Below are 288358 nucleotides of genomic sequence, written 5' to 3' on the forward strand. Positions count from 1 at the left end.
TTTGTTTATGTAGTGGATTGCATTGATGGATTTCTGTATATTGAACCAACCCTGCATCCCTAGGATAAAGCCTACTTGATTATGCTGGATGATCGTTTTGATGTATTCTTGGATTCGGTTTGCAAGAATTTTATTGAGTATTTTTGCATCGATGTTCATAAGGGAAATTCGTCTGAAGTTCTCTTTCTTTATTGGATCTTTGTGTGGTTTTGGTATCAGAGTATTTGTGGCTTCATAGAAGGAAATGGGTAGTGTTCCTTCTATTCCTATTTTGTGGAATAGTTTGAAGAGTATTGCTGTTATGTCTTCTTTGAAGGTCTGATAGCATTCTGCACTGAAACTATCTGGTCCTGTGCTTTTTTTGGTTGGAAGACTTTCTATGATCCCTTCTATTTCTTTAGGGGTTATGTGACTATTTAGATTATCTATTTGGTCCTGATTTAATTTTGGTATGTGGTATCTGTCAAGGAAATTGTCCATTTCCTCCAGATTCTCCAGTTGTGTTGAGTATAGGCTTTTGTAGTCGGATCTGATGATTTTTTGGATTTCCTCAGTTTCTGTTGTTATATCCCCTTTTTCATTTCTAATTTTGTTAATTTGTATACTTTCTCTGTGCCCTTTGGTCAGTCTGGCTAAGGGTTTATCTATCTTGTTGATTTTCTCAAAGAACCAGCTCCTGGTTTTGTTGATTCTTTGTATGGCTCTCTTTGTTTCCACTTGATTGATTTCAGCCCTGAGTTTGATGATTTCCTGTCTTCTATTTCTCCTGGGGGAATTGGCTTCTCTTTGTTCAGGGCTTTCAGGTGTGTCGTTAAGCTGCTAGTGTATGCTCTCTCCATTTTCTTTTTGGAGGCACTCAGGGCTATGAGTTTTCCTCTTAGCCCTGCTTTCATTGTGTCCCAAAGATTTGGGTATGTTGTGCCTTCATTTTCATTAAATTCTAAAAAGTCTCTGATTTCTTTCTATATTTCTTCTTTGTCCAAGGTGTCATTGAATAGAGTATTGTTCAACCTCCCTGTATATGTGGGCTTTCTGTTGTTTTTGTTGCTATTGAAAACCACTCTATTAACAAATGGGGTACATTTTTTCAAAGATCTATTTATTTATTATATGCAAATACACTGTAGCTATCTTCAGACACCCCATCAGATCTCATTATGGATGTTTGTGAGCCACCATATGGTTGCTGGGATTTGAACTCAGGACCTTTGGAAGAGCAGTCAGTGCTCTCAACCACTGAGCCCATCTTTCCAGCCCATAGCTTATGCTCTAAGATCAAGAATTGACAAATGCGACCTCATAAAATTACAAAGTTTCTGTAAAGCAAAGGCCACTAAGGACAAATTGGCAACCAGCAAATTGGGAAAAGATCTTCACCAACCCTACATCAGATAGAGGGCTAATATCCAATATATACAAAGAACTCAAGAAGTTAGAGCCCAGAAAACCAAATAACCCTATTAAAAATGGGGTACAGAGTTAAACAAAGAATTCTCACCTGAAGAACTTTGGATGGCGGAGAAACATCTTAAAAAATGCTCAACTTCACTAGTCATCAGGGAAATGCAAATCAAAACAACCCTGAGATTTCACCTTACACCAGTCAGAATGGCTAAAATTAAAAATTCAGGAGACAGCAGATGTTGGAGAGGATGTGGAGAAAGAGGAACACTCCTCCACTGCTGGTGGGGGCTGCAAATTAGTACAACCACTCTGGAAATCAGTCTGGCAGTCCCCTCAGAAAACTGGGCATGTCACTTCCGATAGATCCTGCTATACCACTCCTGGGCATATACCCAGAGGATTCTCTAGCATGTAATAAGGATACATGTTCCACTATGTTCATAGCAGCCCTATTTATAATAGCCAAAAGCTGGAAAGAACGCAGGTATCCCTCAAGAGAAGAATGGATGCAAAAAATGTGGTATATCTACACAATGGAGTACTATTCAGCCATTAGAAACAATGAATTCATGAAATTCTTAGGCAAATGGATGGAGCTGGAGAACATCATACTAAGTGAGGTAACCCGGTCTCAAAAGTTCAATCATGGTATGCACTCACTAATAAGTGGATATTAGCTTGGAAAACTGGAATATGCAAAACATAATCCACACTTCAAATGAGGTACAAGAAGAACGAGGAGTGGCCCCTAGTTCTGGAAAGACCCAGTGTAGCAGTATAAGACAAAACTAGAACAGGGAAGTGGGAAGGGATGTGTGGGAGAACAGAGGGAGGGAAGGGGGCTTATGTCACTTCTGGGGAGTGGGGAACCAGAAAAGGGGAAATCATTTGAAATGTAAATAAAAAATATCTCAAATAAAATTTTAAAAAAACAAATGGGGTACAGAGATAAACAAAGAAATCTCAACTGAAGAATGTTGAATGTCTGAGAAATATCTAAAGAAATGTTCAACATCCCCTGTCATCAGGGAAATGCACATCAAAACAATGCTGAGATTCTGTCTCACACCAGTCAGAATGGCTAAGATCAAAATCTCAGGTAACAGCAGGTGCTGGCGAGGATGTGGAGAAAGAGGAATACTCCTCCATTGTTGGTGGGATTGCAAGCTGGGACAACCACTCTGGAAATCAGTTTGGCATTTCCTCCAAAAACTGTACATAGTACTACCTGAGGACCCAGCTATACCACTCCTGGGCATATACCCAGAAGATTCTCCAACATGTAACAAGGCCACATGCTCCACTATGTTCATAGAAGCCTTATTATATAGCCAGAAATTAGAAAAAATCCAGATTTTCCTCAATAGAGGAATGAATACAGATGTGGTACATTTACACAATGGAATACAACTGAGCTATTAAAAACAATGAATTCATGAGCTTCTTGGGTAAATAGGTGGAATAGAAAGTATCATCTTGAGTGAGGTAACTCAACCACTACAAAAAAAAAAACCACATGGTATTCACCCAGAAGCTCATAATACCCAAGATACAATTCACAGACCAAAGGAAGCTCAAGAAGGAAGTACAAAGTATGGATGCTTTGATCCTTCTTAGAATGGGGGAAAATACCCATAAAAGGAAAGATATAGAGACAAAGTGTGGAGCAGAAACTGAAGGAAAGACCATTCAGAGACTGCCCCACCTGAGGATCCATCCCATATACAGTCAACAAACCCAGACACTATAATGGAGGCAAGTACTTGCTGACAGAAGCGTAATATAGCTGTCTCCTGAGAGGCTCTGACAGTACCTGACAAATACATTGGTGGATGCTCTCAGCCAAGCATTGGACTGAGCACAAGTTCCCCAATGGAAGAACTAGAAAAATGACCGAAGAAGCTGAAGGACCTTGCATCCCTATAGGAGGAATAGCAATATGAACAAGCCAGTAGCCCCAAATCTCCTAGGGACTAAACCACCTATCAAAGAGTACACATGAAGGGACCTATGGCAACAGCTGCATATGTAGCAGAGGATGGCTTTGTTGGACATTGAAGGGAGAAGAAGCCGCCCTTAGTTCTGAAAATGCTTGATGCCCCAGTATAGGGAAATGCCAGGACAAGGAAGTGAGATTGGGTAGGTTGGTAAGTAAGGGGAAAGTGGATGAGATAGAGGGTTTTCAGAGGGGAAACCAGGAAAGGAGATAACATTATAAATAAAGAAATATAAATAAAGAAAATACATAATTTAAAAAAAAGATCTAAAACTAACATGGAGCTTTTATACAACCTAACACATTGCAATATCTGGTTTAGTTGTATTTGACGTTGACTTCAAGGTACATAGCAATGAATTATATGAAAGTTAATATTCTTTAGCAATTTCAAATACTAACTTATATTGCATGTGTTTGTATTATATTTATTCAAAATATACTGTCTCTCACAATTACCTAGAATTATTGACCTAATTGCTTTTATGATAATGTTATATTCAAAAGATTAAAGGCTAGTATGCATTAAAAAATGTATAACAATGAAAAAATAAAGTTCATAAAATTCAAAAGAATACTTAAATATAGAAAGTCCAGCTGGCAATAAAATAAAATAATTAATAAAATAAATATCAAATTTGCCAGTTCTACCTTTCAATGAAACAATCTTAGCATTGTATTACCAAGAGCCAATAAAACTTCAACAGTACTAATTCATATAAGAAAATTACATCAGGAAAATTTAACTTACATTGAGTGATAACTTTAGCCATCACCATTATCATCTCATTTTAAGGACTCAAATAAAATTATCCATTCTTTTACTAAAGCATTAAAGCATTTCTTGTTTTGACATGTGAATTATTAAAATCTTTCTAAAAATCAATTTGTATATATATATATATATATATATATATATATATATATATAAACAAATGTCTAGGTAAAACTGATTCTGACAGAAAATCTAACTACTGCAATATGAATTTCTATCACACCGAGCAAATTGAATCATAGTTTTTATTTCAAATTCATAAATACTCTGATAATAGCAAAAATAAATGTGGTTTTGAATGATTTACAATTTTATCCACATCAAACACACACTGAGGAGTACCTTTAATTACTTCTTAAAATTAATTTTGTATTATATCATTGCATCATTTCTTCCTTCCATTTCTTCCCTCAGTACCCTCCATTATATCCCTTTTTGCTCTCTTTGAAATTCATGATCTCTTCTTATATAAATTTTGTCATATGCATGGGTATGTTATTATATATATACATATATATATATGTTTAAATGTAATAAACACAATTTGCTAAGTCTAAATAATGTGATTCATTATATGTTTCTAAGAATGATCATTTTATACTGGGTAAGTGACTGGTGTTTTTTTTCATGGGGAAAACAAATTTTTGAAAACTGGATAACAATAAAAATGTGATCTTAGTGGAACATATATCCTTACTACATGCAGGGGAATCCTCTGGGTATATGCCCAGGAATGGTGTAGCAGGATCTTGCAGAAGTGACATGCCCAGTTTTCTGAGGAACCGCCAGACTGATTTCCAGAGTGGTTGTACCAATTTACAACCCCACCAGCAATGGAGAAGTGTTCCTCTTTCTCCACATCCTCACCAATACCTGCTGTCTCCTAAGTTTTTAATCTTAGCCATTCTGACTGGTGTAAGTTGAAATCTCAGGGTTGTTTTGCTTTGTATTTCCCTGATGACTAATGAAGTTGAACATTTTTAAAGATGTTTCTCCGCCATTCAAAGTTCTTCAGGTGAGAATTCTTTGTTCAACTCTGTACCCCATTTTTTAATAGGGTTATTTGGTTTTCTGGGGTCTAACTTTTTGATTTCTTTGTATATATTGGATATTAACCCTCTATCATGGTATGCACTCACTAATACATGGATAATGGCCTGGAAAACTGGAATACCCAAAACATAATCCACACATCAAATGAGGTACAAGAAGAACATAGGAGTGGCCCCTGGTTCTAGAAAGACTCAGTGTAGCAGTATAAGGCAAAACCAGAACAGGGAGGTGGGAAGGGGTGGGTGGGAGAACAGGGGGAAAGAAGGGAGCTTATGCAACTTTCGCAGAGTGGGGGCCAGAAAAGGGGAAATCATTTGAAACGTAAATAAAAAATATATCGAAAAATGTGATCTTAAAATTTGCTTATTATTGCTAAAGTAAGCATAATAGAAGAAAAATAAATGAAAACCATATGATGGATTAGACATATATCATGGTAAATTTCTGAAAGAAATATTGCAATTCAGTATTCATTATTTCAGAAACAGAGCATGAATAGTCTGCCAATGTATATACAAAACAGTCCTCAAAATATACTGAAGACATAAATAATTCTGTCAATAGCTTCCATTTCTAATTTTTGCCCTTTTAGAAGAAATTTAATTCATTTAATAAGGAAAGAATGTCAAAAAGACAGATAAAATCATAGAAACAATCATATTAAGAAAACTGTCAATGTATGTCAAGATTTCCCACTTGAATCCCAATTGAATTTAATTGCATATTACTAAAATATTTAGTCTGGGAGTGATGGTGCTCCCCTGTAATTCAGAGAAATGACAGAGGCAGGAGCCACAATTCTATAGTCAACATGTTGTACAAAGCAAATTCTAAGCAATAATCTTATAAAGAGAAACCTATTTCAAAATTAACCTGAAAAAGAAAAAATAAAAACAGAGCAGGTTATGTCATTTAATAAAATTCATGGTTACCTCTGCCAGCCACATGACATTGGAGGTTTTAGTATCACTATCACCTAATCTGAAATAACTGTCTTATTATAAGCTAGAGTAGTCACACACTGTAAATTGCCATACCTGTATACATTGAGCTCTCCTCATATACTATAACACAACTAGGATAGGAATCAAATAAAACAAAGCTAAATATTTCTATATAGTGAAAAATAATACGGGGAATCTTTTTATATATAAGGAAAGAATATAAAGAAAGAAAAATATTTGATATAATAAGAAAATATTGGCTTGGGATGTCAATCAAATGTTTAATGTAGCTAAAAGTTTCTACCAGAGTCCATTACCTCTGCACATAATCTTTATTGTTTTCTTGTAGAATTGCGGGAAGTTGATTCTGTGTCATGGAAGAGATATGCGGACAGCAAGTAGAATATGGCAAAAATATACCAAATGTCATTGAAGTCCTTCAACATAATGAATAATATATTCATAGTTTTGTTGGCTATAATGAGAAATTAAAATTTCACCAATAACATCTAAAAATATATATTTCTAAAAGGCAGTCTTCGATGGCTAATAACTTGAAATTGTGTGTTGGATAGTTTTTGAGAGATGTTATTACTGTGCTTTCTTATTTTCAATGATTTTTTTTATTTATATAATGAATACATTCACACAGTCCCAATTATTCTACTTATCTCCTATCTTTCTTAAAGACCCCATTATCCCCCACTAGTTCTCCTGTTTCTCTGTCTGATATTTGAATGGAAGATTGTGAGTAGACATAAATACTATGTTCATAATTATGTTGTCCTTGGGACATTATCATAAGAAATTAGTCTTAAACAGCAAAATGTAGGTTCCAAATAAAACTGTTTTTAGTGAATAAATAACATAATTTTCTGTATAGTTACATATGTTAATATAAGCTATCCAAAACTTTGTTTTGTAATACTTATCAAAATCACACACACACACATATATGTATGCATTTATGTACATATATATATACACACACAATACATACATATACTATTCATACTGATAAACATATACACATACATCATATATATATAAACATACACATTCACATATATGTCATATACATCATAATCACATGCACATTCACATACACATACATATATATACACATGGAGTAATACACTCTGATGGAAGACCTCAGAAATCTGTATTTGGTTTGAAGCACTCAGACCTAGAAAGTGACAGTAGGAGCTATTCCTGCTTTTGATCAGGTTGCTGTCACATGACCACAACACCCATTAGAGAAGATCCTGACCATCAGTCATGTAGGAGAAGCACTCCTAAGCCCTTCTATATGTAGATGACATTCCCTAACATCTCAGACCAAGCCAATGGAAAGCTTCTACAGTCAGAACCAAATACACTGCCAAAATCTTTATATAAGATCCTATCCAGAAGGAAAAAAGATGTGTGAGAATCACTCCATCACATGAAAGTATCTATTGTTTCAGAGCTTTAACACTTACTGCGGAAAGAATGCTCTCCCAAAGCTACAAGCTGCTGGAAGCTAGAAGCTCCTCTACACTGTACTTGTTAGCTAAACCTGCACACCCCCAGCACCCTCCAATTCTGGTCTGCACATCCCAGCACTTTTGAACAATGGTGATGGCTGGAGGAGCAGCTACACTGGAGCACCACCAGCAGCAGCAACTGTACTTCTACCTGCATGTCATGCCCATCCCCTTAGCTTGAATGCTCCCACCAGGCCAGAGGTCTCAGAAAATAGAACACTTCATCCTAAAACAAAAGAATATACCTGCTTCTCAACACCCCATGGCATCTTCTCCAAAACTGACCATATAATTGGTAACAAATCTTGCCCCAACACATACAAGAAGATTAAAATAACTCCATGCATCCTATCAGATCACCATTGACTAAGGCTGGACTTCAGTAACAACAAAAACAATAGCAAACCCACATATACATGAAAACAGAATACCAGCTCTTGACTCCAGGCTACACTGCATTGAACCAGATGCTTCATCTTGTACTTCACATCTGTCAGATCATCACCAAATAAGGCTAGTCTTCAAAAGCACCAAAACAACTGCAGAAAGCCCACATCACATGGAAGCTGACCAACACCCTACTCAATGATAACTTGGTCAAGGAAATTATAAAGAAAGAAATTAAAGACTTTTTAAAATTTATTGAAAAGGGAGGCACAACATAGAGAAACTCATCTGGTGCAGCAAAAGCAATAATAATAAGAAAACTCATAGCTCTAAATGCCTCCAAAAAGAAATTTGAGAGACCATACATTAGCAGCTTAACAGAACATCTAAAAGTTCTAGAACAAAAAGAAGAAAAATATGCCCCAAAGGAGTAGACAACAGGAAATAATCAAAGTCAAGGTTGAAATGAACCAGATAGAAAGAAAAAGAACTATGTAAAGAATGAAAAAAAAAAAAAAAACAGGTGCTACTTCTGTGAGAAACTCAACAGGATAGATAAAACCTTAGGCAGACTAACCGATAGGCAAAGAAACAATATCCAAATTAACAAAATCAGAAATTAAATGAAAGATATAAAAACAGAAACTGAGGAAATTAAAAAAATTATCAAATCTGACTGCAAAATACTTACACTCAACAAAACAGAAAAATATGAATGAAATGGACAATTTTTCTAGGCAGATAAAAAATACCAATGCATACCAGCCAAAAAAAAAAAAAAAAAAAAAGCCCAGGGTCAGAGGGGTTTAGTGTAGAATTTTACCAGACCTTCAAAGAAGACCTAATACCAATACTCTTCAAACTATTCCACAAAATACAGACTACCTAGAAGGAACAGAAGAAACACTACCCAACTTGTTCTATGAAGCCACCCTTATGTTGATGCTTAATCCCCACAGTGTCTCAAAAAAGAAAGAGATCTTCAGACCAATTTCTATTATAAATATCAATGCAAAAATACTAAATAAAATTTTCACAAACCGAATCCAAAGACACATCAATTGATCACCCAATACAATCATGTATGCTCCAACCCAGGGATGCAGGCATTGTTCATTATATGGAAATCCATCAATGTAACCCACTACATAGAAACTTTTTAAAAACATTTATTTATTTATTATATGAAAGTACACTGCCACTGTCTTCAGACACCAGGCGAAGGCATCAGATCTTGTTATGGATGGTTGTGAGCCACCATGTGGTTGCTAGGATTTGAACTCAGGACTTTCAGAAGAGCAGTCCGTGTTCTTAACCACTGAGTCATGTCTCCCACCCACCCCATCCCCACAAAAAAAAAAAAAAAAAAAAAAACCTTAAAGAAAAAAAAAAACATGATCATTTCCTTAGATGTTGAAAAAGCATTTGAAAAATTCAGCATTCCTTCGTGTTAAAAGTCTGGGAAAGACCAGACATTCAAGGCCCATACATAAACATAGTAAAAGCAATATACAGCAAAGCATTAGTCAACATCAAACTAAATGGAGAAAAATTTGAAGCAATCCCACTGTAATCAAGGACTAGACAAGGCTACCCACTCTCTCCATATCTATTTAGTATTATAGTTAAAGTTGTACCTAGAGCAATTAAAAAACAAAAGGAGGTCAAAGGGATACAAATCAGAAAGGAAGAAGTCAAGTTATCACTATTTGCAAAAGATATGATAGTATACCTAAGTGACCTCAAATATTCTACCAGAGAACTCCTCTAGCTGATAAACAACTTTAGCAAAGTGACTGGATATAAAATTAACTAAAACCAATCAGTAACCTTCCTATACTCAAAGGATAAACAGGCTGAGAAATAAATGATGGAAATAAAACCCTTCAAAATAGTTACAAACAATATAAAATACCTTATTGTTACGCTAACCAAACAAATGAATGATCTATATGGCAAGAACACCAAATCTCTGAAGAAAGAAATCAAAAAGGAACTCAGGAATGGAAAGATCTCCCATGTTCATAGAATGTCAGGATTAATATAGCAAAAATGAACATCTTGCTAAAAGCAATCTGCACATTCAATGCAATCCTCATCAAAATTCCAACTCAACTCTTCATAGAGTTAGGAAAAGCAATTCTCAAATTCATTTGGAATAACAAAAAGCAAAGGACTGCAAAAAAAATTCTCAACAATAAAAGAACTTCTTGGAGAGCAACCATCCCTGACCTCACAAGGTGCTACAGAGCAATAGTGATAAGTACTGCATGGTATTAGAAGAGTGACATGGAATAGAATTGAAAACCCAGAAATTCAATACTCACCTATGGTCACTTGACCTTTGACAAAGGAGCTAAAACCATCCAATGGAAAAAAGACAGCATTTTCAACAAATGGTGCTCTTTCAACTGGTGGTCAACATGTAGAAGAATGAAATTTGATCTATTCTTATCTCCCTGTATAAAGCTCAAGGCCAAGTCAATCAAGGACTTCCACATAAAACCAAATACAGTGAATAAAAAAGAAAGGAGAGAAAAACCTCAAACACATGGGCACAGGTGAAAAGTTCCTGAGCAGAACACCAATGGCTTATGTTCTAAGATCAGGAATCAACCAATGGGACCTCATAAAATTGCACAGCTTCTGTAAAGCAAAGAACACTGTCAATAGGACAAAATGGCAACCAATAGATTGTAAAAGATCTTTACCATATGAGATAGAGGTCTAACATCCAGAATATACAAAGAACTCAAAAAGTTAGACTCCAGAAAACCAAAAAACACTATTATAAAATGGGGGAACAGAGGTAAACAGACAATTCTCAACTGAGAAAACTTGAATGACAGAAAAGTGCCTAAAGAAATGTTCAACATTCTTAGTCATCAGGGAAATGCAGATCAAACATCCATGAGATTCCACATCATACCAGTCAAAAAGGCTAAGATCAAAAACTCAGGTGACAGTAGATGTTGGCGAGGATGTGGAGAAAAAGGAACACTCCTTCACTGCTGGTGGGATTGAAAGATAATACAACCACTCTGGAAAAGCAGTTTGGTGGTTCCTCAGAACATTGGACATAGTACTACCTGAGGACCCAGCTATAGCACTCCTGGACATAGACCCAAAAGATTCTTTAAGATATAACGAGAAAAAACACTCCACTATGTTTATAGAAGCATTATTTATAATAGCCACAAGCTGGACACATCCCAGATGTCTCTCAACAGAGGAATGGATAAGGACAATATGGTACATTTACATAGTGTACTAAAAACAATGACTTCATGTAACTCTTAGGCAAATGGATGGAAGTAGAAAATGTCATCCTGAATGTGGTAACCAAGTCACAAAAGCACACACAAGATAAGTGCATATTAGATCAAAAGTTTGGAATACCCAAGACCCATGTCAATTACAGACCATAGGAAGCCTAAGAAGAAGAAAGACCAATGTGTGAATGCTTCAGTGCTTCTTAGAAGGGGGAACAAAATACTCATAGGAGGAAATATGAAGACAAAGTGTGGAACAAAGAGTGAAAGATAAGCCATCTAGAGACTGCCCTACATGGGGATCCATCCCATATATAGTCAGAAAAGCCTGAAGCTATGTAGATGGTGGGAAGTGATTGTTGATGGTAGCCTGATATTTATGTCTCCAGAGACATAGTAGAGTTAGGAAAAGCAATTCTCAAATTCATTTGGAATAACAAAAAACAAAGAAATATTCTCAACAATAAAAGAACTTCTTGGAGAGCAACCATCCCTGACCTCACACTGAGCTACAGAGCAATAGTGATAAATACTGCATGGTATTAGAAGAGTGACATGGAATAGAACTGAAAACCCATAAATTAAATACTCACCTATGGTCACTTGATCTTTGACAAAGGAGCTAAAACCATCCAATGGAAAAAAGACAGCAAAGTAATATATAAAATAATTATATTAATAGTATTCAAAATAATATATCTAAGTACTGAATTTTAATATTTATATAATTTGTTCTTAAATTCATTTATTTTAATATTCTATGTAGCAGTTTCCATATTTATTGTTAAGATCTTAGAACATAAGGAGAAACTCATAAATTTAAAAACTTGAAAAAATACCCAAATATTACCTTCTGAAAAATCAGAATCAAGGTTTTTATTTATTTCCCAAGGTCTTTGGGAAGCAGGAAGGACTGGGCTAGAGAACCCAAGTTATAACACACTGAAAGAAACCTGGCTTAAGATTGGAAAAAAAGACACAATAGTGAAAAAAAGTACTTTGTTGATGTCAACATTTTCTTGTCTTGCTTTCAAAGGTTGCATGCATATATATTCAAAATAACACCCACAATAGTTAAGGCACTTTTCTTTATTTTACTGTAATGTGAAATGCATCTCTAGATGTTTTCCAATGATCTCAACTTTCCTGTAGGTCAAAATGTAAGTCAGAGAAAAGTACTGATGTTTTCATACTTGCAAAGAAATCACACTATATCCCACATGATTCCAGACCTACAATGAGTACTGCATTCAGTACAGTGAGTAATTGAAATACAAAAACTTCAACTGACCTCAGTTCTTCAGTCACTTCATGACAGCCCTAAATGACACTCCCAATTAGAGAATCAGCACATGATGGATTATGGGGCCATGACACTAGAGTGATATGCAATTGCATGGATGATTGGCTGTTGAAAACCACAGTAGATATAATATCTTTGTAATGCTATGTTGTTGATGACTTGAGAGGATACATTATTAAAGAAATGGCCTGCTGATGACTGACTTTCTGAAATACATCATTAATCTGATGTCACTGCTGAGATGTATGAGTGTAATTTATAATACACAAAGTGAAAGGTGATAGCAAAACTTTCCTTCCAAGTAATCAGGTAAAGTATTCACTTTTAAAAACTTTATCCTGAGTACTCAGGGGAAGGCCTGGTGACTTAAGATTATTTAAAGATGCAGGTGACTTATGGACATCATAGGACAAGTAAAGTGAATATAATCTAGGGAGCATTCAAGGTACATTCCTAGTGAAGAAATTCAAGCAACTGCCTTCACTAAAATTTTTAGTTTAATTAAAGATATTCTTTCAATAAAAATAGGCACAACCTATAACTTATGGCAAATACCCTAACTTTAAAAGCATTTTGACATATTTTAACATCTGTTTTTACATGTTACTTAATAAGATTGTGAGCTTTTTAAATAATTGATCACTCAGATATTAACATATTCATCTCCTATATCATTCCACAAGTAGGTCAACATTAAAAGATCTAATTACTCTTCTGTCAATAACAAATCATCTCTCTAATCCATATGACTCACTCAATATTAGTTTTCTCATTTATTTATTTTTAATTTATATATGTATACATGGGTAAGTGTGTTATTTACATTATTCTTCTTCACCTTCATACTCTCCTCCCTCCAACTCTGCTAACATTTTCTACTTCTTAAATTTATTTTACTTTTTTTGCTTAAGTATTATAACTGTGTATGTTTCTGTGTTGGTGTATATGTGTGTGTAAATTAATAAAAAAGTGCATTCCATTTAGTTCACAGTACTACTACAATATGATTTTAGGCCTGACCATTTGGTGTTCATACCTGGCAAAAAATGGATTTCCTCAGTAGTCATGAATTGCCTGGAGAAGTTCATCATAGGTTTGATATTATTATTAGTCAGGTATTTTTAAGACAATCATATTGTAGAAATTTCCTAGATACACTTTCCTGGAATAAATAAAAGAAATTGTTTCAATCAGATGCCCTGATGTGTTAAAACTCATACTATCACCTCTGGAGAAACATGAGCTAATCTAAGAAGACTGCTACCTTAGGGGGCCCTCCATTTCTCACTACCTCTTCTCAGGTGTTAATCAGATCTGCTGAGCCTGAACCATACAGGTAAGCTTTTCTTCCCCCACCTGTTTTCCCTATTTGCTGAGTTCTAGGAAAGCCAACATACCTAAATCTTGCTAGCCCAGACAGACATCGGTTCTCCTGACACCTCACTGTCCACCCTTGTTTGGACTGCAGATACAAAACCATACAAGGATATCCATTAGAGGCCTCCCAAACCAGGAACATTAACCACCTTCATAGAACTTACTTCAACATGAATATCCTGTGACCCAAGCCATCCATATGGCAAAAGACCCTCAAAAGAACACAACTAAAATAAACAAACAAAAACAAAACAACCAGGGCAATATGACACCTTCAGCGCACAGCTACCCTTCTAGAGAAAACCCAGGATATCCTACCACAATGGAAGTACAAGAAAATGAACTTAAAGCCTATCCTATAAACATAAATAGCAATGGCTCTTACTCTAATATCAAAAATTGATAAATGGAACCTCATGAAACTGCAAAGCTTCTATAAGGCAAAGGACACTGTCAATAAGACAAAATGGCAGCCTACAGGAAGACCAATAGAATCAGATAAGGTGGTCTTCCTGTGGAATTCTTGGGTACCTCCCTTATCCCAGGTCTCCATTTCTAAGAGACTTAACCACTAACCAAAAACAGTACATGGGCTGGACATAAGCCTCCCCAAACTTATGTAGCTAATGTGTAGCTATGTCTTCATTTAAGTCCCGAACAATTGGAGCAGGGAATATCACAAAATATGTTGCTTATTTAGCTTCAGTGGGAAAGGAAGTGCCTAGCCTCACAGAGACTTAAAGTAACAGGGTGGGAAGATACCCAGGGAGGCCCCCACCTGCTTAGAGGGGAGGGGGACAGGCAATGAAGGAAGTATTGTGGGTGGGGTTGACTGTGAGTAGATCAGTAAAAGGGATGTAAAGTGGGTAAGTCATTCACTTAACTTTTAAATAAATGAACAAATAAATAAACACCTCATACATTCTTTACACTTATGTGATCCATAACATTATCTTAGCCTTAAGTATAGTGTTTATTAGTACACATACCATTTGGAACTGAGCACAATCATTCAGTTGTTCTTTGTATTTTTTTACTATTACTTTTAACTTTTTACAGTCTAGTCATTAAACCCCTCCCAATCTTCCCGCCCACATTTCTTCATTCCATTCATTCCCTCTCCCCCCCCCCACTCTAACCCTTACCAGGCCTCCCTATTCCCTGGGGCCTCAAGTATCTAGGGGGTTAGGTGCATCTTCTCTCACTGAGGCCAGACCATGCAGTTCTCTCTTATATATGTATCAGGGGCTTTGGACGGGCTCCTGTATGTTGCCTGGTTGGTGGATCAGTGACTGATCAGTGAGATCTCAGAGTTTCAGGTTAGTTGAGACTGCTTGTCTCCTTATAGCATTAACCTTCTCCTAAGCTTCTTCCAGCCTTTTCCTAATTCAGCTACAGGGGTCCAAATTTTCAGTCAGTTGGTTGGGTATAAGCATATGTGTCTGTATCAGTCAGTTGTTTGTTGGGCATCTCAAAGGACACATGTTGGTTCATTGTCTGTCCCTATCATATAAGGAAATTCTCGCCTGGGTAAGATATTCTCCAACAATATTTTTGGCCACTACTTTTGCTCTCAGCCTTGGTTGGGAATGCCTCTGTCTATCTAGAGAAAGTTTCTACAAATATCAACAGATACTAATAGCTATACCTTCCTGACTCAACCTCTGTAAAAATCAATTTCCCAATAGTCACGCCTCTGTGTCTCCTCCCCCTGCCCCCATATATTACCCCACAGTAGAGAATCTGGATGTTTGGAATTAAGTGTATCGGTCAATTGGAAAGCTTTACAGTTTGTTGCTATATCCTCAGCAGTGCTCTGTATATCTTTAAAATTCACTTCAGTGACAACATCTGCAATTCATCAGTGGTACATGTAAGTGACTCCATGGATTTTTCTGAGAATGGTTTTTGTTAAAGACATAGGTTCATCTCTACAAAAGATAAAAAAATAAAAAATAAAAAATAAAAAATAAAAAATAAAAATTAAAAATTAAAAATCAAAAAACAAAAAACAAAAAACAGTGCTGCTGCCACAGGCCAGACAGCGACTGATGCACTATCTGGTTAATCCTGCCTAGGGTAATGAAGCTGCCTTCATCCAGACACCTCATCACCTCCGACTGAAGACTGTGGAAACAAATAAGATGAGATTCACAGATATCAGCTAAGACCTGCAGAGGACAGACTTGGGGCCTTTCAGCTCCAGATAAACTCTTGCCAAAGTAAAAGGGCTACCAAACATGGAGATATTTGCATAATAGTAAAAAAGTGATGTCTACATAAATTAATCAAATGTTGTTTAAAACCAATGTTAATACCCTCACAAACTGTGTAATCGACTGAACAATTAATTGGTTTTTAATCCCTTGTCTTCCAACACTCTACCCCTTGCTACCCCTCTGACTTATGTTGCTACTCCTCTGGATAGTGTTCTGTTTTATTTTGATAATTTCAACCCACACAAAATTTTGTCTACAGTGTCTCCAGTGACACCTCTCCTATTAAAAGAAAAATAAGAAAATTGTGGGACATAAAACCATGCCAGGAAACTCTGTGGGTAGAGAGTTGAGATCAGGGAGAATCAACAGGCACACAGCTCCCTGCTAGACTCCTCACCTGGAATATGTGCCATGCTCCTCAAATAAAAGAAACATGTCCTATGCTCAAATAGGCCCAAAACAGTGTTCTCCATGCAAATAAGGTAAAAAGAAGCCCTGAGGTCTTTGACAAGCTTCCTTTCCAGACATTCTTCCCTGCAAAAGGTATTTCCTTTCAGGTTAGACCCTGAGAAAAGGGTTATGTGTCCATTTCCTTCCATGAATAACTAGTTAACATGAAAAAAGACTTTCAAAGGCAGCACAGCACACCAGAGTAGTGTGAGAAATTGTGAATATGACACAACCATAGCAGTCACAGCCAGCGATCAAACAAATTAACTTATTTCAATTTTGTGGGTTACTTTTCTCATCCTACACACTAATCCTAGTTTATTCCATCAAATTTTTGATGCTCTGTGTTTTCATCAATGTTGTTTCTTCACAACAATAAACTTCAAATCTAGTTCTCAGAGATAGGATGTGGAATAATTGAGAAGAAAGAATTCCTGAGGAGTGGAGGAAAATAATAAAGTGTCGTGGGAAGTGCATATGATAACAATACATAAAATACATGAATCAAATTGGTGAAATAATTCTATATTAATCAGTTAATTGAATTAAGTAAATAAAACACACCAAAGTTAAGAGAAATATAAATAGTAAAACTCTAAAAAATATTCAGTGTTTTTTGTCTGTCAACTTATTATGTAACAGAAAATGTTAGCCCAAAAAGTCTGAATTGTACTTAATTCTCACTTAAATTTATGGTCCTGTGACTATAAATTACTATTTAGTAGATAAACCAGAAGAAACATCAGGTGTTAAACATACAGTGAATCAAAAGAAACTTTCAGAAGAGCTCAGAATGTGCCTGAAATTTTATTTTAAAATTTTTATAGCATGAGCTGAAAAACACCACTATAATTTTTCATTATTATAATACTCATCATGATGGAAGACATATATCCTATTCAGTTAAGATATTATTGATACTAATATTCATAGCAGGTTATAAGCTTCTCTGTAGTATTTAAATTTTTTGTAATTGGACAATGAAGATTCTTGATCCTTATGAATGATTTCAAATCAAAAATCACTAAGAGAGAGAGCTACATTCAAAAAGATGGGAATATGGGATAAAAATAATCAGTGTTTGGCTTTTCTTGTTGTAAATATGCATGCTCTATGTATAAAAACATAAGAACTTTACAGAAAGTAAAAAACAAACAAATAAATAATATAGTTGAAACAAAATGAAAGTACAAATAGCCTGAAATATGAAGTAACATTAAAATACACAAAATATTCGTTGAAAGATTAGAAAAATAAAAAGAATGATTTGGGTAAGTTTTGCTCAATGGAAAAATGTTCATATCTGATGTATAAAATTATGATGTTAGGTTCTAATCTCATCACTACCAACAAAATAGAGACCAGTGTAATGTAAAGCTCATTATGAACACAAGTTATAAATTAGCCAGTAGTTCATGACTCAATTTTTAATATTTAAATATAATTCTGGTCCTAAAATTTGTAGGCGGACTCTCTGGCCACTCACTCCATTGGTTCTGAAAAAGATACAGATGATATCAAGATCAAACACCTGTGCAGATAGAGCATGAGTTTGATTCAACATTTCTTATCTATCGAACCTCAATTCTGAAACTCATAGCCATATTGTGAAGAATAAAGTCCAAGGAGGGTCTGCAGATGGACGGTAGAGAGACAGCAAGAAATGGATAAATATTGACGACCACTCTTAGACTCCATCCAATTCTATCATTTCCCATTTGTCCTCTTACTTGTCTTTAATTGGTTCATGTTCTTCTTGTCACTTTTTTATTTACTGAAATAGATTTTTTTATATAATTTGTCCTAATTATTGTTGCTGTCATATACCTTCTCTTATATCCTTCCACTTCCACTCTTATCTGAACCCACACCCTTTCTCTCTTTATAAAACAAATAGTATCTGAAAAAGAATAAAGCAAAATAAGATAAAAACAAATGAAATAAGGTAAGACAAAAAAACAGAACAAAACAAACAGAAGAAAAGGAAACAAAGAAAGAGTACAAGAACCATATAGAGATGCAGAGACTTGTAATTCTACAATGTAAACATTATTTATAAGATAGTCCCTTCTTTTCCTTTTGGAATAAACAGACTTAGAATATGCTATCCGATAAGAAAATTTCCCATAAATATATCATGGAGTGGTTGTGTGCTTCTTACTTCATCATAAACAAAACAAGGTGATTTACAAATATATGTCAAAGACAAAAAAATGATATGGTATAATATGTCTGCCAAAATACAGATTCATTTTTCCTCTTAATATAATATCAATTAAGGAAGATCTTATTACTATAATTATGCAAGGGAAGTAATCACAATTTTGAGGCCATTCTTGGTTATAATGTTAATTCCAGGCTAGCCAGGGCTCCCTAGGAAAACCCTGTCTCAAAATTCCTAGGAGCAAAGACTGGAATAATATAAAAATGTAATAACAATCTAGACACTTAAAAGAAGTGCCAGTTTATGAAAGCATGGATAATTAGGAAATTGCATAATTATGGTAACACATCCTGGGAAACTGGACTGTTCAAGACCAGGCATAAATAACTATAAAATTCCTGCAAAAAGCATTATAAACAAAACTAAAATTCAAAGCTAGTGTCTCTCATTAACATTACTGTATAAAATAAAAATAAGACTTTTAGCTAAAAGAATCATAACCATAACATGTTAGCACAAATATGCACAATGGCCAAATGAGGATTATTCTATAAACAGAATTGTTTCAATTTATTGAACATTCTTATGAACATTAAATGGGAAACAAGATTGACTCAACAATTTCAGAGGAAAAAAATCAACAGTCTTTTTTCTTTCTTTCTTCCTTCCTGACTATATTTTAAATTAATTCTTCTCTTTTATATTATATCCTGGCCACAGTTTCCCATCCATACTCTCCTCTCAGTCCAACATACATCTAAAATTAATATCTAAAAATAATTATTCACAAAGAAAATCCTACAGCCTAACAAATATCAAACAAAATATCTTCCACCTAATGAAAACTTGGTAAACCCTTCATCCCTAATTACCGGAATAAGGAGAGGAGATATTTTTCTTTCACTGCTTGTTCAATACTCTACAGTAGATTTTAGCTGGTACAGAAAGGTAACTGAAAGAAATTAAAAGTTTTTAGAATGGAAGGAAAAAAATCAAATGTATATTCTGTTGAATTAGGGAAGGCTGAATGAGGCTGAGGACAACCCTGTAGAAGGACCAGCAGTCTCAATTAATCTGAACCCCCAGGATCTTTTGAACACTGAACCACCAAACATGCAGGATACACCAGCTGGTATGAGGTCCCTAGCACACACACAATAGAGGACTGCCTGGTCTGTGTTCATTCAGAGATGACACACCTAACCCTAAAGAGACTAAAGGCCCCTGGAAGTTCAGAGGTCAGGTGAGGTGGGGAGTAGGGACATCCATGTGGAGACAGGGGAAAGGGAAGAGGTATGGAATGTGGAACAGTCAGAGGGTGAACAGGAATTGGCAGGGTGGGGAATAAAATATGGAGTATATGAAAATAAAAATAATAAAATAATTGAAAAAAAGAAACCTACAATTTGCTAAGATAGAAAACTTGGAATTTATAAAAAATAAATATAGAAATAATAGCAAATATGAATAATGAATATGTATATTTTATTAATTCTTAGATGATTTCACCTAGGTATTGTTATGGTTTGTACAGGCTTGAACCAGGGAGTGCCACTGTTTAGAAGTGTGGTCTTGTGGAAGTAGGTGTGGCCTTGTTGGAATAGGTGTGTCACTGTGGGCATAGGCTGTAATACCCTAGCCCTAGCTGCCTGGAAGCCAGTATTCTACTAGGATCCTTCAGAGAAAAATGTAGAACTCTCAGCATCTCCTAAACCATGTCTGCCTGGATGTGCCATGTACCCACCTTGAAGATAATGAACTGAATTTCCTAACCTGTAACCCAGCCCCAATGAAATGTTGTCCTTATAAGAGTTGGCTTGGTCATAGTGTCTGTTCACAGCAGTAAAACCCTAACTAAGACAGAAATTGATACCAGAATTGATACTTCTGTGATAAGTCTGACCATGCTTTTGATTGGAAGAATGTGCATTTTGGGACATTAGATTTCAAAAGCAGTAGAATCTTTTAATTAGGATTTAATGGACTATCCTACTAGTAATATGGAAGACTTTGGTGCCAAGAGTGATTTGAACTGGGCAGACCTGGCCCAAGGGGTTTCAGTAGAGAATTTCAGTATGTAGAATGGAGACAATTTTTATGATATTGTACTAAAGAATGTGACTGCTTTTTGCCACTGGCCAAAAAAAGCTGTCTGAGGCTAAGGTGACCACATTTAGATTAGTTGCTTTGAAAAAGAAGTCTCAAAACAACCTGGTATAAATTCTGTTCTCTTGTTGCTAAAGTTCACTCTTATGAAGTACATTTTATTTTATTGTTTCTTACTTTTATAATTGGTTATTTTATTTATTTACATTTCAAACATTGACCTCCTTCCAGGTCTTTCTTCCACAAAACCTCCAACCCATCCCCTTTGATTGATCAAACCACTCTCTGGTGTGTCTTTCTGTCATTTCGCCACACCTGTGCCTTCCTGAATACCAAAGCCCTGATTTTCCCTAGGTCGTGACTCCCCCGGCTGGGTCAGTCTGTGGCACCTATTATTCTTAGGTTTGGTCTTTTCAGAGTGTCCTGAATTCCCTGGATGTTTCAGGTTATGAGCTTTTTGCCCTTTGTACTTTCTCTGGCTGTTATATCAGTGTCTTCTATGGTCTGTTCTGTGCCTGATATTCTCTCATTCTCTCTTTTATCTCTTATATTCTGTTGGTGATGCTTTCATCTATGACTCCTAATCTCTTTCCTAGGTTTTCCAGAGTTCTCTCTCTTTGTGATCTCTTTATTGGTTCTGTTTCCTTTTTTAGATCCTGGATGGTTTTCTTCAATTCATTCACCTGTTTCATTGTGTTTTCCTGTATTTCTTTAAGGGATTTATGTGTTTTCTCTTTAAGGGTTTCTACCTGTTTACCAATGGTCTCGTATATTTAAGGGAGTTATTTATATCCCTCTTAACGTACTCTATCATCTTCATTTGCTGGAATTTTAGATCAGAAACCTGCTTTTCAAGTGTGTTAGGCTTTTCAGTGCTTGCTGTGGTGGGAGAACTTGGTTTTGATGTTGCCAAGTAGTATTGGTTTCTGTTGCTTATGTTTTTGTGCTTGCCTCTTATCATCTGGTTATCTCCGATTATCTTGGTTATTGTCTATGATTGAAGCCTGTCCCTCCTGTGAGCCTGGTTATGGTGGGACTCTTTGAGTCAGGATGTCTCTGGGTGTGGGAGCTTGTCTGGAGTGCTTGATCTGTGAGCCTGGCAGGGTCAAAATTTCTGTGTATCAAACTGTCTTTGGGTGTGAATAAGGTGTGGAAGGGGGTGCTGGTGTACATGTGATAATCACTCTCCTAAAGGAAGTTGTTACAATTTGGCTCTATGCATGCTTTTGTATTACCTGTACATTTATTCATGCAGCTCATAGAAAATGGGATGACTCATCTAATAGGAAGGCAGCATATGTAATTGGATCACATGTTCGTTCTCTTGAGTTTCTCCCTACTTCAGTATAGATTATTGAATTACATGCAGTAGCCACTGTTTTTGAAATTCTGAAAATTCAAGCTTTTAATTTGTATATTGATAGCCAATATCATTGACAATTACTTGAAACTTGATATTTTAGATGCTGCAAATTTTCAAATTTAGCAATTTATGCAAATACAATTCAATTTAAGAGAACATAGTGTTCTTTACTTTATACGACATTTAAGAGCTCGTATAATATTGTCTGGATCCATAAGTGAGGCACTGCTATAGGATATTTTTATATCAGGCAGATTATAGGCCTTATACAGGAACAATTAACCAAACAATCTCATTCTTTACATCATCAAAGTAGTAATAGTTTGAGACAATAATTTGATATTCCTAGAGAATGTGAAAGTCAAATTTTAAAGACTTATTCTGAATGTCCTCAGTTTCTTCCCATACCACATAATGGTGTTAATCCTCAAGGACTCATACTTAATTAGTAATGGCAAATGGGTGTTACTCCTATTTCTGATTTTATAAAATTAAAATATGTACATGTGAGTATTAACACATTTTCAAACTTGTTAGTTCCAACTGCTTTAACAGGAGAAGCAACTAAAAATGTAGTCACTGTCTGCATTGATTTTCTATACTGGGTGCTACGAATCTGATGAAAACACATAATAGAATTGGCTTTTGTAGTACAGCATTTTAGACTTTATTTTGACAATTTAATATTATCCATATTACTAGGATTACTTATAGAATACAATACCAAATACAAGGTATTATGGAATGGGCCCATGGAACTTTAAAACAATATTTTCATAAAATAAAAAAAGGGAAGTTATATCCCCATATACCATAAAACTATTTAATTCATGCCCTTGTTATTTTAAATTTTAAATTTGGATGCCAATGAACTCTGAGTGTCTATGGGACCCAACAACTAGGCATATTCATGCCTAGGTAAAATGGAAGGATCCACTTATTGGCATATGGCATGATCCTGATCAGGTATTTAATATGGGGAAGAAAGCATATTTGTGGGGTTTTTTTTTCAGCAGGATGTGGAAGGAGCATGCTAGATCCCCGAGTGATTGGTGAGACATCCTAATGCTGGGACAAAGAATGATACTGACCTTGAGCTTGCTTCATGCCTTAACAATGGTGATTGGGAAGTTGTTTTGGACATATGTTCCTGACCCACCTTTGCTTGCCTATATCCCAGATTGGAAAAACTGCCTTCCCTCAAGATTTTAGAACATTGTGGAACAGAGAATCAAAAAGAGAAGTTATAATGACCCCTCTTTCGCTTAATGTGACTAGTTATTCTGACTGAATCATGGACTGGTATAGAAATCAATATAATATTGAAAATGACAGTCTACATTTAGAAGGTCAGCTCTGGAAATTTTCAAAGACAAATTTAAAAATGGACAGCTGTGCTGTATAAAATTACATGTACAGTGGATAAAATTGGGATAGGTTCTGGATTTTGCTCAAGTGTTATTGCATGTGTTTAAACTCCTAATCTTTTATTAGTTGGTCATGTTAAAATTTTGTTTCATCTATAGTATTTAATGTAAGTTGTATTGATTGTAGTCTTTCTAATTGTGTTAGTGTGTTGAAACCTTGCATGTCTGTTATGATGGTCTATCAACCAGCTCTTGTTTTATTGCCAGAGAATAGTACAGGACGTTGGTATTCTAAAGAAGGCTTGCAGGTACTGGAAGAAGTGAGTCAGGCTTTAAGCAGAAGCAAGAGAATACTGGACTTGACTATTGCTGGTATAGCAGCTTTTATTTTTTTATTTTTTTATTCGATATAATTTACTTACATTTCAAATGATTTCCCCGTTTCTAGCCCCCCCACTCCCCGAAAGTCCCGTAAGCCCCCTTCTCTTCCCCTGTCCTCCCACCCACCCCTTCCCACTTCCCCGTTCTGGTTTTGCCAAATACTGCTTCACTGAGTCTTTCCAGAACCAGGGGCCACTCCTCCTTTCTTCTTGTACCTCATTTGATGTGTGGATTATGTTTTGGGTATTCCAGTTTTCTAGGTTAATATCCACTTATTAGTGAGTGCATACCATGATTCACCTTTTGAGTCTGGGTTACCTCACTTAGTATGATGTTCTCTAGCTCCATCCATTTGCCTAAGAATTTCATGAATTCATTGTTTCTAATGGCTGAATAGTACTCCATTGTGTAGATATACCACATCTTTTGCATCCACTCTTCTTTTGAGGGATACCGGGGTTCTTTCCAGCATCTGGCAATTATAAATAGGGCTGATATGAACATAGTAGAGCATGTATCCTTATTACATGGTGGGGAATCCTCTGGGTATATGCCCAGGAGTGGTATAGCAGGATCTTCTGGAAGTGAGGTGCCCAGATTTCGGGGGAACCGCCAGACAGATTTCCAGAGTGGTTGTACCAATTTGCAACGCCACCAGCAGTGGAGGAGTGTTCCTCTTTCTCCACATCCTCTCCAACACCTGCTGTCTCCTGAATTTTTAATCTTAGCCATCCTGACTGGTGTAAGGTAAAATCTCAGGGTTGTTTTGATTTGCATTTCCCTAATGACTAATGAAGTTGAGCATTTTTTAATATGCTTCTCCACCATCCGAAGTTCTTCAGGTGAGAATTCTTTGTTTAACTCTGTACCCCATTTTTTAATAAGGTTGTTCGGTTTTCTGGAGTCTAACTTCTTGAGTTCTTTATACATATTGGATATTAGCCCTCTATCTGATGTAGGATTAGTGAAGATCTTTTCCCAATTTGTTGGTTGCCGATTTGTCCTCTAGATGGTGTCCTTTGCCTTACAGAAACTTTGTAATTTTATGAGGTCCGATTTGTCAATTCTTGCTCTTAGAGCATACGCTATTGGTGTTCTGTTCAGAAACTTTCTCCCTGTACCGATGTCCTCAAGGGTCTTCCCCAGTTTCTTTTCTATGAGCTTCAGAGTGTCTGGCTTTATGTGGAGGTCCTTGATCCATTTGGATTTGAGTTTAGTACAAGGAGACAAGGATGGATCAATTCGCATTCTTCTGCATGCTGACCTCCAGTTGAACCAGCACCATTTGTTGAAAAGGCTATCTTTTTTCCATTGGATGTTTTCAGCCTCTTTGTCGAGGATCAAGTGGTCTTAGGTGTGTGGGTTCATTTGTGGATCTTCAATCCTGTTCCATTGATCCTCCTGCCTGTCACTGTACCAATACCAAGCTGTTTTTAACACTATTGCTCTGTAGTATTGCTTGAGGTCAGGGATACTGATTCCCCCAGATTTTCTTTTGTTGCTGAGAATAGTTTTAGCTATCCTGGGTTTTTTGTTGTTCCAGATGAATTTGATAATTGCTCTTTCTAACTCTGTGAAGAATTGAGTTGGGATTTGGATGGTTATTGCATTGAATCTGGAGATTGCTTTTGGCAAAATTGCCATTTTAACTATATTGATTCTACCGATCCATGAGCATGGGAGGTTTTCCCATTTTTTGAGGTCTTCTTCCATTTCCTTCTTCAGAGTCTTGAAGTTCTTGTCATACAGATCTTTCACATGTTTGGTAAGAGTCACCCCAAGATACTTTATACTGTTTGTGGCTATTGTGAAGGGGGTCATTTCCCTAATTTCTTTCTCAGCCTGCTTATCCTTTGATTATAGGAAGGCCACTGATTTGCTTGTGTTGATTTTATAACCTGCCACTTTGCTGAAGTTGTTTATCAGCTGTAGGAGCTCTCTAGTGGAGTTCTTTGGGTCACTTAGGTAGACTATCATGCCGTCTGCAAATAATGATAGTTTGACTTCCTCCTTTCCAATTTGTATCCCTTTGACTTCCTTATGTTGTCAAATTGCCCGAGCTAGTACCTCAAGTACAATATTGAAAAGATAAGGAGAAAGGGGGCAGCCTTGTCTGGTCCCTGATTTCAGTGGGATTGCTTCAAGTTTCTCTCCATTTAGTTTGATGCTAGCTACCGGTTTGCTGTATATTGCTTTTACTATGTTTATGTATGGGCCTTGCATTCATAGCTATCACCAATGCTTCTGCTTTGACACAAGAAGTTAAGATAGCTTTTGTTAATCATTTAGGAAAAAAAGTCACTAATGTTTTGAGTATTCAAGAGGATTTAGATAGGTGTTTGGAACAACAGATTGATGTTCTTTAAGATACTATTCAATTATAGGAAAGGTGGCTCAGAGTCTGCAGGTACGGAGCCTTCTTACGTGACATGCCAAATACTAATGGATTTGTGTTACTTCTCAAATTTATGCTCACAGTAACTATAATTGAGGGAAAAGTTCAAAGACACTTTCAGAATATTTGGCATAATTCCAACATCTCTCTAGATGTTTTAGCTTTGCATACTGAGATTATGAATTTAAAGAATGCTGTTCCCACTGAGCTTTGATGCTGCTGATATTGCTGATAAAACTATCCATGTCCTGAGGTACATATTCCCAACTTGGTCAGCCTTCAAGAATGGCTTATATAGCTTGATCATGCTAGCCCTTCTTGACCTAGGAATGCTTTTATTCCTTTCCATGGTGATAAAGCTTGCCTTTAACAACATCAACATGTTGGCAGCCAAAAATACATGGCTTGAAACAAAAATGAACCCCCAGACCGAATTATTAATTTAATAGGCTGGCATCCATGTACAGGCAAGTTCTACACAGAGCCTTACCAACCTAAGATATAAGTGCACTGCTTTTGATAATGCATATTGCATAACAAGTAAGGAAGGCATTCTTGTCAGGATTCCTAAGACAAATGCAATCTTGTTTATGAGAAAAAGAGGAGATATGGGGAGCTTTTGGGGCTGTTTGGTAGGAATCCGACATTGCCCAAGGACAATGAAATGGACTTCAGGCAGGAATTTGATATTAGGTCATGACAAGGAAGTAAGGTCAGGGAGAAATCTGAACAAACATGCTCAGTCAATAGGTTCTCCAGTGTAGGAATGAGGATTAAAAAGAAAAAAGACAAGTAGACTACATTGTAGCATAACCCCAGCCAGTTCTGAGTCTGAGGCATATTTATTTTTTCCCCAATCTGCTTTTATACCATTTTCATTACATGCAAATAACAAGGTCAGTTCTAGGTTAAGAAACAAACAAGACAATAAACACAAATAATCTAGGAACAAGCAAGGCAATAAACAAAGTCCTCTGATCACTCTTGTGCTTGCTGTTTCTAAGGGCTTGTAGGGATGACCAAAATACCTGAGTCTACTTTCCTGTCCAAGCCCAAAATTAGATTTTTGCCTGAAGCCTACTTCTTTGACCTATGCTAAAATTAAGATTTCTGCCTGAACTTACTTCCCTGTTCTAGCCTAAAATCATATTCCTGACAAAGCTTACTTCCTTGTCATGGCCTAATGTCACATTACTGCCTGAAGCCCATTTCCTTGTCCTTGGCCAATGTCAGATCCCTGTCAATTCTCATACAGATGATACAATTCTCATCTGTATCCAGGAGCATCATCCAGGATATGCTCCTGGATACAGATGAGAATCAGAAGAACATGAAGAGCATTTTAAGGAAAAGGAGCAACCTGAAAAATACAAAATATATGGTTTAAATATTAAAGGGGCACCAGGAAGTAGAATGGAACTGAATCCTATGTTCTAGGAGTTAACAGATTAAGGTAATAGGATTTGGGTGCAAGATCCAATCCAGCTAAATTTAGATCCAGGCATGACAGTACACACCTTTAATACCTTGAGACAGATACATAGATTTTGAAGTTCAAAGTCAATCTACAGAGCAAGATCCAGGAAAACCAAGCTTAGGTAGTGAAGGAGTTGGAAAACAGATAGCTAGTGAAAAACTTAATAGAAAAATGGGGCTAATTTCCAGCTCCTGAAAGCAACAGAATTCATCCACTTCTGACATGTGGCTCTGACTTTAGAGGGAATAATAGAAAGGACAACTGGGATAATTGATCCTGGTGAGCTGGAGTCTAAAAATTAGTGGTGATTAAGAAGAGACCAGCATCACTGAAGTAAAATCTTTTCAGAAAGTGTTTTCTGAGAGCACAAATAAGCTTAGTTCCAGAGACAGCCAAAATTTTACATTGTTCTACAGCAGGACTTGGTAATGTATAAGAATCACCCAGGTAATACTTGGTTTGGAGACATGAATGGGTCATGAAGAGCAGTTTAAACTTGGCACTGTGTGAGACCAGTGAAGGCCATTGGTGAAGGGGCAGCCTCCATTGCAAGTGATAGTCCAGGATTGAAGGACCCATGCCAAGAAGTTGAGGTTTGGCCTCATGAAGAGAGCTTATGAGAGACTAAAGGTGAAGCCTAGTTGTAACAAAAGATGCCAGAGCATAGGTGTTGCCAGTACCACAGGATGATCACTGCCACCACCAGGAACAATAGAGTGGAGTCAACTAGAGCCTAAAATACTTCAGAGGGCAGAGCTGGAGATATGACACAAGCCCTTTGGAGGAGCTCAGAAAATCAGGTGTAGATCCCGGACATTGGAACAAGAAGCTTTGAAGTTGAAGTTACTTTGGAGGCCCAAATATGTTAAAGATGACAGAACCATGGGATACTTGCTAAGGAAAGCTGCAAATCAGGAGTAGAACCAGCCCAGGAAAAAAGGTTTGATACAGTCAACAAATATGAAAAAGAAGGTGGAAACCTGAAGACCACTTTGACATCAGGAATGGAGATATTTGGAGTTTGAGCAGCTGTTTTCCTGTCTTGCCTTGGGTACTGTAGTTAAGTTATTGGATGAATCTCCAAAGTTACTATGAACTTTGGAGTTTTAATGTTTTTAAGACTGCTATAGATTATGGGGACTTTGAAAGTTTGACTAAATGTACATTTTTTTATTATACTATCAAAAGGTATGGCACCCATAGACTCATGTGTTTGAACAAGCCCATAGTGGCCAGGGAGTAGAATGTGATGATTTATATATACTTGGCCCAAGGAATGGCATTATTTGGAGGTGTGGCCTTCTTAAAGTATGTTTGTCACTGTGGGTGTGGGCTTTAATACCTTAATCCTAGCTTCCTGGAAGCCAGTATTCTTCTAGCAGTCATTAGACATAGTTGCAGAACATTCAGATTTTCCTGCACCATGCCTGAATGAATTCTATGTTCCCAACTTGATGATAGTGGGCTGAACCTCTGAACTTGTAAGCCATCCCAATTAAATGTTTCCTAATAAGAGGAAAACTTTGGTCATGGTGTCTGTTTCTAGCAGTAAAACCTTAAGTCAAGTGTCCTGATTGTATTTACTTGACACTGTTCTCCAACAACACCTCCCATATCCAACTCATTCCCCACTTCGTGTCTTCTTTATTTGCTTATTTGTTTTTATAGTAGACTATTTTGTAGCTGATTTGTTGGTTCTCTAACTTTTAGAATCTGTTTGCTTCCTTTCCATGATGTTCTCAGAGCCTTAACTATGAGTGCTAAATTATTAATGTATTATCTGAGGAGAGGGCACCTCGAAGCTATTTGATCTTTTCTGTTTCACTGGTTGCTCTTTGTTTTGATGGTGACCATTTGCTGCATGAAGCTTCTTTAGTAAGGGGTGGGAGCTACATTTATCCTGTGAGTATAAGTATTAAAATTCAGTTAGCAATTAGTCTAGTTTAGGAAACATATAGTGGCAGGTTCTATAGCATCACAAGTCAGAGGTAATGCTTGAAACATCCATAAATTCCTTTCTATAGAGCATGCTATAAATTCAAGAAGTGATTGTTGGTTACTACAGGATATAAATGTCACTAATGAACATTTTGGAATAACTTCTCAAGCTGGCCATTGTTGTTTGTTGATATTACAACTGTATGGAACTATTGACTGTTTTTCTCCAGTTTTCATGGCTTCTGATGCAGTAGCTAATTTTCAAAGAGGAGTCTTCCATATATATTCGTTTGCATCCTATATCTAAAGTATCATCAGGAATATTTTTTTTCTGGTAAAGCAACATGAACAGCAACAAGAGTAATATGAGAATACTGTTGGAGAGGAGTCTCTCTTAGACTCTCCTGACTAACAACTCAAAAGAAGATTTGAAGTAATTACATTGACTTTTCATGAGATATTTTGGGGGATATTTTCACCTGAGTTGATATAACTATAATGGAGCATAACTTAAACCAAGCAGGGCTCATTTTCCCTCCTCTGACTTACTGGTAATAAATAATCCATGTCCAAGGCCTAAGAATTGCTGTTTCAGCTATTTTGTATGAAGGATTATATACAATGGGTGACTTTTCTGTACTTTATTTTCCTGACATGCTACTTTTGAGGTTCATCCAGGCTTTATCTTTAACATCTTCATTTACAAATCTGTAATTTATTCTAGGGCACATATATACCAATTTTGCTTGATCCTACCATTTTATAGTGACAGATGATATAACAGTGGTTTCCATCAAAGAAGGCTATAGAGACATCACAAAAGAAAATGACAAATCTTTAAGAAGTAAGATTAATGCTTTCTCTCTCTGTTTATGGAATTTTTAATTTAAAATTTTTCATGTAATAGATTTAGATGATATACTTCTCCCCACATCAATCCCTCTCTTTTTTTGTTTTTGCACCACTAAACTTCCTGTCTTCTTTCACTCTCTTTAACAAAATAACAAACAATAAAAATTAAAAACTGAGCAGAAAAATTTAAAAATACTTTTCATAAAAGGAAGAAAGAATATCATTTCCAAAATTAAGAGTCATGAAAAAGAATGGAAAATGGAATCTATTTTGTGGTGGCTAACTACTTCTGCACATAAGGCCATGTAGTTGATATATCCAGTGACACTGCATTGTAGAAAAAAAATATTTTCAGTTTTTCAATAGGCATCAGTTGCAAATAGTTACTTGATCAGTGATGGAATTCTTTTTTGTACTTTCCATTCTAAGTGCTGGGATTTTGTTTGTGTCAAAATTATGCAGGGTGTCATGTTCCTGTGACAGTCTGAGTTTATTTGTGCACCTATCCTATTTTCCCTGGAAGGCATTGTTTTGTTGGGATTTTGGATTCTTAAAATCTTTATACCTCCCCTTCTGCCTATATGACTGAGCCTTGAGGAGAGGAATTTGATAAAATTATCTAATGGAGGGCTGAGTCTTCCAAAGTCTCTCACTTTCCACACATTGTCCAGTTGTGGATCTCTTGTTAATCACCACCTATTGGAATATCATTGCTTGATGTAGGTTGATTGATAGTATGAAGAATGGGTAGCAATATGTTATTAGAAGTCATTTTAGAGTTGTCGTCCTTTTGCAGAATAGTAGTAGAACTTTTCCCTATACGATCATGACCTATATAGTCTCAGATTACTTACCACTATGGAAATGGAAATTTTTATTCTCTTTCATGGTAGCTCTCTTGATAAAAGTTACCAATAAAAAACTATGCAAATATGTTGTATAAAGTTATACATGAGTTTGATAACCATCAAAAAACAAAACATTTAGATGATCATTGATCTATCTAAATACACACACTTGCCTATATGAATCAGACCACAATACACTTGCCTAGATGAATCAGACAGTCCATATTTACAGCTTCAATTTTGGTACTTACAGGGTTTTTGCTCTGTCATGTATTCTGGATCCAGTTTTAAATTTTGTGTCACAAGTTCCACTTGCAACCTCTTCCAGACATTCCTTGTTCTGGTAACAATATAAATGGAAATATATAGGGAGAGGAGCTGATAACTAAAATCTAGTTCCCTAATTGTGTCTTGATTAGGTCAATAAAGAAGGCAGAAACCAATCACTGGGTGAAGCATAAGGCAGGATTTCCTGGAGGGACAGGAAGAGAAAGGAGATGCACAGAGGATTGGAGATTTTTTTTGGCCAGGCTTTGAAGAGTATCATTGACACCATGTCGGCCTGGGGGTATAAGATATCTGATGAGTTTAGGACAATAGATTCCACACCCAGCAGTTGTGTTGTCTGCCTGGTTTTAAAATATTAAGGTTGTCTGGTGTTTTCCATGCACAATGACTCAAGTCCAAAAGAAAAGGCTGGGGCTGTTGGTTGGTAGAAACTGACCAGTAGCTCTAGGCATTCTCACATTTTTAAAACTACAGTCAACAGAAATAGGTACAGTTTCCAATAGAATAGACAATGGCATAGCATTGGAATCCTTGTCTGTACTACTGTTTATACATGACCTTATTTATCGTACTGCATACACCCCCACAGTACATGCATAAAGGGAAACTGGAGGAAACCAGGAAATTGGCAGCCTAAGTTCAAGCATTTAGTATCTAACAGAGTGTAATGCATATTCATCAATAAAATAGTAGGGCTTTTTTGAAAATATACAATTACGCTCACATAGTAATGTGTAGAAAATGAATAGCAATGCCTGACATTATATCGAGTTTCCTATCAGGGTTGTGTCAGCCAATAAGGTTATGTCTACAAATAATTCAAACACTGGGGCGGCAGCGGCGGCGGCGGCGGCGGCGGCGGCGGTAGCAGTGGCTGCTCCAGCTGAAGGGCCATCAGCGGTGGAACCAAGGCGACACAGGGTCCAGTTAGGCCCTGCGCCCACGACCACTGACCTTCGCTGACCAGCCGGGCGGCAAGCAACTGCGGTTCTGCGGAGCCTTTCGCTGCACGGAAGCCACTTCAGAACTCGGCTGCCCGCCAGTCAGGAGAGACTCACCGCCATCTTGATCCCGGGCTCCAGAGATCGGTCAGACCGAGGTACACAAACATAATCCTAGGCCCAACACCGCAGGGGTCGGAGCCAGACGGGCGTTGGCCTGCACCCAGGCCCTGGGCTGTTCGAGTGGCCATCGGGGCGCCAACCCAGCCAGGAGTTTTTTTTTGCCCCGGCCGGTGCACGCGCCGCCATTTTGCCTACAGGAGCCAGAGTGCTCGGGAGGGCAGAGACTGCTAACAAGCGTAGCCTGAGGCTAACAAAACGGGGGTCTAGGCCCCAAAAGGCACAGGACTGACCCCAAGAACTGGGCGGCTTGGTGGGCCATCTGTGTGTCAACCAGCCCAGGAGGTTATTAGCACAACAGACTCTCCCGGTGCTTTCGCGGAGCGCGGACGCGCACGCCCGCCATCCGGGTCACCTGGCGGACCCAAATAACAGACATAGCCCTAGGGGAACTTTGCTCGGACCTTGGCCTCCCAGGCGTTTGCCTGGACTCAGGGCCCAGGCGACAAGGCTAACCTAGTGTGCGCCAGCCCGGTTGGGGAAATCGGCTGCCCAGCGGAGTGAGCGGAGCACAGGGGAGGTCACAGCAACATTCACCTTCGGAGCTCCCTGGGGGTGCACACGGGTTCCACCTGGTCCACAGACACAATCTGGGGCAAGGCCTCAGGCAGAAGCCCCCAGCCCAACTCTCTCCGCTTCAGATCAGCCTGGGTGGCCGCCACATCTCCAGGTCCCTCAAGAGGCTAGTGGGGGCTTCCGGGCGGCCAGCTGGGAGAAGTCGGTGTGCTCCAATAAATCCTGCGGGCCCCAGCGGGAGCCTTCAGGTGCCTGCTTCGGGATCTGAACAGCCTGGACAACAGCACCCTGTCTATAGGCAGTGCAGAGTGTAAGCTGTGCACCAGAGGCCAACGGGGAAGGGGCAGCTTGCACTGGTGAGTCCAGCACTGACAAGACCAAGTAACACCAGTGAGAGCTAGATGGCAAAAGGCAAACGCAGAAACGTCACTAACAGAAATCAAGGCAATATGGCAACATCTGAACCAAATTCTCCTCTACCAGCAAGTCCTGGATACCCCATCACACCAGTAAAACAAGATTTGGATTTAAAATCACTGGTCATGATGCTGGTACAGGAACACATGAAGGACATTGAGGAGAAAATGGATCAAAAGTTAGAAGCCCTTGCAAGGGAAACACAAAAATCATTGAAAGAAATCCAGGAGAATACAAAAGCCAACAAGGAGGAAATGCAAAAAACACTTAAAGAAATACAGGAGAACTTTGCTCAACAGGCTGAGGTCATGAAAGACGAAACACAAAAATCTCTTAAAGAAATACAGGAGAACTTTGGTCAACAGGCTGAGCTCATGAAAGAGGAAACACAAAAATCTCTTAAAGAATTACAGGAAAACACAAACATGCAAGGGAAGGAGCTAAGCAAAACCATCCAGGATCTAAAATCAGAAGTAGAAACAACTAAGAAAACTCAAAGGGAGACAACTTTGGAGATAGAAAGCCTTGGGAAGAAATCAGGGGACAGAGATGCAAATATCAACAACAGAATACAAGAGATAGAAGAAAGAATCTCAGATGCTGAAGATTCCATAGAAACCATGGACTCAACAGTTAAAGAAAATGCAAAGTGCAAAAAGCTTGTAACCCAAAATATCCAGGAAATCCAGGACACAATGAGAAGACCAAACCTAAGGATTATAGGCATAGATGAGAGTGAAGATTTACAACTTAAAGGGCCAGCAAATATCTTCAATGAAATTATGGAAGAAAACTTCCCTAACCTAAAGAGAGAGATGCCCATGAATATACAAGAAGCCTACAGAACTCCAAACAGACTGGACCAGAACAGAAATACTTCCCGTCACATAATAATCAAAACACCAAATGTTCTAAACAAAGAAAGAATACTAAAGGCAGTAAGAGAAAAAGGCCAAGTAACATATAAAGGAAGACCTATCAGAATCACAGCAGACTTTTCACCTGAGACTATGAAGGCTAGAAGGTCCTGGGCAGATCTCATGCAGACTCTAAGAGAACACAAATGCCAACCAAAACTACTATATCCAGCAAAACTCTCAATCACCATAGATGGAGAAACTAAGATATTTCACGACAAAACCAAGTTCACCCAATATCTATCCACAAACCCAGCCCTAAAAAGGATAATAGGAGGACAACACCAATACAAGGAGGGAAACTCCACCCTGAAAAAAGCAAGATAGTAACCTTTCATCAAACCCAAAAGAAGTTAAGCAATCAAATTTAAAAAATAACGTCAAAAATGATAGGAAGTAACAATCACTATTCCTTAATATCTCTTAACATCAATGGACTCAATGCCCCAATAAAAAGACACAGACTAACTGACTGGATACGTAAACAGGACCCTACATTTTGCTGCTTACAGGAAACACACCTCAGGGTCAAAGACAAACACTACCTTAGAGTAAAAGGCTGGAAGACAATTTTACAAGCAAATGGTCTCAGGAAACAAGCTGGAGTAGCCATTTTAATATCAGATAAAATTGACTTTCAACCCAAAGTCATCAAAAGAGACTCTGAGGGACACTTCTTGCTGGTCAAAGGAAAAATACAACAAGAAGAACTCTCAATCCTGAACATCTATGCTCCAAATGCAAGGGCACCCTCTTTCATAAAAGAAACTCTATTAAAACTCAAAGCACACATTACACCTAACACAATAATTGTGGGTGACTTCAACACTGCACTTTCCTCAATGGACCGATCAGGAAAACAGAAACTAAACAAGGACACAATGAAACTAATTGAAGCTTTGGACCAATTAGACTTAACTGATATATATAGAACATTCTATCCTAAAACAAAAGAATATACCTTTTTTTCAGCACCTCATGGTACCTTCTCCAAAATCGACCATATAATTGGTCACAAGACAGACCTCAACAAATATAAAAAGATAGAACTAATCCCATGCCTCCTATCTGATCACTATGGAATAAAAGTGGTCTTCAATAGCAACAGAAACAACAGAAAACCCACATACACGTGGAAATTGAACAATATTCTACTCAATGACACCTTGGTCAAGGAAGAAATAAAGAAAGAAATTAAAGACTTTTTAGAACACAATGAAAATGAAAACACAACATACCCAAATCTATGGGACACAATGAAAGCAGTGCTAAGAGGAAAACTCATAGCCCTGAGTGCCTCCAAAAAGAAAATGGAGAGAGCATACATTACCAACTTAATGACACACCTGAAAGCCCTAGAACAAAAAGAAGCTATTTCACCCAGGAGGAGTAGAAGGCAGGAAATCATCAAACTCAGGGCCGAAATCAATCAAGTAGAAACAAAGAGAACCATACAAAAAATCAACAAAACTAGGAGCTGGTTCTTTGAGAAAATCAACAAGATAGATAAACCCTTAGCCAGACTGACCAAAGGGCACAGAGAAAGTATCCAAATTAACAAACTTAGAAATGAAAAGGGAGACATAACAACGGAAACTGAGGAAATCCAAAAAATCATCAGATCCTACTACAAGAGCCTGTACTCAACACAACTGGAGAATCTGGAGGAAATGGACAATTTCCTTGACAGATACCAAATACCAAAATTAAATCAGGACCAACTAGACCATCTAAACAGTCCCATAAAGCCTAAAGAAATAGAAGGAGTCATAGAAAGTCTTCCAACCAAAAAAAGCACAGGACCAGATGGTTTCAGTGCAGAATTCTACCAGACCTTCAAAGAAGAGTTAACACCAATACTCTTCAAACTATTCCACAAAATAGAAACAGAAGGAACACTACCCAATTCCTTCTACGAAGCCACAATTACGCTGATACCAAAGCCACACAAAGATCCAACAAAGAAAGAGAACTTCAGACCAATTTCCCTTATGAACATCGATGCAAAAATACTCAACAAAATTCTTGCCAACCGAATCCAAGAACACATCAAAACGATCATCCACCATGATCAAGTAGGCTTTATCCCGGGAATGCAGGGTTGGTTCAATATACGGAAATCCATCAATACAATCCACTACATAAACAAACTCAAAGAACAAAACCACATGGTCATTTCATTGGATGCTGAAAAAGCATTTGACAAAATTCAGCATCCTTTCATGCTTAAAGTCTTGGAGAGAACAGGAATTCAAGGCCCATACCTAAACATAGTAAAAGCAATATACAGCAAACCGGTAGCCAGCATCAAACTAAACGGAGAGAAACTTGAAGCAATCCCACTGAAATCAGGGACCAGACAAGGCTGCCCCCTTTCTCCTTATCTTTTCAATATTGTACTTGAGGTACTAGCTCGGGCAATTCGACAACATAAGGAGGTCAAAGGGATACAAATTGGAAAGGAGGAAGTCAAACTATCATTATTTGCAGACGACATGATCGTCTACCTAAGTGACCCAAAGAACTCCACTAGAGAGCTCCTACAGCTGATAAACAACTTCAGCAAAGTGGCAGGTTACAAAATCAACTCAAGCAAATCAGTGGCCTTCCTATACTCAAAGGATAAACAGGCTGAGAAAGAAATTAGGGAAATGACCCCCTTCACAATAGCCACAAACAGTATAAAGTATCTTGGGGTGACTCTTACCAAACATGCGAAAGATCTGTATGGCAAGAACTTCAAGACTCTGAAGAAGGAAATGGAAGAAGACCTCAAAAAATGGGAAAACCTCCCATGCTCATGGATCGGTAGAATCAATATAGTTAAAATGGCCATTTTGCCTAAAGCACTATACAGATTCAATGCAATACCCATCAAAATCCCAACTCAATTCTTCACAGAGTTAGAAAGAGCAATTATCAAATTCATCTGGAACAACAAAAAACCCAGGATAGCTAAAACTATTCTCAGCAACAAAAGAAAATCTGGGGGAATCAGTATCCCTGACCTCAAGCAATACTACAGAGCAATAGTGTTAAAAACTGCATGGTATTGGTACAGTGACAGGCAGGAGGATCAATGGAACAGGATTGAAGATCCAGAAATGAACCCACACACCTATGGCCACTTGATCCTCGACAAAGAGGCTGAAAACATCCAATGGAAAAAAGATAGCCTTTTCAACAAATGGTGCTGGTTCAACTGGAGGTCAGCATGCAGAAGAATGCGAATTGATCCATCCTTGTCTCCTTGTACTAAGCTCAAATCCAAATGGATCAAGGACCTCCACATAAAGCCAGACACTCTGAAGCTAATAGAAAAGAAACTGGGGAAGACCCTTGAGGACATCGGTACAGGGAGAAAGTTTCTGAACAGAACACCAATAGCGTATGCTCTAAGAGCAAGAATTGACAAATGGGACCTCATAAGGTTACAGAGTTTCTGTAAGGCAAAGGACACCATCAAGAGGACAGATCGGCAACCAACAAATTGGGAAAAGATCTTCACCAATCCTACATCAGATAGAGGGCTAATATCCAATATATATAAAGAACTCAAGAAGTTAGACTCCAGAAAACCGAACAACCCTATTAAAAAATGGGGTACAGAGTTAAACAAAGAATTCTCACCTGAAGAACTTCGGATGGCGGAGAAGCATCTTAAAAAATGCTCCACTTCATTAGTCATTAGGGAAATGCAAATCAAAACAACCCTAAGATTTCATCTTACACCAGTCAGAATGGCTAAGATTAAAAATTCAGGAGACAGCAGGTGTTGGAGAGGGTGCGGAGAAAGAGGAACACTCCTCCACTGCTGGTGGGGTTGCAAATTGGTACAACCACTCTGGAAAGCAGTCTGGCGGTTCCTCCGAAAACTGGGCACCTCACTTCCAGAAGATCCTGCTATACCACTCCTGGGCATATACCCAGAGGATTCCCCACCATGTAATAAGGATACATGCTCTACTATGTTCATAGCAGCCCTATTTATAATTGCCAGATGCTGGAAAGAACCCAGGTATCCCTCAACAGAAGAGTGGATACAAAAAATGTGGTATATCTACACAATGGAGTACTATTCAGCCATTAGAAACAATGAATTCATGAAATTCTTAGGCAAATGGATGGAGCTAGAGAACATCATACTAAGTGAGGTAACCCAGACTCAAAAGGTGAATCATGGTATGCACTCACTAATAAGTGGTTATTAACCTAGAAAACTGGAATACCCAAAACATAATCCACACATCAAATGAGATACAAGAAGAAAGCAGGAGTGGTCCCTGGTTCTGGAAAGACTCAGTGAAACAGTATTTGGCAAAACCAGAACGGGGAACTGGGAAGGGGTGGGAGGGAGGACAGGGGAAGAGAAGGGGGCTTACGGGACTTTCGGGGAGTGGGGGGGGGGCTAGAAAAGGGGAAATCATTTGAAATGTAAATAAATTATATCAAATAAAAAAAAAAGGCAAAAAAAAAAAATTACTAAAAACAAATAAAACAAAACATAACCCCCCCCAAAACCCAACAAAACAAATAAACTAAAACCAACCAATCAAAACAGAAAACCAAAACAATACAAACTACCAGCATCAAAAAAAAAAAAAAATAATAATTCAAACACTGAGACCTTTAGAAACTCTGATATTTGGGTAAAATAAAGAAGTCTACATGCTCGTCATTTAACAAAAACAGTTTGGAGTTCCAATAGGACTGTTCTGAGAAAAGCAACAAAAACCAAAATCCACTACACAGAGATATTAAAGCATTGTGCCTTTTGAATAAAATTCTCTCCATTATGTGAGCCCTAGCAGTTGGAGAGACAAAGAGAGAGAGAGAGAGAGAGAGAGAGAGAGAGAGAGAGAGAGAGAGAGAATAACACTATAAATGACATATCTTTTTCCTTTGCTAGTCCAGCTATGAATCCTCATTGTCTCTGTAATAAATATCAGCTCTGAGCATAAGAACATATCACATACAATGACTTCTCTTTGTAAAGCATTGACCATACTGTCCTTTTGTTTTCTGTTTTTATTTAATTTGACCCAGAAACTGAATGAGATGCTGAATCATCTATGAAAAGCTGTTAAAGTCTGAATGACAAATCACTATCAACCTTGAAATTTTCACATTTTTCTGACAAATGTAGAGCTCAATTAAAATTTAAGCTTGCACGGAGGCCAGAGCCTGTGACAAGACCTTCTCCTGCTCTGGATACCAACAAACCCTATTCACAGAGAAAAGACTTCTTCACATCCATAAATGTAGCTTTAGATTTATTGTTATATTGCAAACTTCCACAGTCTCAGAGCAGATGCCAAAGTAAGAGTACCCTGAAACTACAGGGCAAATGTACAGGGCAAATGTGCCTTCCAAATCTTACCAAAACATCAATAAATATTCAGGGTGTGGGTCATAATAAATTACCTGAGTAGAGAAAATTCCTCTTTTAGATTTCTATGTTTCTAAGCTTAAAGGTCAAGCTTTTGCTGGATATTGTAGTTTACAACATTTAGGAAATTCAATTCACAGGGCTGGAGAATTGCCTCAGTGGTAAAGAGCACTGACTTCTCTTCCAGAGGCCCTGAGTTCAATTCCCAGCAACCACATGGTGGTTCATAATCATTTGAAATGGGACCTGATGGCCTTTGCAGGAATGTCTGAAGATAATGTCCTCAGCTATATAAAATAAATAAATCTTAATAGCAAAAGAAAAAAAGAAATTCAACTCACTGAAAGACAAAGGAAAACTTAGATGCTGTTAAAATATTTATAGATATTTTAGAATAGATAAAATAAAATCATATTCAAATCTCTGGTTCTTTGTCTTATATATATCTTAAATATATGCATTTTACACCAAATTAGTTATAAATTTTGAAAATTTATATTTCATGTCAATAGTTATTGGGGAAGTATGTTAAATATTATGAATGAAAACTGCAGTAAATCATTTGTATTTGAACCTGATTTTTTTACACTTTATTAGATATGATCTTTATTTACATTTCAAATGTTATCCCATTCATAGTTGCTCCTCTGAAAATGCCCTATGCCATTCCCCCTCCCCCTGTTCACTGACCCACCCACTCCTGTTTCCCTATCCTGGCATTTCCCTACACTGGGGAATCGATCCTTCACATGATCAATGGCCTCTCCTGTCATTGATATCTGAAAAGGCCATCCTCTACCACATATGTAGCTGGAGCCATGAGTCCCTCCATGTTTACTCTTCGGTTGGTGGGTTAGTTCCTGGGAGCTCTGGGGTACTGGTTGATTCATATAGTTGTTCCTTCCATGGGGCTGCAAACCTCTTCAGCTTTGTTGGTCCTTTCTCTAGCTCATTCATTGGATAGCCTGTGCTCAGTCCAGTGGTTGGCTGACAGCATCACCAGATGTATGTTTGAGGCACTGGCAGACCCTCTCAGGAGACAGCTATATCAGGCTCCAGTCACAAAGCACTTGTTGACATCCACAATAGTGTATGAGTTTGGTAACTGGATATGGATTGATCCCCAGGGAGAGGCAGTCTCTGGATGACCTTTCCTTCAGTCTCTGCTCCACACTTTGTCTCTGTATCTCCTCCTACGGGTATTTTGTTTCCTCTTATAAAAAGGACAAAAGTATCCATACATTGGTCTTCCTTCTTGAGCTTCATGTAGGCTGTGAATTGGATTGTGGGTATTCTGAGATTATGGGCTAATATCCACTTATCAGTGAATGCATACTATGTGTGTTTTATGATTGGGTTACCTCACTCAGGTTAGTGATTTCTAGTTCCATCCATTTGCCTAAGAATTTCTTGAATTCACTGTCTTTAATAGCTGAGTAGTATTCCATTGTGTAAATGTACCAGATTTTCTGTATCCATTCCTCTGTTGAGTCATATATTGGTTCTTTACAGTTTCTGGCTATTATAAATAAAGCTGCTTGGAATATAGTGGAGCATGTGTTCTTATTATATGTTGGAGCATCTTCTGGGCATTTTCCTAGGAGAGCTATAGCTGTGTCCTGAGGTAGTACTATGTCCAAATTTCTGAGGAACAGCCAAACTGATTTCTAGAGTGGTTGTACAAGTTTGCAATCCCACCAGCAATTGATGAGTGATCCTCTTTCTTCACATCCTCACCAGCATCTGCTGACATCTGAGTTTTTTAACTTAGCCATTCTGACTGGTGTGAGGTAGAATTTCAAGGTTGTTTTGATTTGCATTTTACTCATTAGTAAGGATGTTGAATATTATTTTTAGATGCTTCTCAGCTATTCTGTATTCCTCAGTTGAGAATTCTTTGTTTAGATCTGTACCACATTTTTTTAGAGGTTTTTTGTTTCTCTGGAGTCTAACTTCTTGAGTTCTTTGTATATATTTGATATTAGTCCTCTATCAAGTATAGGATTGGTAAAGATCTTTTCCCAATCTGTTGGTTGCTGTTTTGTCCTATTGGCAGTGTCCTTTGTCTTACAGAAGCTTTGCAATTTTATGAGGTCCCATTTGTCCATTCATGACCTTAGACCATAAGCTATTGGTGTTCTTTTCAAGAAATTTTCCTCTGTGCGCATGTGCTTGAGTCTCTTCCCAAATTTTCTTTCTATTACTTTCAGTCTATCTGGTTTTATGTGTAGGTCCTTGATCCACTTGGACTTGAGCTTTGTACAAGGAGATAAGAATGGATTGACTTGCATTCTACATGCTGCCCATAAGTTGAACCAGTACCATTTGCTGAAAATGCTGTCTATTTTCCATTGGATGGTTTTAGCTCATTTGTCAAAGATCAAGTGACCATAGGTGTGTGGTTTCATTTCTGGATCTTCAAATCTATTCCATTGATCCACCAGCCTATCACTGTAACATTACCATGGAGATATTTTTATCACTATTCCTCTGTAGTACACCTTGATTTCAGGGATGGTGATTCTGCCAGAAATTCTTTAGTTGTTGAGAATATTTTTCACTACCTTGGGTTTTATTGTTATTCCAGATGAATTTCGAATTTGCTTTTTCTCACACTAGGAAGAATTGTGCTGGAATTTTCATGGAGATTGCATTGAATTTGTAGATTGCTTTCAGCAAGATGACCAATTTTATCATATTAATCCTGCTAATCAATAAGCATGGGAAATCTTTCCATCTTCTGAGATCTTCAACTTTTTCTCAAGAGACCCAAACTTCTTTTCATGCAGATTTTTCTCTTGCTTAGTTACAGTCAGACCAAGATATTTTATATTATTTGTGACTATTGTGATGGATGTCATTTCCTTAATATCTTTTTCAGCCTGTTTAAGCTTTGAGTAGAGGAAGGCCACTGATTTGTTTGAGTTAATTTTATAACCAGTCACTTTGCTTAAGTTGTTTATCAGGTATAGGAGTTCTCTGATGGAATTTTGTGGTCACATAAGTATACTATCATATCATCTACAGATAGTGATATTTTGATTTCTTCTTTTCCAATTTTTATCCTGTTGACCTGTTTGTTGTCTAATTGCTCTGGCTTGCACTTTGAGTACTATATTGAAAAGGTATGGAAAGGTGTCGGTAGCCTTGTCTAGTCCCTGATTTCAATGGGATTGCTTCATATTTCTCTCCCGATACTTTTGATACTGGCAACTGTTTTGCAATGGGCATAATTTGAGGTTGTTCTTGATCAACCATATCAATACCTTCCCTAGGCGCATCTACCACAACACTCCTAATTTCATTATTTGCTATACCTGGGATTGTAGGAATAATAATTTGAGTATTCCATTGTTGAAAAACATCCATTCCCCAAATGTTTATGCGTATGTTAACCACATAAGGTATCAACTTCCCTGTGTACACTTTTGGCTCCACACAGGTAATCTATCAACCACTTTGTCTGATTTTTGATAATTTAACAATTCCTATAAACTGTGTAAATAATTCTGAAGTAGCAAATCTGGATTCCAAGACTTTTGAGAAAATACATTAACTTCCAAGACTTTTAAGAAAATGTGTTAAGATATTAAGAAAATATTGATAACTCCTGACTGATGAAACAAAAATGTCTCATATTGATTGTTGCAGGGTCCCAAACTGACAGGCTGTTTTGGCTGGACAGTTTTATAAAGATAGGTTGCAGGTGAAGACATAGCAATCCAGAGAATAAGAAGAAACAGAAAATTAGGATAGATTGCCAGAGTTACATTAAGGCCAACAAGAACAACTCAGTAAAAAGCCAAGAGAAAATGGCTTGAATCAGTCAGCTTGAAGAGAAGTTGAGGCCAGAAGAGCTGAGTTGATCCAGCCAATCAAAATTCATAAATACCTAGAAATGGTGGGGTTATTTAGTGAGAAGTTTCTGAGATGACAATTATATCTGGTGACTGACAGTTACTTTCACATATATATACCAGAAACAAACCTTAAGAAAGAAAATCAGCAAAATACATTATAAAAAATGTATACATTCTTTAAAAAATACAATAAAAAGAAAAAAGAGCCAGCATTAGCATTTATGAGGCAGGAGGTAGAGAAAATAATTCTAGTAGTAAAATTATATTGCTAATATTGTTATTTATGGATTATCCAGAATTAATATATTTAAACGAGCAATGACATCACAATTCTTGTTTCATATATATGATTTCTAGGGGAAAATATAAAACGTAATCACTGCAATCCTTAAATGAAACACCTCTAGTATCATCTAACAAAGTACATTCATAGCAGGAGTCCAATTTTATACATTTGACAAATGACTCTGTTGGGAATAATGTTTAGAAAACACAAATTTAGGATCATATCAATATGAGTACATGTGTCTATAGAATCCAGAACAATTCTAGATCTCCTGGTGCTGGAGTTACTATTCTCTGTGAGGCAGTAAACTTGGATGTAAGAATTGAATTCAGGTCTTCTGTCAGAGTAGCACACACAATCTTGTTTCCTGTTACAACTTTTGAAAAAAACAGTGAGGAAGATATTAATACTGAAAGCCAAGATGGATTCTGTATAAACTTACAGTTTTATATATTTACATGTACGTATATGTACACATATGTATATTTTCCATATAAATGTGTAGAAAGAACCCTTATTTATAACAAAATGTATCTTTAAAAAATTCCTAAAAGCCATGAATTTATGATAAAATGAAATTATCCATCAGGGATATTAATTAATTAATACTACTATAATTCAGTTTCTTCTTCCCTTCTTTCTCTTCCCTTATGAGATGGTCAATTGGTCTTCCAAAAAAACAGTATATTTGTCATCTTTAATATCATTTGCAAATATGTTCAGTGTATGTTATAGTATTAATACTTGGGCTTATAGTGAACTTAGGTGTTATTGCTTTCATTCTAAAGTTTTCATACAATTTTTCAAAACATTTAGATAAAGATATAGGAAATTATCGGTAGGCATTTGATTTTTATAACATTTCCCATGATATTGCTTATAAATCTTTATCTGTATTTAAATTATTTAATCTTTTTCATGATATACTTATAAAACATCTATTATTTGCTTTTATCATTATATACAAGACACTTCTTAAAGTGTCTTTCAACCTTGGAAGAGAAAGATTCTGTAGATCTGTAACAAAAAAACAACTTGAATTACTCTCTCATTATATGAGTAATTCTCTAAAATTACATTTCTTGCAATTTTTCCTGTGCTTTCAAAAACTGTACAAAAATTAGAAGCATTGGGAAACTAGAAATATGGTGGTTTTGATTTGATTATTCTCTTGTTCTTTCTATTTTTAGTAAAATGGTTTCTAGGAACTGATAAGTAAACATTGTCATAAATCACAGATAAATTTATATATTTCACTAAATATATTGACAGGAACAAAAGATGTATTGGATTTGTAAAACTCATGCAATTAGTTCATTTACTCTACAAATGCAGTGAATAGTAAACTTGTTTCCTTTACTCGTTCACTTATTTAGTTAGGTTCACTTTCAGTTACTGTTCATTTTATTGGCTTCATTTTTAGCTCTTTATTTGTTTGATTTCTGAGACAAGGAATGGCTCTGGTTGACCTGAAACTCAATCTGTAGCCTAAATTTTCCTCAAATTGTAGCAATTCTCCTACCATACACTGGAGTACTGGCATAATAAGCAAGCATTAGCATATTAATATTTCATTAATGTAGAACATCAAATCATTCTCTAAATGAGCTTAAATGTGTTAAAATATTTTTTAATATTTATATACTACTGAATGTAACCTGATGATATAAACATATATATATGTACACACACACACACACACACACACACACACACACACACATATATATATATATATGTTACTGATGAAAATATTTATGTATTTTAAATATTCAGATATCTGTGTCAAGCTTCACGGTCCTAATCAATTGTGTGGAGAAGTATTTCTTCCCTTTTTTGCTACTAGTATGATTTTTGCTAGCATTCACAAGAAAACAAAACAAAACAAAAACAACTACAAAAGAACAACAAAAACAAGCCAGTCTATTATTTATATGAATAATATTTTAAAGTGAAGATTACGCTTTAATGATTTGTTCGAGAAATTTGGGCTTTCTTGTTTCTAATCAGGATTTGTTACATTTAGGTTACCTTTGCTAGAAAAGTGTTATGTGTACAGAATTTTCCAGTGGTCTGATAGACAAGAACCCCATGTTTGTCCCCAATCTCTGTTTATTTGCTATATATTATAAATATTTAACTTCTTTCTGTCCTCCTTACCTTTTTCCTCCTTGTCTCTCCTTTTTCAATATTTGTTCTTTTCAACTCTTTTCTGATTTTTTTCTTTCTCTGGATGCTCTCATTGCTGAATTTTGTTATTTGACTCATTTTACTATATGTTTAGAGACAGGATATTTTTATGCACCTTGACCTTGAACTCAAGCTCTTAGGCCTTCGTTCATGGTCCTTTTGACTTAGCTTCCCAAATGGTTGGATTACAGATGTAAAACACAGTGTTTCTATTTTATTAAAATTATCTTTTGTAAATACTTTTTGTTAATCTGATTAATAGCACTGAATTTTGCATCATATGTTCTTTATTAATTTCCCACATTTAGCTTATTTAATGTATAATTTTATGCTGTATCTGATTTTCCATGCTATTATTGTCATTTTGTTGTTTCAGTTCTACCTTCATGATACAATTCAATCTGAATTTTATCTTAAGTATATCAAGGGTGAAGAAATCATTCTACTTGTTATTCTTGTGGGATTTATTAATATTATAATTGCTGATCTTAGTCACTGTAATATTTTTTGTTATTTATTATCCCATTCATAAGATGATGTAAGATTTTATGATTTAATGTGTACAAATCTGTATTGATTTGCTTATTCTTCAATTTCAATATTAATGTTAAAGCCAGGATTCATTAGACATGACTATGTCAATGCATAAACTTCAATTCAATCTCCCTTCAACTGAAATCATGGAATCCTAAGGCAGAAGGTAGATAGCCTGGTAAAATCAAGTCATTCTTTTTCATTATAGCTGTGTTTTCTATTTAAAATAAAATGCAGGTCATTTGTTGTATGTAGCCTTTGTAAATTTTTCTTTAGATATGAGAATATTGTTGACTCTCTCTTTATATTTAATTAATTTCTGCTGTGTGTTTTGAGTTACATGAATGTATTTGGGCCTTAGAGCTTATATTCTCTTTTTTGGTATTGTAGAAACACATCAATCAATAATACACATTTGGCACAGGGCACAGGAACAGTGGAGCAGATGGGGACAGGATCCTTCCTACTTCTATCTATGCCCCAGAGCTAAGGCTGTTCCACAGTCCTCCAGAGCCAAATCCCGCCCAGAAAGAGCTGGTCTCCCAGGTGTGCTCTCAATACTAAGCCAGAGGTGAAAGCATCATTTTCACTCCAATAACTGTCCAAAGTGGGACTCAGCAGGAGCACACAGGGCACAAGAAGAGCTGAAAAGCTGGGGACAGGATTCTTCTGGTCTCCATCTGGGTCCTAGTGCTAAGGTTCTATAAGGCCCTCTGTAATCAAATACCACCCAGGAGAGATCTGGTTTCCCCAGGAGTGCTAAAATACCTAAGATTATAGTCTCACAGACCCACGGGAGGGAGAAGATCCAGTAAGAGAAAGCAAGACCAACTAACACCAGAGACAACCAAATGGCAAGAAGCAATGGTAAGAACCTAAGCAAAAGAAACCAAGGCTTCTTAGCATGATCAAAACACAGTTCTCCCACCATAGCAAGTCCTAGATACCCAACACACCAGAAAAGCAAGACACAGAATTAAAATCACATTTCATGACGATGATAAAGGACTTTAAGATGGACATACATAACTCCTTAATAATACAGGAGAATACAGGTAAACAGCTAGAAGCCCTTAAAGAAGAAACATGACAATTCCTTGAAAATTTCCAGGAAAACAAACCCAAACAGGAAGAGGAATTGAATGTAACCATCTAACATCTAAAAATGGAAGTAGAAACAATAAGGAAAGCACAAAGGGAGGAAACCCTGGAAATAGAATACCTAGGAAAAAGATCAGGAGTCATAGATGCAATCATCACCAACAAAATACAAGATAGAGAAGGGAGAATCTCAGGTGGAGAAGATACCACAGAAAACACTGACACAAGAGTCAAAGATGATGCAAAATGCAAAAATCTCCTAATCCAACCATCCAGGAAATCCAGGACCTAATGAGTAAACCAAACCTAAGGATAATAGGTATAGAAGACAGTGAAGATTCCCAACTTAAAGGACCAGTAAATGTCTTCAACAAAATTATAGAAGAAAATTTCCCTAACCTAGAGAAAGATACCCCTGGACATACAAGAAGCCTACAGAACTCCAAATAGATTGGACAGGAAAAGAAACAGAGATGTTATGAACCAAATGGATTTATGAGATATCTAAATAACATTTCATCCTAAAACAAAAGAATATACCTTTTTTTCAGTACCTCACGGTGCCTTCTCCAAAATTGGCCATATAATTGTTCACAAAGCAGGACTCAACAAATACAAGAAAATTGAAATACATCATATCAGACAACTAAGGACTAAAGCAGATCTTCAATAACAAGAAAACAACAGAAAATTCACATACACATAGAAGATGAACAACTGTCTACTCAATGATTCCTTGATCAAGGAAGAACTAAAGAAAGAAATTAATGACTTTTTAGAATTCAATGAAAATGAAGACACAACATACCCAAACTTATGAAACAAAATGAGAGCAGTGCTAAGAGGAAAACTCATAACTGTGAGTGCTTCCAAAAGATAATTGGAGAGAACATACTCTAGAAGCTTGACAACCCATCTGAAAGCTCTAGAACAAAAAGAAGAAAATACACCCAAGAGGAGAAAACAACAAGAAAATCAAACTCAGGTCTGAAATCTGCCAAGTAGGAACAAAAAGAACTATTCAAAGAATGAACAAAACCAAGAGCTGTTTCTTTAACAAAATCAGCAAGATAGGTAAACCCTTTGCCAGACTAACCAGAAGTTAGTATCAGAGGCTGCACAGAGACAGTATTCAAATTAACAAAGTCATAAAATAAAAGGAAGACATAATAGAAACCAAGGAAATACAAAAAAAAAAAAATCATCAAATCCTACTACAAAAGCCTATACTCAACAACATTGGAAAATCTGGATGAAATGGGCAATTATTCAACAGATACCAGGTACTAAAGTTAAATAAGGATCAGGTAAACCTTATAAACAGTCCCATAACCCCTAAATAAATATAAGTAGTCATTAATAGTCTCCCAACAACTACCAAAAAAATCACAGGACCAGATGGATTTAGTGCAGAATTCTATCAGACCTTCAAAGAACACCTAATACCAATACTCTTCAAACTATTCCACAAAATAGAAACAGAAGGAACACTACCCAATTCTTTCTATGAAGCCAAAATTATGTTACATTTAAACCATACAAAGCCCCAACGAAGAAAGAGACCTTAAGAACAATTTACCTCATGAATTTCAATGCAATAATACTCACTAAAATTAGGCAAACCTAATCCAAGTATATGTCAAAATGATCATCCATCATAATCAAGTAGGCTTCATCCCAGGAATGCAAGGATGGTTCAATATATGAAAATCCATCAGTAGAATCCACTATATAAACAAACTCAAAAAAGGCACATGAAAATTTCATTAGATGCTGAGAAAGATTTGACAAAATTCAAAACACTTAGTGATAAAAAATATTGGAAAGATCAGGAATTGAGGGGCCATTTCTAAACATAGAAAAACAATATAAAGCAAACCAGTTGCCAAATCCAAACTAAGTGGAGAGAAACTTGAAGCAATCCACTAAAACCGTGACTAGACTAGACTGCCCACTCTCTTTCTACCTATTCAATATAGTACTTGAAGTCCTAACCAAAGCAATTAGAACATGAAAGGAGGTCAAAGGGATAAAAATTGAAATGGAAGAAGTCAAAATATCACTATTTCAAGATGATATGATAGTATACTTAATAGACCTCAAAATTCCATCAGAGAACACCTAAACCTAATAAACAACTCCAGCAAATTTGCTGAATATAAAATTTACTCAAATCAGTAGCCTTTTTCTACTCAAAGAAAAAACAGGGTGAGAAAGAAATTAGGGAAATGACACCCCTTACAATAGTCACAAATAATATAAAATATGTTAATGTAAGTCTAAGCAAGAATGTAAAAGATCTGTGTGACACATTCTTCAAGTCTCTGAAGAAAGACATGGAAGAAGGTCTCAAAAGATGGAACAGTCTCCCATGCTCATGTACTGGCAGGATTAATAAAGGAAAAATGGCCAGTTTGCCAAACTAATCTACACATTCAGTCCAATCTCCATCAAAATTCTTCATAGAGTTAGAAAGCACAATTTCCAAATTCATTTGGAATAACTAAAAACCCAGAATATCAAAAACAGTTATCAACAATAAAAGAACTTCTGGGGGTATCACCATCCCTGTCTTCAAGTTTTATTACAGAGCATTTATATTTAAAAAAAAAAAACTTCATGGTATTGGTACAGAGACAGGCAGGTAGATCAGTAGAATAGAATTAAAGACCCAGAAATGAACCCACACACCTATGATCACTTGATCTCTGAAAAAGGAGTAAAAACCACCCAGTGGAAAAAAAAAGACATCATTTTCAACAAATGGTGCTGGTTCAACTGGAAGTCAATATATAGAAGAATGCAAATTGATTATGTCTTTGTACAATGCTGAAAGTTAAGTGGAACAAGGACCTCCACAAAAAATAGATACATTGAAACTAATAGAAGAGAAAGTGGTGAAAATTCTCCAATCCATGGACAAATAGGAAAATTTCCTACACATCAATGGCTTGTGCTCTAAGATTAACAATACACAACTAGGACCTCATAAAATGGCAAAGCTAATGTAAGGCAAAAGACACTGTTAATAGGACAAAGCAGCAGCCAACAGATTGGGAAAAGATCTTTACCAACTCTACATCTGATAGAGGGCAAATATCCAATATATACAAAGAACTCAAGAAGTTACACTGCAGAGAACCAAATATCCCTATTAAACATGGGGTACAGATCTAAACAGAATTTTCCACTGAGGAATAATCAATGGCTGAGAAATATCTAAAGAAATGTTCAATATCTTTAGTAATCCAGGAAATGCAAATGAAAACAAGACTGAGATTCCACCTCACAAGTCAGAATGTCTTAGATCAAAGACTCAGATGACACAATAAGCTGCCCAGATAGAGAGGAATACTTCTCCATTGTTGGTGGAATTGGAATCTAGTAAAATCACTCTGGAAATCTGTCTGGCAGTTCCTCAGAAAATCGAACATAGTATTACCTAACGTCCCATCTATACCATTCCTGACCATATATCCATAAGAAGCTCCAACATTTAATAAGGACAAATGCTCCACTATGTTCATTTCAGCCTTATTTATAATAGCCAGAAGCTAGAAAGATTCAAGATGTCCCTCAACAGAGGAATGGAAACAGAATATATGTTTCATTTATACAATGGAGTATTACTCAGCTATTAAAAACAATAAATTCATGAAATTCTTAGACAAATGGATGGAACTAGAAAATATCCTGAGTGAGGTAGCCCAGTCACAAAAGAACACACATGGTATGAATTCACTGATAAGTGGATGTTAGTCCTAAAGCTTGGAATGCCCAAGATACAATTCACAGACCACATGAAGCTCAAGAGGAAGGAAGGCCAAAGTATGGATGCTTCAGTACTTTTAATGGGGAACAAAATACTCAAGGGAGGAAATACGAAGACAGTGTGGAGCAGAGGCTGAAAGAAGAGCCATCTACAGACTGTCCCACTTGGGGATCTATCCCATATACAGACACCAAACCTGACTGTATTGAAGATGCCAAAATGTTCTTGCTGACAGGAGGCTGATATAGCTGTCTCCTGAGAGTATCTTCCAGAGGCAGACAAATACAGAGGTAGATGCTTGAACCCAATCATTGGACTGATATTGTTGAAGGAACAACAATATCAACCAACCAGACACCACAGTGTTCCCAGGGACTAAATCACCAACCAAAGAATACACATGGAGGGACCTAGGGCTCTATTCCCATGTGAATCAGAGGATGGCCTTGTCTGATATCAATGGGAGGAAAGGCCATTTGCCCTCTGAAGGCTTGCCACAGTGTAGGGGAATACCTAGGCAGTGAGGCAGGAGTGGGTGAGTGTGTTCACACCCTCATAAAAGCAGGAGGGAGGAAGGATGGGGTGGGGGGAAAACGGGAAATTGAATAACCTTTGAATTGTAAATAAATAAAATATCTAATAAAAAGGAAAAAAACAGAGCAATTTCTTTTATGCTGAGCAAGTTATTGTAGATATAGATTTGATCTCCATGATTAGACTAGATTTTTTTCCAAGTATTGAATTTTGCCATCTTGCATGCCATGTGTGTTCCTTAATACATTGCAAATATTGCATGTTTTCAAGGTGTCCATTATTCAATACTCTGAAATTTCATTTATTTATTTATTCACCTTGATCTATATAGTTATGTAGCTATCCTATATTGGCCTCAGCATCCTGTGTTGTGTAGCTGAATTTAAATGTGTATATGAGGTCCTTTTTGCTGGGGCAGACACTTACCTTGTCTGCTCCAGTGAAGACACCATATCCTGATCCATCCTAGAGGACCTGCTGCACTCACTCAGAGTAGTTGAGGACCTGCTACAATCAGAGGAGTTGAGGATCCACTGCACTCAGATGAGTTGAGAATCAGCTGTACTCAGAGCAGTTGGACAACATCATCTGCTCCACTGAAGACCCAACAGTCTGAAGACCTCCTAGGAGATCTACTGCAGGCAGGGAAACAGATCAGTAGCTTCTCTGCCCCTGTGAAGAGCCCCCAGTTGAAAGGCCCCACAGGTGGTCTGCTACAGGCAGAACTGCAACCCAGGGACAAAAGAGTCAGACTTTAGACAATCACCCAGACCAACAAACACCAGGAATATCTAGATGGCAAAAGGCAATCTCAAGACCATAAACAGCCGAAGCCAATATACAAGAGCATCATCAGAACATAATTCTGCTAACACCGCAAACCCTGCATACAACACACCTGAAAATCAGGAAGCTAATCTAAAAATCCTATTTCATAAAGATAAAAGAGTCCTTTAAGGAGGATATCAATAACTCACTGAAAGAAATACAAGAAAACACAGGTAAACAGGTGAAGGATTGAATAAAGCAATCCAAGTCCTTAAAGTGGAAGTAAAAACAATAAAGAAAACACAAATGAAGGCAAACCTAGAAATGTAAAAACCTAGGAAAGAAGTCAGGTATTATAGATGTAAGTATCACCAACAGAATACAAGAAATAGAAGAGAGAATCTCAAGTATAGAAAATAATATAGAAGAGATTGACACAATTGTCAAAGAAAATTCAAAAGATAAAAAGCTCCTAATACAAAGCATCCATGAAATTCAGGATACAACGAAAAGAATAAGTATAAGAATAATTGGAATAGAGGAGAATGAAACTTCCCAGATCAAAGGATCTGAAAATGTCTTCAACAAAATCACAGAAGAAAACTTCCCCAACTTAAAGAAACAGATGTCTATAAAGGTACAAGAAGCCTATAGAAAACCAAATAAATAGGACCAGAAAAGAAAATTCTATTGTCACATAATAATCTAAACACTAAACGCAACGAACAAAGAAAGAATATTAAAAGCTGCTAGGGAAAACAGCTGAGTAACATACAAAGTTAGACCTATCAGAATTACACCAGACTTCTCCACAGAGACTATAAAAGCCAGAAGAGTCTGATCAGATATTATGCAGACTCTCAGATAACACAAATATTAGCCCAGGCTGCCATGCCCAGCAAAACTCTCAATGAACAAAGATGGAGAAACCAAAATATTCCAGGACAAAACCAAATTCAAACAGAATTCAGACCTACAAAGGATCCTAGAACAAAACTTCAACACAAGGAAGGTACATGCACTAAGAAAGGACAAGATACTAAGCATCTCACAACATAGCCAAAAGGAGAGAACCACAATCACATAAAGACACTTACAAAAACAAACATATCAAGAACCAACTGTCATCTCTCTTTAATATCTCTCAATATTAATGGACTCAACTCATGTATAAAAGACATAAGCTACCAGAATGGATACACAGACAAGATCCCAACATTTTTCTGCTTATAAGAAACACACTTCAATAACAAAGAGAAATAATAGATGGAATAAAAGGATGGAAAAAGGACTACTAAGCAAATGGCTCCAGGAAATAAGCAGGACTTGCCATCCTAATATCCAATAAAATAGACTTTCAAACAAAAGTTTTCAAGTGTGATGAAAACTTCATATCCATGAAGTAGAAAATCCACCAAGAGAAAGCTTCAATTCTGAACATCTATGCCCCAAATGCTAGAGTGCCCATATTCATAAAAGAAAGAAACTTTATGAAAGCTCAAAACACACACTGAAACTCACACAATAATAATGGGAGACTTCAACACCCTACTCTCACCAATAGACAAGTCATTGAAACTGAAATTAAATAGAGACACAGTGAAACTTAGAGATGTTATAAACCAAATGGATTTAACAGATGTTTACAGAACATTTCAACCTAAAACAAAAGAACACACCTTTTTCGCAACACCTCATGTTACCTTCTCCAAAATGGACCATATAATTTGTCACAAAACAAACCTCAACTGATACAAGGTGATTGAAATAATACCATGAATTCTATCAGATCACCATGATCAGATCTGGCTGGTCTTCAATAACAACAAAAACTACAGAAAGCGTACATACACTTAGAAACTGAACAACTCTTTACTCAGTGATCACTTGCTCATGGAATAAATAAATAACAAAATTAGAACCTTCTAGGAATTTAATGAAAATGTTGACATATCCTCCCAAAAGTTATTGGACACAATGAAAGCAGTGCTAAGAGGAAAGTTCATAGCACTAAGTGCCTTAGTTAAAACAAAAAATGTAGAGACATCTTACACTAGTAAATTAACAACACACCTGAATGCTCTAGAACAAAAGGAAGCAAACACACCCAAGAAGAGTAGAAGGCAGGAAATAGTCAAGTTCAAAGCAGAAATCAACCAAATAGAAACAAACAAACAAAAAAAACAATACAAAGAATCAACAAAACCAGAAGCTGGTTCTTTGAGAGAATCAACAAGATAGATAAACCCCTAGCCAAACTAACTAAAGGGCAGAGAAGCAGTATCCAAATCAACAAAATCAGAAATCAAAAGAGACACATAACAACAGAAACGGAGAAAATTCAAAATATCATCAGATCCTACTGTAAAAGCCTATATTCAACAAAACTGAAAAATCTAGATAAAATGGATAGTTTTCTAGACAGATAGCATATACCAAAGTTAAATCAAGAACAGGTAAACTATCTAAACAGGCCCATATCACACAAGGAAATAACAGAAATCATTAAAAACCTCCCAACCAGAAAAAGCCCAGGACCAGATAGATTTAGTGCAGAATTCTACCAGACCTTCAAAGAAGACCTCATACCAATTTTCCTCAAACTATTACATAAAATACAAAGAAAAGTAATATACCAAACTCATTCTATAAAGCCACAATTACTCTGATACCTAAACTACCCAAGGACTCAACCAAAAAAGAGAACTTCAGACCAATCTCACTTATAAATATTGATGCAAAAAAAATACTCAAAGTAAATACAAAAATAAAATTCTTGTAAACCAAATCCAAGAACACATCAAAACCATTATTCACAAGGATCAAGTTGGCTTCATACCAGTGATGCAAGGTTGGTTTAATATGTGAAAATCCATTAACATAAGTCACTGTATAAACAAACTCGAAGAAAAAAATCACATGATAAACAGGTTGAAAAAGACATTCGGGAAAAAGTACTCCCTTCACCATAGCCACAAATAATACAAAATATCTTGGGGTAACTCTAACCCAATAAGAAATAGACCTTGATAAAAATTACTTCAATTCTCTCAAAAAAGAAATTGAGGAAGATCTCAGAAAATGGAGAGTTCTCCCATGCTCATGGATTGGCAGAATTAACATAGTAACAATGGCCATCCTACCAAAGGCAATCTATACATTCATTGAAATCCCCACCAAAATCCCAACACAATTCTTCAAAGACATGGAAAGAGCAATTCTCAAATTCATCTGGAAAGGCAAAAAACCCAGAATATCAAAAACAATTCTTAACAATATAAGAACTTCAGGGGGGATCATCATTGGTGGCCTCAAGCTTTACTACAGAGTAATAGTGATAAGAACTGCATGCTATTACTACAGAGATACACACATTGACCAATGGAATAGAATTGAAGACCCAGAAATAAAACCTCACACTTCTAGACACTTGATGTTTCACAAAGTAGCTAAAAATATACAATGGAAAAAAGAAAATATCTTCAATAAATGGTGCTAGTCTACCTGCCTATCTGTATGTAGAAAAAATGAAAATAGAGCCATATTTGTCACCTTGCACAATATTCAATTCAAAGTGGATCAAGCACCTCAACATAAAACCAGATACACTGAATCTAATAGAAGAGAAAATTGGAAAGAGCCTTCAATTAATTGGCACAGGGGAGAATTTCCTAAACAGAACTCCAATGATAAGATCAAGAATTGATAAATGGGACCTCATTTAACTGGAAAGCCTCTGTAAGTCAAAGGATATAGTCAATAAGAAAAATTGGCAACTTACAGATGGGAAAAAATCTTCACTTGTGATAGAAGGCTAATATTCAAAGTATAAAGAACTCAAGAAACTAATCACCAAAACAACAAACAACCCATTTTTTTTTTTAAAAAAAATAAATGGGATATAGAACTAAACTGAGATTTCACAACTGAAGAATCTCACCTGGCTGAGAAAAACCTAAAGAAAAATTTCAAAGTCCTTAGTAATCACAGAAATGCATTTCAAAATGACCCTGAGATCCTACCTTACACCAGTCAGAATGGTTAAGAGCAAAACCACAGGTGACAACACATGTTGGAGAGCATGTAGAGAAAGAACACTCCTCCGTTGCTGGTGGGATTGCAAACTGGTACCACCACTCTGGAAATCAATTTAGAGGTTCCCCAGAAAATTGGAAATAGATCTACCTGAAGACCCAACCATACCACTATTGGAATATATCCAAAAGATGCCCCACCATGCTACAGGGGCATATGTTCCACTATGTTCATAGCTGCCATATTTGTGATAGTCAGAAGCTGGGAACAACCCAGATGTCGCACAACAAAAGAATGGATACAGAAAATGTGGTTCATTTACACAATGGAACACTACTCAGCTATTAAGAACAAGGACATCCTGAGTTTTGCAGGCAAATGGATGAAACTAGAAAATATCATTCTGAGTGAAGTAATGTAGACCCAAAAGGATATGCAAGCTATGTTCTCATTAATAAGTGGATGTTAGCAAAACAAACAAACAAAACAAAACAAAAAACAAAACAAAAAACAAAACAAAACAAAAACCCCACAAGTACAGAGTACCCAAGATACAGTCTACAGAACTCAGAACTCAAAAAAGTCAACAAGCTGAAGTGCCAAAATGAGATTGCTTCAGTACCACTTGGGAAACAGAAGAAAGCAATCACAAGTGGAAAGGGATGGATGGACCTGGGAGGGAAAGTGGATAGGGAGAGGACTCAGTAGGGGAGAGAGGGGAACCTGCTCTGGTATGGATAAGGAAAAAGGACTGAAGCTGTGAGAGTCAGCAGAAAGAATGGAAACAGGCAATTTCAGGAGATAGGAGGTTGGGGAAAGCCTCCAGAATACACCAGAGTGCAGGGAGATAAGAGACTCTCAGGATTCAAAGAGAATGAGGGAACTTAGAAGAAATGCCTGAGAGTAGGGAGAAGGAACTTAAAGAGCCCACCTCCAGCAGGAAAGCAGGGTATCAAATGAGGGAGAGGGGTACCATCCCACAGTTAGAACTCTGACCCATAACAGTGCCATAAAAAATTATAGGGATGGAAATGGAAAGGATCCTAAGGAAAAGAAAGTCCAGAGACAGGCTGAAAGTGGAATCCAGCTCAAGGTGAGGTCCCAAGGCCTGACACTGTTACTAAGGCTATGGAATGCTCATAAAAAGGGACCTAGCATGACCACACCCCAGAAGACCCAACAAACAGCTGAGAAGTCAGATACAGATATTTACACCCAGCCAATGGACAGAAGCTGACCCCTGTGGTTGAATAAGAGAAGACTGAAAGACGCTGAGGAGAAGGGTGACTCTGTAGGAGGACCAGCAGTCTCAATTAATCTGAACCCCCAAGATTTCTCAAACACTGGACTACCAAGCAGTCAGCATACACCAGCTGATATGAGCCCCACAACAGATATACAGAAGAGAACTGCTGGGTCTGTGTTCATTCAGAGATGATGCTCCTAACCCACAAGACACTGAAGGCCCCAGGGAGTTTAGAGGTCAGGTGGGATGGGGGTGGAGACATCCACATGGAAACTGGGGTACACAGGAGGTATGAGATGTGGAACAGTCATAATGTGAATGGGGCTGGGAAAATAAAATATGGAGTGTACAAAAATTAATATTAATTAATTAAAATAAATAAATTTAATGCAATTATATAAATAAATAAATAAATAAATAAATAAATAAATAATAAATAAGTAGATGAGTTTAAACATGTGATCTCTTTGTGTCTACCTCTGGATTGCTGGGATTACTGTTATTATATCACTACCTCTAGGTTTGAAAATGTACATTATATTTTACTTTCTTCTATTGCCTTCTCTATACCTATGGTCCTTTTTCTAGTTCCCTGTAATGGGGAATTAAAATAAGAATGACAGGCTGTTGTGAGAGAAGCAACATAAAGGGTCTTGCAAGGGGATAAAGAAGAGGGTTTTTTTTTTTAAAGGCTCAATAAAATTAACGTATTATGGACTCGCCATAATGATTCTGTAAAATAATCACTTTCCTTCTGGGTTCAGCTTCTGGTAAATGTACATTATTTTGGTCATTGATCCACATCCATGCATATTTATGCAAATACTGACTGTAATGAAACCATATAATTGAGAGGAAGCTGTATGGATCCGAGGTCAAAGGAGAGAGATGTAGTGGAGGATCCAAATAATCATAATATATTGTGCAAATGTGTGAAACCTTCTGAGTAAATAAAATAATATTTATAAAAGAAAATGTCATAATGAAGCCAACTGCTTTGAATATTACATAAAGATATGATGAAAAGAAAACAAGAGAATTCTAATTTCAAAATAAGCATTTCTCCATCAAGAGAGACAGCTTTAAAAATGTTTTTAAATAAAAACAAAAACAAAACAAGACAACAACAACAACAACAAAAACCAATGCCAGGGGAAGCTCCTCTGAGATGCTCCACAAAGGAGTTGAAGACACTCATAAAACAAAACAATGTGCGCTGTAGTCAATTCCCTTGATTTCATCCCAGAGGTTGACAGTATGTCTCTACTACTGAATACACCATATAGTGGAGGCAAAGAACTTGGAGATGTTGAGCAATAACTGACTTGGAATTCCCCTCCTTGAGGACTTGCTCTCATTGTGTTGAACAGGCTATGGACCTGGAAAGAGAGAAAATTAGTCAAGATCCAAGTCCACCCTTGAATGCTATGAACAGCGATAATGAAAACATGGCCAGATAGTCTAAAAGATATAGTTGTGGGAATTGCATCCTCATTGGTCTCCTTTTATTCAAGACTAGCTCAGTAGGAAATATTTCATACCTGCTATTGTAAACTTAGTCTCATTACTGATGGGTCTTAGACCACAGAAGATAACTTACAACTACAAATTACCTAAACCAGCATAATTCCGGATACCTTATCCTTATACCTACTGATTGCTGCAGCTCTTACCCTCAACGAAGATTCCCTATATTTGCAGTAGCAGACATAGACAAATAAACACACACACACACACACACACACACACACACCACAATAATAACTAATAAATTTCCAAGAGATTGTGAAGAGCAGGTACAGAAAAAAATAGAATGAAGAGAGAGAAAAAGATATAATACAATACTCTCATATGAGATTAAAATCAAAATCTTAAAAATTTCTGAATCTTCACTGTGACAGATATAATATTGAATTATGCATAAAGATGGTGACCTGTTTTGTTGTGAGTGTGCACTGGTACCATGCATATACGTAATGGTAAGTAGTTTGCAATTCACTGTTACCAAATAGAAAAAAGGTTGTTAAGGGAACAAAGTTATATTTTACCTCTGAGATGTAATTTTTAATTTTTATTTTGGTAATATTTAGTTCTTTAAAATAATTTAATTAGTCCTTAAAAAGTTTAACAATTCAAATATTTATTTGAAATTCAAATGCAATGTAAAATGCAATTTACAGACATTCTCTAGTGGGGATCGTTGCCTGTGAGCAATTCCACTGCCCTGTGTTTAGCCTCTAGTTGTAATTCACAGCAAAATCTCTAGTTCTTGATCTTGGATTCTAATAACATACTATGACAGACACCTAATGAAGGGAAGAGTCTCACTCAGCCACTGTGATGGTTAAACAGATTGATATTCCTCAATTACATATGTTTTGTAGGAAAAATTCACACAAATGAGCTTTTTGACATAAAATTACTTTCTTCTAACAAATCCTTAGTTTCGTTGCTCTTCTGCTTGTGATTATGAGATGGACCAACACGCAACACGCATACAACACGGAGTCAGGCAGTTAAATATATGTACTTTGGCACCATCTTGTGGTGATTTTGAAGTATGCAATTTCACCTTCAAATAGTACTGGATTTCTGTAAGCTTACAGTCGTAAGAGAAGAAAAGCATTTTTTCACTAGTTTCAAGAAATGCACTTAAAATAACAAACAGGAGAGTTATATTCAAATAATATAACATATAAATTAAGCAATTAAGTTGTATATTAGTAGAAAAAAATTCTATTTTATTCTCTTTTACTAGTTCTTTGAGGATTTCAATACATGTTTTAAAATCAATTTATTTTTACATCTGGACCAGTTTCCCCTCCTTCCTGTCTTCAAAGTCTCTCCTTGGCCATCTTCTCACTTCTACTGTTCATTCCACTCCTCAGTTTCCTTTCAGAAAAGGGCATTCACTCCCTTTCCCAACTCTAGCCACCTCTACCACACCATGTTCACAGAACTTTTATGTGATACTTTAAACAAACACACATACATACACACAAACACAGAGAGAGAAAAAGAGGGGGGAGGGAAGGAGAGGGAAGGGAGGGAGAGAGGTAGGAAGGAAGGAAGGATGGAAGAAAGAAAGAAAAAGAGAGAGAAAGAAAGAAAGAAAGAAAGAAAGAAAGAAAGAAAGAAAGAAAGAAAAGAAAGAAAGAAAGAAAGAAAGAAAGAAAGAAAGAAAGAAAGAAAGAAAGAAAGAAAGAAAGAACGGAAGGAAGGAAGGAAGGAAGGAAGGAAGGAAGGAAGGAAGGAAGGAAGGAAGGAAGGAAGGAAGGAAGGAAGGAAGGAAGGAAGGAAGGAAAAAGAAAGGACAGATGGAGGAGAGGAATGGAGGGAAGGAGGTGGAGCAAGGGTGGGGGAAGGAAGGGGAGGGAGAGAGGGAGGAAGAAAAGAAGGAAAGAAGGAAGGAAGGAAGGAAGGAAGGAAGGAAGGAAGGAAGGAAGGAAGGAAGGAAGGAAGGAAGGAAGGAAGGAAATCTAAAGAAATTTATGTTGCCCATACACTCTCAGTTGAGGTCTGCTCAGCTTATCAAGCATGATAGCCTTAAAGAAAATTGACACACTGTTTTGCTTCCTGCAACTGTAAGTTCTACTTGCTTCTGTAATAATGATGGGACTTACACACACATACACACACACACACACACACACACACACACACACACACACCTCTATGCTGCTTGTTCATCAGAATCGAGACTGCACAGGTTTCCTACATGCTGTCACATCTGCTGTGAGTACAGGTAGGAATCTACTCTCCTATGTCCTGAAACTACTATTTCCTTATAATCTGATTCTTAAAATCCTTTCTCTCAGTTTCCATGATGATCCCTAAGCTTTGGCAAGAGGATATGTAATATAAATATCTTACTTTCACCTGAGCATTCCCAAATCTCTTATATATTCTCTGTATCTTAAACTGTTATAAGTTTCTGTGGTAATAATCATCTACAGCAAGAAGAAGCTTTGAGATGAAAGATGAAAAACTACACTAACTTAAATATATCATTAAGTCATTGGGAATCAGTAAAAATCAGCACTGCTTCCATTAGCAGAATAATGGCAGTAGGTTCTCCTGAGAGACAGATGATCAAACAATGGGTTCTTGGTCCCACTAATGGTGTCAGATTTACATTTCTAAGAAGTGAATTTCTAAAGCCAAATTTATGAATTTTCTCTATTTTAATTTATTTAGTTAATGCTTTTTAGTTATTCTAAGTGTCTCTCCCCAAAGACTCAATATATTATCATGATTGACCAGCCTAGTAGTATTTGGAGGTGCTATGGATGCTTAAGAGGTGGGATCATGGCACTGATAGTTTAGTACTGAAGTGATTGAGGAACCCTTTTCTTCCTGGCAATGATGTGACTACTTACTATGCATTCTAAATGGGAAAAGCAAAGGAATTGGTTAGATGTTTGCTATATAAAGATTTCTTACCTGAGTAATCTGTGTTAGTATTCCATCATGGCATGTTTGTCCAGCCAATGTCAGATATTTTATCTTGGCACAAAGCTAATATAACATTTTTTATATATTAACCAGATCAAACATCATAAAAACTCAGTATTTGAGATGAATTTGTATCAAATGATATATCATAACATACACTGGATATTCCATTGTAGGTATATTTTTTATTCAAAGATTATTGGAACATACAGAGGTAAATTTGTGACATAATGTGGAAATTACATATATAATCAATGATATTTCTATATTAAATTTTACAAAATGATGTTCTACATAAATTCAAAGAAAAGATAAATGTTCATCATAACTTCAATGGGCAAGAGCCAAAGAGATAAAGACCACATACATTTTACCTATAATCTTACATTTTAATAAAAGATTAAAAAGGAATACATATTACAATATTGTTAGCTTACATCATATCATCCAGGAGAAAAAAATCATTATTAAAGGAATTATAAAAGTTAACAGTACTGTGTGTTACTCTGCTTTTCTGTTGTTGTAATAGATTACTTTGACTAAAGGTAATATTGGTAAAGAAAAGGTCTTAATGACTTACTCTATCCTAGAAAGATGCCAACAATACTGGAACTGAAGAATTAAGGTTGTCTGCAGGGCTGTTGATTTTTCTGGATTTCTCAGTTACTTATCTTATACAGCACAAGCCTACCTGACTAGAGCTGTTACCACACATAATGTTAGGGACAATCCTATGTGTCTAACTACCACTATCCACTGCAGGCTTGGAACTATTAAAACAATTAGACAGTAAGCAAATGCCTCAAGGTGATAGACCCACATCAGTCTGATCAAAATGAATGCAAAATCAAGGTCCTTCCTCCCAGGTTACTATAGGTTTTGTGATGTGGACAGGTGAAGCTAAATATGACATTCCTTCCCTTTCAACTTTGACACACAAATACATCATTTTCAAGCAGCATTAATCTCTTACTTTTCTGTCCTCAGAACTTCATGTTAATGTCACAAAAAGTAGTCCAACTTTTCAAGGTCTTTTAAAATGTTCAGTGATTTAAAGTATATTTTTCTTGAAACTCTCAAGGTTATTTTGTTAGATATTTTCTCTATTTACATTCCAATAGTTATCCTCTTTCCTGGTTTCCTCTCCAAAAACCCCCTATCCAATCACCCTCCCCCTGCACACTATCCCATCCACTCCCATTTCCCTGACATGGCATTCCCTGACACTGGAGCATCAAGCCTTCACAGGACCAAGAGCTTCTACTCCATTGATGACCAACAAAGCCATCCCCTGCTACATATGCAGCTGGAGCCATGTATCCCTACATGCATACTCTTTGGTTGGTGATTTAGTCCCTGGGATCTCTGAGGATACTGGTTGCTTCATATTGCTGTTCCTCCTATGGAGTTGCAAACCCCTTCAACTCCTTCAGTCCTTTGTCTAACTCATCCATGGGGGACCGTGTGCTCAGTCCAATGGTTTGGTGACAGCATCGACCTCTGTATTTGTCAGGCACTGGCAGAGCCTCTCAGAAGACAACTATGTCAGGCTCCTGTCAGCAAGCACTTGTTGGCATCAACAATAGTGTCTGGGTGGTGACTGTATATGAGATGGATCCCCAGGTGGGGCAGTCTCTGGACGGGCTTTCCTTCAGCCTTTGTTCCACACTCTGTCTCTTTATTTGCTCCCATGGGGATATTGCTTCCCCATCTAAGAAGGATCAAAGAATCCATGCTTTGGTCTTCCTTTTCCTTGAGCTTCATGTGATCTGTAAATTGTATCTTAGGTATTCCGAGCTTCTGGGCTATTATCCACTTAGCAGTGAGTATACACCATGTGTGTTCTTTTGTGACTGGATTAACTCACTCAGGATGATATTTTTTAGTTGCATCAATTTGCTTAAGAATTTTGTAAATTCTTTGTTTTTAATAACTGAGCAGTACTCCAGTGTATAAATGTACCACATTTTCTGTATCCATTCCTCTGTTGAGGGACATTCTTTATAGTCTGGCTTCTGGCTATTATAATAAGGTTGCTGTGAACAGTGTGGAGCATGTGTCCTTATTACATGTTGGAGCATCTTCTCTGTATATGCCCAGGAGTGGCATATCTGGGTCCTCAGGTAGTATTATTTCCAATTTTCTGAGGAACCAACAAACTGATTTCCAGAGTGGTTGTACCAGCCTGTCATCCCACCAGCAATGAAGGAGTGTTCATCTTTCTCCACATTCTTGCCAGCATCTGCTATCACCTGAGTTTTTGATCTTAGCCATTCTGATTGGTGTGAGGTAGAATCTCAGGGTTGTTTTGCATTTCCCTGATGACAAAGGATTTTAAATATTTCTTTACATGCTTCTCAGCCATTTGGCCTTCCTCAGTTGAGAATGCTTTGTTTGGGTCTGTACCCCATTTAAATAGAGTTTTTGATTCTCTGGAGTCTAACTTGTTGAGTTCTTTGAATATATTGGATATTAGTCCTCTTTTAAATGTTGGTTTGGTAAAGATCTTTTCTCAATCTGTTGGTTGCTGTTCTGACCTATTAACACTGTCTTTTGCCTTACAGAAGCTTTGCAATTTTATCAGGTCCCATTTTTCAGTTATTGATCTTAGAGCATAACTATTGATATTCTCTTCAGGAAATTTTTACCTGTGCTAATAATGTATTTAAGGCTGTTCCCCACTTTCTTTTCTATTACTTTCAGTGTATCTGGTTTTAGGTAGAGGTCCTTGATCTACTTGGCCTTGATCTTTGTACAAGGAGATTAATAATGGATTGATTTGCATTCTTCTGCATGCTAACCATGAGTTGAACCATTTATTAAAAATGCTGTCAGCTGGCTCTGGTGGCGCAGGCCGGTAGGATTTGCTGAAGGAGGCAGAGGCAGGAGGATCTGGAGTTCGAGGCCAGCCTGGACTACATATTTTGGGCTGGAGAGATGGCTCAGTGGTTAAGAGCCCTGACTGCTCTTCCGAAGGTCCTGAGTTCAAATCCCAGCAACCACATGGTGGCTCACAACCATCTGTAATGAGATCTGATGCCCTCTTCTGGTGTGTCTGAAGACAGCTACAGTGTACTCACATATAACAATAAATAAATCTTTAAAAAAAAAATGCTGTCTTTTCCACTGGATTGTTTAACACCTTTGCCAAAGATCAAAGTATCATAGTTATGTTCATTTCTGGATCTCCAGTTCTATTCCCCTGATCTATCTACCTGTCTCTGTATCAATACAATGCATATTTTATGAAAAAATCTATGTCATACAGCTTGAGGTCAGAGATGGTGATTCCCCCAGAAGTTCTTTTATTGTTGAAAATAGTTTTCAATATCCTTGGTTTTATTGTTATTCCAGATGAATTTGAAAATTGTTCTTTCTAACTCTATGAAGAATTGAGTTGGAAATTTGATGGGGATTGCATTGAATCTGTAAATTGCTTTTGGCAAGGTATCCATTTTTACTGTATAATCCTGGCAATCCATGAGCATGGGAGATCTTTCCATCTTCTGAGTTCTTAGATTTCATTCATCAGTATCTTGAAGTTCTTGTCATACAGCCTGTTTATCAATTGTGTAGAAGAAGGCCACTGATTTGTTTGAGTTAATTTTATATCCATCCACTTTGCTCAAGTTGTTTATCAGCTGTAAGTGTTTTGTGGTAGAATTTTTGAGGTCACTAATCATATAATCCACAAATATTGATATTTTGACTTCTTCCTTTCCAATTTGCATCCTTTTTACCTCCTTTTGCTGTCTAATTGATCTGGCTAAGAATTTGAGTACTATATTGAATAGTTACAGAAAGAGTTGGCAGCCTTGCCTAGTCCCTGGATTTAATGGGGTTGCTTCAACTTTCTCTCCATATAGTTTGGGGTTGGCTACTGATTTGCTATGTATTGCTTTTACTATGTTTAGGTATGGGCCTTGAGTTCCTGATCTTTCTAAGACTTTTATTATGAAAGTATGTTTGATTTTGTCAAATGATTTCCCAGCATCTAATGAAATGATCATATGTATTTATTCTTTGAGTTTATTTATATAGAAAATTACATTGATGGACTTTCATATATTGAACCATCTCTGCTTCCCTGGGATAAAGCTTACTTGATTATGATGGATGATCATTTTGACATGTTCTTGTATTCAGTTTGCAAGAATTTTATTGAGTATTTTTGCATTGATATTTATAAAGGAAATTGGTCAAAAGTTCTTCTTTGTTGGGTCTTTCTATGGTTTTTGGTATCGGCATAACTGTAGCTTCATAGAAAAAAATGGGTAGTGTTCCTTCTGTTTCAATTTTGTGGAATAGTTTGAAGAGTATTGGTATTAAGACTTCTTTGAAGTTCTGATAGAACTTTGCACTAAGCCCATCTGGTCCTGGGCTTTTTTGGTTGGGAGACTATTAATACCTGTCCATTGATATACCTGCCTGTCTCTGTACCAATAGCATGCAGTTTTTATTACTAATGCTCTTTAATATACCTTTAGGTCAGGGATGGTGATTACCCCAGAAGGTCTTTTATTGTTGAAAATAGTTTTCACTATCCTGGTTTGTTTGTTATTCCAAATGAATTTTCAAATTGCTCTTGAAGAATTGAGATGGAATTTTGATGGGGATTGCATTGAATGTGTAGATTGCTTTCTATAATATGGCCATTCCTTTTATATTAATACTGTTAATCTACCAGCTTAGGAGATCTTTTCATCTTCTGAGATCTTTGATTTCTTTCTTCAGAGACTTAAAGTTCTTGTCATAAAGATCTTTTACTTGCTTAGTTAGTGTCATGCCAAGGTATTTTACATTATTTATGACTGTTGTGAAAGGAGTCATTTCCCTAATTTCTTTCTCAGCCTGTTTATCCTTTGAGTAGATAAAGGCTACTGGTTTGTTTGATTTAATAACATTTACACAATGGAGTACTACTCAGCTATTAAAAACAGTGACTTCATGAACCTCTTATGCTAATGAATGGAATTAGAAAACATCCTGAGTGAGGTAATCCATCATGAAAGAACACACATGGTATGTATTCACTGATAAGTGGATATTAGCCCAGAAGCTCATAAAACCCAAGATACAATTCACAGACAGCATGAAGGTCAAGAAGAAGGAAGATCAAGGTATGGATGCTTCAGACCTTCTTAGAAGGGGGAACAAAGTATCCAAGGGGAGGAAATATGGAGACAAAGTTTAGAGCTTGGACTGAAGGAAAAAGCCATCCAGAGACTGCCCCTCCTGGAGATCCATCTCATATACAGATATCAAATACAAACAGCATTGCAGATGCTAAGAAGTATTTGCTGACAGGAGCCTGATATAGCTGTCTCCTGAGATGCTTTGCAAGAGCCTGACAAATACAGAGGGGAAGGCTTGCTACCAACCATTGGACTGGGCCCTGGGTCCTCACTGTAGGAATTAGAGAACTTAAGGAGCTGAAAAGGTTTGTAACTCCATAGAAAGAACAACATTATCAACCAAACAGATCTTCCAGAGCTCCTAGGGACTAAATTACCAACCAAGGAGTACACATGGAGGGACTAATGGCTCCAGTCGCATATGAAGCAGAAGATGGCTTTGTAGGGCATCAATGGGAGGAGAGGATGTGGGTCCTGTGATGGCTTGATGCCCAAGTGTAGGAGATGGCAAGGGTGGGGATATGGGAGTAGGTGGGTGGGTGGGTAAGCATCCTCATAGAAACAGGGGGAGGGAGGATGCGTAAGGGGTTTCCAGAGGGGAAATACAGGAAAGGGGATAACATTTAAAATGTAAATAAAAAATATCCAATAAAAAATAGATAAATAAAAAGACATTCATCAAATATTTAACATCAATCTGCATTAGCATTTCTATTGAAACGAGAACTTATCATATGTTATATATTTATGTTTTTAAAGCTAAACCACAGGTCATGACACCTAGTGGTATAAACAATCCTATCATTCAAAATAGGACTATCAAGTGATTGTAAGCATCAAATTATACTTATTTTCCCAAGAAATACATCATAATATGATAGCAAAATTTGAAAATTATAAAAATGTAGAAACATTCTTAGGGAATCTCATTAATTTAATAATTTATAGATATTTAAATGTTATCATGGTTGTCTCTATAAGAAAATAAAGAAGACACACAAAAGTACATTTAGGTCATTGCAGATGGCAAAAGATGTAACATCACAAAGTGAAGAGCTGAAATTTAGAATTATCACAAGAGAAAAGATAATGTTCTTAGAGCACAAGGGAAGTTCAAAAGGTGCGCTGCTGTATGAAGCATGATTCTATTCTGCCATCCTTTCATAGGCTGAAAGGTGAGAAGACATTGTTTAGCAGATAGGGTAATAAATTCAGGACATTACCTCCAAGCAGAAAGGCAAATTATTATTCCATTTGACATACCTTTCTTTCATTTATGGTATAGGTTATTGATATCACACACACACACATACACACACACACAGAGAGAGACAGACAGACAGACAATAGAAAAACCAATGAATATGTGAAAGTCAGAAACAATTGTTTTTAATTCAAATGTTTCGAAATAAGTTTATATATATATTCATATAAGTTTATATATATTCTATTACAATATTCTGTTTATATACTCCATTTTTCAAGTTTGGGTGTCTTTTTTTACAACTTTATTTTTATTGAAAATAAACATTTTCATGCAATATCTTATGATCCTTATTATGTTATTGAAGACATTTTATTATTTATACCTGAAATTTTCCATGCTTATTTTCACTATGTTTTAAGATAAATAACTAAAGCAAAGTTGAAATGTAAATCTCAAAAGCTGGTGTCCACAACCTCTCCCTCAGTCAGAGACAGCTTGTCTCCCAGGTAATCCAACATAACCAGGCTCACAGTTGAGAAACACAACCCAGCACCTTAATATCTGGCCTAACTGGGACCTCCACAGTTTCCAGTAGAGGCAGATCCTATATGTCTGGCCCTGCCAGAGACACATCTTTCTTCGAGCCCACAACTTGGTCTGTGGCAGAGCCAGAGGTACAGACATCCTCCCATACACAGAAACTGCTTGACCCCCAAGAACTCCACCACAAGCAGGCTCACAAGCTGTCTAAGTGGTTTACTGCTGTGAACAGACACTGTGACTGTACTGACTGGCTTTGTGTGTTGACTTGACACAAGCAGGAGTTATCACAGAGAAAGGAGCTTCAGGTGAGGAAATACCTCCATAAAATCCAGCTATAAGGCATTTTCTCAATTAGTGATCAAGAGGGTAGGACCCATTGTGGCTGGTAGTTCTGAGCTCTATTAAAAAGAAATAAGCTGAGCAAGCCAAGAGAAGCAAGCCAGTAACATCGCTCCATGGCCTCTGCATAAGCTCCTGCTTCCTGAACTGTTTGGGTTCCAATCCTGACTTCCTTTGGTGATGAACAGCAATATAGAAGTGTAAGCTGAATAAACTCTTTCCTCCCCAACTTGCATCTTGGTCTTGATATTTGTGCAGGAATAGAAACTCTGACTAAGAAAATGACTAATGCAACTCTTAATAGAACAACATATAATTGGGCCTGGCTTGTAAGTTCACAGGTTCAGTCCATTATCATCAAGGTGGGAGCATGGCAGCATCCAGGCAGTCATGGTGCAGGAGGAACTGAGAGTTCTATATCTTTATCTGAAGGCTGCTAGCAGAATACTGGCTTCCAGGCAGCTAGGATGAGGGTCATAATGCCCATAGCCACAGTGACACACCTACTTCAACAGGGCCACATCTTCTAACAGTGGCACACCCTAGGCCAAGAATATACAAACCATCAAATTACCCTCCCTGGCCTCCATAGACTTGTTCAAACATATGAGTCTATGGGGACCATACCTAAACATAGTATAATGCAAAATATATTTAGTCCAACCTCAAAGGTACCCTTAGTCTATAACAGACTCAACAATGTTAAAAATCCAAAGTTCGAAGTGTCTTCTGAGATTTCATCCAATCACTTAACTGTAATCCCCAAAGCAAGACAGGAAACCATCTAGGTGATTTCCAACACTGCATTTCCATTTCTGATTTCAAGGAAGTTTTCAGATCTCCACATCCTTTTTATTCTTTGTTGACTACCACAAACTTCTTTCCCCTGAGCTGGTTTCACTCCCTGTTAAAAACATTCCTCAGAAAATAGCCCATGTCTCTGACATCTCTTGTGATCTCCAAGACAACTTCAATGTTACAGTTTCTTGTTTCAATGTCTGAGATCCACACATGATCTTCTGGGCTCCTCCAAAGTGATGGCATCACTTCTCCAGCTCTGCCATCTCTAGCACTCTAAATTCAGGGTGATCCAAACCACTGCTGATGCTGTTTTCTTGTGACCATCCCACAGTACTGGAATCTAAAATACACTGGGGTCTTCTGCTGCAACTAGACTTCACTAGTCACCTCTCATAGGCTCTCTTCATGGTGCCAAGACACAAATTATTTGCTTGACTCTTTCATTCCTGGGCCATCAACAGCAACTGAGTTTGCACCTTCACCAAAGCCCTTCCTCAGCTCCTCTTCATGCCCCCTTTCATGCCTTCAAAACCAGTACCACCTGGGTGACTCTCATACATTACCAAGTACAGCTGCAGCATGAGGTTAACCTTGCCTATCTCTGGAACACAGCTTCTTTGTGATCTCAGAAAACAGTTCTCAGAAGATTTTTACCTCATTGATACTGATCTCTTGATAATCACCAGTAATGTCTTAACTCCGCTAACCAGCATCACTTTTCCCAGTAGTTCCTTCTATTCTGGATTCTAAAGCCAGAGCCACGTGGCCAAAGCTGCTGAGTTCTGCATGCTGCAACTGTAATATAACCCTCTTGTTCTATTACATTTTTACTAGATTTCCTTCACTGCCTATGCATGGCAGTCCTTGAATTTGATGTGTAGACTGACTTTGAACTCAAAGATTGGCATGTCTTTCTCCAAATCACTGGGATTAAAAATGTGGTCCACCAAGCCTGGACTTTTCTTCACTTGAAACTTACCATGTTCTAGGCTGGCTATGAAATCAGACATCTGCTTTCCCTTGCCTCCTAGGATTAAAGGTTTGTATTGCCATGCCTGCACCAAAATGTAACTGGATAGGATTTGGCCCCAAGTTCACTGCTCCATTAATTAAACTTAAACAGAGCATTCAATTCCATTTCACTTTATGCTGTCCCTTTAGTAACATACATTGAATATTTTACCTTTCTCACCTTGCTATGCTTGTTCAAAATGTTCTTCATGAGACTTAACCAGAGAACAAAATCAATGCTGGGCTTTTTTGAGCTTTCCTTTGTCAATGTGATTAATATAAATGTCTTTATCTTTGCCTCAGCTAAACTCTTTATTCAATAGCAAAAATCAACCCTACTCTTCAACAAAATCCCACAAAACAGTCTCTATGCCACATATTGACATTCTCCACTGAAACCTCTTGGACCAGGTCTGCACAGGTTAAATTATTCTCAGTAAAGAATGTCTTTTATATTCCTACTATGATCGCCTGTTAAGCCCCACTTAAAACATTCCAGTTCTTTTCAAATCCTAAGTCCCCAAATCCATATTATTCCAAATAAAAGCAGGGTCAGGCCTACCACAGCAATACCCCAGTCCCTCGTATCAACTACTGTTTTAGTTTTACTGCTGTGAATAGAAAACATGAGAAAGGCAACTCTTAATAGGACAAAATTTAATTGGGGCTTGCTAAGGAATGGAAGAGAGAGATTTCCAATGCAAAGAGCCAGGAAACAACTTCAACAAAGTTATAGAAGAAGACATTCCCATCCTACAGAAAGAGATGTCCACACATATACAAGAAACCTACAGAACAAAGAACAAATTTTACCAAAAAAGCAATTCTTCCCATCACATAATAATCAGAACACTAAATACACAAAAAAGAAAGAATATTAAAAGAGGTAAGGGGAACAGGTCAAGTAACATAAATGTTAAACTGTCAGATTTACCCAGACATCCCAAAAGAGACCCTAAAAGCTAGAAAGAAGATCTTGGACAGATATCATACAGGCCCCTAAGAGACAACAGATACTGACCTAGGTCACTATACCCAGGAATACTCTCAAACACCATAGATGGAGAAACCAAGATATTCCATGACAAAATCAAATTTAAACATTATCTTTCTAATAACGCAGCCATACAAAGAATACGAGGAGAATTTAAACACAAAGAGAGAAACTACTCCTCTTCCCCCTCTAAAACCAACAAGAAATTAATCATCTAGAACAAATCAAAAACAAGAGAGCCACAAAAAGATAATGAAACCACTAACAATGAAAATAACAGGAATCAACAATAATTGGTCTTTAATAGCTCTCAACATCAATGGACTCAGTTCTCCAAGAAAAAGGCATAGGCTACAATATTGGAAATGTAAACAGGACCCAGCACTTTTTTATTTTATTTTATTTTTGCATACAGGAAACATACATCAGTGACCAAAACAGACACTAACTCAAAGGAAAAGCCTAGGAAAACATTTCCAAACAACTGGTCACAAGAAACAAGATGGAGTAGCTATTCTAATATTCAACTAAATATACTTGAAAACAAAAGTTATCAAAAAATAAGGGGATGCACACCTCATACTCACCAAAGGAAAAATCCACCAAGATGAACTCTCAATTCTGAACATCTAAGCCCCAAACACAAGGCCACACACATATGTGAAAGAAATGTTACTGAAACTCAAAGCTCAAATTGATCCTCACACAATAATAATGGGAGACTTAAACACTCCACTCTCACTAATAAACAGATCATGGAAACAGAAACTAAACAGAGACATGGTGAAATTAACAGAAGTAATGAACCAAAAGGATTTCATAGATATCTACAGAACATTTCACCTTATAACAAAAGAGTATGACTATAAAATTTGATACAAAACAAGCCTCAAGAGATACAAGAAGATGGAAATAATCCCATGCATTCTATGAGATCACCATGGACTAAAGCTGGTCTTCAATAACAACAACAAAAAAAGGAAAGTTCATATACTCTTACCATCAGAATAACTCTCTATTCATTGATAACTTTGCAAGTGATGAAATAAAAGAAGATAATAAGGACTTTTGAGAATTTAATGTTAATGAAGGAATAGTATACCCAAATTTATGGATCATATTGAAAGCAGTGGTAAGGAAAATTCACAGATCTGTGTACATTCATTAAAAAAAATATTGAAGAGATCCTACACTAGCAACTTTAAAACACATCTGAAATCTCTATAATAGAAAGAAGCAAACACACTCAAGAGAAGTAGAGGGCAGAAAATAGTTAAACTCATGGCCTGAATCAAACAAATACAAACAAAGAGGATTAAAAAGAATCAGTGGAACTAAGAGCTGGATCTTTCAGAAAATCAACATGATAGATAAACCCTGAGCCAAACTAACTATAGGCCCAGAGACAATATAAAAATTAACAAAAATCTGAAATGAAATGTGAGATATAACAGAAACCAAGTAAATTCAAAAAATTACATCCAATCCTACTACAAAAGCCTATACTTAACCAAACTGAAAAACCTAGATGAAATGAATGATTTTCTAGACAGATAACACATACCAAAGTTAAACCAAGAGCATGTAAACTATCTAAACAGGACTATATCCCCTAATGAAATAGAAAAGAATCATAAAAACTTCCCAGCCTCCCCCCCCAAAAAAAAGCCCAGAGAAAGATGATTTTAGCACAGAATTCAATGAGATCATTAAAGAGGACATAATATTAATAATTCTAAAACTATTCCACAAAATAAAATGGAAGGAGTATAATCTGATTCAGATTGTGAAGCCACAGTTATACTGATATCTAAACCACACAAATACCCAACAAAGAAAGAGAACTTCAGACCAATTTTGCTTGTAAATATTGATGCAAAATTCTGCAATAAAAGTCTCTCAAACTGAATTCAAGAACACATCCAAGCAATCATTTACCAGGATCAATTAGGCTTCATCCAAGGTATGCAGGGATGGATCAATATATAAAAACCTATCAACACTATCAACTATATAAGCAAACTCAAACAAAATAAATCGCATGATCATCTCAATAGATAATTAAAAAGCCATTGACATAATACAACACACCTTTATGTTAAAATAGTTGGAAAGATCAGGAATTCAAGGCACAAACCTAAATATAACAAAGCAATGTACAGCAAACCAACAGCCAATATAAAATTAAATAAAGAGAAACTTGAAAATAATCCCACTAAAACCAGAGACAAGACCAGCTCTCTGGTCTCTCTATTTATTCAATAGCTCTCCCTATTTATGCAATATAGTACCCTAAGTTCTAGCCAGAGCAATTAGGCAACAAAAGGAGGTAAAAGGAATACAAATAAGAAAGGTAGCAGTCAAGGTATCACTATTCGCAGATGATATGACAGTATGCATTAGCGACTCCAAAAATTCTACTAGAAAACTTCTACATCTAATAAACAACTTCAGCAAAGTGGCTGGATATAAAATTAACTAAGAAAAAATCAGTGGACTTTATCTACAAAAAATAAATGGACTGAGAAAGGAATTAAGGAAACAACACCCTTTACAATAGTCATAAACAATATAAAATATTATGGGGTAACTCTAAGCAAGCAAGTGAAAGATCTATATGACAAGTTCTTCAAGTCTCCAAGTAAAGAAATAAAAGACCACAGGAGATGGAAAGAACTTCCATGTTCATGCATGGTTAAAATTAATAGCCTTTTTACCCAATGCAATCTACAGATTCAATGTAATCATCATCAAAATTTCCAACTCAATTCTTCACAGAGAAAAGCAACTCTCAAATTCATCTGGAATAAGAAAAAACCCAGGGTTGAGATTACAATTCTCAACAATAAAGGAATTTCTGGGGGAATCGTCATACCTGTACTCAAGATGTACTACAGAGCAAAAGTGATAAAATTCACATGCTATTGGTACAGAGTCAGACAGGTTCATCAATACAATAGGATTGAAGACCAAGAAATAAACCCAAACACCTATGGTCATTTGATCATTCATAAAGAAGCCAAAACCATACAGTGAGGAAAAAAGCATTTACAACTAATGGTGCTGTTCCAACTGGTGGTTTGCATGTATAAGAATGCAAATTGTTCCACAGTTAATGACTTGCACAAAGTCCATGTCCAGTTGGATCCCAGACCTCCACATAAAACCAGATAAGCTGAATTTAATAGAAGATAAAGTGGAAAAGAACATTAAATACATCACCACAGAGGAACATTTCTTGAACAGAACACTAATGGCTCAAGCTCTAAGATCAATAATTGACAAAGGGGACCTTACTAAACTGAAAGTCTTCTGTAAGACAAAGGACACTATCAATAGGACAAATCAGCAACCAACAGATTGGGAAAAGATCTTTAAGGGCTAATATCCAAATTATATAAGGAACTCAAAAAGTTAGACTCTGGAAAACCAAATTACCCTATTAATAAATGGAGTACAGAACTAAATAAGAATTATCAGCTGAGGAATCTTAATGGCTGAGAAGCACCTAAATAAATGTTCAACACCCTTAGTTATCAGGGAATTGAAATGAAAACGACCCCAATATTCTACCTCACACCAGTTAGAATGGCTAAGATAAAAACTGAGATGACAGCAGAAGTTGACCAGGGTGTGGAGAGAGGTGAAAACTTATCCATTGTTGGTGGGATTGCAAGCTTGTACAACTACTATGGAAATCAGTCTGGAAGTTTCTTAGAAAATTAGGAATAGCTCTTCCCGAAGAACCAGCTATACCACTCCGTGGCATATACCCCAAAAATGCTTCAACACAAAACAAGGACATGTGTTCTACTATGTTCATAGCCCTATTTATCATAGCCAGAAACTGGAAACAGCCTAGATGTCCCTCAGTGGAAGACTGGATACAGAAAATCTGGTATTTCTACACAATGGAATACTATTCAGCTGTTAAAAATTATGACTTCATGAGCTTTGTACACAAACAGAGGGAACTAGAAAGTATTATCCTAAATAAGGTAGCCCAGACCCAAAAGAAATACATGCTTTGTACTCACTGAACCCAAAAGCTCAGAATACCTATGATACAACTCAAAGATCATATTAAGGTTAACAAGAAGGAAGGCCAAAGTGTGGATTCTTCAACCTGCATAAAGGTGAAACAAAACAATCCCAGGAGGCAGAGGAAGGGAAGGATCTAGGTGGGAGAGGAGAGATGGAAGAAGAAAAGGAGGGCAGAACCATGTGCAGCAAGAGACAGGAGAGAAGTCCAGAGGGACAGGAGAAGGAATAGAAATAAGTAGCAGGGCGGGCGGGAAGAACATGAGGATCCATTAGAAAATCCCAGATTCCAAGGATACTAGAGGCTCCCAGGAACCAATGGGTATGACCTTATCCTAAATACCCAACAGCTGGGAGATAGAACCTGGATAGACCTCCTCCAGTATATAGACATGGCCTCCAGTGAAAGGATGGTGCAACACATCCATTTAAAAAATTTTAACCCAGTAGTGTCATTGTCTAAATGAAATGCAGGGTCAAAAATGAAGCAGAGGCTGAAAGAAAGGCCATCCAGAGAATGTCTGACCTAACACTATTGCTGCTACCAAAATGTGCTTACACACAGGTGTCTGGTATGTCTGTCCTTTAAGAAGCTCTGCCAGCACATAAGACATTTGTAGATATTCACAGACAACCATTGGACTGAACCTGGGAACCCCAATGGAAGAGTTAGGGTAAGGTCTGAAGGAGCTAAAGGGGTTTGCAACTGTATAGGAAGAGCCACAGGATCAATCAACCAGAACACCCCAGAGCTCCCAGGGATTAAACTGCCAACCAAAGAGTATACATGGATGGGTCTATGGCTTCTGCTACATTTGCAGCAGAGGACATCTGTTGAAGATAGCCCTGGCCTTGTATTTTAATGCTAATTCCACTCCTCAGTGGGGCTGCAGATGAGGAGTTGCCTTGTAAACCTTCTCCCCTCCTTAACTTTTCAAATAAAGGCTTGAGCCAATGATTAAGCAGGAGGAAGGGGAAGGATCTGAGAGTTTGGGGGAGGAGAAAGGGACTGCCCTTTTAGGGGGAACAGGGAGGAGCTATGAAGGATCAATGGAGAGGCTGCAGAGAGAAAGAAGGTCATGGCCTGGAGAAAGCACAAGTTATATTGAATAAACTGGATGGGAATAGAGTAGTATAGTGGGAGATCTGCCCAATCTAGGCTTATAGCTTGTATTGTTAGTGATTGAGTTTAGATTTCCTTAACCGGGTAATTGGGTTGGAAAAATATAGCAACAGACAACCTCATCTTGCATCAGTGTTCCTATGGAGGCTTGATGCCCCATAGAAGAGGGGTGCTAGAAGGCTGAGACCTGAGTGTGTGAGTAAATGGGGAAGCACCCTCTTAGAGGCAAAGGAGAGGGGGATGGGGTGGGATGTTCCAAAGGGAAGACCAAGAAGGGGGATAACATTTGAAATGTAAACAAACAAAATGATTAAGAAATAATAATAATAATAATAATAATAATAATAATAATAAAACAATTCATAAAAAGATATACAACAGTCAGGATTGAAAGCCTCATTTCAAAAATTTGTCAGGGTTGAGCATATGGGAGACATTATCTGTAGTACCAGCACATAGGTAGCAAAGCGTGACACTCAAGATATTCAATTTGTGTTTCACTGCATTGCATATTCAAAGCCACCATGAGCTTTATGAGACACTGTCTTTAAAACAAACCAGGACCTCTAGAGATGGATCAGGCATTAAGAGAATTGCTATTATCACAGAGAACTTGGGTTAGATTCCAAGCAGCACAACTGGCAGCTTACAACTAACTCTACCAGAATTTCAAGGAGATCCATAAACATCTTCTGCTTTCCACAAACTTTTGATGTACATGATGAATATTCAGACACTCAGGCAGATATAAATGCACATAAATAAACTGAAATATAAGCACACAAATATTAAGACAAATCCTTTTAAGTGATAACTGTTTAGACACTTTCAAATGCTACTTTTTAGAATAAAGAAAACATTAAAATACATGAAAAGTATAGTATTTATTTAACTTTTTCAAAGAACTGTAGAAGCAGGTAGATTCCATAGCACAAATATCAAAAAAGTTATCTTGCTGAGAAGTTTCATCAGTCATCTGATATTGCTTTTACTCTGTAGCACTTAAGTTTTCAAGATAAAAGAGAAAATTTTCTTTCCATGATGTTGAAGCTAAATGAATTTTAGGATCTTGACTTAGTTGAAATAATGACCTTTTTTTTTTTTTTTATAAAGCTGAGCAATAGGACTCACAAATGAAATGAAGCTTGATACATTGTAGGACCAATGCTTTGATTCAGTTTGATCCTGGGTATGTACAAGACCATGAATTCACCTTAGCTTTGCTCTTGGCCTGAAGCCCATGTATGTAGTTTATAGAGGAAATGAATATTATATAACACATCCAATTCTAATAATATTTTAAGAAACAAGACATTACAAAGCATTGACCCTACAGAAAGTGGTGTTTGTGGCCAGCCTTGGCAGGGGGTTTCTTTGTCTTGTACAAAGGCTATTTACTTAATCCTTTGTGGTTTGAGGAAGAAGTGCTAAGTGCCAGAGATTGCAGTCCCTGGCCTCAGAGGAACACAGTAGGCAGGTCAGCTACAATAGCATAGTAACTTAGACCTAGATAAGTAAACTTTTTATTATATAGCAACCCTAAATATCTTATAAAACAGTCTTACCCCCTATTCTCTTAAAACAAAATCTTACACACACACCCGCCAGCCGATGTTCTTTTCCCTCTGCTGCCTCAAGAAGAACAAAAAATATATACCACATTTTTTGCATCCACTCTTCTGTTGAGGGATACCTGGGTTCTTTCCAACTTCTGGCAATTATAAATAGGGCTGCTATGAACATAGTGGAACATGTATCCTTATTACATGCTGGGGAACCTTTTGGGTATATGCCCAGGAGTGGTATAGCAGGATCTTCTGGAAGTGAGGTGCCCAGTTTTTGGAAGAACCGCCAGACTGATTTCCAGAGTGGTTGTACCAATTTGCAACCCCACCAGCAGTGGAGGAGTGTTCCTCTTTCTCCACATCCTCGCCAACACCTGCTGTCTCCTGAATTTTTAATCTTAGCCATTCTGACTGGTGTAAGGTGAAATCTCAGGGTTGTTTTGATTTACATTTCCCTAATGACTAATGAAGTTGAGCATTTTTAAGGTGTTTCTCTGCCATATGAAGTTCTTCAGGTGAGAATTCTTTGTTTAACTCTGTACCCTATTTTTAATAGTGTTCAATGGAGTACTATTCAGCCATTAGAAACAATGAATTCATGAAATTCTTAGGCAAATGGATGGAGCTGGAGAACATCATACTAAGTGAGGTAACCCAGACTCAAAAGATGAATCATGGTATGCACTCACTAATAAGTGGATATTAACCTAGAAAACTGGAATACCCAAAACATAATCCACACATCAAATGAGGTATAAGGAGAGCGGAGGAGTGGCCCCTTGTTCTGGAAAGACTCAGTGAAGCAGTATAGAACAAAATCACAGGGAAGTGGGAAGGGTTGGGTGGGAAAACAGGGGGAGGGAAGGGGACTGATGGGACTTTTGGGGAGTGGGGGTCCAGAAAAGGGGAAATTATTTAAAATGTAAATAAATATATCAATAAATTTACAAAAAGGAAAAAAAAGAAGAACAAAAAAGAAGAGCCCCCCACTCCCGCGAGTGCTGGTCCCAAGCACACCACTTTCTGTACAAGAAATTCATTCACATTTCTTTACATGTGTTTTCAACTGGTTATATAACAATGGTGTTTCCTTTTCTCTCTTGTTCCAAGCCTCAGCTGACAACTACCACCTTCCCTTAGTATCCTAAAAATATGGAAGCTCTTTGTTCTGCTTAGTCCTTGCTACAAGATTTCAATCACCATATAATATTATCAGCCATTTTTTCTCAGTTGGACTGAATTGATTATTCTTTATTTTATTGAAAGATATTGAGTTCTTCATAACCTGCATTTTACACATAACTCACAGTGGGATAGAGGGGTTTGGAGAGCAGTTACACAACCAAAGAATTCTTTTTTGTGTGAACTTGGCCTTTTATTGTATCACTAAGGCATTAATCATGTTCCATCACAAATCATGTAAATCAAGCTGACTGGCTTGTTACAATGAGAGTAAGTTCCTAAAGACCTAATGACCATTTAATAACCTGCATCCAACTGCACTAATCTAGAGAAAAGATTTGATCAAGTTGAAATTTAGGGTATGTCTGTAAGCTGCAGAAGTGTTAGCATTAAAAGGGAGCATCAAAACTCTGGGAAACACACACCAGGAGCAAGTTACTAAGCTGAAGGCCTTAATTCTCTCAAAGACAACATCACAATAACTCTGATATGATAATCAGTTTCAAACCAAATAACAACAGATAATGTAAAAGTCATTATCATGCTATCAGCAGAGCATGTAGTATTCATTCTCTGAACAACCCAGGGTGTGTATTTGTATGGAAGTATGCAAGAGTATATAGTTAAAAAGCAACTTGAATGCATGGCCTTAAGAGTACATAGTCCATTTAGGAATGTACATCACTAAGAATATGAGTATAGTCATTATAGGAATCATTTGAAAATTAAAAATCTATCAACCGTAATATGGAACAGTAATTACACTGTCACCTACATGACCCAAAAGAAATCAAATTAATATTTGGAGATATAGTTGGAGTCTTATGACCACTTATTTATTACACATTCACAACAGTCAAGATGCTGCAGGAGAGAATATGTTGTACATTATACAGTTGGAAGATATCAGGTCATAAATGAAGTCTTGTCTGAAGAGTGATCCTGGACATCAGTAAATAAAATAATTCAGGCAAATGAAAATAAGAGTTTGTTATTACTCTACACATTTAGAGTCTAAAATATCCATCTAGAAGACAGACTGATAGCGATTACAAGAGAAGAAAGTCCAGTTTGTAATGTTGAAATGAAGAGCTCCTGAATATGTACAGTGTTATGTATTAGGAACATGGTCCATTGATATATAACATAGGTGGCTTATACTTAAGAATACATTGTATATACCAAGTGGTGTAGGGGAGATCCTTGAATCTTTTCCCTGAAAAAAATAATAAATGATTGTGAAGTTTTCACATTAGTCAGGAATGAACTGCAATTCTGAGTATATTCATGACATAGCAGCATTTCAGTATTAATCAACCATTGGAAGGAAAGCCCAGACATATGCACTGAATTAAGTTCATCCCACAGAAAGAATTCTCATTTAATAAAAAGAAAGAAAGAAGAGAGAAAAAGAAAGAAAACACAAAAAAAATAGCTATTTGTTAAAGACAAAAAAGAAGGAATCTAAATGTAGCACTTACAGAAAATTTTACATTTATCTAATTTCTATTGATTCCTCTCATCTTTAACAAATAAACAAATAAAAAACATAATTAAAAGGTTGAAATTTCTGTTATTTTAAACCTATGACTATACTGAATTCTTTTGATAATAAATCTAGAAAAGAAAAATTGATGTAATTATGCTTCTATAAATATGTTTGTTTTAAATATATCTTTAGAATTTCAAAACACTTTTCTATATTGTTCCCCTTAATTCCCTCTCTTTTATTTCTCTTTTTAGAAAGAAAAAGAAAGAAAACCCACCTCCTCAGCTTGGTTGTGAGAACAAACCTAATTCCAGAATTCAATCTTATAGCAATCTACTTATTTTTTATTTACTTTTTATTAGATATACTCCTTACTTTCATTTCAAATGTTGTCCTCTTTCCTGGTCCCCCCCCACCAAAAAAAAAAAAAAAACCGTAACCCTTTCCCCTCCCCACTGTTCACTACTTTTTAAGATGTTTTACATTTTTAAAAAAGTTCTCAAACACTGGACCACCAACCAAGCAGCATACCCCAGCTGAAATGAAGCCCCCAACACATATACAGTAGAGGACTGCTGGTCTGTGTTCAGTCAGAGAAGATGCACATAACCCTCAAGAGACTGGAGGCCCCGGAGAGTTTAGAGGTCTTGTGGGGTGATTGAGGGTGAGCACATCCTCAGGGAGACAGCAGGGCAGGGAGGATGTATGAGATCTGGAACAGTTGGAGGGTGGGCAGGGTTGGGGGGAGGCAGGGATAAAATCTGTAGTGTAAATAAATAAATAAACAAATAAATAAATAAAACATGAAAAACATTCTGATATAAAAAAGAAAAGGAAAAAAGACTAGGGAATAAAGAAATAGTGGTATGTAGCTTAGCAATTCCTTTCAAGGCTGAATTCACTGAAGTTTCTTTTCTTTTCTAGACTTAGAAATGAAGACAGGCCCTATTATAGCTAATGCATTTCTTATATGCAGTTTTCCTGAAACTACTTCATGTTCAGGCATGAATATTAATACAGTTCTATGATAGTGTCAAGCTTCTCTATGACTCTACAATTGACATTAACTTACATAACATTTTGTATATTTTATTTATATTATTACAACATATTGTCATTCTAGATAATATTTAATATCTTTTGAGGGCTGGGATGTTAGAAGAACACATCTGAAAAGGTAGATATATTGCATGAACACATAGAACAAACCCAGCCCAGACATGAAAATGAATAAATCATTTAAACAAATATTAAGGAATAAAGAATCCAGATAAACTCAGAATGGATCTAAATTGGAAAAGGACTTGCCTACCTGTAATACTAGAAATCTGAGGGTTTAGGACCAGAAATTCACAAATTGGTGGCCCATGCCTGTACTTCCAGTGTTTAGGAGGCAGAGAAAAGTGTAAGAAAATTAAAGTCAAGTCATCTTCAGTTACATCTGGAGCTAAGAGGACGATCTGAGCTGAATAAGATCCTGTTTCAAAAGGCTAAATAATAATTTTACCATTACAGAAAAATTTAAAGCCTTCTTATTAATGATTATTTTTATGTGATTTTAATTTTGAGAAATACTGAAAATCATGTGAATGTTTATTATTGAACATGCATAAATACTTGCATATTGTTTATAATATTTTGAATAAAAAATGCTAGGTCAACTTGTCTCAAGCATTCCTAGGCAATAGTCCCTTATGCTTGACTCAAGAATAAACTATTTTCTCTTGGAAATGAAAGACAATTTGAGTCAATAGCATCTTGCAGTAGTCATTAAGAAAGTAATTTTGTTACAGTCAAAGTTCCCTTTTTTTTTTTCAAGCAAATTAGAGTTCAAGCCCAACACATACATTAGACATTTTGGAGTTGAATTGTTAAGTCTAAAAAAAATATTTTAAAGGCTTAACCTCTAGTAACTATTGTCTTGTTTTAAAACAATAACTTTAATAGAATAATCACATTCAAAGATTGATAGTGAAGCTAATTTATCTGTAACTCATTTTCTCATAAAATGAGAAATGTGGTCATGGAAATAGACACACCCAGAAGCAGAATGTCATCAGGAAACACAGGAGGAAGCTCACTTGTATCAAAGAGATGGAGAAATGTCTAAGAGCATTAAGACCAGACTGCCAAAAGAGCTGGAAAGAAGAGATACAGTCCCAGTGCATGTGATCAAGTCTTTGCAAGCACTAAGATTTTGTGCTTCCAGCTTCCAAACTGTGAGAAAACTATTATTAGTTGGTCTAAGCCAGTACATTTATGACATTTCTTATGTAAAATAATAAACTCCATGCCCTGTATGTTTCTACCTTCTGGTACCTATGTACAATGATCCCTTGCTGGACTAACTCTCCAAAACCAAGATGTAAAGTTCCAAACTAGCAGCTGTAAAATAGAAAGAATATGTGTGCTTGATAGAGGTAATGAGGATATTATGTAAGAACAGAGGAATGGAGGTGTAGATCTGCAGAGGATTGATGAGCATTTTCACGAACCTATGAACAGGAGAAGAGAGGACCAGTCTGTTTTTCCTCTCTGAAAACACAGTGTTTTCACAATCTCAGTGCAGACTTTAAGCCTTCAGAACGTGAGAATACTAATGCATCCTATACTAAATCTCTGATTTTATAAGTACTTATCATGGCAGACAAAAAATGAGCACATTAAAAATATTTATTCTAGCACATGGGAAATTCAGAAATGTATTTTACGTACAATGGTATACATTCTCAAACACATAAAACATGTGCACATGTGTGTGTACATACATATATGTGTATACATATACATGTATATATATATATATATCAAATGAAATGTGTTATAATGCATATCATAAGCTCTGCTATATGCATTTCTGTTTCTCATTCTAGCTAGAATAACTAAAAGTTCTTTACAAGAAAATTTATAAATTCATAGCAAATGTCACCACTTCCTAAGAAATTGGACTCTAGAACCATACTTTGTCACCAAGATCAAATCACATTTTATGTGCATAAATTCTACTATCTGATAGAGAAGAACATATCTACCTCTTAGCTTAAGACGTGTATTTATGTCTTCAGAGCAGGATCTGATATAGATTGCCAGATGGGGTTGTGCAATTTCATGTAAGTACTAAATGGATCCAATATTATTTGGTAGTTTTAAATGTGTATCGGTGTCAGAAAAAATGTATATGTATCTGTGTTTACTTCCATTTCACTTCATTGAATCAAATAAAAATATAATACTGCTTACTACTTCCCCAGATTAGCATTCTTAATTCTGTAAATATTTTTAAGTGTTTGTTGTGAAACTTAAAGTTACATGGGTGAAGTTCATAAATAGGACCAATTTGTTGGTGCATACCAGCAAAACAAGAACAAGAAGGTGGAACTTGAAGAATCAGGACCGGCTATGACCACATTGTAAATTTAAAACCAACCTGGGATACATCAGAAGCTGTTTGTACAACTAAGATAATAAATAAATACATATGATATAGGTGCTAAAAATTAGATTACCCTTCATTATTACTTCTTAGGTATTTATTTCTTTGTGGTTGTTACAGAACAAATATAAAATCTCTGTATGCCATACAAGCATTCTACCACTAATATAAATCTCCAATTCCAGTAAAAAATTTAAATATACTGATAAATATGTTTGAAACTTAGGGTGATAAATTCTAACCTGCATCCAGAACATTTTTATAAGTGTTTAATTTGTATTCGCATGTACATTTGTGTGCCTGCTTTTCGGTGTAAGGCATGTGCAGGTGCCAGTGAATGCCAAAGGTATGTCAGAGCCTCAGCAACTGGAGTTTCCCACAGTTTGTAGACACCTAAAGTAGGTGTTGAGAACCATGTCAGGATCCTCTGCAAAAGCAGCAAATGCTCCTGCCTTCCATGCCTCTGTCCAGCTTCAACGTACATATTTTTAAGGGGATATTTTGCTTTGGTATATTGAGCTTTTATAGCCAACTGTATTAAATTGGTAGAAATTTTAGTTCATCGGTTTATCATTTTATTCAATTGTTTTTGTTATAAAACATGAAAGTGTAAAGTGTATTTATGTTGACAATTTGCATGTGGTTATTAAAGCTATTAAGTCTTAACTATAGCTTATCAAAAGGTAATAACACATTGAACCTTTATAAGTAAAACACTTTTAAAATTAAGATGCTGATGTTAGATTGTTCTTTTTTTTTAATTAGATATTGTCTTTATTTACATTTCAAATGTTATCCCCTTTCCTGTTGCTCCACCCCAGAATCCCCCTATCCCATCCCTCTACTCCCTGCTTCTATGAGAGTGTTCCCTATTCATCCACCTATTCCTGCCTCTCTGCCCTGGCATTCCCCTACACTGGGGCATCAAGTCTTCACAGGAATATTTGGAATGTTGTTGTGCTTACTGAGTTTCAAGTAGAATTTAAATTCCTGAACCCAATGAAGGCCAGATGACCTCAAGTTTAGAGCTCTTTCAAGTCACCCAAGTTAGCTCAATATCAATCACCACTTATATTCCAGTATATGATTGCTTCTGTAAATACATTTTTATTTTATTTTTACATTTGACATTTTATATTTTTGTTTATAGATACTAAGTTTTAAAGTTCTCTAGTAAATTCTCTCTAAATATTAATGTAATCATGAATTGAGTAACCCATCAGAGGAATCTTAGATATTTACATAGTATAATAATACCAGTAGGTCATTCCTGTATATGACAAATGTCTTTTGGTAAGGCTAAAAGTCCAGTAAATACAAAAGAGAAGTGCAATAATAATGACCTTCTCAATATTGATAATGTTTTTATTTCCTCATTAACACAAATGATTTGGAGAATTTTATTAGAAGTATTTAATAATTTTTATGCAGATAAATGTGATATTGTTATATATAAATGTTTAAAAACTACTCTTGGAAACATAGTTGAATACCTAGCTGAATTATCAATATGATGTAGGTGAATCAGCTTTACATAAATGGCTGATTCAAAAATAATTAATGCTATTCTTAATTATGAGCTGATTATCTGAAATATTTTAACTTGACATTTAAATTAAGCTTTATAAATTCAAATTTGATAAAATATTGTTTTATATTGTGCTAAAGATTTTTTAAACTAACTACATGATATTTGTACATTTCCTGCAAGACACTGGGCAATGAGTTGTGAAGGACATTAACAAACTTCAGTACAAAATGGATTGTTCAGAACAAAATGAATTGTTCTATTGTATTGTGTTGATTTGGCTTTGAATTGACTTGTTCATGTAGCTATTCCTTATTTTAAAGCCACGAAACTTCAATCAATGCCATAAGGGCAGTTTGATGGCAGACATTGTATCAATATACTTGCAGTGCAATTCCCTACACATATGTTTTGTACAAAATTTCCCAACTCTTTAAAATTAGTCAATATTCCATATACCAGCAATAGTCCAGTTAACACTAATCTGAAATGCCTCCACTCTGGATGCAGTATAAAATTTCACACACACACACACACACCACACACACACACACACACACACACACACACACACACACACACACAAGCCAGTCTGGAGCTCAGTCAGCTCCTTGTCAGTGTAGGATTTGGTAATCTTTACTATTCATTTAATGCTGCACATTCATAGCTAGGTGGTATCAGATTTCTGATATTTCTACTTGCTTCTTTCCATCATCAAGGCCATATGACTCCTGGAGATGTCTTCAGGGGAGAAGAGCTTGCCAGAAAAATAAGTGAGTATAAATAAAGGCAAAACCTGTGGGAGACAATAGCTCTTCCTCTTCCTAAAACCAAGGAGAGATTATGAAATATTGTAGAGCTTTCCTTGCCAGTGTCTTAGATTGAGGGGGATCATCGAATATTTGTGAAAGAAATTAATATTTCATGAAGTCATTGTTTTTTAGTAGCTGAATAGTATTCTATTTTGAAAATGTACCTCAACCAACCTGAACTCCGAGGTCCCAAGGACTAAACCACCAAACAGAGTACACAAGCAGGAACTCATGGCGCCAGCTGCATATGTAGCAGAGGATGGTCTTATCTGGCATCAGTTGGAGGGGAGGTCTTGGGTCCTGTGAAGGCTCAATGCACCAGCATAATGGAATGCTAGGGCAGTGAAGCAGGAGTGGGTGGGTGGGTTGGGGAGCACCCTCAGAGAACCAAGGGGAAGGGATATGAGATAGGGAATTTGTGGAGAAAAAACTGGGAAGGTGAATAACATTTGAAATATAAATAAATAAAATAACAAAAAATAAATTAATTTTTCCTGAGCAAGTGAATAATCATAGAAGTCATAACTGAACAATTTGAATCTATTGTGGCTCCAGAGATCAGTTAAAAGCAAATATGAGAAAAAAAAGACAGAGAGACAGGCAAATATGAGAATTCACAGGAGACACACTGTCAGAGACTTGTGTCACAAGACAAGCTAGCTTTCCATAATTGGCTAAGAATTGAAATTTAAAAGCTGCAACAACTAGTCAGACATGGTGACCTTTGCCTGAAGTCTCTGTTCTTGGGAAGCTGAAACAGAAATTCTATATTGAGTTCCTCATAATGAGTCCTTGGCTAGATTAGGCCACTTCCTATCCACACAGGTTTCATCAACACCAAAATTACTGAGCTGAGCTCAAGTATGTTTCTACCTATCTTTTGTATTAACCTGAGCCAGAATCCAATCCTTGATCAAATTCTCATTGATTTGTCCCCTCCTCTCTTTGGTGTTCTTGTCGCTCTGCTTCACACTTATTTGTACAGAATTGGTACACATAAATATAAAACTTATCTTTTCTTGCATCTCTGAACTGACATACTCAATTGCACATAATGGATCTGGTAAAGACAGCAACATGCATTATGCTAATTTCTTTTAGTATTGAATATAACACTTGTATAAGGCAAGATCATATAGGTGTGTGTGTGAAAGTGTGTATGGAAAGAGTATATCTGGCAGGAACATATCAATGTCAATTGCTAGCCACCTTGTTTTCTGAGATAAGGTCTCTTACTGAGCTTAGAGAATAGGTTAGTTACTTTTTGTCCTTATGATAAATACAATGAACAAAACTAATATGGGAAGATAAGATGTATTTCATCCTAGAGTTCTACCTAACAGCTCATTACATAAAAAAAAAGAAAAACAATTAAATCTGAAACTTAAGATGGAAACCAAGAGCTGGGGTTTGAAGCAGACCCATGGAGAAACATTGCTGGCTATCTTTCCATGATGTGCTTATCCTGCTTTGTGACACAACCCAGGACAAACTGCCTAGACATGAAACCAGGAGAAGTATGCATGTGCTTCTAACATCAATCGAAAATCAAGAAAATATCATACCCACAGAGGCATCTAATGGAGACATTTTCTCAGGTGAGCCTCCTGTTTCCAAGATGACTCTAGCTTACAGAAGTTGACAAAACAAACAATGAAAAACAATAATCAACATAGAACCTGGCAACCAAGACCCCAGTATACTCTAATCTTTCTCTTCGGGTCTGGAATTACAATATGCACCAATATCTGAGGGTTTGTAGGTGTCTATTGAGGATGCATGCAAAGGTCCTCATGCTTGTAGAGCAAGTAGTTTACTAAGTAAGCTATAACTTTAGATACCACACTAAATTTCTCTGGCTATTCATGTGCCACAACCTGCATAAGAGATGGTCAAACTAGCCCAAGGGAGTTTATTGCCTCTTTCAACTGTGTGGTTCTCAAGTATTCAAATCAGGTTGGCAGACTTAGTGGCAAAAATTTTTACCTGCTGGCCCATCTCCCTGGTCTTGATATTTTTAATTAATCTACAGAAATCTCTATATAGTATTCATATGACCTATTGTCTATAAATATGCACACAATTATTACTGATTTCTGACTAACATTAAATCATATAAGCTATGTCTTAGTGTTTATATTGTTATCCATGGCAACTCTTATAAATGAAAACATTTAAACTAAGGCTGGCTTATATTTTCAGAGGGTTAGTCATTTGTAGTCATGGCATTAGAAGCATGACAGCATGTAAGCAAAAATGGTGCTAGAGAAGTTGTGAGCTTTGCAACACCAGAAAGACACTGTGAGGCACTAGATCTGGCTTGAGTTTCTGCACAAGCCCTAGTGGTGAGCTTGCCACAGGGTGACTGATCCACTCTATCTAGAGCACACCTCCTAATAGTGCCACTACTGATTGATCTAGGTGGCCATTTTTACTCAAACCAACACTTTTGGTTCAATTAATATTAGTTCCCACAATTAACCATGCATATATTATGCTACTTTGAACAATTATAAGCCTACAATTATCTTCCATCTGTACAGTAACAACTTTGCTTTTTCCTGACATAATATCTGCTGCCTCTAAAAATTAATATGTATCTTCATATATGTGTAATTATGTCCAAATATTTTTGGGTCATAAATATGCACATATATCCCTAAGAAATGTGTAATAGTAGTTCAATATATAATTTGTTAGACTTAAATTTAAAAAGGCTAAACAATAGTTAATGAGAAAACATTACTTAGAAAATAATCACAAAATTGTCATTAATCATATATGGACATAAAATTTTAATTTCTGATTTCAAGCTAACAATTATAGGCAGTAATTTGTCTGTAACGATATCTATAGTTTTAGCACCATACTGTGGAATTCCCCCTTCTAATGGATAACATTACATTTAAAGTTTAGACTTCCTGTTCTTGGTTTCACTCTTCAGAGATAAAAAAAAAACAAAAAACAAAAAATACAAAAATTACCTCTAACATGTATGCTCCTAGCATATACAGGCAGTGTCCCAATACCATACTTCCTTTGTTCCCAGACATTAAAATACTATAAAATTTGCCGATTTAGCAAGATAGTATGCCATAAGACTATTATTGCTGCTTTTTTTTTTTTTTGATTTGGTTTTTTCTAGACAGGGTTTCTCTGTATAGCCCTGGCTGTCCTGGAACTCACTCTGAAGACCAGGCTGGCCTCGAACTCAGAAATCTGCCTGCCTTTGCCTCCCAAAGTGCTGGGATTACAGGCGTGCGCCATCACCGCCCGGCTTTATTGCTGCTTTTGTAGTCAAACTTTTTTTTTTTTACTCTTCCCAATGACTAGCACAACTGCAAGACATATATGCCAAAATTAAACCCTGTCTACATATAGAAAGAATACATGTAATCTTGTGCAGTTTGTCTTAATAAGCTTTGGACTGGTATGACTAGATGCTACCACTTGGAAATGCTTTCACTTGCAATCTTGTTGCCATGAGTATCTGTCACCAGTATATAATAAATTCTCTTTTGATTAAAAACTTACATATAGTTATGGTAAATCTCTGGAGTGACACTACACATACAACAACCTTAATATTACTACAAGAGGTGATATAGGTACAAGTAGAATAAATTTCCTAAACGGTTTACTTTAATTTAGTGATATGAATTTTTAATATCTAAGTTCATTTATTTACAAAAGAAAAGGAATGCATAAAAGGAGATCAGATGCAGAGGATAAAGAGGTGAACCAAAGATCATCAGAAAATTCTAGAAACCAGAGCCTTCTTTAAAATATCAAGAAAGAACTATTCTCTATTGTGTTGACTTGGACCAGAGGTCATTTTTTTCAGAGCTGTGCTCTACTTAAGACAGCAAACAAAAGTTGTCAGAGAGGAAGCTGATAACCATTTCTTATAGCAGTTACAGAAAGCTATTTGTTACAAAGAGAAGACAGACATATTGTCCTGTCAGTTTTTCCCACATAGTATAAGTAGAAACTCACGTGGAATGGTTGTTGTCATTGCAGCATCTCAGAACACTTTTCCTTGAACTTTGATAAAGCATATTTATTTTGTAACAATTTCCTAATAACACTCAGACATCTATTCCTCAGACTCTGTAGTTCACATTCTTGGCAGTCCAAACTGTATCACTTCCCTTCTCCTCTAGTACTTAGTTTCCTATCACTTTTAGTGCAGAGTTTAAGCATTAATCTTCCCTATTGTTGGCAGTGTTTGCCACAGACATTTCCTTTTTATGTACCACCAAGTGACACATCCAAAAGTAACATTAATCAAACTCACCAGATATGAAGAGAAAAATTGCTTTCCATAGATATACAAACTTGACGTTTTTTTTCAAAGATTTATTTATTTATTTTACCTATTTACAATTGCTCTCTTAGGACACAACAGAATAGGGCATCAGACCCCATTGCAGATGGTTGTAAGCCACCATGTGGTTGCTGGGAATTGAACTCAGGACCTCTGGAAGAACTGTCAGTGTTCTTAACCACCGAGCCATCTCTCCAGAGCAAGACACACAGCCAGACACTAAGTGGAGAGTGAAAGACCTTGATTGGAACATTTGGCGCTAAATGGAATGTGTTGATCAGATCATATCCCTTCCCTGAGGGTTCAGGGAACCCCATAAAACAGAATGATAAAGGAGTATAAAAGCAAAGGGGGAGGGGGCACATGAAGAAAACAAGGCCCTCTGAATGAATAAACAAGATTGAAGTATACATAGGCACTCAGAAACTGGAGCAGTGCACACAGCACCTGGGAGGGTCTGCACCAGAAGGGGACACAAACCGCCATCCCTAACCTAAAGCTATCTCCAACTGACAACCATTTGCAAACTGAAATTTAGTTTCCTCCATGGGAGTCTCACTGAGAAAATAAACTATTCTTAAGGGTAGGGTGCATGCCCAGAATTAGATGGCTAGATGAAAATAAACTCAACTGCACTTTTGGAAGATCCCAAAATGTCATGTCAAAGTTTTTCCAGTTTTTAAATTAATTAATTAAGAAGTTAATTAATTAATTGAATCTCTTGCAATTGTAACATACAGGAATCATTTCCTTAAAGTGTCTTCATGTTTTCTGCATAGATTTTCTTTATGCAGAAACAGAAAATTATGAAGTATTTAAAGGGCAAAATAGCTCTACCTGAGGACCCAGCTATAGCACTTCTGGCCATATACCCAACAGATACTCCAATATATAATAAGGACATGCTCAACTATGTTCATAAAATCTGTATTTATAATAGTCAGAAGCTGGAAACAACACAGATGTCCCTCAACAGAGGAAAGGATACAGAACGTGTGGTACATTTACACAATGAAGTACTACAATGACTTCATGAAATTCGTATGCAAATGAATGGAACTTGAAAATATCCTCGTGAGCATGGTAACCCAGTCACAAAAGAACACACATGGTATGTACTCACAGATAAGTGGATATTAGATCAAAAGTTGCTCAGAATAATCATGATACAACTCACAGACTATATGAAACTTAAGATGAAAGATACCACACCAAAATGTGGATTCCACAGTCCTTCTCAGAAGGAGAAAGAAAATAATATTGGGAGGTAGAAGTAACGAGGGATCTGGGAGGGAGAGAGGAGGAAGAGGGGAAAGGGGGGGCAGTTCAGATATGGGAGGAGATGGGGAAGAAGTACGGAGGGTCAGGAGTTTGAAATGAAGTGAGTAGCAGTGGGGGAGAAGAACTGGGAGTAGCCACTAGAAAATCTCAAATGCCAGGGGATCAGTGGTTCCCAGGACCCAAGAGGGCAAACATTAGCTGAAATACCCAACAAAGAGGAAATAGAACCTGCAGAGATCATATCCAGTTGATAGGCACAGTCCCTGGTTGAAGGATGGGGCCACTCACCCACCTCTAAAATATTAATCCAGAATTCCTCCTGTCAAATGGAAGTACAGGGACAGAGTGGATTAGACACTGAAGGAAATACCATACAGAGACTGTTCCACCTAGGGATCCATCCCATCTGCAGACATCAAACCCAGATGCATCTGCTGATGCCAAAAAGCACTTACTGACAGGAGGATTGTATAGCTGTCCCCTGATGGACTCTGCCTGAACCTGACCAATAAAGATGTGGATGCATGCAGCCAAACATCAGACTATGTGTGGAGACCCCAATGGACAGGTTAGGGCAAGGACTGAAGGAGCCGAATGGGTTTCCAAGCCCATAGGAAGAAAAACACTATCAACCAACCAGACCCCACAAAGCTCACAGGGACTAAGCCACAAACAAAAGTATACACATAGGGAGACATATAAGTCTAGCTGGACATATTAGCAGAGGATTGCCTTAGGAGCATCACTGGGAGGGCAGCCCCTAGGTTCATTGTAGGCTGGATGACCCGTTAGGGGGAATGCTAGGGCTATGAGGCAGGAATAGGTGGAATGGTGGGTGAACAACCTCATAGAGACAGTGAGGAGGAGAAACTGGGAAGGGTGGTAACATTTGAAATGTAAATAAATAAACTAACCAATTAAAAATAAATAGAAAGAAAGAAAGAAAGAAAGAAAGAAAGAAAGAAAGAAAGAAAGAAAGAAAGAAAGAAAGAAAGAAAGAAAGAAAGAAGAAAAAGATTCATTATTCAAAGCCCAAAATTTTATTTATTCTACTATTATATTTCTGAACATTTAATCTTCAGTTAGCCAAAAAGTTGATATCAGTCCTTTAGTAAATATTTTTCTGAAAAGAGAATAAAAATGTCAGTATGTAAAAAGTAAAATGTGCATTTACAATAAAATTTATTATTTACTGTTACAGTCCAAACTCTGCCAGGGGATAACCAGATTTCTTTGGTCCAGGAAGGCACGGGTCCTGCGAAATGACACATAGACACTGAGGTAGTTTTTGGATCTGAGTGTATTATTCTGGGTATCCCCTGGTCCAGTCAAGTTAACATCTCAAAGTAAGCATCATATTCTTCTGTCAAAGCTTCAGTTTTCTCAGACAGTACAGGGTGTTTACCCATCGTCTGGTTGGCCAATTGGCACTTGTGGTTAAACTGCTTCTTCATCGTGGCCCCGCTGTCATGCTAGCCCAGGAGCTGGGGAAGGACGGCTCCCGTGCCTAGCTTCCCTGAGCACCTCCACCTAGTCTGCCAGCTGCTTTTTTCTCTGTGCCATGCCTGGGACCGCCCTAGGCACCCAGCAATCAGCTCCCGGCTGCAGCCCCTAGTCTCAGCCCAATGAACTAACTGGGGAGTCTCTGTGAGTAAAAAATATAAACTGTATCCAGAATCACACCTGGATAAGTTAAGGATGTTGTTTTGGCCAAAGACTCCCTAGGGGTCTGCAAAACAAAAGCAGTTCCTCACAAGCTTCCATTGAGGCAGCTCTGAGCTCTGCAGGAACTCAAATGTAAATTCTTTCTAGCTTGCCCAACACCCATGTGTTTGGCAAGGGCATTGTATAAGGTTCTTCAGATGTAAATATCTTCTAGTCTGGGCCTATAGTTTCAAATCCACCTGTCCTGCAAAGGTGACTAAAAAGCAACAGGAACCTGTAATTTCAGGGTTCCTGGAAAATTCTACTGTCTGCTATTAATGCTTTTTATACCATAGTTGGAGCCATATTTCATATATATCCTGTTGGGAGGTAAATGTAATTACATAAACTATTGGAGCGAAGCATTGCAGAATTTTTTGGCTAGTGGTTTACTACAAGATGGGTTCTTTTACATCTTAATTTGCTTGGTTTTTCTTAGTCCTCACTACTAGAAAGGAGGAGAGCTTGGAAGTAAAGTAAATTGCCAAGTGAGATTTTTGACTTCTCTATAGGGTGTTCTGGAGAGCCCCAAGAGACATTTCTTGCCTCAGTCTGTTACAGATTTCATTTGGGCTACTGATGCAATTTAGAAAGAAATTCAAAGAACCCCCACCTGTGACATTATCCAATTATGGTATACACAATTTTATTTTTTACCTCACTATGTAGAGAGTAAAACAGAACATTATGAGCATTACAGTCTGATAAGGACACACCTTAGTGATTTAGTTATGAATTACTTGCACCTAACAAGTTAAATTCATCATTTCCAGACAACTAACACTTCCCTGAGTGATTTATTAAAGCCTTTAAAATAAATGTAAATAACAGGCACAGAAGCTTATTCAATAAAATACTTACAAATGAGAAATGTTGTTAAACCTGGATAAGATTTTAAAGGCTTAAAAAGACCATTATTTCTAGAGGATTTAAAGCATACTTTTGGGTTTGATCAAAACAAAATAGGAAAAGGCTCCCTAACATTCTGTCTGTTGTGCATTTATTTATCAGTTTCTGTTCACAGAACATTTCCAGTGTCATATATATATATATATATATATATAAAATTTTGAGTTTGTACACACACACACACACACACACATATATATATATATAATTTTGAGTTTGTACATATATATATGCATGTTGAGTTTTATATATATGTATATATATAAATTTTGAGTTTATATATATATATGTATATATATATATATATATATATACATACACACACACACACACATACATACATACATACATGTGTATGTACTTGCCAGGAAATGTATGTCAGGGTATTATAACAATTTGCAGGGAATGATTATCTTTTTCCACAATGTAGATCCCAGAATTGTCCTTAATGCTAAGACTCTATAGTAGGGGCCTTTCCTTTGATGAGGCCCCATTTCAAGTCCTCTGGGAAAATGATAGAAGGCTTCCAGGGAGTATTTATTCCCAATGGTGTACATCTCTCTCCATACAGGTTTTCTGACTTCCCAGGATGAGCAGACTCCCATGTTACTGAGCCCAAGTACAGGAAGAGCTGCATGACCTATCCAAAAGCTGATTAAGGAGAATGGGACACAAATAAAAGATGCAATCAGCCACACCTATTGGCAGTGGGTATTCTAAATATTCTCTTAACATTTTTTTTGCTGTTGATTAAGCAAGGGTATGTTTCCCTAATGTTTCACAGGGTGAAAATATAGCAACTGAATTTCATTATAGCCTTTTCAGAGGTCATTTGTATATGAATTAATCAGCAAACATTTCAAAGTCAAAGATATTGCAAACTGGCACTTTAAGAACCAACTTAAAGCCCGATGTTTGTTGTTTTGTTTCTTTGTAAAAGTTCAGAATTCATTCTTAAGAATTATTGCCACACACTATTTATGACTCATTATAATAATACTTATATATGATTCTAGCAGCACAGGCCCATTGAGAGAAAACAAATAACTATTTCTTTCTGGTCAACAAAATGGAATCTCTGTTCTGGGCTGACAATTAACATTCCAGTCAGACAGATCAATCAGCTGGCTTAAAACCAACCCTCAGTAAGGCAGTTCCACTTTAAGCCATGCTAAAAAAAGGAGAGAAATGCAATTATTCCTAGAGTCCCTGCTATTTCTACTGTGGCTGTTTAGCTACTTTCTGTATGGTATGCTACATCTTTTCATCACAATTCACAAAGCAACAGCTTTCTTTTTTCTTTCTTCTGTTTCCTTTTGTGACATGCCTGCCACAGGTTCCATGTGCTGTTTTATTCTCCTGGATCTTTACGATTTCTCTGAGTATTGTGTTTTATAAACAGATAGGAACCAGAGATCTGTTCAGTGGAATTACAGGATGGTGTGGCAGAAGGGGAAGCCTCTCTGTGCCCATGCTGAGGCAGCCTTCCCACTGAGGGACTAGCCACATGATGGTATAGTATAGAATAGAGTTTCTTATTCAGGGCATGGGGAGGGAAGTTGAGAGGGAGAGAGAGAGAGAGAGAGACAGAGACAGAGACAGAGAGAGGGGGAGAGAAGAGAGAGAGAAAGAAGAGAGAGAGAGAGAGAGAGAGAGAGAGAGGAGAGAGAAAGAGAGAGAGAGAGAGAGAGAGAGCATGTGATGTGGAGACAGTAGGGCAAGCAAGGGGAATGGGGAGAGAGAGGGTAAGGAGAAGGAGCAAAACAAGAGAGCAAGAGAGAAAAGAGGGAGCAAGCAGTCTCCTGACTGTTGTAAGGTACATGACTGTTGTAAGGTACATGACTGTAAGGTACATAACACACCTGACTGTTGTAAGGTACATGTGTCAGAACCAAGACTAAATGCCAACACTCCCCCATTTTGGTTTAATTAAAGAAGGAAAATATTAGAAAGAGGTGATGATGGAGCAGAAATTTGGTCATCGTGATCTTCAGCTACTTCTTCCTAACTTTGGGATTATGTGTCTCTTAGAAACTTTAGAAAATGGGTATGGGAATGTTGGTCCAGTGTTGACAGAGTTGATTGTTTCCTTATTGTCCAGGATTTGTGGAACCATCTGTGGATAGATAGAAAGCAGCAGATCCAATAGAAGTGTCTGTGCCTATGAGAGTAGATTGGAGTATTTGTGGATTGCTTCTCTGGAGCAATACTGGATCAAGTGAGAGAAAGAGGAAGAAAGATCATATATTGGGTAGTTGGAAATTTGGTAATGTTCTGGAACCAGTTTCAATGCGAAAGAATGAGATCAACATATAGTGTATAAAAAAAGTTAAGTACATAAATACAAAATAAATTAGAAGGGAAAATGTTAGCTATCAGGACGTTAATCTTTATTCAAGTTAGACAGATTTCAGTAATAATGATTTAAATGCATCCTAATAAATGTATATGAGTTCTCTAATAAAGTGGCAAATGTTCCACCTTTCTATCCATCTTAGTTTTCATATTCCACATATAGCAGAAAGCATCACTGCATGTTGGATAATGACAGGCACTTCTCATACACATTGCAAAGAACTGGGCCTTCCTTAAATGAATCTTTGCCTTAGGCAGTGTTTCAGAATGACTATTAAATTTACCCTTCTCACAGAACATGTTAAAGCTTGCCAGAATCAGCCTTGATAATTTCTGAAGTTTTCTAAGTCTGAGTTGGATAAAGACATGAAAGGACTCTCTAAGAGGCAGTGTAATGTGTGCATTGAAAAGAGAAAAAAGAAAATCTATACCTATCATAACCATGATAAAACATAAAATCTAAACCTATTGCAGTCACACAAAATTGCCAGGAGTCGTTAAGCATAGATAATTATTGAAATATAGACAGAAAAGAAAACAAGGAAGAAATAGCAATTTTGAAGGAAGATGCATTGACTGATTCAAAAACTATTACCTTTATCCAGTTAATTAATTCAGATATTCATCTCCAATGAATATCTAGCAGGAAACACAAGTCAGTTTTACATTACAGAAAGTAGACTTAGCCAAAACCTTTACATATTTGTTTCTTTGAGATTCCTTGGAGCATAATATCAGTTTACATAAAGTTACCTCCATTTCAAATGCATTTCTTCTTTAGAAATTATTATTTTTTTCACTTAATAAATTGTGGGTATGTGAGAGTAGGAATGCTTCAGACAGTTACTTGATGGTTTTCTTTCATTTTTCCAAAGTATTTTAGTGTTTTTCGTAATGCCATAAGATATAGCTGAAAATTATGAAGTACCTTATTCTGATTGCTAATATTTGTCAAAGTTGACAAAGTAAAAAATTTAAAACAAATTTCACAAGAGTAAAAATAGAAAATTTATGCTGAAAGAACATGTGTCTTTCTATTATTTCCATTGAATCAATTTGGTTGGTAATATTTCTTGCCTAACAACTTAGACGGAAAGGACACAATTTTCTAAGTAACAGTAAGGGGGCAAAAAAGGAATCAAATCTATTCCTGGCTATTCTCCTTTTACTGAACATGCACCATGCTTTGACATACTTTTTGATTTAAATACATGTTTTCGATCTTCATTTTTTGAATAAGAGTCTGTGAAAAAAAAGATTCTTATAGCCAGTAATTGCAGTAGTTTCTTTGAGTCATAGAAATTCCATTTCTCCACATAAAGGGAACTGCTGCCTCTAAGATTTCTGGATAAGAAATCAAGGAAAGTGACCAAAAAGCAAAAAAAAAAAAAAGCCTGGTTCTTAAAGTTCCTTAAGAAATACCACCTGCTACATAATTGTGGGTCTATCAATTTTTTAATGTACTTAGACCTCATAATTTCACATACTATGGAGTACCACGGAATGTTTCTCTGATGTATGCATTTATTAAATCCAAGTCCCAGTAATTGTATGCATCTCTATGGAAATTTACCTTGTTTGTGGTGAAAGCTTTTAAGCTCTTTACAGATTTTGAAATACACAGTTTATTATTACCTCTAGTCACCCTGCCAGGCTTTGTTAAAATCTGTGTGCTCCTAAAAGTATTCACACAGATCTCTTTAGAGCAGATCTCTTTAGAAGCAACTGCACTGGCACTGAATTCACTAAGGCTGGAGTACTTGATTCACAAAGCACAGCTTTATAGTCTTTCTTCAGATGAATGAGAACACTGAGATCTGTTCATGAATTTTCTAATGAGTACAACTGAATTACTTTAACTTTTTCATCTTCTGTGTGTCTTTTATAGATTCTGTTGATACAAGTGTGAGTAGGTGAGTATGTACGTGTGTGTGTGTGTGTGTGTATGTGTGTGTGTGAATAATAATTATGTCATTCTCCCCTCCATTTTCTGGCTACACGCCACAACAATCTAACTTTATTCCTTTGTTCAGTCAAGTGTCCTTCACTTCTATTGTCTGTTTTCACTCATTCTGTATTTCATATCTTTAGTAGTGCAACTATCCATAAAACAGTTGAAAGAGACAATAGATTAAGAAATGAATGTCTTAGCTTACAGCTCTGAATTAGGTTTCAATTAAAAGGAAATAAAATTGGAGGGAGAATCAATTAGTCTACAAAGATACACTTAATCAAAATGAAGACATGTTTCAAAATGAAAGAAAATGGAACTACTTCCCATAAGAGAACCTGAGCATTTGGAGAGAGTCCAGAATTGGAAACTCTTCTGAACTGAATGTACTATCTTTTTCTGTATTTAAAGGATCATGCCTTGATATGTTATTGTTTTACCTAAAGCTGTAATTTGATGGCCTGGTAACCAGTGAATAGTTGTGCTTGTGTGACCAATTCTCTGGGCCAGTAGAAAAAGAAGACACAATTCTCCTGCTGGGAAATTGTAAGACACCTTTGTCATGTGTCTTACAATTGGTTAGCCTTTTTGCTATTAACAATTGGTTAGAGTCTTGCAAGCATTTGTTTTGTGAATGAAAGGATAAGGAGGAGTTCCAGGATAGTAGAGATGACAGAGAAAGGAATGTCCAATATATTCCCACTGTTATTCTTGGAACTTACAAGCTTCAAAGAACAGCAGTAATAACTGCCACTTTCCATAAATATTGCTTGTTAGATTCTCTGTCTCAGTGTATCACAGTGTGGCAAGAAACAGAGGCTTTGTTAAAACAGATGGTACTGCTTAAACAAAGGCTCTGCAGATGGGAAGCACAGTGAGAACCTACATATTTTGGCTCATGACATAAATCTAAATTAATCATTCAGTCAAAAATCACTTAACACCACATTTATCTAAGCAGTGTGGCAATATGGCATATAACAGCACAAAGGAAAATAAGGAAGGGAGAGAAAGAGCGGAAGGGGGAGAGGGAGAGGGAGTGAGAGAGGAAGCGGGGGTGGGAGAGGGAGAAGGAATGGGAGAGGGAGTGGGAGAGGGAAATGGATTGGGAGAGATAGAGAGACTCCTGTCACCACAGCCATGTCTTAAGGAAATGTGTCAACCATTAGAATAGTCAGACACATAGAAAGACAAGTGCAATAAAATAAGATTTAGTAAATTCACAGGGAATCTGAAGTGAGAAGAAATAAACTCTGCTTGAGGCATACTCCTTATTAACTCCCTTTATACAGTTTATTTTCTGATGACTGATATTAAAATCTCCAAGTATTCTGGGTATAATTAAATCCAATTTTAAATGCATTATGTTATATTTTGTGAAAATTTCTTTATAGACAGTTTAGGTTTAGGGAACATATTATCCTTTAAATGTAGATCTCAGCCCAGAGGCGATAAATACCATTAGCACACAGTCCTATAAGTACCTCCTTGGCTGTAAAATTCATGTTACTATTAGTAAGCTTTATAGAAACTGACAGGAGGAAGAGGAAATGATACTGAGAAACTTGGGACTACAGTGAATTGTAGGAAATGGACAGAATTTATATGGAGAACATGCTAATTTGCAAAAATTAATTATGAAGGCAGAGCTATCAGGGCAGAATCTTCTGGTAGATAGGAATATCGTACAGACCTGGTAATGTGTAAAGCAGAATGTTTTCCAGGCTCTTACCAATATGAAAGCTGTTTGATCAGTGAAATATAAATTAGTTAAACCATCATTCACCAGGAATACTTGGAAGAAAAGACAACTGGGCAAGAGTAGAGCATTATACAAACAGAAAACCAGCTATTTTTCTTGAAAACACGCAAAATGGTTACACTCTTCCTTTTCAAAGATTTGCACTATAACATAAGAACACTAATAGTACTGATTTTCTATGAATTATAAGATATTTGAACATTGAAAAACAAATAAAACAAAGATGGTGGAAGACTCTGAAAATAACCAAAGAAATGAAGCAGGTCCATCATATGGGGGGAAAAAAGCCCACACTACATAGTTGTACTTTGATTTCCCTTGACCCCTTTTTAACTTCTCAAAGACAAGACTTGAAATGGACATCATAAAGTAGAAAGTGAATTTCCCTGGGGGAAGGGGAAGATTTTAATCACAAAGTGTCATTGCTTAAAATGAACAAAACATCTGAAAATAGCTAGGCACACTAAATCAAAGTGAGTGATCAAATGTATCATGAATATCATAAACATAACAATGTCAGTCTCAAAAAACATTAAGTTTTAGTTGGTTCAAATCTTTTGCCAAAATTTAATTTAAATTTTAGACTATATTAAAAATTGCAAAGTTCAATTAATAACGCAAATTTATTTTGCTTTTCAATGATTTATGCAATTTATGGTCACTTAAATCACTCTCTCTGAATGTAATGAAATGATATATTTGTGATGTATTTCTTTTTTTTTCGATATAGGGTTTCTCTGCATAGCCCTGGCTGTCTTGGAACTCACTCTGTAGACCCAGGCTGGCTTTGAACTCAGAAATCCACTTGCCTCTGCCTCCCAAGAGCTGGGATTAAAGGCATGTGCCACCACTTCCTGATTTGTGATGTATTTCTTAAATATAACAATGCTAATAGTCATAATCAATATTAGGAGCAAACTCTAGTTACCCACAAATCGAAATTCTCAGGGCAAAGTGATAATAATCAAAACCATAAAACTTCACTCTTTTAGCTATGAATTAAATACATTCTATACTAACTGATGAAACAAAAATGATAAATACTTTCATATTTTTAAGACCATCATACTTTATTATTAGAATAAAAAATACTGGGCCATTAAGGATTCTGATCACATCGTACTTTGACATATAATGTAATACTCATATAGAAATTTAATAATTGACAATATTAGATTAAACATATAAAATATATGATAGGATTAAAATATCAGTTTTACCATGGCTTATCACAGCTCTATAAACAAGAGAGTTTCCTTCAGTGGCAATACAGCTGTGTTTATGGAGGCTATTTAATGAGATAGTTATGGTGGATAATGAGATAATTAGTATCTGTGAAAACTGTTATACAATGTTCAATAATAATGTTAGAAATGCATGTTGGTTTGACCCACAGTGAGATAAATTATACCCAAGTCACTTAGTGTTTGGAATCGAAGTAAGCTCCTGGGAAGGCATGGAACATTAAAAGAAGCCAATAGACTTTCCACCTTTTTCATTGTAGGATATCCTGTTTGTGGGAGGACACTATTCACAAATAGGAAGAAATCAATAGCTGCTAGTCAGTCTTCTCCTTGATACCCTGACAAACTTTTAGGTCTCTCTTGCCTTCATTATGATAAGGAAGTCTCCTCATGTACATATTCATAACAGCCAATGAAATGATAAAGATAAAAGTTGAAAAGGATAAAGTAAAAATGGAAGACTAAGGAGAAATTGTTGTGAGGTAAAATGAAGGAATAACAGTGTAGTTAACAAATACATTGACTGTCTCAAAAAGTTAATTAGAAATCATATCAAAATTATAAATAAAATGAGTGCTAGAGAGGGGGATAAAAGGGTACATGTGAAATAAATGGCAAGTTTTTTTTATCTGTGGAAAGTCAATACAAAAAATGTGTCTATAGATGGTTTAATAATCAATTACTAACCATATTATTATTAACAAAACATAATATATAATGAATATAAGTGAATATTATACCTATTTATATATAATTAAAATGAAGTTATATAACTTGGGTTCCCAATGATTTCCCAAAGAGTCATAGACTATCTAACAATAAATTTCAGTACGAGGCATGAGAAAAAAACAAAACAGAAGTTATTTGTGTTATCGGTCCAAACAGTTCAAGAACAATAAGTTATTCCTGTGGTCCTCTGGTGTCAACCAGAAGTTGAAGTTAGACAGTATTCATAAAGATGACATGGTGTTTAGATGTGGGAAGTAGGGAATCTGAACTCTGTGTGACCTAAGAATTTCATAGTACTGAGGTTTCACAGTACTAAGCAGTGTAATGCAAGCTGACAAAGACTGACACAACCACTATTCTATCTATCCAGTTGTGACCTCTTTGAACCAAAATTATGACCAGCATGGGAAAACGTGTCTAAGGATGCAAAAGTAGCATTCATATGTTGATGATAATCTTGGATCTCTAACTGGACTTAATACTTGCTCAAAAGGAAAAAATCATGCCTGGTACTGGAAACCCATTCAACTACCCAGGGCTAGTGAGATCATTGGCCATAGTGAAGATCTTAATGGTGCCACTTTACTAAGCATGCAAATTAATAACTTCATCATGAACACTTATAATCATATCTACTGATATGTGTAGCTTTCAACCTTTATCAAAGAAGTTTTCTTTGATTACAGAAAACCACAACTGGTCAAGAACCAAAGAAAAGCTGATAGTGAGGTGACTAGCTACAATGGTTCCATCTAAATCATTACTCCAAAACCTAAGGCTCAGGAATCACTTGTAAAAGGAGAAAGAAAAATTAAAGTATCAGAAGACTAGAAAACTGATGTGAGATCACAGAAATGACAGGGAAGCTGCACTTTACACAAGAGAAAACTCAAAAATGAAAAAAAGTGAAAAGACTAATACATGTTTACATTTCTAAATTGTGTCAAGTCAAATGAGTCATTCCTTCCCTCCTTTGCTCCTTTCTACTTTTCTGTCCCTCTCTGCTTGTTACTTTATTTCTTCATGATTTTTTTCAGCTTCTTTCAAACACTCAATTTAGAGTTGCATTAAGTTGTACAAAACAGATGTCAGCAGAGTCCTGGGGCAGACAAAAAGACAAAAAAAAATCTCTATAACCTTGAACAAAAGTACAAAGAAGGAAAGAACAGACAGAATGAAAATCAGCACAAAGATGATAGTAGGTGATCTAAAGGACACTGGATGCCTTCAGAAATAATTCCCAGACTCCCCCAGGGTTTTCCAAATGTCATCAACCTCTCTGCTGACTCACTGGATAAAGTGAGCATAGTCACTGCTCTTTCCTATCTTAATGTTACATTTGGAAAACCCTGGAAAGGCCCCCTTTTAAGTTCCTGAGAATGGACCTTCCAAGTGACCATTCAGTACACTCAGACCATGCAGACCCAAGAGATCATTTTACATCACCACAAGCTTCCTTTCTGAGTCTTGGGCTGCTCTTTTCACTTGCAATTTTCCTCAAATATTTATATGCATAAGGGTCAAGGCTGTCCATTGAAAGACAGTATTATCATTCTGATTCTACACTTCAAATTTTTCCATATCTTTGTTTGACTTCTACCTTATATTGTACCTCATGTACTAATATTTTATCTACAATTTTACTACTTTTAAGTAGAGCTTCAGTTTTTGCACTTCTGAGTTACATTGCTTAATCCCCTCATCTGATTCATCTCTATTTAAATGAGACCTTTTCAGAGCTCCAGTTTTGTGTAAATGCCACAATTGTTTCCAAGGTTACCTAGCAACCCAATTGCAAGAAGAGAAACAAGTAGAGAGAGTAAAATGGGAATAAAATAAGGCTTTGAAACCTTAAACCTGGCCCTAGTGATTTCCTCCAGCAAAATATTATCTCCTAGACCTCCTCAAACAGAACTAACAACTAAAACAAGTTTTCAAATGGCAGAGCCTACTAAAGTTTCCTCTCTGTGGAACTTAATAGAATGCCCAGTATGAATTATTAAAATAATACCATGAAACAAAGTTAAATATTACCTTTTTTCACTTCAAACTTAGGACATCATTATCAAATTTTAAATTACATCATTAATTAATTGTATTATGTTCTGTGCCAGAAAATGCTGAGTGAATTCTCTCTGAATTCTATATAATGGTTTCTAGGCCCTTCCATTAATACCCCAAATCTTTTTTTATTAAATATTTGCTTGATTTCCATTTCAAATGTACTCTTTTGTTGGTAGTTTAGTCCCTAGAAGCTCTGGGGGGTACTGGTAGGTTCATATTGTTGTTCCTTTTATGGAACTAGAAACCCCTTCAGCACCTTGGGTCTTTTCTCTTACTCCTCCATTGGGGACCCTGTGCTCAGTCCAATAGTTGGCTGTGAGCATCAACTTCTGTATTTGTCAGGCACTTGCAGAGGCTCTCAGGAGACAGCTATATCATACTCCTGTCATTTAGCACTTGTTGGCATCCATAATAGTGTCTGGGTTTGGTGACTCTATGTGGGATTGATCACCAGATGGGGCAGTCTCTAAGTGGCCTTTCCGTCAATTTCTGCTCCATACTTTGTTTCTAAATCTCCTCCCATTGGTATTTTGATTCCCCCTTTTAAGGACTGAAGTATTCACACATTGGTCTTCCTTCTTCTTGTGCCTCATGTGGTCTATTAATCATATCTTGGTTATTCTAAGCTTCTGGGTTAATAACCATTTATCAGTAAGTGCATACCATGCATGGTTTTTATGATTGGGTTACCTCACTCAGGTTGATATTTCCTAGTTCCATCCATTTGCTTAAGAATTTCATGAATTCATTGTTTTTTATACCTGAGTAGTACTCCATTGTGTAAAGGTACAACATTTTCTGTATCCATTCCTCTGTTGGGGGACATCTGGGTTCTTTCAAAATTCTGGCTATTATAAATAAGGCTGCTATGAACATAGTGGAGCATGTGTTATTACCTGTTGGCACATCTTCTGGTATATGCCCAGGAGTATTATAGCTGGATCCTCAGGTAACACTATGCCCAATTTTCTGAGGAAACAGCACATTGATTTCCAGAGTGGTTGTACAAGCTTTCAAACTCACCAGTAATGGAGGAGTCTTCCTCTTTCTCTACATCATCCCCAGCATCTGTTGTCCCCCTGAGTTTTTGATCTTAGCCATTCTGACTGGCATGAGGTGAAATCTCAAGGTTGTTTTGATTTGCATTTCCTTTATGATTAAGGATATTAAACATTTCTTTAGGTGCTTCTCAGCCATTCGGTATTCCTCAGTTGAGAATTCTTTGTTTAGCTCCTTACCCAATTTTTTAATAGGGTTATTTTTTTTTCTCTGGAGTCTACCTTCTTGAGTTCTTTATATATATTGTATATAAGCCCTCTATCAGATGTAGGATTTGTAAAGATCTTTTCCCAATCTGTTGGTTACCATTTTGTCCTATTGACAGTGTCCTTTACCTTACAGAAGCTTTGTAATTTTATGAGGTCTCGTTTGTCAATTATTGATCTTAGAGCATAAACTATTGGTGTTCTGTTCAGGAAAATTTCCCCTTTTGCCCATGTGCATGTGGTTCTTCCCCATGAACTATTCTATTAGATTCAGTATATCTGGTTTTATATGGAGGCCCTTGATCCATTTGGACTTGAGCTTTTTACAGGGAGATAAGAATGAATCAATTTTCATTCTTTTACATGCTGACTGCCAGTTGAACCAACACCATTTGTTGAAAATGTCCTTTTCCACTGGATGCTTTTAGTTCCTTTGTCAAAGATCAAGTGACCATATGTGTGTGTTCATTTGGGACTTAAATTCTATTCCATTGATCTACCTGGCTGTCACTCTATCGATTCCATGCAGTTTTTATGACAATTGCTCTGTAATACAGCCTGAGGCAAGGGATGGTGATTCCACCAGAAGTTCTTTTATTTTTGAGAATAGTTTTCACTATGCTGGGTTTTTTGCTATTTCAGAGGAATTTGCAAATTGCTCTTTCTAACTGTATGAAGAATTGAGTTGGAATTTTAATGGGTGTTGCATTGAATCTGTAGATTACTTTAGGCAAGATGACGATTTTTACTATATTAACTCTGCCAATCCATGAGCATGAGAGATCTTTTCCATCTTCTAAGATCTTCTTCCATTTCTTCCTTCAGAACCTTGAAGTTCTTGTAATACAAATCTTTCATTTGCTTGGTTAAAGTCACGCCAAGGTATTTTATATTATTTGTGATTGTTGTGAAGGGTATTGTTTCCCTGCCTGTTTATCCTTTGGGTAGAGCAAGGCTACTAGTTTGTTTGAGTTCATTTTATATCCAGCCGATTTGCCGAAGTTGTTTATCAGATTTAGGAGTTCTCTGGTGGAATTTTTGGGGTCACTTAATTATACTATCTTATCATCTGCAAATAGTGATATTTTGACTTCTTCCTTTCCAATGTGTATTTGTATACCCAAAATCTTAATAAGAACTGAGAATTTAGAACTAGGGTAAATAACAATTTAGTAGATTAGGAAACTAAGTCATATTAGTCACAGAGAAAACATCAAGGCCTTTATCATAAGCCAACTTGCCTGGAGCTCAACTTCAGGTCTGTTTAAGTTATACAGCTTTTGTTTCCTGGCTTTTAAGTTTATAAGAATCATGACGTCAAAGACTAGGTATACACATTTGTTGTGATTTGAATGTGAAATGTCTTCATAAACTTATTTTGAACACTTTGTCCCCAAATCAAGCCAATAGTGCTGTTTTTTATTTTGTTTTGTTTTATGTGTGTCCTGTAGCATGTAGCTTATATAGTCTTAAGTGTAGGTGTGAACATGTGTGTATGCACATTCATGTACAGGCAAAATGTAGATGTTTTTTTCTTTAATTGTTCTCTACATATGTTGTTAAATAGATTCTCTTACAGGATCTGAAGCTCATTAATTCCTATAGTGTTGATTAAGGGCTTGAGGGATACCTTTGTGTCTGTACCAGTTTTGTGTTTAGAGGTAAAGGCCATATTGTCTAGGCTTTCATTGAACTTCTGGGTAAACAAACTCAAGTCCTCAAGCTTATAGTGGTAGCACATTACTTACTGAACCTTTTTCTCTGTAAATGCTGCTTTGAGAGGTTTAGAATATTAGGCCAGTGGAGATGATCTATGAGCTCTTATAATCTTGCTCCATTTCCACTTAGCAAGCCCTTCTCTCACCTTGGACATTGAAATTTTACTTCCAGAATTGTCTCCAATATGTGCTTCCCAATGTTTCACACTCCCAGATAGCACAGAAAAAGTGGTTGTACCCCAACACTGATGGGCTTTCTGCCAGTTTCTCCAGTCTTGGAAACACACATATATGGGGGGTTTCTCACAGGACACACCTCAACTTTGGTTGTCCACACCTTAAGCCCAATCCTCCAAGGCTGCTTCTGGGATGTGGTTTAGATTCACAAGTTCCCTGTTCCCCACACTTGGTTAATCCCTCTTCCTGTATCTCTAGGGTGGGAATATCCCAGGAGTCAAGGCCCACTGCTAATTTACAGAGATTAGAGACAAGGTCCAGCCACCAGGTATAAGGTAGGCATTCCTCTATAGTGGACCAAGTTACATCCTCAAGGCTGAGAGTACTTGCCAAGTCATGTTGGTAGGGTTTTGGGGGGTAGGGGGGTGCTGAGGCTCAGTGCAGGAAGAAAGATATACCGTCACCATCTCATGGTTTCTCTGGCCTTGCAGAAGGGTGGGTAAGTTTGAACTTGAGAAGGCTGCTCCGGTGTCTGTCTGCTATCCAGTTGGTGTCAGGCCCAGGTGATTGACGTGAGTTATGTGAACCCAGGCAATCACTCCATCCAGTTTAACAGTAGTTGGGGTTGTCAACAGCATCAGGAATGGCACTTTCTACTTTGCTTCCAAGTTTTCAGCAGGATACCTCTTAAAATATTCCCAATCTCCATCTTGATACTAGTGTGGAAACTCTGGGATACCCACATTCTACAAGGCACTAAGTTTAGGGAACAATTCCTGGTAACTGATCTGGAAAGTTTGCAGTCTGGCCATAAGATCCTTGTCAGCCTGAAAAGTCACTCTGTGAGACACAAGAGTCAGGGTCAAGAGAGTGGGGTTCCCATACAGGATCTCAAAAGGAGTCAGGTTAAAATTATAAGGGATTTTCCTGGCTCAAAATAGAGCCAGGGGATGGAGCAAGACCCAGTCAGCTCATCTCCAAAGACAATTTAGTTAAGGTCTCTTTTAGGGTTCTGTTCACTCTCTCTACCTGAACTGAGCTCTGGAGATAGTATGCACAATTGAACTTCCAATTAGTTCCCAATATCTCTGCCAATCCCTGACTTACCTTAGAGACAAAAGCAGGACCATTGTTCCATCCATTTACCTTGGGTACTCTGAACCTCTCAAGAAAATTTTCTCTAATATCTTCTTGGCTATCACAGTAGCTTGGTGGGGAAAAGCCTCAACCCATCGAAAGAGTGTATCCACAAACACTAGAAGGTTTTGTAACCATATTTTCCTGGCTTAACTTCTGTAAAATCTACATCCAAATATACTCCAAGCCATTCATCCCTAGGTCCTTTGCCCTGTTTGCTCTTGGCTGTATAAGCAGTTAATTGCTGGCAGACACTGTTCTACTATCTCTCTGGCCCAAAACCTGAGGTTCATTATATATACTTTAGATCCCTTAACTGCTTGGACAATCTTTTATCCCTTAAATTAATCCATCTGTGCATGTGGCCTAGTAAGTCTTTTGATTGCTTTTCAGGGAATATAGTTTTTCTTTTTGTGTGCTCCATTGCCCTTCCTTCTGTAGGTAAGTTGGTGGTGTGGCTAGAAATATAGGTCTTTTCTTCTTCCATATATTTTAAGTGAGGCCATTCCTTAGTCCAGTCCCATTCTGCAGTGGGTATCTCTTGCAGGCCCGTAACCAGGATAGGCTCCTGTATAGCCAATTCTCAAATCACTTACTCTGCCTGGTTATTGCCTCTGGCCACTGAGTCTTTTCCCTTCTCATGTCCTGAGCGATGAATAATACTCACAGTTGCCAGCTTCATCAGGTCTTTCCATTCAAAGGCGTGGTATTCTTGACTTTGGGGTGTAAAGTGTGGGCAGGAGAAAGCATCTTGCAAATCTAAGATCATGAACCTAATTCTGGAAAGTGTCAAAGAACTCAACAGGATATCGGAGCTAGGCAAAAAAGAACTCAACAGGATATAGGGGTGGAAGTGAGCCACTCAGTGGTTTACCTCTCATAGGTCCTGGACTGGGCAATAATGGTTAGTGCTAGTTTCTTAACTGGCAGGAGTGGTGTGTTCCAAGCAGAACAGCACTTACACAACATCCCAAGCTGGAGGAGTATGAAGGATGTGTGGCTTAATTCTTTCTCATGCCTCTCAAGACATAGGGTATTGTCTGAGAGACACTGGGGTAAGCTGGGCCTTGAGTTCTACCACCATGGAGGATGCCATTTTGATTTGCCCATGCCTGTAACTTCCACCCAGGCTGACAGGAATGTTTCCAATCACCAAGTCAATTCCTGGTTGTGAGTAACATTGGTTTAAAATAATTTATACTCATCATCTAGTAGAGTAGTCAGAAAGTGTATGGGTTCTCCTTTTGGACCTGTTGGACAGGAAATGTATCTGAGCCCCCAACTTGGAGAGTAAATCTCACCCCAACAGAGAGTAGAGACAGTCTGAGATGACCATAAATGAATGGGATTCCCAGCCCATCCTTACGTCCACTGTTCTTCCAGTAGTCCATGAATACATTTTGATGCCAGTGGCTCCCTGTTTTCACTTATTGGGACATTCACTGGCCCAGTGGCCCTTCTCTTTGCAATATACACATTGATCTTTTTTGAGAGGTTTTTTTCATTCCTCCTGTTAGAAGGAATTGTTTCTTCCCTACTCTCTCTGACTAGAGTGGTCAAGATCCTCTGCAAATTTCCTTCCTGCCTTTTTTCTTTCTTCATCTCCCTTTCACCCTCTTCTTTTCTCTTTCTTTGCCCCTTCTTCTCTTCTGTTTCCCTATTATGATAAACCTTCTCAGCAGCCAGCACTAAATCACTCAATGACTTATCTTGTAGTCCTAATAGCCTCTGAACCTTTTTCTTGGTATCTCTACTAGCCTGGTCTATAAAAGTTATAGTCACTGTAGCTTTGTGCTCCTTGCTGCTAGGGTCATAGTGTGTATATTGGCAGAACTCCTCCAAGACCCACTCTCAAAAGGCAGCAGGTGACTCATCTGATCCCTGTCTACCCTCACATACCTTGGTCAAGGTTGTGGGGCCCCTGGGAAGCTGCCTTGAGAACTGCCAACAGAGCCTGGTGATAGACCTTACCTTCTGCTGTATTAAAGTCTGAGTCAGGTCTAATCAGGGGAAACCCACTGTCAATGACAGCCTGGTCAATGGATGGTGCCCCTGTGTCTGAGGGAACATTCTTTCTGGCGTTCTGTATTATTCTCTCTCGCCCTTCAGACTTGAAAAGCACTCCCATTAGTTGTTAGATATCATCCCAAGTGGGATGATGAGTAAATAAAAGTATGAAAGACATTAATCAGCCCCTTGGGGTTATCTGAAAGGGGGTTGTTGAGTCTTCCAGTTGTACAAGTTGGCCAAAGACGAGGGCCAATATTGCATAGCCTGATTTCCCTTGTCATCTAGAGGCCCATATGCCCTCAATGGCAGAACCACTGTGATATCAGTGAAAGTGGCTTTCAGACTTCAGATCCCCATGGCATGACCAGTAAGTTGGGGGTCTCCACCCACTTTCCCCCCCATAAAGGTACAATGACTGCAGAGCCAGTGCTGGCACATGTGGGCCTTGGGGTCAAGAGTAGGGGGATATGGAGTAAGAGGGTCTTGGAGGAACAGGTCTCATGTTGAAGGTTCTTGGAGGATCGACTTTTCTCAGGTCTGGAACCCTCCTGCTGTGTTTCCTTTTTCTTGATGGCCAGAACCTGCAAGGTGGGTCTCGGGGAAAGAAAGGCTTTTATCTATATGTGTGTGTGGGTGTGGGTGGGTGGGATCCTCCACTAGATTCTTTTAGGTAACTATAGAGGGCACTTGGTCTGGGTGCTTGAGGGATCCTGGACTAAAGGTTCTTTCTTCTACTGCTTTGATTACCTGCAAGTTGCAGGTCACAACAGGTGGCCACCCTCCTCCAAAGTTGTACCATTCTGAGGAGCAGAGGGTAACTAAATTGCCCTTCTGTACTACTACTGACAAATTTTCTCTTCTTTCCCTAACTTCCTCCACTGCTTAACAAGGATGTTTAATGGGGGTAGATTCGGTCTATCCAAAAGTAATGTCAGTACAAGTCCAAGAACATAGCCAAAAATAATGTGAGTCCAAATCCAAGAACATAGAGAAAGACAATCACCACACAGACCTGTGTAAATAAGAGTAGTATTCATAAGGCCACTATCCATAGACTCTAATTTCAAGGTAAGAGAATTTCTCAACATACTCTATTAAAATCAGTAGGCAGATTGTTTTTTGCTCTTCCCTTCAATGAAGTCACAGAGTAAGTCACATTAATTGTTAAAGAATTCAGTGATGAAAGTCAGCTTTCTACATTTGCATTTAAACTCTCTGGGACTTGCTATACTTAGAATTCTTCATCAGGTGACTTAGTGCAGCAAGTACGAGATGGTAGTGTTGAATTCTTCACAAACATAACCCCTTTGGCTAATGATATACTTCCTTAACAATTCCATAGAACAGAAGCCCCTTTCACTTTATTCTTCTTCTCAGCTTTATCTGTCCTCATAGGACACACTTTCTCTAATTCATTCAGATGGAAATTTCATGCGAATTTAACTCTATACCAAATACCCAAAATAATGCACATAACAAAATAGGCATTCTAATCAAATTCTGTAAGTGTTTAGTGAATGAATCAAATTATTAATGAACTTAATGTTTTAAAACTCATGTTTCATAAAACAAAACATTTGAAAACAAACACATATTCTGAGGGAGCTTTGTTTACTTCTAAAAATACATTATTTTAAAATCTTTCATGATACAGAGAAAGAGTATACAAATTAATGAGTACCGAGGATTGTTCACTACATGACTATGATATAAAAATATTTTAATTAATTGATACTATTAGAAACTGAAAGAGTGGGGAACAGAGCCAATAAAATAATTAAAAGAGACCTATGTCAGTCAGACAAACCCAAACTCCCACACACACCTTTGATGCTGTATCTAGAACACCATTTTCTGCTCTGTCACAGTGAATCCTTACCCCTATACTTTTATATGATATGTATAGTTTCAGACCTTATTATATTTTAGTCAGGTTTTCTTCAGGGTGTGAGATTTTCAATTCTACCTCTGTCTGAAAGGTACATTCTTTTCCTATTTGAATAAACTCTGATGTCAAAATTAACACATCATAGGTTTATAGATTGCCTTTTATTTATACTTTCAGTTTTATTGCTTATATGTGATTCAAAGAAGTATAATTGATTAATGTACAATAAGTTATATTGAGAATTATGCTCAGATTTAAACTTGGGTAGAGGGTGCTATGACTTTCTGATCTGTTGTTACTTTTTTCAGTTATTCCAAATGCTTTGGATGTATATTTAAATATTAAGGATGAATTATTAGTTTATACATAAAACAAAAGGTCAGTTCAGATAATTAGAGATTGTTGTGACCACTTAGACCTATTAGGAGAGTGTTATCATCTTGCCTATTACATGTTTTAAACTACAAACACAGGCTGGCTCCTCATATAATTATTGTTTGACATTTATATATATGTGTAAATATATGTTTTATACATATATCCCTATACATATGTATATATGTAAATATATGATATATGTGTGATATATATTATATATGTATATATTATATATGATATATATGATATTGATCATATATATATATCAGAATTATATTGTATTTCTAGTCCATTTATATATGGTAAATATATAAAATTATCTTCAAGCATTTGAAAAATCATAAACATTTCCTAAACTGACAAACATAATCATTTTGTTAATACAATCAGACTTGATTTATATCTTGGAATTTTACTCTTATTTTTAAAAAAGAGATTATTATTACATAAAGATTTGGTCTTAGTGAGTTTGCAATTCCTACCCTCATTTTCTCTTTGGCAATAAGTTAAAAACATTAAACATTCAGAGCTTCCATAGAATGAAAGCATTTTTTTTTTTAAAAATCATGATTACATTTAAATCAGCATTTCATAAGGTTCAACTTGTAGTATGAACATGTCTCTAACACCTTATAAATTTAAGTATGTTAAAACCATCTGATGTGATCCATGTTTTGCCTCACTGCTGAGGTGCAGGAAAGCCACTTGGATAAGTAAACCAGGAGGCACTTGGCTCCACTTTTTGCCTCCTTACTTGAGTATGGGAAGTATGCTCTGTCAGAAGCAACCCAAAACATTAGATTGCATTTACTCTATGCTCCCTTTGGGTGCAGGGCTGGCAGGAAGTGCCAGTATACCACTCAAGAAGTGGGAGAATTTAGTCTTTGGTGGGGTCCTCAGCCTGAGTGAGAAAAGGCACAGGCTGAGGCGAAAGCTGAGGTTCCCAAGCTCCCATGCCTCCACTTGTCTCTGAAAACTGCTTGGCATCAGGAATGAAGGAGCCTTACAGGCTGAGGACAATGAGGAGCCAGAGCCCAGGGCAAGGGAAAGAAAGAACATAGGCTTAGCTCAGCATTGGATAGTACAGGAGTGTGGAGGGCCCTTCTGCTGGAGACTTAGAAGGCATAGCTCTATAGACAAAAACTTCTCCCATGCTCCCCAAGGTAGTTCTCAGTGAAAGAGACTGTCCATGCTCATCTATATCATTTATTGATAGTTCATCATAAAAAATGGTTAGTCACCTACTCTGGGTGGACCAGAGATTAAAGACCTTTTGTAGGAAGGAATGTCTGAGAAGGGAAGCTTATTGGGTAAGCCCTCAGAGCACATCAAAATATGTCATTAGCACAAAAACGGTGTTCTGATCTATGAGACCATAGGTCATGTTCCTATGTAGAGAGTATGGTCACATGACAGGGCCTGTACAGAAGCAGGTGAAGATGCTACCATCCTTTCAGAGGTTATGGGGCTTCCAACTCACTCAACCTTACCAAATTTCCTGGCACAGTCCATTGAGCCACAAACTGAAAACCTCTGTGGAATCCCTTAGCAAGCCCAGCAGCCTTGAGGTCTGCTTTGTCCTCATGGCCTGAAATTTACTGGGCCCAGGTAAGATTCCCTAATACCAAAACCTTTTCCACTGGATACCATGGTTAGTTCAGCAACCTGGCAGTCTGCCCTGTCCCATCTGCACTCCATCTTCTGGTCCACACCTTTCCATTGAATCACAGAGGTATGCAACCATTAGGGACCACCAGTGTGATGATTTCTATATGCTCTGCTCAGGGAGTGGCATTATTATAAAGGGTGACCCTGTTAGAATAGATGTGGCCTTTTGGGGAGTAGGTGTGTCACTGTGGACCCTCATCCTAACTGCCTAGAAAGCAATATTCTGCTAGCAGCCTTCATAAGAACATGTAGAACTCTCTGCTCCTTCTGCACCATGCCTGCCCAGATGCTACCATGTTCCTACTTGTTGATAATAGACTGAACCTCTGAACCTGCAAGACAGTACCTATTAAATGTCATCCTATTAAGAGTAGCCTTGATCATGGAGCCTTTTCACAGAAGTAAAGGCCTAACTAAGACAACTACCTTTACCAGCATTCCTGGGGTGCTGCAGCATCTGGGACAAACAGAATCCTGATGCCATCAGGGACTACCACCTCTGCCTGCATCTCTGGAAGTCTGCTGCCACAAGGTACAGACAACTCTATCTGTAATCACAGAGATCTGCTGACATAAAGGAAGACCAGTTCTGTCTGCATTACTAGAGGACTGGTAGGGCTTGTAGTCCCTGATAAGACTGGAAACCAGGAGAGAGAGAGAGAGAGAGAGAGAGAGAGAGAGAGAGAGAGAGAGAGAGAGAGAGAGAGAGAATAACCACCAACCTAAAAATACAGGAAGTAACAAACATTGGTCATTACTATCTCTCAACATGAATAATCTCAATTCCCCAATGAAAAGACACAGGCTAACAGAATGGAGGCCTAAACAAAATCAGAAAAGAAAAGCAAAACATAAGGAGTAACACCCAGGAAATTCAAGGAATCATTGATCTTTACAAAATTGAAAAATCTAAATAAAATGGATGATTTGGTAGACAAATACCAATTATCAGAGTTAAATCACAATTAGGTAAACTATCTGAACAGTCGTGTAATCCCCAAGCCAATAGAAGCAGTCATTAAATTCTCCAAACCATAAAATCCCAGGGTAAGATGAACATGGAATTCTAACAGACTTTCAAAAAATAGCTAATATCAATACTCCTCAAACACTTACACAAAATAAAACAGAAGGAACATTACCATATCCATTTTATTAGGCCACAATTAACCTGATATGTAAACTACACAAGTACTCAACAACAACAAAAAGAGAATTTCAAACCAGTTTCCCTTATGAACATTGATATAAAAAGTATTCAATAAAATACTGGCAAACCAAATCCAAGAACACATCAAAGACATCATCCGCCATGGTCAAGTAGGCTTTATCCCAGGTATGCAGTGGTATGTTAATATAGTAAAGTCCATCAACATAATCTATCATATTAAAAACACAATTAAAAAATTATATAATCATCTCATTTGATGCTGAAAAGTCTTCCATAAAACCCAATATCCCTTCATTTTAAAGCTCTTGTGAACAACAGGAACACTAGGCTCATACCTAAACACAGCAAAGGCAATTATATAGCAATCCAATAACCAATATAAAATAAAATGGAGAAAATTCCACTAAAATCAGGAACATAAGAAGGCTGTCCAAACTCCTCCTATCTCTTCAGTATTGAAGTCCTAGTGAGAGCAATGATAAACAACACAAGGAGATCAAATGGATAAAAATTTGAAAGGAAGAAATCAAAGTATCATTATTTGCAGATGACATTTTTATATACATAAATAACCACAGAAGTTTTATCAGAGAACAAACACCTAAAGCTGAGATAAACCTTCACCAAAATGGCTGTATAGAAAATTAATTCAAAGAAATCAGTAGCTCTCCTTTATACAAATGATAAATTGGCTGAGGAAGAAGATAGGGAGGCCCCAAAGAATATCTAAGTGCTGACTCTCACTAAAGCTCCTAGACATAGGGGATATGGAGCCTGAAGTAGCTCCCTTTTGTAATAGGCAGTATAATCTGTGGAGGGATAAGGTCACCAAACACACACACACATAAGACCTTTGACCCAAAATGTGTGTCCTGCCTTCAAGATGTGCAAAGGAAAATATAGAGCAAAGGTTGGGGAGATGGCCAACAAATGTCTGGCATAACTTGGGACTTATCCAATGGACAAGAACCAATCCCTGACACTACTGATGCTACTCCCTTATGTTTGCAGACAGGACCCTAGCATAACTGTCTTCTGAAAGGCTCCACCAAGCATCCAATGGAAACATGCAGAGCCACTGCCATATCATATGATGGAGCCAGTGGAGTTCCGTGGAAAACTTACGGAAAGAATTGATTGTCCAATAGAGGAAAATGTCTCCACCTGAAAACCAGAAGAGTCAAACCATCCTGGACTTATGGTGGCTCCCAGACTGAACTACCAATCAATGAACAAGCATAGCCTGGACCTAGGCCCCCTGTACATATGTAGGAAATGTGCTGTTTGTTCTTCATGTGAGTCTTACAAGAATGGTGCAGGGGCTGTCCTTGTATCTGTTGCCTACATGTGGATCTTGTTCTTCTAACTGGACTGTCTTTTCTGTCCTCAGACAGAAAGGATAAGCCCAGTGACCTGATGTGCCAGGGTGGGGTAATATCTTGTGGTTTTAATATTATTAGATATATTCTTTATATTTCAAATGATTTCCCCTTTCCTGGATACCCTCTCCCTGAAAGTCCCACAAGCCCTCTTCCATCCCTCTGTTCCCCAATCACCCCCTTCCTGTTTCCCTGTCCTGATATTCCTTTCCACTGTTGCATTGAGCCTTTCCAGGACCAGGGGCCTCGCCTTTCTTCTTCTTGGGCATCATTTGATATTTGAATTGTTTCTTGAGTATTCCGAGCTTCTAGGCTAATATCTGCTTATCAGTGAGTGCATACCATGTGTGTTCTTTTGTTATTAGGTCACCTCACTCAGGATGACATTCTCCAGTTCTACCCACTTGCCTAAGAATTTCATGAATTCATTGTTTTAATAGCTGAGTAGTATTCCATAGTGTAAATATACCACAATTTCTGTTTCCATTCCTCCACTGAGGGACATCTGGGTCCTTTCCAGCTTCTGGCTATTATAAATAGGGCTGTTATGAAAATAGTGGAGCATGTGTCCTTATTAGATGAAGGAAAATAATCTGGGTATATGCCCAGTAGTGGTATATCTTGTTGTTTGTTTTATTCTACTGAAATCTATTTATTTACACTCCATACTCCATTCCCCCTGCCCCTATCCACCCTCCTACTGTTTTACCTCCCATACCTCCTCCATTCCCCCTATCTCCAAGTGGATGTCCCTCCATCTCCACCCTACCTGACCTCTAAATTTCCCAGGGCCTCCAGTCTTCCTAGGGCCAGGTATCTTTTTTTTTTTTTAGATTTATTTATTTATTATATCTAAGTACACTGTAACTGTCTTCAGACACACCAGAAGAGGGTGTCAGATCTCCTTACAGATGATTGTGAGCCACCATGTGGGTGCTAGGAATTAAACTCAGAACCTCTGGAAGAGCAGTCAGTGTTCTTATCCACTGAGATATCTTTCCAGCCCCTAGGTAACTCTTAATGAACACAGACCCAGCAGTCCTCTATGGCATGTGTGCTGGGGGGGGTGGTGGCATATAAGCCTGCATAAGCTGCCTTTTGGTGGTTCAATGTTTAGAGACCTCAGGGGTCCATATCAATAGAGACCACCAATCCTCCTACAGGGTTGCCCTTCCCCTTAGCTTCCTCCAGCCCTCCCTAATTCAACAAGAGGGGTCAACCACCTCTGTCCATTGGCTGGGTGCAAATATTGGCATCTGAATCTTTCAGCTGCTGCCTGGTTCTTGCTGAGTGCAGACATGCTAGGTCCCTTATTGTGTAGCCTCAGTATAGGCCTTTGGACCTTCTCAGCGCTAGATCTCACCCTGGGCCCTTCACTGGACCTTCTCCTCCTCAGGCTGATCTCTACTTCCATCCCCATAAATCTTTCAGACAGGAAAACTTATGGTTCAGAGTTGGGACTATGGGATGCCCCCCCCACTCCCTCATTTGATGCCCTGTCTCCTGATGGCATGGGGGCGGCTCTATAAGTTCCCTCTCCCTACTGTCTGTCCTTTCATCTATGGTCCCTCCCTTTGAGTCCTGAGAGTCTCTCACCTCCCAAGTCTCTGGTGCATTCTGGAGGGTTCCCACAACCTCCTATCTCCTGAGGTTACTGGTTTCCATTCTTTCTGCTGGCTCTAGGGCTTCAGTCCTTTTCCCTTACCCAATACCAGATCAGGTTCCCCTGTTCCCTCAAGCACCATCCACTTTCCCTCCCAGGTCACTCCCTACCTCCCCACTTGTGATTGCTTTCTTCTCCCTCTCAAGTAGGACTGAGGCATACTCACTTTGGTACTTTAGCTTTTTGGCGTTTTTGAGATCTATGGACTGTATCTCAGGTATTTTGTACTTTTTTTTCTGGCTAATATCAACTTTTAGTATGTACCATGGACATCCTTTTGGGTCTGAGTTACCTCTCTCAGGATGATAATTTCTAGTTCCATTCATTTGCCTGAAAAACTCAGGATGTCCTCGTTCTTAATAGGTGAGTAGTATTCCATTGTGTAAAGAACCACAATATCTGTATCCACTGTTTTGTCTTGGGACATCTAGGTTATTTCTATCTTCTGGCTATCACAAATAAGGCCGCTATGAACATATTGGAACATGTGCCCTGTGGCATGGTGTGACATCTTTTGGGTATATTCCCAAGAATGGTATAGTTGGTTTTTCAGGTTGATCTATTAACAAATTTCTGAGTAACCTCTTATTGATTTCAACAATGGTTGTACCAGCTTGCAATCCCACCAGCAATGGAGGAGCATTCCTCTTTCTCTACATCCTCTCCAGTATGTATTGTCACCTGAGGTTTTGATCTTAGCCAGTTTGGTGTAAGTTGTAATGTCAGGTCAGTTTGATTTGTATTTCTCTGATAACTAAGGACTTTAAACACTTCATTAGGTGCTTCTTACCCATTCGAGATTCCTCAGTTTTGTTCTATACCACATTTTTTGATTTGGTTGTTTGGTTTTTGTGGTGATTAGTTTCTTGTTTCTTTATATATTTAGATACTAGTCCTCTATCAGATGTGGGGTTAGTGAAGATTTTTTTCCCCAATCTGTATGTTTTATTGACTATGTCCTTTGCCCTACAGAAGCTTTCCAGTTTCATGAGGTCCCATTTATTAATTCTTGATCGTAGAGCATGAGCCATTGGATGTTGATGGGAATTGCATTGAATCTATAAATTGCCTTTAGTAGAATGGTCATTTTTACTAGGCTGAGAAATAAATTAGAGAAACCAATCCCTTCACAATAGACACAAATAATAAAAAATATCTTGGGGTAAATCTAAGCAAACAAGTAAAAGGCCTGTATGAGAATAGCTTCCAGTTACTCAAGAAAGAAATCAAAGATCTCAGAAAATGAAGAGATCTCCAATGCTCATGGATTGGCAGAATTAACATAATAAATATGTAATTCGTTCTATGGGGAGCACATTTACTCTGCTACCTAAAGCACACACAGACCCAACAAAGAAAGAACTCCACACCAATTTCACTTATGAACATTGATGCAAAATACTCAATAAATTTCTTAGAAAACCAAATCCAAGAAGATATCAAGAACATCATTCACCATGATCAAGTATAGCTAATCCCAGGGATTCAGGGAAGGGATGGTTCATCATATGAAAATTGACCAATATAGTCCACTATATTAACAAATGCAAAGAAAAAATAGCATGATAATCTCATTAGATTTGGTATAGTCCTTTGACAAAGTCAAGTAAGCCATCACGTCAAAATCTTGGGGGAACATCAATTCAAGGTATATACTGAAACACAATAAAAGCAATATTAAAAAAAAACCTCAGTAATCAATATAAAATTAAATGTGGAGATACTTGAATAAATCTCACTAAATCAGGGACAAGGCTGACTACTATCTGTCTATTCAATATATTACTTATAGATCTAGCTAGAGAATGAAAACAACAAAAAGAGGGATCAAGTGGATAAGAAAATTGAAAGGGAAAAAGTAATTAGTATTCATTGATAATATTAGATACATATGTGTGTGAGTGAGTGTGTGTGTGTGTGTGTGTGTGTGTGTCCCAAATTATACCAGAGTACTCCTACAACTGATAAACAACTTCAGCAAAGTGTCTAGATATAAAGTTAACTCAAACAAGTCAGTAACCTTCCTTTATACAAATGATAAATGGACTGAAATATAAATTAGTGAAAATACCATTCACAATAGCCCCAAATAATATAAAATATCTTGGTGTTACTGTAACCAAGAAAGTGAAAGATATGTATGACAAGAACTTCAAATCCTTGAAGAAAGAAATCAAAGATCTCAGAAGATAGAGAGATACCCTATGCTCATAGTGCTGGAGGATTAACAGAGTGAAGATAGCCATCTTACCAAAAGCAATCTGCAGTTCAATTCAATTCCCATTAACATTCCAATAAAATATTTTAAAGATAGAGTAATTGTCAGCTTTGTATGGAAAAAACAACTCAAGGTAACCAAAATAATTCTCAACAATAATGAACTTCTGGAGGAATCAGCATCCCTGAACTTAAGCTTTACTACAGAGCAAAAGTGATTAAAAACTGAAAGGTATAAGTTCACAGACAGGATGATAAATGGAATAGAAGCAAAGACCCAGAAATAAGCACACCTATTGATCTTTGACAAAGACGTCAAAACTATACAGATGGAAAAAAGCATCATAAACAAATGTTGCTGGTCTAATTGGCATTCTGCATGCAGAAGAATGAAAATAAATGCACATTTATCACCCTTCACAAAACTCATCCAAGCTGTTTAAGAATCTAAATTTAAAGCTAGATATATTGAATTTAATGAAAGAGAACGTGGGAAATATCTTCGAGTACATTGCCAGAGCTGAAAATTTCCTTACCAAAATACCAATGACTCAAGATCTAATATGAACTATTGATCTTAAGGAAAAAGACGATGTCAATAGGACATAATGGCAACCTTTACTAACCTTACATTTGATACAGTGCTGGTATCTAAAATATGAAAAGAACTCAAGAAGTTAGACTCCAAAAAACCTAACATCATTATTAAAAACTGGCACAGAGTTAAGTATATAATTCTTTTTTAAAAAAATAGTTTTATTTTCTATATTCTTTGTTTACATTCCAAATGATTTCCCCTTTCCCAGATCCCCCCTCCCCATATGTCCCATAAACCTTCTTCTCTCCATCCATTCTCCAATCACCTCCCCCCTTTTTCTCTGTCCTTATATTCCACTCCAATGCTAGATCAATCCTTTCCAGGATCAGAACCCTCTCCATACTTCTTCATGGGAGTCATTTGATATGCGATTTGTGCCTTGGGTATTCAGAGCTTCTGGGCTAATTAATATCCACTTATCAGAGATTGCATTCCATGTGTATTGTTTTGTGATTGGGTTACCTCACTTAGGATGATATTTTCCAGATCAAACCATTTGCCTAAAAATTTTGTGAATTCATTGTTTCTAATTGCTGAGTAGTATTCCATTGTGTAAATATACAATATTTTCTGTATCCATTCCTCCTTTGAGGGACATCTGGGTTCTTTCCAGCTTCTGGCTATTATAAATAAGGCTGCTATGAACATAATGGAGCATGTGTCTTTATTGCATGCCGGGAAATCCTTTGGGTACATGCCCAGGAGAGGTATAGCAGAGTCCTCGGAAGTGACATGTCCAGTTTTCTGAGGAACCACCAGACTGATTTCCAAAGTGGTTGTACCATCTTACAGGCCCACCAGCAGTGGAGGAGTGCTCCTCTTTCTCCACATCCTCACCAACACCTCCTGTCTCCTGAGTTTTTGACCATAGCCATTCTGACTGGTGTAAGGTGAAATCTCAGGGTTGTTTTGATTTGCATTTCCCTAATGACTAATGATGTTGAGCACTTCTTAAGGTGCCTCTCGGCCATCCGAATTTCTTCAGCTGAAAATTCTTTGTTTAAATCTGCACCCCATTTTTAATAGGGTTATTTGGTTCCCTGGAGTCTAAATTCTTGAGTTCTTTGTTTATATTGGATATTAGCCCTCTATCAGATGTAGGGTTGGTGAATATCCTTTCCCAATTTGAGGGTTGCCATTTTGTCCTTTTAACAGTGTCCTTTGCCTTACAAAAACTTTCTAATTTTATGAGGTCCCATTTGTCAGTTCTTGATCTTAGAGCATAAGCTATTGGTGTTCTGTTCTGGAACTTTTCCCCTGTTCCCAAGTTCTCAAGGGTCCTCCACAGTTTCTTTTCTATTAGTTTCAGTGTGTCTGGTTTTACATGGAGGTCCTTGATCCACTTGGAGTGAAGTTTAGTACATGGAGATAAGAATGGATAAATTCGCATTCTTCTGCATGCTGACCTACAATTGAACCAGCACCATTTGTTGAAAATGCTATCTTTTTTCCCCTGGATTTTTTTCAGCTCCTATGTCAAAGATAAAGTGACCATAGGTGTGTGGATTCATTTCTGGATCTTCAATTCTATTCCATTGGTCCACTCGTATGTCACTGTGCCAATACCATGCAGTTTTTAACACTATTGCCCTGTAGTATTGCCTGAAGTCAGGGATACAGATTTCCCCAGAATTTCTTTTGTTGTTGAGAATAGTTTTAACTATCCTGGGTTTTTTGTTATTCAAGATGAATTTGAGAATTGCTTTTTCTAACTCTGTGAAGAACTGAGTTGGGATTTTGATGGGGATTGCGTTGAATCTGTAGATCGCTTTTGGCAAGATGGCCATTTTAACTATATTAATCCTGCCAATCCACAAGCATGGCAGATTTTTCCACTTTCTGAGGTCTTCTTTGATGTCCTTCTTCAGAGACCTGAAGTTCTTGTCATATAGATTTTTCACTTGTTTGGTTAGGTTACACCAAGATACTTTATATTGTTTTTGACTATTGTGAAGGGTGTTATTTCCCTAACTTCTTTCTCAGCCTGCTTATCCTTTGGGTATAGGAAGGCAACTGATTTGCTTGAGTTGATTTTATAACCAGCCACTTTGCTGGAGTTGTTTATCAGCTGTATGAGTTCTCTGGTGGAGGTTTTCAGGTCACTTAGGTATACTATCATGTCATCTGCAAATAGTGATAATTTGACTTCTTCCTTTCCAATTTGTATACCCTTGACCTCCTTATGTTGTCTAATTGCTCTAGCTAGAACTTCAAGTACTATATTGAAAAGATATGGAGAGAGAGGACAGCCTTGTCTAGTCCCTGATTTTATTGGGATTGCTTCTAGTTTCTCTCCATTTAGTTTGATGTTGGCTACCGCTTTGCTGTATATTGCTTTAACGAAGTTTAGTTATGGGCCTGGAATTCCTGTTCTTTACAATACTTTTAGCATGAAAGGATGCTGAATTTTGTCAAATGTTTTTTTCTGCATCTAATGAGATGATCATATGTTTTTTTTCTTTGAGTTTGTTTATGTAGTGGATAGCATTGATGGATTTCCTTATATTGAACCATCCCTGCATGCCTGGGATGAAGCCTACTTGATTATGGTGGATGATCGTTTTGATGTGTTCTTGGATTCATTTGGCAAGAATTTTATTAAGTATTTTTGCATCAATATTCATAAGGGAAATTGGCCTGAAGTTCTCTGTCTTTGTGGGATCTTTGTGTGGTTTTGGTATCAGCGTAATGGTGGCTTCATAGAAATGAGTTGGGTAGAGTTCCTTCTGTTTCTATTTGGTGAAATCGTTTGAAGAGTATTGGTGTTAGGTCTTCTATGAAGGTCTGATAGAATTCTGCACTGAAACCATCTGGTCCTGTGCTTGTTTTGGTTGGGAGACTTTCTATGACCCTTTTTATTTCTTCAGGTTTTATGTGACTGTTTAGATGATCTATTTGATCCTGATTTAGTTTTGGTGTTGGATATCTGTCTAGGAAACTGTCTATTTCCTCCAGATTCTCCAGTTGTGTTGAGTATAGGCTTTTGTAGTAGGATCTAATGGATTTTTGAATTTCCTCAGTATCTGTTGTTATATCTCCCTTTTCACTTCTGAGTTTGTTAATCTGTATACTGTCTCTGTGCCCTTTGGTTAGTCTGGCTAAGGGTTTATTTATCTTGTTGATTTTCTCAAAGAACCAACTCCTGGTTTTGTTGATTCTTTGTATGGTTCTCTGTGTTTCTACTTGATTGATTTCGGCCCTGAGTTTGATGATTTCCTGCCTTCTACTCCTCCTGGGTGAAATAGCTTCTTTTTGTTCCAGGGCTTTCAGGTGTGTCATTAAGCTGTTAGTGTATGCTCTCTCCATTTTCATTTTGGAGGCACTCAGGGCTATGGATTTTCCTCTTAGCACTGCTTTCATTGTGTCCCATAGATTTGGGTATGTTGTGTCTCCATTTTCATTAAATTCTAAAAAGTCTTTGATTTCTTTCTTTATTTTTTCCTTGACCAAGGTATCATTGAGTAGGATATTGTTCACTTTCCACATATATGTGGGTTTTCTGTTGTTTTTGTTGCTATTGAAGACCACTTTTACTCCATAGTGATCTGATAGGAGGCATGGGATTAGTTCGATCTTCTTATATTTGTTGAGGTCTGTCTTGTGACCAATTATATGGTCGATTTTGGAGAAGGTACCATGAGGTGCTGAGAAAAAGTTATATTCTTTTGCTTTAGGATAAAATAGGATAAAGTATATGTATATATATGTATATATATATATAATTATATATATATATATATATAATTATATATATATATATAAAATCTAATTGGTCCAAAGCTTCAATTAGTTTCACTGTGTCCCTGTTCAGTTTCTGTTTTCCTTTCCTGATCGGTCCATTGAGGAAAGTGCAGTGTTGAAGTCACCCACAATTATTGTATTAGGTGCAATGTGTGCTTTGAGCTTTAGTAAAGTTTCTTTTATGAATGAGGGTGCCCTTGCATTTGGAGAATAGATGTTCAGGATTGAGAGATCTTCTTGTTGTATTTTTCCTTTGACCAGCAAGTTGTCCCTCAGAGTCTCTTTTGATGACTTTTTGTTGAAAGTCAATTTTATCTGATATTAGAATGTCTACTCCAGGTTGTTTCCTTAGACCATTTGCTTGTAAAATTGTCTTCCAGCCTTTTACTCTAAGGTAGTGTTTGTCTTTGACACTGATGTGTTTCCTGTATGCAGCAAAATGTAGGGTCCTGTTTCCTTATCCAGTCAGTTAGTCTATGTCTTCTTATTGGGGCATTGAGCCCATTGATGTTAAGAGAAATTAAGGAATAGTGATTATTACTTTCTGTCATTTTTGATGTTATTTTTTAAAATTTGATTGGTTATCTTCTTTTGGGTTTGATGAAAGAAGGTTACTATCTTGCTATTTCCAGGGTGAAGTTTCCCTCCTTGTATTGGTGATTTCCTCCTATTATCCTCTGTAGGGCTGGGTTTATGGATAGATATTGGGTAAACTTGGTTTTGTCATGGGGTATCTTAGTTTCTCCATCTATGGTGATTGAGAGTTTTGCTGGGTATAGAAGTTTTGGCTGGCATTTGTGTTCTCTTAGAGTCTGCATGAGATCTGCCCAGGATCTTCTAGCTTTCATAGTCTCAGGTGAGAAGTATGGTATGATTCTGACAGGTCTTTCTTTATATGTTACTTGGCCTTTTTCTCTTACTGCCTTTAATATTCTTTGTTTAGTACATTTGGGGTTTTGATTATTATGTGACGGGAGGTATTTCTGTTCTGGTCCAGTTTGTTTGGAGTTCTGTAGGCTTCTTGTATATTCATGGGCATCTCTCTCTTTAGGTTAGGGAAGTTTTCTTTCATAATTTTATTGAAGATATTTGCTGGCCCTTTAAGTTGTAATTCTTCACTCTCATCTATGCCTATAATCCTTAGGTTTGGTCTTCTCATTGTGTCCTGGATTTCCTTGATGTTTTGGGTTAAAAGCTTTTTGCATTTTGCATTTTCTTTAACTGTTGAGTCCATGGTTTCTTCAGCATCTGAGATTCTTTCTTCTATCTCTTGTATTCTGTTGTTGATATTTGCATCTATGTCCCCTGATTTCTTCCCAAGGTTTTCTATCTCCAAAGTTGTCTCCCTTTGTGCTTTCTTAGTTGTTTCTACTTCTGATTTTAGATCCTGGATGATTTTGCTTAGCTCCTTCACTTTCTTGTTTGTTTTTTCCTGTAATTCTTTAAGAGATTTTTGTGTTTCCTCTTTCATGACCTCAGCCTGTTGACCAAAGTTCTCCTGTATTTTTTTAAGTGATTTTTGTGTTTCTTCCTTATTGGCTTTTGTCTTCTCCTGAATTTCTTTCAATGATTTTTGTGTTTCCCTTGTAAGGGATTCTAACGTTTGATCCATTTTCTCCTGAATTTCTTTAAGTATGTCCTGCATGTGTTCCTGTATCAGCATCATGACCAGTGATTTTAAATCCAAATCTTGTTTTTCTGGTGTGATTGGGTATCCAGGACATGCTGTTAAAGGAGAATTGGGTTCAGATGCTGCCATATTGCCTTGATTTCTGTTAGTGATGTTCCTCTGTTTGCCTTTTGCTATCTAGTTCTCACTGGTGTTAGTTGGTCTTCTTGTCAATGCCGAACTCACCAGTGCAAGCTGCCTCTTCCCAGTTGGCCTCTGGTGTACCCCTGACCTCCTGCACTGCCTGGAGACCGGGTGCTGTGGCCCAGGCTGTTCAGTTCCCGAAGCAGACATCTGAAGGCTCCTTCCCGGGGCCTGCTGGACTCACCAGAGCACACTGACTCCTCCCAGCTGGCCTCCCAGGTGCCCCTCTGGCATCTTGCAGTGTCTGGAGATGTGGTGTTGTAGTCCAGGTTGTTATGGATCCCAAAGCGGAGATCTGAAGGCTCCCACCAGAGGCCTCAGGGCTGGAACCTAAGCTCTGTGGGGCCGACCCATCGGAGCAAGCTGTGTCCTCTCGGTCTGCCTCCGGGTGCACCAAGTATAATAATTCTTAACAGAGTAATTTCAAATGGTAAAGAAATATTTAAATCAATGTTAAGTGTTCCTAGTCATCAGGGAAATGCAAATCAAAATGACCCTAAAGTTCTATCTTCAAGAAATCAGAATTGCTAAGATCAAAAATTCAAGTGACAGCTCATGCTGGCAAGGATGTATCACAGCTCCTGGACTGCTCCTGGGCATATGCCCAAAAGGTGGCCCACAATTATCATAAGGACACATACTCTACTATTTTAATAGTAGACTTATTTGTAATAGCTAGAGACTGGAAGCAGCCCTGGTGTCCCTCAACCAAAGAATGGATACAGAAAATGAGGTTCATTTACACAATGGAATACTATTCATCTATTAAAAACGAGGACATCATGAATTTAGCAGACAAATGGGTAGAACTGGAAAATGCCATCCTGAGTGAGGTGATCCAGGCAAAGATGAATGGCATGTACTCATTGTTAAAAGTATATTAAGCAAAAAGTACATAATACCCATGATACAACCCACAGACTGTAAGAAGTTTAATAAGAAGGACTGCACAAGTAAGGATGGTTCAATTCCACTTACAAATAGGAATGAAATAATCATGGGAGGCAGAGAGATGCAGGGTGGAAGAGGAAGGAGGGAGAGGGAAAAGGAATCAGGATCAGGTAAGGGGAAATTGAAGAGAAGACCAGACAGCTAGGAAAATGAATGATGATATGCAGGTGTCAGAAGTAGAGGTGGAGGAACCTCTAGAAAATCCTATAGACTTGGGATGTAGAAGACTCCCAAAACTAAATGGGACTAACTAGTTGAAATGCCCAAAAGTGGTGATATGGAACATGAAGAGACCATCTCCAGCAGGTAAACTAGGCCTGCAGTAGAAGGACACCAACCCACCTTCAAATTTTTTCCTGTCTGAAAGAAATGCAGGGACAAAAAAAGGAGAAAAGACTGAAGAAATGGAAGACCAGTGAACTGCTCAACCTGGGATTCATTCCATGGGTGGGAACCAAACTCTGATACTATTGCTGATGCTATGTTGTGCTTGCAGACAGGAGCCTACCATTGCTGTCTTCTCAGAGGCTCTATCGACCCCTGACTGCTACATATGCAGACAATTACAACAAACTATAGGAAAGATTTTGTGGCCCCCTATGTAAGTGTTAGAATAAGGACTGAAAGAACTGAAGGGGATGGCAACCCTATAGGAAGACCAACAATGTTAAATAACCTGGATTCCTGGGGGCTCCAAGAGACTGAGTCACCAATGAAAGAGCAGACACTGGCTGGTCAGAGTCCCTGGGACCATTTGTAGCAGAGGACTTACTGCCTCTTCTGGCCCAAGTGAGAGAGGATACACTTAACACTTTAGAGAAGTTATTATCTAGGTAGGAGGAATTATTGGCAGTGTGTGTGTGTAAGGGTGGGGGAACCAGAAGTGGTTCTACCCATCCACCCTCTCCACAGGGGAAACAAGGAAGGGGTAGGTTTATGGGAGAAGAACTCTGCATAGAGGTACCAGAAGGTGGGCAACATTTTGGATGCAAATTTAAACATATAATAACAACAACTCCCAGAGCTCCCAGGGACAAAAACATCAACTAGATAGTATATGTGGTGTCACCAATGGCTCCAGACACAAAGGGAGCAGAGGATGAACTTATTGAACATCAAAGGGAGGAGAATCCCCTGGTTGTGGAATGGCTCAATGTAGCAATGTAGTAGAATGCCAGGACAGGGAATCAGGAGGGGGTTGATTGGGGAACAGGGGTAGGAGAGATGGCTTATGGGACTTTTGGGGGTGGGGGACCAGGAAAGGGAAAATCATTTGAAATGTAAATAAAGAATATATGTAGTAATAATAATAATAACAGCAACAATTAAAAGAGAGTGTCATTTTAATAAAAAGTTCATTAATTGAACCATTAAACAAAAACTGTGATGACAAAAAATCTGAACCAAATGGTTTTAACAGAAATCTATATAACATTTTATCCTAAAACAAAAGAGAATATATATTCTTCTCAGCACATCATGGTACCTTCTCCAAAAGTGACCATATACTTGGTCAATCTTCAGTTTCAATTCTTCATAGACTTAGAAAGAACAATTTCCAAATTTATCAGAATAACAAAAAACTCAGGATAGTGAAAACTATTCTCAACAATAAAAGAACTTCTGGAAGAATCATCATGCCTGACCTCAAGCCTATACTACAGGTTAAAAAAAGACTGCATGGTATTGGTATTGGTACAGTGACAGGCAGGTAGTTCAATGGAATAGAATTGAAGAGCCAGAAATGAAGCCTCACACCTATGATCACTTGATCTTTGACAACGGGGCTAAAACCATCCAGTGGAAAAAGGACAGCATTTTCAACAAATGGTGAAGGGTCAACTGGCAGTCAGCATGTAGAAGAATGCAAATTGATCCATTCTTATCTCCCTGTACAAAGCTCAAGTTCAAGTGTTTCAAGGACCTCCACATAAAACCAGATACACCAAATCTAGAAGAAGAGAAAGTGGGGAAGAATCTGGAGCACATGGGTACAGGAAAAAATTTCCTGAAATAAACACTAATAGCTTAAGCTCTAAGATCAAGAATTGACAAATGAGACCTCATAAAAATTGCAAACCAACTGTCAGTAGGACAAAATAGCAACCAACAGGTTGGGAAAAGATCTTTACCAATCCTACATCTGATAGAGAGCTAATATTCAATATTTACAAAGAACTCAGGAAGTTAGACTCCAGAGAGCCAAATAACCCTATTAAAAATGTGGTACCAAGATAAACATGAATTATCATCTGAGGAGTACTGGATGGCTGAGAAACACCTAAGGAAATGTTCAACATCCTTAGTCATCAGGGAAATGCAAATCATAACAACCCTGAGATTCCACCTCACACCAGTCAGAATGGCCAAGATCAAAAACTCAGGGGAGAGCAGGTGCTAGAGAGGATGTGGAGAAAGAGGAACACTGCTCCATTGCTGGTGGGATTTCAAGCTGGTACAATCACTCTGGAAATCAGTTTGACAGTTCCTCAGAAAATTGGACATAGCATTACCTGATTACCCAGCTATACCACTCCTGGGCATATACCCAGAAGATGCTCTAACTTATAATAAAGACAAATGTTCAACTATGTTATTAGCAGTCTTATTTATAATAGCCAGAAGCAGGAAAGAACCCAGATGTTCCTCGACTGAGGAATGGATGCAGAAAATGTGGTACATTTACACAATGGAGTACTATTCAGCTATTAAAAACAATGAATTCATGAAATTCTTAGGTAAATGGATGGAACGAGAAACTATCATCCTGAGTGAGGCAACCCAGTCACAAAAGAACACACAAGGTATGTACTCGCTGATTAGTGGATTTAAGTCCAAAGGCTCAGAATACCCAAGATACAACTCACAGCCCACATGAACCTCAAGAAGAAGGAAGACCAAAGTGTAAAAACTTTGATCCTTATTGGAAAGTGCATCAAAATACCCATGGCTCACATCTAACCAACAGATTGAGCATAGGATCCCCAATGGAGCAGCTAGAGAAAGAATCCAAGGAGCTGAAGAGGTTTGCAGTCCTGCAGGGGGAACAATAATATGTACCAACCAGTACCCCAGAGCTCCCAGGGACTAAACCACCAACCAAAGAGTACACATGAAGGCACCCATGGCTCCAGCTACATATGTAGCAGAAGATAGCCATTTCAGACATTAATGCAACAGAGGCCATTGGTCCTGTCAAGGCTCAATTCCTCAGAATAGGGGAATGGAAGTCAGGAAATTGGGGAAGGGAGGAGAGAGAGGGGTGATGGGATAGGGAGTTTTCAGAGAGGTAACAAGAAAAGGGAATGGCATTTGAAATGTAAATAAAGCAAGTATCTAATAAAATGACTTGTAAATTATTATTGGTTCAGTTATTAAAATTTTACTTCTAAAAATGACTGATTATACATTCCAGGAAACTGAAAACTATATGTTCTTTTTAACATTTGATCTAATGGAGAATTCAAAAGAACTATGAAGCTACAAGTTGAGGAAGATCAGAAAATCAGATTTGAAAGCCAGCCACATGAAGTTTTTTTTTTTTTTAACTTACAGTACACAATTTGAAGATGTGTTTATTTTATCTTTAGAAAATAGCAGATCTTTGTGGTGTTCAAAGAATTATAAAGATATGATCACTGTTAGGTTAAAGGGATTTCTTGAGTTCCTAGATGAAGATTCTTTTGGAGACTTTTGGCTAAACAATGTGCACTGATTCTTTTATAGCTTTATGAGGAGATAGCTGAACTCAACATGGACAAAGAAAATGAAAATGAAGGGCTGAGTTCACAGTGTACACTTGAGAGATAATACTTTTGTTCCAGGCTTCATCTTAAACCTGAAATTTAAAAATTTTGGATTTATGTGTATAAGCTGAAATGAGTAACTATGGAAAGAATCCATAAGGGAATTTCACTTTCTGTCTGAAAATGAGAGAAAATGATATGACATGACATAAATGGGAGAATACCATGACCAGAATATTTTAAATGATGTTTCAGTGGTTCAGTGCAAAAAAAAAAAAAAAAAAAAAAAAAACAGATAGTGGAAAGCAGGAGCTTGGGGAAAGGTCAACAAAATAAGGATATCTGAAAAAAATAATAAAAAAGAAAGAAATATACTGTTATATAAATAAATAAAAATTAAAATAAAGCATTTAAGGAAATGTACCTTGCATGAGAGGACAATATTGCTCCTGGAAGACAGAGGTATTTAAGTGATAATAACAGATATGGATATACTCCTGTTAGTCATTGGCTAGAGAGTCCTGAGTTTCACAAAACAAGTGATTACTATTGATGTGACTTAGAGTAAATAGAGAATAAGACCCTATTTCTGAAAACACATTTTATTTTGAACACTGGAGTGTGAATGAGCTTTAAGTTTCTTCCATTATGTTGGAACTCATAGCATTGAAACATGCCATGCAGTCAGCTAGAACAGAAAAGCTATCAATTTGTCCCAACCCTCAGGACAGTCAACAGGGTCACCAGACCACCTAGGAGAGGATGAGAGACAAGAGATGGACAGCAAGACAGATTCTGATCAAGCTGTTAAACTTTATTATTTTACACACCACAATATAAAGGGAAGCAAGCAGGATGTAGAGAGGGGGTATGAGGGGGAAAACATTGTCTCTGGGGAACAGTTTCTCAGGGGGCAAGCACTGTCTCTAAACATTTTCTCTAGGAAGTAGTCTCTCAGAATTTTCTCTCAGCATCTCATGACAAAGCTGTCTTGGGCTTCAAGGAAGAGCTGGCAAACTAAAATGATCATGAGGAGGTGAAGTGGAAAGAGATTGTTATAGTAACCTAACTGCAGGTAAGCTCTGTTTGTTCTAACCAACATGAACTCTATATGTGCTGACCAACTTGATATTTGCAAACCTGAGAGCTAATATTTCTTCTTCCAAAGGCAGGCTTGAGGATGTAAGAGGGCTGGAAGGAGGAGGTTTTGAGATCTAAGTGAGAATGGTTCCTGGCATCAACTGTCATATTCGGTGTCATACTCTACATGCTAAAATTTTGATATTTCAAGCAAGATGTGCTCACTGGTAGCATGGGAACATGATTCTCATGGCAGTCAATAAATGATTTTCTAATTTGATGTGAGTCCTGCCACATGGAGTAAATATGTTACTGGAATTGTAACCGTGGTCAAAAGGTTATATCTGAAGTGATTACAAACTCCTGAGGAGGTACTATGACTGTTTTGTTAAAATGAAATGCATATAAACTGCTTCTTAAAACTTAATGTCTATGCTCAGAAATTAATGATACTCAGCTTGGGTCAGAGAACCTTCTCTATACAAAAGGAACCATTCATGCAGAGAATTACAAAATCTCAATGGGTGGAAGTTCTGTAAATAAGTGACCCTAGAATGCCACCGCTCCCTCTCCCTCTCCCTCTCCCTCTCCCTCTCCCTCTCCCTCTCCCTCTCCCTCTCCCTCTCCCTCTCCCTCTTCCTCTCCCTCCTCACCAACACACTCACATATGCAAACACACACTCACTCACATGCACATGATTCATAGGGAATGGCATGGAAGAGTAAGAAAAATGATTAAGAGGCTCATTATAGAATGCTATCAGACAGCTAGGGTAAGGGTATTACAATTATCAATGCACAGCAGATGTGGAAACCAGTAAAATACCTGAATGAATCTCAAAACAGAAAAGGGTGCAGTAATGAACCTAGCTTGAAAGAATGGAGTCAACAAGTGGAGGAGGACTATACAAGGTATTATGGGTGAGTATTATCACAGTACAATCAACACAAGTATGTAGTTGCCAAAATATGACTAATAACTAAAATGAATTTACTTTTCCCTTTAAAAATGTATCACTTATATTTATTTATATGAGGATAAGAAAGCCCAGGGAAGGGTTTCCTAGAAATACTGAATGTGTTTGGTTTTGCCTTATTCCTGTACGTACTCTTCATAGAGTACAGAATTATCTTAAAAACTCTCAGAGACACCTTAGGTGGCAATGATGGAGTTGTTTCCTTTATGTAGACTTTAATGTAGATGGATGACCAACATTTTTCAAATGACTTCACTGGATCTGTTGAAATGCTCTTATGAATTTTCACCTTTATTTTAGATTATAAATTATAATCACTATTTTTAAATGTTATTAATAACCCATTAATTAATAAATTGTAGTTACTTTTATATATTGCTGCATTTGTTAAAATATGATATGGGCTTAGTAGCTATATTTATTAAATGTAATGGCCACAATATTTTCACCTCATGGTAAGTTTTCCTACTTTTTTATGATCAGTACATCTTGTGATTATAAGACAGTTTGGGTATCACTTATGTAGTGATTGTGACAAGTTCATTAGAGATTTCAAACACTTTGAGTTTTGAGATTGTGTTCCACACATACAATCTGATGACTTGAGTATTAGGTCATATATAAATGTGGAGTGTGTTTATGTTTTATATTTACATAACACACAGATAATTTTGCATACTATTTTGAATGTGCCAGTGTTTTGGTCACAACCTATAATTAACAAAAATTGTAAAGTTTAACACTGTAGTGTCAGTTGTCATTCAAATCTTCAAGTTTGGGAAAATTGTAGTCTGGATTTTCAAATCTGTAATAATCAACACAAGGTTGTCTCTGGAACATTGGGTATAATTTGTAAAAATTATTTTTAATTCTGAAGTATTTATTTTGTTTGTTCTAGATGCTTATTACTTATTACTTATGCTTATGAAAGTGTTGGATAGAGTCTCCCAATGATGTTATGTGAGTGTTGTGGTTTCATTGACAATGTTAGACAATTAACTAATCTCCCTTAATATAATTGCAATGAAATGTCATTTCTTTCTGGGTACCTTCTGGTAGCTTTTGTCCCTCATGAAAATTTACATGATTAATTTATTTTGTCAATATTCCCTAATACATAAATCATGGCTAAACATTTTCTTATATAAAATACTTTCACTATCTTATACATTGAAATATGTGGAAGTAAAATAATACTCAGTTGAAAGTATTAAAATGATTTGATTCTAGTGCTTTTTAATACAAACATTGTTCACTTTGAAAAGTACACATTATTCATTATATTTGATAAATATGACATTTATTTTTACTACTGTTTTTCAAGAAATTGCTCACTATTTTGCAATCATGATCTTTATCATAAAATTGTAATTTTGTCAAAAATATGATCAGAATTATAAATCTCTCATGAGGCCCCATCCATTTTTTTTATATACAGTAGGGCTTGGCTTCTTTAGTCATTAATATAATCATTATGTTAAAGCAAAGAAGGCAACAACTTGTATTTTAATTTCATACACACACATTTATTTATTTTATTTCTTTTTACATTGAACCAGAGTTTCTTCTCCAACCTCTCATCCCAGTCCCTCTGCTTGCTCCACACACTCGTCCTTATCCTCCCCAAGCCATCCACTTTTCCTCCACTCCTCTTGAAAGAAGGGCAGTCCTCCCATGAATATCAACCAAGAAAGGCACATCAAGTTACAGTAAGATGAAGTATTACCCCTTGTACTGAGACTGGAATAGGCAATGTAGTAGAAGAAAGGGTTTCACAGTCAGGCAACAGAGTTTGAGGGAGCCACTTCTCTTAATGTAAAATACATACAGAGGGCCTAGGTTAGTCCTATGCAGGCTCCAGGTTGTTGTTTCAGTCTCTGTAAGTCCTTAGGAGCCCAGATAGGATGATTCTGTAGGTTTTCTTGTGGTGAATTCAGTTTATGAGTCATTGCAGCTAAAGAAATGCAAAGCATATACAAAATATATATGGATATAAACAGTAACATAATTTTTAACATTTGTATGTTTCTTTTTTAATTACTTATTTTATTTACTTACATTTCAAATGATATCTCTCTTCCAGGTTACCCCTGCACAGAACCCAATAACAGGCCCCCTCTCTATGCTCCCCTTTATCTCTATGAAGTACTCCTCTACCTACTCACCCATTCCTACCTCACCATTAAAGAATCTCCCTATGCTAAGGCATAAAGCCTCCACAGGACCAAGAACCTCCCCTCCCATTGATGACAGATACATATGTATCTGAAGCCATGGATCCCTCCATCTATACTCCTTAGTTGGTGGTTTCGTCCCTAGGAGTTCTGGGTGGTCTGATTAGTTGATATTGTTCTTCCTATGGGATTGCAATCTCCTTTAGCTTTTCCAGTCCTTCCCTTAGCTCTTACATTGGGTTCCCCTTGCTCAGTCTGATGATTGGCTCCATCCGACTCAGTATTGTTCAGCTCCCTCTCAGGGAGCAACTATTTCAGGCTCTTGTTAGCAAAGCACTTCTTGGCATCAGCAATATTGTGGAGGTTTGATGTCTGCATATGAGATGGATTCCTACTTGGGATGGTCTCTGGGTGGCCTTTTCTTTAGTCTTTGTTCCATTTTTTTGTCCCTGTCTTTCCTTTGGACAGGAACATTTCTGGGTTAAAAAGTTTGAGATGGGTGGGTGGTCCCATCCTTCAACTGGGGTCCTTGACTATCTACTGAAGGTGGTCTCTACAGGTTCTATCTCCCTTTTGTTGGGTATATCACTAAAGTCATCCCCATTGTGTCCTGGGAGCCTCTATCTTCCCTGATATCAGGAACTTTCAAGTAGATACCCTCAGTTCCCCATTCCCCACTCCTACATATTTCTATTCAATTTCCTGATCCTCTGTGCTTCTCTCCTGTCCCTTTCAATACCTGATTCCAGCCCTCCCTCCTTTTCCTCCCCTTCCTTTCTCCCTCCCAGGTCTCTTCATCTCTCTACCTCCTATGATTATTTTGTTTCCACTTCTAAGTATGATAGAAGAATCTACACATTGGTCTTCATTCTTTTTAAGCTCCATATTATTTGTGGATTGTATTATGGGTATTCAGAGCTTTGGGGCTAATATCCACTTACTGATGAGTACATATCATATGTGTTCTTTTCTGTCTGGGTTACCAAACTCAGGATATTTTCTAGTTCTATCCAGTTGCCAGAAAATTTTACAAAGTCATTATATTTAATAGCTGAGTAGCACTCCATTGTGTAAATGTACCACATTTTATGTATCCATTTTTCTGTTGAGGGACATCTGTGTTGTCTCCAGCTACTATTATAAATAGGACTGCCACAAACACAGTGGAGGAGTATTCTTCTTTCTCTCCATTCTCACTAACATCTGCTGTCACCTGAGTTTTTTACCTTACCCATTCTGATTTGTATGAGATAGAATCTCAGGGTCATTTTGATTTGAATTTTCTTGATGACTAAGGATGTAGACCATTTCTTTAAGTGCTTCTCAGCCATTCAAGGTTCCCCTGTGTCAATGTGTTCTAGGCTCTTTCCCACTTTCTCTTCTATTAGTTTCAGCATATCTGGTTTTATGTGTTTCTGCAGAGCAAAATATCAGGTGGAAATTTGCATTTGTAACTTCATAGTGAAGCATCCTTTTCATACCATTTTGTCTCCACTCAGAAACTAGGCAATAAACCATTTGCTATCCTCCCAAATGTATGGTACTTTGCTTCACAGCTTATGTCCCTGTCTGAGTTATTCTGAAATGAGAAGCTCAAGCTGCAAGCCTTGGGTTTAGCACCTTAAAGTAAAACAGTGGGAGGCTAGGTAAAGTAAGTCTTTGTTCTATCTTGGATGGAATTGTGCAGCTCTAAATTGAAGTCTTTGAAAGAAAAGAGGAGGGAGGCCTGTCTCTTCTCTCTGTTTTCAGCACTCAGTTGACTTTCAGAGTATGTGACCATATGGTTAAAAGTTCTCTATGAGATTGCTCATAAATTCAGGTCATAAATTAAATAAGAGGCTTATAACAGAGAATGTCTACATGCATATTCATGAGGAGTAATTATCTGGCTAAACATTCACCACTTGTAACTAGTGTACAGGTTCATAGAGAATTAAAAACTATAACTAAGTTCCTAAACTGTTCTGCCATGGAGGATATACAAGTGGCCTGAGGACAGCTACGACTGGGAACCAGCAGAAAGGCTCCTGTGTCTGTCTAGCTGGGGGTGGTAGCCAGAAAGTCAAAGCTGAGCTGCAAAGCTGGCTGGCTTGATCAGCTAATATATAAGTGAAACCCTCGGAAGAGGAACAGACCAAGCCATATTCAAAGCTTAAACATTCCAGAGTTGGAGGAGATCGGCGGCAGCGGCGGTGGCGGCAGCGGCAGCAGTGGCTGCTCCAGCTGAAGGGCCATCAGCAGTGGAACCAAGGCGTCACAGGGACCAGTTAGGCCCTGCGCCCACGACCACTGACCTTCGCTGACCAGCCGGGCAGCAAGCAGCTGCAGTTGTGCGGCGCCTTTCCTGCACGGAGGCCACTTCAGAACTCGGCCTCCCACCAGTCAGGAGAGGAGCATCCATCTTGGTTCCGTACTCCAGGAATCGGACAGACTGAGGTACACAAACATAATCCCAGGCCAACACCGCGGTGGTCTGAGCCCGACGGGCGTTGGCCTGCACCCAGGCCCTGGGCGGGTCGGGGGGCCATCAGGGTGCCAACCCAACCAGGAGGTTTTTTGCCCAGGCCTGCAAGCGCACCGCCGCCATCTTGCCTGCAGGACGACAGAGAGCTCAGGCGGGCAGACCTGTAACAGGCATAGCCTAAGGCTAACAAAGCGGGGGTCCAGGCCCCAAAAGGCACAGGACTGACCCCAAGATCTGGGCGGCTTGGTGGGCCATCTGTGAGTCAACCTGCCCAGGTGATTGTTAGCAAAGCAGACTCTCCCGGCGCTTTCAGGGAGCGCGGGCGCGCACGCCCGCCATCCTAGTCACCTGGCAAACCCAATTAACAGTCATAGCCCTAGGGGAACTTTGCTCGGACCTTGGCCTCCCAGGCTTTTGCCTGGACTCAGGGACTGGGCGGCCAGGCTAACCTTGTGTGCGACAGCCCGGTTGGCAGATCGGCTGCTCAGCGGAGTGAGCGGAACACAGGGGAGGTCACAGTAGCATACACCATCGGCACTCCCTGGGAGTGCACACGGGCTCCATCTGCTCCACAGACACAATCTGGGGCAAGGCCTCAGGCAGAAGCCCTTAGCTCTACTCTCTCCGCTTCCGGATCCAGATCAGTCTGGGCGGCAGCATTACATCTCCAAGTCCTGCAAGTGGCTAGCTGGGCTTCCGGGCGGCCAGCTGGGAGAAGTCAGTGTGCTCCAGTGAATCCAGCAGGCCCCAGCGGGAGCCTTCGGGTGCCTGCTTTGGGATCGGAACAGCCTGGGCAGCAGCACACTGTCTACAAGCAGTGCAGGAGGTAAGCTGTGCACCAGAGGCCAACTGGGAAGGGGCAGCTTGCACTGGTGAGTCCAGCACTGACAAGATAAATTAACACCAGTGAGATCTAGATGGCAAAAGGCAAACGCAGAAACGTCACTAACAGAAATCAAGGCAATATGGCAACATCTGAACCCAATTCTCCTCTACCAACATGTCCTGGATACCCCATCACACCAGTAAAACAAGATTTGGATTTAAAATCACTGGTCATGATGCTGGTACAGGAACACATGAAGGTCATACATAAAGAAATTCAGGAGAAAATGGATCAAAAGTTAGAAGCCCTTGCAAGGGAAACACAAAAATCATTGAAAGAAATCCAGGAGAATACAAAAGTCAACAAGGAGGAAATGCAAAAAACACTTAAAGAAATACAGGAGAACTTTGCTCAACAGGCTGAGGTCATGAAAGACGAAACACAAAAATCTCTTAAAGAAATACAGGAGAACTTTGGTCAACAGGCTGAGCTCATGAAAGAGGAAACACAAAAATCTCTTAAAGAATTACAGGAAAACACAAACATGCAAGTGAAGGAGCTAAGCAAAACCATCCAGGATCTAAAATCAGAAGTAGAAACAACTAAGAAAACTCAAAGGGAGACAACTTTGGAGATAGAAAGCCTTGGGAAGAAATCAGGGGACAGAGATACAAATATCAACAACAGAATACAAGAGATAGAAGAAAGAATCTCAGATGCTGAAGATTCCATAGAAACCATGGACTCAACAGTTAAAGAAAATGCAAAATGCAAAAAGCTTGTAACCCAAAATATCCAGGAAATCCAGGACACAATGAGAAGACCAAACCTAAGGATTATAGGCATAGATGAGAGTGAAGATTTACAACTTAAAGGGCCAGCAAATATCTTCAATAAAATTATGGAAGAAAACTTCCCTAACCTAAAGAGAGAGATGCCCATGAATATACAAGAAGCCTACAGAACTCCAAACAGACTGGACCAGAACAGAAATACTTCCCGTCACATAATAATCAAAACACCAAATGTTCTAAACAAAGAAAGAATACTAAAGGCAGTAAGAGAAAAAGGCCAAGTAACATATAAAGGAAGACCTATCAGAATCACAGCAGACTTTTCACCTGAGACTATGAAGGCTAGAAGGTCCTGGGCAGATCTCATGCAGACTCTAAGATAACACAAATGCCAACCAAAACTACTATATCCAGCAAAACTCTCAATCACCATAGATGGAGAAACTAAGATATTTCATGACAAAACCAAGTTTACCCAATATCTATCCACAAACCCGGCTCTAAAAAGGATAATAGGAGGACAACACCAATACAAGGAGGGAAACTTCACCCTGGAAAAAGCAAGATAGTAACCTTTCATCAAACCCAAAAGAAGTTAAGCATTCAAATTTAAAAAATAACGTCAAAAATGATAGGAAGTAACAATCACTATTCCTTAATATCTCTTAACATCAATGGACTTAATGCCCCAATAAAAAGACACAGACTAACTGAATGGATACGTAAACAGGACCCTACATTTTGCTGCTTACAGGAAACACACCTCAGGGTCAAAGACAAACACTACCTTAGAGTAAAAGGCTGGAAGACAATTTTACAAGCAAATGGTCTCAGGAAACAAGCTGGAGTAGCCATTTTAATATCAGATAAAATTGACTTTCAACCCAAAGTCATCAAAAGAGACCCTGAGGGACACTTCTTGCTGGTCAAAGGAAAAATACAAAAAGAAGAACTGTCAATCCTGAACATCTATGCCCCAAATGCAAGGGCACCCTCTTTCGTAAAAGAAACTTTATTAAAACTAAAAGCACACATTGCACCTAACACAATAATTGTGGGTGACTTCAACACTGCACTTTCCTCAATGGACCGATCAGGAAAACAGAAACTAAACAGGGACACAATGAGACTAATTGAAGCTTTGGACCAATTAGATTTAACAGATATATATAGAACATTCTATCCTAAAACAAAAGAATATACCTTTTTCTCAGCACCTCATGGTACCTTCTCCAAAATCGACCATATAATTGGTCACAAGACAGACCTCAACAAATATAAGAAGATAGAACTAATCCCATGCCTCCTATCTGATCACTATGCAGTAAAAGTGGTCTTCAATAGCAACAGAAACAACAGAAAGCCCACATACACGTGGAAACTGAACAATACTCTACTCAATGATACCTTGGTCAAGGAAGAAATAAAGAAAGAAATTAAAGACTTTTTAGAACACAATGAAAATGAAAACACAACATACCCAAATCTATGGGACACAATGAAAGCAGTGCTAAGAGGAAAACTCATAGCCCTGAGTGCCTCCAAAAAGAAAATGGAGAGAGCATACATTACCAGCTTAATGACACACCTGAAAGCCCTGGAACAAAAAGAAGCTATTTCGCCCAGGAGGAGTAGAAGGCAGGAAATCATCAAACTCAGGGCCGAAATCAATCAAGTAGAAACAAAGAGAACCATACAAAAAATCAACAATACCAGTTGCTGGTTCTTTGAGAAAATCAACAAGATAGATAAACCCTTAGCCAGAATGACCAAAGGGCACAGAGAAAGTATCCAAATTAACAAACTTAGAAATGAAAAGGGAGATATAACAACGGAAACTGAGGAAATCCAAAAAATCATCAGATCCTACTACAAGAGCCTATACTCAACACAACTGGAGAATCTGGAGGAAATGGACAATTTCCTTGACAGATACCAAATACCAAAATTAAATCAGGACCAACAAGACCATCTAAACAGTCCCATAATGCCTAAAGAAATAGAAGGAGTCATAGAAAGTCTTCCAACCAAAAAAAGCACAGGACCAGATGGCTTCAGTGCAGAATTCTACCAGACCTTCAAAGAAGAGTTAACACTAATACTCTTCAAACTATTCCACAAAATAGAAACAGAAGGAACACTACCCAATTCCTTCTACGAAGCCACAATTACGCTGATACCAAAGCCACACAAAGATCCAACAAAGAAAGAGAACTTCAGACCAATTTCCCTTATGAACATCGATGCAAAAATACTCAATAAAATTCTTGCCAACCGAATCCAAGAACACATCAAAACGATCATCCACCATGATCAAGTAGGCTTTATCCCGGGAATGCAGGGTTGGTTCAATATACGGAAATCCATCAATACAATCCACTACATAAACAAACTCAAAGAACAAAACCACATGGTCATTTCATTGGATGCTGAAAAAGCATTTGACAAAATTCAGCATCCCTTCATGCTTAAAGTCTTGGAGAGAACAGGAATTCAAGGCCCATACCTAAACATAGTAAAAGCAATATACAGCAAACCGGTAGCCAGCATCAAACTAAATGGAGAGAAACTTGAAGCAATCCCACTGAAATCAGGGACCAGACAAGGCTGCCCCCTTTCTCCTTATCTTTTCAATATTGTACTTGAGGTACTAGCTCGGGCAATTCGACAACATAGGAGGTCAAAGGGATACAAATTGGAAAGGAAGAAGTCAAACTATCATTATTTGCAGACGACATGATCGTCTACCTAAGTGACCCAAAGAACTCCACTAGAGAGCTCCTACAGCTGATAAACAACTTCAGCAAAGTGGCAGGTTATAAAGTCAACTCAAGCAAATCAGTGGCCTTCCTATACTCAAAGGATAAGCAGGCTGAGAAAGAAATTAGGGAAATGACCCCCTTCACAATAGCCACAAACAGTATAAAGTATCTTGGGGTGACTCTTACCAAACATGTGAAAGATCTGTATGACAAGAACTTCAAGACTCTGAAGAAGGAAATGGAAGAAGACCTCAAAAAATGGGAAAACCTCCCATGCTCATGGATCGGTAGAATCAATATAGTTAAAATGGCCATTTTGCCTAAAGCACTATACAGATTCAATGCAATACCCATCAAAATCCCAACTCAATTCTTCACAGAGTTAGAAAGAGCAATTATCAAATTCATCTGGAACAACAAAAAACCCAGGATAGCTAAAACTATTCTCAGCAACAAAAGGAAATCTGGGGGAATCAGTATCCCTGACCTCATGCAATACTACAGAGCAATAGTGTTAAAAACTGCATGGTATTGGTACAGTGACAGGCAGGAGGATCAATGGAACAGGATTGAAGATCCAGAAATGAACCCACACACCTATGGCCACTTGATCCTCGACAAAGAGGCTGAAAACATCCAATGGAAAAAAGATAGCCTTTTCAACAAATGGTGCTGGTTCAACTGGAGGTCAGCATGCAGAAGAATGCGAATTGATCCATCCTTGTCTCCTTGTACTAAGCTCAAATCCAAATGGATCAAGGACCTCCACATAAAGCCAGACACTCTGAAGCTAATAGAAAAAAAACTGGGGAAGACCCTTGAGGACATCGGTACAGGGAGAAAGTTTCTGAACAGAACACCAATAGCGTATGCTCTAAGAGCAAGAATTGACAAATGAGACCTCATAAAATTACAAAGTTTCTGTAAGGCAAAGGACACCATCAAGAGGACAAATCGGCAACCAACAAATTGGGAAAAGATCTTCACCAATCCTACATCAGATAGAGGGCTAATATCCAATATATATAAAGAACACAAGAAGTTAGACTCCAGAAAACCAAACAACCCTATTAAAAAATGGGGTACAGAGTTAAACAAAGAATTCTCACCTGAAGAACTTCGGATGGCGGAGAAGCATCTTAAAAAATGCTCAACTTCATTAGTCATTAGAGAAATGCAAATCAAAACAACCCTAAGATTTCATCTTACACCAGTCAGAATGGCTAAGATTAAAAATTCAGGAGACAGCAGGTGTTGGAGAGGGTGTGGAGAAAGAGGAACACTTCTCCACTGCTGGTGGGGTTGCAAATTGGTACAACCACTCTGGAAATCAGTCTGGCGGTTCCTCCGAAAACTGGGCACCTTACTTCCAGAAGATCCTGCTATACCACTCCTGGGCATATACCCAGAAGACTCCCCACCATGTAATAAGGATACATGTTCTACTATGTTCATAGCAGCCCTATTTGTAATTGCCAGATGCTGGAAAGAACCCAGGTATCCCTCAACAGAAGAGTGGATGCAAAAAATGTGGTATATCTACACAATGGAGTACTATTCAGCCATTAGAAACAATGAATTCATGAAATTCTTAGGCAAATGGATGGAGCTAGAGAATATCATACTAAGTGAAGTAACCCAGACTAAAAAGGTGAATCATGGTATGCACTCACTAATAAGTGGATATTAACCTAGAAAACTGGAATACCCAAAACATAATCCACACATCAAATGAGGTACAAGAAGAAAGGAGGAGTGGCCCCTGGTTCTGGAAAGACTCAGTGAAACAGTATTAAGCAAAACCAGAACGGGGAAGTGGGAAGGGGTGGGTGGGAGGACAGGGGAAGAGAAGGGGCCTTGCGGGACTTTCGGGGATTGGGGGGGCCTAGAAGAGGGGAAATCATTTGAAATGTAAATAAATTATATCGAATAATAAAAAAAAAGAATATTCAAAAAAAACTACAACTAAGCTGTCTTTGATGTTTTGTATAAATAAACCCAGTCAATATTTGATCTCCTGTCTTTGCACCTGTGGCATATATCTTTATCTCCTTTATTACCTTCGGTTAATAGTTTTTATAAACTGTTGGAATGTGTTCTAGGTTTTAGTTGTCTATTGTATTTCAGAAGTAATTAAGCAGTTCTGTTATAAAGGGGCTTGGATGTCAGTGTATCCATTCGGATACAATACTGGCACTAACGTGATGGTTGTTTCTGAAGAATAAATGCTCTTTGTTTTTACATACTATGTGAGTTTGGGGTCTTCCTTCAGCCATTTTTGGACCCTTATAAATATTATGCCACAGTGAAAAAGGTTATTAATGTTGAAGGAAAAACAAACAAACAAACAAACAAAAACAAAATAAAAGCAAATAAAAAATTAAAAAGCAAACAAAAAAAGTCAGTATCTGGATCCAGGACCTCCTATGTCTTCCAAGGAACTTTAGATATTCTGTTGCAAGCAGCCAGTCTAACCTCAGCACAGATAATTGCATACAAGATTAATAAAAAATACTCCAATAATATTTTACTGAATATTACAAACAAAAGTTTCTCAAGACTATGGGGGAAGTGAATGTCTATGTGATTTGGACAACTTCTGATCTATAATATCTTTAGCTTCTCTTTATTAACTCCAGTTCACAGATACATTTTTCTATAATAAAATGTAGAATTTTGAAGTGTAATATGGAGAAACATGGTGTCCTGAAGACATCTATTACTGAATAAAGTCCTTGATCTTTTGACTTCTTCACCTAAGAACACATCACAAATCTGGATTCTTAAGAGTGTTTTTTAGCACTGAATAATATGCTCTGTTTTTCCTTCACAACAAATGACATCACAACAAATTAGTCATGAATATTTTTTTACCCACAATATTCCTGGTAATCTTATTGAAAACACTGAAAAATTTAGCTAACTGTATATGGTATTAAAATTTTGATTGGGTGCACACAAAATATTTTTAGGTTGCTAATAATCCCTCCATCCCTCTCTCCAAATATAAGTTTCTCTGGAATTATTACTTTGTGTCAAATAATTAAAAGGAAAAATGGGCCGCCAGTAGTTTTGAAGAGCTATTGACACTAACTCTAACATATTGGGTTTTTTTTAACTATATTTTATTAGATATTTGCTTTATTTACATTTCAAATGTTATCCCCTTTCCTTGTTTCCCCTCTGAAAGCCCCCTATCCCATTCCCCCTCCCTACTCACCAACTCCTCCCCCACTTTCCTGACCTGGCATTTCCCTACACTGGGGCATCCAGCCTTCATAGGACCTCTCCTCTCGTTGATGTCTGAAAATGTCATCCTCTGCTACATGTGTAGCTGGAGTCAAGGGTTCCTCCATGTATACTCTTTGGTTGTTGGTTTAATCCCTGAGAGCTCTCAGGTAAGATATTGATTTATATATTCTCAATGTATTTAGTAAATTTAATCAGTATCACATATCATTAAGAGGTTCAAACTTTGTTTATGTCACTTTCTCTTAAAAATTAATAGTTAGTAAAAGATATATTACCACTCATTTCCTGTGTAGACTAGTAGATAAATATGTCTGTCATGTTATTAATATCAAGCTGGGATACTTTAAACAATTACTGTATTTCTAGTATATGAGATATATTAAAATATTTGACTTGTTCAGACATCCAACACTAAGATCAGGAAGTACTTTTCACTTGTGCCAATCAAAAAAAGAAATTATATGGCTAAATGTATCGAGACAATTTAATCAATTGGCCAACAAAATAGGTTCAGAAAATAATACTATAAAATTATTCCAAAATATGCTTATTTAAGCACACATTGATGTAAATTCACACTGTGATAGATTATGAATACTTTCACTGTTGTAATCATCAAATATTGATGCATGTTCCTATGTAAAAGATTGATTTACAATGTACTGGGAGTTTAAGATTAGAATTTAGGTTTACTTTGGCTTTAATTATACATGGGGTGGGTATGTATAAATAACTAATTGAAAACAAGAACATTTTACAGTGACTTATTAAAATATATGGCAATTGTCTTTTATTATCTTAGGAAATTAAGTGTACCATGGTAAAATTTAGCTGTATTTACAACTATATTTATTTCCTAATCCTAATATTCATTAATTCTAAGTATTAAATTTAACTAATTGAGACAATAAATACACAGCTTTTAAAAAAGCTTCATTATAAGAGGTAAGAAAATAATCACACATCAAAATTATGCAGACCCAAGGGTTGTACAGTTGAGTGAACTATACATTTAGAGAGAGTAGCCATTTGAAATGAAAGGAATTCTGGAGTTTAAGATCAGATTTTTTATTAGATATTTTCTTTATTTACATTTCAAATGTCATTCCCTTTCCACATTTCCCCTCCAAAAATGCTCTATCCCACATACACCCCATACTCAAAAAACCTACCTACTCCCACTTTTCTGACCTGGCATTTCGCTCCATTGGGGCAATGAGCCTTCACAGGTTCAAGGCAATTAATCCCCTTTCATTGAGATCCGATGAAGCCATCCTCTGCTACCCATACAGCTGGAGCCATGGGTCCCTCCTTGTGTACTCTTTGGTTGGTGGTTAAGTCCTTGGGAGCTCTGGGTTATAAGCTGGTTCATATTGTTGTTCTCCTATGGGGATGTAAACCCCTTCAACTCCATTGGGGGTGCTATGTTCAGTTCAATGACTGGATAAGAGCATCCAACTCTGTATTTGTCAGGTTCTGGCAGAGTCTCTCATGAAACAGCTGTATCAGGCTCCTGTCAGCTAGCACTTGTTGGCATCCACAATAGTGTCTGGGTTTAGTAACTGTATGTGGGATGGATTCCTGGGAGAGGCAGTCTTTGTATGGTCTTTCCTGCAGTCTCTGTTCCACATTTGGTCTCTGTATGTCCTCCCTGGGGAATTTTGTACCCCATATAAAAAGGACAAAAGTATTCATACTTTGCTCTTCCTTCCTCTTGGGTTTTATGTAGTAAGTGAATTAGATTTTGGGTATTCAAATCCTCTAGGCTAAAAAAAAAATTCTCTAGGCTAATATCTACTTATCAGTGAGTACATGTCATGTGTGTTCTTTTAAGATTGTTTTACCTCACTCAGGATGATATTTTCTAGTTCCATCCATTTGCCTAGATTTTCATGAATTCGTTGTTTTTAATAGCTGAATAGTAATCCATTGTGTAAATGGACCACAATTTCCATATCCATTCCTCTGTTAAGGGACATCTAGGTGCTTTCCAGCTTCTGGTTAATATAAATAAGGCTGCTATGAATATAGTAGAGCATGTGTCCTTATTACATATTGGAGCATCTTCTGGATATATGCTCAGGAGTGGTATAGCTGAGTCCTCCTGGAATACTATGTCCAATTTTCTGGGGAACAGCCAAACTGATTTCCTGAGTTGTTTAACTAGCATAGAATACCATCCGCAATGAGTTTTTTATCTTAGCCATTCTGACTGGTGTAAAATGGAATCTCAAGATTATTTTGATTTGCATTTCCCTGACAACTAAGGATGTTGAACATTTCCTTAGGTGTTTCTCAGGCATTCAGTATTTCTCAGTTGAGAATTCTTTGTTTAGCTCTGTATCCATTTTTATTAGGGCTATTTTATTATCTGGAGTCTAACTTCTTAAGTTCTTTGTATATATTGAGTATTAGTCCTCTATCAGATGTAGGATTGGTAAAGGTCTTTTCCCAATCTCTTGGTTGTCATTTTGTCCTATTGACAATATCCTTTGCCTTACAGAAGCTTTGCAATGTTATGAGATCCCATTTTTCAACTCTTGATCCTAGAGCATAAGCTATCGGGGTTCTGTTCAGGACATTTTGCTCCTGTGGCCATGTGAATGAGGGTCTTCCACGCTTTCTATTAGTTTCACTGTCTCTGGTTTTATGTGGATGTCCTCCACCTAGTCTTGAGCTTTGTACAAGGGGGTAAGAATGGATCATTTTTCTACATGCTAACTGCCAGTTAAACCAGTACCATTTGTTGGAAATGCTGTTTTTTTCCCAATGTATGGATTTAGCTCCTTTGTTAAGTTCAGGTGATCATAGGTATATAGGGTCATTTCTGGGTCTTAGTCATCAATAGTTTCCCAGCCAAGAAAAGCACAGGACCATATGGGTTTAGTGCAGAGTTCTATCAATCCTTCAAAGAAGACCTAATATCAATACTCTCTAAACTATTCCACAAAATAAAAACAGAAGGAACACTAACCAATTCATTCTATAAAGTCACAATTACTCTGATACCTAAACCACACAAAGACACAACAAAGGAGAACTTCAGACCAATTTCCCTTATGAATATCTATGCAAAAATACTCAATTAAATTCTCTCAAACTGAATCCAAGAACATATCAAAATGATCATTCATTGTGATGAAGTAGGCTTCATCCCAGGGATGCAGAAATGGTTCAATATAAGGAAATCCTACAACGTAGTCAACTATATAAACAAATTCAAAGGAAAAAAACCACATGATAATTTCATTATATGATGAGAAACATTTGACAAAATCCAACACCCCTTCATGATAAAAGCCTAGGAAAGTTCAGGAATTCAAGGCCCATACCTAAATATAGTAAAAGCAATATACAGCAGCAAACCAGTAGCAAACATCAAACTAAATGGAGAGAAACTTGAAGCAATCCCACTAAAATCAGGGACTTGGCAAGGCTGCCTACTCTCTTCATACCTATTAAATATAGTACTTGAAGTCCTAGCCAGAGCAATTAGACAACAAAAAGATGTCAAATGGATACAAATTGGAAAGGAAGAAATCAAAATATCATTATTTGCAGGTGATATAATAATATACTTAAGTGACCCCAAAAATTCCACCAGAGTACTCCTAAACCTGATAAAAAAAAACTTCAGCAAATTTTCTGGATATAAAAGTAACTCAAACAAATCTGTGGCTTTCCTCTACTCAAAGAATAAACAGGCTGAGAGAAATTAGAAAAACAGCTTTCACAATAGTCACAAATAATATAAAATACATTTGTGTGATTCTAACTAAACAAATCAATGATGGGGAGATCTCCGATGCTCAGAAATTGATAGGATTAGTATAGTAAAAATGGCCACCTTGTTGAAAACAATCTACAGATTCAATGCAATCCCCATCAAAATTCCAACTCAATTCTTCATAGACTTAGAAAGATCAATTTGTAAATTCATCTGGAATAACAAAAAGCCCAAGATAGGGAAAACTATTCTTAACAACAAAACCAATTTCTGGTGGAATCACCATCCCTGACATCAAGCTGTACAACTAAGAAATCATGATAAAAACTGTCTAGTATTGGTACAATGACAGGCAGGTAGATCAATGGAATAACATAAGATTTTAAACTTTCACTATTGAGTACATTTTAATGTACTTATCAACAACCAAAAATGGAAGTAAAAATGACAGGGTTAATGAAGAAATCCAAAGCTATCAATGTACAATAAATACTTTCTTGGCCTTTCACTACAGTTGATAGTCTGAAACTACCAAGCAGGAAAGTTCCACAGAGCTACCACAACAAGCATTCTCATAGGGCATGCTACTTTCTTTTTTTTTTCCTTCCTTTCCTTCCTTCCTTCCTTTCTTTCTTTTTTCTTTCATCCTTTCTTTCTTCCTTCATTTCTTTCTTTCTTTCTTTTCTTTTTTTAGTTTATCTTTATTTTTTAGTTATTGACTTTACAACTTGCTCACTGCCACTCTCCCAGTCACCCCTCCTATAACCCCCTCCCTCACCCTCTCATTTTCTTCTGAGTAGATTCCCCACATACCATGGTACATCCCCACCCTGCACCTGGAATCTAGTCTCCATGAAGCTAGGCACATCCTCTCCCATGGAAGCTAGACAAGGTAGCCCAACTAAAGAACATATTCCACAGACAGGCAACAGCTTTTCAGATTGTGCCCATTCCCATTGTGCCATTTTCATACAATCATTCACCTGTTTGGTTAGAGTTGCCCCAAGTTATGTTATGTTATTTGTGGGTATTGTGAAGAGATTTGTTTCCAAAATTTCTTTCTTAGTCTGTTTATCATTTGTACAGGGGAAGGCTACTGATTTATTTGTGCTAATTTTATATCCAGCCATTAGCTGAATTAGTTTACAAGCTGTAGATGTTTGGTAGAATTTTGTGGGTGGCTTATTTATACAATCACATTATTAAGTGATCTGATAGGATGCATGGGATTAGTTCAATCTTCTTGTGTCCATTGAGGCTTCTTTAGTGACCAATTATGTGGTCAATTTTGGAAAAAGTGCCATGAGATGCTGGGAAGATGGTATATTATTTTGTTTTAGGGTGAAATGTTGTGTACTTATCTGTTAAATACAATTGGTTTATGACCTCTAGTAGTTTCATTGTGTCTGTTTAGTTTCTGTTTCAATGACCTGTCCATTAGTGTAAATGAGTTGTTGAAGGCTCCCACTATTAGTGTGTGTGGTTCAATGTGAGCTTTGATCTTCAGTTTCTTTTATGAATGCTGGTTCCCTTGTATTTGGGGGCATACATGTTCAGAATTGAGACTTTCTCTTGGTGGATTTTTGCTTTGTATTAAGTGTTCTATCTCATCTTGCTTAATAACTTTTGGTTGAAAGTCTATTTCATTGGCTATTAGGATGGAAACTCCATTTTGTTTCTTGGTACCGTTTGCTTGGAATAGCTTTTTCCAGCTTTTTACTCTGAAGTAGTACCTGTGTTTGTTATTGAGGTGTGTTTCTTGTTTGAGACAAAATGCTAGATATTGTTTGTGTATCCAGTCTGTCAACTTATGTCTTTTTATAGGTGACTAGAGTCCTTTAATACTGAGAGATATTAAAGACAGATGTTTGTTTGCTACTGTTATGTTTGTTTTTTAGGTGGCATTATGTGCATATGGTTCTCTCCTTTTGAATTTGTTCTAAGATGATGAATATCTTGTCTTTTCTTTTGTGTAGGTACCCTCCTTGTATTGGAGTTTTCCCTCTAGATTACACTGTAGGGCTGGATAGGTAGAAGGATAGTTTGAATTTTTTCTGGAATATTTTGGTTTCATCATCTATGTTGATTAAGAGTTTTGCTGGTTATAGTAGTGTGGGCTTACATTTGTGTTCTCTTTTAGTCGGCATGACATCTGACCAGGCTCTTCTTGCTTTTAGTGTCTCTGTGGAGACGTCTGGTGTGATTCTGATAGGTCTGCCTTTATATGTTACTTGGCCATTATCCCTTGCAGCTTTTAATATTCTTTCTTTGTTTTATGCATTTTGTGTTTTGAATATCATGTGATTAGAGGATTTTTTTCTCTCCCATTTATTTGGTTTTCTACAGGATTCTTGTCCATTTATTGCCATTTCTTTCTTTAGGTTGGGGAAGTTTTTCTATGATTTTGTTGAAGATGTTTTCAGGTCCTTTGAGCCTCTTTTATCTCTGGATTGTTTCAGGTCTCCTGGTAGGCCTGTGGCCCTGGCTGTAGCAGCTCGCCTGTGGGAATTTCCAACTGTAAGGTTCTCAGTAGGGCAGAGGAGCTTCTGATCTTTTCCCTGGCTGCAGCAGTTCTCCTCTAAGGCCTTGAGATTGTTTGATCTTCAGAGGAGCTGTCATGTTGTGGCCCTGTATGTAGATGTTCTTGAGGAAGAACTATGGACTGTGTTTTCTGTGTCCTTGTGTGCAGTAGGACTTCAGGGAGTCTTTCAGCATATTGGTTCAGTTGCCCTATTTCCTGCTGAGCAATGGGGGGGGGTCTTCAGATTGTGCTGCCAGTTGCCCTATATGCAGAGTACCTCCTGGGATGTCTTTAGTCTGTGGTGTCAGTTGCCTGTGTGTAGTTGACCCTTTGGGATGCCATCAGGCTGTTCTGTCTTCAGGGGAGTAGACTAGCTGTTAATTTGCCCCAGCAGAGGGCACCATCTGGAAGGGGACTGGAATTCAGGGGCAGGAGGATTGGGAGGTGAAGGGTTCTGAGTCTACTGGGCTCCCAGTGGCAGCTGGGTTCATTTCTGGCTCTTCAATTCAATTCCATTGATCTTCCTGCCTGTCACTGTACCAATACCATGCAGTTTATAACACTGTTGCTCTGTAGTACTGCTTGAGGTCTAGAATACTGATTTCCCAAAAGTTCTTTTACTGTTGAGAATAGTTTTAACTATTCTGGGTTTTTTGTTATTCCAGATGAATTTCAGAATTGCTCTTTCTAACTCTATGATGAAGAATTGAGTTGGGGTTTTGATGGGGATTGCATTGAATCTGTATATTGCTTTTGGCAAGATGGCCATTTTTATTATATTAATCCTGCCAATCCAAGAGCATGGAATATTTTTCTATCTTCTGAGGTCTTCTTCGATTTCCTTCTTCAAAGACTTGAAGTTCCTCAAGTTTATTTTCAATTGATATTCTATACCAGATGCAACAATCTTCATTGCTCTCGAAAAGAAACTCCTTTTCTACCAATATTCCTATTTATTTTAATAATCATAATTGAAAGAAAGCTAGGAAATATCTTTCTCACAAATTTTAAGGAGACTAACTACATGGTCTTTACTTGAACATAGATTGGTTATATTCCTATAATAGAATAGATAGAGTTACATGCCAACTACTTACTGACTATCAATTAAACTGAAGAAGAGTTGGAAGAAAACTTGTTCTCTCTTTCACACACACACACACACACACACACACACACAAACTTCACTTCACTTGCTTTGATGTTATTTTCAAGAGTTAATCCTTTGACCCCTGACTTATATTCACTGTCATAGTAGAGGGAGAATATATGATGGTATCACTAAAACAAACCTATAACTGGTGTAATAGAAGTATCCTTGTGCATAACAGAGTTCACAGTGTGTTTAATGCTAAGACTATGCTTCTGTTCATCTCTCAGAATCTGTTTTTTAGGGAAAGGTGAAAATTTTGTTTCTCTGACACTGTGAATCTGCTTCTACTTCATGAAAATTGTGTGCTGAATTTAAAATTATCAGTCTTCATTAGAGAGTTTTAGAACCCCATTATTGAGTTATTTATCACGAAAGTCCCAGAGACTCCCAAAACAATATAAGCTATTGTTGTTATCCTTGATTATCTACTACTGCTTGGTGGTAATAACCTATTATTGATGACACTAAACACTTCAGAAATAAAAGTTAGAGGACTTAAGCTGCATATAATTCAAATTCCTCCTCTAGGTTTTGTGATACTACAAGATGATGTGCATTTTACTAAGGAGGGAAACAACCAATAACCAAATACAGCAGTTACAACTATGAACTACAATAACAACCAGCAGGGCAAGAAATTCCTAATGATGCACTAGATATATTCTTATCTTGGCAGTAGCCAATAGCTTTCTAATTAGATTAATGGTTACTAAGCAGGAAGAGAATATTGCATGACACTGGAAGCATAATCAACTATCTAGGGCTAGTGAGTTCCTGGATGTTAGAGAAGAACCTATTACCATAATAAATCTACACAATCCCTAACTGAATTCTTTTACTTAACTCCAGAGAAGTGTAGGCATCATACATCAAAGCTATTCTTTGCATCAGATTGAAATTGCTACAGAAAACAACAATTGGTTGAACTACTGATCACAGGATGTCTAACCTGAAAAGATACATATACAATGCAATGCTATAAGGAATATTCAGGCGAAATCACAAAAGATAGAAAAGTAAAGTTTTAAGAGCCATAGTACCAGAAAATCTTCTATGATATTATTTCTTGCAACTGATAATCTCCATACCCAGGACACATCAAAAATAGGGCTGCCACAACAAGACATGAGCACTGGCAACAAGAAAAGATATGTTCATATGGTAGGGGGAATCTCATTGGACCTAACCTCTAGACAAAGAGCTATAGGCAACTAAAGAATGCAGAGTATAATCCTGACAGGTAAACACCCTAATTGATCTAATTGATCACCTAATATCAGTGGTCAGAAATGAACCATATGTGTGTGTGAGTGTGTATGTGTGTGGGGGGGTGGGGGGGTGAGTGGGAGGGTGTGTGTGTATGTGTGCATGCACAATTAATAAAAATTAAATAAAGTAAACAAAGAAAAAGAGACCACAAATATGAAGCACAGTGAAAGAAGTTATGGTTGCAGCTGGAAGAAGGACAAGAAGAATTTGAAGCAATTATATTTTAATTAAAATTAAATAAGATATACATCTTAATCAAAATACTCACTACAGGACCTACATGTTCTGTCTCATGGAAATATGTTTTTATATGTGAATAATAGTGGATATATGGTAACTTTTTATTTCAAACTCAATAGAAAGCATATGAGAAAGAGTGTGAAAATACAAAAGATTGAGTTATACAAACATGATGGGAAGTAGAAGAGCATATTAAAAGCAAGAAAAGCTCATCCTTATATCTGAAAACAAGGTTTTCAAGGGGCAGTGGAAAGAATACGGTGAAGACAAAGTGTGTGCTGAGAGAAAGAGATGAGGAAAAGAGAAGTGAATTAAACTACATGCCTGCTACTTTCAGGTGTGTGATGTGGGTAAATAGGTATTGTTAAAGGTTTTTTGGAAAAGGAGATATGAACTGGTCTAATGTCCCACTGATCCTCCATAATATATACTGTAAGAAGAGAGGATAACATCCTGAAAACAGGATGACATTAAAAACATAGTCATATAGAAAAGGAACAGTGATGTGTGATAAAGTATAATGCGATACACATATTCTTGCACGTAGAATATGTGATAAGTAATAAATATTAGACAGAAATGGATAGATAAATAGATAGACATTCTATAACAATAGATATATAGAGAATAGATAGACCATAGATGATAAATAATTAGATTCACACCACACATACATACACACATATGTTAAATTATATACATAGATGATAGATAGTTAGATAATTGATAGATGATAGATAGATAGATAGATAGATAGATAGATAGATAGATAGATAGATAGATAAATGTCCTAATATTACCAGAGAAGCCTCTTGGTCAGTATCATAAATACTAAAATACTCTCAATGTAGAGTATTACATTTCTAAAGGTAGAGAAATATATTAAAAATCATAATAATTAAATCTCTCTTCACTACTTTTATAGTGTCATTTTAGTTTCTCCCTTTTTCTTAAGTATGCAATAGTAGAAATGTAGTTTCTAAGATGTTTACATGATAGGGATGTTCCCTAGTCATGGAATATTCTCTGGGGTTTGAAAATTTATGTTTTGTTTATCATGATACCCAAGATGCATATGTAAGAAGCATGAATGTGACTTGTGTGACTAATAACTATATGCTCAAATTAGATTGTATTAAGTTAACTTACATAAGCAAGTGGAAATTGGCCTACCTATTCAACCCTACAATTCCAGAATATAATAGCTGAAACCACTGTGAAAAGAGATTGCTATTGCAATAATCAGGCATTGTAGCAAAATTCCGGAGCACTTTTCACTACTCAAATTTTGTTTTTAAGTATGAGTGGTTGTTACAATAGTAATTATATTATAATCAATGGTCTAATTATATATTTATATACTTGTTTATATAGTTTTATATGAGTTTTAATTGCTTAATTTTATTGTTATACCCATAAGTGGATCAAGATATTAAAATTATAGTGAATTGGAGGTGAGAATATAAAACAAATAAGAATAAAGTATAAGAAAAGTCACTTTTGTTCAAGGCCAGCCTGGTCTACAAAGTGAGTTCCACGCTATACAGAGAAACCCTGTCTCGATAAAACCAAAAAAAAAAAAAGAAAGAAAGAAAGAAAGAAAGAAAGAAAGAAAGAAAGAAAGAAAGAAAGAAAGAAAGAAAGAAAGAAAGACAAGAAAAGAAAAGAGAAAAGAAAAGAAAAGAAAAGAAAAGAAAAGAAAAACACTTTTGCCAGGCGGTATCAGTGCATGGCCTTCATCTCAGCACTTGTGAGGCAAAGACAGGTAGTTCTTTAGTAGTTTGAAGCCAACCTTGTCTATAGAATAAGTTACTGGACAATCAAGACTAAATGAAGAAACTCTGCTTTTAAAAAAGAAAAAATGAAAACAAACAAACACAAAAGAAAAAAAGAAAAGATAGTCACTTTTTATGTGCTCATCGGTATATGTTTATGAGTAAGTAATCAAAGGAGCAGGACTGACAATTTTGTTGTCTCCATTTTCAATTTGGAAGAAGAGTAAAACAAGAAAAATGCAGTATTTTATGACTACATTGGGAACTTTCAGTGGTAGGAGCAGAAAGAAGTGTTGAAATATTGTTCACAAGGGAAAATGCTGAGCAAAATTAAATGGGTAGATTTTTTTTTTTGCATCATGCAGATGTAAACCCTTGCATGAAAGAGTAATGTTATGAAGATACTTCTTCAGAGTGGTACACATTTCAAAAAATTAGATATTTGTTATCTGATTCCTTTCATAGCTGCTTTGGTTAGAGCATAATTATCTATCTTCATATAATCTAATCAGTTAAATTACAGATTATTTGGATCAATTTCCAATATCCAGCACCCGATATTACTTTAGAGAAGTAAGACGCTCCCATCATAATTCTTAAATTTCATTTGTTGGCTACAGAAAAAATGAATTCATATATTTATGCAGAAATTACATAAGTGCAAAGTAGTAGGTTTGCCTCCTCTCTAACAATTGTATGATATCTACATAAGAGTTTATTTCATTAGGAAATGGAATACTATGCAACCTGTGGGAAGTAGTAAACAAATTCATGTCAGCCATAAAAAGACCTGCAGAGTCAACTTCACTGGGACCATGGGTCCTCTCAGAGCTTGGGCCACCAACCAGGGAGCATGAAGGATCTAGACCTGGACCCCCTATACATTTGTAGCAAATATGTGCTGGTTCTTATGTAACAAATAGAGGGTACCTCTGTTCCCTGACATTGGATTCCCTTACCTGCTACATGGACTGCCTGGTTGGGTCTCAGTGGGAAAGAATGCACCTTGCCCTGGTAGAACGAGATGTCCCAGGATGGGATGGTACCTAATTGGGGTAGCTTCCCCACTCTGAAGAGAAGGGGAAGTGGAAAAGGAGAGGGACTTATAAAGGTGCAATTAGGCCTAAATTTTTTTAATAAGTCAGTAGTCTGTAAAGTTATCAAAGTAATATATTGTATTTAAAAGTTTATGTATATATTATAGATTATTAAATTAAATTCTAAGGAAAAGAAATATTCATGGCATATATAAAATATACATGCTATAATTAAAGTAAATGTCCTAAATTGTGAGAATCATACCCAATGCCATATTCTTCACCAATGTATTGAAGCAAAATCTTAATTGTCTAGAGAATAATATAAAAATTTTTGTGTATAACACACATCTTAATCTATCTTGAGTAATATCACTATTTTGTAAGATTTTTTTATTATTATTCTTTAATTTTTTTTACAGTCGAGTTGTTATCTCCTCCTGGTGCACCCTCCAACAATTCCTCATCCCATTCCTTCTACCCTGTCTCCATGAGGATATCCCACCCTCCCCCTTCAGCCCACCAGACCTCCCCACTCCCTGGGGTCTCAAGTATCTCAAGAGTTAGGTGCATCTTCTGTCACTGAGGGCACACCAGGCAATTCTCTGCTGTATATGTGTTGGGGGCCTCATATCAGCTAGAGTATCCTGTCTGATTAGCATCTAAGTGATCTCAGCTGTCCAGGTGAGTTGAGTCTGCTGGTCTTTCTATGTCAGACTCCTCCTCAGCTTCTTCCAGCCTTACCCTAATTCAAACACAGGAGTCCCCTGCTTCATTCCATTGGGTGGATCTAAGTATCTGCATCTTACTCTTTTAGTGCTTGTTGGAGTTCTCAAAAGGCAGTCATGATAGGCTCCTGTCTGTAAGTAAACCATAGCATATGTGTCAGTAATATTGTCAGGTCTTGAAGTCTTGCCTTGAAGGGTTCCCAATTTGAGCCATCTCTCCAACCTCCTAAAAACCTCCTTTTAATAAAGGTTCTCAAATGGGTCAACTTCCCTTCTAGCCCACTGTTCAAATGTAGCAGAGAAAAAAGGATGCGGACATGTTTAGAAGTAGTTCTTTAAGGTGGTTCCGATCTCTGTTAGGATACCAGCAATTCAGTTCAGTAGTGTCAGGATACCAAACATAGATCAGGAATGGTGGCACAATCTAACAGAAACTGCCAGGCTTACACCAAATCAGATTACGTCAGCCAGAATGACCAGGATCAGCTGGGGATGTCAGGACAAGTTCTCTGCCTTGCCTCCTTAAATTAGGTGAATGTCAGTGAAGACTGGAGACCAATGAGTCTGTACAAATGTGGATATGCAAGTGAGCCATCACTTGCCTTGAGTCCTATTTATATTTTCTCCAAACATCATGTGTCCTCCCACAGGCCTTGCATTAGGAAAACATCATGTAAGTCTGTATTTCTCAGCAAATACCATGTGAGTCTGCATAACTTGAAATACCCATAAACTTCCACTTCAGGTGGGACTGGAAAGAGAGGAGGGAGGGGAGCTGTAATCAGAATTTCCAGTGAATTACAATTTTTGTTTTTAAATAAAGAATTTATGTCAGAAGCAGTTAATCTCTCTCTCTCTCTCTCTCTCTCTCTCTCTCTCTCTCTCTCTCTCTCTCTCTCTGTGTGTGTGTGTGTGTGTGTGTGTGTTTGCATTCTATGGCACAGATGTAGAGGTAAGAGGAAACCTTGTAGAATCCAGTTCCACCATATTCTTTCTAGGAATCAAACTCAAGTCATCAGGGTTGGTGTCATGCTCCTCTAGCCACTGAGAAATCTTGGGGGCTGTAGTAGAATAGTTTTTACAAGTTTACTCATTTTGTTTCTTTCATTTAAACTCTAGGATTGATTTAACTCTTCATGACTACTATTGAAAATTTCCCAAGTTTTTTCTCAACTAAAATTCACATTTGCATGCTTTGATGCCTTGGGTGCTTTACATCAATAGCAAGCTGCTCAGGGTGGTGCTGCACACTTTCTATTTAATGGAATTGGCTGCTACTTTGAGAATCAGTAATGAGGTAACCCTATGAGCATTCTGTATTCAAATGTAATATTGTTTGAAGTGATACTATCAAGGTCTAAATTCACTTTGATTTTTTTTATTATTGTTGTCTGTCTTTCCCTTGGCAAATAAGAAATCATTTTAATTAAAGAGAAAATCGCATTACTAGGTATAACAAGATTATCCTATTAAAAAGTTCATTTAGTTTTAGAGAAGCTACTATGGCTTTACGCTATAGTACACTACTTAGCAAGTAAATGACCTAAATAAAACAAGAAAAATCCCTAGTTAGCTGGTCTTATGAAAATTATTACAGAGATACATTTAATCTATAGAGCATATTAGGTGTAATTTTCAATAACAATGTAGTAAAGTGAAATTAATTTTAAAGAGAAGAAAAAGGAAAAGAAAAATGTTTCCCCACTAAGATAAATATTTCATTTGATAACTTTCTGATTAATATCTTAACTACTATTTCTGATATGGAAGCTCAATGTCCCTTGAAGGGGTTGTTAAATAACAGATTAAAATGGAAAAGTGACTTTAATTGTCACAAGACATTACTTTTGCTGGCATGTTCATGTAGATGTAACACATTTGCATAATAGTGCAACTAAGCAAAACCACCTTTATTATTTTTAATGAAATCGAATAAATTCACTACATTTTCAACTTTTTCTGACTTCCCATGGCTGCACATTCAGTCTGCATGGGAACAAGCTGTTAAAAAAAATCACCTACTGCTAGCTTTATGTAATCTAGCAATAATTCAAATAGATGTTTTTTAATTTGTTGATTCATCAATTTACACTCATGTTTCCTTGTGTTAGATGAAGGTAGGAAAATAAAAAAAAAAATGATATGGGTGTGAAATAGTAGGTGAGACTTGAGAATAAAGAGGCATCTTTAAAGATTCCTTACACACATTTGCCTAAGTGCTGAAAAGTAGAGCCTCTGGGAATAAGGCATTTATCTAACAAGGCAATTGAACTGTTAAAGTTTTTGGGGGGAAGGCTTTGTTTGGGAGAATTTGAGAGTTTAAAAATCAGTTTCATAAGCCCCAAGTTTGGAGAATTCAATATGTAATAAAATGACTAAATAATATTCTTTTTAGAAGTCTTAGAAGTTAAGATTGGTAAAGGGGAGACTGCTCTAAGATGAGAAATTAGAGAATAAAAAAACCAAATGACTAGGGAGGAGCTTCATGTAAATGTCATAAGTTCAAAGGAAGAGGTGGTGGTGGCGACAGTAAGAAAGATGGTTCCTTCCTGAACACCTTTCTCTACTCGTTCCCAAGACTTTTCAGCAGCCTACCTTTTCCTTTAATTTAACTTTTATCATTTCCTGTACTTAATCTTCGAATTATTTTAGTTCTATAGGTCTCAGGTCTATATCGGGCTCTGTAGGATTTTTTGATGTCATATTTAACTAGTCTTTACAGAGCAATTTCATTAATATGTATGCTGTGTGCTCCTGTCATTGTAAGAAGGAGGGTCCATTTTACAAGTTCTTTGTTTCTTGATAATTAATAAAGAAAAGCAAAGCCAGCAGTGGTGGCTCTGACTCCAATAAATCATCCTTCAATTATCTTCTGCTTTTCTTTTTCAAGACAGGGTTTCTCAGTGTAGCCTTGGTTGTCCTGGAACTCACTCTGTAGACCAGGCTAGCCTTGAACTCAGAAATATGCCTGCCTCTGCCTCCCAGAGTGCTGGGATTACAGGCATCTGCCATCACTGCCTGGCTGTATAATTTTCAATAATATGGATATTCTTTCTGGATTTTAGCTTTCAGCTGCTCTTCTACCGGTTTTATGACATTTACTTTTTAACACAGGAAAAAAATGATCACAAAAGTTTCTGCCTAGTGAAACATAGATAGCACCTGTTTTGTATGTGCTGATGATGAACATTGATTATACATTTTGTATTAGAGAAAGATCACATATTGATATTCATATGCTCAAAATGGGAAACAGATTAGTAAGAGAGTGTTTTCCTGAATGACACCCTTTTTGAGCTTGGCCTTGGTCCACAGTTTCAACCAGTGAAAAACCCACACTTAAACATGTAACCCTTCACAGCTAAGTGAGACAGATTTACCTCAAAGCCTTATAGAAATACAGTAGTTGCTCACATCTCCATGATCCTGGATTGTTCTTTATCATTTAAATGTCAAAAATCCTTCAGAAATACTGACTAGAAAAACACATGACAAATCCAGGATCCCTCCATTTGATCACTGAGAGTCTCGCACCTCCCAGGTCTTTGGTATTGCAAGAGGGTCCCCCAACATTCTCATCCCGCCCCATGTTTCATATTTCCATTCATTCTGCTGGCTCTCATGACTTTTCTCCTGTCTCCCCTTACCCCCCCAATATCTAACCATGTTCCCCTTTTCCCCTCCCCTGCCCCTCTCCCACCAAGCAAACTCTCTCCCTCTCTTTGCCTTCCATGTTGTTTTCTTCTCCCTCCCAAGTAGGATTGAAGCATCCTCACTTGGGCCCTTCTGCTTCTTAACCTTTTTGAGTTCTGTGGAAAGGCAGTCCATTGACTGTCCCAACTTGAGATCCCTCTTAAGGTGAGGCTCCAAAGCCTGAAAATATTATTGATGCTATGGTGTACATACAGACAGGAGCTTGTCATGGCTGTTCTAAGAGAGTCCCAAAAAGCAACTGACTAAGATTAATGCAGGTACTTACACCCAACCATTGGATTGAAGTCAGGGACCCTTGTGGTTGAATTAGGGAAAGGCTAGAAGAACTTGTGGAAGAGGTGACCCCATAGGAAGACAATCAATCTCAACTAACCAGGACACCTGAGAACTCTCAGACACTTAGCCACCAACCAGACAGCATGAACTAGCTGTTCCAAGGCCCCCGACAATACACACGCATACATACACACGCACACATAGCAGAAGACTCCTTGGGATGGCCTCAGTGGGAGAAGATGCACCTAACCCTGGAGATATTTGAGGCCCCAGAGAGTCTGGGGGCCTGGCAGCAGAGGCATCCTCTTGGAGACAGATGGGAAGAAGGAATGGGATGAGGAACTGTGTGGGAGGGCAGATTGAGAGGGAGGTAACAATTAGACTATTAAAAAAAAGTAAAAACAAACAAATCAAAAACATCACAAAACTAACTAGGTGTATCTCCTTGGCTACCAAATCTTCTATAGATCAATGAAAATCATGGGTAAGTTTCCACCTGGTGACAATGAGAGAAGGAATTAGTGACATAGTCTTCCATTTCCTTACATTTCATTTGTGGAATGTAGAAACTACATGGAAGGGAATATGTGCTATTTATTCCAGCTTGAATTACTCACAGAATATATTTTGAGTTCCATGATTGTCTTGCAAAATTGATATTTTGATTTTTCTTCATAGCTAAAATGCACTTTGTACATGTACTAGTTATAGTTAAATAGATATATGAAGAAGGATGTAAATGTACATTTACCAATTATTGTTAAATAGATATATGAAGAAGGGTGTAAATGTGAGAAAAATTCAGGAAACTGGAAAGGGACCATTAAGCCAAAAGGATATGCTTTAAGGATGGGAAATAGGAAAGACTGTAAAACGCAGGTGACAATACAGTGCAAGGGAATTACCTGAGCAGAGGAGTGAATAAGGGGTAAAGTGATTGGCAAAGTAGTGTGTGTTTGTGTGTGTGTGTGTGTGTGTGTGTGTGTATGCACATGTGTTTCTGAGAATATGTTGGTATGTGTGTGTGCAAGTGTGTGCATATGGATTTGTATATATGTGCTTGTGTAATATTGACCCAAATGACTTATTTTGAAAACATTTTTAAAATCATTTTCATTATCAACTAATATAAAATAAAGGAAAGGAAAGAAACTTCTGTGCAGACACAACTGTTAAGTTGTTCCATTCCTTCAGAGGTAGATACATGTTTTATTCAACAACTTTTGGTGAGTTTACATCACAGCATTTTTTTTTCAAGCATCCAATATCTGGGTAGTAGAGATTTGGTAGAAAAATCACTTTATAGCTCTCTAGTAGCTGTGAGTAGACAAATCCTGAACACGAAGGTCACAATGCTCTATGGACTTGTCTATGCAGCCTCTTGTCACTGACTCCTTTCTTCTGCCCTAGAGACTGATGTGCTACTCTCTATGGTTAGTAACAGCAACCTATTTACTGTTCACTGCGGTATCACTGTGTATTAGTTACCTTGCCCACAGTTCACATAAACAGACACATTTAAAACCTTTCAAATTACACAGAGTGAAATATTAACAAATGACAAACACTTAATCGAGCAACCTACAGAACTATAAATCTTAATTTTAAAGATTATGCATAAGTCACTATGTTCCAAGAGTTCTCTGGGTGCTAAGAGTATATCTTTAGTACAAAGGGCATAAAATGTCTGCCTTCAGGTGTGCACTGATGCTAGCTGTAGCAATACCTGGACAGAAACCCAATATTACTCATAAATATCAGTTATTAATATCTTGATATACAAAATGAAGAAAATATAGCAGCTGTTATGTTTAATGAAAATTAAATTCTCAATGTGTTACTGGCTACTAGTGTTGAAATATATTACATAGTAAAACTATATAATATACTTGTACCACATTTTATACATAAGTGAGTATATCCAAGACACATAATAAATATTCACATATATTATATATTAATGAAGGTCAATGTATATTATTTTTATGATGACTGCTATAACTAATCAGAAAAAAGTGAAAAAGTTCTTCAGGCTTTTGTAATAATGTATCTCTTTAATAATAATAATAATAATAGTTATTATTATTATTAAAACTTCTAATTAAGAAACTGAAAAGGAAGTTAGAAATAATATCCATGGGGCAGCTAGAAGCCAGGAGGTGCAGTGAATTAATCAATTTATCATCCATATTTTCTGTATTTCTCTTCTTTATTTCTTTCCTTATCAGCTTTTATGCATATGATGTGCTTATGTGTGCAAGTGAATGCACATGTATGCAGAATTGTCAATAAAAGCCTGATATTGATGTAGCAATTTTTCCTTAATCACGTTATACCTTATTATTTATTTATTTATTTATTTATTTATTTATTTTTGTTAATTTTTAGTCCACTTAATTGTTTATTTAGTTTTTTGAAAAGCATGTTCTTTTATTGAAATAAGAAGTAAAAATGTTTTATGATAAAATTGAAGATTTACATGGAAAATATTTCTGATAAAATAGAAGAGATATGGAAAAAAAACTTAAAATTGACAATTTTCATGGAAAATTAAAGAGAAAAGTGGTAGACATAAAAAACACTGCTAAATGAATTGAATAAGGAAGTAGAAACATTTTATAATTGAATTGAAGATTTGCATGGAAAATATTTTTGATAAAATTGTAGAAAAATGTAGACAAGCATGTTAAAATTGAAGCTTATCAGACAATTTTATATAGATATAATAATGGTAGGCATGAAAGTGTTCCTAAGTTGATTGAAAATGGAATTATAAACATTTTCTTATAAAGCTGAAGATTTACATGGAAAACATTTATGATAAAATTGAAGAAACATGTAGAAAAACATCTTAAAATTGAAGATTATCATGCAAAATTATACAGATAAAATTGTAGGCACAGAGAAAACATTACTAAGTTGATTGAAAGTGGAATTATAAACATTTTAAAGTAAACTTGAAGATTTACATGAAAAATATTTCTGTTAGTCTATGTCTTTTTATTGGGGAATTGAGTCCACTGATGTTAAGAGATATTAAGGAATAGAGATTCTTGCTTCCTGTTATTTTTGATGTTATTTTTGTGGATACCTTCTTTGGGATTTTTTGGGAAAAGATTGCTTTCTTGCTTTTTCTAGGGTGTAGTTTCCCTCCTTGTGTTGAAGTTTCCCAACTATTATCTTTTGTAGGGCTGGATTTGTGGGAAGATCTTGTGCAAATTTGGTTTTCTCGTGGAATATCTTGGTTTCTTCATCTACAGTGATTGAGAGTGCTGCTGGATATAGAAGTCTGGGCTGGCATTTGTGTTCTCTTAAGGACTTTATGATATCTGCACAGGATCTTCTAGCTTTCGTAATCTCTGGTGAGAGGTCTAGTGTAATTCTAATAGGTCTGCTTATATAAGTTACTTTCTCTTTTTCCCTTACTGCTTTTAATAGTCTTTCTTTGTTTAGAGAATTTAGTGTTTTGAACATTATGTGCTGGGAGGACATTCTGGTCAAGACTCTTGGGAGTCCAGGTTAATTGAGACTGCTAGTCTACTTACAAGGTTGCCCTCCCCTTCAGCTTCTTCTGGATTTTCCCTAATTCAACCACAGTAGTTTTTGTTCATTGGTTGGGTGTAAATATCTGCATCTGACTTTTTCAGCTACGTGTTGGGTCTTTTGAATGACAGTCACAATAAGTCCCATTTTGTGAGTGCTCCATAGCCTCAGTAAGAGTGTCAGGCCTTGGAGCCTCCCCTTGAGCTGGATCACACTTTAGCCCTGTTGCTGAGCCTCCTTTTGTTTTTTTGGGTTTTTTTGTTTGTTTGTTTGTTTTGTTTTGTTTTTTGTAAAGAATAGAGATTATTCAGGGCAGAGGACAGGAGCTAATGGGATATAGAAGGAAGAGAGAGAAGGAGAGAATAGAGAAGTGGAGGCTGCCTATGACCACATGGAGAGAGGGTGGAGGAGAGCCCAAGAGGGGTAGAGAGGTGAGAGGGCCAAGAGACAAGAGCAATGAGAGAGCTTTTTTTTTTAATTCAATATATTCTTTATTTACAATATCTCCCTCCAATTATCCACTGTGATCAGAGTAGTATGTAAGCCAGTTTTGTCATTATGAGAAACCTGGGGTAAAAATCAATTTTTAAGGAGAAAAGTTAATTTTATGTTATCGAATTGAAAGTTTCAGCCAAAGATGTGATCACATCTAAGCAGAGTAGATGCAGAATCCCATAGAAGGAATATATGGTACAGCAACATGTTTCATCTAATGCTACTTACGAGGAAAGAGGAACTAAAGAACAAGTTTCCCATAGTGTATCTTCAAGAGCAGAAACTTAAATGACCTCATTTCCTTCCACTAGCACCACCTTATGAGGGTAAATCCCTCCCAACTGCAACATGGGCTGGGTTCAGAGATTTTTATATATGGCTTCTAGAGGACACTTATCCAAACCACAATAAGATAATGCATGACATGCGAGAAGCATTCTGTGTATGTATCAAATCAATGAGCACCTCTTTTAGCATGGAATGAATGCAAGAGATACTGTGTGGGAAAGAGGTTCATTTTTAGGAAAGTATGCATGTCTCATCTGCATACTACTCAACCTCATATTCATACAATGTTATTTCATATACTTTCTTTCAAAAATTGACTGACAATATTAGTAACATTCAGAAATTTCTAGAAACGGACTTTTATTAAGAAATCTCTAATTTCATTTTCTTTTTTCCATTTTTTATTAATTATTTTTATAACCTCCATATTTTATTCCCCACCTCTGACCACCCTCCAACTGTTCCATGTCCCATACCTCCTCCCCTCCCTCTGTCTCCACGTGGAAGTCCCTTCCCCACACCCCACATGATCTCTAAACTCCTTGGGGCATCCAGTCTCTTGAAGGTTATGCACATCATCTTGGAATGAATAGAGACCCAAAGTCTTCTACTGTATGTGTGTTGGGGAACTCATATCAGCTGGTGTATGCTACCTGTTTGGTGGTTCAGTATTTGAGAGATCTCTGGGGTCCAGAGTAAATGAGACTGCTTGTCCTCCTACAGGGTCACCCTCAGCTTCATTCAGCCTTCCCTAATTCAACAACAGGGGTCAGCTGCTTCTGTCCATTTGTTGGGTAAAAATATCTGCATCTGACTCTTTCATCTGATTTTGGGTTCCTCCAGAGTACGGTCATGATTGGTCCCTTTCTGTGAGTGTTCTATAACTCAGTAATAGTGTCAGGCCTTGGGACCTCCCATTGAGCTGGATCCCACTTAGGGCCTGTCACTGGACTTTCTTTGCCTCAGGCTCCTCTCCATTTCCATCCCTGTAATTCTTTCAGACAGGAACAATTATGGGGCAGAGTTATGACTGTGGGATGCCCCCTCTATCATTTGGAGCCTTGTGTTCCTGCTAGAGGTGGGCTCTATAAGTTCCCTCTCTCTACTGTCAGGCATTTCATCTAAGGTCCCTCCCTTTTAGTTCTATGAGTCTCTCACCTGGCAGGTCTCTAGTGTACTGTGGAGAGTTCCCCCTAACTCCTATCTCTAAAGGTTGTCTGTTTCCATTCTTTCTGCTGGCCCACAGGACTTCAGTCCTTTACCCTCCCCCAATGTCAGATCAAGTTCCACTCTCCCTGCTGCCTACCCCATTCACTTCCCCTCCTAGGTCCCTCCCTCCCTACCCACTTGTGATGGCTTTCTTCTCCCTCCCAAATGGGACTGAGGCATCCTCCCTTGGGCACTTGAACTTGTTGACCTTTTTGAGTTCTGTGGACAGTATCACTATTTTTTTTTTTGGCTAATACCCATTTATATATATATATATATATATATATATATATATATATATGCAAACATTCTTAAGCACAAACAACTTTCAGAAGAAAAATAGCAGTCAAGATTGTCACCTTCATAAGGGTAGCATAAAGTTATGTGTGAGTGTTTTACATTAATTACTAGTTTGGGAACAAACTGAGAAGAAAACATATTTGTGGTTCTGACATCACCACTGCTTTTTACACAATAAAGCAATATTCATCTTTTCCTTGTCTACAGTGCATAATATTACTGGCAAGCTAATAGACAGGAAAACATTAACCAAACTCCAGTGGCTCCTCAAAATTAATTTATAGTTTAGAGATTCATGCCTAGATTTAAAGACTGTTACTAATGGTGTAATTAAACGCTAATGACCTCATGCTAAATGGAAGCAAAAAGTAAAATATAAGACAGTGCCCTAGCAAATGAAATATGTAGCAATAGGAAAATGGCCGGAACTGAAGATAGAGATAAGATTCAGGAAGAATTTTGGAGTTTTGTCACCAAGTTTATCAATGTACTGAGATGGATATAAGAGTATATTGAAAACTGGGAAAAGGATAGATTTCAGCATTAACTACAATGTTTTATTTATTCTGTAAGAACATGGCATGCTGCTACTATTAGAATCATAAAGCCATCAAAATATTATGGTGACCAATGCAATCTTACAAGTTGGACATTTTGTCAGAGGTCTTGAGCCAGGACAGTAAGAGACTAACAATTTCTTATTTGTTATTAGCAAAATAAAGATTGATTATCCAAAATAGTGATTATCCACATTTTACTTGCATGGAATAAAATCTGAAGTGACATAAATTTAAGCAAAATTATAAATTAAACAACCTATTTGGAGAAATCTAGGTATTTAATAATAGTTTTATTAATTCCTTGAGAATATCATATAATGTATTTTGATAATATTCACCACTTCTATTTTTTTAATTTTATTTAATCTTTTTTTATTTTACTCTCCAGATTTTATCCCCCTTCTGGTCCACCCTCTGACTGTACCACATCCCATACTTCTTCCCCTCTCTCCTGTCTTCATCAGGATATCCCCACACTCCCACCTACTCCCCACCACACCAGACCTCCCCACTCCCTGGGGTCTCTAGTCTCTTGAGGGTTAGGTGCATCTCCTCTGACTAACTCAGAGCAGGTAGTACTTTGCTGTATATGTGTTGGGGGCCTCACATCAGATGGTATATGCATCTGGTTGTTGGTCCAGTGTCTGAGAGATCTTGGGGGTCCGGGTTAATTGAGACTGATGGTCCTCTTACAGGATCACACACCTCCCCAGATTCTTCCAGCTTTTCCCTAATTCAGTCACAGGCTTTAGCAGCTTCTGTCCATTGGTTGGGTGTGAATATCTGCATCTGACTCTTTCAACTGCTTATTGGGTCTTTTGGAGGGCAGTCATGATAGGGCACTTTTGTGAGCATTTTTTGTGAGTCTTAGTAATAGTGACAGGCTTTGGCACCTCCCCTTGAGCTGGCTCCCAATTTGGGCCTGTTGCTGGACCTCCTTTTCCTCAGGTACTTCTCAGTTTTTTTCCCTGTAGTTCTTTCAGACAAGAATAATTATGGGTCAGAGTTTTGACTGTGGGATGACAACCAGATCCCTCACTTGATGCTGTTTCCTTCTGGTGAAGGTAGGCTCTACAAGTTCCCTCTCTCCACTGTATGTCTCTCCCTTTGAGTCCTGAGAATCTCTCACCATGCAACTTTCTGGCACATTCTGGAGGGTTTCCCTACCTCCTACCTCCCAAGGGTACCTGTTTCTATTCTTTCTGCAGACCCTCAGTGCTTCAGTCCTTTGCCCCCACTCAATAACTAATCATGTTAGCCTCTTCCGCTCCCTGTCCCCTTCTTAACTATCAAATCCAACTTCTAAAATTTCCATCTCTAACTTCCCTAATTTGAATTTTATTTTTGTTCTGTCTCCCCTGAGTAGAGTTTGGATTGTCCAACTAATCTTGTGAATTAACCCTGCCCTCAAGTGTGAGCAAATTGTCAGGGTTCACATCAGTAAAGAAAAACCATGTATACTCTTCCAACAGGTTTCAAATGCCTCATCAAAACCTCACCTAATTTCAAAAAAAAAATCAACTAGTGGTGGGATTCTATACTCATCTCCCTTTATGCCCGGTCAATTGTTGCATGCCTTAAGCTCACATACATCTTGGGCATATATTTATAACTGATAAGTACACATGGTAAAGTGCCCTATTGTCTATAGAAAATATTATTTCTTTGATGGTAGTATTAATCACCTTTGGTTCTTAAAGTCTTGGTACCTCCTTCTCTGCAAAGGTCCTGAAGTCATAGTAGCACATTTTTAAATTTTTGGGTAATATTCACCTATTAATGAGTACATTGAATGCATATCTTTTTAGGTCTGAGCAACCTCAGTCAGGATGATATTTCCTAGTTCAATCCATTTGCTTGCAAAACTCAGGATGGCCTCATTCTTAATAACTGAATAGTATTCTATTGTGTAAATTAACCACATTTTCTGTACCCACTCTTCTGTTGTGGGACATCTGGGTTGTTTCCAGCTTCTGGCTGTCACAAACAAGGCTGCTATGAACATAGTGAAATGTGTGCCCCTGTGGCATGGTGGAGCATCTTTTAGGTATATGCTCAAGAGTGGTATAGCTGACTCTTCAGGTAGATCTATTTCCAATTTTCTGAGGAATCTCCATATTGATTTCCAGGGTGGTTGTAACAGTTTGCAATTCTACCCACAATGGAGGAGTGTTCCTCTTGCTCCACATCCTTTCCAACACGTGCTGTCACCTGTGGTTTTGATCTCAGCCATTTTGATTTGTGTAAGGTGGAATCTCAGAGTCATTTTGATTTACATTTTTCTTATCACTAAGGATTTCCACCATTTCTTTAAGTGCTTCACAGCCATTCCAGATTAATTTGTTTTGAATTCTCTGTTCAGTTCTATATCCCATTTTTTGATTGGATTGTTTATTTTTCTGGTAGTTAGCTTCTTGAGTTCTTTATATATTTTGGATGTGCAGTTAGTGAAGATTTTCCCCCCCAGGCTGCAGGTTGCCAATTTATCCTATTGACAGTGCCTTTGTCTTACAGAAGCTTTCCAGTTTCGTGAGGTCCCATTTATCAATCCTTGTTCTTAGAGCCTCAACCTTTGGAGTTCTGTTCAGAAAATTAAACCCTGTACCAATTAATTTCTCACTTTCTCAACATTGTTGTTTAAGGTCTTTCTGACAGCATATTCAGGAACATCATCTCTAGAGAGATCAAAAGCTGATATCTATCTCAATTTATACATCTGTTTACCATTTACTTATTTATTGTTTATTACTTTTAACAATAACTAAGTTAAGAACATTCATATTGTTATTCATGAACAAATGTAGATTTCCTTTTCTACTTCTCCTTGGTTTTTTAACAAGAATGTCCTTTACTCAAGAGAATTCATATGTTGTTATAGGTCAAGACATCTTGCTTTATAGGAAAACTTTTCCCAACACTGCACTGACTCAAACCACATAACCTCCCTAGACTTCATTGACAGCATAAGCAGCTAGTTCTTTCATAGAAAGTATGAAGCTTGTGATTGTTATCTACTACAGTAGGTTTACCTGCTATTGGCTATGAAGGACATATTCAAGTTCATCTTTATAAAGCTGACTACAGAAGAGTCAAGAAAAGAAAGAGTCTAAAATCTTTTTATTAAGCTGATATTAGCTTGATGACAAACCAGAAAAGGATTCGGTTTAAAAAATAAACAGAAAAATGTTAACCATTCTCTCTAACTAATATTATTACAAAAGATATCAGTAAAATATTAGCGAATTGAATTCAAGAATACACCAAAATGAGGATACAAAATATTCAATTTCATTCCAGAGATGCAAGAATGGTTCATCATAGTTAAATCAGTAAGTATATTTTGCTCTATAAATAGACTCAAAGGAAACTTTTTTAATATCCTTGATTGTTATAGATTTCATTCTATGAACTAAATGTGACCGATGCACTCAGGCAAGATGAAATCTATAAACCAGGTTTCAGAATCATATAATCATGTGCAACTGAAATTTTCTAGAAGAAAAAAGGATACATTGAAATAAAGGAGTGATAAATAACATCTGAAATATACTAGTAAAAGACATAGAGGAAGGTGTGAACCTTAATCAAGAAATTGTGAGATGGTTCAATTAAAAATATCTTGCAAAGTTTAAATAGTCATTACTGATTATAACAAGAATATGTAAGCTCCTTAGTTTTCTGTATGGGAAGATTTTTTTAACTTGATGAAGATCCTACCAAAAATTGCTGTAAATAAAGTATTTAATGATAAAATACTAGAAGAGCGCCCACTAAAATTAGAAAAAATAATATGATACTTTCTATCACTCTAATTATCCCTCACAGTCATGGCATAATGGGATAAATCACTTCTCTCATCAGCGAAACATTGTTCCCTTAACAAAATACACAAAATGGCTCACAGAGAAAGTAGCTGAGGATGCTCCAATTAAGGACAGATGGACTCTTTTATGAAACTACATTAAATATTTTGTGTGAGGATATGGGTGTCCTGGAGATAATGTAACAAATTGTAGGAGTCTCTCCTTCCACAATGTTAATAGTGGTGAACAAACTAAGATTATAAGTCTTGGTTTGCAAGCAGCATGTTATTGAGATATCTCCCTAGCAGATAAAGATTCTTAAGCAGATAGTGGCTTTGAAGTGGATGGGAGAAGTCAGAACAATATTATATAGCAATTTCTAGAGTTATTTCCTTCAAAACAATAATTAAATTTCTACGACAATCATAGGAAGTTAGGTACAATTATAACACTACAGATTAACAAATTGAGAAAACACAATCTAAAGTTTTAAAGATCATATTGATAATACATTTCCAAATAAGAAAGCACAAAAGATTGTACTGTGTAAAATCAGCTGGTTTGTTTATCATGCCTTAACAAAAATAATATAAAAACCAAACTTATCTGCCTTGAATTTTAAATATGAGAAACATTGACAAACTAAGCTATTGCATAACTGCAATATTAAATTATATAATATTCAATGTCCCTGAACTAAGTTAATTCATGTGTATTATGACAATAATTTGATGAACATAGCAAATATAGGCTGAAAGCAGACTTATAAAATTAATATCCACCATAAATTGTTGGACATATTTTACAGATGTTGCTTCACAAACAGTGATGCTTTCTATGATCTGAATCAGTTGAAATCTATGACTTAGTCCTTTGAAAACTGTTAAAAATTTCTGGATAGTGTTACTCATTCCTTCCACAAGTGCTCCTTTTTTGTGTGCTGTTCAAAAAAAGATACTCATGAGGGTCATGACACTCAAAGGCCTTGCAATGATGTATAGAGACACACAAAGACAGATAAACACACAGATTAGTCTCAAAAGATAGACTCAGATTCAGACACATACAACAAACAAGAGGAAGAAAATGCTTAGAAAATAAAATCGGAAATTCAAAACTGTTCCCTTAGTTAAATATTACCCAGTAGAAGTGTTTTGTTTCTTTCTTTAATATGACACCAATCCATTACTAGTGATTCTGAGTTTACTATTAATGTGTTCAAACTGGGCACAGTCTATGAACGACTGAAAGTGGCTTGCATATAATTTCCCAGCTGAAATTTAATGACCTTTACTGTTTTTATAGCCAGTACTGGTTATCATTCATGTAAATGTATTACTCAACAGGCATTCTCTATAGACCTACTGTCCCCATTTAAAAATAAAACTGTCCTCAGCTTTTTATGTCAACCAATAAAATTTTCACACATTTTACTTCAAAATACATATTCATTTTTTTCAGACACATTATTAAAACATGAGTATTGTCAAGACAAGAGCCATATATATCATTTTGAAAGTTGTTAGCTCCTAGACAAGTAGATAAATAATAGTAATTCAACAAAACCAGGCATCATGGCTCTTGCCCACACTTAAAATGCTGATGTAGAAGGACCATGATGGATTCCAGGACACCTAGGCTATATAGTGTCTTTTATACTGACTGCTCTATATAAGAAGAAAGTGTCTCACACTAAAAACAAATACTTTCACCCTTATCCCTGAAAACAAATAAACAAAACAAAAAACCATTTATTGGATATGTAAAACATCAATCTGCTCATTAGAAGGTATAATTTTCCATGAAATAAATTTGGCAAAAGATAAATAATAAGTGGTATTCTATTACAGACCAATAAGGTACACATATCCCAGCTCTGGAGTTTTCATTTATTTAAGTGTGGTAAAGTCACTGTGAACATCACCCATCACTGTAAGATTCCATGTTGATGAATTTGCCTCAGGCAAATTTCTAAAGCAAATTTGATTATTCTATAAACATCTTTATTTAAAATCTTCTCTCAGTCAAGTGTGGAAAGAACCCAGATGCCCCTCAAAGGAGGAATGGATACAGAAAATGTGGTATATTTACACAATGGAATACTACTCAGCAATTAGAAACAATGAATTCACAAAATTTTTAGGCAAATGGTTTAATCTGGAAAATATCATCCTAAGTGAGGTAACCCAGTCACAAAAGAATACACATGGAATGCAATCTCTGATAAGTGGATATTAATTAGCCCAGAAGCCCTGAATACCCAAGGCACAAATTACATAACAAATGACTCCCATGAAGAAGTATGGAGAAGGTCCTGATCCTGGAAAACATTGATCAGGCATTGGAGGGAAATATAAGGACAGAGGGAAAAAAGGAGGGAGTTGATTGGAAAATGGATGGAGAGAAGATTTATGGGACATATGGGGAGGGGGGATCCGGGAAAGGGGAAATCATTTGGAATGTAAACAAAGAATATAGAAAATAAAAATATTTAAAAAAAAGGAAAAGCAAGATGTCTAAATGCAAACTTTTCCTCTATGTCTCATACTATTCCCTAAGTCATTCATTATTGCAACCATACATATACAACAGACCAAAACCAGAGTCTTCCTTAATACTTTTAAGTAAAGTATTACTTAAAGTAATACTTCCTTTTACTTTTTCCCTCTTGAGGTAAATGTCCTAGGAACATCTAGAGTCCATAGGATTCATTCGAGTTAAGTTCTGGCTAAAGACCAAGAGACATTTTGAAATCAAGATACTTCCTAGAAATTTTGTCAATAGTGATAATGAAACAGGATTTTTATATTAAAAGAAACAAAGCCCCCATCCCCTGGTAAGAATGAAGGACAATCCCCTTATAACAGTTTTATGTAAAGAGCTGTTTGAAAGTACTCTGCTATGAAACATTGAAGAAAATGATGTGATAAAGAAGAAGACACTTGCACAGCATGAGACTCATACACAGTGTGAGAGCACAGGCACATGGTATGGCACTAGAATGTGAGATCTATACCAGCATGGGAAAGAACCATCTTCAGAATCACATAGGTTTTCCCAATTTGATACTTGTACACATATATGTGTGACTTGGATTAAACAATCTGTTGCGTACTTCTAATGTTTTCTTGGGCACGAAGCAGTTTGGCAGGAAACAGGTATACAGGTGTACACATACAAACATGCAGGAAAGACACCTACATATATAACAAGAAATAAACTTTTTAATTAAATAAAGTAATGAATGTATATTAACAAAATAAAAATGGAAAACCACCCTTGTTAAATGCATGCTCAAGATAGTATAAAGTATCTAGCCTATAATTTTGAAAGTAATTTTCCTGGCATTTAATATACATCTACCTGGCCTGATCCATCAAAATGACTGATCCCATATACTACTTTTATTAATATGGATACCTATCAAATTTAAGTAGTTGATAAGATGACAAAATATTTACATTAAAATGACACTTGATTTCTTTACATGCATGTGTATTATATAAACACAAAGAAATAAAATGCAGAATGAATTACATATACTTATATGTATTGTAGTATTATACTCTCAATGAAGTTATTTGTAAATGTTTGTTGTAAAATACTGAGTTATCTTATATGAAAAAAAATCAGAAAAGCCTTTACAGCATCTCTGTAAATGATCCATGGCTTCTACATGATTAATTTTTATACAATCAACTTTCAGTAAAAATGGCATAAAGTCATTTTCACTCTAAATTAAAAATACAAGCATTTATAATAATTCAATAGTTACTCAGTTACACAGTCAGCATACAGATGTGAAACTGAATTATATTGGAAAAATGACACTTCACTGCAATAAATGAACTCAGATGAATAATTACTTTATATCTATGAGACTGGTAATTTCTAATACATTGAATGCCTGTTACAACAATGCACAAAGCAAACAATGCACATAAAAATTCACTGCAATTTCTCTTGAGTATGTATTATCCCTCTATAAATTACTAAGGACCAGCCTCAGCTTGAAGAGAGGTTCTGAGAGAAGGATGTCTTGGAGCTGCAAAAAGCATAATTTAAAGACAAATTGTGGATCTAAGCTGATGACCTGTGTTCTGTTTGAAACAGCTCTGCTTTTCCAATCTGCCTCTCTCGATGTTCTGCTTTCTCTCTGGAGATTTCTCTATCTATATTCTGCTTGCTTGTTATTCTAAGAGATCTCTCTACCCATGTACTGATTGCTTATGATGTGTGTGTGTGTGTGTGTGTGTGTGTGTGTGTTTCCTCTCTTTTTTATCCTAATATATTCTCTGGATAGCACATCTGCAGAACACAGGTCCCGTCATTTTTTATATATCAATCCAATCATTTACTCCAGATTCCTTTTGATTATCTTACAAATCAGCATCATGCAATCCCAGCTCTTTGATTCTTAGGAAACAACAAGTATACCTTTTTTCTTAACATTGCAAAAGAATTCTGAGAAATGTCTGCCTTTGTTAAGCACAGACAATATGCCATGCACCATGCCAGAGCTCTATCCTAGGCTGATATTGAACTCAGGAATCTATCTGCCTATGCAAGCCTAAACAAACAGAACCAAAAAGCATAGCTAAGTAGGATCTCCTGTGATCACCACTCCCTAAATCTCTTTATTTAATTCCTTAGTAATTTTCTAACAAGTTGGCTCATAGCACAGCTACTTCTGTTCTTAGATTTGTTAAACTCCTCATATAATTCATATCACATCCTTATTTTTTGCAGAGTTGAGAAATTACATATTTTCAAACTCATGTATTTAGAGCTCTTTTTCATCACATTAAGAGCTATGTTGAAAGTCCCAGAATTTACCATTTTGTTGAGACTTGGCCACACCCTTGACTCTGGACTCTTGCAGTTTCTAATTATCATGGACTCATTCACATTAGCAGAAAGGACATTCCTCAGAAAGAAAATGTCTCAACTATTAGTGTGACAAGAAAATATGTACATTATTACACAAACAAGCTTTATGTCCAAGGCAGCATTAACAAAAATGGAGGCTCACACCAGGGCTCTGTCCCAGGGTCAGAAACCATGTCATTCTGTCCCCACCAAGGGCACTCCAGGCTTAGCAGTGAATCACATCTTAAAAAGTCTTTATGCAAATACTTTCCAGTATTTGCAAAAGATATTGTAATTAAGTATGAATGTTGTATTTAATAAATTTTAAATTTCTGCACATAGGTAGAGTCAGACTCACAATATCTCTATAAAGACAAATTTCTGATTTTATTTTGAGATTCACTCATATACAAATCAGTTAACGTTTGCATAATATATATATATATATAATTAACCATAAAATTAATTGCAAAAGTCTGCTCTTTCTTCCAGATAGCAGGTTTTCTACATCAGTGATTCATTGACTATTCCAGAAACATGTCATTCTATGAAAATAGTTGGAGACAACAAAATCAGAAGAGTCCAATTAGAGAAATTTTCTTGTGCTTCAAAAAAGAGGTATTTTTTTCCTCTGTAGACTCAAGCATCCTATTATGGGAGAAAGGATGGCACAGTACTGTGCTGATTGGGATAGAGTGCATATCTTCTATGTCTGAGCCAACTATTCAAAACTGACTTAGTTTCTCACTAAAATGGTAACTGTTCTTGACTCCTGAAAGGCAATACTCAGTTTAGAACCAGATAATCATGATAGTATTTCCTCACTTGAACATTTCTCTGGTCACATGTATTGAATAATTCCACTATTTAAATGATCATACAATGTTTTGACTATACTATTTCATTATTATCCTCAACATTTCCATTGAGTTTCTACTGTTCTAACTAAAAAAAAAAAAATTTGACCAAACTCAACTTGAAGAATTGATTTGTTTCTAGTCTACTTCCAGTTACAGGTCATCACTGATAGAAGCCAGAGCAGAGACTCAAGAACTGAATTCTGAAGGCAGGAACCAGGGGCCATTGAAGATTGATACTTAGGGAATTGCTTCTCTTGGCTTTCTCAGCTTGCATTCTTATGGAACCCAGGATGATCTGCCCAGGTCTGGTCCCACCCAGTGGCTGGTTCCTCCCTTGATAATCATTGAACAAGAAAATGCCCTAAAGTCTTTCCCAGAAGCTAATTTAGTGGATAAATTTTCTCAAATTCTAAGGATCCAAAAATTGCTGAAGGAAGACACCAGATACAGATAGTACACAAAAACAAAAAGCATTTATTCTGCAGAAACATACAGCTTGTGTGTGTGGCAGGGGTGGGGGGTATCAATCATTCTCCAAAATGGTGACTGAAGACAAAGGCACACAAGCTTTCTTATAGGGAATCAAAGGAGCTTTCTAGAAGGATTAGGAAATCTAAAATTCCATTGGTTGGTGCTAGGGGATCACAAGTGATCAGTAATCTACATTCTTATATCATGAACTTTCAATCATGTGATGAAATAGTGCTTGCTGCCTAGGGCAGATGTCCCATTCTGAGATAAATTATTTCTGCATTTTTGTGGTTGTCCCTAGGCTACTCTTTTGGAGAAGATTTTATGACCTTGTTCTAGATTTTATGGTCTCTTCCTATAGCTGGTGTCTTATGACCTAGTTTCTGGGACTTATGGCCTTTTCCTACAGCTGGTGCCTTTTGGTTGTTTTTTAAAATCAGGCCTGGTTCTCAAAATGAAGACATAGGAGGTTTATATTATCCATTCAAAATTAGGTTTTATCTTGCCATATATCTCTAGCTAGGGTCAAATTGACAAAAATTCTAACCAGGGAATTTTAAGGGAAAAGTCAAGATAAAGTGTTTTGAAACATGATTTAAGAATATAGCATGTATAGGCTATGACTGTCTTATAAAAAAGAGTATATGGAATGATTTACATCTTTTGTTCAGTATTAAATTCCACCTGCCATGTATGATATTAAATTTCAACAGTAAATCATAGCAATTTATTTCAACACATAAAATTATCATTTAAAAATTAAGGCAACTTGTTCCAAAACTCCAAAAAGTACTGAACTAATTGAAGCAATTAAACAGGTTAGAATAGGAATAGGAAAGCCTGTTTTTGGTCAATTGTTACAGATTAAACAAACTCAACCCTGTTCTACTATACTGAACAACCTGTAACTTGTAAGCCTTTCAACTAATAAAAATGCTCTAGCTAGTAAAATATCATAATATAAAAAACTGAATGAATGGCAGATAAAGGACAACTTAATTAGGAAATGATCCTTCAGAGCCATCTTACACATAGAATTGGTTTATTATACCCATGATGTTGATGCAAATTGATGATCATGACGAGTGCTTATTCTGAGCCTTTTCTAATGTATACAAGTCTTCAGAGTACTACATGACAGAGAAGGTAGTTGCTAGAGTACTAGCTATGTTTGAATCACTCCTAAATGATTTAGCCACTGTCCCATTGCTGTGATGAAACACCATGATTATAGTAACTCTTGTTAAAGAAAACATTTAATTGGGGGCTTGCAATTACATTTTCAAAAAATCAGACCAGTTCCATTATAGTGAAGAGCATGGCAGTATGTAGACAGACATAACCCTGAAGCTGAAAGCTTCATATCCTGAGCCACATGCAGCAGAGAGACAGGACATGGCCTGGTGTGAGCTTTATGAAATTTCCAAGCTCACCCTGAGTAACACACTTCTTCTAAAAAGCCAAACCTACCCCAAGATACCACACTTTAAAGTCCTTATAATCCTTTTCAAACAGTGTCTGTCACTCCTTCATGAATAAGTGTTCAATTATATGACTCTATGAAGGTCATTGTTATTAATACCATCACTCCAAAATCTTATCACCATTAGTAATATGATTCATTATTGTAAATAATGGCCATATTTTTTCAGCATATTGCATTTCACCACCTGACAGGCAGTTCTGCTTTGAGCTGGAAAAGATGCTCTTTCATGTAGCTAAAATATGTTACAATAAAGAAATAATTCTGAGGACTAAATATCTGACACATTTTGAAAATGCTTTGTTAACTTATTGCACTTGGGCAATCTCATTTTTACTTGACAATTTAAGATAATATGTAAATGTAGGCGCTTGATGTGGATTTAAATATTCTATGAATATGTTTAAATACCATTAATGATTTCTAACATTTAGAAATATGAGATTACTATGCAGATCTCCTCTGTTAGCATGAATCTGTATGAAATATTGTGCATAACATTAAGAAAATAATTCTTCTTTCACCTCATCATTACAGTGTTTTTTAGTTTTATATATAACTCATTCCTTAACAATTTTGCTAAACTATGACAAATTTTATTCAGCTCTTACTAATACATCACCCCCCTTACATCATGCTTCTGAATATACCGCCTTAATTTCTGTCACTTTTCTTGGCACAAACCATGCTCATATATATTCAGAAAATAAGAAATAAAGGGATACTCATAAGATTTATCGATTATAACTATCACACAGTAGTGTAAATAGTTACTGCTATTAGACAAACACTTATAATACTTCTTCCCCATGGAAACATTGAGAGTTTTACTCACTCTTCTCTGTTATTTTAAGGAATATTTTATTGTTGTGTATTATGATTATTTGTGTCCACATGACTGTATGTACAACTGTGTGCAAGTGCTTGAAGGTTAAGAAGTCAGATTCAACAGAGCTAGAGTTGCAGGCTGTTGCGAGGTGGCTGATATGAGTGGTGCAATCAAAATTCATGTCCTCTGAAACAACAACAGCTGCCAGCTCTACAGGCCCCAAGTACCACAGTTCTTAGCAGTTAATGAAGCGTTCTTTTATGTAAAATCACTCAAACGACCATGGCTGTCATGCAGCAGTTGCCTCTGTGACTGATACATTCCATCCTGCATAGAAGCTCCTTGATACAGATAGTAAACAACTCCAAATAGCTTTAGAAACTCCCCCACCCCCGCAAAAAAATAACCAGACTCAATAGGTAATCTGCTCCCAGAGTAAGCAATACAGACTACCAAGAGTCACTCCCAGTGAAGCCATACTGCAAAGACTGAGACAAGGCAATTTTGTAGGCAAATGAATGGAACTTGAGAATATCATCCTGAGTGAAGAAATCCAGAGCCAAAAGGACATGCATGACAGGAGCTCAGCATTACTGTGTTCTGAGAAGCTCCACCCAGCAGCTGACTGAAACAAATGCAGAAACCCATAATCAAACATTTGATGGAGCTGGGGACTCTTATGGAAGAGTTGGGCAAAGGACTGAAGGCTCCAAAGGATATAAGAACTCCACAGTAAGATCGACAGCATCAACTTACCTGGGCTTATAGAGACTGAACAACCAACCAAAGGACATACAGGGGCTGGATATAGGACCCATGCACCTATGTATCAGATGTGCAGCTCAGTCTCCATGAGGATCTCCCAACAACTAGAGCAGGAGCAATCTCTAAAAGCTGTTGCCAGTCTGTGGAATATGTTCCTCTAATTGAGCTGTCTTGTCTGGCCTCAGTGGGAGAGGATGTGTTTAGCCCTGCAGAAACTTGATAAACCAAGGGGTGCCTCCAACTTCTCAGAGGAAAAGGAGACAGGGTGGGGGACAGGGAAAAGGGACTATGTGAGTGAGTTGGGGATGGGGGACACAGGATGTAAAAAGTAAGTAAATAAATAAATAAATTTGTAAAAGGACAATTTGCAAAAAAAAAAAAAAAAAATTAAACTTCCTAAAGGATTAAAGACAATGCAAGCAGCCTGATAGAAGCAGAGTTTAGCAGAGCTCCTGAAAGCAGTTGGGAGCAACTGAGCCACTTGGAAATGAAGCCCTTCCACCTCTTCAGTTGCCTGAAGACTGTGCATTATACTCCAGACTTTGAAATGCTGTGGCCTGAATCCATGCTGGTGCAGGTTTCTGTGATGCAGCTGCCTTTGAGTCATTTCTGCTTCTTTAAGTAACTCTTTACTTATAAGTCTATAAATAACCTCAGTAAAGCTTGTTGGTTCATTAATTTGCACTTTGGTGGTATCATACTTTGGTCTGTCACGGCTCCCAACTGGGCTAAGCTGACATGTATTCTATCTCATTTTGGAAGACAGAATACGGAACACATTTTCACCTACTTCCTTAATTGAGAATACTGTCCTTTTCTTTCTTTCTATATAGGTTTTTACATTTGTGAGTGTACAATGTACATTAACATTGAAAGCATTAATGGAAAATTGTGTAGCTCTGTAAACACAGAGAGGGGGGAAGGGAGGGAGATGAAGAGGGTGATAGAGGAAGAGAGAGAATCAGAGACCCAGAGTCAGAAATTAATCAAAAAAGCTGTAGCATAGAAATAATGAGTATACATCAAGATTAGAAGTTTCAAATGTGCAAGATCAAATAAAAATAAATTTTAAAGGGCAAAGAAGAATGCTCAGTTAAAGGCACTCGACACAAAGCTGAATCACTTGAGGTCAATTCCTGAGTAACCACAGGACCTACATTTCACAAGTTGTCCCCTCACTTTTAGATCCACACTGTGAGATGTTCTCCCAAATACTGGCATGCTTACACACACACACACACACACACACACACACACACACACACACATACACACACATACATACACACATATAAATGTAATGATTTATTTTAAAGATTTAATTTTATATACTTGAGTACAATGTTGTTGTCTTCAGACACAACAGAATTGGGCTTGGGTTCCCATTAAAATGGCTGTAAACCACCATGTGGTTTCTGGGAATTGAACTCAGGAATTCTAGAAAAGCAGTCAGTGCTCTCACCCAGTGAGGCATTTCTCCAGCCCCATGGTAAAATATTTTTAAATATTTTAAAAGATGGTAAAATATTTTTAAAGATTTAGGAGAATAATTGTTTTGAAAAATGTTGTATATTACAATGCTATATTTAAATGTATGCCATATACATGACAGCAAATGTATGCTTGAGTCTTTTTATCTCTGTATGGAAATAAGTTCTCAGTGATTAGAGTTCAATATACTAGTTCAGTGGCTACCAGCACAAAGATTCTGAGGATTCATATAACTGGAGATGTAAATTAGAGTAGGTCAGTGCTTTATATATAACAAAATCAAAGTCAATATATATTACAAAATGAGTGTGACTATAGAGGTATGTACTTAAGAATAAATGAACCTGATATCCAAATAGGATAGAATTAGACCAATTAAAGATTGCTTACTGCTTATTATTACTATTTTTTTTTTTACATATTCACTTTACATCCTACTCATTGTTTCCTTCCAGTTCAACTTCTTTCACAGTTCTTCTCCCCTCTCCATTCTCCTTCCCCTTTGAGAAGGTGGGAGGGGCCTTGATATCTCTCTACCCTGGCACATGAACCTAGGTGCATCCTTTCGCACTGAGACCAGACAGCACAATCCTGGCTAGAAAAAAAATTCACATACAGGCAACAGATTCTGAGACAGTCCTCGCTCCAGTTGTTCAGAACCCACATGAAGACCAAGCTGCACAGTTGCCACATATGAGTAGGGAGGCCTCGGTCCAGCCTCTGTATGTTCCTTGGTTGGTAGTTCAGTCTCTGAGAGCCTCAATGGTCCAGATAAGTTGACTCTGTTGGTCTTCTTGTAGAGTTCCTATCCTCTTCTGGCTTCTTTCCTTCCTTGGAGTTCCCAAGCTCCATCCACTGGCTCCATGCATCTGTCTGCATCAGCTGCAGATTGGAGCTCCACAGGAAAGCCAAGATAGATTCCTGTCTACAAGCATGATAGAGTATAATCAGTAGTGTCAAGAATTGGTGCTTGCCCATAGGTTGGGTCTCAAGTTGGACAGGTTATGGATTGGCGATTTTCCCAGTCTCTACTCTATCCCCTGTCCCATATTTTCTATAGATAGGATAAATTTGGGGTCAAAAGTTTTGTGGGTGGGTTGGTGTCCCTATCCCTCCATTGCAGTTCCTGCTTGTCTAGAGGTCTCTTCAGGTTTCATATCCCCAGTGCTGGCTCACTGCTTATTTTAAGGTGAGTTCAAAGCAGGTTTCTGGCATCATGCTTCAGTTGCACTTGGCATTCAGAAATCAGCATCTATGCAAATTATATCCCTAGAGGTAAAACTTGCATCATCACCTTTTTTCTGAGTAATATATTTTCAAATAAGTCAAATTAAGTACACTATTAAACATAGCTACCCCATCCTGTGCAAATCTTTCTTTTATCAATGTTTCTTCATCTACATTTATGTCATTTTGACCTTAATATCTGTAAAACTGACTATTCATACTTTATTAAATATTATTTCAGCAAGATCATGTGCACATTTTTGTCTGGTTAGATGATTGGTTTTTGTGTGTTGAGATTGGGTGGCTGTTCTGGAGCGCAATATGTATATAAGGCTGGCCTTGAAATAAAAGAAATCCTTCTGCCTGTGCCTCCTCAAAGATGAGATGGCAAGCCTGTGAAAACACACTTGGCTCCATGAGAAATTATAATAGTAATAAAACAGTGTCAAAGTAAATATTTGTTCTTGTTTTATCGTCACAACAATTCCCCAATATTTGATTCTCTTCTTCTTCTCTTTTGCATATGGTTCCTATATATGGATATGCATAATTCTTTTACTAAAAAAAATTCATATAAAAATTTCATATCTACCCAGTTTCTTCTCCTCTAAAAAAATTTTAAAATTGCCTGAGAGTGTCATAATTGTACCAAGATGTCTAGCCACCCTGCTGTAGTTATGACAGATGTGGAAATGGTTAATCTTTTGACAGTGTGTAATTTAGGCTATTAAATCTTGAGCTCTCATCCTAATAGGAGAAATATAAAAGAACAATGCTAAGAATCTTAAATACTAGATAATGAGAAAAGGCAAATTTTAAAAGGTCAGTTAGTCCATTATGTTTTATTCTTCTGATAAATGCAACATATAAAAGAGAACTTATTCATTATATTTCAATGGTCTTAAAATATAAAGACTAAAAATCTGCTACAAATTCATACACCCACAGACTGTAATTACCCACAGTTAACTGACATCAAATATTTAACCACTGTGAGAACAATAGATCACTGTTTCCTTTGGTGAATAGATAAGTATTAAACTCACATTCTTGCTCATATTAAAATGCTGGATGTTTCATTTGAAGTAGTTTGAAGACTATTGTACTTATTTTATACTTAAAGAATGATGTGGGGTGGGAGTAGATGGATGGGAAGCTGTGGCTAGGATGCATTGTATGAAAGAAGAATTTATTTTCAATTAAATGGGAAAAGGGGAAAAATTCAAAAAAAATCAAAAAGAGTCCCCAACTTTTCATTTCTGTCATATGAAAACACATAAATCTTGAAAGTCTTTGAACTGATGTCCCAAATTGCTTTATATTTTTACTTCTGAAAGATTGTAAAGATTGACTATTAAAGGCATTCTTATAAATCCCCTTCATACTGCATATTCAGAAAGACGGGGCAGAAGCAAAAGGAATGATTTTCTATAGTGCTGTAAAAGGATACTTTAATCTCATTATCTGCAAAATTCATTTTCCCTTGAATTTTACAGCCCTTTTTACAAAACAGCCTTTTACTTTGACTTATAAATAGAAACATGGACTTCTTCACAATTAAACCTTATCAAGAGTCAGGAATGCAAAACTTATGTCCAAAGTCACACTCTGCCACAGTCATGCGTCATTTTGTTGGTGGCTTCAATTGTTGATAAATAATACAGTACAGTGTATATAGCATAATTATTGAATGGTACACTATTCTCTATGAGCAAGGAACTTTTCAGTATACTGTATTTTCTCAATGACAGCTAACACCAGGTCATACTTTCACAGCTTATCACACTGACAACCATTCCCCTGGTGCCATCTGAGCTACAAGAAAAAGATTTCATGTGAACTCAGTCAGTATTCTTTGAAATAGCTGTTTTGGGAAAATGACACAGAAATTGATAAAAGTATGTCAGTTTCTTTGAATGTCAGAAAGATTCCTTTGAGGAAAAGCAAGATCTGTTGTTGGAGGGCATATTGTGAAATCTGAAGTGACATTGGAGAGAAAGGATCCATGGTAAATAATAAATCTTATACCCTTGACTTCATAAAAGTGTTTATGACTTGAAATGCCGATGTATCCAACAATAAAACAGTATCTTAAAGTGATGAATTTTCTATAAAGTAATGTTTAATACTTGTCTGTTTTATGTTACTTTTGGTGAAAAACATTTCTAGTTTACAAGTTCATGCACTTTAATATGAATACTGTTCTAAACACTCACAAGCCAACTATTCAATGAGAATATTTGGAATGTTGCTAGTAGACATATTTTATATGTCTTCTAGATACATAATTTATGAGAAGCATTTGATACACATAGTAGAAACTTTGGTCCTTCTATGATGACATATTGTAACAGTCCTTCATTGCCTAAAAGCTTCCCTTCTATACACTATAGAGTCCTTGCTGTACCAAAAGGCTCTGTTTATCTATCATTAATATGCCACCCCATCTGTAAATCTCTACCTATATTCTCTCTATTAAATATTTGCCTATATTCTCTCAATTTAAATAATGCTGCATTTACTTTCTTTTTCAAATACTTTCAAATGACTTCTTTGAAATCCCACACCTTAGTGTACACATGCATCAAACTTGACTACAAACAAGAATAGGATATCCAAATGTATTTTATTGTGCTATAGAAAAATAAACACATAGTTCAAGTCTCTATGAAGAAAGAGACAGTACATCTGTACTTAACCATTCTGCTTTTTCTAGACATGCTGTGTGGTTTAGTCAGTGTCCCCTTTTCTCCTATATATGAATGTCTTTAACAAAATTAGTTGTATAAAATTATCATGGAATTTCTCCCATGATAGGAAGAGATTGTGGTAGTGAATTAATGAATTTTCATAGTATTAGATTCATATGAAGGTTTACTTCTAATACCCGCTTTCTAAGAGTAGGTATACATTTATATCATACATACATATTTTAAAATGTAATGTCTCCTTGATTGGTTTGTACTATGTTAATATAAAATGAATTTTTATCACTTCAAAATAATTTTGGTTTGAAAACAGTTTTATAAGGTATTATGCTTTTATTCAAAATGTGTTCTGTCTTTAATATGGTATTCTTTTCACATCTATATTAATAAAGTCAGTTTCTTTTGTAGTGTTCAGATACTTTTCTATGTTCTCTCTTCTCTCTGTCTCTGTGTGTGTGTGTGTGTGTGTGTGTGTGTGTGTGTATTCTTTGCTGAACAATCACATTCTTATGACTTATCTTCCATCTATAGCACTACGTTTTCCATGTGAACAATACTTTTGGTGAGATTTTAGGCTGAGTTTTTAACTTGGGTTATTGGAGTTTGTGCTTCCAACATTATTTCAGCTTGATGTTTCTTCTACAATTCTCTCCCTTCACAGACTTTTATTTTCATACATCGTATTAATTTCACCTCATTAAGATGTTTGATACTATTTTTTGAGAGGTGATTCATATCTTCTTTGAATTCCTCTAAATTTTCTAGAAGTCCTTTCAAGTCATTATCATTGTGATCAACTCCAATGGGATATAACTTGGGGTAAATTTGAATTATCTGCATTGCTTTTGTTTCATAATTCTGTATGAGATTTTACTCATACAGAATTAATTGACTATATGTAGAAGTTTCCATTCTGTCATGTATTTATTCTTTTAAAATTATTTTCTCAGTGAAACAGTATTCAGCAAAACCAGAACGGGGAAGTGGGAAGGGGTGGATGGGAGGACAGGGGAAGAGAAGGGGGCTTACAGGACGTTCGGGGAGTGGGGGGGCTAGAAAAGGGGAAATCATTTGAAATGTAAATAAATTATATCGAATAAAAAAATTAAAAAAAATTATTTTCTCCTTTTCTATCAAAGAATATGTTTATAACATTCAGAAGGGAACTAATTCATGTGATTGTGAGATATCATTTTCCCCTATCACATTGCTATTTGGGGCCGTAAACACTACCTTTAGTTATCTTAGAGTCAGGTACTGCCCTTGGTCAGCTAAAGACTCATGATTGGGTCTCCAGATGTAGAACTTCCCACACTAACATTCCATGTATATGTTTTCAAAATGCCACCTTATTTGAAATCTATACAGATGATGCCAAGGAGCTGATGATGTGCCACAGCACTCCATACCCAAATACCGTCAGAAAAGAGCTTGTCTCCCAGGAATGCTGACACACCTGTGGGAGAACAGGTAAGACCACCACTTATATTCAAATTCCTGTCCCAAAAGAGACTTACCAAGAGTCAAAAAGATATAGGAACCAAGGAAAAGCCAGTGTCAGGATCCTTCTAGTTTCCATCTGCACCTTGGTGCTGACCCTCAAAGCTGTGCCACAGCTCTCCAAACACAAATTCCTCCCAGAGAGAACTGATCTCCCAGGAGAACTGACACACAGGCTTGCAGTAGGGACAAGCTACAGTCAGAGACAGCAAGACCAGCTAACACCAGAGATAGCCAGATGGCAAGAGGCAAGGGCAAGAACATAAGCAACAGAAACCAAGGCTGCTTGGCATCATCAGAAACCAGTTCTCCCACCACAGTGAGCCCTGAATATCTCAACACAGCAGAAAAGAAAGACCCCGACTTAAAATCCATCTCATGATAACGTTAGAGGACTTTAAGAAGGGCACAAATAAGCCCTTTAAAGAAAATCAGGAGACCACACCTGAGGATACAGCCCATATACAAGCACCAAACTCAAACTTTATTATGGATGCCAACAAGCACTTGCTGACAGGAGCCTCATATAGTCATCTCCTGAGAGGCTCTACCAGTACCTGACAAATAGGTGGGTGCTCTCAGCCAACCATTGTACTGAGAACAAGGTCTCCAATGGAGGAGCTAGAGAAAGAACACAAGCAGCTAAAGGAGCTTGCCACCCCATAGCAGGAACAACAATATGAAAATAGCAGTATCCAGAGAGCTCCCAGGGACTAAACCACCATCCAAAAGGTATGCATGGATAGACCCATGGTTCCAGCTGCATATGTAGCAGAGGATGGCTCTGTTGAATGTCAAAGGGAGGAGAGGCCTTTGGTCCTGAGAAGGCTCAATGCCCCAGTATAGGGGAATACCAGGACATGGAAGCAGGAGTAGGTGGGTTGGTGAGTAGGGGGATATGGGATAGGATGTTTTTGGAGGGGAACCAGGAAAGGTGATAACATTTGAAATGTAAATAAAGAAAATATCTAATAAAAATTAAAAAGAAAAGGAAAGGAAAGGAAAAGGAAAAGGAAAAGGAAAAGGAAAAGGAAAAGGAAAAGGAAAAGGAAAAGAAATACAGGACAACACAGGCAAAGAGTTAGAATCCCTTAAAGAGGAGACACAAAAATCCCTTAGAGAGTTACAAGAAAACACAAACAAAGAGTTGAAGAAATTGAAAAAAAAAAAACCTTTCAGAACCAAAAAATAAAAATAGAAAAAGTAAAGAAATAACGAAGGGAGACAATCCTGGAGATAGAAAACCCAGGAAAGAGATTAGGAGTCATAGATGCAAGCATCACCAACAGAATATAGGAGAGAGAAGAGAAAATCTCAGGTGCAGAAGATACCATAGAAAACATTGACACAACAGTCAAAGAAAATACAAAATGCATAAAGCATGTAACCCAAGAAAATTTGACATTCCAAATGAAATTGAGAATTGTTCTTCCTGTGTCTTTGAAGATTTGTGTTGAAATTTTCATGGGACTTGTGTTGAGTCTGTAGATTGCTTTCAATAAGATGGACATTTTTTTTGAAAAGCATGTTCTTTTATTGAAAAAGGAATTAAAAACATTTTATGATAAAATTGAAGATTTACATGGAAAATATTTCTAATAAAATGAAAGATACATATAGGAAAACATGGTAAAATTGACAATTTTTATGGAAAATTAAACAGTAAAGTGGTAGACATAAAAAACATCACTAAATTAATTGAAAAAGGAAGTAGAAACATTTTATGGTAGAATTGCAGTTTACATTGAAAATTTTTACTGGTAAAATTGTAGAAAAATATAGAAAAACATGTTAAAATTGAAGATTATCATGGAAAACTTTTTATAGATATAGTAATGGTAGGCATGAAAGTATTACTAAGTTGATTGAAAGTGGAATTATAAATATTTTCTGATAAAGTTGAAGATTTACATGAAAAACATTTCTGATAAAATTGAAGAAATATACAGAAAAATGTTAAAATCGAAGATAAGCATGGAAAATTATACAGGTAAAAGGGTAGGTATAAAAATAATTCTAAGTTGATTGAAGTGGAATTATAAAAATTGAACATTATCATAAAAAATGAAGCAGATAAAATGGTAGACATAAAAATTACTAAATTAATTGAAAGATGAATTGCAAACATTTTCTGATAAAATTGAAGACTTACATGAAAAATATTTCTGTTAGCCTGTCTTTTTATTTGGGAATTGAATCCATTGATTTTAAGAGATATTAAGGAATAGTGATTGTTGCTTGTTTGTGTATCTTCTTTTGGGTTTATTGGAAGAAGATTACTTTCTTGCTTTTCCTAGGGTGTAATTTCCCTCCTTGTATTGGCGTTTTCCATCCATTATCCTTTGTAGGGATCGATTTGTGGGAACATATTGTGTAAATTTGGTTTTCTCATGGAATATCTTGGTTTCTCCATCTATGGTGATTGAGATTTTTGCTAGGTATAGTAGTCTTGGCTGGCATTTCTGTTTTCTTAGGATCTGTATGAGGTCTGCCCATGATCTTCTAGCTTTCATTGTCTCTGGTGAGAAGTCTGGTGCAATTCTAATAGGTCAGCCTTTATAAGTTACTTGCCCTTTTTCCCTTACTGATTTTAGTACTTTTTTTTTTGTTGTTTAGTGCATTTGGTATTTTGATTATTGTGTGCCAGTAGGACGTTCTGGTCTGGTCCACTCTATTTGGAAGTCTGTAGTCTACTTGTATGTTCATGGGCATCTCTTTCTTTAGGTTAGGGAAGTTTTCTTTTATAATTTTGTTGAAGATATTTATTGGTCCTTTATGTTGGAAATCTTTGCTCTCTTCTATACCTATAATCCTTAGGTTTGGTCTTCTCATTGTGTCCTGGATTTCCTGGATGTTTTGGGATATAAGCTTTGTGCATTTTGCATTTTATTTGCCTGTTGAGTCAATGTTTTCTATGGTATCTTCAGCACCTGAGATTCTTTCTTCTATCTATTGTATTCTGTTGTTGATGCTTGCATCTATGACCCCTGAATTCTTTCCAGGGTTTTCTATTTCCAGAAATGTCTCATTTTGTGATTTCTTTATTGCTTCTACTTCTATTTTTAGATTCTGGATGGTTTTGTTCAGTTCCTTCACTTGATTGATTGTGTTTTCTTGTAATTCTTTAAGGGAATTTTGTGTTTTATCTTTAATGACTTGTGCCTGTTTACCCATATTTTACTATATTTCTTTAAGGTATTTTTGTGTTTCCTCTTTAAGGGCTTTTATCTGTTGACCCATGCTCTCCTGTATTTCTTTAAGGGAATTATTTAAGTCCTTCTTGAAGCCCTCTATCAACATCACAAAATTTGATTTTAAATCCAACTTTTGCTTTTCCAGTGTGGTGTATCCAGGACTGGCACTGGTATTAGAACTGGGTTCTGATGTTGCCAAATAACCTTGGTTCACCATCTGGTTATCTCTGGTGCTAGTTTGTCTTGCTGTCTTTGGCTGGAGCTTGTCCCTACTGTGGGCCTGTAAGCCTGTGTCTGTACTCCTGGGAGACCAACTCTCTTCTGGCAGTGTCTGTACACAAAAGGCTGTGGAGCCACATGGCTCCCTTGTGCAAATGGCAGCCTGAAGACCTCTGACCCAGCTGCTCTACTTATTGTATGTCCTGTGTACTCCCAGTTGTTCCCCTCCAGAAAGAAAGTAGAGATCTCACCTCCATGCTCAGAAGTGAAAGCACCGCAGGGAAATCACTCTCTCCTGGCAGGCTGTGCACAGAAGGCTGTGGAGTTGCCCAGCTCCCTGGTGCAAGTGGCGGCCAGAAGACTTCTGTCCCATCTGCGACACTGATTGTATGCCTTATGTGCTCCAGCTGTTCCCCTAAAAATGGCCATTTTTACTATGTTAATCCTATCAATCCATGATCATGGGAGATTCCTCGATTTTCTGAGGTCTTCTTTAATTTCATTCTTGAGACATTTGAAGTACTTGTCATAGAAATCTTTCACTGGTTAGAGCTGCCCCAAGATATTTTATATTATTTGTGACTATTGTAAAGGGGGCATTATTTTCCTATTGTCTTTCTCATCCCATTTATCATTTCTATAAAGGAAGGCTACTGATTTGTTTGAGTTAATTTTATATATAGTCAATTTGGTGAAGTTGTTTCTCAGCGGTAGAAATTCTGAGGTAGAATTTTGAGGGGTTATTTATCCATACTATCATATCATCTGCAAATACTGATATGCAAATACTTGACTTCTTTGTCAGTTTAGATCCCCTTGATCTCCTTCTGGTGTATTAACCTAGCTACAATTTCCCATACTATATGAATAGATATGGAGAGAGTTGGCAGCCTTGTCTTATCCCTCATTTTGGTGGAATTGCTTCAAGTATTTCTCCATTTAATTTGATATTGGCTGTTGGTTTGCTGCATACTACTTTTATTATGATTAGGTATGGGCCTTGAATTCGTCATCTCTCCAAATCTTTTAACAAGAAGTGTTGTCATAACTGTCAAATGATTTTTGAGCATCTAAGGTGATGATCATGTGATTTTTTCTTTGAGTTTGTTTATATAGTAGATTACATTAATAGATTTTCATTTATTGAATGAATCTTTCATCTCTGGGATGGAGCATACTTTATCATGGTGAATGATGGTTTTAATGTGTTCTTGGATTCTGTTTGCTAGAATTTTATTGAGTACTTTTACATCAATATTCATAAGCAAAATTGGTCTGAAGTTCTCTTTCTTTGTTGGGTCTTTGTGTAGGTTAGGTATCAGAGTAATTGTAGTCATAAAATTAATTAGGTGGTGTTTTGATGTTATGGAATACATTCAGGAGATTGGGTATTAGCTCTTTTTTGATGGTCTAGTAGAATTCCCCAGTAAAACCATCTGTCCCTGGGATATATTTGGTTGGGATGTTTTAGTGAATTATTCTACTTCCTTAGGGCATATAGACTTGTTTAGATAGTTTACTTGCTTTGATTTACCTTTGGTGTGTGCTGTCTAGAAAATCATCCATTTCATCTAGACATTACACTGTTCTTTAGTATAGACTTTTGTAGTAGGAACTGATGATATTTTTTTTTAATTTTTATTATTATTTTTTATTCGATATATTTTTTATTTACATTTCAAATGATTTCCCCTTTCCTAGCCCCCCCACTCCCAGAAAGTCCCGTAAGCCCCCTTCTCTCCCCCGTCCTCCCACCCACCCCTTCCCACTTCCCCGTTCTGGTTTGGCTGGATACTGCTTCACTGAGTCTTTCCAGAACAAGGGGCCACTCTTCCTTTCTTCTTGTACCTCATTTGATGTGTACATTATGTTTTGGGTATTCCAGGTTTCTAGGTTAATATCCACTTATTAGTGAGTGCATACCATGATTCACCTTTTGAGTCTGGGTTACCTCACTTAGTATGATGTTCTCTAGCTCCATCCATTTGCCTAAGAATTTCATGAATTCATTGTTTCTAATGGCTGAATAGTACTCCATTGTGTAGATGTACCACATTTTTTTGCATCCACTCTTCTGTTGAGGGATACCTGGGTTCTTTCCAGCATCTGGCAATTATAAATAGGGCTGCTATGAACATAGTAGAGCATGTATCCTTATTACATGGTGGGGAATCCTCTGGGTATATGCCCAGGAGTGGTATAGCAGGATCTTCTGGAAATGAGGTGCCCAGGTTTCGGAGGAACCGCCAGACTGATTTTCAGAGTGATTGTGCCAATTTGCAACCCCACCAGCAGTGGAGGAGTGTTCCTCTTTTTCCACACCCTCTCCAACACCTGCTACCTCCTGAATTTTTAATCTTAGCCATTCTGACTGGTGTAAGGTGAAATCTCAGGGTTGTTTTGATTTGCATTTCCCTAATGACTAATGAAGTTGAGCATTTTTTAAGATGCTTCTCTGCCAACTGATGATATTTTTTAATTTCTTCAGTTTCTGTTGTTGTGTCTCTTTTCATTTATGATTTTGTCATTTTGGATACTGTTTCTGTGCTCTTTATCTAGTTTGCCTAGGAGTATATATATCTTGTTGATTTTCTCAAAGAACCAGCTTTTAGTTGTGTTGATTCTTTGTATAATTCTCTTTGTTTCTATTTTAGTTTGCTCCTGGATTTGACAATTTCCTGCCTCTACTCCTCTTGGATGTGTTTGCCTCTCTTTGTTCCAGGCTTTTCAGGTGTACTGCAAAGTTATTAGTGTACGATCTCGCATGAGTGCACTTAGTGGTATGGATTTTCCTTTTAGTACTTCCTTGATTGTTTTCCATATGTTTGGGTAAGATGTGTTATCATTTTACTTGAATTCTAGGAAGTCTTTTATTCATTATTTTCTTCATTTCTTCACTGACCATGTTATCATTGTGCAAAGATTTGTTCAGTTTCCATGGGTATGTTGGTTTTCTGGTATTTTTGTTGTTATTGATGTCTAGCCTTAGTTCATGTTGATTTGACAGGATGCATGGAATTATTACAATCTTTTTGTTCCTGTTGAGGTTTGTTTTGTAATTGTGGATATGGTCAATTATAGAAAAATGTACAATGAGGTGCTAAGAAGAAGGTATATTCTTTGTTTTAGGGTGAAATGTTATGTATGTATGTATGTATGTATGTATGTATGTGTATATATATATGTGTGTGTGTGTGTGTGTGTGTGTGTGTGTCTTAAATCCATTTTGTTCATAACCTTTATTAGTTTCTGTTTCAATGACCTGTCCATTAGTGAGAGTGAGGTGTTGAAGTATCCCTACTATTAGTGTGTGTATGTGGGGGGTTCGATGTGTATTTGACCTTTAGTAAAATTTCTTTTATGAATTTGGTTTCCCTGCATTTGGGGCATAGATGTTAAAATTGAGGCTTTCTCTTGGTGGATTTTTGCTTTGATAAGTATGAAGTTTCCTTTCCCATCTCTTTTGAAAACTTTTGGTTAAAAGTCTATTTTATTGGATTTTAGAAGAGCAAGTCCTTTTGCATCTTGGCATCATTTACTTGGAAAACCTTTTTCCAGATTTTTACTCTGAGGTAGTGTCTGTCTTTGCTTTTCTTTCATGAAGCAAAATTCTGGATCCTCCTTCTGTGTCCAGTCTATTAGTTTATGCCTTTCATTCAGAAATTAAGTTTGTTGATAAGGAGCAATATTAAACACAGAAGTTTGTTAGTTCCTGGTTTGTTTATTGTTGTGGGTAGGATTATGTGTATGTGACTCTCTCCTTTAAGTTTTGTGGAAAGATGATTAATTTCTAGTTTTTTCTTTGGTTTAGGTAGTGTCCTTGTGTGGGAATTTTCCTTCTACGATCTTCTGTGGGCTGGATTGATCAAATGATTTTTTAAATTTGGTTTGCCATGGAATATTTCAGTTTCTCAGTCTATCATGATTGAGAGTTTTTCAGGATATAGTAGGCTGGGCTGGTATTTGTGTTCTATTCGGGTCTGCATGACCTCTGTCCAGGCTCTTCTGATATTTAGTGTCTCTGTTGAGAAGGCTTGTGTAATTTTGATAGGTCTGCCTTTATATGTGATTTGGTCTTTTTCTCTTACAACTTTTAATATTCTTTTTTTGTTCAGTTCATTTAGTGTTTTGCTTATTATGTGATGATAGGAAAATAGATTTGTCCTTTCTGGTCAAATCTATTTGGTGTTCTTTAGGCTTCTTATACATTTATGACCATTACTTTCTTTACATTGAGAAAGTTTTCTTCTATGATTTTTTTGAAGACATTTTTCGGTCCTTTAAGCTGGGAATCATTGCTCTCTTCTATTCTTATTATTTGGGTTTTGTTATATGATTGTTTCCTGGAATTCTGGAATGATTTGTGTTAGGAGTTTTTTCTGTTTTGAATTTTCATTGACAGTTGGGTCAATATCTTATAAGGTATCTTCGATACCTGAGATTCTCTCTCCTGTCTCTTTCATTCTGTTGTTAATGCTTGCATTTATATCTCCTGACCTTTTTCCTGGGTTTTCCATTTTCAAGGTTCCCTTGATTTATGTTTTCTTTATTGATTCTGCTTCCATTTCTAGGTCTTAAACTGTTTTATTCAATTCCTTCACCTTCTTGATTGTGTTTTCCTCTATTTCTTTGAGGGATTTATTTGTTTACTCTTTAAAGGGTTCTACCTCATTATCTGTGTTTTCCTGTAGTTACTTTAGTGAGTCATTTATATCCCCCTTAAAGGACCCTATTATCTTCATGAGATAGCATTTTAGGTCAGCCTATTTTTTTCAGGTGTGTTGGAGTATACAGGGCTTGCTGTAGTGGGATAGATTGGTTCTGAGGGTGTCAAAGTATATTGGCTTCTGTTGCTTATTGTCTTGATCTTGCCTCCTGGTTGTCTCTGGTCTTAACTGTGCTGGATGTCTCTGTCTGTAGCCTGAGTCCTGTGTACTTAAGTTACTGAAGGTATTCTGGGAAACCTGTGGCCCTGGCTCTAGCAGATCTCCTAGGAAGGCTTCAGACAGTGGCGTCTTCAAAGAGGCATGCAGGAAGATGATCTTCCTGTTTTTATGTCAATACCATGTTATTTTCCTCAACTTAACCCTGTAGTACAACTTGAAATCAAGAATGGTGAGACATCCAGTAAGACTTTTATTTTTCAGGATTATTTTAGCTACCTTTATTTTTGTTTGTTTGACTGTTTGTTTTTTCTACATGGAGCACAAATTGTTTTGTCAAGGTCCGTGAAAAATTCTGTGGAAATTTTTTTGGAGACTACATTGAATCTGTGAATTTCTTTTGGTAGGATAGAAATTTCTACAATTCATGAAAATAGTAGATTTTTCTACTTTGTAATATGTTCTTTTTTTTTCAAATACTTAACATTTTTATCACACATCCTCCACTTGCTTCACTAAAGTGACTTCAGAATGTTTTCTACAATTTGAGGCTATTTTAAAAGGGATTGATTCCCCAGTATCATTCTCAGTCAGTTTGTCAATGTATGTAGGAGGGCTACTTATTTTTACTGAATTAATTTTGTAGCAAAATACTTTGAGAAAAGTGTTTATTGGGATTAGGGGGACCTACCTGGAATTTTAAGTGTTACTTATATATACAATTATATCATCAGCAAATAATGAAACTTTCACTTCTTCATTTCCTATTTTTATAGTATTTATCTCCAATTAACCTATTCCTCTATGTAAAACTATCTAAGTACTGTATTGAATATATATGGTGAGAGTGGATAGCTTTGTCTTGTTCCTGATTTTAGTGGCATTGCATTGATATTCTCTCCACATAAGTTGATGCTGGATACAGGCTTAAATTTAAGTGCCATTATTATGTTTACATATATACTTTTATACCCTAATCTCTCCAACTCTTTCAGTATGAAGGGATGTTTATTTTTTCCAAAGGCCCTCTCTGCATCTAGTGAGATTATTACATTTTTCTTCAAATTTTGTGGGAAGTATGTTTATCAATTTATGTATGTTGAAACATCCTTGCATCCTCAATATCAGGACTACTACTTGATCAGGTTAGACATACTTCCTGGTGTGTTCTTGGGCTCAATTTGAAATTATTTTATTGATTATTTTTGCATCTATGCTCATGAGAGATATTAGTCTGTAATTTGAGTGTCTTTCAGTTGGCAGATATCAGTCACATCAAAGGCGTATTGCTAAATATGCTCACACTTTCTAGATTTTTCTGAACTCTTGCTGTTTGATTCAACTTAGCTGTTTTGTCTCAAACCACTTTCTAAGCTGACTGATTCAACCCATCTTCTCTCAAATTCTCAACAAATTGCTCTGCTTGGCCTCAAACTAACTGTGGCAATGTTTTGAATTGTTCCAGCTCCTCATTCTTTGACTCATTCTATCTTTACCTGCAATCTGTATCTGTAAAACTGCCTCCTCTTCCTCAACTCTTTCTGTACTCTCCCTTAAGTTGGCACTCTCTCCTGTCCTTGTGAGAGTTGTGCATATTTTCTCTGTGAATCATTTTGTCAGATCTTTCTCTGATATGTTACTTTGTCTGCCCCCCAATTATATATCATTTTGAAACTTGTTGCTTCTTTCTAAAAATTAAGCTAAATTTTATTGTTTGTGAGTAAGGTGTGTACTAAGGGTTCATCTTTATTCTAGCCCTAGGGACCAGAAATATTCCAAGAAGATTCTTGGATATGGTGCCTTGCCAGAGCAGCCATTCTGCTGGACCAGAATTCTTCTACATCTTGCCCCTCTCCGTTCAAACCAAAAATTGTACATGGTCTAATCATCAAAGCAGAACAATCATTAGTCCACAAATGCAACAGTCCAAAAATATTCTTTTTTTATTTTTTTCCAAAAATATTCTTATGAAGATCCATTGATATGGCAATCTTCTGGAACATCAGTCTTAACCATCTGTCCTTCAGCAAATGTCCACTTTAGCATCAAGATTTTCCAATCTGTGCCAGGTCATCAGCATTGTCATCTTTGCATCACATCCTTCATTGGGTTGTGCCTTTCATGTAGAAGCTTCTTCCATTTAGATCAGATCATCATCAACTACTATGGAACCCACAATCATCATCACTTGTGGGAACAGAGACAAAACCTCTTCCCCAATGCAACACATTCTCTGTCATCCAGTCTGACATTAAAACATCTTTAAAATATGCAGGTTGGTATAATTCAGCATTTTTCCTATAATCCAGAGTCTTTCAGCAGGTATTGTTCATGCTTCACTGGCAATCAAGAACTTAAAGTTAATAAAGCATCATTCAGTCTACTTCTGGGTGTTCTTATTGTCATTTTCTTTTTATTAAGCACCTCCCTTAAGGTGCAATCATGAATTCTAACATAAACTAGACACTTAAGTACTTGTATTCCATGTCTGCTTCATACAAAGAGGCCATGGTTCTCATTCATTCAAACACAAAAACAATTAAGGCATATTACATAAGATGTCAATATACAGTGTCAGATAAAATAGCTATCCATTTTCTGGGATTAAAGGAATATGAATCTGAGCTCCCCCTTGTAGTAGATCTCTTCACCATAGGAATATGACTAAGTCTGCCACATGGATGTCACCACAGTAATTTTTGTTCTTTGTTGATATATATATATATAGTTTGGGTATCATGATTACCTTAGCTCACAAATAAATTGAGCAATTGATTTTCCCCTTCTGTTTCTACAGAAATGAAAGTTTGATTGAATTATGCAACTGATCATGGTTTTGTTCCTTTGTTTGTTTGATTGATTGGTTAGTTGGTTGAGACACTTTCAATAACTGTTTCTACTTCACCAGCAACCACGGGTCTATTCAAATTGCTTACCTTATCCTGATACAGCTTTGGTAAGAAGTATCAATTGAGAAAATTAACCATACATATATTCCAGTTTGGTTAAGTACAGGTTTTTAAAGTACATTGTTGTAAGTTTCAGGATTTCTTTGGTATCTGTTGTTATGATCCCCCCTCTTCATTTATAATTTTATTTGAATATTTCCTCTCTGATTTTAGTTAATTTGGAAAAGAGTTTGTAAATCTTGGTGATTTTCTCAAAGAACTATCTCTTTGTTTTATTGATTCTTTTATTATTGGATTTGCTTCTATTTTATGGATTTCAGTCCTGATTATTTCTTGCCATGTACCCCTCTTGGGTGTGATTATATCAGTTTGCTATAGAGCTTTCAGGTTGTTGTTAAGTTGCTAGTGTAAGATTTCTTCAGTTATTTAATTTGGGTACTTAGTATTATGAACATTTCTCTTAGAACAGTTTTGATTGTATATCATAAATCAGACATGTGGTGCATTGATTTCCATTGGATTCCAGAAAATCTTTAATTTCATTCCTTATTTCTGTATTGACTCAGTTTTTAATTAGTAAACAGTTGTGCAGTTTAGATGAACTTGAAGACTTTCTGCTGCTTCTTTTGTTACTGATATTCAGCTTTATTCTCTAGTGATGCTACATGATGCAGAGAATTATTTCAATTTTCTTGTATCTGTTTAGATTTGCTTTGTTTATGAGTATATAGTCAATTTTGTAAAAAAAAAAAAAATCCATGGGATGCAGAGAAGAAAGTATATTCTTGTGTGTTTGAGTGAAATCTTCTGTAAATACTTGCTTATAATATCTGTTAGCTCCAAAATTTCTCTTTTCTTTTTGTGTATTGATGAGAGTGACATACAGAAATCCTCCACTAACAATGTGCAGTGGTCAGTGTATGATTTAAGCTTTATTAATGATTCTTTTAAAGATATGAATGTCCTAGCTTCTAGGAGAGTGAAGAATTGAATAACATCTTTGTTGTTTTCTTTTTGATTTGTATATAGTATCTTTCCCATATGTTTTTATTAGTTTTGGTTTGGCATCTATCATGTTAAATATTAGAGCAGCTATGCCAGATTTCTTCTTAGGTCCATTTGCTTGAATTAATTTTCTCCCAACCATTACACTAAGAAAACACCTGTCTTTGATGTTGAGGTTCATTATTTTTGTGTATAATCATCATCAGCTAAAACCCCACTAGGACCTAATGAAGGAAAATGTGAGATGCTATGGTGGAGTCTGTGTGAAGACACAGAAATTATATACACTGTTTTAATTTAATTTGATTTAACTGACATTCTAACAAAAATCTATGTAATCAGTACTAAAAGCATAGTCTTATTTAGTAAAGAAATGCAGATTTATTATTATTATTATTATTATTAATAATAATGTAGTAGTAGGTTAGATTCTGTTTTTTCATCCATTGTTAGTCTGTTTTATCATTGGGAAATTGAAACCATTGATATTGAGAGAGATCCATGACCAATGAGTATTCATTTCTACTGCTGGTGCTGCTGCTGCTGCCACTGCTGCTGCTGCTGGTGGTGGTGGTGGTTGTGTCCATGCTGGTATTGCTGCTGTTGTTGCTGTGTATTTGTGTGTGTGTATGCATGTGTGTGTGTGTGTGCGCGCGCGCGCGTGCACGCGTACATCTGTTTGTTTTTCGCTTCTTATACTTTTCTGGTGTGAGATTTTTTCCTGTGTTTTTATGGGTGTAGTTCATTGAGATTTTCCTTTTAGCGCCTTCTGTATGGCTACATTTATAGATATTGTTTAAACTTGGCTTTATCCTGGAATATCTTATTTTCTCAAGCTATAGTCATTTTAAGGTGTCCTGGAAATCATAATCTCACCTGGTATTCTCAGTCTCTTAGAGTCTTTTGTACATATATCCTTGGCTTTCTGACTTTTAGAGTCTCCATTTTAGGCTCAGAAAGAAAATTAAGCCAAATGTAATTCTAATAGGTCTATCTTTATTTTACTATATCATTTTCTTTGTAGCTTTTAATATTCTTTCAATGTACTCTACACTTAATGTTTTTATTATCATGTGTGAAGAGAAATTTTTCATATCCAATTATTTGCATTATATAATCTTCTTGTACTTTTGTAGCCATTTCCTTCTTTAGGTTAGTTTTTTTTCCTATGGCTTTATTGAAAACACTTCATGGCCCTTGAACTGTGTTTCTTCTTCCTTCTCTATATGATCATTCTCAAGCTTGTTATTTTCATATTGTCCCAGATTTTCTGGGTAGTTTGTGTTATGGATTTTTAAAATTAACATTTGCTTTCAATGATGCGTATCTTTACTGCACAAAATTCACTTCCATGTCTTGTATTCTGTTGGTGATGTTTGTGTCTATAGTTCCTGTATGCTTACTAAGAGATTCAATTTCCAATATTCCCTCAACTTGTATTTTCTTTATTGATCCTATTGGAAATTTCAAGTATTGAACAGGTTTGTTTATTTCCTTTTATTGTTCATCTGTGTTTTCCTGAATTTATTTAAGGGAATTGCTAATTTCTTCTTTAAAGGTTGCTATCATCTTCATAAAGGCTGTCTTAAGGTCTTTTTTTTTGTGTTTCAGTATGTGAGAATATACAGTTGTATGTTGTTGTGGGGTTGTTGGAGACAGTGTCTGGTTGTTATTAATTTTGTTTTAATGTAGGCATCAATGAATCTGGGATTGGGATGGTTATAGATCTCAGATGTACTGATTTGTCTTTATTGGACATGAGACTTGGTGACTGGATAGAAAAGAAGAGCAAAAGAAGGAAAAACCAACCTGAATTCTTGTCAGAAGTGGGTTTTGGGTTTGTGAGGAGTATCTGCTGGAGTTAGGGACTTGCATAAAACAACAGCAGGGGAAAGAGAAGTTAGGCAGAGTATAACTCTATGATCCACAATAGATGTGGGCAGACAGGAAGGAAAGACTGCAGCAGGTATTCTGTTGAAGAAATAAGTATACTGGGGACTGGATTTGGAAGAAACAATTGTGGGGTAAAGAGAGTGGCATGTGAAAGTCTTAAGTTAACTTACTTGTGTTTTTGACCTGCTCAGCTACTGTATTCACAGGTAATGCATGCTCATATTGGAGGTAGGGATGCTGGGATGAGTTAGAAAAAGGAAGAAAAGAGAATGGGACCAGAAAGAAAAGGATGATTCCAGAAGATTTTCTGTTACAGAGCTGGGAATAAGACTAGAGGACTAGATCTGGAGGTGAAAATCTACCTTCAATCTACTTGTGGTCCAGGTAGAAGTGGCCTTTAGGTTAGCAGGCAGCACTTGCTAATTTGGGGACTATGATAAAGTGACAAAGGTGGAAAGGAAGTAAGACGGGGAAGATCTGTTAGATCCACAGATGACACTGACTGGTGGTGAAAAGGCTGCCACAGATGTTCTGGTACATATTTGGGACTGAGAATATGGGCTTATATCTGGGAAAATGGGTAAAAAGATATGCGGGCAATCTAACTTGTTTTTACTCTGATTTATTTCTTGTAATTTCTATTACCTAATTTGTTAAATTCTCAGGTTGGTTGATATCTTCATTTTTTTCTAAGTTGATATAGTTTAAATTATATGTTAAATTATATGTTAAAGAACAGTGATATGTGGGTTTGGAAATCCTAAAAATGGGAGCAGCTGGGATGATGGAAGACTTCCTGCCATTTGCACCAGGGAGCCAGAAGACTCCACAGCCTTCTGTGCATAGCCCACCAGGAGGAAGTAATCTCCCAGCAGGCTTTCACTTTTGAGCACAGAGGTGAGATTTCCACATTCTCTCTGGAGGGGACCCAGCTAGGAGCACACAGGGCCTAAGATCAGTGGAGCAGCAGGGATGGAAGACTTCTGGCCACCATTTGCACCAGGAAGCCCACAGCCTTCTGTGCATAGCCCACCAAGAGAGAGAATTCTCCCAGTAGTGCTTTTACTTTTGAGCTCAGAGAAGTAAGGACACAGGTTTACAGGCCCACAGGAGGAATAATCTCTAGTCAGAGACAAGAATACCAACTAGCACCAAATGGTGAAAGGCATGCACAAGAACCTACCAACAGAAACCAAGGCCACATGGCAACATCAGAACCCAGTTCTCCCACCACAGTAAGTCCCAGATCCCCAACATACTGGAAAACAAGAGTTGGATTTAAAATTTTATCACATGATGCTGATAGAGTGTTTCAAGACTTAAATAAGCCATGTATGGTGGCACATGCCTGTAATCCCAGCACTTGAGAGGCAGAGGCAGGCAGATTTCTGAGTTCGAGGCCAGCCTGGTCTACAGAGTGAGTTCCAGGACAGCCAGACCACATAGAGAAACCCTGTCTCAAAAAACCCAAACCCAAACCAAAAAAAAAAAAAAAAAAAAAAAGAGAGAGAGACTTAAAGAAATACAGGAGAACATTGGTCAACAGGTAAAAGCCCTTAAAGAGGAAATGCAAAAATTCCTTAAAGAAATACAGGGGATCATATGTCAACAGGCAGAAGCCCTTAAAGAAAAGACACAAAAATCCCTTAAAGAATTACAGGAAGACACAATCAAGTGAAGGAATTGAACAAAACCATCCAGGATCTAAAAGTGGAAGTACAAACAATAAAGAAATCAGAAAGTAAGACATCTCTGGAGATAGAAAACCTTGGAAAGAATTCAGGAGTCATAGATGCAAGCATCAACAACAGAATACAAGAGATAGAAGAAAGAAACTCAGGTGCTGAAGATACCATAGAAAACATTGACTCAACAGTCATAGAAAATGCAAAATGCATAAATCTGGTAACCCAAAACATCCAGGAACTCCAGGACACAATAAGAAGACCAAACCTAAGGATTATAGGTATAGATGAGAGCGAAGATTTACATCTTAAAGGTCCAGTATATATCTTTAACAAAATTGTAGAAGAAAACTTCCCTAACCTAGAGAAAGATGCCCATGAACATACAAGGAGCCTTCAGAGCTCCAAACATACTGGACCAGAACAGAAAGACCTGAACATAATAATCAAAACATCAAATTCACTAAACAAAGAAAGAATATTAAAATCAGTAAGGGAAAAAGGGCCAGTAACTTACAAAGGCAGACCAATCAGAATCACACCAGACTTCTCACCAGAGATGATGAAAGCTAGAAGATCTGGGCAGATGTAAAACAGACCCTAAGAGAACACAAATGCCGGCCCAGACTACTATACCTAGCAAAACTCTCAGTCATCATAGATGAAGAAACCAAGATATTCCATGATAAAACCAAATTTGTACAATATTTGTCCACAAATCCAGCCCTACAAAGGATAATTGATGGAAAATGCCAACAGAAGGAAGGAAACTACACCCTAGAAAAAGCAAGAAAGTAATCTTCTTCCAACAAACTCAAAAGAAGATACCCACACAATCATAAAAATAACATAAAAATAACAGGAAGCAACAATCACTATTCCCTAATATCTCTTAACTGTCCCTTCCCCCCACAGCATTTAGCTCTGACCCTCCTGGCTGGCAACCCCCACTCTTCCCCTGGCGTTATCTCCGGCCTATTCAAGCTGCGACATTCCTGGCCTACAGCCTCCACCCTTCCCCTGGCGTTATCTCTGGCCCTTGTTCCATTGGGAACAATACAGCCACTTTCACCTTAACTACCAGGGCCTCCTCAGCGCAGTTTCACCTGGAGACCAGCAGAAAACTGTGTGACTAGAAGCAGGCAACCCACCGAGTAGAAGATCCAAGGAATTCGCAGCCATTTGGGGGGCAGGCTGGTTTTTCCAAAGACTATAAATATTGGCTAAATAATAGTAAAGTCAGTCTCTATGGGCAACTGTCCTCTTGACTCATTTCTCTTTCGCCCCCTTCCCGTTACCCCCAGAATTCTCTTCCAGGTAATCTGGTTCGCATGTGGCCGCGGGCAGCAACACTTAACAACAATGGACTCAACTCCCCAATAAAATGACATAGACTAACAAAATATTTCTCATGTAAATCTTCAATTTTATAGAAAATGTTTGTAATTATTTAATTAATTTAGTAATTTCTTATTTAGTTATTTCACAACAAATTGTTTTATGTGCTTAGCAATCATTCACAGAACATATATGTCAGCCCTGTTAACGCTCACATACCTAATCCTGGGGGAAAAGAAATTCCTATATATCTAAGCACATAATAAATTAGTGTTTCAGTTTTCTAAAAACATCATTAGATTGTATAATTGAAGAAAAAGCATTTGAGGACCTGTAAAAATGCTATAAAGCTATTTTAATTAATTTAGTAATTTCTTTTATGTCAATCATTTTATCTGCATTATTTTTCATGATAATCTTTCATTTTAATATGTTTTTCTATATACTTTCTCTATTTTATCAGAAATGTTTTCAATGTAAATCTTTGATTCTATCACAAATGTTTCTAATTCCACCTTCAATTAATTTAGAAAGAGTTTTAGCACCAACCATTCTTTATGTAAAATTTTCAATGAAATCATCAATTTTAATGTGTTTGTGTATTTATTACTTGAATTTTACCAGAAATATTTTCCATGTAAATGTTCAATGTTATCTGAAAATGTTTATAACTCCACCTTCAATCAGCTTAGAATTATCTTTATGCCTATCATATTATCTATATAATTTCCATGATAATCTTCAATTCCAACATGTTTTTGCTATATATTTCTACAATTTTATGAGAAATATTTTCCATGTAAATCTTCAATTCATCATAAAATGTTTCTATTCCATACTTCAATTAATTAAGCAATGTTTTACATGTCTATGACTTTACTCCTTAAGTTTCCATGAAAATTGTCAATTTCAATGTGTTTATCTGAAATATTTTCCATCTAATTCTTTATTATAAAGTGTTTTACATCCCTTTAAAAAAAAAAGAAAGAAAAGTTACAGCAGCAAACTCCAAAAAAAAAAAACCCTAAAAATGTGTTCATGAACACAACAACTTGTTTTATGTGCTTAGCAATCTTTCACAGAACATATATATCAGCCCAATTGAGGCTCACATACCTAATAGTGGAGGAAAAGAAATTCCTATATATTTAAGCATATAATAAATTAGTGTTTCAATTTTTTTAAAAACATCAGTTGATTGTATAATTGAAGAAAAAGCATTTGAGGACCTGTAAAAATGCTATAAAGCTATTTTAATTCATTCCCTCTTAGCCATAGTTCATATTTAATTTTGTGATGTGTTTGCTCTTGCATGAACAAATAAAATGAATGAGATGAAGCATATCACTAGTGAGTTTATATCTGGCTTGATCCTGAGTTGTAATGAAGGCTCAAAATTTCTCACAGCATGATCAAAAACTTAGGTGACTGCAGATGCTGGGAGGATGTGGAGAAAGATCATGATGATCATTGCTATGGTTTATAGCCACAACAGCTGGGAAGGACTAGTGGCTACTTACCTCCCTGATCAGCTTGTAGAGTATATTCTGGTACTATGAGACACGGTCCTTGTAAGAAAGGAGTTTTCAGGGTAGATAAAAATTGAATAATACTATTTCTGTGTCCCAAGTATGTGATTTTTTGTCAGCAATAGGGACTTACTTTCACCTTCTGTGAAGCAATGGAGGGTTTTATTATTTTTAAATATCTTCAACCATTCAAAGAAAAGGTTTTTGTTTTGGGGGGGGGGGTGTTTGTTTGTTTGTTTGTTTGTTTTTAACCTTAGTACCAAAAGTTTCTCTGGATAGTATATGCCTCTTGGAGAAATGTTATCATCCCTAGTGTTACAAATATATTTAGATATACATATACATGTGGATATTTTTAAAGACACATACATTTGTGTATATTGGATAGACTATTATTTAAATAAAATATGATTCATTGTCTTTTCATTTTTATTGTTATTTTTAATTCCTCTCCTTCTGTAGTGAATTTCCTTCCCCTACACGGTTAAAGTCTCTACCATATTTTTACCAGTTCCTGCTCAAATCGCTTGTATTCTATTTTTTCCTTCTCTAGCCTCTTAAACCCTGAGGGTTTTTTGTCTTTTTTTCCCAACACATTTATTAAATTGGATATTTTCTTTATTTACATTTCACATGTTATCCCCTTTCCCTGTCCCCCACCCAGAAGCACCCTATCATATCCTCCTCCCTCTACTCCTATGAGTGTATTCCTTTACCCACACACTCCCACCTCTTGTCCTCACATTCCCCTACATTGGGGCATCAAGCTTCATGGAACCAAGGGCCTCTCCTCCCATTGACACTCAACAAGACTATCCTTTGCTACATATGTGGCTGGAGCCATGGGTCCCTCCCTGTGTACTCCTTGGTTGGTGATTTGGTCCCTGGGAGCTCTTGTGGTTTGGGGGTATGGTTCATTAATATTGTCGTTCTTCCTATGAGGTTGCAAACCCCTTCAGTTCCTTCAGTCCTTTCTCTAACTCCTCCATTTGGGTCCCAATGTTCAGTGCCAGGGTTGGCTGTGACCATCTGCCTCTATTTGTCAGGCTCTGGCAGAGGCTCTCAGAAGGCAGTTATATCAGGCTCCTGTTGGTGTCTGGATTTGGTGTCTATATATGGGAGGGATCCCCAGATGAGGCAGTCTCTGGATGGCCTTCCCTTAAGTCTCTGTCTCACACATTGTCCCTGTATTTCCTTTAGACAGGGCAAATCCTGTGTTAAGAAATTGAAGATAAGTGATTAAACCCATCCCCCAGCCTGGGGCTTTGCCAAGCCTCTGGATATGGTCTCTATAGATTCTCTCTCCCCTTTGTTGAGCATCCCAGCCTATCTCATCCCTGCTGGGTCCTAGGAGCCTCTTGTTTTCCTGGCATCTGGAACTGGCTGGTAGCTACCCCCCAGTTCCTCATACCACATTGCTACATAATTCTGTTCATATTCCTGACCCTGTGTATATCATCGCTGTCTACTCCCATACCTGATCTTGCCAGTGAAGTCATAGGGCTTGGTGGAGAACCTTCTACCACCACTTTACTAAACCACCCTAATTCCTAACTATATTCTAAATACTTTTATCCACATATAATGGTAGCTTTCACCCCTCATCAAATAACTTTCATATTGTAGAACATAAAAAACAATACAAAAAAACTACAACTTTTCAAAATGCAAGAAAAATTTATTATAGGAAGTCCAGGCCTATTTTATATAGCTACAAAAAAAATATTATCAATCAAATAGCCAAGCAACATTGCAAACAACTAAGAGAAAAAAGTGGCATGACTGTAAGAGCCAGAAGACCAAGAACTCTGTTGTGAAATTGTGTCTTCTAGAACTGTTAAGGAAGATGCACTTACAATATTTCAACAATATAGCTACTTAGTATCAGAATAGAGATAAAACCAATAGACGTGCAAACAAAGGAGGGTGAAATCTCACATTGTCTGGAAAATAGACAAAGTGCAGGTAACTAAGTATTGCTAAAAAAAGGAATGCTTAATTGTTGCTAGAAATTAACCCCGTAGTTGTTCATCCAAATAAAATGGTCATGTCAAAAGTAAAATATATACATGAAACACTAAATGAAATTAGCCACTTGTATTTATACATTTAAATTAAAATATAACAATAACTATCAAAGAAAAACAGCTCATACATTGCATTGGAGAGGGGACAAAGTAAGGCTATACATGAAATTAAGTTTAGAGAAAAAAAAGGATAATGATGTGATTACATTTTTTTCTTTTTTTAAAATTTTCTATATTCTTTGTTTACATTCCAAATGCTTTCCCCTTTCCTGGTTTCCCCATCCCCATATGTCCCATAAGCTGTATTCTCTCCACCCATTCCCCAATCAGCCCGCTCCCATTTCTCTATTTTGGTACTCTCCTACAATACTAGATCAAACCTTTGCAGGACCAGGGACCTTTCCTTCCTTCTTCATGGGAATCATTTGATATGCTAATTATATTTTGAGTATTCAGAGCTTCTAGGCTATTTAATAACCACCTATCAGTGATTGCATTCCATGTGTATTCTTTTGTGATTGGGTTACCTCACTTAGGATGATATTTTCCAGTTCCAACCATTTGCCTAAAAATTTCACGAATTCATTGTTTTTAATTACTGAGTAGTATTCCATTCTGTAAATATACCACATCTTCTGCATCCATTTCTCCATTGAAGGACAGCTGAGTTCTTTCGAACTTCTGGCTTTTATAAATAAGGCTGCTAGGAACATAGTGGAGCATGTGTCCTTAGTGCATGCTGGGGAATACTCTGAGTATGTGCCTAGGAGTAGCATAGCAGAGTCCTCTGGAAGTGTCATTCCCAGTTTTCTGAGGAACCACCAGACTGGTTTCCAGAGTGATTATACCATCTTACAAGCCTACCAGCAGTGGAGGAGTGTTCCTCTTTCTCCACATCCTTGCCAACACCTGCTGTCGCCTGAGTTTTAACCTGACTGGTGTGAGGTGAAATCTCAGTGTTGATTTGATTTGCATTTCCCTAATGATTAATGATGGTGAACATTTATTAAAGTGCTTCTCAGCCATTCGAATTTCTTCAGGTGAAAATTGTTTGTTTAGCTCTGCACCCCATTTTTAATAGGGTATTTGATTCTTTGGAGATTAACTTCTTGAGTTCTTTATATATATTGAATATTAGGCCTCTGTTGGATGTAGGGTTGGTGAAGATCTTTTCTCAATTTGTTGGTTGTCGTTTTGTCCTTTTGACGGTGTCCTTTGCCTTACAGAAACTTTGTAATTTTATGAGGTCCCATTTGTCAATTCTTAATCTTAGAGCATAAGCTATTGGTGTTCTGTTCAGGAACTTTTTCCCTGTGTCCATGTCCTCAAGGGTCTTCCCTAGCTTCTTTACTATTAGTTTAAATGTGTCTGCTTTTATGTGGAGGTCCTTGATCCACTTGGATTTGCGCTTAGTACAATGAGATAAGAATGGATCAATTCACATTCTTCTGCATACTGACCTCCAGTTGAACCAGCACCATTTGTTGAAAAGGCTATCTTTTTTTCCACTGAATAATTTCCACTCATTTGTCAAAGATCAAGTGACCATAGGTGTGTGGACTCATTTCTGGGTCTTCAATTTTATTCGATTGGTCCACTAGCCTGTCACTGTGCCAGTACCATGTAGTTTTTAATACTATTGCTCTGCAGTACTGCTTGAGGTCTGGGATATTGATTCCCCCAGAAAATATTTACTGTTGGAAATAGTTTTAGCTATCCTGGGTTTTTTGTTATTCCAGATGAATTTGAGAATTGCTTTCTCTAACACTGTAAAGAACTGAGTCGGGATTTTGATGGGGATTGCATTGAATCTGTATATTGCTTTTGGCAAGATGGCCATTTTAACTATATTAATCCTGCTAATCCATGAGCATGGAAGATTTTCCCATTTTCTGAAGTCTTCTTCGATTGCCTTCTTCAAAGACCTGAATTTCTTATCCTATAGATGTTTCACTTGTTTGGTTAGAGTCACACCAAGATACTTTATAAAGTTTGTGGCTATCATGAAGGGTGTCATTTCCCTAACTTCTTTTTCAGCCTGCTTATCCTTTGAGTACAGGAAGGCTACTGATTTGCTTGAGTTGATTTTATAACCAGCCACTTTGCTGAAGTTGTTTATCAGCTGTAGGAATTCTCTGGTGGAGTTTTTTGGGGGGATCACTTAAGTAGACTATTATATCATCTGCAAATAGTGATAATTTGACTTCTTCCTTTCCAATTTGTATTCCTTTGACCTCCTTATGTTGTCTAATTGCTCTAGCTAGGACTTCAAGAAGACTATATTGAAGATATGGAGAGAGGAGGCAGGCAGCCTTGTCTACGCCATGATTTTAGTGGGATTGCTTCAGGTTTCTCTCCATTTAGTTTGAATATGGCTACCGGTATGCTGTATATTGCTTTAATTATGTTTAGGTATGGGCCTTGAATTCCTGATATTTCCAAGAGTTTTACCATTAAAGGATGCTGAATATTGTCAAATGCTTTTTCAGCATCTAATGAAATGATCATGTGGTTTTTTTCTTTGAATTTGTTTATGTAGTGGATTGCATTGATGGATTTCCATATATTGACCCATTCTCTGCATCCCTGGGATGAAGCCTATTTGATCATGGTGGATGATCGTTTTGATGTGTTCTTGGATTTGGTTGGCAAGAATTTTATTCAGTATTTTTGCATCAATATTCATAAAGGAAATTTTCCTGAAGTTCTCTTTATTTGTTGGATCTTTGTGTGGTTTTGGTAACAGTGTAATTGTGGCTTCATAGAATGAGTTGGGTAGTGTTCCTTCTGTTTCTATTTCATGGAATAGTTTGAAGAGTATTGCTGTTAGGTCTTCTTTGAAGGTCTGATAGAATTCTGCACTAAAACCATCTGGACCCATGCTTTTTTGGTTGGGAGACGTTCTATGACCCCTTTCATTTCTTTAGGGGTTATGGGAATGTTTAAATGATCTATTTGATCCTGATTTAATTTTGGTGTTTTGTATCTCTCTAGGAAATAGTCCATTTTCTCCACATTCTCCAGTTGTGTTGAGTATAGGCTTTTGTAATAGGATCTGATGATATTTTTAATTTCCTCAGTTTCTGTTGTTATATCCCCCTTTTCATTTCTAATTTTGTTAGTTTGGATACTGTCTCTGTCTCCTTTGGTTAGTCTGGCTAAGGGTTTATCTATGTTGTTGATTTTCTCAAAGAACCAGCTCCTGGTTTTGTTCATTCTTTCTTTGTATGGTTCTCTTTGTTTCTACTTGATTGATTTCAGCCGAATTTGATGACTTCCTGTCTTCTACTCCTCCTAGGTGAATTAGCTTCTTTTTGTTCCAGGGCTTTGAGGCGTGCCGTTAAGCATCTAGTGTATGCTCTCTCCAGTTCCTTTTCGGAGGCCTCAGGTCATTGTGTCCCATAGATTTGGGTATGTTGTGTCTTTGTTTTCATTAAATTCTAAAAAGTCTTTGAATTCTTTATTTCTTCCTTGACCGGGGTATCATTGAGTAGAGTATTGTTCAGTTTCCATGTGTATGTGGGCTTTCTGATGTTTTTTGTTTTTGTTTTTGTTTTTGTTTTTGTTGTTTTTTGCTATTGAAGACCACTTTTACTCCATAGTGATCTGATAGGAGGGATAGGATTAGTTTGACCATCTTATAGTTGCTGAGGTCTGTCTTGTGACCAATTATATGATTGATTTTGGAGAAGGTACCATGAGGTGCTGAGAAAAAAGGTATATTCTTTTGCTTTAGGATAAAATGTTATACACACACACACACATACATATGTGTATTATATATATATATATATATATATATACACACACACACACATATACACACACATACACACACACACACACACACACATATATGAAATCCATTTGATCCAAAGCTTCAATTAATTTCACTGTGTCCCTGTTTAGTTTCTGTTTTGGACCAATCTCCTGATTGGGCCATTGAGGAGAGTGGAGTGTTGAAGTCACCCACAATTATTGTGTTAGGTGCAATGTGTGCTTTGAGATTTAGTAAAGTTTCTTTTACAAATGAGGGTGCCCTTCCATTTGGAGCATAGATGTTTAGGATTGACAGTTCTTCTTGGTATATTTTTCCATTGACCAGCAAGAAGTGTCCTTCCATGTCTCTTTTGATGTCTTTAGGTTGAAAGTCAATTTTATCTGATATTAGAGTGGCTATTCAGGCTCGTTTCCTGAGGCCATTTTTTTGTAAAATTGTCTTCCAGCCTTTTACGCTAAGGTAGTTTTTGTCTTTGACACTGAGGTGTGTTTCCTGTATGCAGCAAAATGTGGGTTCCTGTTTATGTATCCAGTCTGTTAGTCTATGTCTTTTTATTGGGGAATTGAGTCCATTGATATTTAGAGATATTAAGGAATAGTGATTATTACTTCCTGTCATTTTTTATGTTTTTTTTTTATATTTGATTGGTTATCTTCTTTTGGGTTTGATGAAAGGTTACTATCCTGTTTTTTCCGGGGTGTAGTTTCCCTCCTTGTATTGGTGTTTTCCACCTATTATCCTTTGTAGGCCTGGGTCTGTGGAAAGATATTGGGTAAATTTGGCTTTGTCATGGAATATCTTGGTTTCTCCACCTATGGTGATTGAGAGTTTTGCTGGGTATAGTAGATTTGGCTGGCATTTGTGTTCTCTTAGAGTCTGCATGAGATCTGCACAGGATCTTCTAGCTTTCATGGTCTCTGGTGAAAAGTCAGATATAATTCTGATAGGTCTTACTTTATATGTTACTTGCCCTTTTTCTCTTACTGCCTTTAATATTCTTTCTTTGCTTAGTACATTTGGGGTTTTGATTACTATGTGATGGGAGGTATTTCAGTTCTGGTCCAGTGTGTTTGGAGTTCTATAGACTTTTGTATATTCATGTGCTTCTCTCTCTTTAGGTTAGGGAAGTTTTCTTCCATAATCTTGTTGAAGATATTTGCTGGCCCTTTAAGTTGTAAATCTTCACACTCATCTATGCCTATAATCCTTAGGTTTGGTCTTCTCATTGTGTCCTGGATTTCCTGGATATTTTGGGTTACAAGCTTTTTGCATTTTGCTTTTCTTTGACTTTTGAGTCTATGGTTTCTATGATATCTTTGGCATCTGAGATTCTTTCTTCTATCTCTTGTATTCTGTTGTTGATATTTGTATCTATGGCCCCTGATTTCTTCCCAAGGTTTTCTATCTCCAGAGTTGTCTCCCTTTGTGATTTCTTAGTTGTTTCTACTTCTGTTTTTAGATCCTGGATGATTTTTTTCAACTCCTTCACTTGCTTCTTTGTGTTTTCCTGTAATTCTTAAGAGATTTTTGTGTTCCTCTTTCATGACTTCTGCCTACTGACCCAAGTTCTCCTGTATTTCTTTAAGTAATTGTTGCATTTCTTCCTTATTGGCTTCTATCTTTTGACCAATATTCTTCTGAATTTCTTTAAATGATTTTTGTCTTTCCCTTGTAAGGACTTCTAACTTTTGATCCATTTTCTCCTGTATTTCTTTAAGAGCTTTATTTATGTCCTTCTTGTGTTCCTCTAACAGCATCATGACCAGTGATTTTTAAATCCAAATCTTGTTTGTCTGTTGTGTTGGGATATCCAGGACTTGCTGTTGTTGGAGAATTGGGTTTAGATGCTGCCATATTGCCTTGATTTCTGTTGGTAATGTTCCTATGTTTGCCTTTTGCCATCTGGTTATCTCTGGAGTTAGTTGGTCCTGTTGTCACTGGCTGGTGCTTGAACATCCTGTGAGCCTATATGTCTATTTCCACACCACTGGATAACTGGGTTTCCCCTGGCACAGATTGCTGATGTGCTGCCCTCCTCTTGGGTGCTGTTGGAGCCCTGGTGTGCCCTTCCCCAATCAGTGTTATACTCGGTTTGTCTCTGTGAACCGAACCTGGTGCTGCCTGTCTGCTCTATCAGGGAACAAAGATGGAGTGGGGATCCTGCAGGCAGCACACAGGGCACAGGACCCATGCCTGGCTGTCACACAGATGAACTGCTGATCTGCCCAGGTCCTAGGCACAGGGAACAGCCAGAAGCTTGGCGGTCTGCATCTCCAGAGTTCTTAGACTGGGGATATCTCAGTACCTGGGCTGCTTGTCCTATCAAGATCATCTACAATTGGAATTGTAGGTGTTTATAAACTATCACACAAGTTCTAGGAACTTAATCTGCTTTTTTCTCCAAAGCTCCAGTTTTTTTGAATAATTTATTTTATTGTTTTATTCTTTATTATATTGGATTCTTTATTTACATTTCAAATGTTATTCCCTCTCTATTATTCCCTGTTGGTTACTGTTTTGTCCTATTGACGGTGTCCTTTGCCTTACAAAAACTTTGTAATTTTATGAGGTCCCAATTGTCAATTCTAGATCTTAGAGCATAAGCTACTGGTATTCTGATCAGAAAAATTTCCCCTGCACCTATGTGCTTGAGGCTTTTCCCCACTTTCCTTTCCATTAGTTTCAGTGTGTCTAGTTTTATGTGGAGGTCCTTGATCCACTTGGACTTAAACTTTGTACAAAGAGATAAGAATGGATTGATTTGCATTCTTCTACATGCTAACCTTTAGTTGAAGCAGCACCATTTGGAAAATGAGATACAGAGCTAAACAAAGAATTTTCACCTGAGGATTATCAGATGGCTGAGAAGTACACAAAGAAATGTTCAACATCCTTAGTCATCAGGGAAATGCAAATCAAAACAAAGCTGAGATTTCACCTCATACCAGTCAGAATGGCTAAGATCAAAAACTCAAGAGATATCAGGTACTGGTAAGAATGTAGAGAAAGAACACTCCTCCACTGCTGGTGAGATTGCTGGTACAACCACTCTGGAAATCAGACTTATGGTTGCACAGAAAATTGGGCATAATATTACTGAAGAACCCTGCTATGCCACTCCTGGGCATATACCCAGAGGATTATCCATCATGTAATAAGGAGACATGTTCCAATATGTTCATAGCAGCCTTATTTATAATAGCCAGAAGCTGGAAAGAACCCAGATGTCCCTCAACAGAGGAATGAATACAGAAAATGTGGTACATTTACACAACGGAATACTACTCAGCTATTAAAAGCAATGAATTCATGCAATTCTTAGGCAAATGGATAGAACTAGAAAATATCATCCTGAGTGAGGTAACCCAATCACAAAAGAACACACATGGTATACACTCACTGATAAGTGGATATTATCCCAGAAGCTTGGAATACCCAAGATACAATCCACATACCAAATGGATCTCAAGAAGAAGGAAGAACAAAGTATGGATACTCTGGTCCTTCTTAGATGGGGGAACAAATACCCACAGAAGGAGATACAGAGTCAAAGTGTGGAGCAGAAACTAAAGGAACGACCATCCAGAGACTACCCCACAAAGGGATCCATCCCATATACTGTCCCAAAACCCAGACACTATTGTGGATGACAACTAGTACTTGCTGACAGGAGCCTAATATAGCTGTCACCTAGGAGGCTATGCCAGTACATGACAAATACAGAGGGGGACATTCTCAGACAACCACTGAACTGAGTGCAGGGTCCCCAATGGGGGAGCTAGAGAAAAGACCCAAGGAGCTAAAGGGGTTTGCAACCCCATAGGAGGAACAATAATATGAACCTCAGTATCTGCAGAGCTCCAGGGACTAAACCACCAACCAAAGAGTGCATACAAATGGAGGGACCCATGGCTCCAGATGCATATGCAGCAAAGGATGTTCTTGTTGGACATCAAAGGGAGGAGAGGCCCTTGGTCCTGAGAAGGCTAGATGCCCCAGTATAGGGGAATGCCAAAATGGGAGTGGGTGGATTATTAAGCAGGGGGAGAGGGAGGGGTTAGGAGATTTTGGGGAGGAAATCAGGAAAGGGGATAACATTGGAAATGTAAAAAAAGAATATATCTAATAAAAAGGGAAAAAAATTAAAAAGATATATTAAACATATATATTGATCAGAAAACTTTGCATTGTCTTTATTATTCCTCTTCCCTGACTGTTCTCTTTCGCCCCAGCTTTCATCCCAGCTGTTAACTGTTTGACCAAACTGTGAGACAGCTACAATCACACATTGATAATAGAAAATTTCAGCACCCCACTCTCACCAGTATACATGTCATCTGGAAAAATGCTGACCAGAAAGTTACTGTGGCTAACAAATGCTATGAATCAAATGGACCTAAAAGATATCTACAGAAGTTTTCACCCAAATGCCAAAAACATACTTCTTCTCAGTCCCTCATGGAACTTGCTCCAAAACTGACCAAGTCTCTAACAGATACAAGAAAATTGAAATATCCTTCTACATTCTATCAGTCCACTGTAGATTAAAGCTGGATTTCCACAGTAAAAGAAACCTATAAATTCATGAAAAATGAACAGTTTTCTACTGGGTCAATGCTGAAATAAGAAAGAAAGAAAAGCTTCACAGAATTAAATAAAATGAATGCACAACATGCCCAATCTTATGGGACACAATGAGAGTGGTGCTAAGGGAAATTTTCATAGCCCTAAGTGCCTAAAGTAATTGGAGAGCTCTCATGTTAGCCACAGAACAGAATACCTAACAGTGTTAGGTCAAAAAGAAGTAAGTGCACCCAAGGGTAGTAAATGGCAAGAAATTATTTATTTTTATTTAACTAATTAATTAATTTAATTTATATCCTATTTGTTCTCCGCCATCCCCCCCCCTTTTCCTACCAATCCCACATACTGACAAAACCTTCTCCCCATTACTCCTTCTCTTTCTCCTCAGAGAAATGCAAGCTCCCTTGGGTACCACCTCATCCTCGACATCAAGTCACAGTATGACTGATCTTACTGTATGACCTTCTCCCACTGAGGCTCAACCAGGTAACCAAGTTAGAGGAAGGAGATCCAATGTCAGACAACAGAGTCAGACACACTTCCCTCCAATGTTAGGGCACCCACTTGAAGGCCAAGCTGTACATCTGCTACAAATGTGTAGGGGCCCTAAGTCCAGCTCCTGCATGTTCTTTGGTTGGTAGTTCAATCCCTGTGAACCTCCATGGACCAGGTAAATTGACTATAGGTCTTATTTTTCCTTTTATTTATTGGATATTTTCTTTATTTACCTTTCAAATATCCACTTTCCCAGTTTCCCCATTGCCCAGAAACCTCCTATTCTATCCTCTGCCCCCCTGCTTCTATGAGAGTGTTCTTTCACTCACTTACCTACTACCACCTTCCTGCTCTTGATTTGCCTACACTGGGGCATCTAATGAGCCTTCATAGGACCAAGGACCTCTGCTCCCATTGATGCCTGACAAGGCAATTCCCTGCTACATATGCAGTTGGAACCATGGGTCCCTCCATGTGTACTTCTTGATTGATGGTTTAGTCCCTGAGAGCTCCTGGGACGGGGGGGGGGGGGGGGAGTCTGGTTGATTGATATTGTTCTTCCTATGGGGTTGCAAACCCCTTCAGCTCTTTCAGTTCTTTCTCTAACTCCTCCAATGGGAACCCTATGCTCAGTCCAATGGTTGGCTGCAAGCATCTGCTTCTGTATTTGTAAGGCTCTGGCAGGGTCTCTCAGGAGACAGCCTTATCAAGCTCCTTTTAGCAAGCATTTCTTGGCATCCACAATAGTGTCTGGGTTTGGTGACTCTATATAGACTGTATCCCCAGGTGCATTTTCTCAAAGAACCTGCTCCTTTTCTTGGTAATGTTTTCTGTAGTTCTTTTTGTTTCTACTTTGTTGATTTCAGACTTGAGTTTGATTATTTCCTGCTGTATACTCATCTTGGGTGTATTTGCTTCTTTTTGTTCTAGGACTTTTAGGTATGCTGTTAAACTGCAAGTATATGTTCTCTCCAGTCCCTTTTGGAGGCATTCAGAGCTATGTGTTTTCTTCATAGCACTGTTTTCATTGTGTCCCATAATTTTGGGGTATGATATACCTGCATTTTCATTAATTTCTAAAAAGTCTTTGATTTCTTTCTTTAATTTTTCCTTAACCAAGTTATCATTGAGTGGGGCATTGCTCAGTTTCCATTTGTATCTGGGCTTTCTGTTTTATTGGTTTTTTTTTATTTGTTTTTTGTTTTTGTTTTTGTTTTGTTACTGAAGACCAGCCTTAGTCTATGGTGATCTGATAGGATACATGGGATTAGTTCAATCTTCTTATATCTGTTGATACCTGTTTTGTAACCGATTATATGGTCAGTTTTGGAAAAGGTACCCTGAGGTGCTAAGAAGATATATTCTTTTGTCTCAGGATAAAATGTTCTACAGATATCTGTTACATCCATTTGGTCCAAATCTTCTGTTAGTTTCATCACATCTGTTTAATTTCTGCTTTCATGATGTGTTCATTATTAAGAGAGGGGCGTCTCCCACTATTATTGCATGGTATGCAATGTATTCTTTGAGGTTTAGCAAAGTTTATTTTATGAATGTGTGTGCTCTTGCATTTGGAACATAGATGTACAGAATTGAATGTTCTTCTTGGTAGGTTTTTCCTTGATAAGTATGAAGTATCCTTATCTTTTCAATGACTTTTTTGTTAAAAGTTGATTTTATTTGATATTAGAATGGCTACTCCAGACTACATAACCAGACTTCTTAGCAGAGTTTGTTTCTTGGAACCATTTGTTTGGAAAATTATTTTCCAGCCCTTTACTCTGAGGTAGTGTTTGTCTTTGTCACTGAGATGTGTTTCCTGAATACAGCAAAATGCTGGTTTCTGTTTATGTATCCAGTCTGTTAGTCTATGTCTTTTTAATTGGGAAATTGAGTCCATTGATATTAAGAGATATTAAGGAAAAGTGATTGCTGCATCCCGTTATTTTTCTCATTAGAGGTGAAATTATGTTTGTGCAGCTATCTTCTTTTGGTTTTTTGAGAGATGACTACTTTCTTGCATTTTGTAGGGTGTCATTTTCCTCCTTGTGTTGTTTTTTTCCATCTATTATGCTTTGTAGGGCTAGAATTGTGGAAAAATATTGTGTAAATTTCATTTTGTCGTGGAATATTTTGGTTTCTCCATCTATGGCATTTACAGTTTTGCTGGGTATAATAGCCTGGGCTGGCATTTGTGTTCTCTTAGGGTCTGTATGACATTTGCCCAAGATCTTCTGGCTTTAATAGGCTCTGCTAAGAAGTCTGGTTATGTCTGTTGTTAGCTGATCTTGGTCTCTCTGACTGTGGCTTGTCACTCCTATAAGCCTGTGTGTCAGCACTCGTGGAGAGCAGTTTTCTTTGGGAGGAATTTGGATATGGAGAGTTGAGGCAAAGATCAGTTCCAGAGTGAAGAAGGAAACTAGAAGGATCCTGTCCCTGGCTGTTTATTTGTTCCTGTGTCCTGATGGCTCTGGGTGGGTCCCTCTTCGGCCAGGAATTTGAACAGAAATGGTTGCCTTACCTGTGCTCACAGGTGAGTCTGCACACCTGGTAGAACAGCACTCTTACGATGGTATTTGGGTGTGGAGAGCTGTGGCACCAGTTCAGCTCCAGGCAATGATGGAAACTGAAAGTCTCTGTCCCTTTTCTCATAGTTTTAATAATTGTTAATATTGTATATAATTTATTCTCATAAGATAAGTAGCCTTTTGTTAAATTAAAAGGGGGAAATAGAGAGAGATAATGGCCAATGAGCTGAAGAAGGATATAGAGAGTGATATAACTAGCAGACAGACAGAATATCTGGGAGAGAGTCAGGCATGGTAAGAGATTCACAAACCCTGTGGAATGCAACCATCTTAACCTATGGAGAGGTAACCAACCACATGGCAGGACTGAGATTCAATAAATGGGATATTAACTAAGGAAGAATACTAAAACATTTGGCATAGGTATTTATTCATATATAAGAAGTCTCAGAGTCATTAAAATGGGAACGTGGGCACTAGTGGAAATGTCCAGGGTTACAGGATGGTATTTTGTTCCTTGGTTTCTGTATCCTCTTTGGCCTTCTGTTCTTTGTGACCTTGATTTCTCGGGGCTGGCTTAACCTGTGCTCCATTAGGGAGTCTCTGAGCAGGTTGGTCACTGAATTTTTTGACAGCTAGCTTCACTTTGATTGAGCAGGGAATCTCCATTCTTCTGACTAGTGTAGACTCCTTATGAGCAGAAGGAATCTATCAGAATTGAGTGCAAGGGCCAGGTCATGGGCCAGGTAATGAAGTGGTAAGATGATGGTAGAGGTGTTGAATGGATCGTTAATAACCAAGTATAGGGAGTGAGGAATTTGAGTTGATAGATAGGTCACTCACCTGTTATTTTGACAAGCATGGCCTTAGGAGCCTACCAGAATTGGGTGCTAGGGCCAGGCCATGGGCCGGGTGGTGAGGTGGTAAGATAGTAGTAGAGGTGTTGAATGGGTGTTTGTTAACCAAGTCTAGGGATTGAGGTATATGAGCTGATAGGTGGGTCACTCACTGGTTATTTTGATTAATGTGGCCTTAGAGTGGTTTATCTTAAAAATGATTTGGGGAGCTGACATTAAGACAAACACATTTATCTAATGTGTAAAAGTTGCAATTAAAATCAATAATTTTTCACATATGTTAAAGTATTTAATATCAATGACATAATATAACAACTTTTTAAAAATATTTTTATTTTCTATATTCTTTGTTTACATTCCAAATGATTTCTCCTTTCCCAGATTCCCCCTCCCCATATGTCCCATAAACCTTCTCTCCACCCATTCTCCAATCACCTCCCTCCTTTTTCTCTGTCCTTATATTCCCCTCCAACACTAGATCAATCCTTTCCGGGATCAGGACCCTCTCCATACTTCTTCATGGGAGTCATTTGTTATGCTATTTGTGCCTTCGGTAGTTAGAGCTTCTGGGCTAATTAATATCCACTTATCAGAGAATGCATTCCATGTGTATTCTTTTGTGATTGTGTTACCTCACTTAGGATGATATTTTACAGATCAAACCATTTGCCTAAAAATTTTGTGAATTCATTGTTTCTAATTGCTGAGTAGTATTTCATTGTGTAAATATACCACATTTTCTGTATCCATTCCTCCTTTGAGGGACATCTGGGTTCTTTCCAGCTTCTGGCTATTATAAATAAGGCTGCTATGAACATAATGGAGCATGTGTCTTTATTGCATGCTGGGGACTCCTTTGGGTATATGCCCAAGAGAGGTATAGCAGGGTCCTCCAGAGGTGTCATGTCCAGTTTTCTGAGGAACTGCGATCTTGCCAAGCAATCTACAGATTCAACACAATCCCCATCAAAATCCCAACTCAGTTCTTCACAGAGTTAGAAAAGGCAATTCTCAAATTCATCTGGAATAACAAAAAAAACCCAGGATACCTCAAACTATTCTCAACAACAAAAGAAACTCTGGGGGAATCAGTATCCCTGACTTCAAGCAATACTACAGAGAAATAGTGTTAAAAACTGCATGGTATTGGCACAGTGACTGACAAGTGGACCAATGGAATAGAATTGAAGATCCAGAAATGAATCCACACACCTATGGTCACTTGTTCTTCGACAAAGGAGCCGAAACATCCAGTGGAAAAAAGGTAGCCTTTTCAACAAATGATGCTGGTTCAATTGGAGGTCAGCATGTAGAAGAATGTGATTTGATCCATTCTTATCTCCATGTACTAAACTCCACTCCAAGTGGATCAAGGACCTCCACATAAAACCAGACATACTGAAACTAATAGAAAAGAAACTGGGGAAAACCCTTGAGGACATGGGCACAGGAGAAAAGTTCCTGAACAGAACACCAATAGCTTATGCTCTAAGATCAAGAATTGGCAAATGGGACCTCATAAAATTACAAAGTTTCTGTAAGTCAAAGGACACTGTTAAAAGGACAAAATGGCAACCAACAAATTTAGAATGGATATTCACCAACCCGACATCTGATAGAGGGCTAATATCCAATATATACAAAGAACTCAAGAAATTAATATAACATCTTATTATTTATAATTTTATTTCTCATTTTATTTGTATTTATAAAAAATGTTTACATTTTCCTTGTCTTTAGATTTATAGTCAATTATAATTTTTGATCATTTAAAGAATTCTCATTTTTATTATCTCAATAAGACTACTCATTAAGGTAATCTATTTACTCCTACCGATTATATACCAACTTTAAGATTCTTAAAATACTGTTGTAGGTCTAATAATTTTAATCAATAAACTTATATTAAGTTTAATTTTTTAGTTAACATTTTTTATAGTGCAGTTGTTAGCCCTCTTCCAGGCCACCCTCTTACAGTGCCTTATCCCATTCCTTCCAGGTCTTCCCTGTCTCCAAAAGGATGACCCCCACACCCTAGACCTCTCCACTTGGGGCCTCAAATCTCTCAAGAGTTAGGTAAGTCTTCTCCCCCTGAAGACAGACCAGGCAGTACTCTGCTGTATATATGCTCGGGCTTTAGAGTAACTTGGGTAAGTTGCCTGGTTGGTGACTCAATGTCTGAGAACTCTCATGTGTCCAGGTTAGTATAGATTGCTGGTCTTCCTATAAGATAACGCTCTTCTTCAGCTTCTTCAAGCCTTTCTCCAATTCAACCACAGGGTTACCCTACTTCAGTTTAATGGCTGGGTATAAGCAAGCCAATCTGTCTCAGTCAGATGTTTGTTGAGAAATCCTAGGCTCTTGTCTGTAAACACACCATAGGATCAGTATTGGTGTCAGGAGCCTCCCCTTCAGATGGACCCCAAGTTGTACAGGTCACTGGACTGCCTTTTCTTCAGTCTCCATTTTTGTTCCTGTAGATCTTTTAGACAGGAACAATTCTGGGTCAAATTTTTTTTAACGCAATGGCAACCTTATCCCTCCACTTTATGCCCTGTCTTTCTACTGGAGGTAAACTCTATGAATTCCTCTTCCCATTTCATCTAAGGTCCTGAAAGGCTCTTACCTTCCAGGTCTCTGCTCCATTCTAGAATGTCCCCTTACTTCCAACACATCCACCCAAGGGTTGCATATTTCCATTCATTCTGCTGACCCTCAGAGCTTCTCTTCTATTTCCCCATTCCCCATACCTGATCATGCTCTCCTATTCCCCTCCCCTTTCCCATCACAACATCCCTCCCTTGCCTTGCCTCCCATGTTAACTTTCTTCTCCCTCCCAACTGGGATTGAAGCAGCCTCACTTGGGCCCTCCTCCTTGTTAACCCTCTTGAGCTCTATGGATTGAATCCTATGTATTAGGTATTTTGGGGGCTAATATCCACTTATTACAGAGTACATACCATGCATATCCCTTTGAGTCTGAGTTATCTCACTCTGGAAGATATTTTCTAGTTCCATCCATTTGCCTGAAAAACTCGTGATATCCTCATTCTTAATAACTAAACAGTATTCCATTGTGTAAATGAATGGAAGAATGTATCCATTCTTCCATGGTGGGACATTTGGGTTGTTCACAACTTCTGGCTATCACAGATAAGACTGCTATGGACATAGTGAAGCATGTTCCCTGTGGGAATGTGTTTATACATATGTATATGTATAGGGATGTATGTATATACCCAAGAGTGGTTACCATAGCTGTGTCTTCAGGAGATCTATTTCAAATTTTCTGAGGCACTTCCAGATTGATTTTCAGAGTGGTTGTACCCGTTTGCAAACCCACAAGCAAAGGAGGGATGCTCCTCTTTCTCCACATCCAATTCAACATGAGCTGTCACCTGAGATTTTGCTATTAACCATTGTGATTAGTGTAACATGGAATGTCAGAGTTGTTTTGATTTGCATTTCCCTGATGATTAAGAAATTTGAAAATTTCTCTAAGAGCTTTTAGGCCACTTGTGATTCTCTGTTGTAAATTTTCTTTTTAGCTCTATGCCTCACTTTTTGATTGGGTTGTTTGATTTATTGGAGGTTAGTTTTAGTCCTTTGTATATTTTGGGTATTAGCTCTGTATCAGATGTTTTAGCATATCTTTTCCCCAAATCTGTAGGTTACCAATTTGTTCTATTGGCAATACCTTTTGCATAAGGTTCTATTTATCAACTGTAGATTTAAGAGACTGACCTATTGTAGTTCTGTGTAAGGCCCCATGCCCCTGCCAATGAGTTTAAGGCTCTTTCCCACTTTCTCTTTTATTAGATTCAGTATATCTTGTTTTATGAAGAGATCCCGATACACTTGGATTTGAGTTTTGTGCAAAGTGACAAATATGGATCTATTTTCATTCTTCTAAATACTGTCTGCCAGTTAGACTAGCATCATTTTTTGAAGATGGTTTCTTTTTTCCATTGCATGCTTTTGGCTTCTTTATACAAGATCAAGTCTCCATAAATACATGGTTTTTTTTCTGAGTCTTCAATTCTATTCCATTGGTCAACCTGTCTGTCTCTGTACCAATACCATGTAATTTTTATCAACATTGCTCTGTAGTACAGATTGAAGTCAGGATTGTTGATTGCCCCCAGAAGTTCTTTTAGTATGAAGAAATGTTTTCACCATCCATGTTTTTTGTTTGTTTGTTTGCTTGCTTTTCCCATGTCTCTGAAGAATTGTATTGGAATTTTGATGGTGATAGCATTGAACCTGTAGATTGCTTTGGGTAGGATGCACATTTTATTATGTTATTTCTACAAATCCATAACTATATGATATCTCTCCATTTTTGGAGGTCTTTGTCAATTTCTTTCTTGAGAAACATAAGACTTTTAACATGAAAGGGTGTTCTATTTTGTCAAAGGTTTTTTTCAGCAGCTATTGAGATGATCATGTGACTTTTTTATTTGAGTTTATTTACATAGTGGATTATATTAATGGATTTTCTTATATTGAACAAACCTTGCATCCCTATACTTGATTATAGTGAATGTATATATGTACCCAAGAGTGGTTTCCATAGCTGTCTCTTCAGGAGATCTATTTCTTTTTTTTTTTTTTTTTTTTTTTTTTTTTTTTTCATGCCTTTTGATTTCTTTCTTTTTTTTTTTATTATTCGATATAATTTATTTACATTTCAAATGATTTCCCCTTTTCTAGCCCCCCCACTCCCCGAAAGTCCCGCAAGCCCCCTTCTCTTCCCCTGTCCTCCCACCCACCCCTTCCCACTTCCCCGTTCTGGTTTTGCTGAATACTGTTTCACTGAGTCTTTCCAGAACCAGGGGCCACTCCTCCTTTCTTCTTGTACCTCATTTGATGTGTGGATTATGTTTTGGGTATTCCAGTTTTCTAGGTTAATATCCACTTATTAGTGAGTGCATACCATGATTCACCTTTTGAGTCTGGGTTACCTCACTTAGTATGATATTCTCTAGATCCATCCATTTGCCTAAGAATTTCATGAATTCATTGTTTCTAATGGCTGAATAGTACTCCATTGTATAGATATACCACATTTTTTGCATCCACTCTTCTGTTGAGGGATACCTGGGTTCTTTCCAGCATCTGGCAATTACAAATAGGGCTGCTATGAACATAGTAGAACATGTATCCTTATTACATGGTGGGGAGTCTTCTGGGTATATGCCCAGGAGTGGTATAGCAGGATCTTCTGGAAGTAAGGTGCCCAGTTTTCGGAGGAACCGCCAGACTGATTTCCAGAGTGGTTGTACCAATTTGCAACCCCACCAGCAGTGGAGGAGTGTTCCTCTTTCTCCACACCCTCTCCAACACCTGCTGTCTCCTGAATTTTTAATCTTAGCCATTCTGACTGGTGTAAGATGAAATCTTAGGGTTGTTTTGATTTGCATTTCCCTAATGACTAATGAAGTTGAGCATTTTTTAAGATGCTTCTCCGCCATCCGAAGTTCTTCAGGTGAGAATTCTTTGTTTAACTCTGTACCCCATTTTTTAATAGGGTTGTTTGGTTTTCTGGAGTCTAACTTCTTGAGTTCTTTATATATATTGGATATTAGCCCTCTATCTGATGTAGGATTGGTGAAGATCTTTTCCCAATTTGTTGGTTGCCGATCTGTCCTCTTGATGGTGTCCTTTGCCTTACAGAAACTTTGTAATTTTATGAGGTCCCATTTGTCAATTCTTACTCTTAGAGCATACGCTATTGGTGTTCTGTTCAGAAACTTTCTCCCTGTACCGATGTCCTCAAGGGTCTTCCCCAGTTTTTTTTCTATTAGCTTCAGAGTGTCTGGCTTTATGTGGAGGTCCTTGATCCATTTGGATTTGAGCTTAGTACAAGGAGACAAGGATGGATCAATTCGCATTCTTCTGCATGCTGACCTCCAGTTGAACCAGCACCATTTGTTGAAAAGGCTATCTTTTTTCCATTGGATGTTTTCAGCCTCTTTGTCGAGGATCAAGTGGCCATAGGTGTGTGGGTTCATTTCTGGATCTTCAATCCTGTTCCATTGATCCTCCTGTCTGTCACTGTACCAATACCATGCAGTTTTTAACACTATTGCTCTGTAGTATTGCTTGAGGTCAGGGATACTGATTCCCCCAGATTTCCTTTTGTTGCTGAGAATAGTTTTAGCTATCCTGGGTTTTTTGTTGTTCCAGATGAATTTGATAATTGCTCTTTCTAGCTCTGTGAAGAATTGAGTTGGGATTTTGATGGGTATTGCATTGAATCTGTATAGTGCTTTAGGCAAAATGGCCATTTTAACTATATTGATTCTGCCGATCCATGAGCATGGGAGGTTTTCCCATTTTTTGAGGTCTTCTTCCATTTCCTTCTTCAGAGTCTTGAAGTTCTTGTCATACAGATCTTTCACATGTTTGGTAAGAGTCACCCCAAGATACTTTATACTGTTTGTGGCTATTGTGAAGGGGGTCATTTCCCTAATTTCTTTCTCAGCCTGCTTATCCTTTGAGTATAGGAAGGCCACTGATGAAGCCACAATTACGCTGATACCAAAGCCACACAAAGATCCAACAAAGAAAGAGAACTTCAGACCAATTTCCCTTATGAACATCGATGCAAAAATACTCAATAAAATTCTTGCCAACCGAATCCAAGAACACATCAAAACGATCATCCACCATGATCAAGTAGGCTTTATCCCAGGAATGCAGGGTTGGTTCAATATACGGAAATCCATCAATACAATCCACTACATAAACAAACTCAAAGAACAAAACCACATGGTCATTTCATTGGATGCTGAAAAAGCATTTGACAAAATTCAGCATCCCTTCATGCTTAAAGTCTTGGAGAGAACAGGAATTCAAGGCCCATACCTAAACATAGTAAAAGCAATATACAGCAAACCGGTAGCCAGCATCAAACTAAATGGAGAGAAACTTGAAGCAATCCCACTGAAATCAGGGACCAGACAAGGCTGCCCCCTTTCTCCTTATCTTTTCAATATTGTACTTGAGGTACTAGCTCGGGCAATTCGACAACATAAGGAAGTCAAAGGGATACAAATTGGAAAGGAAGAAGTCAAACTATCATTATTTGCAGACGACATGATCGTCTACCTAAGTGACCCAAAGAACTCCACTAGAGAGCTCCTACAGCTGATAAACAACTTCAGCAAAGTGGCAGGTTATAAAGTCAACTCAAGCAAATCAGTGGCCTTCCTATACTCAAAGAGATCTATTTCAAATTTTCTGAGGAACTTCCAGATTGATTTTCAGAGTAGTTGTACCAGTTTGCAATCCCACGAGCAAAGGAAGGATGGTCCTCTTTCTCCATATCCAATTCAACATGAGGTGTCACCTGAGGTTTTGCTCTTGGCCATTGTGATTGGTGTAACATGGAATGTCAGAGTTGTTTTGATTTGGGTTTTAATACACATTAAATTGGATTCTTGGATTCTGTTTGCTAGAATTTTATTGAGTATTTTTGCATCCATATTCATAAGTGAAATTGGTCTGAAGTTCTCTTTCTTTGTTAGGTCTTCATGTGGTTTAAGTATCAGAGTAATTGTGGCTTTGTAGAAAGAATTAAGTAGTATTTTCTCTGTTTCTACTTTTTGTAATAGTTTGAAGAGTTTGGATATTAGCTCTTGTTTGACAATCTAGTAGAATTCCACATTAAAGCCTTTTAGCTTTAGCCCTGGTCTTTTTTTTTTTTTTTTTTTTTTTTAAGTTGGAAGGAATTTAGTGAATCCTTAGAATATATGGACCTGATTAGATAGTTTACCTGCTCTTGATTCAATTTTGGTATATGGTATCTGTTTACAAAATCATCAATTTCAATTTCCTTGATTTGGTCTTTTCAGTATGCCCTGGATTCCCTGGATGTTTTGAATTAGGGAAGTTTTTATGTTTTGCATTTTCTTTGACTGTTGTGTCAGTATTTTCTAAGGTATCTTCTACTCTTGAGTTTCTCTCTTCTATCTCTTGCATTCTGTTGTTGATGCCTTCTTCCGTAGCTTCTTATCCCTTTCCTAGGTTTTCCATTTCCTGGGTTGTCTCCATTGTGTTTTCTTTATTGTTTCTACTTCCATTTATAGGTCTTGGTCAACTTTGTTTAATTACTTCACCTGTTTGATTGTGTTTTCCTGTATTTCTAATAGTGACTTATTTATATCCTCCTTAAAGGATGCTATTATCTTCATGAGATAGCATTTTAGGTCAATATCATGGTTTTCAGGTGTGTTGAGGTATCCAGTGCTTGCTGTGGTAGAAGAACTGGGTTCTAATGTTGTCAAAGAATATTGGTTTCTGATGCTTATGGTATTGTGCTTACCTCTCCCTGTGTGGTTATCCTCAGTGTTAACTGGTCTGGGGTTCTCTGTCTATAGCCTGCCTCTAGTGTACCTGGATTGCTTCAGGTACCATGGGAGACCTGCAGCTCTGGGTGCAGCAGTTCTTCTGGGAGGCCTTCAGATTGTTGGGTCTTCAGTGGGGGATGAATGATGATGATCTGTTTCTCTGGCTACAGCTGATGTCCTGGTAGTCATCATACAGTTCTGTCTGTTGCCCTGGATACAGGAAAACTCCTGGGAGGCCTTCGTACTGTGGGGTCTTTAGAGGAGAAGACAAGCTGCTGATTTGACCAGGTGGAAGACACAGGCTGGAAAGGAGATGAAGTTCAAGTGGAGGGGAATGAGTCCTGATTCTACTGGACTCCTTGGAGTTCCCAGCTACTGGGGTTTGGGGAGGATTCCTTACCTCCTGTTTTGCTGTGTGCAGTAGATGTCCTGGGAATTCTTCAGAATGTAGGGTCTTCAGAGGGGCAGACAAGCTGTTGGTCTGCCATGGTGGAAGGTACAAACCAGAAAGGCAAGTTTAATTTTTCCTTTTGGTGCTTCAGTCTCTCTCTCTCTCTCTCTCTCTCTCTCTCTCTCTCTCTCTCTCTCTCTCTCTGTCTGTCTGTGTGTGTCTCTGTCCCTCTCTCTCTGTCTCTCTCTCTGTCTCTCTCTCTGTCTCTCTGTCTCTCTCTGTCTCTGTCTGTCTCTCTCTCTCTCTCTCTCTCTCTCTCTCTCTCTCTCTCTCTCTCTCATTCAGGTAGGCACTGCAGCATCAGGCCTGGAGACTACAGAATACAAGGCAGAGAATGGAGTGTCTGCAGTGATAGCAGTGGAATCACAAGGAGGAAGGGGAGGAAAAAGCTGTTGGGAAAGCAAGTCAGGACTAGAGCCTAACGATATCTAAATTGGAACCCTGAGCCCCACACCACCAGCCCCTACTCTTCCTATCTTCTGATTCTAGGCTAGGCCTGGAAATTCTCTAGACAACTTTCTATAGGTGCAAAGTACAGAGATGGTGAAGCCCTAATGTGATGAACTCAGAGGGTTTCTAATCCCACATTCCTCCTTCCCTCTGCATAGGTAGGGCCATGAAAAATAGCTAAGCTTTACTGCTTTCCCATGCAATTTTCCCTGGTGTCCCAGCCCACCAGTGCCACACTATGGCCCAAAGTGAGCACTATAAGCATTGCTGGCCTAATGGATAGGATAGGAAAGGAGAAGGGACAGGAGCTAAAAGAGGGGCTCCAGAGGGCCATCAAGGTACATAGTGTTAGTGAAGCCAGAGCCTGGGTGCCACCCAGTCAGCACAATGACCACATTCCCCTTCTTGAAGAAGGCTAGGACCTTGCCAACATTCATGGCTACGTTTACATGAAGGTCAACATTCTCAGTCCAGGTATCTTTTACTGCATCTTTGGTATGCATGGGCCTGGTGAGCAGTATGGGGATTGTGTGTCACAGCAATGATAGGAGCCGGAGGCTGGTACCTGACCACTTGGTGAGCACTTCTGCTAGACTTGGTGAACACCTTAATGGGCCTACTGCAACACTTGAAGGAGGCCTCCACAGCATCCATGTCTGTGAGGTCACTGGTAATAGGTGGCAGGAGGAAGAGTTCCTTTAATAACTGCAAGTGGTAGAGGGCAGCCTCTGTCTCTCAGGCAATCAGGTGCTGCATATGAACAGCCTCAAGAGTGTAGTCCCCCTCGGCTGTTTCTCTGGACAGCAAGATGTAGTCTGCTCCCTCTAGACTTGCATTGGCCACATCAATGCCTTCACCATGGGTGGGGCATGGCTTCCTTACCATCCTCTCCAGCATCTGTATGGCACAGATGATAGGCTTCCCAGCTCAGCTGTATCTTCCGAACATCATCTTCTGAACCAAGAAGACCTTATCTGCCCATGTCACCACGAGCCACCATGATATCATCACTGGCCTCCAAAATCTCATCAAATCTGTGGACAACCTCATGATTGTCGATTTTTCTGATAATCTTCATGTTCCTGCCCTTCTCTCTTCCTAACCTCACACATGTCAGCTGCTTTGCAGATGAAAGATGCAAACACCATGTCTACAGTCTGCTCCACCCCAAACTTCAGATTCTGGATGTACTTTTCTGGCACAGAAGGGAGGTCCACAGCAGCTGCAGGCAGGGTCATGCTCCTTTTGCTGACCAAGAAGCCACCACTCCCCACCTCTACTACCAGGTAGTCAGTACCTTTCTTCTTCACCTTCAGTGAGATGAGTCCCTTGTCCACGTAGATCTTGCTGCCCACCTCCACCACTTTACAGATGTTTTTATAGTTCATCCACAGGATGTTCTAATCACACTTTTCCATGTAGACATTGTCTAGGGTGATCTTCAGAGTGGCTCCATTCTTCAGCTGCACCTCTGTAGTATGGCTGCCTTTGATGAGTCCAATACAGATCTCAGGCCCCTATGTGTACAATGCCACGACGATGGAACAGTAGAGAATAGAATCAGATAAAAAGCTTTCTGGGGCTACATGGACATTCTTTTTATATTTTTTGTAAATTATATTTTTTTATTTACATTTCAAATGATTTCCCCTTTTCTGGTCCCCCACTCCCCAAAAGTCACATAAGCCCCCTTCCCTTCCCCTGTTCTCCCACCCACCCCTTTCCACTTCCCTGTTCTGGTTTTGCTGAATACTGCTACACTGAGTCTTTCCAGAACCAGGGGCCACTCCTCCCTTCTTCTTGTACCTCACTTGATGTGTGGATTATGTTTTGGGTATTCCAGTTTTCCAGGCTAATATCCACTTATTAGTGACTGCATACCATGACTGATCTTTTGAGACTGGGTTACCTCACTTAGTATGATGTTCTCCAGCTCCATCCATTTTCCTAAGAATTTCATGAATTGATTGTTTCTAATGGCTGAATAGTACTCCATTGTGTATATATACCACACTTTTTGCATCCATTCTTCTGTTGAGGGATACCTAGGTTCTTTCCAGCTACTGGCTATTATAAATAGGGCTGCTATGAACATAGTGGAGCATATATCCTTATTACATGCTGGGGAATCCTCTGGGTATATGCCCAGGAGTGGTATAGCAGGATCTTTCGAAAGTGACATGCCCAGTTTTCTGAGGAACCACCAGACTGATTTTCAAAGTGGTTGTGCCAATTTGCAACCCCACCAGCAGTGGACGAGTGTTCTTCTTTCTCCACATCCTTGCCAGCACCTGCTGTCTCCTGAGTTTTTAATCTTAGCCATTCTGACTGGTGTAAGGTGAAATCTCAGAGTTGTTTTGATTTGCATTTCCCTGATGACTAGTGAAGTTGAGCATTTTTTAAGATGTTTCTCCACCATCTGAAGTTCTTCAGGTGAGAATTCTTTGTTTAACTCTGTACCCCATTTTTAATAGGAATACTTGGTTTTCTGGGGTCTAACTTCTTGAGTTCTTTGTATATATTGAATATTAGCCCTCTGTCTGATGTAGGGTTGGTGAAGATCTTTCGCCAATTTGTTGGCTGCTGATTTGTCCTTTTGATGGTGTCCTTTGCTTTACAGAAACTTTGTATTTTATGAGGTTCCATTTGTCAATTCTTGATCTTAGAGCATAAGCTATTGGTGTTCTATTCAGGAACTTTCCCCCTGTACCGATGTCCTCAAGGGTCTTCCCCAGTTTCTTTTCTATTAGCTTTGGAGTTTCTGGCTTTATGTGGAGGTCCTTGATCCATTTGGAGTTGAGCTTAGTACAAGGAGACAAGGATGGATCAATTCACATTCTTCTGCATGCTGACCTACAGTTGAACCAGCACCATTTGTTGAAAAGGCTATCTTTTTTCCATTGGATGTTTTCAACCCCTTTGTCGAGGATCAAGTGGCCATAGGTGCTACACGGACATTCTTGATAATCTCTCCATGGTACTTATGGGTTCCATCAGAGAAATTCAGCCAAGCCACATTCAATCCAGACTTAGTCATCTCTTTCAGCATCTCCACAGTTCAGGAAGCAGGACCAATGGTACAAATGATGCCAGTGTTCTTGGCTATGATGGGCACGGAGTCAATGTCTAGGCAGCATGTCTGTTCCAGGAGGATGTCAGCCATGGTATCTTGAAGCTGCTGGGTCTGAGTGAAGGCAGTCTGTACTTCACTGTGTGGCTTCAACAGGGTTCCTGAGGTCCTTGGGTATACTTTGGATGCTGCTGCATTACCTAAAGTGGATATCTGTAGATTTAGGACATGTCACTGCTGTTCATGGCAAGTTGTTTGCTTGTTTTATAACCTTGTTTTAAAAGTATTGCCTTATAATTTAGGTAATTATAGAATTATGACTCCAGCATCTCTCTTAATAAAAGTATAGGAACTGAAATAAACAGATAAGATATTTGACCAATGGTTGAAAAGTTAAAATTGTACCTTTTGCATGTGATGATAAAGACAAGAATTCTTTAATTTGGTTAGACAAGTAGATTTATGCACCAATCTGTATACCAGACAGCATAAGACTTTTAGTACTGAGTGCAATGCAGACCCAGATGTAGCACATTTACACATCTGCATGAATTATATGGCCAACTCTGTTACTGAAGCTATGAATGACATGGAGAAATAGTGTTATGTGGAATTTATGCCAAGACTGAATAAGATATTCAGTGTTAAAAATAGCTATTACACTTTTTGTAGTTGGTTTTATTTTATATAAATCATGGCTTCTTAAGGAGAGTATTTTATACATTTTAAAAATAATACTCATAGATATTAAAAAATAGTAGATATTTAAAGAATCAAAGATTAGTTTAAATCACAGGGTACTTGTGACAATTTAGTTAAACAAAAATAATTTCTTCATACACAAATCACAAAACAATCCTATAGTATCAATTTTCAAAACACATTATAGTTTTTTTTAAACTCCATACAAATAGATTACCAAGTACCTCCACTTCCTAATGTTGTATGCAGGTAAAAGATAAAAGACACATGAATGTAGAAGAAAACTAAGATTCCAGGGCTGGAGAAATGACACTTTGGTTCAGTGTACTTGTTGCCTTTTCAGGGTACTAGGGTTTGGTTTACAGGGGCCATATGGTATCTAACAATTGTCTGAACTCCAGTTACAGAGTATCCAATGTTTTCTTCCAGCCTCCATGGACACTGTATATATGTGATGCAAGGCATACAACCAAGCAAATTACAGAACAAGAAAATAATATCTATCCTTCGTGCATTCATTTTTTCATTCCTTTTTGTTTTACACACACTCTCTACTTAGCTCTAACTGTCCTAGAACTGAACATACAGACCAGACTAGCCTCAGACTCACAGAGATCTCCCTACCTCTGCCTCCAATGTACGGGAAATAATGATGTGTATCACCACATCCAGCTATGTCTTTTTAAAAAAAAAAAAAAAGGAAAACTTAAGTTGCATTTTGTTTCAAAAAAGCATTTTGGAGGTTGAGAGGGAGGGATGTGATTATTTCTGTATCATCAGCATTTAGTGTTCTTAGGAGATTTCTGTAGGAATTTGATTTGATTTGGGGACTGAGGTGGCAGGAGTCCTGCACCATTTGTCAACATAATAGTTAGTGGAGATTCTCTGATATTTAATCATCTGCCCTCTGTTTCTATACATCCAAAGCAAAAATTTGAGTGTCCTGTTTCTGGCTTCAGTGACACACTCATTATAGTTTCCTTTATGTTGATTTCTTGGTTTTGGTTTGTTTGTTTGCTTGTTTGTTTGCTTGTTTTCCAGAGATATTTATGTGGATTTCTAACTCACAAAATAGGGTCTATCCATTGGTTAGTCTTTACAAATAATAATTTAAAATAATTTAAAATTTTGTCAAAAATATTATAATAGAAGTTTAACTGAACACTGTGCAGCCATAATTCCATTGGTCCCAGAACACAATTAAATGATTGCCAGAAATAAATTACTTGCTTAACTACCTAAATAGCAGATGCCATATAAAGTATGCTAAAATTTTCTCCTGGTGCAGTTTGCAGCTCATTATATTCTTATGTGAGAAAGGGGAATTATAATGGAAAGAAGTTTTAGTTACTGGAAGAGTTTCAATGATACTAGTTTAATGGAAAGGTAGGTTCCTTTTGAAAACTATTAAAATTTAAAAAGGAAATTCACTGCTAATAAGCTATAATAATAACCTTTTATATGTTTTATAACAGAAAGGGACTTTAGAAGAACAGGAGTGTCATTTTAGTGACATTTATTATGGATTTATGCCCATTTAGCATAAATTGCAAATGAATCAAGTGAATGTAAAAATTTTAATTGTAATATTGGCCATAGAGCTTTATGAGTCTTTCTTCATTGACAGTATCACAATCACCAATAAGAGGTTAAAGATTTTGTTAGTCACATTCATCAAATTTACAGAGTACCTCAGGGGAATGTCTGAAGGGGAAAGGATTCATTTTGTATTGTGATTCGGAGACACCAGGGCATGGTCAGGTGACTCCATGACAATGGTTTCGTGGTGATGCAGATTATAATGTTTGCAAATACATGTGGCAGAAGAGAATGTTCACATCCTGAAACCTGAAGAAAAATGGACAGAAAAATGAAATGCAGTCTCTAAAGGACAGTATTTATGAACTTATACTCTCCAGTCACCTTTTACCTTCAAATCATATATTCAGTTATTTAGCTATCTATGGAATCACAGATGCTATTAGAGCTCATGTTCCAATTATTCCTCAATAATACTAAGCTTTCAATACATGAAGCTTCATAAGGGATATTTTGTATCCCAGTTATAACAAGTACATGGTAAGAATTATGTCTATGTTTCACCTATGGAAACTGCCTTTAAAATATTTGGTAGACATCATAATTTATTTTTTAATGATCATTGTGAATAGATAGGTAAATAGATAGATAGATAGATAGATAGATAGATAGATAGATAGATTAGTCTGTAGAATGTTCTCATTGTCTGCCAATATAAATATAGTTATATAATATATAATTATATTATATATTAAATATATTTATATTACTTTATATATTTTTCAAAGTTTGTCTTTTCATTACCTTTGACAATCTCATACCTATATAAAATGCATTATGCTTACTTTGTTTCCTCCACCCTCTGTTATCTTTCATGTCCCTGTCAACACTGCATTTTCATTTTACATCCAACTCACTGCCCCATCTCCCTGTCACCTCCTCCTACAGTCCTCGCCTCATAACCCAATATATGCTTCCCCTTCTCCTCTGAGAGGTTAAAGACCCTTCCTGGGTATCACCCAACTCTGGCACATAAAATCTCTACAGGGCTAGGGCCATCCTCTCCCATTGAGGCCAGACAAGACAGCCCACATAAAATATCATATTTCACAGATAGGTAACACCTTTTGGGATAACCCCCCACTTTAGCTGTTTAGGAACTACATGAAGATTAAGCTGCATATGTGCTATGTATATTTAGGGGGTGAGGAGGCTAGTTCCTATCGCTGTCTGCTCTTTGGTCTGGGGTTTAGTCTCTGAGAACCACAACGGTCCAATTTAGTTGGCTCTGTTCATCTTTCAGTGATGTTCCTATCCCTTTCATGACTCTCAGTCTTTCCCTCAACTCTTCCATTAAGAGTCCACAAGCTCTCATCGACTCTTAGACTATAGGTCTCTAAATCTGTTTTAGTCAGCTGCTGCGTGGAACCTTTCAGGAGAGAGCCATTCTAGACCCCTATCTGCAAGCATAAAAAAGAATCTTTAGTAGTGTCAGGAACTGATGCTTGTTCATGGGATAGGTCTCCTGTTGGGTTGGTTATTGTTTGGCCATTCCCTCAGTCTCTGCTCCATCAACTGTCTCTGCACTTCTTGAAAGGGCTTAAAAGGGGGAGAGTATAGGGGGTTAGGTGAGTGTGGCTAGGCGGCGTGGGGGAAGGTGTCCAGGCGGGCCTTTGCCTGGGCACCTCTGCGCCTGAGGGACCACACACACATAAGCATAGTATAGAATAGAGTTTATTCAGAGTAGAGGATGGGAGTTAGTGGTAGACAGACAGAGAGAGAGAGAGAGAGAGAGAGAGAGAGAGAGAGAGAGAGAGAGAGAGAGAGAGAGATAGAGAGAGAGAGAGAATAGAGAGAGAGAGAGAGAGAGAGAATAGAGAGAGTGGAGGCCGGCCATGACCACGTGGAGGGGGGAAGCGCCCCAGGGGTAGAGAGGTGATAATGTGGGAGAGTGGAGAGCAAAAGAGAGAGAGGAGGAGCAAGTAGCCCCTCTTATAGTGGGCCAGATCTCTGGGGCGGGGCATACCTGGCTATTGCCAGGTAGGTGTGGGGTGGAGCTTAGACAGAACCCCAACACTTCTTGTAGACAGAATAAATTTTGGGACAAAGGTTTTGTGGGTAGATTGGTGTCTCTATGGCTCCACTGGGGTTCCTGTCTGGGTAGAGAAATTGGCCTCTTCGAGTTCCTTATCTCCAATGCTGTGAGTCACTGCTAAGGTCACTCCCATTGATTCATGCGTGCCTTTCTTATCCCAGCTCTCTGTCTTGTCCTGGAGATGCTTTCTACTTTAGCACTCCTTTCAGTTGCACATTTCTACTCATTCTCATGGCCGTCTAGCCATCTTTCCTGTCCATCCCCACACTTGACTCTGCTCTCCCCTCTCCCATTATTCTCTCAACCAATTCCCTCCTTCCATCTGCCTCACTCAACTATTTGATTTCCACATCTGAGATTCAAGCATTTCTTCTTTGCATTTTTTTTTGGGGGGGGTCTATGGAGTGTAGTATGGGTATCCTGTCTTCTATTGTTAATATCTTCCTTTGGGTTTGGATTACCACCGTCAGGATGATATTCTCAAGTTCCATCCATTTGCCTACAAAATTCATGATGTATTTGGTTTTAATAGGTGAATAGTATTCCACTGTGTAGATGTATCACATTTTATATATCCATTCTTCATTTGAGGGACATCTATGTTGTTTCCAGTATCTTGCTAGTACAAATAAAACTGCTATGAACATAGTTGAGCAAGTTTCTTTGTGGAGTGGTAGGACATCTTTTGCCTATATATGCCCAGAAGTTGTATAGTTGAATCTTGAATTAGAACTCTTCCCAGTTTTCACAGATACTGCCAAATTAAATTTCCAAAGTAGTTGTACAAGTTTATATTCTCACTACTAATAGAGGAATGTTCCCCTTGTTTCACATCCTTACTAGCATGTGCTATCACTTGGTTTTGTTTTGTTTTTATCTCAGAATTGTTTTGATTTGCATCTCCCTGGTGATTAAGAACTTTGAACATTTCTTTAACTGCTTCTCAGCCATTCATGATTCCTTCTTGAGAATTCTCTGTTTAGCTCTGTAATTCATTTTTTAATTGTGTTATTTAGGTACTTGAGTTCTTCATAAATTTTGGATATTAGCCCTCTGACAGATGTAGGGTTGTTGGAGATTCTGTCCTAGTCCATAAGCTTCTGTTTTGTCCTAATGAGAGTATCTTCCTTTGCCTTATACAAGCTTTTCAGTTTCATGAGGTCTCAGTTATCAATTGTTGATTTTAGAATCTGAGCCATTGGTGTTCTGTTCAAGAAGTTGTCTCCTGTTCCAATGTGATCAAGGCTATTCCCTACTTTCTGTTCTATTAGATTGAATGTATCTGAATTTATGTTGTTGTCTTTGATCAACTTGGATCCAGCTTTATGTAGCATTATAGGATATTTGCATTCTTCAACATGCAGACATCCAGTTAGATTAGCACCATTTGTTGAAGATGCTTTCTTTTTTCCATTGTATGGGTTTGCTTTCTTTGTTAAAACTCAGGAGTTCATAAGTATGTGAGTTTATTTCAGGGTCATCAATTCAATTCCATTGTTCAACGTTTTTGTTTCTATACTAATACCATTCAGTTATCATTATTATTATTATGTAGTATAGTTTGAGGTCAGAGACAGTGATAAAACTCCAGAACTTTGTTTACTGTTCAGCATAGCTTCTGCAATCTTGGGTTGAAATTTCCTTTGTCAATTTCTATAAAGAATTATGTTGGAATTTTGATGGGGATTGAATTGAACCTGTACATTGCTTTGGGTAAGATGGTCGTTTTGACAGTTAATCCTACCAATCTTACAAAGAGCATGAATGATCTTCCATCTTTACGATTTCTTTCTTTAACAACTTGAAATTCTTGTCATATAGGTCTTTTACTTGCTTGTTAGAATTCCACTAAGACATTTTATATAATTTGTGGCTATTATAAAGGTGTTGTTGCCTAATTTCTATCTCTGACTATCATTTGTATAAAGTAGTCCTACTGATCCTTTTGAGTTAATTTCATATTGAGGTACTTTGCTGAAGGTATTTGTTAGCAATAGGGGTTCTCTGGTAGAATTTTGGGGGTTGCTGCTGTGTACTGTCATATCATCCACAAATAGCAATACTTTGGCTTCTGTCTTTCCAATTTGAATCGCTTTGATCTCCTTTAGTTGTGTTTTTGCTTTGACTAGAACTTTAAGTACTATATTGAATAGATAGGAAAAGAGTGGTCAGCTTTGTTTTGTCCCTGGTTTTAGTAGAATCAGTTAAATTTTCTCTCTGTTTAGTTTGATGTTGGCTATTGGCTTGCTGTATATTGCTTTAATCATGTTTAGGTATGTGCCTTTTGTCTCTTATTTCTCTAAGGTTTTTTTTTTTCTATATTTTTTGTTTACATTCCAAATGATTTCCCCTTTCCTGGTTCCACCCTCCCCATAAGCCCTTTTCCCTCTACCCTTTCCCCAATCAACCCCCTCCCACTTCTCTGTCCTGGTACTCCCCTACATTGCTGCATCAAGCCACCCCAGGAACAAGGCCATCTCCTTCCTTCTTCTTGGGAATCATTTGATATGTTAATTGTGTCTTGGGTATTCAGAACTTCTGGGCTAATATCCACATACCAGTGATTGGATTCCATGTGTGTTCTTTTGTGATTGGGTTACCTCATTTAAGAGGATATTTCCAGTTCCAACCATTTGTCTAAGAATTTCATGAATTCATTGTTTTTAATTGCTGAGTAGTATTCCAATGTGTAAATATACCACATTTTCTGTATCCATTCCTCCACTGAGGGACATCTGGGTTCTTTCCAGCTTCTGGCTATTATAAATAAGGCTGCTATGAACATAGTGGAGCATGTATCCTTATTGCACGCTGGGAATCCTCTGGGTATATGCCCAGGAGTGGTATATAACAGGGTCCCCCAGAAGTGTCATGCCCAGTTTTCTGAGGAGCCACCAGACTGATTTCCAGAGTGTTTATATCAGCTTTCAATCCCACCAGCAGTGGAGTAATGTTCCTCTTTCTCTGCATCCTCACCAACACCTGCTGTCTCCTGAGTTTTCAATCATAGCCATTCTGACTAGTGTGAGGTGAAATTTCAGGGTTGTTTTGATTTGCATTTCCCTAATGACTAATGATGTTGAACATTTCTTAAGGTGCTTCTCAGCCATTCAAAATTCTTCAGGTGAAAATTCTTTGTTTAGCTCTGTACCCCATTTTTAACAGGGTTATTCTGCTCTCTGGAGTCTAACTTCTTGAGTTCTTTGTATATATTGGTTATTAGCCCTCTGTCAGATGTAGGGTTCACGAAGATCTTTTCCAAATTTGTTGGTTGTCCATTTTGTCCTTTGCCTTACAGAAACTGTAATTTTATGAGATTCCATTTGTCAATTCCTAAACTTAGAGCATAAACTATTGGTGTTCTGTTCAGAAAATTTTCCCCTGTGGCCATGAGCTCAATGCTCTTCCCCAGTTTCTTTTCTATTAGTTTCAGTGTGTCTGGTTTTATGTGGAGGTCCTTCCTATACTCAAAGGATAAGCAGGCTGAGAAAGAAATTAGGGAAATGACACCATTCACAATAGCCACAAACAATATAAAGTATCTCGGTGTGACTCTAACCAAATAAGTGAAAGATCTGTATGACAAGAACTTCACGTCTCTGAAGAAGGAAATCAAAGAAGACCTCGGAAAATGGAAAAATCCTCCATGCTCGTGGATTGGCAGGATTAATATAGTAAAAATGTCCATCTTGTCAAAAGCAATATACAGATTCAATGCAATTCCAATCAAAATCCCAACTCAGCTCTTCATAGAGATAGAAAGAGCAATTTACAAATTCACCTGAAATAACAAATAACCCAGGATAGCTAAAACTATTCTCAACAGTAAAAGAACTTCTGGGGGAATCAGTATACCGGACCTCAAGCAGTACTACAGAGAAATAGTGTTAAAAACTACATGGTATTGGTACAGTGACAGACAGGTAGATCAATGGAATAGAATTGAAGACCCAGAAATGAACCCACACAACCAAAACTATCCAGTAGAAAAAGATAGCCTTTTCAACAAATGGTGCTGGTTCAACTGGAGGTCAGAATGCAGAAGAATGCAAATTGATCCATTCTTATCTCCTTATACTAAGGTTTTAACATAAAAAGTTTGATTGTGTCAAAGACTTTTTCAGCATCTAATGAGATGATCATGTGATGTTTATTTGTTTGTTTCAGTTTGTTTATATAATGGAGCCTTCCCCTGCAGAGGTGTTTCTTTCTTCTTGGTTCTTCTGGAGCCAGCAGAGGGGGGGAAGAGCATTGGAAGGGTAAGTCTTTGTCTTATGGAAATTTAGGGTTGCTTTATAATAAAAGATTTACTTATCTAAGTCTAAGTTACTATGCTAATGTAGTTGACCTGCCTTCTGTGTTCCTCTGAAGCCAGAGACTGCAGTCTCAGGCATTTAACACCTCATCTTAAAACATCAGGAGATTAAGTGAAGAATTAGTTGCTAGAGCCTTTTCCCTATTGTCTACATGCCTCTTGCTTGTCAGTCTAGGAGGAAGTTAGGAGCAATAAACTTCTACTGAACCAGGAGAGGAGAATAACACTTGCAGAAAGAAAAACTTTTACATAAGTGAATATGTGTACTCACATAAATTCATACATACAGCTTCAAACATACATATTTTCATGGAGTCAGTTGGGCCCAGCTTGCATGCATTCTCACAATTTCATACTTACACACACACATGCATACATTCTCACAATTACATACTCACACACACATCCATACTTACATATGCATAAGGAGCAAAAGACCAAGCACAGGTACAGAAAGAACTCACTCATTATGGATGAAAAATGGAGTCCAATATTTATTGCATCGAGGAAGAAAAAGCTTCCACACTTTTATTGCTAAATGAATTAAATCCATGTTTGTAAGAAAAAAAGGCTTTGTTTCTCTTAATAAGACTAAGCCTGTACTGTGCTTACCATGGGACCTGTCCTGTCCCATGGTAAGGAAAAGCCTGCCTGCTCCTTATGCTCTCTGCAACATCCCCTCTTTTCCCCTGCATCCTGCACATTGTACTCTTAGTTATTTTATGTTACCTATAGTTTCTAAGTTATTCCACTCTGCATTCTCCTTTTAATCTTGTTTTCTTCTGACTAAAATCTTCGTTCAGTTTTTCAATCAGCTCTGTTCCTCTCACTAAATTCTTCTGGTCCCTCTTCTCTTTGTCCTCAGCCCTTAAACATCTTTCAGAATACATGATCACATGTTACAAAGTTCATCACAAGTTCACACAAAACACTGAGTCATAAATTGAAACAGAAGTTTACAACAGAGAATGTTTACATGCATATCCATTAGGAGTAGTTATCTAGCTATCATTTGTCTTCTCTATAGGTTCATAGAAAGTTTAAAACCATAACTAAGTTACAAGTGAAGTTTTGTATAGATAAACCCAGTCAATATTTTATCTTCTGTCCTAACACCTATAATAAATCCTAGTTCCATTTTTATGACAAGGGGTTGTAAAACAACCTCTTGGAATGTGCTCTGAGTAGGAGAAAGTCTGGTTGCTATCTAAGAGCAAATAACTTGTGACACTTAGGAGACTGGCAGAATTCTCATTGCAGTTTTGACTATCAGAAAAGGCCCTAGTAGCAGTCCCATCATAAAAGAACTTAATAGTCAGATATAATTTTAAGACTTCTAATAGGATCATCATTAAAATTTAAGTTACCTATTTGTCTACATAACATCACTATAAGACAGTACATCTTAGTGGATCTGCAGAGATCTGCTCCAAAGAGGTGTGCTATTACTTATTGATAATTATATATGTTTAATAATAACAGAAAAAGCAAATTAATACCAGGAATCTTTCCTAAAATTAGTCCCACCCAGCCCTGCTGAATGTGGGCTCACATGTGCAGATTATATAATAATCTGAAGCAGGCATTTCAGGATGATCAACTGTTAGTATATTAGCTTGTCCCATTATGGCTATTGATGGGTTACATGGTGAGTAGATTGTAATATATGGACCCATCCATGCATCTCTATGATGACGTCTACTTTCTTATAAGAATGATATTTTTAATTTGTTCCTGGATTCAGTTTCTAAGTATTTTATTGGGTATTTCTACATCAACATTCATAAAAGACACTGGTCTGAGGTTCTCTTTCTTTGCTGAGTCTTTGTGTGGTTTAGGTTCAGAGTAACTGTGGCTTCATACAATGAGTTTGGCAGTGTTTGTGTGTGTTGTGTGTGTGTGTGTGTGTTTCTATTTGTGGAATAGTTTGATGAGTATTTGTATTAGGTCTTCTTTGAAAGTCTAGTAAAATTCTGCACTAAAGCCATGTAGCCTTTTATTTTTGTTAGGAGATTTTGATGACTACTTCAATTTCCTTAGAGGTTACAGGGATTTTTAAACACTTTATCTTTGTTGAACTTTGGAAAGAGGTACCTACCTAGAAAATCATACATTTCATTTTGATTTTCCAGTTTTGTGGAGTACAAGATTTTGAAGTCAGACTTAATGACTCTTTGAACTTCTTTAGTGTATTTTGTTATGCCTCCCTTTTCATTTCTGATTTTGTTTATTTGGATACTATCTATATGTCTTTTGGTTAGTGTGTCTAAAAGTTTGTCTGTCTTGTTGATTTTCTCAAAGAATCAGCTCTTGGCTTCCTTGATTCTTTGTATTGTTTTCTTTGTTTCTAACTAATTGGCTTCAGCTGTAATTTTCATTATTTGCTGCCTTCTACTCCTCTTCGGTGTGCTTTCTTCTTTTTTTTTAGAGGTTTCATGTGTACTTTTAAATTGCTGGTATGAGAAGTTTCTAATTTCTTTATGGAGGCATTTATGAACTTCATTTTAGTACTGTTTTCATTGTGTCTCAGAAATTCTGGGTATGTTATGCCTTTATTTTCATTGACTTCTAGAAAGTTTTAAATTTGTTTCCTTGTGTCTTGCCAGTCCCAGAGATCACTAAGTACACAGTTGTCCAATTTTTATGAGTGTGTAGCCTTTCTAGTGTTTCTGTTTAAAGCTATAGTGGCCTGATAAGATACAACACATTGTTTTCATTTTCTTTTTTGTGTTGAGGCTTGCTTTTGTGATTGACTGTATGATTAATTTTGGAGAAAGATCCTTGAAGTGCTAAGAATAAGGAATATTCTCTTGTGTTTGGATGAAATGTTCTATAGATGTCTGTTCTGTCCATTTATTCATAATGTCTGTTAGTTTCATTATATCTCTGTTTAGTTGTTGTCTAGATGACATGTCAGTTAGGGAGAGTGGAGTTTTAAACCCTCCCTTTATTACTGTGTGGGCTTCAATGTGTGATTTATGCTTTACCCTTGTGGTTTTGTTTTGTTTTGCTTTTTTGTTTTTGTTTTGTTTTGTTTTTTCTCTTTTTTCTTTTTATTTATTTTTTTTAAACTCCAGATTTTATTCCACTCTCAGTCCACCCTCCGACTGTTCCCATCCCATACAACCACCCTACCCCCCCCCCATCTCCAAGAGAATGTCTCCTCCCACACCCACCCCACCAGACCTCTAAACTCACTGGGGCTTCCAGTCTCTTGAGTGTTAGGTGCATCTTCTCTGACTAAACAGAGACCTGGCAGTCCTCTTTTGTATATGTGTTGGGGACCTCATATCAGCTTGTGTATGCTGCCTGGTTGGTGTTTCAATATCTGAAAGAGATTGGGGATCCAGGTTAATTGAGACTATTGGTCCTTCTATAGGGTCATTCTCCTCCTCAGCTTCTTCCAGCTAATTCAATCACAGGGGTCAGCAGCTTCTGTCAATTTATTGGGTGCAATTATCTGCATCTGACTCTTCCAGCTGTGTGTTGGGTCTTTCAGAGGGCAGTCATGATAGGCCCCTTTCTGTGAGTGCTGAATAGCCTCCATAATAGTGTTTTGGGCCCTCCTCTTGACCTGGATCCCACTTTGGGCCTGTTACTGGATTTTCTTTTCTTTAAGCTCCTCACCATTTCCATCCCTGCAGTTCTTTCAGACAGGAACAATTATGGGTCAGAGTTTTGACTGTGGGATGGCAACCCCATCCCTCACTTGATGCCCTATCTTTCTGCTGGAGGTGGACTTGATATGTTCCCTCTTCCCAGTATGTGGAATTTCATCTAAGGTCCCTCCCTTTGAGTCCTGAGAGTCGCTCACTTCCCAGGTCTCTGATACTTTCTGAAGGGTCCCATCAACCGCCTACTTCCCAAGATTGCATGTTTCCATTCTTTCTGCTGGCCCTCAGGGATTTCACTCCTTTTCCCCACCCCAATACTGGATCATGTTCCCCTCTCTGCACCCCACCTATCCTCTTTCCCTCCCAGGTCCCTCCATTCTCACTTGTGGTTGCTTTCTTTTCTCTCCCAAGTGGGACTTAGCCATCCTCACTTGGGCCCTTCAGTTTGTTGACCTTTTTGAGTTCTGTGGCTGTATCTTGGGTATTCTGCACTTTTTTTTCCTAATATCCACTTATTAGTGAGTACATACCGTAAGTGTACTTGGGTCTTGGGTCTGAGTTACCTCACTCAGGATGATATTTTCTAGTTCCATCCATTTGCCCGCAAAACTCAGGATATTCTCATTCTTTTTTTTTTTTTAATTTTTTTTATTCGATATAATTTATTTACATTTCAAATGATTTCCCCTTTTCTAGTCCCCCACTCCCCGAGAGTCCCGTAAGCCCCCTTCTCTTCCCCTGTCCTCCCACCCACCCCTTCCCACTTCCCCGTTCTGGTTTTGCCGAATACTGCTTCACTGAGTCTTTCCAGAACCAGGGGCCACTCCTCCTTTCTTCTTGTACCTCATTTGATGTGTGGATTATGTTTTGGGTATTCCAGTTTTCAAGGTTAATATCCACTTATTAGTGAGTGCGTACCATGATTCACCTTTTGAGTCTGGGTTACCTCACTTAGTATGATGTTCTCTAGCTCCATCCATTTGCCTAAGAATTTCATGAATTCATTGTTTCTAATGGCTGAATAGTACTCCATTGTGTAGATATACCACATTTTTTGCATCCACTCTTCTGTTGAGGGATACCTGGGTTCTTTCCAGCATCTGGCAATTATAAATAGGGCTGCTATGAACATAGTAGAGCATGTATCCCTATTACATGGTGGGGAATCCTCTGGGTATATGCCCAGGAGTGGTATAGCAGGATCTTCTGGAAGTGAGGTGCCCAGTTTTCGGAGGAACCGCCAGACTGATTTCCAGAGTGGTTGTACCAATTTGCAACCCCACCAGCAGTGGAGGAGTGTTCCTCTTTCTCCACACCCTCTCCAACACCTGCTGTCTCCTGAATTTTTAATCTTAGCATTCTTAATACCTGAGTAGTATTCCATTGAGTATTTAAACAACATCTTCAGTAGCCATTCTTCTGATTTAAGCTTTAGTCATTTTTTTTGTTTTGTTTTGTTTTGTTTTGTTTTAAACAAATGTGGGTGCCCTTATATTTGGGGCATAGATGTTCATAATTGAGATATCACCCTGGTAGGTTTTTTTTCCCCCTTTCATGAGTATGAAGTGTCATTCACTGTCTCTTTTGATTAATTTTGTTTGAAAGTTTATTTTATTAAATATTAGAATTGCTGCTTCTTGGGTCCATTTGCTTAAAAAACTTTTTTTCCAGCAATTTACTCTGAGGTAATGTGTTTATTGCTAAGTTGTGTTTCTTGCATGCAACAGAATGATGGATTTTGTTTTTATGTTCATTCTGTTAGCTGCATTGAGTTCATTGATGTTAAAAGATATTAATGACCAGTTGTTAATTCCTATATTTTGGTGTTCTTAGTGTGTGTATGTATGTGTGTGTGTATGTACTGCCCTTGTTTTCCTTGCTATAAAAGTACTTATTTCCTGTGTTTTCCTTTTTTTTCAGACTCATGCACATATTTAATATACTTATAACAACCCCCCAAACATCTTCATTATCATCCTTTTTTATATTTTTATTAGATATTTTATTTATATTTCAAATGTATTCCCTTTCTTTGTTTCCCCTTTAAAACTCCCATCCCATGTCCGCTGCTCCTGCTAAACAACCCACCTATTCCTACTTCCATGACCTGGCATTCCCCTACCCTGAGGCAATGAGCCTTCAAGGGTCCAAGGATCTCTCCTCTCATTGATGTCTGACCAGGTCATCCTCTGCTACCCATGTGACTAGAGCCATGGGTCCCTCCCTGTGTACTCTTTGGTTAGTAGCTAAGTCCCTGGGAGCTCTGGGGCTATGGTTAGTTCATATTGTTGTTCCTCCTATGGGGCTGCAAACCCATTCAGCTCCTTGGGTCCTTTCTCTAGTTCCTCCTTAAGAACCCTGTGCTCAGTTCAATGGTTGGCTGAGAGTGTCCCCATCTCCATTTGTGGTTGCTGTTGTTATTGTTGTTGTTCTGGATGTTTCTTAGGGGAGGTAGCATTAACTTGAAAGTGGTAAGTAATTATTCTTTTAAAAGTATCCATCAGCTCAGCATTTATGAAATATATGTATATATGTGTATATATATGTATATATATATATATATTTCGTATATAGGGGTTAAATATATAGGGGTTAGAAAAATAGATCAGCAGATATAATCATGAATTTTTCTTCCAGAGAATTTAGGATTGAGTTACCCAAATGGTAACTAATGACCATCCCAAACTACAGTTCTCGAGAATACGATCACATCTCTGAGCACTACAAATACACACACACACACACACACACACACACACACACCATTGTGTAACAATATATACAGAGCCAAAATACCCATACACATTAGATAAATTAGCTAATTAAAAATGAATAACAGTGACATGATTCCTGAATAAATACATGTAGCTAGTTCATAGTTAAAATGATGGAATATCAGAACATTAAGGCTACATAGCTATTTGAGGTATTTTTTTAAACTATGAGATTCAATGGTATTTCATAATTATATCTTTTTCTTTTCCAGAGTGTTAGTGGTGATAAGAAAAATAAAAGTTTTAAGTAAATAGAAGATCCTTGCATAATTCATGAACAGTGGACTCAGTAAAGTATATTTCTTGTTACTTGGGAGATTAGCTATAATGACCCTATGGAACTAGAAAACTGTGTTGTAAACATTGGAAAAGTTGCTGCTTTCTATACAAAAATAGTTCAGAAAATAAGGCGCTGTAAGAGAGTGTTTCCCATTACAGAAAAATAAAATTGTGTAAAATCTGAAGGAGTACATACAAATGCAGGTTAAGGCAAGGCTTTATTTCACTCTCAACTTTATATTCTCCTGAATTTTGTTAATGATAAAAAGATAAGGCACAAGAAGCTTCTTTTACAGTGTTTACTCACTATCACATAACATACAAACATTTTTCATTAGCTCTTTCAAAAAGGCAGTCCTGACAGTGCCTTTGATGTGGTTTAATTTTTTGTTTTTTTGTTTTTGTTGCTGTTGTTATTGGTTATTCATTTATTTTTTTATTTAGCTTTTGGGTTTTGGTTTGTTTCTTATCCATTTTGCAGTTAAAAAATGAATAGAGTTTCATTTTTAAATGATCATAATATAAATTTTTGTAAGCTAGAATGTCTCTGTTAATACAGTAATTTAATTAAACACAGACAAGAGTGAGAACAAAAATAAAACATTTTTTTACAGAGCATTTGTTTACAGAGTATAGTGAAAAGCCTACCTTTTGAAACAAAATGCTTGATTTCTGAGATGACCAACTCTGATTAAAATAACATGGGATATCCAGAAGAAGATTCCAAACAGCTCAAGGATAAGTTAGAATATGATCTGTAACCCTCATTGCTCTCTTAATTAGCCAGTGGCTGTCTATTAGGAGCTATGGAAATGATCACTCATTACCATGTAATGTATATAACCCAAAGTAAAGGAATGTTTTTTGGCATGTGTGTGTGTGTGTGTGTGTGTGTGTGTGTATGTGTGTGTGTGTGCACACAGCCAATAGCTGTTGTTGTTCATATGCTCATATGGTTATAATTCAGAATTATCTAAAGAAAGAGAATAGGTTGAATGATGATAGACATATAGAGTGACTTATAGAATGTAGTCCAAGTAGTCTAACAATGGATCTCTCCTGATGGAAAAGCAAATAATCAGTTAATAGTTCTAGCAATGAGACTGGATATCTCAGCTATTCCAATATGTTTCTGGCATCTAGAAGAAATTTTAGAAAACTACTGGTCTTCAGTCTACCTAGGAATTCAGAAGTTGATTTCAATCAGTGAAGGAATGCTTCAACAACAGAATAAATGCACTTGTCCCAAGATTGAGGGCAAATATGCAAAAAGCAAAAGATTACTGCTCCTGTTATATCCTTTGTATGGGCTGCCAGTAGAAGCTGTAGCCCAAATGAAATAACCAATCAAGAAAATTTATTACGGATATACCTAGATGCTTGGGTTTTAGTTGATTCCAGAAGCAGTCAGGTGCCAGGCAAGATCAGCATTACAGATATAGTCTTCCTGAGATACACAATCCAGTCATTTCCAGTGTGCATATTTATAAACTTCCTTGTCATTTATACACATATACTATAGATTTTTTTATCGTCCTGATAGATGTGTGCTTATTTACCAAACTTTTTCATGAACAAACTGTTTCTTTAGGTTCTATATCTTTGGAATCACTGATGTTGATGCTAATTAAAGGTTATTATAGTATTTATTACTTCAAATATATTTAATTTCTGGGATTATTTACTTATAATTCTTGCTGTTAATTTACTATATAACAAAGTCAACATTTGACCATATAGTGACTTATTTATTCATGGAAAAAATAGGATTCAAAAGAATGCTAAGTATGATGAGCCAACCTAATACAAACTCTCCTCCTTAAGATAATTTCCATGAAGAAAATTGAAAAGACTCAATTTAGTATGTGGAAAACAGAAACCTCTAAATCCAAATAATTATGTAAATACAGAATATATGACAATGAGAGTTTAGATTTAACTAATTAAGAGACATATACAAGTAAGTGGCAATATATGGAAAAATAACAAAGAAGTTGTGATTTTCCTAACCATATGCATTCACTAAGAATAATAACAATAAATTCGAAACTGTCATCCTTCTTGAACTTTAGATACTTAAAATACAGATATTTTGGCTGTATTAATTGAAGAACATAATTCCTCCCAGGCAAATAGGCTAAATTTTGATTATAAGTGAGGGGACCAAGAGAGCATTTGATGTGTGTCCTAAGTCAATTCTACATGAGTAAAAATAAACTATGTACATGACTATTTGGATTGTTACAAATTTTCTTCCACTTATTCTCTGTATAATTTATTATTCCATTCCAACTGGGAGTTGGCACTGTGACAATTTTTTGAATTTCTAGAACAATCTTAGTTTGATAATGTGTAAATAAATTTAAGGCAGCTCTAAAAGTTTATCTGGGAGTCCTATTATAAGAGATAATCACATAGCCCAATATAAATTTCTCTTATTCAAGTGATTCTGGGAATAAAAAAAAAAGAAGCAAAATTTCTTTTAATTCTTTACAACACACAACACCTAAGATTACTTTTGACTATTTTTTTCTATTTTCAGTTACAAGATGCTTTACATTAAAACAAAATCATAATTGTTACCTTTCTACATTCTTAGGTTGCCTAATAATTTTAAAGTATTTAATTCTCTTAATATTGATATTATATAAATATGAAACTACTTGTGGTTAGGATAGTACCACTTATTTTGCTGTTACCTACTTCTTATTGATGTTATTATATAAGAATTAAATAAAATAGATATTTTAGCCACATTTTCTCAAAGCCATTTTGATGGTAAAAAAATGTACCCCTATTCTTATCTGTTTCTTTTTATTGTTTCTTATACATTTTATTATTATGATGATGGTGGGTTTGTCTCTCTCTCTCTCTCTCTCTCTCTCTCTCTCTCTCTCTGTGTGTGTGTGTGTGTGTGTGTGTGTGTGTATGCTCACAAAATAACTTCCAGAAATCAGTTCTCTCACCATTTCATCATTTGGCTTCCAGATGTCAAAGTCAGGACATCATGGGTGATGGGGAGAGTCTCCTCTTGCTAAGCCATTTCCATAGTCCTGCTATTCCTTCTCTAAGAATTGAGGTAATTGGATTTCATGTCTCTTTAATTGATAAGTTGTTTGACAAGGGTCAAAATCTATTCCATTTTTAGATTCTGGATGGTTTTATCCAATTCTTTCATCTGTTTGCTTTTATTTTTCCTATATTTCATTAGCAGATTTATGTGTTTCTCCTAAAATGGTTTCTACCTATTTACTTTTGATCTCCTGTAAGGGAGCTATTTATGTCCTTCTTAAAGTCTTCTATCATCACCATGAGATATGATTTCAAATCAAAATCTTGCTTTTCCACTGTGTTGGAGTATCCAGGGCTTCCTGTGATGGAAAAACTAGGTTCTGATGATGTCAAGTAGCCTAGGTTCTGTTGCTTATGTTCTTGCACTTGCCTCTTGCCATCTGGTTATCTCTGGTGTTAGCTGGACGTTCTGTCTCTGACTGCAACTTGTCAGTCCTGTGAACCTGTGCCTTTAGGTATGTCAGCACTACTGGGAGACCAGAAAAGAATTTAAAAGAGAAATAAAGGTATATGGGAGTCCTTGGAGGGAAATTATAAATTATTAATAAAAGATGATTATAGAGTTCATCACAAAATTATTATGCCTATGATCATCTTTTATTTAAGGTAGCAAACTAACTGAAGCTGAGTTTTCCTAAAAATATAGTTTTTATATATATACATATACACACATAATTTTCTATGTCTCTCTCTCTCTCTCTCTCTCTCTCTCTCTCTCTTATATATATATATATATATATATATATATATATATATATATATATGAATCATATAATTTCCCTCCAAGGACTCCCATATACCTTTATTTCTCTTTTAAATTCTTTTCATTTTCATTAATTTTTGTTACATTCATGTTTCTACAAACACAGATGATCATAAATATTACCTACATAGCCAGTATAATGTTACTTGTATGTGTATTTTCATAGCTGACCATTTGGCATTAGATAACCAATTGGTGTGCTCTTCCCTGGGTAATACTATTTCTCAAGCTTACATCATTTCTGGATTTCTGTAGTTCTTTGTACATTGTTGAGGCCCCATGGACTTTCCCTTACCCACTCTGACATTTTATTTCCCTTATTTAGTTCATATTGATGAGAAGTTTTAGGTGTATCTTCTGACATTCCTGGAAGACACAGTCTTACAACAAACTCCCTGATCATATCTGCCTCCCCCCACCCACTTTCTTTGTGTTCCCTGAACCTTATGAGCAGGAGTTGTTTTGTAGATGTACCCTTTGGGAATGAGGCTTACATCTCTGACATTTGATCAGGTTTGGAGCTCAGTAGTGGTCTCCATGTGTTACAAAGAAAAATTTTTCTTCTGCTAGTACCATATCATTATTTCTAGCAGTGTGTAACATATCTTAAAATTTGGTAATTCCACTACTCAGCAATTAGAAACAATGAATTCACAAAATTTTTAGGCAAATGGTTTTATCTGGAAAATATCATCCTAAGTGAGGTAACCCAGTCACAAAAGAATACAAATGGAATGCAATCTCTGATAAGTGGATATTAATTAGCCCAGAAGCCTTGAATACCGAAGGCACAAATTGCATAACAAATGACTCCCATGAAGAAGTATGGAGAAGGTCCTGATCCTGGAAAGGATTGATCTAGCATTGGAGGGGAATATAAAGACAGAGAAAAAAAAGAGGGAGGTCATTGGAGAATGGATGGAGAGAAGAAGGTTTATGGGACATATGGGGAGGGGGGATCCGGGAAAGGGGAAATCATTTGGAATCATTTGGAATGTAAACAAAGAATATAGAAAATAAAAATACTTTTAAAAAAATTGGTAATTCCACCATCATTATGCTTTACTCTATGTTATTTTGGCTAACAGAGGAGTTTTATATTTTTCAACGAAGTACTTTATATAAATTTCAGGTTATAACTGCTTCCTCAGGTAGTACTATGTCTAATTTTCTGAGGAATCACCAAACTGATTTCCAGAATGGTTTTACCAGCTTGCAATCCCACCAACAACAAAGAAGTGTTCATTTTTTCCCCACATCCTCTCCAGCATCTGCTGTCCCCTGAGTTTTTCATCTTATCCATTCTGACAGGTGTAAGGCGGAATCTCAGTGTTGTTTGATTTGCATTTTCCTGATAACTAAGGATGTTTAACATTTCTTTAGGTGCTTTAAAGCCATTGAGTTTCCTCAGTTGAGAATTCCCTGTTTAGCTCTATACCCATTAGGTTTTCTTTTATGTAAACAATTAGCTGCAGGTGCTTTTTCTTTAGATTTTTAAGATAGAACCAAATTCTTTTCTTTTTCTTTTTTCTTTTAAAGTTATTTTATCTTTTTATATTTCAATTGTTGCTCCAATTCCAGGCCCCCCCTCCTGAAGTTCTTCACCTCATTACCCCCATTTTGCCTCTGAGAGGGTGATCCCCCATGTATTCAGCCATCCCCACTGCACCCCACCCCACCCAGTGGGCATCCCCCTTCTCTGAAACATCAAGTCTCTACAGGATTAAATGAATCATCATCAACTGAGGCAAGATGAGGTAGTCCTTTGCTACATATATGCCTTGGGTCATGGGCTAGCCCATGTATGCTCTTTGGCTGTTGGCTTAGTCTCTCAGAGCTCCCAAGAGTCCAGATTATTTGACACTGTTGGTCTTCCTATGGGGCTGCCATCCCCTTCAGGACCTTCAATCCTTCCACTAACCATTCCAAAGCTCAGTAACTTGACCTCTTTGCAATGGCTGACTATAAGTGTCTGCATTTGTATTAGTCAGCTTCTGGTAGAGCCTCTCAGAGTACTGCCATGCAAGGCTCTTGTCTGAAAGCAGAGCATCGCACCAGTAATAATGCCAGGGTTTGGTGCCCTTCCAAATTGAACTGGTCACTGAATGGTCTTTCTTTCAGTCTCTGCTCCATTTTTGTCCTAAATTTCTCTTAGACAGGAACAATTCTGTGTCCAAACTTTTGAAAGTGAGTTAGTGACTCCATCTTCTCACTGGGGGTGAGGGGAGGTTGTATATCAATTGGAGGTGGTCTCTTCAGGTTCCATCTCTCCACTGTTGGGCATTTTGTCTAAGGTAATCCCCACTGAGTCTTGGTAACCTTTCACATCTCAAGTCCCTGAGAATTTCTAGAGGTTCACCCTGCAGCTGCACATTTACATTCATTCTTCTGCCCCTCTGGGCTTCTCTTCTATCTGCTCCTCCCCCACTGTCCATAAATTTTAAACAATTATGAAATCTTTATTTTCCTGTTCTATATAATGCTGTTTTAAAAATTACTTTCCCAGTCAGTGTCATTAATTAGATTTACTATTTACCCATAGTTCAGAGTAACAAATTTCTCTTAAAATCATAAAATGTCCTAGTAAGTTTTATATTTCTTCCTTAATTACTGTTTTAAATTTGACTGAATGTCTTGAGTTATGGCAGCCAATATTAATCAGGAGGCTATGTCAGATATCCAAGTAGCATATAAATGAACTAGGGTCAGGGGGAGAAAACAAAATCCTGTTAATTTTGGCATCATTGATCATGTTTATTATTGTCAGTTCAGAATCATTGTCCTAGACATCATAAAAGTCACTATTTTTCAGAGAATGATACTATGGAAATACTAATTTTGATAAAGACCTATGGTCTAGGTTGTTCAGGTCTAGTTTTTGTGATGAGACATCAGAATCTGGTAATGTTTTATGATCAGGAAATCTTGTCTCCTGTTCATTGAATGGATGTTGGGGTCTCTGTTTATTGACAAACTGACTTGTCAGGTTGTAAAGCAGATTTATGAATTCTGGGATTCAGTCTTGGGATGTTCAGTGCTAATATTCAAATAGAATATCCAAAGTGCTTTTGACTCATCTTGCACTATGCAAATTTCTTAAGCCTAAAGCAGACCTTTTATTTTTCTTTTTACCATCAATAATTATTTAACAAACCAAAATCTCACAAAGTAAAATAAAGTTACTTTCCTCTGAGTCTTTACTTTGGAGAAAAAGTAAAGACTGAGACAGTGTATGACAGGCTGCAAACTAGCAGGTAAAGAGACCAGACTTCAATTTCTACTTCCTAGAACTGGACAATTCAGTTACTGGAACAACCACAGGCTTATTTATATAAAAGGGATCCTTCCCTAGCTTGCAAAATTATAGTTAGCAAATTTTGTGGAACAGAGTTTGCAAGCAAAAGTTAGCAAAAACTTGACCCTACCAATCATAGCATGACCCAGACTCCCAGAGATAAAACCCACCAATCTAGACATAGATATAGGTTCCCCCACCCTGAACCCACCCCAATCATTTTTCCTTACAGAAGCTTTGCAGTTTCAAAAGGTTCCCATTTATCAATTGTTGATCGTAATTAGAACTTGAGCCATTGGTTTTTGTTCAGGAAATTTTCCACTGTGCCACAGTGTAGAGGAATACCAGTTCAGGGAAGTGGGAAAGGGTTAATTGGGGAACATGGGGAGGGGAGATGCCTTATGGGATTTTTGGTGGGTGGAACAAGGAAAGGGGACAATATTTGAAATGCGATTAAAGAATATATCTAATAAAAATCTGAAAAAAAATTGGCTATTATGGATTTTTTTGTCTTTCCATATGAAGTTGAGAATTACTCTTCCATGTATGTGATAAATTGTGTTGAAATTTTGATGGGAATTACACTAAATTTGTAGGTGGCTTTCGGGAAGATGGCCATTTTCAGTATGTTAATACTACCAATTCATCACCAGGAGAGATTTTGATTTCTTTCATTAGGGATCTGAAGTTCTTATACCGGTCTTTTACTTGCATGGTTAAAGTTATAACAAGATCTTTTTTATTATTTGTGGTTATTGTTAAGGGTTTAGTTTCCCTAATTTCTTTCTCAGACTGTTTATTCTATAGAAAGAGGCTACTGATTTGTTAAAGTTAATTTTATATCCAGTCACTTTGCTCAATTTCTTTATAAGCTTTAGGAATTATCTGGTAGAATTTTGTGGTCACTTATGTATACTATAATATAATCTCCAAATAGTGATATCTTGAATTCCTCCTTTCCAAATCATATTCACTTGATTTACTTTTATTTTCTTAGTTCCCTAGCTAGAACTTCAACAACTATATTGAATAAATATGGAGAGAGTAGGCAGCCTTGTCTTGTCACTGATTTTATTGGGATTGCTTGAAGATTTGATCCATTTATTTGATGTTGGCTGCCAATTTTTTACATATTGCTTTTATTATGTTTAGGTACATTGTGATTTAATGCTGATCTAGCCAATACATTTAACATTAAAGGGTGTTGGATTTGTCAGAGGCCTTTTCAGCATGTAATGAGAATATTGTGTGATTTTTTTTTATTTTGGTTTGTTTATAGAGTGGATTGCATTGCTGGATTTTCATATACTGAACCATCCCTGGGATGAAATCTACTAGATCTTGATGAATGATGTTTTTGATGCATTATTTGGTTCAGTTTTCAAGACTTGTATTAAAAAATTTTGCACAGATATTCGTAAGCAAAATTGGTCTGAGTATCTGACTCCTAACAGTGGGAGTGATGGTTATTTCTGACTCTTTGCATGCTTTTGGAACCATTTTCCTCTGTTTGGGTGCTCTTGTTGAGCCTTGATATGAGGGTATGTGCATATTCTTATCGTAACTTTTTATGCTATGCTTGGTTGCTATACCTGGGAGGCCTACTCTTTTATGAAGGAAAATGGATAGGAGGAGTAGATCTGGGGGAGAGGAGAGGTGCGATAGAAGGAACTGGTAGGAGTATAGGTAAGGTAAGCTATGAGTGGGATTAATACATGAGAGAAAAATACATAAATATTATTATGTATAATATACACACATACATATAGTACAAATTGTAAGAGGAAAATTAGAGCAGATAAAATGATTGAATTTCAATGTATACTTGTATAATATTATTAAAAATAATTTAAAAAATTCATTCTGTGCCCACACTACAAAACACCTGCTAGGGCTTATGTTTCTTGCTACTCCAGTACTGCTATATGGGAAGAGTTCATAGTCATCTAGACCTGCTGATTATAGAAGCTAACAAAATTTCCATCACTGTAGATATGCACATTGATATGGAAGTTTATCAGTTTCTATTTGACATTTTCTCAAAATACATAACCAAGATAAAAATTTAAGCTGCCTTCTAAATTTCATTCTGCATATCCTTTGAAGTATAAACCACTCATGAACATTCAGTATTCCAATTCTCAATTCTTCAGATTTATCATTTAACCTTTTCTATAATCTATTTACATTATTAAAATACATAATTCATATATAGATTTATGCAATGTGCTTGACTCTTATTCTTTAATGGAAGATTCATAGATGATTGATTGTGATATGAGGTACAATACTTCTAAGTATTCAATACTTCTTCCAAAATACATTATAAAAATTGTATATAAATTCAAAATGGCTGTTTTATGGATATTACTTTTTATTTGATAATATAATATTTATTTTTTATTTGATATATTCTTTATTTACATTTCAAATGATTTCCTCTTTTCTGGAACCCCCTCCCCGAATGTCCCATAAGCCGTCTTCCCTCCCCCTGTTCCCCCATCCGCCCCTTCCCACTTCCCTGTCCTGGTATTTCCCTACACTGCTGCACTGAGCCTTTCCAGAACCAGGGGCCACTCCTTCCTTCTTCTTGAACATTATTTGATATGTGGATTGTGTCTTGGGTATTCCAAGCTTCTAGGCTAATATGGATATTACTTATTAAAGAATTTCTACTGTGTGAACAATACAATTTCACAGTTTGGTTATTATTTGGTCTATTAAACAGACCCAAAATTTTATGATACTTTTATTTGTTTATTTTTTGAGGCAGGGTTTCTCTATGTAATAGCCCTGGATGTCACGTACTTGCTTTGTACATCAGTCTGGCCTTGAACTCTCAGAGATCTACCTACATCTGCCTTCCAAGTACTGGATTAAAGGTGAGTACCACAATGCCTGGCAAAATTTTATGATACCTTTTAAATAAATTCTAATTATTGAAACATAATTGGCTATTTTAGGCTCAGTTTTAACTTTAATGTTCATAAATTTAATATTTACAACTTTTCATATTCATAAATTATAAAATCAGAATTTATAAATGTATAAATATCACAAGAATTAAAAAAGAACTTATACATAAATCATGATTCTCTCTGAAATGATTATAAGAGTTCAGAATTGGCAAAAACTCTGTTTTATTAATATTAGTTTTCTAACCATTATTGTGCTTAAACTTTCTGAACATCAAGCACCAAGACACCAGTAACCTCAAACACTTCCATGTGGTAGCAAAGAAGATAATATCTGATGTAAGCAGAATTCTAGGACCTTTACCAAGTACACAATATCTTCCTACCTGTAGTCTCTAACATTAAGGTATCTATTCATATAAGAACTTAACTTGTTAGTTATTTTTATACCAGTTTAGCTTTTCCTGCATTTTATACTAGTTTAGCTTTTCCTACATCTATTTTGATACTGCAAGATGTCAGTTATTGGGCCACAAATTTATTCATAAATTATTTAATTCAGGGTTGCAATTTATAAAGCGTAGGAGTGGTTTGATCATAAGGTTTCAATGCCTTTTCAATTTTTACCTGAAAGGATGTGTGTGTGTGTGTGTGTGTGTGTGTGTGTGTGTGTGTGTGTGCTTATTTTCTGCAAAAAAAAATCCCCACATTTTAATTTCAACATAAAAGCCAACTGGATCAAGTGTAAATGGAATTTAAAATGTCATGCCAAAATATCATATACTCATCGGAGGTATTAAAAAAGAAGTGCTTAGGCTGAAGAGATGATTCAGTTAAGAGTACTTGTTCTTTCAGAAAATCTTAAGTTCCTCAAACATTAATCAGGAGGTTTGTATTAGCCTATGACTCTTGTTCCAAGAGATCAAAATTCCTCTTTTCACTTCCAGAGATCCCCATGCTCATGCTTATATCCTCATACACATACCTACAAGCACTCACACACTAATAAAATAAATCTTTACAGAGAATGAGGGGAGGTAATAGATTAAAGTGTGCATATTATATATTTGGTGGATTACAATCCTATCAAATTTCATATGATTAATTATGAGATTTTATCCAAAAAGTACCTTCCTGCTTAAAGAGATTTCCTTCAGGATGCAATGTTTCAATTTCAGAGTAAACCATTACATAACATCATGTATTTGCTTTGGAGAAGCATAATGTTTAAAATAGTAAAATATCAAAATTGTTCTGAAACATATAATTGCTTAAATAATAGTCCAAAAAGTAATCAGAATGGCAAACCTGAAAAATAATAAGATATACAACATTTAAAATGTAATTTAAAAATGTTTTAAAGTAAGAAACACACTCTCTCTCTCTCTCTCTCTCTCTCTCTCTCTCTCTCTCTCTCTCTCTCTCTCACCACTATACAGATTATCCAAAATAACAGAAACCTATTAAAATATCACCATTAAAGAAGAAAAAGGAATATCATTAACAAATGAAAACCACAAATAACCTTTAAACTAGAATAGGCACTGTTTGAACAAGGGGATCAGGATAAAAACAAAGCACATGTTATAGAAGAAAACAGGAAATAATTATTAATTACCAGTGGCAGAACTTACCGAGATATTGAGATCACATCATAAGTAGACCGATATCCTTTAATGGTAAAAAAGTAAACAATACAAAATAAATCAACAAATAAAGTCATGCTACCTTCAAGAGGTAAGTTTGACTCAATGTATTACATGGGGAGGAGCATTATAAAATTTTTCTATAGGAAATCATTATCAAACACATGCAAGTATAAGTTATAGAAAAGTGATTAAGAGTGATTAAATTCTAAAGGAAGTTATAAAACTTGTAATTTTATTTGCATAAATGTTCATGATACAGTTAGATATGGTGGCTTATGCCTATAATTCCAGCAGTATATGCTGACACTAGAGGATTTCTGTGAGTTTATGGCTACCTGTAACAATATGGGGATAAAAGACCATATTGTGTTACAGTGTAGACTCATGTTTCAAGAAATACAAAGAAACTTTGAATCACCAGATTTATATGAATACAATAAAACAAAACAATTAAATGGAGATATCAGCATACACTTTATATGTAGGAGTTAAACAGATTCTTGTCAAGGATTCTATACAGAAAAGTAGCACAGAAATCCAAATATAAATTTTATTATATTTAGACTTGCCCATAATTCTGGCATATGTTAATATACAATTTTTGACCTTTTATAACAATAGACTAAGAGGGAAAATTACAGTAAGTTACATTCAGTTTTTCAACGACTGAATCATTTTTGATTCACTGAATTATGAAACTGACATATCTGTGGACAGATTCCTCCCTCGATACACATGAGCAGTTTTTTTATTTTCCTATTTTGCAGCCTGTATCATATTTCAGGTCACTGAAGCAACAACTGAAAATTCTTACTTCGGTTGCTTCTCACAGAATGCGTGTGCCATATTCTTTCTCATACTATAGTCTGAGTAACTACTAGAAAATTATATCTTGTAGTATGTCAATTGGGGCATAGAGCTTTGGCAGAAAGCTCAAAGAAAACAAGAAAAGGTCAAACACTTAAAGTTATAGAATTTATATAGCACCAAGTTAAAGTTAATTCCCTAAACACATATGATGGCAGGCACGATATGTACATCTTAACTCTTGAGAATTTTAGTAAATATGTTTTATTGTGTGTGTTGAAAATACATTTGAATAGACAATCTGATCTTCCAACCACAGAAGAGGAATTTTCTTTAAATATTAAACCTTGAGTATTACTTTTAACCCATGAAACCCATTGTGAATGAATAATGTCATATATGCTTTTGAACAGCCCAAGTCACTTCTATGTTGTCTTAGGGATAGACAAAGCCTAATACCCATAGGCATTATGTTTACCTCAGTCAATTTCATTAGAGAATAAGTCTTGGGTATTACTTTCTGAGTCATCAGTACTCATGCCTATGAAAGAAGGCGAAAGCACTCCAGATTTTATTTCCCACCCCTGTCCACCCTCTGACTGTTCCACCTACCTTACCTCCTCCTGACCCCCATGTCTTGATGAGGATGTTACCAACCCCCACCATCACCCCACCTGACCTCTAAATTTCTTGGGGCCTCCAGCATCTTGAGAGTTAGGTGTATCATCTCTGCTTGAACATAGACCCAGCAGTCCTCTGCTGCATGTTTTGAGGGCCTCGTATTAGCTGGTGTATACTGCCTGTTTGGTGGTCCAGTTTGGAGAGATCTCAGAGGTCCAGATTGAGACTGTTGGTCTTCTAACAGGGTCACCCTCCTCCTTAGCTTCTTTCAACCTTTTCCTAATTCAACCACAGGGGTAAACAGCAAATATATGCATCTGACTTTTTCAGCTGCTTGTTAGGTCTTCCAGGTGCTGTCATGCTAGATCCCTTTTTGTGAGTACTCCATAGCCTCAGTAATAATGTCAGGCCTTAGGACCTCCCCTTGAACTGGATCCCACTTTGGGCCTGTCAATGGACCTTCTTTTCCTCAGGCCCCTCTCCATTTCTATCCCTGTAGTTCTTTCAGACAGGAACAATTATGGGCAAGAGTTTTGACTAGGATGCCAAATCTTCCTGTCTTTCTGCTAGAGGTGGGCTCTATAAGTTCAGTTTTCCTACTGTCAGGCATTTCATCTAAGGTTCTTCTCGTTGAGTCCTGAGAGTCTTTTAGCCCTGCAGTCTCTGATGCATTCTAGACGGTCCCCCCAACCTCCTACCTCCCAAGATTACCTGTTTTCATTCTTTATGCTGGCCCCCAGGGTTTCAGTCCTTTTCCCTCCCCCAATGTTAGATCAGGATCCACTCTGCCCCCAACCCTCCAGCAACTGCCCTGGCCACTTTCCCTCCAAGGTTCTTCCCTTCTCTCACTTATGATTGCTTTTTTCTCCTTCCCAAGTGGGACTGAGGTGTCCTTACTTGGGCCCTTCAGTTTTTTGACATTTTTTGAGTTCTATGGACTTTATCTTTGGTATTCCTTTCATTTTTTTTTTTTGCAAATATCCACTTATTAGTGCACATATACCATGCATATCATTTTGGGTCTCAGTTACCTCACTCAGGAAGATATTTTCTAGTGCCATCCATTTGCTTGCAAAACTCAGGATGTCCTTGATCTTAAGAGCTGACTAGTATTTCATTATGTAAATGAACCACATTTTCTGTATCCATTCTTCTGTTGTGGGACATCTGGTTTTTTTTGTTTTTGTTTTTCCAGCTTCTGGCTATCACAAATAAGGTGGCTATGAACATAGTGGAACACACGTACTCCTGTGGCATGGTAGAACATCTTTGGGTATATTTCCAAGAGTGGTATTGCTGGGTCTTCAGGTAGATCTGTTTCCAGTTTTCTGAGTAACCTCTGGACTGATTTCCAGACTGGTTGTACCAGTTTGCAATCCCAGCAGCAATGGAGGAGTGTTCTTTCTCCACATCTTTGTCACCTAAGGTTTTCATCTTAAACATTCTCATTGGTGTAAAGTGGAATATCAGAGTCATTTTGATTTGCATTTCTCTGATCACTTAGAACATTTCTTTGGGTGCTTCTTAGTCATTCAAGGTTCCTCTGTTACAAATTCTCTGGTTAGTTCTATACCCATTTTTTGATAGGGTTGTTTGGATTTTGGGGGGTTAGCCCTCTATCAGATGTGGGGTTAGTGAAGATTTTTTCCCCAATCTATAGTTTTCCAATTTGTTTTATTGACAATTTCCTTTGCCTTACAGAAGCTTTCCACTTTGATAAGGTCCCATTTATCAATTGCTGATCTTAGAGCTTGAGCCATTGGAGTTCTGTTTAGGAAATCCCCCCCATGCCAATGAGTTCAAGGCTCTTTCCCTCTTTCTTTTCTATTAGATTCAGTGTATCTAGTTTTATGTTGAGATTCTTTATCCTATTGGATTTGAGTTTTGTGCAAAGTAAAAATATGAGTCTATTTTCCTTTTTCTATCATACAGATAACTAGTAAGACCAGTACCATTTTATTGAAGATGCTTTCTTTTTTGCATTGTATATATTTAGCCTCTTTGTCAAAGATCAAGTGTTCATAAATGTGTGGTTTTATTTCTGGGTCTTCAATTCTATTGCAATGATCAATATGTCTGCCTCTGTACCAATATCATGCAGGGTTTTTTGTTTCTTGTTTTGTTTTGTTTTTCACTATTGCTCTGTAGTATAGCTTGAGTCAGGGATGGTGATTTCCCCCAGTCATTCTTTTATTGTTAAGAACGGTTTTTGCTATTCTGGGTTTTTTGCCTTTCCAGATGAATTTGAGAAGAGCTCTTTCTGTATCTTTGAAGAATTGTGTGGGGATTTTGGGTGGGGGATTGCATTGAATTTGTAGATTGCCTTTGGTAGGCCATTTTTACTACATTAATTCTGCCAATGTATGAGCATGTGAGATCTCTTCATTTTCTGAGATCTTCAATTTTTTTTTTCTTGAAAGACTTGAAGTTATTGTCATACAGGTCTTTCACTTGTTTGATTAGAGTTATTCCAAGATATTTTATATTATTTGTGGCTATTCTTAAGGGAGTTGTTTCCCAATTTCTTGCTCATCCTGTTTATCATTTGTATGAAGGAAGGCTACTGATTTGAGTTAATGTAATATCAGGTCACTTTGCTGAAGTTGTTTATCAACTGGAGAAAAAGTCTGGTAGAGTTTTTGGGGACACCTCTGTATACTATCACTTTGTCTACAAATAGCAATACCTTTATTTTTTTCTTTGCCAATGTTTATCCCCTTGATGTCACTTTTTTCTTATTGTTCTAGCTAGCACTTCAAATAATAGTACATTGAATAGACATGGGGAGAGTGACATCCCTGTCTTGTCCCTAATTTTAGTGGGATTGCTTCAAGCATGTCTCCATTTAATTTGTATTGGCTACTGGTTTGCAGTAAATTGCTTTTATTGTGTTTTGACATGGGCCTTGAGTTCTTGATCTCTCCAATACTTTTAACATGAAGGGGTGTTGTATTTTGTCAAATGCTTTTTCTGCATCTAAGGTGATGACAATGTGATATTTTTTCCTTTGAGTTTGTTTATATAGTGAATTACATTATTGGATTTTTGTATATTGAATCAACCTTGCAATCCTAGGGTGAAGCCTACTTAATTGTGGTGAATGATGGTTTTGATGTGTTCTTAGATTTGGTTTGCAAGTGTTTTATTGAGTATTTTTGCACTGATATTCATAAATGATATTGTTCTGATGTTTTCTTTTTTGTTTGGGTCCTTGTATGATTTAGGTATCAGAATAGAGATTAAAAAACAAAACAAAACAAAACAAAAAAAACAAAAAACAAAAAACAGTGTACCCATGTCTTAAGCTGTGCACTTAAGACTGAGTTGATTGTGATCTAATTTTTTTTCCAAAATGTGTGCTATGCTTAAATATGGCTAACATAAAATGATGTGGGCTAACATAAAATGATTGTAACTAGTTCTCTAAAAATCCTGGTTGAGAACTGGTTACAATAAAATCAGGTTGAGCTGAGTTTTATTCTTCCCCACTCCTTATCACTCCCCTCCCTGCCATCCTCATGCTTTACCACTACCACCCCCCTGCTCTAATGCTTGCAGGGAAATTACCACAAAGAATCCATTTAAAATTTCAATATATCAGTACTCCCTTTACACTGGGATTTCTCATTTCTTGGCTTTTGTAATACTTAGATAATTATTCTAGAGAATAGTGTGTAGGAGGGAAATTGTTAAAAGGTGGTATGAGCACACAATACAACCACTAACCAAATTCTCAGTACAAGATTTGCCCCAGAGGGAAAGGAAAGAGAGGAAAGGAATAAAAGAGGATATAAGGGGTTACCAGGGGGAAAACCAGGAAAGGGGATTACATTTGAAATGTAAATAAAGAAAATATCCAATAAAAGAAAAGAATAAAAAAGAGGGCAAAAAATAAAAGACCAAGACAGTAGATAGAGGAAAAGAAACAAAGGGAAATAAACAGGGGAGAGGGGAACCTGATATTTGTCTCTAGAGGAAAATGACTGCCTCTGAATAGAGAGGAGACAGATGTTGCACATATGCAAATGGTAGTTTATAAAGCTTGAAGAAAAAGCGCCTATTTGGAAAAGGTCCCTAATTTTGATTGGGCATGTTCTTAGGGCAGACAAAAGCAGGCTTTTGACTGCTGGATTTCTATACTTGGATAGCTGCAACTTGGTAGTCAGTCTTACAAGGAGGAAGTTATCAAATGACATGACAGAATAGACTTCATGGGTCTATTAGCTTTAGGAATGTGGAAGCAGTAGTATAGGGGAATACCAGGACAGGGAAGCAGGAGGAGGTTGATTGGGGAACAGGGGTAGGGAAGAGGGTTTATGGGACTTTCGGGGAAGGGGAAACCAGGAAAGGGGAAATCATTTGAAATGTAAATAAAGAATAAATCTATTTTTTAAAGGAATATATTCTAATGTTTTTTAGCAAGGGAGAGAAAATAGGGAAGAACAAGGCCTGCCATAGGCATGTTTGCCATGCGCAGACCTAATAGAGGCTGCTCAAAGATTTCTATGATCTAATGGATTGCTATATAAGAAGAAAGTATCGGTCAGAATCAAGGATACTCAAGCATGTGTAATTATGGTAATTCAAAGCAGATTACATTACTAAACAGTATTTTCCCAGCACAATGCCTTTACTTTCAGTATTTAAATGAAGGCTTTTTTCTTGGTATAAAGAGGAAGTATTCATCCTGTGACATGCTGGAGAAAACCAATTCCACCCTTTTGGGGCAATTTTAAAGCAAGTTTTATTAATTATTAAACACTGATCAAAAGATGGCTTTGATCAGAATAATTCTCTGGAATTGCCATGCTAAGAATGGCTGGAGTCACATGTTACAATGGCTTCTAAAGACATGTCTATAGGTCACCACACTTTCCTGTGAGGCTTTGTTATTTTTAAGAACTACAAATCACAGCATTCTATGAAGTTATCTGGTTACTGGTTAGGTGGGGCTTAAAGGTAATCTTGGAGTTGTATATTGGTTCAAATCTTTGAGCCTATGATGGGCATTTGATTATTTTGAATCTAATAATCATCATAGTTACAGTCTAGAAGGACCTAGAAGTAGATGGGGAATCAGTCATTTATTTTATCTCAGATCCTCCTTCCTAATTTTTGGAGTATAGTCAGATTACAATTCTGAATGGTTTGTATAGAAATACTTTCTAAAAAGGCATATAATACATTTTGTGTTCTGAATAAGGCAGGTTAAGTATTTTATCATATATTGTAGAACTATTTTAGTTAATGAATCTACCAGTTGACAAATCAGGACTCATCCTTTTAGTATGTTAGAAGATTGGGAATAGTACTACCTCAAGACCCAGATATACTAGTACTAGAATATATCCAAAAGAAGTTACACCATCCGACTAGGAAACTGGCTCAATTATGTTTACAGCTGCTTTATTTGTAATAGCCAGAAACTGAAAATAACCTAGATGTTTGTCAATTGAAGAATGGATAAAGAAAATTTAATTATCTCCACAATAAAATAATACTCACCTATTAAAACAAGGACATTATGAATTTTTCAGGCAAATGGATGGAACTAGAAAATAATATCTTGAGTGAGGTAACCCAGACTCAAAGCTCCATGCATTGTAAATACTCATTTGTAAATATGTATTAGCCATACAGTACTGGAACACCATGCTATAGTCAACAGATCCAATAAAGCCAAATAACAAGGAGGGCCCAAGAAAGATGTTTGAATCTTTCTTAGGAGTGAAAACAAAATAGATATCAAAGGATGATGGAAAGAGGGAAGTTGGTGGAAAGTGGAGGAGGAGGGGAGTGGGGCAGGGGATGAGATTATATGGAAGGAGGTAGGAGAGAAAGAAGGGAGATTTGCTGAGTCAGTGGCAATCTCTAGGATGCGCCAGAGATGTGGGAAGGGAAGAAGCCCCAGAGGGTCTATGGTGATGACTATAACTGTGATTCCAACAGTGGGGGATATGGATCCTGAAGTGACCACTTCTTACAGGCAAGCAGGACTCCCATTGGAAAGGTAAGGACAATAACCCACCCAGAAATCAGCTGACCCAAAATTTGTTCTGTCTACAAGATATGTAGGGACTGGGATAGAGCATAGACTGAGGGAATGGCCAAACAATGACTTTCCCAAATTGAAACCAACCCCATGGTCAAAAACCAACCCCTGGTGCTATTAATGTACTCTGTCATGCTTACAGACAGGAACTTAGCATAACTGTCCTCTGAAAGGCTCCACCACATACCAAATGGTAAGAAATATAGAGACTCACAACCAAACATTAGATGGAGCTCATAGAGTCTTAAGGAAGAGTTGGGAGAAGATTGAGGGACCCAAGAAGAGGACAGGGACTCCACAGGTAGAGCAATGGAGTCAATTACCCAAGACTGAATCACCAACCAAAGATTTACCTAGACTCCCTGCACATATGGAGCATATGAGCTCCGTGGTCTTCGTGTGAGTCTCCAAACAAATGGAGCAAGGGCTGTCGCTGAGTCTGTTGCCGGCCTACCTGTGGATCATGCATCCTTAAGTGGACAGCTTTTTAGCCTCCATGGGAGAGAATGAACCTAATCTTTCAGCAACTTGTTTGGGGATGGGGGAAATGACACCTAGAGAAGGGCTATGCCTTCTTAAAGAAGAAGGGGAAGTTGGAATGGGAGAGGGACTTGCATGAGAGGGTACTAGGAGAAAAGGAAGGGCTGATGTGTGTATAGATATGCCAATATCAATTCATATATATGTGTGTGTATAGTATGCATGTGTAAACAATAATATTAAAATATTAGATAACAGAAAATAGCCTCAAATTTGCATAACTCCAAATTGTGCTATGCATTAGAGAAAATTACAGATATAAACTCTACCATTAAGAGTCAAAAATTTATCATAATTAGCAATAATCTTGTAATGGAATTACACACAAGATTCACCTGTAAAATATTCATGCCCTAATCTCTGAATCTATGTACAACAATTACATGGCAAAGAGAATTAGCATTTTGGAAAAATTAAAGTTGGAATACTGGTTAATACAACCTAAAAATTTAGACTCACCTAGGAAAAACCCAAGTGAAGACCCACTTCAAGTAAATTGGTTTTTAGGCATGTCTATGAGAAACAAACATTACTGGTGACTGATATAATAAGACCCAATCCCCATTTGAGTAGTACTACTCCTAGTAATTCCCCTGAATAGTAGATTGTGACCTGGGAGTATAAGCAATATAAAGTGTTTTCGCCCCCAATTTTCATTTAGTCAATGTTTTAACTACAGCAAGAAAAAAGCAACTGCCACAGTGGTTAATAAACTGGTGTTAAAATGGGAAATTAATCTAGATTATCTGAATGAGCACAATACACTAACAAGTATGCAGAACAGAAAGAATAAAGGAGGTGAAAATGTGAATCCTGGAGATTACATAAAGGATTTGGAACTACAGATATCTTTATTGTAAACAAGAAGCCTCAGTGCCAACTCTGGTTAATCCCATAAAGATTACCCATAAGATACTAAGCTGTTTGTTTGTTTGTTTGTTTGTTTGTTTGTTGTTAAAGTAACTAAGGTGAAGGTGATTTATTACAGAAGCCATGCTAAGTTACAAATGCATATGTGGCCAAAAAAACTCAGAAAAAGCATTATGAGTACACTGCTTTGATGTTGAATAAATACTGCCCACCATTAAATGGCATTCAAGAAAACAAAATTTCTCTCATTTTTATGTATGATGTTAAGAATTCCACAATTATAACCTTTACCTTGCACCATATATTAGAAGATTTAAATTGGTGTGTCAAAATGTTCTATATAGCTGAATAACTCATGAGTCCTTTAGTCATCTTTACCACATTTTTTTTTAATTAAATGACATGGACAAAACTGAACTCATGTTCACAAAAATGTTTAAATAAACATGATTTAACAAACTCTGCCAAGGACTGTCAAAAGCTGTGAGAAACATGAACACTTTTTTTTTTTTTAATGCCAGATATGAAGCAGTTTCTCCTAAAGTCAAATTACATTAGTGTCTCAGCACTATGACAGCTGATACTCTGGAGAGTATCTGGTTAAAGTGCAGAGACAGAATGAGGGAATCACAGAATGAGATACATTTCTGTGAGATTCAACTTAATGTATAAATGTCTAAAGGGGAGTAATATCCCTTAGAGCAGAGTCATTTCCAAATTCTTTAACGGAATACAGTAAGGAATGAAAAATTTTACATTAACTCTTGATGGTGCACAGATCATTAAACACCTTTGGTTGTTGTTGTTTTGCGTCATTTTCTGCCACAAGAGTTTAATCAAAAGAATGAAGAGGAGCATAAATTTAACCTGGGGTTCACATACTAAACAGAAAGTGACAATGAGACTGGTTTGGCCAAACATGAAAGTTAAAGCACTCACTTGTTAAGTCATGCACCTGAAGTGCTCCACCCACATAAAAAGTGCACCTTTCCCTACCTTCGGTAACAGCTTTCTACGGAGTAGCAATCGATTATGCATATAATTTAATATAACAATAATTTATTTGTTTAAGGATATGTTTATGAACATGATGGCTTAGAATTGATCTCTTGTATTCTTGAAAGTGGTAGACCCAAGATGGTGGAATTTTGAATTTATATTAATGAAGTATGAATTTGATTAACAAAATGATCTTATTTTGATCATACAAGTTCATGGGTACAACTTTGAAATCTCTACTATGGTATAATTTCAGAAATTTGTTTTGGCTTTTGCATTATTGCATATTATTTCTTTAAATCCCTTCATTGTGGACTAAAAGGCCATATTACATGGGAAGTAGTTTTTGGCTTTATGAATACAAAGTATTCTTTACATTGAAAGGCTAATGAAAATCATTTAAAGGATTCTAATATAGAGGTTTTTCTGTCAAACACAGCAATATGTTTATTAAATTATATGAAAGAAATTTCTGCTAAAACATATGATGTAGACATTTTCATGTTTGGTACTGTAGGTATATTCATGAGATTACAAAGTAAAATAAATTACTTCAAAATTGGTTATATTCTATGAGCTAATATATTTTAAAACTTTGATATGATACAAAATGAAAGCTATCATATTCTGACTGGCAACAGATTTTAATAAGAAGTTCTCTTAGTAATATTTGACCTATTGTATGATCAACTATAAATGATAATAAACTAGTTTCATTCTCACTATTAACTATGCAAAATAAGAAACTAGTCTAGTGTTAAATGTAAATAATCTCAAATTTGCCATAACAAGAAGAAAACAAAAATTCATAAACATACATCAATGGCTCTTGATATCACACACCTGTGACAAATTATCAGTACTCAACTCATAGAATATTTTGAATATTGTGTTTCTACCAAAAGTCTACTATAGAAAAATAGGAAGCCTATTAGTTTTATATAATTTAATGTGCTAATTAAGTTACATGATTAATGGATACACCCACTGAAGGACTAAAGATAAATCATGATGGAAAAGCATCATTTGTTTTATGAAGAAAATAATTCCTTCAAGCTTACCTAAATTACTTCTGAATGTTTCATCATTTGATCACTGTATGGTTTTAAGACTAACTTTTCCAAGTGAGTCCTTCAAAATACTAGCAAGTAAGATTGCTACTATCTTCTAGTAATGATCTTGTTACTTAGCCAGCATATATCAATTGAGGAAAATGAGATTTTCCATGCTAAATTTTTCACTGGCATTCATAGGAATGATTCAAAACATGCATTTAAGAGTATCACATATGAATCTTTATTCCATTCATACTTTTAATTATTAACAGTTTCAAAACAGCAAATGTTATAACAATTAGATTTTTATATAGACTGCATGCTGCATTAGTCTAATACACAAGCAATTTTCTTTAGTTATTTATTTAATTTCATCTTATGTGTATTGGTGTGCAGCAATCCCCTTGGACTGGAGATACAGACAGTTGTAAACTGACATGTGGATTCTGGGAATTGAAGTGAGGTCCTTTGGAAGAACAGCCAGTACTCTTAACCACTGAGCAATGAACGCAATTTTCAATCCTTCCTCCTCTAGCATGCTTAATTTAAATATGGGAATATACTTGTTTGCTAAAGCTAATAATAAAAAGGTTTCTGCTGTATTTCTTTCCTTTACTTCAATTTTATTTTATATTTGTCATTTTTTAATGTAGCACAGTATAGGAGACATTAGAAATTGAAAAGCAGGGGCAGGAAGATAGCTCAGAATGTAAAAGTGCTTACCACTAAAGTCTGGCAACCTGAGTTTGATCCCTGGAACTGATGTGGAAGAGGTGAAGTTACTGCTCACTGTTGTCCTCTACCTTCCACACACTAGTTGTAGTGAACACATATTTACATGCCACAAAAACACCCCCCAAAAATTGAAAAGCCAAACTTTTCTTCAGAAGAAATAGTATGTCAAGCAACTATTATAAAATTAATCCCATGCTGACGATTAAGAAAGCAAAGCATAAGATAAACATTTTTCATTTACTTGTTTATTCAACTTTAAATCTCAAGGTCAACCCCCTTTCTCCCAATAGCCCCTTACACAGCTCTTCTCCCATTTCCCCCTTCCCTTCTTTTCTGAAAAGAGGAAGGCTCTGCTGGGTTTCACTACACTCTGGCACATCAAGTCACATATAAAAAAATTCAAGTTGGAAAATGAAATTGAATTTCAAAATATTGTCAATACACACTAAATTTTAAAGTTTAATAGCCTTCAGCAAAATATTATATTGCATTGGCTCTTAGCCCTGTCATGTTAAAAATTTAATCAATGAACAGGAAGAAGACAGATAAAGGGCATAGTTTTAAGACTTGTAGACAGCAGCAAGCTAAGGAATGATAATTAATGCAACAAAATTAAAATCAGGAGAAAAAAAAGACTCTGACCATCTGGCATGTCGTGTAGAATCCCAGACAGATTGTTATAGAACTGAAACAAATGTCTGGCACTTTTCATATTTTGGTAGTATAATTTCAGAAAAGTGAAGACCTATTGGGTCTGGAGTTTAAATATTCAACATCCTTAGTCATCAGGGAAATGCAAATCAAAACAACCCTGAGATCCAATCTCACACCAGTCAGAATGGCTAATATCAAAAACTCAAGTGACAGCAGATGCTGGTTAAGGATGTGGAGAAAGAAGACTCCTCAATTGCTGGTGTGATTGCAAGCTGATACAAATCAGTGTGGCAGTTCCTCAGAAAATTGTATGTGGTATTACCTGAGGATCCAGCTATACCACTCCTGGGCATATATCCAAAAAATGTTCCAACATATAACAGGGACACATGCCCCACTATGTTCATAGCAGCCTTATTTATAATAACCAAAAGCTGGAAAGAACCCAGATATCCTTCAACAGAGGAATGGATACAGGAAATATGGTACATTTAAACAATGGAGTACTACTCAGCTATTAAAAAGAATGAATTCATGAAATTCTTATGCACATGGATGGAACCAGAAAATATCATCCTGAGTGAGGTAACCCATTAACAAAAGAAAACACATGGTATATGCACTCACTGATAAGTGGATATTAGCCCAAAAGTTAGGAATACCCAAGATACAATTCACAGAGCATCTGAGGCTCAAGAATGAAGACCAAAGTGTGGCTCCTTTGGACCTTCTTAGAAAGGCTAACAAAATATTCACAGGAGCAAATACGGAGGCAATGTATGGAGCAGAGACTGAAGGAAAGCTCATCCAGACACTGCCCCACCTAGGGATTCATGCCATACATAGTCACCAAATACAGACACTAGAGCAAATGCCAAGAAGTGCATGCTGACAGGAGCCTGATATAGCTGTCTCCCGAGAGGCTCTGCCAGAGCCTGACATATACAAAGGTGGATGCTCACAACCAACCATTGAATTGATCATGGGATCCCCAGTGGAGGATTTAGAAAGGAACTGAAGGGGTTTTCCAACCCCACAGGAAGAACAACAATATCAACCAACCAGAGCTCCCAGGGTCAAAACCACCAACCAAGGAGTACACCTGGAAAGACCCATGGCTCCAGCTATATATGTAGCAGAGCATGGCCTTGTCAGGCATCAATGGAAAAAGATGCCCTTGGTCCCATGAAGGTTCAATGCCCTAGCGTAGGTGAATGCAAGGGCAGGGAGGTAGGAGTGGGTTGGTAGGTGGGGAAACATCCTCATAGAAGCCAAAGGAGGAGGGGCAGTGGGATAGGGGATTTCTGGGAGGGATATTGGGACAGGGGATAACAGTTGAAATGCAAATAAAGAAAATATCAAATAAAAAATAATAAAAATATTTTTATAAAAGAAAAATTAACAGCGTTATCAACTTGAGTAAGGAAGCAAGAAACTGAATCTAATTTGGGTGTTTTGAAAACACAAAACCTACTCCAACATCAAAATATAAAAATATAGCATTAAAATATTAAAAAATAATGTTAATAAATACCAATGATCTGAATATGCTATGTTTTTCCAATAAAGAGTTATTTGTTCACTTTTTAATAAGTAACATGTTCAGGGGGCCTTTAATTTTCATTTGTGTACAAGTAATGAAAAAAAATTCCAAGACTAATTGATGCTTTCTTTACTTATTTAAATAAAAAAGGGGGTCTGGAAAATTTCTTAGCTCCCAGGTAGGGACACCTTCTCAAAAATACCATGGCGAATGAAAAAGGAGATATCTGACATGAACTTCTGGTCTGCACATACATGTGTATGGAAGTGTGCATGTATACCCGTGTAGGAAGCACAGCTTAGAATAAGTATTTGTGAAACCAGGTCTGTCAATACATGGGCCTATTTTCCTAAAATGAATGATGTATAGGCGAAGTCACCTAGAATGCCAGAGCAGAAAAAAAAAATTAGTGATTTTCTATTCTACTAAGAGCCAATTTCCATCTGATTTCTCCCAATATTCTGAGCATTGCTTAGGCCATAACCCTGCAGTGAAGGGATCACATCCCAGCGAAAGAAGCCACATGTACTTTCCATCCTCAACAACAGAATCTACTCTTATAATCACCACATATCCTTCTGTAGGCTTTAGCCAGGGCTCTGATACCAGCCACTATAACTCATTCCTAGTGTAAAGATCACATGTCACAAGGTCCCTGAATCTAAATGTTTTTTTTTTTTTTGAACTTCGGATGGCAGAGAATCATCTTTAAAAATGTTCAACTTCATTAGTCATTAGGGAAATGCAAATCAAAACAACCCTGAGATTTCAACTTACACCAGTCAGAATGGCTAAGATCAAAAATTCAGGAAACAGCAGGTGTTGGTGAGGATGTGGAGAAAGAGGAACACTCCTCCACTGCTGGCAGGGTTGCAAATTGGTACAACCACTCTGGAAAGCAGTCTGGTGGTTCCTCAGAAAACTGGGCACGTCACTTCTGGAAGATCCTGCTATACCACTCCTGGGCATATACCCAGAGGATTCCCCAGCATGTAATAAGGATACACGCTCCACTATGTTCATAGCAGCCCAATTTATAATAGCCAGAAGCTGGAAAGAACCCAGGTATCCCTCAACAGAAGAATGGATGCAAAAATGTGGTATATATACACGATGGAGTACTATTCAGCCATTTGAAACAATGAATTCATGAAATTCTTAGGCAAATGGATGGAGCTAGAGAACATCATACTAAGTGAGGTAACCCAGTCTCAAAAGATCAATCATGGTATGCACTCACTAATAAGTGGATATTAACCTAGAAAACTGGAATAACCAAAACATAATCCACACATCAAATGAGGTACAAGAAGAACGGAGGAGTGGCCCCTGGTTCTGGAAAGACTCAGTGTAGCAGTATAGGGCAAAACCAGAACAGGGAAGTGGGAAGGGGTGGGTGGGAGAACAGGGGAAGGGAAGGGAGCTTATAGGACTTTCAGGGAGGGGAGGCAAGAAAGGGGAAATCATTTGAAATGTAAATAAAAAATATATCGAATAAAAAAAAATAAAGCAAACCATAAGGTTAGTATCTGGAAGATTTTGACACACTGCTTTCAGGAGAAAACTGCCCAGTTTCATCCTTCAGTTTCTCTATGGATAGTCCCCCAACCCCTTGTAGGATGTGAGGCTGGGGTGGTGGGGAGGTCCCAACATCACCCCTACCCTCAATACACACACACACACACACACACACACACAGAGAGAGAGAGAGAGAGAGAGAGAGAGAGAGAGAGAGAGAATAACTAAAATGCAGAAACATGCTGATGACCACATATCAAAATCCTCATAGTGTGTACAGAACAGCTGTTAAAAAACTAGAAGAAATATGAGAGATTTTAAAATAAAGTATTAAACAAAACAGATCAACTGTCTCAATTACTGTACTATCACACAACTAAAACAAACAAAAAATAAGCACCACCACCACAACAACAACAAAAAACAGAACCCCTCATCCTATTAGAAGAACAGAGTATCACATCTATAAGTTTCGTTTTAGAAGTATTTTCTTGGCCTGAAGTTGCAACCTAGTAGTAAGATTCTTGCCTGAAAAGCCTTCTATTTAGTCCCTCTAACACTAAAATTTATGGTCAGAGTTTTGTTTGTTTGCTTTTATATTTAAATACTATGTAGGGCTTTATATGTAGAGTATTTGCATATTATGAACAAGGCCCTATTTTAATTCCCTGTACTCCAAAATCAACACAATTCCTATTATATTTACTACATATTTGAGAAAAAATATATATGTGTGTATGTATGTTATGTATGTATGTATATATATATTATATATATATATATATATATGTGTGTGTGTGTGTGTGTTGTACTGAATAAAACATTTGTTCCAAATAAATGCATAGAATTTAGACTGTGGGTTAAAAGTTAGCACATATCTAAGATTTGTTATATTTTTCTACATTTCAGTATATATTGAGATGCATTCCTACTAAATAAGTATGCAGGTTTACTACAAAGCTCATTTCTTTATATGCTCTTGTTGAAAAACCATTTTACTATGTTTTCTATGTTTTTAATTTAAGAACTTAATTTAATTTTCATGCTTCATTGTAGTGCTTTATATGTCAACATTTATTGTCCAGGAGATAAACCCATTACATTCCTTAAGTTCACTATAACTATACACAGTATACTGATAGTCTTTCTTCAATTGATTTACTGTTTGAGCTCCATGTGATTTTTTTCTCAGGTCATGAATTAATATTAGGACATCAGTAGTACATGTTCATCCACTTTCGTTACTATATTTGGTATATTTTACTATGTAAAAAAATTATTAGTATTTTATTTTATGTAATCAAATGTATCTTTTTTCTTTAAACTTTTCAGATTACAGTCCTAAATACAGTATTTCATCTGTATAGCAGGCCAAAACTCTTGTTTGGTTATTTATATTTAGATAAACATGTAAAAGTCCATGATTTAGCACTGTGAAGTAAGGTCATCTAGACAGCTGGGGATTCATGCAAATAGCATCTTTTGCACAGTTCAATATTTCCCTGTTCTTTCCCTCTTCCTTGTGCAGTGAGCATTATGAAAGGCATATTTGTGGCCCTGTGTGGTACAAGGCTGGCTTTCAGCTGCATTAAAACAAACCCAAACCTGTGTCATGCCTTTCCCTAAATATGATGAACAGAAGAAGTAAGCTGTGTCCTATCTTCCTCCTAGTGTGTGCCAAGCTTGAAGTTAGCTATTTTCTTCCTTCTTGCAAGTGAAAATCTATAGTTTTAATAATATTTTTCACCTTACAGTGTCTTCTAGCATTTATTTGATTGAGTAATTTTTTAAGAGTTTAAACTAACTGCTATCTATGAGACATTTATTTGTTACTTAGTTGCTCTAAATCAGAAGTGAAATTCAAGGATGTAAACTTTGAATCATGATTAAAGGACTTCGTTTTGTCTAGGTTTAACGGAAGTTTCCAAAATAATTAGAAATGGCCAAACTAAATGTTTGCTCAACATTTCAAAATAACTTTGACTAACCTTTAATCCACCCCTCTTCTCCAATTTTATCCCATCAAGAATAATTTCGGGGCAGAAGACATGGATCAGCAGTTAATAGCTTAAACTGTTCTTGCAAAGGATTTAGGGGAAGTTTTAAATATCTACATGGCAGCACACAATTATCTATAACTTCAGTTCGAAGGGTCCGCATGATATGTCTTCCAGGGTCACTTGTATCTGCATGCCCATATCTACACACACACACACACACACACACACACACACACACACACACACACACATTTTTTATCTTAAAAGAATAATACCAATGTTTTGCCATTAGCTGAAGATTTTTACTTTGATGTCTCTCATATAATTATTTCCAAAATACATCGAGGTTCACCATGTATTTTAACCATAATGTTGCAGTGACTATAAGCAATAAGAGTATGCATAAATGCTTTTCCCCATTGAAATTTCTTGCTGAGTATTAATGTTTTGTAATGAAAATACACATCTTTAAGTAGGTTAATTATTTAACGTGTAGTGTGTTATTTTTTATTGATTATTTTATGTATTTATTATCCCTGTTCAAGGTTTCGCCTCCGCAAACACCCTATCCCACCTCCCCTGTTTCTATGAAGGTGCTCCCCTACCCACCCACCTACTCCCACCTCACCCTAGCATTCCCCTATGCTGGGGCATCAAGCCTTCACAAGACCAAAGGCCTCCCCTTCTATTGATGTGTGTATGTGTGTGCGTGTGTGTGTGTGTGTGTGTGTGTGTGTGTGTGTGTTTGTTTATGGAAATATGTGTCTTGAACAGCACCATCTTCTAAGCAGAGCAAACCCCCTTTTCATAAGACCAGCTGATTTTCTTCCCAAAGATCACAATTGGGCTTAGATTATTGACACTGATAGGAAAGAGTAAGGAGAATTACAGGACCATGATCTGGGTGTACTGGCTGGTTTTGTGTGTCAACTTGACACAGGCTGGAGTTATCACAGAAAAAGGAGCTTCAGTTGGGGAAGTGCCTCCATGAGATGCAGCTGTGGGACATTTTCTCAATTAGGGATCAAGGGGGTGGTATTGTGGGTGGTACCATCTTTGGGCTGGTATTCTTGGGTTCTATAAGAGAGCAGGCTGAGCAAGCCAGGGGAAGCAAGCCAGTAAGAAACATCCCTCCATGGCCTCTGCATCAGCTCCTGCTTTCTGACCTGCTTGAGTTCCAGTCCTGAATTTCTTTGGTGATGAACAGATGTGTGGAAGTGTAAGCAGAATAAACCCTGTTCTCCCCAACTTGGTTCTTGGTCGTGATGTTTGTGCAGAAATAGAAACCCTGACTAAGGTACTGGGTATCTGTGACCTAGGTTCTATCTAGTCCATAAAATTAGTTGTATGTAATTCTGCCCTAATTACATGTGGCTCAAGGATCTCTGGGAATATCAAAAGTGGGAAGTACTAGGAGATATGGCTCTATCTACACAACTATAGGAGAACCACCTTCCATAAGGGTAGAATTTGCAATGTGATTGCGTTGTGGTAGCCCACATTTTAGCATATCATGTCTCATTCATGTTTCATAATCTGGAGAGGTGAATTGTACTATACTATTATGGAACATTAGTTTGTCACTAAAAGCACAGGGTTTAGAAAGGAGTATTCTGACAAAAAAATTTTTGAGACAGTATGAAAACTAGACCTAGCAACATTACAATAAATTACTTGTCGACCTCCCAAACTTAAAAGGAAATGTTCAAAATGACAATAGAAAAGAAATGTTGGTGTGACTCTGCTTACATCTCTCAGGTACAATCCAGTGTCATGTAGCATGTTAGAGGCTGAGGAAGAAAGATGAACGGAGCTGTCTTCTTCACATTTAGAAACAGAGAACAGGTATTTTATTTACTGTTTATGGATTTTCCAGGTTCTTCTACAGGGAAAGAGGCAGGCATTCATCACATTATTTTAATTGCTAAAGCAAAAAAAATATTTACAGTGACATTTAATAAGGACTGTCTCTGAGGATGTGTAGTTATAGGTCAAAATTGATTAAAGTAGATGTTAAAACCACAGTACTCCAACATTCAACCCTGCCATTTCATGCCTGGTTTTAGCCTACAGAAATGAAAAGTAAAAGTAAATTTGTTAACAAAAACACAAATATACAAAGCAAAAATTTATGAAACTATAAGGAAACATAGGCATAAATCATTGGAGAGTATTCTTTAACAATATAATTAGAAAACATATATGTGGGAAGACATGTTTGTGTTTTAACAATATATACAACTTAAAAAGTGTTCTAGGGGTGATGACTAACATGACCTCTGTAATAAGAACCCAATGTGAACTAAAACATAGGGTACAATATACCCACATATTATAAGTTTTGCCATAAAAAAGGGATACTTTCTAACCACTGAGTATATACAGACCATAAAGTTGAATTCCAAAAATACTATAGGTATGGAAATAATAAAAATTATTTTATTGCAAGTTTATCAAAATAATAAAGTGTTATATTTAAAAACTACAATTATAACTTTAATGTACAAAATAATAAAATCATTAAATCAAATAATAAAAATCTTACATATCAAAATATATTTCTTATTTATTGTGGCATCTGAGGACCACTCTAGAGTAAGAGAAGATGCAGTGCTTTTCTGTAGCTGACCAGTAAATGCTTAACCACATCCATTCATAAAACAGCACACAGTGGACACAGGATTGTGCATCAAGAATCCCCTACCTAAAAACAGAATGTTAATTAAGGAATTAAGTGTTAATGTCAAGAGGGTCAATTAGATATTTGTACTACGATTTTCCATTCATAATCCTTAAAGACCATGGTTTCAGAAGTTTGCAGCTAAGTGTTAATTTACAGCTTTTGGTTTGGCAAAGGACCATGGAGTGTTCTCCCTTGGCCATGCTCAATCAACATCCTTGCTAATATTTTATTTTAAACAGAATTATCATTTCATATTTCAAAAAATTGGGGGACAAGAAAGGAAACAATGTTTAAATATAAAATTAAACAGAATCAAACTAATTTCCATAGTTTGAATTCTATAATTTATAGAACTATTTTATAAATAGAGCTCTATTTAAGCTTCATCCCATTTCATCTGACATATATCTTAAATTTAAAAAATAGATGGATTTTACTGGATGTAAAAGGCACTCCATATTTTGAAACTTATGATATCAATTGAATCACTCCTCAATCAAAAGTGTTTCTGGGGAACCGTTTTTTTGAATAGAGAATTTCTACTTTTATTTAGGATCTCATGAAACCTTGTTTTAAAGAATTCTTAGGTTAAATCATAAGAGCCTAGAAGTCATTCTGTTTCTAAATTTTATATTTAATCTTTTAAGAATGTACCACATGAATGCTCTGAATTCCAGACTTTTACTACATCTCTTATAGACAGTTATCCTAATTAAGAAACTGTGAAATATGTGAAATCTCAATTTTTAGAAATCATTGCTATTGATACTTGACTTGTGCCTCAGAAATATGAATGTGTGTGAATGTGTTTCCCTATGTTTAAAACATTAAAGTATGTATATGACATATAAATATATGAATATGAAAGTAAGCTGACTATCTTTAAATTATTAATGGATGTAATCACATCCATTTAATATAATTCAAAATAAGTTGGATACTCATTTTTATTAATAAAATGAAATTATTTATAATAAATTCATAAAAATTATACAAAAAATGTTTTTACCCCTACAAGTTTTGTAAGGTTTCATGTATAAATGATGCTGTCATATATTTTTAAATGACTCTCAAGGTTTTTTCATATGTGCTATGATCCTTTAAATAGAAATTCTATGTCCAAAGCAGACATTGATGTTTGTAGAAAGGAAGTGTAAAATAAGTCATCAATAAATCACACTTACCTTTCTGAAGAAAGAAAAAAATGGTTTGTGTTTTGTTATATTCATAAAAGGTATTTTTGTTACCATAAGTTACCTTAATATAATTTTATGTAACATATTTATAGTATTTATATTTATCTGAACTATGGTATACTTTAAAAAAATAATGTTCTTAATTCTTTGAGAATTTTTTACCATGTACTTTTATCATATTAAGGTATTTCATTCTTCCAGGTCCTTTCTCATCACGCTATAGAACAATTTTTACATTTGGAAATAGTCCTAAAAAGTGAGAGATTTGATTAAGTTACATAATATTTGTCTGCCATGCCTCTTACTATTCTTAATTTTCCTTGTTAATTTCTAAGTGGGAACAAACTGAAGGAGAAATATTTTGCATTTAAAATGTTGTTTTAAAGGGTCCCAGTGATCCCTAAGTCCATTAGGTTTAATTGTACTTTATTTTTAGATCAGGTCTCATTATGTTGCCCTGAGTAGTCAGGAATTCAATGTGTAGACCAGCTTAGACCAAAGCGTGGATTCTTTGGTCCTTCTTAGAAGGGGTATAAAAATACTCATGACTCACAGTCAACCAATGGACTGAGCATAGGGGCCCCAATGGAGGAGCTGAGAGGTTTGCAGCCCCATACGAGGAACAATAATATGTACCAACCAGTATCCTCAGAGCTCCCAGGGACTAAAGCACCAACCAAAGAGTACATATGGTGGGACCGATGGCTCTAGCTGCATATGTAGCAGAGGATGGACTTTTCAGACATCAGTGAGAAGAGAGGCCATTAGTTCTATGAAGGCTCAAAGACACAGTGTAAGGGAATGCCAGGACAGGAAAGTGTGAGGGGGTTTGGTGAGGAAGGGGAGGGTGGATGGGATGGGGGGTTTTGGAGGTGAAACAGGAAAGGGGATAACATTTGAAATGTAAATAAAATTAAAAAAAAAAATATCTAGACCAGGATGGTCTGCAAGTTACTGAGATCTAACTGCCCCTGTCATCTGAATACTGATTATAGTTATTGCTACCTTTTATACTAATCAAAAATAAAGCTTCTACTTTTACTGTCTTCTAGTTCATTCAGATAACCTAACTATCTATTCCCCACTTCCCTCTTGAGCTAATTCAGAGAGGAATCATACCTTCTAAGTCCTAGCATGGTAAAAACAATGATTCCTCTATTTTTTAGGATGGAGGAAGACATAGATAAAAAAGGTTAAGCCATACATTAAACTATGAAAGATATGAAAAACAACAGCATATTATAAAATACAAATAAAAAAGTATGACCAAAAAATGTAAAATATAAAGTAAAAAAATGCAAAATAGCAAATACATAAACAGAAGGCAAGACTAAATTTAATTATTTGAAGACATGTAACACATAAATTCTAACTAAAAATAAGGTCTAGATATTCAATATTAAAGAGGGGCCTTTTAAAAGTAGGATTTGAGATGAAGTGAGAGGCAAAAAAAAGTACTTTGTGCAAATTTAGGCACACAAATTTAAAAAATTAAGAGAACAGATTCTTAAAAATAAATATTTCCCAAACTTTCCAAATATATGAGATAAATAAGATAAATAACAAATATATGAGATAAATAAACCCACAAGCACAAATAAAAAATTATGGAGTTCTATTTCCATATATAAAAACATAGTGACCATAGAATTTTATACATGAATCTTAATAATAATAAATTGTTTCAATTTTTTTTTTTTTTTTTTTTTTTGGTTTTTTGAGACAGGGTTTCTCTATGTAGCCCTGGCTGTCCTGGATCTCACTGTGTAGATCAGGCTGGCCTTAAACTCAGAGATCCGCCTGCCTCTGCCTCCCAAGTGCTAGGATTAAAGGCATGTGCCACTACTTCCCGGAAGATTGTTTCAATTTATATGCTTCTAGAAAGCATACATGTAGACAATGCCCAACTTATATGACCCATGATTTGAAAAATATACAATTACTATTATAAATATTTATGCAATAACTAACCAATATAATTCAATAAGAATATAATAAGTCATCACTCGGCTCATTTTATCAAAGAAAATATGTTAGGTAAATACACACATACACACTCACACACACATACAAGTAATATAAGAAAATTAACAGATAAACAACAAAAATTAAGACTGTCTCAAAGGGAAAGGCAAAATATTCAATAGATACTATCTTTCATGAAAAAAGTCAAATCTCAAATAAAACATTATATAATAAAAATCACTTGTGAAGTACTCTGAAAATGCATTATAATCAATAATGCAAGAAGCCTTCCATTAGCATCTACTATCACAAAATCAATTTAGTATTATATAAGAAGCCATAAAAAAAAAAAAGAAAAAGAATATTCAAGGTCCAGCGATACCACTTCTGGGCATATACCCAAAATATGCTCCAAAATCTCACAAACACACTTGCTCAACTATGTTCATAGCAGCTTTATTAGTAATAATCAGAAACTGAAAACAACCTAGATGGTCATCAACTGAAGAATGGATTCAGAAAATGTGGTATATCTGCACAATGAGATTCAGCTTTTAAAAACCAAGGCATCATGAATTTTGCAGGCAAATGATAGAACTTGAGAATATCATCCTAAGTGAGGTAACCCAGTCCCAAAAGGACATGTATGGTATATACTCATTAATAAGTGGATATTAGCCACAATGTACAGGATACCCATGCTATAATCCACAGAACCAAAGAAGCTAAACAAGAAGGAAGGTTCAGGTAAGGAAGTTTGAATCTCACTTAGAAGCAGGAATAAAATAGTCATAAGAGGCAAATGGAGAGAGGGAACTGGAAGGGGAGATGGAAAGGGGGAATGGTGGATTCAGAATAAGGTGTGGGGAAGGATAGGAAAGATGGCTAGATGACCATGAAGATGTATGGAAATGTGCAACTGATAAGGGTAAAGAGATGGGGGGCATCTCTAGGATAAGACACATATAGAATAGAGAAGGCACCCAAACTCAATGGCTGCCCTGCCATGACATGTAGTTGGGCCTTCATGTAGGTCCTGAACAACTGAACAGGGGCTCTCCCAAAAGCTGTTGCCTATTCCTGGGATATGTTCAATTAGCTGGGCTGCCTTGTCTGGCCTCAGTGGGAGTGGAAGTTCCTACCCTTGCAGAGACTTGAAGTGCCAGGGTCAGGTGGATAGCCCAACGCCCACCTGCTCAGAGAAGGGAATGCAGGAGCAGGTGATTGGTAGGGCAAACACTTCACAGGTGTTATTTAGGGAGGATGATCTTAAGTGAGTAAGTAAAAAAAAATAATTAAAAAGAAATGAAGAGTTTTAAAATGTTGTAAAACTAAAAAAAAAAAAAATGTAATTCTCAGTGTAGTTTGTAAACCATACTTGTTCCAAAAGAACATAGGATTATCTAATTACTAAGAATATTTCATAAGATCCCTGACACAATATAAACAAAAAGGCAGTATTTGTGTAAATAAACACTGTACTTGAATTCTGAAAGTTATGTAGTTGATATATAACAAAAATAAATACAAAATGTTATGGAAAATCTCAGAATTCAAATGACAAGATGTTGAAGGGAAAGTTTGAAGAAGCTGTCACTTGACATATGAATA

The 288358-nt window shown here is 37.0% G+C and overlaps 1 pseudogene; it reads right to left on the bottom strand.

Annotated features, from left to right (window-relative positions):
* Positions 1–233735: 233735 nt before the first annotated feature.
* On the bottom strand, positions 233736–239557 carry LOC127697765 (pyruvate kinase PKM-like; annotated as a pseudogene).
* Between the last annotated feature and the right edge of the window lie 48801 nt (positions 239558–288358).

The sequence above is a fragment of the Apodemus sylvaticus genome, chromosome 12, assembly GCF_947179515.1.
Source record: "Apodemus sylvaticus chromosome 12, mApoSyl1.1, whole genome shotgun sequence".
NCBI classification, from domain to species: domain Eukaryota; kingdom Metazoa; phylum Chordata; class Mammalia; order Rodentia; family Muridae; genus Apodemus; species Apodemus sylvaticus.